The 260,109-nt window shown below is 40.7% G+C and overlaps 4 protein-coding genes, 1 long non-coding RNA gene, 2 other non-coding genes and 1 pseudogene across 15 annotated transcripts in view; 6 read left to right on the forward strand and 2 right to left on the reverse strand.

The window, feature by feature from the left end:
• ERICH6B (glutamate rich 6B) overlaps nt 1–26,130 on the forward strand; it is a 54,780-nt gene extending 28,650 nt beyond the window's left edge. The window contains exons 6-15 of the mRNA XM_036889745.2: nt 1,053–1,121; nt 3,387–3,425; nt 6,811–6,899; nt 10,532–10,668; nt 12,899–12,960; nt 16,813–16,982; nt 19,540–19,625; nt 19,763–19,915; nt 22,141–22,366; nt 24,766–26,130. Coding sequence (XP_036745640.2) covers nt 1,053–1,121; nt 3,387–3,425; nt 6,811–6,899; nt 10,532–10,668; nt 12,899–12,960; nt 16,813–16,982; nt 19,540–19,625; nt 19,763–19,915; nt 22,141–22,366; nt 24,766–24,981 — 1,247 coding nt within the window. The 3' untranslated portion in view covers nt 24,982–26,130. The remainder of the gene's footprint in view (nt 1–1,052; nt 1,122–3,386; nt 3,426–6,810; nt 6,900–10,531; nt 10,669–12,898; nt 12,961–16,812; nt 16,983–19,539; nt 19,626–19,762; nt 19,916–22,140; nt 22,367–24,765) is intronic.
• The window catches only part of COG3 (component of oligomeric golgi complex 3), a 141,683-nt gene extending 39,557 nt beyond the window's left edge, over nt 1–102,126 (reverse strand). The window contains exons 1-23 of one of the 4 annotated variants that reach the window (XM_036889652.2): nt 101,836–102,123; nt 93,173–93,319; nt 91,436–91,497; nt 90,234–90,399; nt 89,527–89,601; nt 88,178–88,270; nt 87,353–87,478; nt 85,979–86,059; nt 83,027–83,070; nt 82,341–82,467; nt 81,656–81,747; nt 80,284–80,423; nt 78,822–78,982; nt 65,725–65,830; nt 61,602–61,726; nt 58,879–58,968; nt 56,027–56,147; nt 53,547–53,635; nt 53,303–53,437; nt 48,282–48,357; nt 43,802–43,929; nt 42,920–43,018; nt 29,863–31,785 (exon numbers count right to left, since the gene is read on the reverse strand). In XM_036889652.2, the coding sequence (XP_036745547.2) occupies nt 31,756–31,785; nt 42,920–43,018; nt 43,802–43,929; nt 48,282–48,357; nt 53,303–53,437; nt 53,547–53,635; nt 56,027–56,147; nt 58,879–58,968; nt 61,602–61,726; nt 65,725–65,830; nt 78,822–78,982; nt 80,284–80,423; nt 81,656–81,747; nt 82,341–82,467; nt 83,027–83,070; nt 85,979–86,059; nt 87,353–87,478; nt 88,178–88,270; nt 89,527–89,601; nt 90,234–90,399; nt 91,436–91,497; nt 93,173–93,319; nt 101,836–101,985 (2,463 nt within the window). In that variant the 5' untranslated portion in view covers nt 101,986–102,123 and the 3' untranslated portion in view covers nt 29,863–31,755. Of the gene's footprint in view, nt 1–29,862; nt 31,786–42,919; nt 43,019–43,801; nt 43,930–48,281; nt 48,358–53,302; nt 53,438–53,546; nt 53,636–56,026; nt 56,148–58,878; nt 58,969–61,601; nt 61,727–65,724; nt 65,831–78,821; nt 78,983–80,283; nt 80,424–81,655; nt 81,748–82,340; nt 82,468–83,026; nt 83,071–85,978; nt 86,060–87,352; nt 87,479–88,177; nt 88,271–89,526; nt 89,602–90,233; nt 90,400–91,435; nt 91,498–93,172; nt 93,320–101,835 lie in introns of those variants that run through there. The other 3 variants (XM_057494634.1, XM_057494635.1, XR_008994598.1) reach the window with 3 other exon arrangements.
• Nucleotides 102,127–115,897: 13,771 nt separating this feature from the next.
• SLC25A30 (solute carrier family 25 member 30) lies at nt 115,898–243,556 on the reverse strand. Of its 5 annotated transcripts, XM_036889653.2 has the most exons (11): nt 137,890–137,908; nt 137,576–137,650; nt 130,755–130,874; nt 129,403–129,550; nt 126,546–126,640; nt 125,571–125,656; nt 123,794–123,889; nt 122,944–123,068; nt 120,822–120,960; nt 119,532–119,612; nt 115,898–118,550 (listed from the first exon to the last, which is right to left on the reverse strand). In XM_036889653.2, the coding sequence occupies exons 3-11, from the start codon at nt 130,816–130,818 to the stop codon at nt 118,509–118,511; spliced, it is 876 nt and encodes a 291-aa protein (XP_036745548.1). In that variant the 5' UTR covers nt 130,819–130,874; nt 137,576–137,650; nt 137,890–137,908; the 3' UTR covers nt 115,898–118,508. The 5 variants fall into 5 exon arrangements, with proteins under 5 accessions (XP_036745548.1, XP_036745552.1, XP_057350621.1 ...); XM_036889657.2 differs by lacking the exons at nt 137,576–137,650; nt 137,890–137,908 and adding an exon at nt 243,421–243,556; XM_057494638.1 differs by lacking the exons at nt 137,576–137,650; nt 137,890–137,908 and adding an exon at nt 137,104–137,226.
• Nucleotides 207,774–211,655, forward strand: TPT1 (tumor protein, translationally-controlled 1). 2 transcript variants are annotated; one of them, XM_036889662.2, is made up of 6 exons: nt 207,774–207,956; nt 208,225–208,298; nt 208,841–209,031; nt 209,433–209,538; nt 210,342–210,458; nt 211,449–211,655. In XM_036889662.2, the coding sequence occupies exons 1-6, from the start codon at nt 207,929–207,931 to the stop codon at nt 211,449–211,451; spliced, it is 519 nt and encodes a 172-aa protein (XP_036745557.1). In that variant the 5' UTR covers nt 207,774–207,928; the 3' UTR covers nt 211,452–211,655. The 2 variants fall into 2 exon arrangements, with proteins under 2 accessions (XP_036745557.1, XP_036745556.1); XM_036889661.2 differs by having other exon boundaries at nt 207,800–207,956; nt 208,222–208,298.
• LOC118914652 (small nucleolar RNA SNORA31) lies at nt 211,252–211,381 on the forward strand. Its single transcript, XR_005025703.1, has one exon. It is a non-coding gene; the product is annotated as a small nucleolar RNA SNORA31 (small nucleolar RNA).
• Nucleotides 212,426–212,560, forward strand: LOC118914653 (small nucleolar RNA SNORA31). The gene has a single exon (XR_005025704.1). It is a non-coding gene; the product is annotated as a small nucleolar RNA SNORA31 (small nucleolar RNA).
• On the forward strand, nt 239,993–240,956 carry LOC118914643 (eukaryotic translation initiation factor 1-like; annotated as a pseudogene).
• Nucleotides 243,557–249,240: 5,684 nt separating the features above from the next.
• LOC130681441 (uncharacterized) lies at nt 249,241–253,123 on the forward strand. Its single transcript, XR_008994599.1, has 3 exons — nt 249,241–249,409; nt 250,052–250,227; nt 252,870–253,123. It is a non-coding gene; the product is annotated as an uncharacterized LOC130681441 (long non-coding RNA).
• Nucleotides 253,124–260,109: the final 6,986 nt, after the last annotated feature.

A 260,109-nucleotide genomic window follows, 5' to 3' on the forward strand; every position in this document is an offset into this window, starting at 1 on the left:
AATACAAAGAACAGTTGAAGCAGAGGGTGGTGTTAAGTCTGGAAGACATTGACCCTGAGACAGGATAACAGCCTGCAAATATCTGCTGATGTGTCAGTCACACAAACCCGAGACCTGGCTCTCCATCTATACTGAAGGGCTGGGATAGGACCACCTTCAGAGAAACATATTAAGAAAAGGAAATTATTCCTAAGAGTCTGAGCCATGCCACAGTGGAATGAGTTTTCTTACAAGTTGCAGAGTTCCTTGTGTGTGGAGGGCTCAGCCTCAGTGGAGGATCTAGTGGACACAGAAACCCAACCTCCAAGCCTGACGCACATAAGCAGATGGAGCAGTTTGTCTCTGTGTTTTCATCATGGGCCTGTTCCTCTCTGCTACCAACAATGGGGTGTTCTGTGTGTGCACACATGTGCATACCTGTTTTTAGGAGCAGGAAGGAGAGGTGGGGTGAGGGGGGTGGGCAAAAAGGAAGAGGGAACCCAAAATTCCATAAGACATAAAATAAGGGTAACCAAGAACTTAAGAAAGTTCTCAAAAAATAAGACCAACCTCCCACTGCATACCCTTAGGGATCTGTACTAGCCAGCCCCCACCATGCCCCTCTCAGAAAGCCACAGAACACCAGAGATGCCCACTTCCCACGGTGACAGGCATACCCCAGAATGCTTCTACATGGCCTTGCAGCCACTTGGTTCTCTGGTTCCTACAGGAAGAGAAATATCTCCAAAAATCTTGCCCCAACCCCAGCGGTCCTGGCTATCCTGGGAACCCTAACTGGCCCCATGGTGAGCAGAGGAGGAGGACACAGGGAAGGACACGTTTCCAGGCCACTGCTTTAGGCAGTGCTAGAGTAAGTTAGCAGAGCTAAAGAGGAGGAGGGGAGGGAGAGGGAGCATCCAACCCATGCCAGCAGGGCCCGCCAACTCAGGTGTCCCCTCTGATGGTCAGCCTGGCATGCAGGGAAGAACTCAAACCCTAAACATCTGGCACAAACCTACTAGTAAGTGTGAGGTTAAAATCATTAACATCCATCCTCTTTTGTCTTTCAACAGCATCTATAAAATTACCATTAGCAATGGAACAAGAAAGCTCAACGGCAATACTAACCTCCTCAAAGGCAGGTTCGGAAGGTATTTTAATTTTATGATTTTATAATGATTTTAAATGACTTGCAGAAGTTAAAAGTCCATCCACAAGAAGGTAAGAAGCACAGAATTAGCCTTCCCCCAGTAAAGAAAGCCTGCCCCCAGCCTCTTTGGGCCATGCTAGACTAGGGCAACCTTAATTTAAGCCTGTGGCCAAGGCATTGTTTCTATGACTTAGTGCGGGCTCTATGCTCAGGTGAGAAACAGAGCCAAATCAGAATGCTTTTAAATTTGAATTAAAATTAAATTTTGGCTCTTCAGTGAAACTTGTGTCCATCTCGTGTGTCCATTTCCTAATTGGATTGTTTGTTTCTTATGTTAAATTTTGAGAGGTCTTCATGTAGCCTAGATAATAGCCCTTTGTCATGTGGTTCGCAGATATATTTTTCCAAGTAGTTTACAGTTTGTAGCTTGTCTTTACATCCTCTTCATGTGGATTTTTACAGAGGGAAATGTTTAATTTTGATGAGATTCAGTTGATCAGTTTTTCCTTTCTGGATAGCGCTTTTGCTGTCAAGCCTGAGAACTATTCACATAGTCATAGATCCTGAAGGTTTCCCATGTGGTTTTCCTAAATACAGTTTACATTTAAGTCAATGATATATTTCAAGTTAATTTTTTGTAAACGTGAAGTTTAGGTAAAGGTTCATTATTTTTGCCTATGGGTGTCCACTTGCCCCAGGACCATTTGTTGAGAAGCCCATCCATCCTCCCTTGAATTGCTTTTATAATCTGGTTCAAAATCAGTTGAGCGCATGTTCGTGGGTCTCCTTCTGGGCCCTCCACTGAGCTCTACTGATCTGTGCACCTACCCCTTAGCCCATACGACCTCCTTTTGTTTACCAGGTCTATACTGTAAGCCATAATGATGGTAGAATGATTCCTTCCACTTTATTATTCTTTGTCAAGATTATTTTAGCTATTCTAAAACCTGTGTTTTTCCACATAAATTTAAGGGTAACTATGTCCATGTTTATAAGAAGGCTGACTGGGATTTTGATAGGAATTAAAGATCATTAAACCTAAAGATCAGTCAGGGGGAGAGGAACTGACCTGTTGTTTATGTTAAGTCTTCCAATCCATGACCAAGGTATGTCTCTCCATTTGTTTAGGTCTTTGAATACTTTTATCAGCATTTAAAATATTTTAGCATACTGATCCTGTATATGTTTTGTTTATTGTCTATTAAAATGAAAGATTTCATTTTATTTGAAGTGATTGTAAATAGTATTGCGTTTTTAATTCAAATTTCCTCATGCCCTGTTAGTATGTGGATTTTCAAATAATTTTTGTGTGTTGATCTTATATATTCTATAATTTTACTGGACTCATTAATTCTAGGAATTTATTTGTTGATTTCTTGGTTTTTTTCTATTTAAAGACAATCATGTCATCTGCAGATAGAAATATTTTTAATTCTTCCTTTTCAACCTGTAAGCTCCTTTTATTTTATTTTCTTATTTCAGGTATTATGTTTATATCAAGTAAGAGTAGTGAGAGTGGACATTTCGGATTTGCTCTCAATTGCAAAGGAAATGCATTCAGTATTTCACCATTAAATGTAGTACCAGCCGCAGGCCTTTAGTTCGTGCTCGTTCTCAAGAGCTAATCCCTCTCCTTAACTTGCTGAGAGTTTTCCTCATGAGCAGGCATTGTGTTTTGTCAAATGCTTTTTATGCATCAGTTGATGTAATCACATGATTTGTTCTTCTTCAGCTTATTGATATGATGGATTACTTTGATTGATTTTTGGATGTTGCATACCTGAAATAAATACGACTTGGTTGTGATGAATTAAAAATAAATAAATTAATTAAATTTTGAAAGGGAAGGAAAACAATAATCACCACTGGAGTCAAGAGCGAAGATAATGGGTTACCCACACTCAATTCATTCCATCACATTTACTCGACACACACTGATACTTATTGCGCATCTGCTATATACTGGACAGGATATAAAGATGGACAAATGCATCACATCCTCTCAGGACTTAAACTCTAGTGGGCAAGATAAATACAAATAAAGGGAGAGGAACCAGTATTTATTAAGCATAAGCTATAGGCCTCAAACTGCTGAAGATCATGAAAGCCTCTTCTCTCAAAACTCATGATCTCTACCCAAGTCTCCTCAGCTGTTTAAGAGGTGATTTTTAAATTGATTCCCTCAGGAACAGGAACAGGCTACCAGACTAGTTCGCCATACCACATTTTGGTAATAATTATTCTTATTTTTTTTCAGTATACATCACCAGCAAAGTGCCACAAAAGGAAGAAAATGGTGAGAGTCCCACGTAATATACACAAAGATCCCTGCTCCCTGCAGTGTCCTGGGGTGGGGATGGTGCCTGAGGGCAGGGGGCAGTCCCTTGCCACTCCAACTTGCACCAGGTCCTAAAGTGGACCTAGGGCCATGCTGGGCACACAGTCTTCAGACCTGGATGTTCTGTGTCCTTTCCTGAAGAAGGGGGATAGAACAAGTAAGAGAGAGAGAGTCTCTGGAGCGATACAGGATGGCCTGGGACAGGACCAGAAGCCCATCTCTGTATTCAAAAGCTCTGGTATAGGGACTGCCACACTTCAAGAGGGTCTAGTCGGCTGTTGGGTTTTCTGAGGTCTGGGAGGCAGGGCTTGAGTGGAATGCATGGGCCCCTCCAGATAAACTCACCCAATGGCCCCTTGGTAGGGAATCACTTGGAGCCTCTGTAATGGTACCCTTAATGCTTATTAAATTTTTATTGAGGAGGGGTTAGTTGAATTCCTCCTTGCACACATCATCCCACAAAATGAAAGCCCAGCAATCAACCAGGCCCATCCTATCAGAAAACAAACTAGGGCACGCCCCCATGTTCAGTGGTGGCGAGAGGATGGGGTGTCATATACACTGGGGTCTTATCAAACTCTTTCAAACTCTACAGCAGGCATGGGTCCATCATCCCCAAAAGGCTACTGATCAACAGAAGTCTCTTCATCTTATCCCACTTCAGGGGTGGGGATGGGGCAGAGGTGGGCATTAGGGCAGTGCTGCTCAAACTTCAATGCAATTAGCAGCACCAAAGGCAGCTTGTTTGATTTTGCTTCTGATTCAGCAAGTCTGACAGTCTGTGTTTCTCACAAGCTCCCAGCTGATACTGCGGACCACACTTTGAGTAGGAAGACTTTAGAATAACATACAGATTTGTGCCCACAGCAACTGCCAGCCCAGCCCATGTCTTGGCCCACCTGGCAAGGATACAAGGAATTCACTACCTGAAGGGCAGACAAGGTGAAACAGGCCTGAGTTCTTGCCCAGGGTTCAGTGTTCGGCAGAGCTGCTGCATTGCTCATTGCTTGGGCCTGCCCCCGGCTCCCCGCTAGTCACCTATTCGGTACTGCTTCTCCCCTGCCTTTACTCTCTGTAGCCTGGGGGCTGCCCTGAAGGGCAAATAACACTGCTCAACATCTCTTCCAAATTCGAGAACTGAGTTTCTGTAGAGGAAAACTGTTAGAGGAGAGGCACTGATTGGATGGGGAAAATTAAGATTTGTTCTTATCAGACCTGGAGAAGACAATCCCTTAGGGAATCCTGTATGCCAGGATTACATCAGCACTGCTCCTCTGAGCCCCTTGAAGGTGAATCTTACTATTGCCATTACACAGATGAGGAGACTAGAGTGCAAAGGGGCTGAGTGACATGCCAGGCATGGCCCAGGTCCTAAATGACAGGAACACCCCTCAACCAGCCTGACTCTGCCCCCAACAACCCTCCCATAGAACTGCTTCAGGCGAAGAGAATGATCTCACTAGAGCAAAGGCAGAATTTGGCAGAGATCTCCAAAGGGACAGTTAATTAGGAATAAAGCTTTCCCTTTTCATTCAAGCCCAGTTATGGCTGGGCTCTGGCACATTTACTGTGATTGTCTTGACATGTAGATGGTGCCCATTTGAGGTTAATAAGGTTAATTATTACATTGAGTCCAACACTTCTGAACACTGCTGTTCAGTATTTAGGATGGCCAAATCACCTTCTCTTGATAAACACTTACTTTTCTTCACCCTGAAATAAGATATTTTATTCAATAAGGCCATCAGGCCCAGAGCCACACTCACTCTCAGGCTAGGACAGGCACTCATGACTCCAAGAATCTCACACTGGAGATGCTGCCACTCCGTCTCTCCAGACCCCTGTTCTACAAGGTCCTACATGTCTCCTCCTCACTGACAACCAAATGGGGCTTCCTTGAATTCCCATGGATTCCTGCTGGGTTTTCCTCAATGACTTGCAAAACTTCTCAGCGGTTCCCACGGCAGACAGTCTGGGGACACATGGGATTTTGGACTCAAGCTGCAGGTGACCCCTTGTATCTGCCAGTTCTAAGCAGCCCAGTGGGATTGGTGTGCTCGTGTGGGAACTAACAGAAAGGAATTGCTGGGGGGTTCTCATGGCCCAGGGCCCCCCATGGACACAACAGGTCTCTGTCAGGGACACACCCAAGCTGGATAGGAAGTCTGCAGGCAGAAAGGCCCCTGAGCCCAGTCCTGGCAAAGGCGAGTCCTGCGAAGTGGAGCTTGCCATCCCTCCAGGAGTCCCAAGGAATCCGTTTTTATTGCTGAACCAAAATTGGGAAAAGGCGTGAAAGTAATGTGTGTGGAGAACACAGAGAATGTCCCTTCTCTCCCCACAAAGGTGTGAGAGGGACACAAAATCAGACAGAATAGGCAGCCCTGCACCAGCCTGGTGGATTTTCAAGGCTTTCTGGGTGGCCCAGCTTCAAGGGGCTGCTGCCATCCTGAAGCTGAGACAACAGGCCACAGTAATTTCCCCAGGGGCCCAATCATCATGTGAGACTCCTTCCTCCCAGCCCCCACCTCAGGACCCATGCCCTCCCAGGAGCAGGGAGATGGGCCAAGTTATAATCATCAATTCCTCCATTCAATTTGCACCCTGTCGACACTGGAGGCTTTGAGCCCCTTCCCTGGCCCAGAGTCACCAGGCTATAGACATTTTTTAGCACTAGTTTGGAGATTCATCCCTTGTGCTTTAATTAGCAATTATGAACCATATGTAATTTTGGAAATTGGCAATTTTTTACAAAACTGGAAGGAGACAGGAATAATTCTCAAGATTTCCAAGAAAAAATCACTCAGAAATAAATCTGTCTCAAAATAAAATCTAAAGTCCTTCCCGCAGCCTACGAGGTCCTCTGTGAGCTGGCCCTGCTCCCGTCTCCCCTCCTAACCACCTCCCTCACACCTCTCCTCTCCAGGCATACCTTGCCTCTTGTAGTTTGGCAAATACACTGAGCATACTCCCACCCACTCTCGCCTCAGGGCCTTTGCACCTCCTACCCACTCCCAGAATGCTCTTCCCCAGCCATCTGCCTGCTCACTCGCTTGCTTCATTCAGGACTCACCCAAATGCCACTGTCAGATAAACCTTCAACAGCCACCAGCATACACACTCCCTTTCTTAAGTCAGCCACTGAAACCGACCCTTTTAGTCCTATTTTATTAATATCCACAAGTTAGATTTTAGGTAAGTTGATAAATTTAAAGTCTTACAGATGATGCATTTTTATTTAAAAGGACAAGGTTAAATGCCATATATCTATTTCCTTTTTGATTTGTTTTGTTTTGGTTCCTTTTCCAAATGCCTTTCCTCTTGCTGTGCCTTCCAAAACTGCAAGTCATGGACTTTGTCTCTCAAGGGAGCTGTTTGGATGGCGTATTGAATGAGCCTGCTGACACGCAGGACGGCAAGGACCTCGACAACAGTGTAAGTAGGATGAAAACTCAAAACCACCTTGCTCCAAATGTTAGAGGAGGGTGACCCAGCACCAGCCCGTGACTGTCTCTGGAGTCTTGGGATTCGTAGCTTTACTCCTTTGTTAGCACAGCTGAAGGGTGCTTTGCTTAAAACCGACGAAAGTTTAAAAGACACACCTTAAATCAAAAAGGTTTAGAAGCAAGCCCAGTGGGGCACTTCAAGGCCCTGTTCTCAGAGCGCCCTGTTGATAACACAAGCAGACACTCTCGAGACTGCTTTTGAAGGCAGCAAAGACAAAAACAAAACATGTAAATTACCTAGGCAGCAAGGCAAATCATTCTGCATAGAAACCCTTTGCAAATGAAATTAGATTCTGGAAAGATGGACTAGAAATACTTTTCCCATGAAGTACAGCTTAAAACCCTATGTGTTGAATATAAAACAAACATACGAAGCTTTTCTTTCTGCCTTCTTTGAAAGGCAGAGAAAAAAGACTGCTAGGAACTTTGGGACCCAAGGAATGACAAGGGGGTGAGTTTCCTGAGTTTTCTTTCTACTTCTTACATCCCTGGGTGCTAGAAAACACAGCAGCCCAGAAATTCCAGTAAGTACAGACAAACCAAAGTCCCAAGAAAACCTGCTGTCTCTAATCAAAGTACAAGGAAAGGGGCAGCTTAGCAAGACAGGAAGTCTAGACAACAGCCTCTGCAGAGCAGGCAAACAGCAGAGGATCACAGGCCCCAAATCTGCAGACATGTTACCACCACCCTTCAGAGCAGCACAGAACCGGCTCCAGAGAGTCAACAGATGTCCTTCCTCCAGCCAATAACCAGAGATGGGAAGTCACATAATAGTTTGAGGAAGCCTTACATCGACAGCATGTTGTTACTGTCTTTACTGAATTAATTTTTTTGCCTGTGGTACAGCCTGGTGGATCAACTTACCTCCACAACTTTACAGCACATGTTGATTTCGGTGGAAACATTATTATGCACCCTTTCCACTAAGGCTAAAAAATTGTCTCAGGATTGGCAATACACAGAGTGAAATCTTGTGTCCCTGGAACTCAAAATTAAGTAGATATGTTTTTCTAAATTTGCAAAAGAAAAGGCAAAAAAAAAAAAGCTAGGTATTTAGGGTTTGTTTGTTTGTTTTAATTAGAAAATGCTCTGGTCTCAGTTCATATTGAGACCTAAATTCCTGATTTTCAACACTTGCTTTTATACATATCATATTAATAAGAATTACTTTTCAAGTGCTACAATACCACATGAAGGGAGAAAAAAGATTACTTGAACTTAGAATCACTGCATTGCACTTACTAAGACAGGAAAGTAAACTCAGGCATTTTAGAAAGATTTTTTCGGCAAGAGTAGAAATCTAAAAGAATTGTTTTAATTGAAACTTGATTATTCAGAAACCTTCAGCAGGCCATCCAGTGGAGGCTCTGCCATCTCAGGCAGAGCTGCAGTCACAGGCAGGGGTGAGGACCCCCATTCCCCACATGGCCATGCAAGGCTTTGTATGAACGCTGCTCACTAGGAGGGTTCTGTGTGACACGTGGGCTGCACAGGCAAGCTCTGGTCACAAGCACTTGCCTTGCTATCTCAGGGCTTTCCCAGGTGACATGGCCTGGCACAGAGCTGCAGGACACTTCCCCCTCTACTTGCATTGCCGTGACAGGCAGCAATGCAGCCTGGGGACACAGGATGTCTTCAGGCTAAGTTCTAAGTGGCAGTTGTGGACAGGTGGGCCCAGAGCAGGACAGGAAGAATGGAGTGAATGCCACATGGTTCCCGCAGCTGGAAGACTTGTTTGTGTGGACTCTTAAGGCCTGCTGGGAGAAATGCCAGAAACCACCAAGGTACAAACTGGGGAGGCGCTGCTGAAGTTCTCCTATTTGGATGGGGGCTACCACACTTTGGTTATCCTGACAGTTCGACAACTTTGCTGTTTCTATTTCCCCAGACATGTGTGTTTTACTTCTGTGACACACTCATGCATCACAAACTCTCCTGTCATTTCCCGAACTAGAGATTAACCCAGGAGGAATCTCAGGCATGGGAGAACTCAGCACTGGGGTACCCGATACACCTCCCATGAAGATGGGGATAGTTCTACAGGCTAGAGAAGCAAATGGGACAAACCTCATAAGACGTCTCATGTGCTGGCTAAATTGAGTAGGAAGGCATAGCCTGGATGGGACGACAACTTCAATTAGGCCCACCCAGTGGGTCTGTGCCTGGTGGCCCATGGTGGACACCGTATTTTTGGGTGAACAAAACAGAATCCAGAGGGGATGATGAGAGATCACCAGCCTAGACCAATAGAAGTTGCTCCATTCAAAGGAAGGGATTATTAACAATGAGCAATTTAGAGGCAGGAACATTGGCACTATGGGCCTTAACCTCAATCTGTCTCAAAGCCCTGATTCCTGTGTTAAAGGATAAATTAAGGCATATTAAACATTTAAGAGTTTATCTGTATATGTATCATTCAATCGGGCATCAGCAAACAAGAACTCTCCTAAATCCTCCACTGAGAGAAGCTTAGGGGGAAACTTTTATAGAGAAAAGATAGAAACAAAGCAAGGAAATTATACCTTAAATCCTAGGTAGCTGTTTATGAATGGCTGTCCTTGGTCTGCAGTTCACAACCTGAAGGCATTCACAGGCTTATGTTATGGTTTGCAAACACAGGCCACCACGTGGCATTAGAGCCGCCTCAGTCTAATGGTTTCCTTGCTTAATTGAACTCCAGCAATGGGAAGAGGAGTGCGCAGAGACTGGGAGTCAGGCAAGTCACACCTGAGGCACCCCAGCCTTACCCCAACCTAGAAAACCAGCCAACCACAAGTTTCATTCTCCTGTCCGTCCCAGGGCATGTGTAACTCTGGATACACTGGCCTTCCACTTACTACAGGCGGCTAACAAGTTAATGGCATACTACTATCCATTATCAAAGCTGAACAACCACGATGACAACTTCAACCTGTGGGTGAGCAGGGCAACATGACAGATCCATGGCTTTCCTGGACAGCAAGCCAAACTTCACTTTTTATCAAAGGAATCCCAAAAAGGATCTCTTGAGAGGGTCAGTCCTAGTTAGTATCACAGACTTAAAATAGGATGATCAAATTTATAAAACATAAAGGCAGCCTGCAATGTCACTACTTTGAAAGAATTTCTAAACACACAGTTGTCCACTACAATAACTTGCTGGGCACTACAGTGCTTTCCTGAAGACCGTCATCTTTCACACTGAATAAATTAGCAATCACTGGGAACTTGGCCATTTCTGGAACTCAGAATGTCTGTTATGCTCTTAAAGCATGGAAGCATTTTTATGTTCTACAGCCATCTCCACATTTGAAAGAAGAGGTAATCTAATGCTTTCAAAAGATTTCTTGGCATACATCTGTTTAAAAATTCTTGAGGGAGTTAGAGGGTGAGGAGAGGGTATGATGATGAAAATATTCCTTAAAGGAAATATTGCTAGCTATCATACTATTCCCAATGTTTGTGTTTTTCGAATAACATGTTGAAACCTCATCTGACACTTTTGAGAGTCAGAAAAGTGATTGATTAGTCAATCGTTAATTTCCATTTTCTGGATATTTCATTCTGTGATCCTTTTTGCAGCTTTTTAACAGCTCCTATCAGTCAGTGCTTAGGGCCCTGCTGAAAGGCTCGGCGACTCGCAGTGAACTGGAAGAGGATATTGACATTCCCCTGACTGGGCATCTGGACAGCGAAGCCAGAAGGAAGCTGGGAAGTCTGTAAGTGACCGGGGAGACCGTGCTGCTGGTCAGTGGGTTCCGGTAGGCCAGAGGTGGCAGCAGGAAAGTGTAACTTGGACCACCAGAGAAAAGAGAGCAAGGCCAGGGCCAGGCAGGTCCCTCCCCTGAGTCAAAGAGCAGGCACAGGGCAAAGGTAAGACCCCGGGCTCAGGCAGACGCACGATCTGGCTGCCAAAACTCAAGAGCAAGGACATCTACAAGCATGGCGGTACAGGATAGGATCAAAAGCAGGCAGTGACAGAAGTTGGAAATCCAGGGCAGGAAAAGTCTTGAAGGAACCATGAACTTGTACAAAAGTCTGGAGAGCAAGACTCAGAGCCCTGGGCCTCTGAAGAGAGGGGGCAACAGAAGATCAAGATCCTGGGCATCTGCCCAAGAAATTCCCTAGCTTTATCCTAGGCTAGCTAATGCTCTGCTATGCTCCCCACAGGGGAAAAAGCCATTGAGTTTCACTGACCAAAGAGTCATGGCCAAAGCACCCATTTGGAGTGGGAATGATGAGGTTATTGCAGACTGCTGGCACCAAGTCTTTCTAGTTGGCATTGGCCCAGATCACAAAATGTTCCACAACCCCAGTGGTGAATGGAAGCCTGGGTTTCCATTAATCCAGCTGTCAGAAACCTTGGTGAGCAAGGTGCACGCTCAGGCCTTCCACGGCCTACTGCAGACTCTATGGCAGTGGCACCAAGGAACAGGCCGTGGGGGCTGAGGTGCCCTGCAAGCAAAAACCAGAGAGAGAGATTGACTGCCCGCAACTTTTACTTTGGGCTCAGTAGAATCCTGAGGCCAGAGACCCCTGAGACTTCTCTAGGAAAGAGGAAGCCCAAGTAAAAAATGCAAAACACAAAGAACATCCTTCAGACCCTTACATAGCTGCAAAAACAAAAACCACTTAGCATCCCAATAAGTTACCCTGCCTCAGAGGTGACTTTTCTCCCCATTCCTTCCCATTTAAGCCTATAACTGGGGCTCATTCTAACCTGAGTGCACTCAACAAACACTTCTGGAGCACCCACTGTGTGCTGATCTATAGTGTGTACCTCAGAGCCTCTGCCATTGCCGAGTTAGCTGGTAGCAATTCCACTAGCTTGCAAAGGTGGGCAAAGAGCCAAGGAGGAATCTTCCCAAAAGGGCTTTGGTGCCTCTGTCTGCATCCCCTCACTGGAGTTTGACTCTTGCTTACATTTGGCATCTTGCTCTCAGCACACAGGGCAGGCTTCACCCCACCCACTTCTCCATATTATTCTTACATAGGTGATGGTTACTAGGTAACTGCTTCAGTCCCATTCAATGAGCTTGCAAATAAAATGAGTAACATTTGGTACCAATGCATCATAAAAAGCTCATTCTCAAGTCCTGCTGTTGCTTCTAAAGTACAAATAGTAAACCTCTGGTCTCTGCCAGGTAAAGTAACTCAACCCTGTCCAGCAAACGGTATGTGCTTCCTGGGGTTACTCAGGGTTAAATTATTTTGCTCTCTTCAGGGAATTCTTACTAAGAACCTAAAATCTATCATGTCAAAGGCCTTCTTCTCAGATCCAATTAAGCCTGGGAAGCTCACTCCTTCCAGTACATTCCCTTTCAAAAGGGTTATGATCTGAGAACCGGAAATAGAGCTGCCCATACAGGCCACCCTTATTTGGAAGTGAAACAGTCCAAGCAGTTGAAATGCCAGGATGACCTGCTTTGTATATTGACATGAGGGGGTTAAGGGCTTGATCATTTAGAAAAGCTGTATGTGGCTTTCCCAGTAAGTTGAGTGAGATTGTTTAAAAATGTCCTACTAAATTCAAGGAGGCTTCAAGTGATTCTGTCTAGTTCAGACAATGCTGTTTCTCCAAGCTTTTTCCAAATGTAACCCTCGCTCATATATGCACATGCCAAGAACAATCTAGCTGCCCAAGCTTAACCCCAAAACCAGCCTTGCATTTGGATGTCCCAGCACTGTCCTGGCTCCTCAGATGATCCTCCTTGAATTTATTTTGAAAGGTTTGGGGGTCAGCCCATGTGCCCAGGTCAGTTAGAAGCCAGGAGCAGCACACAGTCAGTACCATGTGCTGTCCCTTTATCCCTGAACACTGATGGGAAGAAAAGCAGAGCCATCAGCCCAACTTCCTCCATAGCAGGCTCTACCGTTGTCCGCACTGTGTAACGTGACATGTAAACATGAATCCAGTCTCAGCTTTTAAGGACAATTCATTCCTTGCAGGCTGAAGAAAAATTATGACAAATACAAGGAAACAATCCTCTGGAATTTGAAGAAACGTGAAAGTAAGGACCACTCTACCATTTTCCATCCCATGACTGGCTCTCCTATGTGCATCTCACTGGCTCTTACCTTCTGCCTTGTACCGTAAAGTAGGCAGAAAAGCTGGTTATCTTGTTTAAGCACTTGCTGGGCTAGTAGTAAGGTCCTTGCTGCCAGGGATAAAATACTGAGCAAAACAGACAGGGTCTGGGACCTCAACAGGCTTATTCTTTGGCGGGAGCAGGGGAGTGTTGGGGATGGGGGAGATAAGGACAGACCAGAAAGTGCTCACACGTAGACTGATTAAGTGCTGTGGGTGGGCAGAAGGCTGCATCTCAGGGAGGGATCTAACCTAGATTTGAGGGGCTCCAAGACAGCATTCTTAATACAAAATTGGAAAAGAAATAGACCCTTTACCAGATACTGAAGACACTTGGGTTCCAGTGTGAAGATTTGCCAAACATGGTGGTTGATAGTTTTTTAGGTCTAATCGTGAGAAATTTAAGCCAAGAGCCTAAACTATTGGGCCATTTAATTCAGGAACTCAAAGCCACTGTATGGAGTATCTCTCAGATCACGAGGTACAGCCAGTGTAGAAACGGCAACAATACCCACGGCAGGAATACCTCATAGATCTGGTGCTTTTTCTCGCTGAGCCAGGACACCGTCTCAGATTCCTTCCCAATACCAGTTTATGCCCCTGACCCAACCTTATGGAACAACTGCTGTGGGCTAGGTTCTTTCACACATGCTACCTGATTCAAACTAATCGTCATAACCACTGAAGTGGGATAAAGACACTACGGCTCAGAGAGGCTGACTACCTGGACAGCACCCAGCCGTTGTGTGCGCTTGAGCCGCACTCTGCCCCAGACCTCTCAGACCAAACCTAGGGCTCATCCCCAGGGCATGTTCAGTGAACAAGAAAAGGCTAGTGTGTGCGCAGAAGAAAAAGTGGGAGGCTTCTAAGCCCGAATCTATGTCCTCGTTGGAGTTAGGAGGTAGGGAGAAGAAGGAATCTTCTTCAGTTTCTGTAGTGGAAGGGCCCTGCCTCCCATCAAGACTCACACAAAACAAAGAAGGGAGTTCAGATGCTCAGCAGCCAAAAACACAACAACAAATGTCTATTGCACTTATTATGTTCTACTTGTCTACTGCTTATATTTCTGTTACCTCTGGCTGTAGATACCTGCATCTTTCATTGGCACCTTAGCAAGGCACACACTACACACTCAGTGTTTTTAAATGGATGCAGGCAGGCATGAGTTTTTTGCTCCTTTGAAGAAATTAATGCCTTTCAAGACACTCAACTATCACATGCCTCGGGTAGTACTTCCAACAGGAGAATGAAATTTCATGTGCCCACTTCCCCATAGTGCCTCACCACGACCCCTGCCGACTCCTTGCTCCTCTGGATAGCTGAAGCCCAGAAGGTTAGAGCTGTTTATAAAGAAAAGAACCATTTCTCACTAGTAAGAAGCATCCCCTCCATGTTTCAGTTGTAGCCAGTCCCAAAGAAATCTCCCAGCCTCCTCTGAGATAACAACTCACTGACTTCCAGTATCCAGACCATGAGTCCATAGCCTAGGCATACAGCTCCATGTCATGCGCCATCAAAATTCAAAGCTCCCTGAAGGACACAGGTGTATTGACCTTCTACTAGGCAGCAGGCACTGTGCAGGCTTGATTTCACAGTAACCCAATCTCTGCAGGCGGCATTATCCCATTTTAAGGAAACTGAGGGTAGAAAGGCAGCCTAAATCTTCCTCCTAATAAAGGCCAAGCCCTATATACAACACAAACCAGAATACCCATGATTTTAGCGTTCTGCCAGGAAAAAGAATCCACATATAAATGTCCTCTTTTACTGACATTTCACAAATGCTTTCCGTTAATTTCTACTTGACACTCAGGGCAGCATGGGCTCACCTAAGCTCTCCCCTCGGACGCATCGTCGCCATGCAGTAAGCATGCTCCGGAGAAGGTGCTCCGGAGGAGGAGACCCACCTGCAAACTTCCTACAAAGGCTTCCAAATGCCCCTGCCCACCTCTCTCTCCTCATTTTCCTGAGAAAAGCTCCCTCTCTGATCTCTGATTAGCGGACTCCCTAGTTCCTCAGGGGAGCCACGGTCCTTGATTCTCCCTCCCTCTCCCCAGCCTCACCGACACACCGCCCACACCGATTTCTCTCCCCTGGAAGATCCCCCGAGCCTCCCGGGTTCCCATCGTCCTCCCTCTCAGGTTGTTTCTAGCGCAGCTTTTTAAACCCTTCATTTGCCCTCATTGCCTCTAGGAAAATGCCCCACCCTCCCGTGGTTTAGAGGGCACCCACTTTTCCCGCTCCAGACACACTGGCTTTTTTGTTATTCACTGACTGGGCCGGGCACCCCTGCCCCAGGGCCTCAGTACCCCAGCCCTCGGCCAAGCAGCGCCGCGCCTGGAAGTGCCCTTGTGCACTGGACACGTGCCTTCCCGCAGAAGCCTCCTCAACCTCCAGGCCTGGTTAGGTCCAGGCCGTGAGCTCTCCGGCCCTGGTTTACCCAGACGAACTTAGAAACCAGCCCCCATACCCGGAGGGCAGGGAGAGACCCGAGAGAGAGGCAGCCAGCTCCAGCGGGGCAGGAGGCAGGCTTCGCAAGCAGGGGGGCCCGTCTACCAGGCTTGCCCGGGGCCGCTGTAAGGCGAGTGGCCGCCGGCAGCACAGGTTTACAGAGGCCTTCGCTGGGCGCCGTCACTATTCAGTCCTGCCGGCTCGACAACACATTCCTCTCAGGGCTGCGTCCTTGAAGACGGCTTCCGCGGAGGGAACAGAGGGCAGAACTTGAATTCAACGCCAGGGGCGGAGCCTCTGATAGCCCGGATGCTGCTCAAGGGTCAACCAGAGGTCACGACCGCTCATGACCTCTTCCCATGCTGTGCTGACCGCAGTGGTGCAACAGAGAAGCTCTCTTAACTGACGTCCCCCTGACCCTGCCCAGGGAACCGGCAGCCCCTTCCTGGGAAGAGCTTCCTGTCTGGTGCCCCCTGGAAGCCCCTCCAGCTGCTGCTCCCCCTGGTTGTCCCATAACAACCCAGAGTCACAAGGGCAGGGATTGTTCTTCAGTTCCCTTACTAATTTAGTTCCAAAATTCATTTGTTATAAAAATGGACAGAAATGAAGATAAAAAGAAACTCGTTGCTGTGAAAACTAAGTTGAATGCTTTAAAAAGACTCAATAAGAAAACAGCTTTTAAAACAACAGCTTTAGATTAGATGTGGATCAAGCATACATTGAAAGATTGGGGAATATATATAAAGAAAAAATGTTTAAAGCCTAAGATTCTGCACTCAGACTATTTAGAAAATACCAAAACTGAAAATTGTAGATGATAAGTTATGAATGTGCTTTGAGCAAAAATGATCACCAGCCATCAGACCCACATACAAAGGAAAGACCTTGCCCTATGTTTTAAAATGGTGTGTTAATACACATTTATGTTTTAAGTTATCACATTTAAATTATATTTCCTTTTTTAATGACTCCCACATTAGCCTATTTTTTCAATTAGCAGTCATGCTTATTATTGGCACATGGCTAGTGCATCACCCTTCCCATTCCCAAGTCTGTACGGATAGTTCTCACTGTGGTATCTCCCACCTACCACTGGGTGGGCACAGCATAGACCCTTGGTAAAAATGTGTTGAATGAAAGACTGAAATAAATGAGAGAGCTGGAAAGTCAACCCCTACATTTCTCTCTTCAAAGGCTTGCTCTTTCTATTACCCGGAAGCCTGCCTTACTTGGGGGAATATGACTGATATCCCAGACCGTCAAACTCTCTTTATTGCTTTGAGAGAGAGAGAAATCTAAGTTTCCTTTTTCTTTTCTACCAAAGACTTATTCAGCCCCCAAATTGTAGAGGTACCTACTTTCACATTTCATTTACCGAGTCAACCACCAAAAGAAGAAGAGGAGTCTGAGACAGAAGTCAAAAAATCTCATCGTACTGTTCGCCAAAAGGAAAAATTAGAAGTAGATACAGAATGGATAAAGAGCAAGACTGAGGTTGGTATCTTGGTGCATTCGGTGTTTTTCTTTGTTTTTTGGCTCTGGTGAGATATAACACACACCATCACGGACTGTCAGAACCAACACACAAGGTGAATATCAAGAAGAAAATGCATCCAATATATAGAGGCAGACCTGAATGTGTGGGTCATTAGCAGGTTAACTAGGACTTTCATTATGGTTTACTGAGACTATTCTCTTTGCAGGGCCTGTATTAGGCAATTGAATGGGGTTGGGAGTGGAGTAAAGGAAATACATATTATAATATATAGGTCCCTTCTCTGATAAATGTAAACTCTGTAGCGAAAAACAATCACATGATGAATGGATAAAGAAACTATGGTACATGCATACAATGGAATATTATTGAATGTTAAAAAGAAATTACCTTTCAAGCCATAAAAAGATATGGAGGAAACTTAAATTCTTATTACTAAGTCAAGGAAGTCAATCTGAGAAGACTACATCCTATATGATTCCAACTATATGAAAAGGTAAAACTATGGAGACAGTAAAGAGATCAGTGATTGCCGGGGTTGGGGGAAGGGGGAGAGGGATGAATAGGTGGAGCACAGAGGATTTTTAGGGCAGAGAAAATACTGTGTAGGATACTCTAATGATGGATACATGTCATTACACATTTGTCCAAACCCACAGAATGTACATCACCTAGAGTGAGCCCTACTGTACACAATTGCCTAATACAGGCCCTGCAAGGAGAATAGTCTCAGTAAACCTTAGTTAACCATCCTCTTGATGGATAACTTTATGTAAGCCATTCAACCTCTCTTAAATGGGGATAACGATCAAGCCTACTGGGTGGGGCCAATGTGTTGTGGAAGTAAAGTGTTCAGTGCAGTGCTTGGGGAAAGAGCTCGCTGTATCCATCAGCTACATAAGATCATTGGCACTTCTCAGTGGTTTCCACCGGGCCACCCAGGTTTGCAGCATTTATAGCCCATGCCCCAGGGAGCCCACAGCAGCTCCTTCTCAAACAGCTACATCTTTTTCTTTGATCATCTTAGATCTTGGCATTCTGCTATAAGCTATCTTGAAGAAAGGCGTCTTCAACTGTTAAAAATAATAGCTTGAAAACCACTGATTTGACTTCCAGTTAATGTGGGATACCAGATGACCTAAAAAGCCTTCCTACCACAAACACAAAGGAAATTTAGATGAAATGTAAAAAGCATCCTTTTAAAGGGAGAGCAGAGTGTAAGAAAGTAGTGGAAGTAATCAATACCAGAAAATAGAAATTGAAAAATCGGAAGACTGAGAATGTGAGTGTGTTGTGAGGTGAGACCAGGGGTGTGCTGGGGAAGGGAGGGGAGGGAAACAGGAGAATAATGTGTCCTTCCAACCCAGGGGCTTGGGTTTTAATGCCCAGATGGGAACATGAAACACACATCCTGCCCAGCATACGTGAAGTAACTGTAATGACAGATCACACACGAGGCCACTAACCCAGTCTCTGCAAACATCAAAGAGCTAACAGCACACAGACTATACTAGTTTATCCCAATGCATTTTGATTGGTAATAATAACATAATCAAAACACTTCGTACATTTGCAAATTTTAAAATGCCCTTGTAAATAACTTGTGTATCCAAGAAATCATATTGGATATTTGAAAATATTTAGAGTCGAATGGTAAGGTAAATACCTACACGCACAAGAAACAGCCAAAATAGTATTTTGAGAGAACATTGTAGCTTTTAGTGCTTTATATTAAAGAAGGAAGATGACAAGGGATATACTGAAGAAGAAAGATGAAAACCACAGGGCTCAGTGTTCAAGGAGTACAAAAAAAAAAAAAATAGAGTACTATAGAAACCCCCAGAAAGCAAAGTATATAAAAGGTAAGAGCAGAAATACATTTCTGTGTCCCCAGTGCCTCAGAATGTAACCTTACTTGGAAAACTGGTCTTTGAGGATGTAATTAGTGAAGATGAGGAGATGCTGCAGTGGGGTAGGCCCCTGATCCTGCATGACTGGTGTCTTACAAGGAGACGCAGACACACCGGGAGACAGAGGTAGAGACCGGGCGATGAGGCTGCAGGCAAAGGGACAGCAAGAATACTGCCGTCCCCAAAACTGAGGACCGAGGATGGAAGAGATTCTCCCCACAGCCTCCAGAAAGAGCAAGCCTGCTGGCACCCCGATTTCAGGCTTCCAGCCCCTAGACTGCGAAAGAATGGATTTCTGTAGTTTTAAACTGTCCAGTTTATGTTACTTTGTTATAGTATTGCAGCCCCAGAAAACTAACACAACCAACAGCCATTAGAGTGACTGAAATGATAGTTTAAAATTTACATACACAGAGTGATCCATTTCAGCCTCCTTATCACATAAACAAACTGAGGGTCTGAGAGATTTCCTATCCAGTATTCGCCAACAAGCTGGTGGCAGTGATGGGTGGGGTGGTGTTGAGTGGAGTGGCATGTGGACATTCGGAGAGTAAGCAGACAGATGCCAGCCCTCGGTGACAGCACCACTCTGAGTTGGGGGAGTCAGCCCCTATGCACTTTTCATAGGCTTGTCTTCTCTTTCCAGGTACAAGAAGGTGATGGAAAATTAATTCTCTACCCCAGTGAGAATGTCTTCCAAATTATCTTTCATGATGGATCAGGCCAGATCCAGTATCCACTGGAGCCCGGGGACACTCATACTGACACATTTGGTCCCTCAAAAATCGTGACTGGGGGCTGGGTTTTACTGAGGACTGCATCCCCTTTTCTGGGGGATCCCAAGGAACTGCTTGTGCCTTAACCAGCAGTTATCCATCAGGTAATGTGGCTCTGCTCATCCTCAGTACAAAAGAGAGAGAGCTCACATACATCATTCTGGAAGACAGCGAAGAAATGTGTTTCCGGGCCTTTGTCAACAACTCTGGCCACGCCACTTTCTATGATGAAAACGGAGAAATCTGGTAAGTAAGTCATGAGTCCTTAACACCCCTCCTCGTGGAGAAGCAGTGTGGTTGAGGCATGATTCCGTCTGCACAGCCCTCCCCTCTCCCTGGAAAGTCTCTCTTTCTGTCTCTCATGCATTTGTAAGTTCATTTACCTGATTCACGCGTGTTGGAAGTGGAAATGGGTAGCACGATGGACCAGTGAGACAGGTCCCTGAGCTCGGAGAGGGCACACAGTCCTTACGGCTCCTTCGCTCCCCCACGATGAGATCGCAGCGCACTCAACAGCAGCCACTGCGACTGGCTTCAGGGCCTCCACACCGCTTGAGAGGCAAACCTCAGGAGAATGACCTTAGAAAGACTCTTCAGGATGCCCCAGGGAGGAAGGTTTGGGGAGTGCTTTGGAGAAGCATGTACTGTACACAAAAGCAGAGCTTCTAAGTATTTCATTGGAACAGAGCTTACTCAGCTTCCTTGCTCAGTAACAGTGGGAAGCTTCATCTTACCAATTCAAGGTGATTCAGCCGCTTCAAAGTTTTTTCTCTCTCTCTGGGGAAGTACTCTGTCTTCTCAGGATTTCTGCCTCCCCTTCTATTCTAAGTGCTATGGAGTGGGAAATGCCTATTATCCTGGGTCAACTGGATACTTAACTTTCTTCTTGATAGTCAAAGACAATTTTTTGTTAATTCCAAAATGTATTTTCACTTTCCAGGCCTTGGTTTTCAAGATTATTTTCTTAAATATTCTTTGAGTTTTTTAAACATCATTTCCCAGTAGACACCTTCGTGCCCAGAGGCATCTGCCCTCCCCAGGGCCCGTTGTGGACTGTCACTGCATCACTGATGTCCGGAAGGTGGGAGAAGGTACTGGTTACCAGGAGCTCCTCTCTCCGAGCCAGCCGGCAGCCCCCTGGCGGGTGGCCTCGGCAGCCCGGGCTTCCCCAGCCCTACCTCCTCCCGACTAGCCCAGGTCTCAGGCTCTCTCTCGTTTGTGTCTGATCCCAGAGAGAAGTTGCTGCCCCAACAGCACGATTCTAGAGGCAGTCCTGGTGGATTCAACAAGCCAGAGCAGGGCCAGAGGCGTATGGGGGGGTCTGAAATGCCAAGAAAGGATGGTTCAAAGGAGAATAGGGCCTGGCCTAGGTAAGGGAGAAACCTCCCCACAGCCCTCACTCATCTGACACCTGTTATCTGGCACCAAGCAGGTGCTGGGCAGGAATTCATCAGGGAATCAGACAATGTGGACCTTGCCCTCAGGACCACATTTTACACTTCCATTTTAGTGGGAGAGACATTTAGAGGTGATCAACAAGGATAGTCGGTTTTCCTCATTCAGGATAGTTCTGTGCTCTGGTTTCACAAACACTGAATTAGTAAACACTGAACTCATCGCCCCCAAGGGAAATATGTCACAAACATGCACAGGGCAGTGAAAAGTCTGAGTTGCCTGATGTGCACGTTCACAGCTGAGGCTGAAGCAGGCGGCTCTGCCCTCTTGTTGCAGCTCCCTCACAGATGAAGAGAGGATGGAGGTGGGAGTGGTAGGGCGGTGTGCTGCAGGAAGGCTCTGGGGCCAGGTGGGCTCCTCCAGGGTGGGTTGCTTCTAGGAGTCAAGTTTGAATGATAATAGATAGAAGATAGACAGATGGATCTAAGATACACACACACGCACACACACACCCGTTTCCCCTAGGAGCAATGGGTTCAGTGTTTGAGGCAACTTTATAGAACCTAACTATTGCAAATAAGGAGATTCAACTGCATACATTAGCAAACAAGTAGAAAAAACTAGCAAGGGGCAAAGGTGAGGAGTTATACAGGGAACCAGAGGGGCTGGTCAGGATGTTTAAGGTGATGCTTAAACTGAGACCCACGGGATCAGCAGGAACTGCCAGGCCAGGCAGGGTGGGAAGACCTCTCTAGGCAAAGGGAACAGCATGGCAGAGCCATGAGGCATCAAGAGTACTCATGACCCAGGAACTTAAAGGCCAGAGTGGGAGGGAGGGGCTGGGATGGAGAGGAGACTGAAAGGCTGGGCTGCGGGCCGTGCCTAGTGCTGGCTTCACCTTCCTTGAGGAACTTCTCTCCCCTGCCAAGACACTGTGGGCCCATTTCTGGACCAAGGAGGAAAGAGAAAGGAAAGGAGGGCGGGGAGGAGCGACAGGGCCGTGACCCGCCCCAGGAGAGGCTGTGCCTCCACCCCAGGGCCAGGTGCTGCGGCTGCTGGATGCCTTCTTGGTCTAGGTTGAGCCTGAGCCAAAACCTGGGCTACTACTTCAACAAGAGCAAACGGCAAAAGGCCTGGAACTGGTGGAATCTCAATGTTCACACCCACGCACCCCCTGTCCAGTCCATCTCCTTGAAAATCAACCGGTACATCAAGGTGAAAATAACGGGCCAGGATAAGATCATCTTCCGCTTCGTCCACCAGAAGAAGCACATTTGCTTAAACCTGGGCACCAAGTACAAGGTAAGGTCTCAGCAACTCACCAGACGGGTGCCCCTTGCACCCAGGCCACTGCTGCCTGGGACTGGACCATGCCACCGGCCCGCAGCCATGCTCTGCATCACTCCAACCCATAGAGAAACAAGGCCCCCTTCGCTGACCTGATGATTAACCACATACAAAGGCATTCATTTAACTTGGGAGCCCCCTGAGATTTGAGCTGGGGTAACTGACATCCTCAAAGAGCTCAGCAATGAGCCAGAGGAAAAACTGAAAATGTCAACAGGCATCATCTCACCTGACACAACAGCTCTGCCAGATGGCAGGGCCAGCAACACGGGGGAGATCCGTGTCCCCAGCCCTGGGCTTGGTGTCCTCTCTGTCCCAAACACGCTGTCAGAACAAATGACCCCCTAGAAGTTCTGGGCAAGAAAGTAGCAAAGCTTTTTCATTTCCCAGGGCTGCCATAACAAATCATCACAAACTGGGGGGCTTAAAACAACAGAAATAGATTCTCTCACAGTTCTGGAGGCTAGAAGCCTGGAATCAAGGTGTCTGCCGGGCTGTGCTCCCCGCAGAGGCTGTAGGGAAGAGCCCTGCCCTGCCTGTCCCAGCTTCTGGTGGCTCCAGGTATTCCTTGGCTTGTGGCTGCACCACTCCACAATCTCCCCCTTCGCTGTCACACAGCCTTCTCCTCTGTGTCCTTCTCTGTGCCAAATCTCCTGCCCCCCACTCCTACATGGACACCACACATTGGATGGGGGACACCCCCCTAAGTCCAGGATGGCCTCACCCTGAGATCCTTAACTTAATTACATATGCAATGACCCTGAATAGGGTCACATTCACAGGAACTGGACATATCTTTGGGGGCCACAATCCAACCCACTGAAAATGATGAGTCTGGACCCTGGAGCCCTGACTGTAGCGTGAGCAGGTGGGCTCTTGAGACCCCCTCCCCAGGGCCAAGTCCAGGAGAGGGATAAGTGTGTCCTTGGCCCCCCAATGAGACCCTCACAAGACCCTGTTCTTGCTCAGCTCCCCTTCCCCATTCCACAAAAGACTCCCTGCACAGACCCGTCAGAGAGGCATCCAAGACACCGAGAGCAGGACCGCCTGGGGAGACACGTCTCCCGGGAGGCGAGGCAGATGGAGAAGTGGCGTGATGGAGGAAGCAGCCGAGCAGCAGACTCTGGCAAAGCTAAGCTGCATCCCTGCTGGTTGAAAGGAAAGGAGGGAATGTAGTAGGCTTAGTGACCAACCACCCAGCTTGGCCAGGACTGAGGGGCTTTCCAGGTCATAGGACTCTGAGTGCTAAAACTGGGAAAGGTCCAAGCAGATCTGGACAGCTGGTCACCCCAGGTTCCGCTGCCTGGCAAGACCTGCTACTTCACAGGCTGGGCAGTGACGTCCCGACCTCCTCACCTGAGCTGCATTTCCCAGGGCAGCCCTCACAGTAAAGAGGAGGCACGTAGTCAGCACTACCATCTCCCGAGTCATCCATTTGCCCCATGCACAGCAGGGACAAGCTAAGAGGGGACAGCGATGGAGAGGGCATGAGAACCTGAGCCACCAGCCTTCAAATGACAGTGGGTTCCTCTGAGGGCAGGGTGGGCCGGGAAATAAGTCAGTGCCCAGAGAGGGCAGGAGAAAGGCTGCGCAGACAGAAAGCCTGGGGAGCTGTGCCCATGGAGGGTGGGCCCCAAATGAAGCAAATGAGCACAGACGGGACCAGCCAGCAGGATCTGCTCTGACTGGGCAGCTGGGTGCCCTGGGAAGAACACGCCAGCACCTCCACTTCCTGCATGACACCGAGCTGGCCTCATGCTCTTCCTGAGCCCATTGTCGTCTATAAAATGGACACCGAATTGTTGAAAGGCTTAAACAAGACACTGTGTGTAAAATCATTTCATAAGCTGGATACCTCAGAGAATAATAGAACATCTATGATTTCCTTTATTTCCCCCACCAGGGGGCCCTTTGCTTAGGCTTCTGCAGCCCACAAACCAAGGCAGAGTTGGCCTAGCGGCAGCTTCCCTAGAGCAGTACCTTATCCCAACACAACCCCAACACACTCCAGAGGACCCCGAGGCAGAAGTGGGGCTCGTAGGCAGACCCACTGGGCAGTGCCCCCTCGTGGTAGGGAATCTGCGGTGAGAAGCCAGCCGCCCCCAGGAGGGCACAGCCTTTGGGAGGCAGGTTGGGGTGTGGCCACAGGCCCTGAGCGAGTGCTGGGGAGCAGCAGGGAGGCCTCTGGGGGCAGGGCTCAGGGCCGCGGGCACAGACTTGTCCTGGAGAATGAAGCTTCCGGGGAAGACTCAGGCCTGGCTCGGGGGCCTGATCCCGGGGTGGGGTGGGAGGCCTGGGGGGCTGCAGTGCCTGGACAGCCTTTATCCTCACTGAGCCTCTGTGAATTCCCACAGTTCATACTCCCAGAGACGCTGAGTGAGATGCAACAGAAAGCAGTCCTGGAGGTGGAATCTGGTTCAACAGCTCGCAAGATCCACATCCTTCTGGGAAAAATTAGTAAAATCCTGAATTTCCTGACCACCTCTGATTTGGAAATCTTCATCAAGGCTGCCAAGATCTTGCTAGCAAGCACTATGAGTATGACGAAGAAGTCGCCCCTGCCAGACTAAGGCAGCCACCAGCCTGTCCCAGGGCTTCGCCAGCACCTACCACCTGTCTCAGGAGGGTGCAGGGTCAGCAGTGCCGAGCAGTACCCTAAAGCCCTGTTTATGTCTGTGACAGTTGGCTTGTAATTTAACCCATCACAGCTCCTTGATTTGAAAAAAAAAAAAAAGTTTGGGGGGAGGCTGACAGCATCTGTGCTTGAAAAGACTAAATAATCAGAAACTACTAAGTTCAGCCCTGACCTGACAACATTAAAAGCAAGTTATTTGTTAGGCAACACATGTCCAGACCTGTCCTGCCTGCTTCTACTGGTCTCTGGAATGCAGTTCTTGCTCAGCCCTGTGTTTGGGTGACTCAGGATCTGACTGTCTCAGAGCCGAGCCCCGCCAGCTCTTGGCTGTGTGACCGTAGGCAAGTAGCTCTATGCTTGTTTCCTCATCAGTGAGAGGAGTCTAGAGATAATACGCCAGGAGGCCCTCACTAATCACCACCTCACCACAAACACCCGACCGACCTTCTGTCCCTGCCAAGGCAGAGGGAAACCCAGACAGGAAACCGACACCAGCCTGCAGCAAGGTCCCCAAACCAGGGGCTGGCTGGGAGCACAAAAAGGCCCGCCCCAAGCCCGCTCCGGTAGCTGGGGCCCTTTTGCTCGCTGGTAACAGTCACCAATTCAAGCAGGGAACGCTAAATGGGAAGTGGGCACTCCGGATGGGAGCTACAGAGGGCCTTAGGGAGGACTGGGGCACAGGCTCCTCCAGAGTCAGGAGGGCTTTGTCCTCTTCGTGGCAACACTCGTCTTGCTCTGAAGACATGTTTTCTGTGCATCTCAGGTCACGCATCTTTGTCTCTCAAAAGACCTGACTGGCCTGGTGTGATCAGGAGGCCATGACGGAGCGAGTAGTTCTGTAAACATGGCTCCTAGCTGAAGCCTGAGCATGGGGAAGGACAGTGGTTTCCAGAGAAGGGATACTCAGGAGCTGGGCAGCCCCCTCTCCGTGTGCCTTTCATACATCCCAGGGACCCTGCAAACTTCCCAGGCTGGCCTCATGGCAGCCTAAACGAAGACCAGTATAGGGAACCCCTTCTTCCCAGCCCATTCTAGCAATCAGCCATCCCAGCTGTCAACAGTGACACCAAGCCCCACCTCCGAGGCCCTGCCACCAGCCTTCACCAAAATCTCATCATCACCACAAACTGTGGGAACTGAGAGGCTGAGCTGATTCCAGCATAGTAGTAACTAGTGGCCAGGTATCACAGTCACTTCCACTATCTGACTGTCACACCTTGTTGGCATATAGTGTCAACAACAGAAACAAGTTACTTTGTTGCAAGGTAATGGGCCAGAAATGACCAGTGTGGAAGCATAACGCTACAGACTAGCCTCAGTCTCAGTGCGCCTTGTTATTTCTGCTCCTATGCTCAGCGTGCATAGAAGCCCCTTTCCTTACCAGGCATTGGGGACAGAAGCTTCTACATCAGTCTTAGCAACAAACAAGTCCTCCCCAACTCGTGGTCCAATCTCAGAGCCTTCCCGCGTTTCTCCCCAGGACTGGAGACAGTCAGCCGTGGAATGGAAGGCATGTGTGTGGAGTCACACAGCCCTAGCTTGGGACCTTGGCCCCACTGCTTGCTAGTTTCGGGACCTCGGGCAAGGTAGTGAGCCCTTCTGTGACTCAGTTTCTCATCTGCTAAGGATAACCGTAGAACATACTTCATAGAGTCATAGTGACAGTTAAAGGAGTGACGTCAGGAAAGCACTCAGCACACTGCTTAACAGTTACCGGCTCGTGTTACCAGCCAAGTCCTCCCTTTCTCCTTTCACAAAACCTGGAAATGTTATCCCAGCAATGCAGAGGTTGTAAACAGGTGGCCTTGTCAGAGGCGTTCTGTTTGGCCAGCCCCTTGTTTTAAAGTACTTCGTTGCCAACATTTCAGAGACAAGAGATTCACATAGAAATACCATTTCCAGCTTCTCTTGTAACTGCTGCTCTGTGCCAGTGTTATCAAAGGCCAGCGAGAGTTACAGCACTCAGGGATGATTTTCATTTAAAGAAGTGAGTACCTCACACCCCATGAAGAAATAAAGGAGCCAACTGGATGGCCAGAACTATACAAATCCAGGTCCCATGTTTGCCAGTGCTCCTGTAACAAAGGATCATGTAAACCAGGTGACTTAAACAACAGAGCATATTGTCTCACAGCTCCGGAAGCTGTAAGTCCAGGATGAAGGGTTTCCCTCCAAAGGCGCTAGGGGCAAAGGTGTTCCAGGCCCCTGTCCCAGTTCCGGTGGTTCCTTGGCATGTGGTGGCATCAGCCTGGTCCCTGGTGCCCTCCCTGTGCGTGTGTCTCTGTGTCAAATTCCCCCTTTTATACATAAACATCAGTCATGTTGGAGCAGGGCCTGCTCTGCCGCAGCACGGCCTTGTCTGAACTAATTCCATCGGCAACAACCCTACTCCAAGTAAGGTCACGTTCTGAGGTACTAAGGGTTAGGGCTTCAATATAAAAATTGGGGGGAGCACAATTCAACCCATAAAGCCGTCTCTGCCAGCCTCTCCCAGGCTTCCTGAAGGGACAAACTCTCTGACTCATTGTCATTTTATCTTCAGTGGCTTGGCAGAAAAAGGTCTTCTCCTAGAAATGAAAATGAACCAAGTCAGGCTGTTGCTCATCACTAACCTGTTCAGTTACACACATGGGTTTCCTGATGGGTCGCTTTAATCAGTAAATGCCCCAAGGCAAATGGAGCCTCATCCATGCCCACAGAAATTCATTACTAATTCAGTAATTCATTAGGCCATGACACAAATACACACTGAGTGCCAACCATGTGCTGAGAGATGTCCAAGGAGAAAAGATCAGGTTGTCAGTCCTCAGGGATTAGAGTGGGGGTCAGAGAAGCAAGCAATAGCAAGACAATGGAACTGTTGCTTTGAAGGAGGAGCACAGTAGAGGCAAAGAGTCACCAGGAGGAAGGTGAGGGGGCCATAGGAAGCCCCTCTGAGGAGGTGGCCTCTGAGCTGAGCTGCAGAATGAAGAGTGACAGTAGGGATGCACACTGGGAGTCCCCAGGAGAGGTGAGTCTGTCCAAAGACATGGAGAGCAGGCATCTGGGGTAGACATACAAGGTTCTGGCATTTGGAAACATGTTGGACAAGTATTTTTTTTTTGGCTGTCTGTCCACCCCCCAGCCCCCTTCTTTTAGAGGAAATCACTTGTGTGAGTATTTATTAGTGAGCAGCACAGCCCTGCCTCCCACTATGGAAACTATAGAAGCCGCATTGACACCAGTAATTTCAGCAGGGAAAATGTAATATAAATGATTAACAAGTTAGTACTAAAAGGAAAGGAAAAGGGAACTCTTAAGGAAAACACAAACGGCAAACACACAGCTCCCTCAATTTCCTCTCTTTGAGAGTACTTGGGGAGGGAACTAAGAACTTGAGAAAGCAGCACCCAGGCTGATTTACACCTTGCTGGGCTGGGTGGATATAACTGCAGCCTGTGCTGCTGGGGAAATTCACTGGGATGGGGTGCAGGAAGCTGGTGCTGGTGCACAGCAAGTGCCTGCCTGGCTGCCGAAGCTGGTTCACAAGAAGCTTCCCACGTAGGTATCAGCAAAACTCCCTAGAGTGAGTGCCACCAGACTCCTACACACTGCTGAAGGCCCCAACAGAGAAGGAAAACCACACACCAGAGACACCCCTTTCCCTTATGCCTTGAGGTGCATCTCCAGCACCTTAAAAAGCCTAACTTTGCACCAGCTGCAAAACAGAAATATTCTCAGGGTCCAGCTCTGGAATCTCAAAACTGGGCAAAAAAGAGTGGATTTGAAGCTGAAGGAAATTCTCCTCTTCCCAGCTCCCAGTGCTCAGCTGAAGCGTGGAAAAGCATGCATCCCAGGGCAAATCAGCTTGGCCAAGATGAATGCAGTTTCAGTGATGCCCCGTCCAGGACTCAGCCACAGCAGTGGGGTTTGGATGAACAGTTTCTGCTTTGAAAAAGCAAAGGTTATCTGTGATGCTTCCTGTTCTTATCCCTCTGGTCCTCTAGCCTCTTGTCTGTTCCTCAAATCCCCCATTTCCTTCCAGTAAAGCCCTTTCCTGCTGAAGCAGAAGTGAGACAGTCTTCTGTTGCTTGCACTCAGGGACCCTGATAGATACAGAGGAGCTGAGTAGTGAGGAGACGAGGCTAGACAGACGCGCAGAGGCCTGACAGACAGCCCTGTGTGCCTGGGAGGCCAGCCAGCTGGTGGAGGCACCACCACCAGGAGAGTGCTCCAGAGGGGAAGCAATAAATTCCCCATTTCTGAGAAGTGACATTCTCTCATCAGTGTTCCCAGGCTTCTTTAACAAATAGCCCCATTTTAAAAACCAAAGTTGACTATTCTTTCTTCCTTGTAAGGTAATAGCAGAAGAGAATTTAAAGATACGGGGTTGCTAAACCAAGGGGAAAAACAAATTTGTTTGTACTGCTACTTCGATAATACTAAATTTCAACACACAACTATTTATGTGGACAACACCCAGGAAAAACTGGTGTTTTGCAAACAAAGAAAAAAATTACCTTTCAACTAATGAAACATTGAGATGCTTCAAAAATTTCTTTCCAGAATAATCTTGCCAGAAGAATCCACACAGTACAAGTGACACCAGGGGAATCTGAGTAAAACTGGTAGAGACACCAATGCCAATATCTTGTTTGTAGTAATGTGCTAGTGTTGCAAGATGTTACCACTGGGAGAAAGTGGATCAAGGTACACAGATTGTTCTGTATTATTTCTTACAACTGCATGAGAATCTACAGGTTGTCTTAATAAAAATGTCAATTAAAAAAAAATTTTTTAAAGAATCCATACACATAAAAGATTTATGAGGACAAAGTAGGAAGCAAAAATCTTTATTTAAAAAAAAATTCACATTAAAAACAGCAATTTCTAGTCAATAATATAAAGCATTTTAAATTAATTATTTGAAACTATGTACACTGTATAAGTAAACATTTGAAACTGTACAGATTTAAACAAATATTCATTTAGCAAACAAGTTAAATCACTATTACCTACTCAGCACTTGGAGTATTTCAGAAATAAAAGATTCAAAACACAAGAACAAGTGTTGCCAAGTATTTTTATCCTTAAGAACACGCTCTGCTCTCCATATCAAATCAGTCACAGTACTGTACAATAATCATGCCCTCATTTCTTTGGAAAGGCTATTAAAAATCAAATATACATATAATACACAAAACTGGTATTTTACAGTTTATTTCATTAAACATGTTTTAAAATAGTAAGTGGAAGTAAATTACAATCTTCCTAATTCATTCATTTCATATCAAAGAATATGGACCCTCTCTACATTCTACCTGCCCAAAACAGAGTATGAAGCTCTATCAAGCAACACCCATCACCAATTCAAACTGAGCTGAAACACAAGTCACCTGTTAAAAATGACAGACATCAGGATATGCAACCTACCTACACACTGCAGGAGCCTGCTTTCAGGGGACGGGAACGGCTACTACAGCTGCCTAGGATGAGGTCTGCTGGCTACACTCCAGAACTCTTATCAGTGGCCCATCTCTAGAAAGTGTTTGAATGACTCAAAATTCCTTTTAAACCAAAAAGCAGGACATATTTATTATAACATCAGAGGCAAAACCAATCCAATCAGAAAATAGGTGTTTGTAGGAAAACTCACAGACATGCATAATTTATCTGATAATCCCTGATATAGTGTGGTGGATTTTAAGGGGTGGGCCATCTTCATTCTTGTCTTTGTTAGCAAAATGTTTCCTGCTGTAGCAGGTCTGGAGGTCCACAAGGCTGGTGGTACACAGCAGTAAATGCATATTCCGGACATGACAGTGTTCACTATTCAAAGAACTACTAAAACCGAAGGCAGTGTACTGAATCCTGGTAACCTTAACCTTCATGCAAGAGCTACACTAATCAGGCTTCCCTGTCTCCTTTACGTACCAGGTTTAAGACACCTTAATTCGTACTTCCCACTCACAAACACTGACTATTGTATCATCAAGACTCTCATTAAAGATACTGCACGCACCTATTACGATGAGGCTTCAGCTCCCTGCTTTTGAACGTTCTGCACCTAAGCAATTCAAGGACTGCAGCAGATACTGGGACCTTACACGAGGTCCTTGCATCTTGAAACGACCTCACATCAAACACACAGAAAGATACCACCCTGAATTCCCAGGGAAGCAGAATGTGTTCTCAGAAGCATCCAATCTACTCCAAACTAAACTTCAATGTGATAGGAGAAACACTGTATTAAATAGAGTGTAGAAATAACATTTCTGGAAGTAAAAAAATAGTCCCTGTGGAATGCTCAGTGGTTAAAAGTGTTGCAGTGTTTCACGCTTTAACAAACCTTGCTCTTAGAAGCTTTCTAATTAGCTGTGTTTCTGCAAAGTTTTTCTTTGCCACTACCTACTGTAACCAGTTTTCATTGCACATCTTTTGCTAAGAACCATTTCACCGCTGCTTGCCACAGCTTCCTCTAAAAAACTTACATTTCTTGTGACCATTTAAATGAGGCAGTTATCACCACTCACACATTAATCTTTGGCATTTTGATGTTTTTAAAAGGGAAACACCAATCTTTTAACACTTGCTTGTATCTCATTCTGCAGTCAGCACTGAGCAGCACTCTTTTGTGGTTCTCATGGACATTCCCACATGTAAGTCCTGTGTCCTGCAGACTGCAAGACTCCTCGGTCCACTCCTACTGGGCACAACTAGACTGGCCTGGTTATTGAGAAACTGAGAGTAGGAGGTTCAGCTGAAAAGCAAAGTGAGAGGCCCTGTTAGTTCTGCTATGGAATACCATACTCAAAAAGTTGTTTAGACCCTCAAAAACAGAATGAGAGAAAAAGCTAAGATGTTCAAGAGACCAAAACAGTATAAACTGATTTCTGAAGCAGCCACTGGGCACTGAGTTCTGTGGAGGCCTGTGGGGAGTTACACTCGGTCACCAAACTTAGGCCCTCAACTCATTCAGAATCCAATGAACATGACAGAAACAACTACATACCCTACTGACTAGGGACAGAAATAGACCTAAATAATCAATTTCACCTTTTTCTAAGGCAGTATGTTTTGGGAGGACTAAGTGTAAGCTGAATTCTTTAAATGACCCTTTTGAATACACAACAGCAGGCACAACGAGGGGATTTCAGCTCACCTGACACTGACCATAGGAGGCCCTGCCCACCCTGCAATGGAGGGCCTGATGAGAGCCAGGCCCCCAGGAAACCCAGAGGAATCTGCCCTGGCGCCAGTGGGGGGCAGGGCAGCCTGCACACTGCAAGCCTGTCACCCAGGCCCTGGAGGAGACCTGAAGTTAAACGGCTCTGGAGTGAACTCTGCTATCAGTACAAACCGTCTGGTCATCAAAATCATCACCCTTTCCTCTTTTTTGTGTTTCCAGGGAGAGGGGACACAAAATCACCTGTTTTTCCTGCCAAAAATAAAAAACCTGAATCTAATCATGAGGAAACAGACAATACCAAATTGAGGGAAGTTTTACAAAATAACTGGCTGTGAAGATCAAGAAAGCCAAACAAGGCCCAACCCTCGGCCTTCTCTCCTTTTGCCAGGACTGGGCCCCCGCACACTTTGTAGATTGTAATAGAGGCTCCACCTCCAGCTGCTCCGGTGAGTCCATCCTCCCTCTCTACTCGCAGACATTTTTCCAGCATCAATTTTCCCCATTTTTGATCTTCCCCATGAACATATAAATATGCATTTGCCTGTTTTTAAAAAGGGAAGGAGAGTCCAAAACAAATGAAAATAGTTATCTGTGGGGGAGGAAGTAAAAGGCTGGGGGTGCTGGAAAGGAAAGCAAGACTTCCCAATTTACCTTCTTCTTTAATTCTGACTTGGGAACCATGTGTTTTATACAATGAAAAAACAATATTTAATCAAAATGCACAAAAAAGTGTCCAAATATTGAAAAGAAATGTAACTATGTATCAAGTTAATAGAATAATCACACAAAATATAATTACTTAAAATGATTTTTAAAAAAATATTTTAACTGGATAACCCTATAACTACAGTGATAGCTTTTAAAAATATGACCCAAATATCACCACAAAGGAATATAGCCATAAAAAAGAATGAAGTTGTGGCACATCCTACAACATGGATGAGTCTTGAAAACATTATGCAAAGAGAAAGCAGCCAGTCATAAAAGGCCATGTATGGTATGATTCAACTTAATGAAATGTCCAGGACAGGCAAATCCACAGAAGTGACAAGTAGATTAGCAGAAGGGGGGAGTGGGGAACCTGCTAATGGAGACAGGTGTGCTTTTGCAGGGGAGATGGAAATGTTCTGGCGTTAGATAGTGGGGATGGTTGCATAACTTAATGACTATACTATAAACCACTGAACTGATCACTTTAAAAGGCTAAATTTTATGGTACACAAATTGTATCTCAATTAAAAAAATGACCCATTTCTCTTCCAGGTACAGCCCATCTTTTCTCTCCCAATGTAGTAAAACTCAAACCATTTACGCACACTCACTGCCTGAGTCTCTCTGAGTCTCCACCCAATCCAATCAGGCTCTCACCAACTTTTCCACTCTTCCCCAAATTCTCTAGTTCTTACCGTATACTAAGCCCCTAAACTATACTAAAGACTGGAAATAAAATATCCTCCATAGCAGCACCCTACTCCTAATACTTAATAGGTGCTCAATAAAAACTTGCTGACTGAATTGAATAAATGAATGATGGTAAATACAGACTTAGCTCCAGATTCAGTTGTTTAAACTTAGGAAGAAGAGAGAAAACAGAAGCACTTCAAACATCTATTGCAGAGCCTAAAATAACTTTCCTTTTTTTTCTGAAATGTGGCATTTTATCACATATGCTGCAAAACAAAACTATTCAGCAACCTCAACACCACTATTTGAATCTTACACAAGCAGTTCATTCATCTTAAACACTGCAACTTTCAGTATCATAAAGAATTAAAGAGCAACCGAAAATTCTAAATCCATCACCAAAAATGTGAGAGGGCAATTCATTGTTTCAATTCTTGCTCATCAGAATAAAATGATGTACAATTTTTAAAATTAAAATTAAAAACATGGGATCAGTTTTGGAGCCAAGATGGTGGTGTGAGTAGGGCAGCGAAAATCTCCCCCCAAACCATATATATTTCTGAAAATATAACAAATACAACTATTCCTAAAAGAGAGACCAGAAGATACAGCACAACAGCCAGGCTACATCTACATCTGTGAGAACCCAGCGTCTCATGAAGGGGGTAAGATACAAGCCCCAGCCCGGCGGGACCCGAGCGCCCCTCACCCCAGCTCCCCGGCGGGAGGAAAGGAGTCAGAGCAGGGAGGGAGAGGGAGCCCAGGACAGCTAAATAGCCAGCTTTAGGCATGCACACGCAGAGTGCAGACACACAGTGCATGGTGTGCTGGATACTAGGGAAAAGGAACAGTAAAACCTGCAAGCGGGTCCCCGCAGCCAGCGTACCTGGGACAAAAGAAAATTGAGTGCCTTTTGAAAGTCCTAAAGGGACAGGGGCCTCACAACTGGATGGAAGCGTCCCGGCACACTCAGCCTAGCAGCTGGGAATCATGGGGAACTCCGGGCACCGTAACCCCCTGAGAGGCAGCACAGCTCTGAGGCCTCTCATGGCAATAAACAGCCACCCACCCATTCCCACTCCAGCGTGGCCCCGCCATAGCACTAAGTACATATCTTTCAATAATCACCCTAAATGTAAATGGACTGAATGCACCAATCAAAAGACACAGAGTAACAGAATGAATAAAAAAGCAAGGCCCATCTATATGCTGCTTACAAGAGACTCACCTCAAACCCAAAGACATACACAGACTAAAAGTCAAGGGATGGAAAAAGATATTTCATGCAAACAACAGAGAGAAAAAGCGGGTGCTGCAGTACTAGTATCAGACAAAATAGACTTCAAAACAAAGAAAGTAACAAGAGATAAAGAAGGACACTACATAATGATAAAGGGCTCAGTCCCACAAGAGGATATAACCATTCTAAATATATATGCACCCAACACAGGAGCACCAGCATATGTGAAACAAATACTAACAGAACTAAAGGAGGAAATAGAATGCAATGCATTCATTTTAGGAGACATCAACACACCACTCACTCCAAAGGACAGATCCAACAGACAGAAAATAAATAAGGACACAGACGCACTGAACAACACACTAGAACACATGGACCTAATAGACATCTACAGAACTCTACATCCAAAAGCAGCAGGATACACATTCTTCTCAAGTGCACATGGAACATTTTCCAGAATAGACCACAAATTAGGCCACATAAAGAGCCTCAGTAAATTCAAAAAGATTGAAATTCTACCAACCAACTTCTTGGACCACAAAGGGATAAAACTAGAAATAAATTGTACAAAGAAAGCAAAAAGGCTCACAAACACATGGAGGCTTAACAACATGCTCCTAAATAATCAATGGATAAACAACCAAATTAAAATGGAGATCAAGCAATATATGGAGACAAATGACAACAACAACACAAAGCCCCAACTTCTGTGGGACGCAGCAAGAGCAGTCTTAAGAGGAAAGTATATAGCAATCCAGGCATATTAAAAGAAGGAGGAGCAATCCCAAATGAATAGTCTAAAGTCACAATTATTGAAATTGGAAAAAGAAAAACAAATGAGGCCTAAAGTCAGCAGAAAGAGGGACATAATAAAGATTAGAGAAGAAATAAATAAAATTGAGAATAAAACAATAGAAAAAAATCAATGAAACCAAGAGCTGGTTCTTTGAGAAAACAAAAATAGATAAACCCCAAGCCAGACTTATTAAGAGAAAAAGAGAATCAACACACATCAACAGAATCAGAAATGAGAAAGGAAAAATCATGACGGACCCCACAGAAATACAAACAATTATTAGAGAATACTATGAAAACCTATATGCTATGCTAGCAAGCTGGAAAACCTAGAAGAAATGGACAACTTCCTAGAAAAATACAACCTTCTGAGACTGACCAAGGAAAAAACAGAAAGTCTAAACAGACCAATTACCAGCAAAGAAATTGAAGTGGTAATCAAAAAACTACCCAAGAAAAAACTACCGGGGTCAGATGGATTTACCATGAAATTTTATCAGACATACAGAGAAGACATAATACCCATTCTCCTTAAAGTTTTCCAAAAAATAGAAGAGGAGGGAATACTTCCAAACTCATTCTATACAGCCAGCATCACCCTAATACCAAAACCAGGCAAAGACTCCATCAAAAAAGAAAATTACAGACCAATATCCCTGATGAATATAGATGCAAAAATACCCAACAAAATATAAGCAAACTGAATTCAAAAATACATCTAGAGGATCATACACCATGACCAAGTGGGATTCATCTCAGGGATGCAAGGATGGTACAACATTCGAAAATCCATTAACATCATCCACCACATCAACAAAAAGAAGGACAAAAACGACATGATCATCTCCATAGATGCTGAAAAAGCATTCGACAAAATTCAACATCCATTCATGATAAAAACTCTCAACACAATGGGTATAGAGGGCAAGTACCTCAACATAATAAAGGCCATATATGATAAACCCACAGCCAACATCATACTGAACAGCGAGAAGCTGAAAGTTTTCCTCTAAGATCGGGAACTAGACAGGGATGCCCACTCTCTCCACTGTTATTTAACATAGTACTGGAGGTCCTAGCCACGGCAATCAGACAAAATAAAGAAATACAAGGAATCCAGATTGGTAAAGAAGAAGTTAAACTGTCACTATTTGCAGATGACATGATACTGTACATAAAAAACCCTAAAGACTCCACCCCAAAACTACTAGAACTGATATCGGAATACAGCAAAGTTGCAGGATACAAAATCAACACACAGAAATCTGTGGCTTTCCTATACACTAACAATGAACCAACAGAAAGAGAAATCAGGAAAACAACTCCATTCACAATTGCATCCAAAAAAATAAAATACCTAGGAATAAACCTAACCAAAGAAGTGAAAGACTTATACTCTGAAAACTACAAGTCACTCTTAAGAGAAATTAAAGGGGACACTAACAGATGGAAACTCATCCCATGCTCGTGGCTAGGAAGAATTAATATCGTCAAAATGGCCATCCTGCCCAAAGCAATATACAGATTTGATGCAATCCCTATGAAACTACCAGCAACATTCTTCAATGAACTGGAACAAATAATTCAAAAATTCATATGGAAACACCAAAGACCCCGAATAGCCAAAGCAATCCTGAGAAAGAAGAATAAAGTAGGTGGGATCTCACTCCCCAACTTCAAGCTCTACTATAAAGCCATAGTAATCAAGACAATTTGGTACTGGCACAAGAGCAGAGCCACAGAACAATGGAACAGACTAGAGAATCCAGACATTAACCCAGACATATATGGTCAATTAATATTTGATAAAGGAGCCATGGACATACAATGGCGAAATGACAGTCTCTTCAACAGGTGGTGCTGGCAAAACTGGACAGCTACATGTAGGAGAATGAAACTGGACCATTGTCTAACCCCATATACAAAAGTAAACTCAAAATGGATCAAAGACCTGAATGTAAGTCATGAAACCATTAAACTCTTGGAAGAAAACATAGGCAAAAACCTCTTAGACATAAACATGAGTGACCTCTTCTTGAACATATCTCCCCGGGCAAGGAAAACAACAGCAAAAATGAGTAAGTGGGACTATATTAAGCTGAAAAGCTTCTGTACAGCAAAAGACACCATCAATAGAACAAGAAGGATCCCTACAGTATGGGAGAATATATTTGAAAATGACACATCCGATAAAGGCTTGACGTCCAGAATATATAAAGAGCTCACACGCCTCAACAAACAAAAAACAAATAACCCAATTAAAAAATGGGCAGAGGAACTGAACAGACAGTTCTCCGAAAAAGAAATTCAGATGGCCAACAGACACATGAAAAGATGCTCCACATCGCTAATTATCAGAGAAATGCAAATTAAAACTACAATGAGGTATCACCTCACACCAGTAAGGATCGCTGCCATCCAAAAGACAAACAACAACAAATGTTGGCGAGGATGTGGAGAAAGGGGAACCCTCCTACACTGCTGGTGGGAATGTAAGTTAGTTCAACCATTGTGGAAAGCAGTATGGAGGTACATCAAAATGCTCAAAACAGACTTACCATTTGACCCAGGAATTCCACTCCTAGGAATTTACCCTAAGAATGCAGCAATCAAGTTTGAGAAAGACAGATGCACCCCTATGTTTATTGCAGCACTATTTACAATAGCCAAGAATTGGAGGCAACCTAAATGTCCATCAATAGATGAATGGATAAAGAAGATGTGGTACATATACACAATGGAATACTACTCAGCCATAAGAAAAGGGCAAATCCAATCATTTGCAGCAACATGGATGGAGCTGGAGGGTATTATGCTCAGTGAAACAAGCCAAGCGGAGAAAGAGAAATACCAAATGATTTCACTTATCTGTGGAATATAAGAACAAAGGAAAAACTGAAGGAACAAAACAGCAGCAGAATCACAGAACTCAAGAATGGACTAACAGGTACCAAAGGGAAAGGGACTGGGGAGGATGGGTGGGTAGGGAGGGATAAGGGGGGGAGAAGTAGGGGGGTATTAAGATTAACATGCATGGGGGGGTAGGAGAAAAGGGAGGGCTATACAACACAGAGAAGGCAAGTAGTGATTCTACAACATTTTGCTATGCTGATGGACAGTGACTGTAAAGGGGTTTATAGGGGAGACCTGATATAGGGGAGAGCCTAGTAAACATAATATTCATCATGTAAGTGTAGATTAGTGATAACAAAAACAAAGCAAAAAAAAAAAAAAGGGCAGTTCCTCTGTGGTAACCTCCAACGAGTTCTACACAAGGGTATAAAGGGCATATAAAAGTGTAGGCAAAGGGTCTGTTTGTGTTTATACAGAGGATCAAAGCCTAATTGGGCTACCCCGAAAATGAACTAAGATACGATATGAAAAAGAACTTCCAACATCTGCACTCTCTGGAAGACTCATGCCAGAAGATGATCATCAAAAAACCCCAACAAATATCCACGCACTGCTACAGCTGTAGATGCACTCATCCCACCAGTTCCTGGACTTGCCATGGGAATGAGGAAGGAGATATCTAAGCTGACCTGTGCATACAGTAAAACAACAAATTTGACTGGATCTATACTGTTGGAACTCAACCAAGAATTTGGAGAAGTGCAAATTGTAGCACTCCAAAGTCTTACAACTACAGACTATTTACTGTTAAAAGAACATATGGCATGTGAACAGTCCCCAGGAATGGGTTGTTTTAATTTGTCTGATTTCTCTCAGACTGTTCAAGTTCAGTTGGACAATATCCACCATATCATAGATAAGTTTTCACAAATGCCTAAGGTGCCTAACTGGTTTTCTTGGTTTCACTGGAGATGGCTGGTAATTATAGATATGCTTTGGTTATGTAACTATACTCCTATTATGTTAATGTGTGTGCGCAATTTAAGTAGTAGCTTAAAACCTATACATGCTGAAGTTACTCTACAAGAAAATATGTCAAAGAAATAATCAATCTTCCCATGTTTTCTTCCGCCTGCTACTTCTATAGCTTTTCTTCTTCCTTCCTAATTACAACCCTTAAATAGAATTCGTGCCTCATATCAAATTTACCGACTATCATATTTCTTCCAAGTGGTAAAGATACCTCAAGACAAATGCTGGGCATAGAAGCCACAGGGCATAAATCTGCAAAGAATTAAAAAGCTAACCTTTTCAAACAATAAGGCTTCCCTCTCACTTACCAACTTCACATTTCCCTGTATGGCCCCGGAAGATGACTGGTTAGCCAGAGATGGGTAAGATTCCTCAAGGGAGGAACAACCTAAGACAGGCACAGTCGCAGGGGGGCCATCAGGTGAGAAACTGGGGATCAACAGAGGTGAGGCTTAGAACCTCACCCCCCCGTTCTGAGAGAAATCTTCTGCATACGTGGATGTTTTATTGCCCTGGTCTAGCTTGGATTAACACATAGTCTACAGGCACACACCTGATCATCTACATTTGCTCTCTTACAACACTAAACTATGTTTTCTACCTTTATCTTGTATCTACCTACCACTTCAGCATTTTATTAAAAATAGTAATAATAAAGAGAGAAATGTGGTATCCACATATAAATCAAGTATAAAAACCAAATGAGTATTCATATTTGAACTGACTGTTTATAGTTCATAATGCATGAGCAAAACCGAAAGTTTCTGTGATGACTGCCCTTGTGATGTTCACCATGTGAGTTATTCACTATGTAAGAATTTGTTCTCCATGTAAGAACTTGTTTGTTATGCCTCAGAAGATTGGAGACTGACGAAAATTAGGCTTGGGGTGGATTAATGATTGTGCATTGAGCATTGACTCCCCTATACAGAATTTTATTGTCTTTAACAACTATTTGATCAATAAATATGAGAGATGCCCTCACAAAAAAACAAAAAAACAAAAAAAAAAAAAAGGACAGACTTCCAATGTAAAATAAATAAGTAACCGGGATGTAATGTATAGCATAAGGAATATAGTCAATATATTGTAACAGCTTGGTAGGGTGATAGCTGGAACCTAGAATTATGTATATAAATGTTTTACCACTGTGTTGTACACTTGAAACTAATGTAATGTAATACTGTGCATCAACTACCCTTCAATAAAAAATAATTATTTAAAAAAAAAAAAAAAACCCTAAAGACTCCACTCCAAAACTACTAGAACTGATATCGGAATACAGCAAGGTTGCAGGATACAAATTTAATCACAGAAATCTGTGGCTTTCCTATACACTAACAATGAACTAACAGAAAGAGAAATCAGGAAAACAATCCCATTCACAATTGCATCAAAAAGAATAAAATACCCAGGAATAAACCTAATCAAGGAAGTGAAAGAACTATACCCTGAAAACTACAGGACACTCTTAAGAGAAATAAAAGAGGACACTAACAAATGGAAACTCATCCCATGCTCTTGGCTAGGAAGAATTAATATTGACAAAATGGCCATCCTGCCCAAAGCAATCTACAGATTCAATGCAATCCATATCAAATTACCAACAGCATTCTTCAATGAACTGGCACAAATAGTTCAAAAATTAATATGGAACCACCTAAGACCCTGAATAGCCAAAGCAATCCTGAGAAGGAAGAATAAAGTGGGGGGAATCTCGCTCCCCAACTTCAAGCTCTACTACAAAGCCACAGTAATCAAGACTATCTGGTACTGGCACAAGAACAGAGCCACAGACCAGTGGAACAGAATAGAGACTCCAGACATTAACCCAAACACATATGGTCAATTAATATATGATAAAGGAGCCATGGACATACAATGGGGAAATGACAGTCTCTTCAACAGTTGGTGTTGGCAAAACTGGATAGCCACATGTAAGAGAATGAAACTGGATCACTGTCTAACCCCATACACAAAAGTAAACTCCAAATGGATCAAATACCTGAATGTAAGTCATGAAACCATAAAACTCTTAGAAAAAAAAAACAGGCAAAAATCTCTTGGACATAAACATGAGCAACTTCTTCATGAACATATCTCCCCAGGCAAGGGAAACAAAACTAAAAATGAACAAGTGGGACTATACCAAGCTGAAAAGCTTCTGTACAGCAAAGGACACCATCAGTAGAACAAAAAGGTATCCTACAGTATGGGAGAATATATTCATAAATGACAGATCCAATAAAGGGTTGACATCCAAAATATATAAAGAGCTCACGCACATCAACAAACAAAAAGCAAATAATCCAATTTAAAAATGATCAGAAGAGCTGAACAGACAGTTCTCCAAAGAAGAAATTCAGACGGCCAACAGACACATGAAAAGATGCTCCACATCACTTGTCATCAGAGAAATGCAAATTAAAATCACAATGAGATATCACCTCACACCAGTAAGGATCACCACCATCCAAAAGACAAACAACAACAAATGTTGGCAAGGTTGTAGAGAAGGGGGAACCCTCCTACACTGCTCGTGGGAATGTAAATTAGTTCAACCATTGTGGAAAGCAGTATGGAGGTTCCTCAGAAAGCTCAAAATAGAAATACCATTTGACCCAGGAATTCCACTTCTAGGAATTTACCCTAAGAATGCAGCAGCCCAGTTTGAAAAAGACAGATGCACCCCTATGTTTATCACAGCACTATTTACAAAGCCAGGAAATGGAAGCAACGTAAGTGTCCATCAGTAGATGAATGGAGAAAGAAGATGTGGTACATATACACAGTGGAATATTATTCAGCCATAAGAAGAAAACAAATCCTACCATTTGCAACAACATGGATGGAGCTAGATGGTATTATGCTCAGTGAAATAAGCCAGGTGGAGAAAGAGAAGTAACAAATGATTTCACTCATATGTGGAGTATAAGAACAAAGAAAAAACTGAAGGAACAAAACAGCAGTAGAATCACAGAACCCAAGAATGGACTAACAGTTACCAAAGGGAAAGGGACTGGGGAGGATGGGTGGGAAGGGAAGGATAAGGGTGGGGGGTACAAAGGGGGCATTACAATTAGCATCTGTAATGTGGGGAGAGGCACGGAGAGGGCTGTGCAACACAGAAAAGACAAGTAGTGATTCTACAGCATCTTATTACACTGATGGACAGTTACTGTAATGGGGCTTGTGGGGGTGACTTGGTGAAGCGGGGAGTCTAGTAAACATACTGTTCTTCATGTAATTGTAGATTAATTATACCAAAATAAATAAATTAAAAAAAATTAAAGACATGGTTACTCAAAGACATTATCTACTCAAGTAAAATAACCAAGAGGAAATAAAAGTTATGAGGATCTTTAGAGTACAGATTACCTGTTCCATAGAAGGACAAGCAATGATCTGGATATCTTCAGGGCTGAATTCTTCCTTTAACAAAACATGGAACTTCTGGAAAGCTTGCTGAATATTATTCTTAGAAAAAAGAAGAAGCAATCAAATGAGTCACTGAAAACATGCAGTCATCTTAAGCATGAAGCACTAATAAAGTTAAATCTTAGATGATATTTGCCAAAATGAGTGGAAGAAATTTATCTTTTGTGGGCTTACTGAAAGCAAATATATAATTTGCAATGAATATTTCACATGCTAATACAACCCAATTAACACATCAGATAATACCTCCTGGAAAAACTCAACTCTGGCAAGCTCTGTCCCCCATAAAAGAATATTGAGTCTTCAGCAGCAGTTTCTTACGTAAAAGATAATAAAGTTCCCAGACACACAAAATGTACTTTAAAAATCAACCAACACTGGGGTAAAGATGTGAGCTCAACATAGAGCTGCAAGTTATGAGTACTAAATTTGCTCTGAAATTTAATCCCTTGATGGGTTCTAGAAGCCATTTATTTCTACTGCTCACCAGTAACATAGGGCATAATTCCTGAAATGCTGCTTTCTCAAGTACTACGCAACATCCAGTGTGAGGGTCTGGTTATTTATTTTTTTACTTTAAGATGAAAATTACCTTGGTGCCAAAGGTAACACAGAGAACTTAAGACAAAGTGAAGATGGAGGGAAAAAAAAAAACGGACACAGGCTTTGTAAGCCTTTCAAGAATCACAGTGATTATTAACCAAGCTAATTCAAATAGTACACCAGCATTTTAAAATATCTCTAGGAAGAGGAAAACAGCAGACAAGGCAAGAACACTTGAAGAGATGGGTCAACATTCAAATAAATTATCAGAGTACTCACCCTAACAGGTTTAAACAAGATGAACTCTGTATCTTTATTGGATAGGTACAATGACATACTTCTCAATGTCCCAGGCAGCTTAGCTTTTATTGTCTTGTAGGCACTTGTCACAAGGTCACTGACCTTTGCTGGAAAGAAATTAACCTTGTTAGTCTCACAAAAAAGAGAGGAAACATTTTCACTTTAATTCAGAGTGGAATGAAGGGAGATCAAAACAACAAAAGACAAGACTTTTTATTTCCCCAAAGAATTCTTTCACTTCTCTTGCTTATTTATCAAGTTTAGTCATGAGCCCCATTTATTAAGGATCTACTAAATACAAAATTATAATCCCAGGGGCTAAGACAGCAAAAAAATCCCCCCAGCATGCTTCAGGACATTCACAGGGACTGTACTTATGGTACTCTTAGATTTTGGAGATAAGAGTTAAGGTAAAATAAAAAGTCACTTGCAGAGAGACACTAGTTGAACTAGTTCACAATGAATGAGCTTATTCATTTGCAGAACTGACTCACAGTAAGAGATGCTGTCTTATGAGATCATTCTTAAAATATCCACATATATTTAATAGGAACTAAAAATCCATTTGTTATATTCTTAAACTATATTATCAGAAAGGGAATAGAATTCCAGAAAATTGCAACTGAAATAACTATGTAGCCCAGATGTGCTGTCTGACAAGAAGTGCAAATGGAAAAGAAGAGCAGTCATCTGTATGAAGTATTTAAAAGAGGAAATTACCTAGAAAGCTACAAAGGAAAAGACAGATTAATACTTCCAAAGATGCTCAACGTCACTCCTAACTAAAGAAAAAAGCATATTGAAACAACTGAGGTATTTTGGGATTGGTAAAAATTACTAAAATTGTGAGTATCCACATTTGCAAGGGTGTAGGTAAACAGGCACCCACATCCACTGTGGACGGGAGCATAAACTGGTTGGTCCTCTTTGAAGGGATACTAGGCAATATCTAGTGAAAGAGTGAAAGTACACACACTCTTTCACTTAACGTTTCTATTGCTAGAATTTTACCTTAAGGATATACTCACAAAATACCAAGATAAGTATGGTGCAGGAACTTTTATTAAAGAGTATATGGAAAAACAAAAACTAAAAACTGTAAATATCCTTCAATAGAATCATTAAAGAAATTGTGCTGCAGTGATGAATTCTATAAATCCATTAAATAGAATGGGTAGAGCTAGATATGCTGGTATGGAAAGGGCTCCAAGGCACAGAGTAAGTTAAAAACGCAAGGAATATAGTATAATCTTATTTACATAACATTTTTAAAGCCCACATATGCTAGTATATATATAAACAGTTTTGAGAAAGAAACCATTAAGAGTGGTTACCTTTGAGAGAACTAGTTTGGAGGTAGAGAACATTTTTTTCATTTTATACTTTTCAAATTTTACACCATGTTAAAAAAAACATTTTTGTAATCGAGGTGGGTTGTGTTAAAGCAGGGTAAGAAAGAATCGATGCTCTCAAGAAGAAAGAACAAACAATCCAGGAACTACTTATTTTTCATAAAATAGATGAAAGTTCCTTTAAGATACTTAATTCAATGGGCTCCAGTGCTATCATCACTAACATGCTCAGGAATCACTGAATCGGTTTTCAGAGCCCTTGATACCCAAACAATGGGTAGGAAGCCTAGTGAATAAAGGGGCCTCTAGTTTCTAAAAAAGGTATATTTCCCAGAGTAAAGAAATTGACATCCTAACTTGTACCTTAATATCCTATGGGTTTATCATGAAATGACCTCCAAGAACCTGAGTCAAGTCGGCATGAATGAGTAACCCTAGGTTTCCAGGGGTCCAAGACAAGTCCCTAGACTGTTCTTGAGGCTCCCACCCCAATGGCCCCCAAATCTCTCTTTGACTTTAAGTGCGAGTTTCCTGTATTACAGATCAAGAAAAAGCAAGTCTGTGTGGCTGAACAAGACAGAAGATACAATAACCAAGTAAACTGAAATGTCACTGCCTTACACACAAACAGGCTAAATGACAAAAGAGCAAGGCCTATTTCAATCTCTCCTTTGGTCAGTTTCCTGTCATCTACTCCTGCTTTACTAATGACTTCTCTAGCAGTGCTTAAGAGCGCAATACGGCTAAAGCTGGGAGCTCTATTAGGATTCTCCTGGAGGAAATGACAGCCCTATTTTGAGTGAAAGAGGATCTTTTCGAAGAGGAAAGAAAAATACATTAATTATGCATGAACTCTTTGGGGTTAGCTGTACTAAATACACCTGTGCCCATCAGTTGGTATCTACATATTTTCAGAAAGATTATTACACCCAAGAGTTTCACTTACATAAACATTCAAGCTAAAATCAGCTTCTATTTCTAAATAAGCCCTATAAATCACTGAAACCTTGAGCCAAGGCCTAATTAATCCAATGATGACCGGAATTCCTTCTAGAACCATGCTGAGTTATGGAGTGACAAGTCTATTCCTCACTGTAAAGGGTCAGAACAGGTGGTCACCACCATGGCCAACTAAAGTTAGTATTATCACCAGTATTATCAGTGAAAGAATCTGTTTTTCTGTTTCTGACAGAATGTACTACTGCATCAAGTATGCTCTCTGTCCTTTAGTAAAATGTCAAAGATTTCAATCTCATACACAGTACAGAAGTTTAAGATAATAAAAACAATAGAACACTCACTGTCTCCATCACAGTAAACAAAAGGCCCACAGCATGTCAAACAAAGTTCATTTGCAATAAAGCAAAATATTGCAAACCTATATTAACATCAAAGTTCAACATGATGAATTTTTGAAATAAAATCCAGTATTTCTTTCAAAAAGACAATTAATGATTTTCTACATTTACAAATCTTCCTATAAGACACATAGCTACTCTTTCAACTTCTTAGTTGTAGTTCATATTAACCTGAGGCATTATAATAACTGAGAATTTTAGAATGGCCTCAATTCTTTTTCCCAAAAGAAATAAATACCTGATAAACATAATATTCTTTCAATACAGAAAGCCAATCACATTAAAACCCTTGTACCAAATTAGAGGCTCGTAGACAGTCAGTTTTTTATGGATACTGAACCAGAATCATTCTTTGGATCTCTCTCACTATGAGCAAAAAGTTGCCCTATCAACATGGACACGGCTTACCCATAATTAAAACACTGATTCTTCAGCCATTTTGCCCTTTTGGGTTTCAAAAGATCTCTATCACAATATGGGCCAGAGAATGGCCAGAAATACCAATCTAACAAAATGATATATTCTGATTTAATGGCAACTGAAAATGCTACAAAATATGCCAAAAATAAAACCCATAAGATGCTGACTCGTGATTTCAAATGTCTAACATCTAATGCTAAAGACACACACAAAGAACTACAACCCTCTAGCAGAAAAAAAAATATTATACTAAGAAAGAGTAAGTCCATCAATAGATGAATGAATAAAGAAGATATGGTACATACACACAATGGAACATTATTCAGCCATAAAAAAAGAAATCCTGCCATTTGCAACAACATGGATGGATCTAGAGAGTATTATGCTCAGTGAAATAAACCAGGAGGAGAAAAACAAATACCATATGATTTCACTTATTTGTGGAATATAAAAACAAATCAAAACAGAAGGAACAAAACAGCAGTAGACTCACAGACATTGAGAAGTGACTAGTAAACCAAGGGGGAGGGTTGGGTCAGGGTTGTGGGGGGAGGGAGGATAAAGGGGCACAGTAATTAACAATCACAATATAAGTTGGTGACAGGAAGGTAGTACAGCATAGAGAATATGGTCAATGATTCTGTAACATCTTTCCATGTTGATAGATAGTAACCGCACTAGAGGGGGTAAGGATTTAATAATATGAGTAATTGTTGAACCACTGTGTTGTGTATTTGAAACCAATATAAGGCTGTATATCAATGATACTTCAAAAATAAAAAATTGAAAGAGAAAGATTGGGAACACCTCAAAATCTCAAACATATCTGCCAATCAGCAGTGTTATCGCCTACCAAATTTTATAATTTTTTTTTCAAACACCGTAAAAAAAACGTTAACAGAGGGGATAGCTTACATAAAATGTGAAACAAAATAATAGCCCAACATTTCTTTGTTTACTATTTGTAAAAAGTAACATTCTCTCCAAAATTTACTACTGTCAAATACAGTATTTTCATCAAAGCTCTAACACAATGAAAAAAGGGTATACAGAAAAACCAGCAGACTCAAAATTTTTCCCTCTAAGCCAAGTTTTATTTTTAATTGGATGTCTGAGCGTATGTGTGTTTTAATTCTTCCTTCCTTGGAATGCTTGCTGAAATGCAAGTAGCGTTGGCCAATTAAGACCTGTCGGCTACAAACCACGTCTTGTATTAACTGAATCAGCAGTAGGAGTAGAAAACTCCTGGCCTTCAAGAGCAAGGACTATATAAATGTAAATGAATCAACATCCTAATAAAAGAAATCCCAAATAATAACATGTGAATACCTGGTTGTGCCCAAGGCTGCTGTGAAAGAGTATACCTGGGTCCTCCCTGACTGGCCATTGTTTTTAATGCTGAGACCTAGTAGAATAGAAAGAAAAAAATTTCATTTCACTAATGACAAATTATAGTGCTGCTCTCAAAGAATACACAACACCATTTGAGCCTGTCAAGACATAATAATAATCAAATTTGCAACCCTAAAAAAATGCATCATATCTCAGTCCTTTACAAAACATTTTAGCTCTCTTTTGTGATTTCAAGGCATGTGCTCTCTTGCAAACAGCCATAACAATGTCCTGAGGCTTTCTACCTGAAACGTTTCAGGGTAGGAAGACAAAAACAGGACCTAGAGGTACGTCAGCACAAAACAGGTCTCTTTTAAATGGACTATTACGTTAATATTGCTTATATGTTAGAAAAATGTCACCCCAGCAGGACAAAATCTCCTTTACATACCTAAGGAGTCCTTTTCTTTATTATATCATAGAGAATGTAATTAAAACAAACAAGATTTTCAAATAGTAATAAAAGGCATACATAACCAACCAGTGCTACAGGTGAAGACTTAGATGCCCACCTTGCAGTCATCTTCTTTTTCAATCCTCAACATCAGGACAGAAAAACAAAACCATAAAAGCACATTTGGCTGCTTGGACAAGACTATTCTTAAGATGGTACGTTATGATGGAGCTAAGGTGTAGTTAGGAAGGGTGAAGGACAGACACTGCATAAAACATTCTTTAATGGACTGTAAGGTGCCAAAGGTCCAGGCTGTGCACGTGGCCTCACTAGATAGTTTCATTAGAAAAATGTGACCACCAGCTCTTTAGGTCAAAGAAGGCCACACAAATACTTAGAAGATGGGCACAAACAGGACATAATGTTAACTCGGATCTCTCCCGCCCTCTATTCTACCAGGTTCAGGTCTACTCCAGGCCTTCACTCATGCTGCCACATGTATAAAATTCACCCCTTTCTTACTGCCACTCAACTCCATGTCTTTATTTTTTATGGTAAGATGCAGCTTTTAAAAGTAAATCATACATGTGATTATAGATTAGACAATGCTAAAGGAAAAATATATTCACGGTTAGTATATGTTATCCCAAATATTTCCCAACATAAATATATAAAGATTCTAATGTGTCTACACTTATAAAAAGAGGAACACAGTGCTCTGAAACCTTTTTTCCCCACTAAAATCTAAATTCTGGACATCTTTCCATGACCAATAGCTATGTTTTAATAGTAATGGCTACCTATTATTCCACTGGTTGTTCCAATTTAACCACTTTCATAAGGATATATACTTAGGCTGTACACAATTATTTTTCTATTTAAACAAATACAAACTTGCATATTCATCTCTATTTACTATCCAGATAATACTTTTAAGTCAAACCTCAAGGAGCATTTTCTTCAAAAGTTTTCCCCAATTAGCCCCAGCTTTTTAAAAAACCCTACAAGATGAACACAGACCCATTCCACCATCTCATGATGACACTGCTGTACACTTCTTCTTCATGTTTACATATTTTCTATCTTGATTTCCCACTACGTTCTGACTCCTTGGGAACATAAATTATATTTATAGGTCAAATTCTATTACATGCACCATATCAAGATAAAATTTAAATTATAGTTTTGCTGAGGAAATAATACTTAAGAGGGAATATTAGGAATAAACTTGTAATGCTTTAGTAAATTGCTTGAAAGAAAATGAATATTGCTAAATATAAGTCTGAGTTTTTAGCATAAACTGGCCCCACAAGGGGGAAACACTTTTTAAAACTTGGCTATAAACTTGAAATTATACTTCCTTTAAAATGCTTTCATTCAGATTTTTTGCTAAAGTAAAATCTTCACTGCAAATTTCACTATCAAATAACATTTCTGAAGTACTTAGAGTTCCAAAGTACTTTTGCATATATGCTTTTCTTGGTCCTCATTAATAACCTTAAGCAGGGAGAAGGGATGCGATAGCTACCTCCACTGCAGGGATGAGAAAACTGAGGCTTGAAGAAGCTAAGTGACTTGTTGCCATTTCAGTCAGGAAGTGGCAGAAGGGGTCTAGAGTTCAGCTTTCCTAGTCTGAAATTCAATGCTCTTTCTACTATACCCATGACCACTCCAAACCCTAGGAGTTTGTTTCAAGCAATTTTTCAGTCCAATGAAATTCAACAATGAAATTCAATCCAATGAAATCGAACAAAAAAAGTATCTACAGTTTTTGAGTTTAACAGAAAATATCTAAATCTTTTATATGATTTAAAAATATCCAAATTTTTATATGAATCTCTACCCAACACAACAGTATTACATTCCCTAGGGCCAAATACTTAGAAGAAAATGTTATTTTTCAAGGGGCAGGAAATATGGCAATAGAGCATATATGTTCTTCTAGAACTTACTTGACTTTTCTCAAGAAATTTTGTTAATTATACCAAAAAGTCAGGAAGGATGTTTATACCAGACAGATTAAGATGTTGCCGAAATGTTTATCTCATGTGCTGCATTACTCTGTAAAACTTTAGTTTCTCTATCTGTAAAATGAAGATGTTTTATTTATTCCAGGTACCAGGGATATAAAAATTTAATGACAATGAAGCATCTCAACAAGGAAAGCCCAAGGAATCAGCTATAAAACAAAAAAAGCCAATTTATAGCAGGTGCAAGAGAAAACCACATTCTAAGTCTTTAGGCTCAAATACAAGTCTTCTGACAACCTAAGATGTTCTCTACACTCAATTTATTTTATTACATACATCCTTAAATATTTTAAAAAATCAATCCAAACTTAGAAACAGTCTGTCGATGAGGCTTAGATCTAAATGGTAAATACTGAGACCTACAAGCAAACATACAAATGAAAGATAAAATGTTTCCTTTCTGTACCTATGGATGTTGCTTTTCTTGTAATCACACTGGTTGCCTTATAAAATGCCAACTATAATAAAGAAGGCACAAGACTCTGCACTTGCCGATTTACCTTTAATCAAAGTCATTTTAAAGTTTTAAAATCATTTATTCTCTCTGCTATTTACAATACTAGTAAAATTTACCAGGTAAAAACTGAGAACTGTTTGGTCCACAAATTCTAAGCAGCAATCCTATCTGTGAACTCTAGCGCTTACACTGCACACTTGTGAGTGTGTGTGTGCATGTGTATCCTTGTCTCTGACCCACTCTATGCCAACAGGGTAGGAGAAGGAACCTGAATTTGGAATAGTATAACATAACAGGGATGCTCACTCCTCTAAGCTATAGTATCTACTAAATATTTTGACTGGACAGTGAAGAGCAGTCAGGGACGAGGGTTGAAAAAGGAAAAATGAGGCAACTGTGAATGATCTGAGCAAATGCAACACAAACTGAGCAGGGAGCATGGGACTGACTTCTCAGTGACAATGAGAAGCACCAATCCCACAATGAGGGAATTATAAAAAGAGGTGCATGAACAGCTATGCAGTATAGGTGTATAGCACGTCCATGGAGAGCCATTATATAATTCAGACTTGGAATACATATTTGCTATATAAACCTCTAATTAAAAAACAATGTTGATAGCATCCAGCATCCTCCAAAATGTAAAATTACAGAGTTATACCAGATTTACCAAACTTATACTAAGGCCAACCTTGACAACTACATCAATGAATTTTCGTTCTTTTGACTGCTAGGGAAACTATGCTTTTCTAAAAAAGACCCTTTAATGCTAGATTTCCTAACAATCAACTTGCTTATCTCAGATTCATCTGTTGCTGTCATTGCAAAATACTCATCTATGGTATTTCCTACCAGGACTAATATTGATGTTCTCCCCAAAACACATACTACAATCTACACACTGGTTCCCCATGAGGACAATTTCAGTAAAAACTACTGTAATTTATCTATAAATTAAAGTATCAGTGCTTGTACCATTTTTTTTTTTTTAATCAAAACCTGGTAGGAAACATTTTCACCACCCCCTATGTGGTGGGAAAAATATATATAGACACATACTCTAAATACCTGATATGAATGGACTGAAATCCACTAAACAAGTAATACACGCCAATGATAAGCAACAGAGTAGTCTGACCATTTCAACATTCTGGTATTTGCTTTTGTGGTATTTATTATTACTTTGAAAAACTATTACCTTTTGACTATCACAGACTTCAGGAAGGTAAGCATTGATGGGCCCAGCAGCAGGTTACTAATAGACAATTTGCTTAGCTCTCTATTGGTTGTACATATTGTCTTCCCAGTTAAGACTCAGACTAAACTGGAGAGAAAGGGCTGTCATATTTTTATTCTTTGTATAATGTTCTCTAATACAAGTCTGGACAGACAGTAGAGGTATAATAAATGAAAGTTCACTTCAAGACTTTTTAAACATCTTTATGAGGTGAAAGTCCTTAGTAGCAACACTTAAGTTTTTTTAAAAAATGCTTCATTTGAAACAGGAAAGTCAAAATGGCCAACATCTGACTTTTTCATTGCTGTCATTAGCCAGTTAAGACATTTTAGCCAGAAGACAGATTATCATAAATCCATATATCTAGTAATTAAAAATGCAATGACATAAAATCTTCAACTCTCATTAGCCATAGAAAATGGAAGAGAGAGAGCGCATGTAAAACAAAGAGGAAAATAAGTCATCCATTTAAGTAACAGGAAACCCTGACAGACAGAACCAATTACTGCCATGCAGGTCTTAATCCGGGAAAAGTGAGAGTCCCTGACCACATGTCAATACTTATAATGTGGATAAACAGAACATTGCTAACCAGAGCTCTGCTATAACCAGCTTTGCAATATTTGCACTCTTCCTCTTAAAAACTTAAAACTCTGCAAGCATATCTAAAAGTCCAAATCAAAAAGCTGCCATGATAGAAGGCAATAATTTCCATGATCGAACCATTAAGTCCTGGGCTTACTATCTCATACCGCCAGAGTTTTCACAAGAGGATAATCTAAAAGGATATCTAGGGAAGAATTCAATATTACTTTAGCAAATATGCACCAAGGTCTATACCTTTGTCATGAACTCCTCCAGCTGCTCTACGAACAGCTTGGTCTGCTGCTGAATAAACTGCTCACAGGCTGATTTCAGATGACGGTCTACATCTTTTTTAGAGTCAAGATAATGTTCTCTTATCTCAGGAGTACCCTTAAAAAGAAGATGACAATTTCCTCCTGTTTTTATGTGCCTAGAAATTACCACACTTGTAAAGAATGTCATTTATCTCCCACCACCAATGAAACACACTCCTTCTCACCTCCAACAAGAACTCTATCAAGGCATTGTTGCTATTCAGCCTAAAAAATCTTGGAACGGTCATAGGATTCAGGATTTTAAATGCTGCATCTGTGAAACAAAATTACTCATCCAATGAACATGTACAGTGTCAAGAGAAAAGCTGAGTTACTGTTTCATTTTGTTACTATACACTAGCTCTTCAGAACCATAAAGCAAAGGCCATTTCATTTTTACCAACTCACCTCCATAAATGGTGAGATTAGTGCCAATCATAGCTACAGTATCCCACATAGTTATTTTCTACAAGTCAGAATTATGAAATGACTATTAATCTTAATTACCTACTTATTTTTAAAATGATTAATGGTAACTGATACCTTAAAATTGCACTGCTTTACTTTTATGATGCTAAATAGGCTCTTCTTAAAAGAAAAATTCATATACTTACCCAACTTCTTTTGTTAAGATCCTGGCTGGCACAGAAATTTATTCATTTGAAGCAGAGTGAATAAACTAATGTGTCAGCCAGAAAGAAAACACCAAAAGGACAAATTTACCCCTTAACCTCCAGACTGACTAGGATCTATGCAAAGTACAAGCTGAGGTCTCATTGATGTTCAAATGCAATAAGATATAAAATTAGTCATGAGAGATTAGAGGCTTAAATGTAAAGACAGTAAGTATTAAGGGACAGTCAGAAAAGACCATTTCTTTGCTTTGTTTTGCCAAAGGGGAAAAACAAAGCATGAAAGTCTACCAACCCTGGTTTTCCCAAGTACACACCACAATAGTACTTACTGCCTTGACCCTGAACTTACTGAAAAAGACCTATCAGATTCAGTATTCAGAGTAAAGCTTTAGTGAATGGCTCTTTGTTTCTGTTGTCTTTTCTACAAGACATATGAAAGACTACAATTAACAGAAGCAAATCACTGTACGGTAGGATTACATAACTTTCATATTTCAGGGAAAACATACTTCATACCAATAATTGTCAAAATTGTAGGATATTTCATTTTCTCACACCACAGTGAATCTATACAAGAACCAGGCAGCAACAAATTATGAATTAAAACAAACATGAAAGAAAGTAGATCAGCTTTATCCTGTCACCTCCAGTAAAGCAAGGATTACCAGTAAGGACTGGCAATCTTCAAGGTTAGAGCACTGACCCCACACTGCTCATCGAAAGGAAAGGAGGAAACCAACTGGAATGGTTGGGAGATGGACACCTGATGAGAATGGCTCTAAACAAAATATGCATTCCAAAAAGGCACAAGCCAAGAAATAACGTCTGTTCAAAAAAAAAAAATCAAAGTATATGAGTAACACATAGCTATGCTTACTATCCAAATTCTAACAGAATCTGTGGTAGAAAGGAGAGGGCATTAGGAAAAGAGAGTATGCTTTAATATGCCTCATGCTTTGGCTCTCAGGTAAGTTAAATCAAGTCCCTTATTTTATAAGCACAGTTATTAGGGAACCAGCAACCTGCTACCCTTAGAAATCCTATATTTGGAGTTTCTCTGAACCACATTATATGAAAAATAAGTTGAGTGACTATTTTTCATTCATTACATAAACAGTGGCTGAAGGCATTAGAGCTTACTTCTCTTAGAAATGATTAAGAAAAGATGAATTTCAGATAAATTTCTAAGTAAATAAGAGAAAAAAGGGAAATTTATAGTATATCCTTAACTGCTTAAGACCAAAATCTTAGAAATAACTACTTTGATCTTTTATAAATCATCTCTTGTTAATTCAATCAGAGATAGATTGTCAGGATGGATGAATAACCTTGAGTAACCTTGAGATCATCTTTTCCAATATGATTCAATGTCTATTTCCAGCTCAAAGACCCCCTATCTGTATCATTACTTAAGAACCAGCTGATTTAATAATATTACAAGTTTATAAGCATTTTAAGCTTACAAAGCTTTAACATAAATTTTTATTCTTAATGATCTTAATAACTTGGGGAAGGTATCATGAGAAGTTGAGTCTCCTCATTTTACTTGGAGTAGGGAAGCTAAAACATCATTCAAGATCACACAAGAGTCCAGAAATGATGGGCAGGAACATAACCCAATTCTTTTCAACTCTTAGGTAAGTACTCATCCCATTTTATCCAGCTGGCTTCCTGAATTTTCTTGAACTGACAATTCAGTGTTTAAAATCATCCCAATTAGCTGACACTGTAAGTAGTTATACAACTTTTCATTTTTTAACTGGTTATGGTATTATGTGGCAGAATCTAAAAGACATAATGCTATATTACAAATTGAAATGCTCAGATATAGTTCCCTTCATAAAGAAAATACAGCAAGTTAGATGTAATTAGAATGTTGACAACTCAGCTTAGTATGAACAAGTAACATGCTTAGCAAGCACAGCATGCAAAAAAATTGCAGATGAACATAAAATAAACCTGTAACCTGTGCTGACACATTTGGACAGGTCAAATACAACCCAACTGCGCCAGCCAGGACAATGAAGTACCTCTAGTTTTCTTTAGGTCCAGGGAAATTTCCTTAATGGTGAATTCAGTGTGAAATGGAGCAATTTGTTCACGAAGAATCAAAAGGTGCTTAATTAAGAAAAGTTGTCCATCAATCTGAGTCTAAATTGTAAGACAGAAAAATGGATATTACCACAGATTAAATAAAAATATGAGCATATAAAACATGCATGTTCTTAATCAGTATATATCTACCTAGGTTTATGGCCCCAAACCTAACTTCATGGTACCAATACTCCTTTATTGTGCGATTAACTCTTTTCATATTACCCACATTAGAATGACCAGGAAAAATCTTGCTTCAAACTCTTACAATTATTGTCACCTGCTCTACTTTATAAATCCAAAAAAGTTAATCTGACAAAAGACTGTAAAGCAACACATTTAAAAAGAGAAGTCAAATCTATTTTAACTTGGCACAAAAACAGAGGAGATCTAAATCCAAGAGTCTAAGATCAGCACAGAACAGGAAGAAAGAAAAGGTCAAAGTCTGAGCATGATTATGATCTCTCAGGACTTTCCAGTTTATCTTCAGTAGCATAGCTTTCACTGTCTGGTCAAAGTGGTTTCTACACCCAGAGTATCAGAAATATTCCTACTTATACAAAAGTACAAAGGAGCCTCCAAATTCAAGTGTGGCTTGGAATTAGCATTTTGGATCACTCCACCACCAACAGAACACTGACTCAGAGCACTTCTCAGAGCCACTGTCTTTATTTTTGCCTCCTGAGACCTACCCACAAAAGTCTTACAATTCATCAAGCTTAGTTCTCAAAGCTCTGACCCAACCCTCAAACAGTGAATAATTACAGTTGTCATTTCATAAAAGAGTCTTCATATTATTAAGAACATGGCTGCTACTTGCTCTTTCTTGATGCTTGAGACAGAATCTTACTTTGAAAATATTTCTAATGAAATTATACTATATTAGGAAAAGAATAAAGTTGTCCATCAAGCAACAGAAACTTCAGGGGTTAGTAAACACAGTGACTCCCCTCTCTCTCCCATCCCATTCTAAATAAACACAGAATCAATATATAAGCGTGACTTATTTGATAGAAACTCACTCATTTTGCACCCTGGAACACAGAGCATTAGAAAAGTAGAGAACACTACACATTTGGAACACTTGGTCTATTTTTAAAAGAACTAGTAACTCAAATAGACAAAAATAGTATAATACAGACTTAATCTACTTTACTAAAGCTGGACTCACTAAATCCAGCAAATAGTATCATGTGAGTTTCTTGACACTAGGTGCTCAATGTAAGTATGTAAGAACAATTTCTTGTCTTAAAAAATTCTCTAAGACATTAAGCAATCATTTTTATTGAACACTTTTTTAAAAGTTTAAGGACAAAAGTACACAAACTCAGCCATGAAAATAAATTAGCAAATGCTTGTCAAATTGAGGGGTTCCTCTTACATACTTAAATCCCTTATAATATGTGGGAAACAGAATTAGATAGAAGAGGATGGCCTTACAGGCAATGAGAGCAAAAGACTAAATAATCAAATGCCTCTTCACTCCTTCGCTTAAAAAAAGAGGACACTGGTACATAAGGACATAAGCATATGAACTCTTAAATTAAGTCATTTTTTCCTCCTGGTGATCTAAGAAATACATGCTAACTCTAGAAAATCTGAAAAATAAAGTGTAGAGAAAAAAAATCATCCATAGTCACCTAAACACCTTCACTTAAATTTTTTAATGCATGCTTTCATTACATTGTTAAAGTGATAAAGTATATCTGATTTGTATCCTGCTTTTCTTTTTTTACCTTAACATATTTAAGTTAAATGTTAAGGTTTTAATTTCTTTTTAATGTAATGACTGTATAATATTCTACTATATAGAATCTGCCTAAATTCACTTAACCATTTCCCTAATATTAGACACATTTCCCAATTTCAACTATTACAAGAAATGTGAAGAGCTCAGACTTGGAAATACTTTTTACAACTTAAATCTGCCTGTCTGTCACTTACGTGCCATCCTCTTCTAGTCCCCATACCAAAATTTCATTTCAACTCTCCATTCCATGAATGGGAGGATGCAGTGGTAACAGAGGCACAGCTTTCCTAGAAACAAGGTCCCAGATTCTTTTGTGGGGATGTTTTGTTTTGTTTTGTTTTTATCTAAAGCCTCAAAATTAGAAATGAAGTTTGTAAATCTGGAAATCCAGAAAGGTTTACAAGATTTGAACACTCCAAACAACAAAGAAATTTTGGCTGGAAAACAGCACTCTGAGCCCTCTCCTAAGGTAATTTAAGCGGAGAGTTAATCAGAGCAACACTTTCAACTGTGCTGTACTTGCTAAAAAAAAATCCTCGGGGACTTGGGAGTAGCCTTCAGCCTCAGAGCCCTTCTTGAATAACAACTCTAGGTCATGAAGTCATAGCAACTGCTTCTAATCACGTAATCCACGGGGCACAATTGCCTTCTATAAAAATTGGCTGATTTCCTCCAAGCAAGGCCAGGTAACTATTTAAAACACCACTGTAGGGATGATTGTAAATTGCTACATTTCCAGGGAAGTCACTACCTCCCCAAGTACTAAGGCTCTATATAACAAGAAAACTTTATCCTGTGGAATTTATAACTTAAGTATCATTTTTTGGCACTTGAGCAAAACTGGCACTCTTCTTATACAGCATAGTCTTTTTTAGCACTAATGAAACAGTAGCTTCTCTCAAAGGGCCCCAGAATTAAATCATATTAAGCAAACAAATCTTACTGCCAAAATGACTTTAAATTTCTGTGACTATAAATAAATGCCGTGTTCCATAATATATTACAGGCAACAAAATTTCACCTAACATTTCCTCAAACCTTGTTTTTGCTGATAGACTCAGATGCTCCAAGTAACGACTGAATGCAGGCAGACAAGGCTTCCTGTGATAATCCTTGGAACACTGCCCTCTGGTGAAATAAAAGAGAAACATCACCTTGCAGTGCTTCACAACAGGAGAAAGGAAATCTAGGCTGTGCATGCAGTGAATAATGCTTGCTTGCCCTCATCTGCTGGATTAATTTAGATTACTGGCAATATTCCTCCTGGAGTTTCCTATTCCCATGCAACCTCTCTAGACCAACACATAGTTTAATAATCTTCATTGCGCAAAACATTGATGTGACCCTTCAACAATATTTCCTTAGCACTTAGTTCATGCTAGGCTCTGTGCATGGTGTTTGAGTACAGTGGCAGTTGGACAAGGTAGATGTGGTTCTGACTTCATAGAGGCTTCATTCCAATATGAACTCATGTTTTAGGCTCTTTTATAAATATTTAAAACCAACTTTAAAGCAAGGCCTCAGTAAACCAACTTTTGTCACTTATCAGTAATTAATCAGTTTTATACTGTAAAATTCATGCACATAGCTCTTCATCACATTATTTAAAACAGAAAAAAATGGAAATAAATGTTCAATGATGGGGAGGGGTCCAACAAATAAAATACTAGTAAATGTAAATTACAGAATACTACACATGAAATACAGGAATGTTGAAGGTGGTAGTAAATTCTTATAAAACATAATGAAGTGAAAAGAAAATCAGATTACAAATATTATATGAAGTATGACTCTTAATTGTGCCATTTCTTTCTCTTCCCAAAGGTGTGGCACGTTGGTCAGTCCCCTTGCTTTTCCTCTACCTGCATTCCACAGAGATAGAATTGATACGGATGAGCATGAGCAAAATACTATTAGGCCACAGTTCTGAGCCCTGGTCTCGTACTTTTTGATATTATTCTCTTTTTATAATTGATATTATTCTCTTTGTGTACTGCTCCCTCTCTTGTTTCCCACGAGGCTATTGTAATAGGAAGAGATTAAGGCTGCCTCTTGCTAAGTCATCACTGACCCAGCCTTAGAAGACTGAAGATGGGCAGCTTACACTAAGACCCTCCATTTCCCATGCTCAGCCTTAATGTGCTTTTCATTGGATTGGTGTTTCCTCACTTTTGATGGGTAACAGAAAGGGATATAATTTGGATGTAAGGTAAGTGGAAAAAAAAATAGGCAGGCCTATGGCATAAAATAAAAACACACAGACTGACATCCTTAGGCTTACTGTTGGGCTAAAATCCCTGTTAAGCACTTAAAAGGCTTTGCTAGAGTCTGTGAGACAATGAGTTCCATGTGGACTATGCCCCCTTACACATTTCCCTTGTGATCTGGCTCCACTCTAGCAGGTTTCTGAACCCCAGTCTAATACTATCATTCAGTACACCTATTGTATTGAATACTGGGGAGCCTGGGGAAGAAGAGATGCCAATGTCCAGACTTTCCTCTGCAAGAGATTTCACCTCATCAGCTGGGCAAAAAGGCTGGGACATCTACTTCACAGAGGTGATTTGGCCTCATTCCTAAAAGCCCCGTAAGTGGCAAAAGGCTCTTTCTGATTGAATTTCAAAATCTCCAAGCACAAACTCCAGTAACTATGCAGTTTAAAATAGATGCAAGTAATGTGCACTCTACTGAACCAATGAAACAACTGCGCAGAACAAAAACCATTTCTGCAGCCCTGAGGACCCCGGAGTATGGAGCATCCCACAGTGGGAGAAGGTACCTCTTTTGAACCATGTTCTTAAGTTATAGTGGCATCTGCACAATTAATTATATGACTTGTATTTAAAATCACTTCTCTCTTTAAATGCTGTTCAAGTTGAAACAAATTTATTTGAAGAGTGAATTGTTTAACCTCTGAATTTTATAAACAACTTTGGTTTAGCATCAAATCACTAACAGTAAATAAATGCAGACAAGTCTGACCTTTCTGGGATTGATAATCATATTATTAAACTGGAATGCTAAAATAACTCTGTTACCTAAAATCAATCCACAGTGTAAGTTGGTGTTGGTCAGCAAATAACTAAAATTATTCCATGGTCAGAAACACATGTAATCTCAGTACTACTGGATGGTGATTTACACTGAGTACAGAACAAAACTGAAGTAGTTGCATTTAATAAAAAAATATATCTATGTGACACTGGACATAACAATCTTTTTGCACAAAGAAAAACTATAAACTAAAATAGATAACTTAATCAGTAGTTTTAAACTATCTGTGGTCATAGACCCTCTATGAGAAGCAATAAAAGTTACAACAGCCCTTCTCAGAAAGACACAAATGCAAACATACAATTTGCCCACAGTTTCAAGGGTTAACAGACTCCCCAAGGTCCATTAAGGGATTCTAAGGATCTACAGAATGCTCACACTCAGAATCCCTAACTTAGATTGACTTCTTATCCCTGTATCTAAAAATCACATTAGTCTATATAGTCAATGATTTTGTAACATTAATAGATAGTAACCACACTAGAGGCAGTGAGGATTTAATAATATGGGTAATTGTTGAACCACTGTGTTGTACATTTGAACCAACATAAAATTGTGTATCAGTGATTCTTCAATTAAAAAAATCACTATCGTTCTAATCTAATACCAAACAAAATACTGTATAAAGATCTTAAAATTAAAGTTAAAAAATTTTTAATGAAATAGCAAGCAATTTACAGTAAAGATACAAGAATTTACACACATACATCTATGCATCTGTACAACTTGGAAAGACAGACAAGGGTTCTTCGGACTGTAGGATACCACATTCCGTGAAGATCTGCTGGAGAAATTGTGGTTTGTGCTCTAGGATTAAGAGAGTCTGTTGAACCTAAAAACCCAAATGGAAAAGACACATTTCACACGTGCAGAGGTTTGTCTTATCTGCATAGGAACTATAAACTATTCTCATTACTATCAATAGCTGGAGGCACCTATCTTTTTCTAGCTTTCACCTTGAATTAAGAATGCCATGAGAACCCTAAATCAGTGACAGGTGAGATTTAAGGGACAACTCACATGAATACATATACACATTCCAGCCTCAAATTTATGCTCAACCCAAACTGCTTTTCCCAAACTGTGATCAATAATCTTTATTGAATAACTGAATAATATACATATATTACAGATACTGTGCAGCCATTAAAAGAGGGAGATCTATATATATAGTCATATGGAAGCAAGTGGGAGCCAAAGTAGGCAGGGGAGTGACCAGAAAGCAAAGCAGTGTTAAACAGGAAGATTGATCAAAGCTGGTTTACCCACAGCCTGCCTTCCATGCTCTGAGCTGCCTCACAGGCCCACTTAGTATATCCAATTTCCAAGTGACCAGAGCTGCCCACCTTCCTTCAAGACACGTCAGAAACTGTTGCAAGCTGAGGAGCAGGTTGGAAGCATGACTGAGCAGACACTGTTGAAATCACAATCCCTGCAGGTCAAGAGACCCGAGTTCTCAAATGAACCATGAAAGTAGAGCTAGGATAACACTTTGAGACAAGAAGGACACTGAAATGTGAACTGGGTATTACAGGACATTAGGGAAACCTTACTAAATTTTTTAGTGTAATGATTTGTTTATATGAGATGTCATTTTTTGGAGATATGCTGAAATACTCATATGGGTGAAGTAGCAAAAAGGTCAAATAATTTACTTTAAAATAATTAGCAAAAAAAATAATACATATATACATAATGTGATAAGACGCAGTCTTGAAGCCAAGTAGTGGGTACAAGTGTTCACTGTTCATTGTATCATTCTACTTGTGTATTTGAAATTTTTTCAATTCTTTTTTTAAAAAGCTAGGTTTGCATATGCTTAGAAAGAAGCCTAGAGGTTGTGGAGTAGATTTATGGGGAAAAAGGAAGAAGGGAATGTTGAGGGTTAGTGCCTTCACATTATAGTTCTGCAAGCTTAATTTTTTTCCAAAAGCATGTAATACTTGTATAATTTTTAAAGCTCTTCCATATGGCCTTACTTTACAATATCTACTTTAAATGAAGTTTCTGAAAAAGAATAAGCTAGACAAATTAAGTCAAAGAATATTTAGGGGATAGAGTATCTATAGTACTGCTAAGGATTATAATATCTGCAGGATCCCTCCTTCAAAATAAAGAGCCAAATACCCCCCAATACAAGTTTAATGAAGCAAATGTATTTAAGTACTTTAAAGCCAGAAGTCATCTTATTTGCTCATTTTTTCACTGTCTTGTGAAAAAGAGTAACAGTTATAATAGTTAACTGAGGGGAAGATTACTTACATAGCAGGCCATTCAAAGTAAGTGCCTACTAGCTGCCTCTTCTTAAGAGCTGAGCAAGGCCAATACCAGGGCCTCTCCCTCGGCCTCCTGTTGTCTTCTTCCTCCACCCTCTTGAGCCTCACACTCCTCTCACTTTCCCTATGAACAGAATAGAGCCTGTGCTTTTGAAGATACTGATAATTGGCCTCCTCACAGGATGGTTCCTCCACCATTAGCCCTAACATTTGCTTCTACCTTATGAATACCATGTCACTTAAAGCCCTCACTTTGGAGGCTTCTCATATTCTCACTTCCAACACACCACAGAACCAGATTATATAAAAGATTATACTCTTCATTTTTTGATCCTCTTGCCAACTGACGCAGTCTTGCTTTCCATTCCAAATTCTATCATCATTCACACTGAGTAAATCAATAACCACAGGGTGACTATATGGTTGTCCTTGACCTTCTCAATTCCAAAAACCTTCACTTCAATCCCTGCACCCCCAACCCCAAAGATTTTCTTATGACTTTCTTTCAGAATTACTTTCTAAAGGCTTTCTTATTACTCCAAACTATTCCACCTCTTAATTATTAAATCTTAGCATGCCACACTCTGACCACAATACCTTTGTGATTTCCTATTTCTCACCTGTTTACTCAAGCTACACTGCCAATCCCTTCTCCTTTGACTTCAATCACACCCCATCCCCTTGCTTGCTTCTGATCTCTCTGGCTGTTCTTTCTCAGCTGGCCAAGGATACCCCTCTACCTCAATTTTCTCCTTAACGTCAGCATCTGCTAAGGTTCTCTCCTCAGATTTCTGCTATTACCGCTCTATTCTCCCATCTCACACGAGCCCAAAGCATCAACTGCTCCACAATCCTTATCTCCAAACCAGTCAATCCTCTTCTTTACAGCTCTAGAGCAGTACTGTCCAACAGAAATGTAATGTGAGCCATAAAAGTGACACAATAAAATGCCATATTAAAAGAAATAGATAAAAAGAAGTGAAAGTAATTTAATATTTTTTATTCCAATATATCCAATACATCATCATCATATAATCAACAGAGACATTACTAATAGGGCATTTTCCATTCTTCATTTCACAATCAGTCTTCAAAAAATTTGATATTTACATACTCATGGCATATTCAGACTTGCCACATTTCACATGCTCAAGGCAGGTGGCTACTGTGTTGGGCAGTAAAGCTCTAGAGCCATGTGATACAGATCCTCTCAGTTGTGCCACATGCACAGTCTTCCTCAGTTGCCACATCTAGTGTGTCAAGTTTATAGATTCAAACTTCTAAGCATATCACTCATCTATACACTTCTCTCCATTCCCCCCATCAATGCCCTGGTTCAAACTACCTTTATCTTTCAAACGGAAAACCACAACAACCTCCTCACCAGGCTCTACAGCTCTGCCAACAATACCTTATTGTAAGGACAGCCTTTACCGGGGGAAAGGGAAAATGCACAAGACCAGGGTTGGCAAGACAGAAATGTACCCTAGTTTCTCCAATAATTCTTGAAGAGGTTTTTACCAGAAACAAGGTATGTACGAAGACCAAAAGTTATACTAGGAGGCATGGGTTCTATTTCAGAGAAAGAAATTTTCCCCTGAGGGTCTCTCTTCCTATTGGGCAAGAGTGATCAATTGGTTTTGTCAGGCAGGGAAGACCCAGGCTGATCAGCAGTCTGAATTAGGGTATCAACTGTTCATAGAGTTGACTCAGAATACCTGATGATGCCCTAAACCTGATGGTTAGGAGCAGCTGGGGCTCTTCAAGCTGCCACTGTCAGGAACTCCTACTCTCTGCTGGTCCCATGAGGAGCTGAGCTTTGGTGTCTACCTTACAGCTGTCAGGTGAATGGAAGGGATGCCCTACTTCCCATCCAGCTTGCTGTCTAGGTAACTTGTGAGTACCCAGGGTGCTTCTTGGACAATTCTGTTCCTTACATAACAAGCACCCTAGTCCAATCTATTCCATACTTTTCTATCAATATTTTACCCTGGCCCCAACCACTTAATACATTTACAAAATGCAAATCTGGTGGTACAGTTATGCCTATACACTATATTAGCTAAAAGTTCAAAGTTCATGAGACCTTCACCTGACATCTATCACAATCTGGCCTGTCTGACCTGATCCTTCCCTACATAACCTATATCCAAACATACCAAACCACTTGACTACCCCAAAGCATCATGGTCTTCCATTCCTGCATGCCTTCCTCCATGCTCTTTTATCTATCTTAAAACAACTTATTTCTCCTGGCTCTCTCATACTCATCTCTATAAATACTACAGTTTACAGACCCACACTTCTCAGTGAACTCACCTTCCTGCACTCAAAGCTCATCTCCCTTCATAATTTTGTTGCCCTTCTCCCTCCAAGAGTGCCCTGAGCATATCTTTAGCATGATACCACTGAATTACATCTGTGGCTTGTCAATCTCCCCTCCCTAAAGTGTGGGCTCCTCAAAGGCATGTTTTTCATGCCTGGGACATAAGTCCTCAATAAATGTTTAATAAATGAATGAATAAAAGTTGGAAGTTAAAACATCATAACATACCAGATTTTATTAGATTATTAGACTCTACTTCTTCTAACTGGACATCTGAAAATGAAGCTTCTAAAGGCACCTTCTTCTGTTCATCTTTTAAACTCTGTGCAATTTGCTGTATAGAGAAATCAGAAGGACCATTAAAGTGTTGTTTTCAGCTGTGTTTGGCAATATGAACACATATTTCTATCAAGTAAAAAAAAAAAGAAAAAATCAACTAATAAATATATAAATGGACTAATAAAGGGGAACTATGGCAAACAACACATAATTTAATGCAAAAAGTTAAATTAGTACAGAGTGTCTATATTCTCATAAATACATACATATATATAGTCTTTTCTGAACCACTAGTTTCAGAACTATCATAAGGTATCTGCTGAAGAATTAAATATACAAGGCTCATGTAAAAAGCTTAATTTTCAACTTTATATTTAGAAACAAAGTATTCAAATTCAAGATTGGATACATTCTAAATTTCAGAAATGCCTTCATCAAGTAACTGGCCAATCCAATCAACAGGTTTTCTCTTTAAGTGAGAAGAGGTACAATATGCTATTTTTTGAAACAGACTGGTGGTTGCCAAGGGATGGGGTGGGGGATGAGAGGTGGGGATAATGGATGAAGGTGGTCAAAGGGTACCAACTTCAGGTTACAAAATGAGTAAGTTCTGCCCAGTCTAGTATACAGCATGGTGGCTGTATCACATATTTGAAAAGTTGCCAAGAAAATAGATGTTAAGAGTTCTCACCAAACACACACTCAAATTGGCACTATGTGAGGTGATGGATGTATTAACTAACCTGTGGCAAACATTTCACAACATATACATATATCAAATCATTACATTATACTTAACCTTGTGACATACTGCACAATATTATATGTCAATTAGATCTCAATAAAGCTGAAAAAATTAAAAATAAAAATAAATTTAACTGATGAGTCAGATATTTCACTCATTACTTTAATTAATTAATTAATTAAAAATAGTCAAATATCATGTTTTTAAATATTTCAAGGGCTAAACAATAACAACCACTGTCTATCATATGATTAACAGGTAAGTGCTTTGCAGACATTATCTCAATTTTCACAACAATCCGCCATGGCCAGTACTGTTATTCCTATTGCACAAATTATGAAACATATTAATGGAAGCTGAGTAATAGCTACTAACTGACAGAGCTAGGATTTGAACCTAGATCAGTCTGACTTTACATTTCCCCCTATACCATGCAAATGGAAACCTTACATGGGCAAAATCTCTAAGCTAGAGAGATTTCCTTAGGTCAAAATGTTCAGATCTATAGTTAGAATCAATGGCCTAAACTTGACAATAATCTGAAAGTATATATTAAGATATGTTCTAAGGATATAAAGAAATGCAAAGTCTTGAATTTGGTAAGCTTGTTGTTAGTTCTGATGTTGGTGGTGTAATCCTGAAACTATTTTTGTGTATTTTGTTGTAACCTGAAAAAATGAGTAAATACATGGAAGGTGCTAGAAGCCAAGGTTTATTTTGTAAGAGAAGAGAAATATAAATATGGAATGGCAGAATATCAAGAAGAACCCTACAGAAGTGAATTTAAATTGGAGGCTTCAGTATAACAATCATAAAATTAAAAAAAAATACATTTTCTACCTCTGGCCTTTAAAAGGGTTTAGAAGTAGTGTCATCCACTGCTAACTTTCAAACACCTAATTCTCAGATCTTGGTTTCTAAATACCACTCTCCTCCCCCTTAAAGGATCCAAAGCCTCTTGGAGAAACAGCAACTCTAGATCTAGGGCAAGGAATTTAAAAGTTTTGTGCCTGGATCATTTTCTGTAAGAAGTCTAGATTAACCAAGATAAAAAGAGAGAAGACTCACATCACTGGAATTACATATGAAAGAGGGAACATTAATACTGACCTTATAAAAATAGAAAATGTAAATGTAATAATGATAAATAATTGTATGCCAACAAATCATATAACTCAGATGAACTGGAAACATTCCTAATAAGACACAAACTACTGAAAGTGACTCAAGAAGAAACAATCTAATAGACCTGTAACAAGTGAAAAGACTGAATTGACAATAAAAATACTACCCACAAGGAAAATTCTAGGCCCAGACTACTTTAACACTATTTTGAATTCCACCAAATATTTTAAAGAATTGACACCAGTATTCTTCACAAACATTTCCCCTCCTTAAAATAAAAGAGGGAACCTCTCTCATTTCATAAAGCAGCATTACCCTGATATCAAAACCAGATACCAAGAGAAAAGAGAATTTCTTATGAATATGGATCCAAAAAATTTCAACAAAATACTAACAAGCCAAATCCAGAAACATATAAAATAAATTATACACCACAACAAATGGGATTTATCCTAGGAATAGAAGGTTGTTTATAACTTCGAAAAATGGATTAATCTATTAACAGAATAAAATGAAAAAAAAACCAGGTCATCCCAATAGATGCAGAAAAAGCATATGATAAAAACCAACACCCTTTCATGATAAATAAAAATCAAAAAACTATGAATAGATGAGAACTTCCTCAACCTAATAAAAGGCACATAAAAACCCACAATTACTGAATGCTTTACCTTAAGATCAGAAATAAGACAAGGATGTCTCTTCTCACCACTCGTATTCAACATTATAATGGAAGTTCTAGCCAGTGCAATTAGGCAAGAGAAAGACATAAAAGGCATCAGTGAATAATGTGATCGATATAAAATTCTAAGGAAGCCACTAAAAAACTAATAGTAGTCCAGCAAGGTTGCAGAACATAGGATTAATATATAAAAACCAAATATATTTCATACACTTATAACAAACAATTAAAATCTGAATTAAGAAAATAGTTCCATTTATTCTAGCATCATCAGAAAGAATAAAAAGTACAGAATACAGCAAAGTTGCAGGATACAAAATTAACACACAGAAATCTGTGGCTTTCCTATACACTAACAATGAACTAATAGAAAGAGAAATCAGGAAAACAATTCCATTCACAACTGCATCAAAAAGAATAAAATACTTAGGAATAAACCTTACCAAGGAAGTGAAAGACCTATACCCTGAAAACTATAAGACACTCTTAAGAGAAATTAAAGAGGACACTAACAAATGGAAACTCATCCCATGCTCTTGGCTAGGAAGAATTAATATTGTCAAAATGGCCATCCTGCCCAAAGCAATATACAGATTTGATGCAATCCCTATCAAATTAGCAGCAACATTCTTCAACGAACTAGAACATAGTTCAAAAATTCATATGGAAACACCAAAGACCCCAAATAGTCAAAGCAATCCTGAGAAGCAAGAATAAAGTGGGGGGGATCTCGCTCCCCAACTTCAAGCTCTACTACAAAGCCATAGTAATCAAGACACTTTGGTACTGGCACAAGAACAGAGCTGCAGACCAGTGGAACAGAATAGAGAGCCCAGATATTAACCCAAACATATACGGTCAATTAATATATGATAAAGGAGCCATGGACATACAATGGGGAAATGACAGTCTCTTCAACAGAAGGCAAAACTGGACATGTACATGGATCACTGTCTAACCCCATACACAAAAGTAAATTCGAAATGGATCAAAGACCTGAATGTAAGTCATGAAACCATAAAACTCTTAAAAAAAAACATAGGCAAAAATCTCTTGGACATAAACATGAGCTACTTCTTCATGAACATATCTCCCCGGGCAAGGGAAACAAAAGCAAAAATGAACAAGTGGGACTATATCATACTGAAAAGCTTCTGTACAGCAAAGAACACCATCAATAAAACAAAAAGGTACCCTACAGTATGGGAGAATATATTAATAAATGACAGATCCGATAAAGGGTTGACATGCAAAATATATAAAGAGCTCATGCACCTCAACAAACAAAAAGTGAACAATCCAATTAAAAAATGGGCAGAGGAGCTGAATAGACAGTTCTCCAAAGAAGAAATTCAGATGGCCAACAGACACATGAAAAGATGCTCCACATCGCTAATCATCAGAGAAATGCAAATTAAAATCACAATGAGATATCACCTCACACCAGTAAGGATCACCACCATCCAAAAGACAAACAACAACAAATGTTGGCAAGATTGCGGAGAAAGGGGAACCCTCCTTCACTGCTGGTGGGAATGCAAATTAGTTCAACGATTGTGGAAAGCAGTATGAAGGTTCCTAAAAAGCTCAAAATAGAAATGCCATTTGACCCAGGAATTCCACTTCTAGGAATTTACCCTAAGAATGCAGCAGCCCAGTTTGAAAAAGACAGATGCACCCTATGTTTATCGCAGCATTATTTACAATAGCCAAGAAATGGAAGCAACCTAAGTGTCCATGAATAGATGAATGGATAAAGAAGATGTGGTACATATACACAGTGGAATATTGCATTCAGCCATAAGAAGAAAACAAATCCTACCATTTGCAACAACATAGATGGAGCTAGAGGGTATTATGCTCAGTGAAATAAGCCAGGCGGAGAAAGATAAGTACCAAATGATTTCACTCATATGTAGAGTATAAAAACAAAGAAAAACTGAAGGAACAAAACAGCAGCAGAATCACAGAACCCAAGAATGGACTAACGGTTACCAAAGGGAAAGGGACTGGGCAGGAGGGATGGGAAGGGAGGGATAAGGGCAGGGAAAAAGAAAGCGGGCCTTATGATTGGCATGTATAATGTGGGGGAGGGCGTAGGGAGGGATGTGCAGCACAGCGAAGACAAGTGGTGAGTCTACGGCATCTTGCTACGCTGATGGACGGTGACTGTAATGGGGTTTGTGGGGAGGGACTTGGTGAAGGGGGAGCCTAGTAACCATAATGTTCTTCATGTAATTGTAGATGAATGATAATAAAATGAATTAGAAAAAAAAAGAATACAAGGGAGATGAGGTTAAGTACTTCTGACGTTTTTTATGTTATAAAATGACTATGTTTTTGAAAAATCGCTTCTTACTGATAATATGAGGTCTTGTTAATCAAAACCACACCAGAAGTTCATCATTTCAAACCTTTCTTGACCAACACAAAATGTTCTCTATCTCCTCTTAATTACTGGAATTTGGTCTGTATTGAGAATTGATGTAGTCTTACGACATCTTATCTGGTGCCTTAAACTGCCATGTGAATCCTTTATTCTAATTTATCTCAAAATTTTGTTTTTTTCCCTAAGATGATGGTAAGACCCTTAAGTATCTTATGTCTTAAATGTCTTATCTTTTACCAGTACCTAGCAAAGCAATCTTATATATGATGTCTTTTAAAATGTGTTAATTTCATTATATTAACAAAGTCATTGAGTTAGTAATTATACATATTTTACTTAGAGTGAAAAGAAAATGAGCTGGAATATTTAAATTTCCAAAAATGTAGATTGTATATATGCACTGATTATACTAAAACTGTTTTTAAATCACAAGCAAACATTTATAAATGGCAGCGAAAATCATATGCAATGGAAATACAGGTAAAGTGATCCAAGATACACAAATATATTGTAACTAATCTAATCTCCAATTTTACATGTACTAATGTTATGTACAGATAATAAGAACTCAAATGGTAAGAATTAGTACACTCCTACAGGTATAAGAAAATAGTGATGCAGGTGCCTATTTTTTGCAAGGAAAATATAAAACTGCATGCATTATCAGTCTTACAATGAATAGAAGAAAAAAACTACTTACCTTAATTTTAAAATACTTGCTAACACTTCTTGGATTATTGAAAAATAATTTTTCAAAGTTACTGATATATATTTAACCTTTGTTTATACAGAACAGACAGGAAATGTGTTTCTGGTGAAAAAAACGGTTTTATATTTTGTGACTTTTCAGCTAGTTAGACTGGATAAAGGAAATTATATTTCTTCTGATAAGTAAAAGTAGAGTTTAAAAGAAAAAAGAAAAAAAAAAGAAAGAATAAAGTACTCAGGAATAAATTTAACAAAAGAAATACACAATTTATACTCTGAAAACTACGAAACATTGTTGGAAGAAATTAAAGAAGAACTAAACAGAATTTGTTGAGACAGGATTAAAGATGGTGGCGTGAAAGGTGAGACAGAGGCTTCCTCCTAAAACTGCATATAATACAAAAATATAATTAATACAACTTATCCTGAAAGAGCAACAGGAAAGAGGATGGTGCCAAACTGCATACACCTGGAGAAAAGAACAGACCTCATGGAACAGGTTAATGTACCAAAGCCGTGGCCCGACGGGAGCCAACCCCCTCGCCCACCCCAGGTCACCAGTGGGAAGAAGAGAAACAGAACAGAGAGGGAGTGGAGGCCTGGGACTGCTGAATACCTAACTCTGGAGATCTGCTCTGGCAGCACAAACCTACATTTCACGGTGCTTGCATGGTAATCTCGTGATTAGGGGGTCAGAAAGCTAAGAGAGGCAGAATTCCTGGAGAGACTGAGATTCCAGCCACTAGTGGAAAGCAGGGATCCATATCTGGCTGCTCTGGGACAAAAGAAAGGCAGGCAGTCTGAGAGACTTCCTAAAAGCAAGAGGGCTGCTAAAGGGGCAAGATTTGCATAGATCTTACTCAGGAGAAAGGACAGGTAGACAAAATTGTCCAGGTGCACTCTGCCCAGCAGGTTGGGAACTTTCATGATCTTCAGGTGCTCCAGCTCCCTGGCTGACTACACAGCTCCAAGGACCACCTCCGTGATATGCAGCCTACTGTGCCATTCTGCCAGCCAGCCCCACCTGGCTTGCAAACCGGCAAAAGCTACCCCCTGGAGTTAGGCCAGCCAGAGGGAAGCACTGTCTACAGCAACTATAAACGCAAAGCATAGAGGCTTATACCTGTGTGCTCAGCCCATAGGCATAGGTTCTGGCAGTGGAGACAGGCATAGGTGCCGGGAAGAAGGGAACAGATCTTGCCTTCCCCCAGGCACCAGTACCGCTCCCCGGTGACCCCTGACATTGCTTCAGGGGATGAGCAGCTCCAGAAAGTAGAGTTTCTGGACACTAGAGGGCGCCATATACAAACATGAAATGCCAAAGGAACCTGGCTCAAAGTAAAATTATGAATACAACACCTGAGAAAGACCCAAATGAAATCGACCTCATGAATCTTCCTGAAAGGGATTTCAAAATAAAAATAATTAACATTCTCATGGAGGTACAGAAAAATATTCAAGAACTCAGGAATGAATTCCGGTTGGAGATCCAATCAATATGGAACACAGTATCAGAAATGAAACATATAATGGAAAGTTTAAAAGGCAGATTAGATACAGTGGAGGAGACGATAACGGAAACAGAAATTAGAGAATAGGCATACAAAGAAGCTGAGGCACAGAGAGAAAAAGGATCTCTAAGAATTAAATAATATAGAGAGAACTGTGCGACCAATCCAAACGGAACAATATTCGTATTATAGGGGTACCAGAAGAAGAGAGAGAAAAAGAGATAGAAAGTGTCTTTGAGGAGGTAATTGCTGAAAACTTCCCCAATCTAGGGAAGGAGATAGTCTCACAGGCCATGGAGGTGCCCAGATCTCCCAACACAATGGACCCAAGGAAGACAACACCAAGACATATAGTAATTAAAATGGCAAAGATCAACGGTAAGGACAGACTATTAAAAGCAGCCACAGAGAGAAATAAGATCACATAAAAAAGGAAAGCCCATCAGGCTATCATCAGACTTCTCAGCAGAAACCTTACAAGCCAGAAGGGAGTAGCATAATGTATTTAATGCAATGAACTACAGAAGGGCCTCAAACTAAGAATATTTTATCTGACAAGATTATCATTTAAATTTGAAGGAGGGATTAAACAATTTCCAGATAAGCAAAAGTGAGAGAATTTACCTTCTACAAAGGGTCTCTACAGTGTATTTTGGACGGACTACTATAGATGGTAGTGTTCCTAAGGTTTAATAGCTGTCACCAGAGGTAATAAAACCATAGTAAAGTAGAACAGTTAATTAGTAAGCAAATGTTAAATTAAATCAACTATCCCCAAAGTCAATCAAGGGATAGACAAAGAGTACAGAATATGATACCTAATATATAAAGAATGGAGGAGGTCTTACAGCACTAAACTATGTTTTCTACCTTTATCTTGCATCTACCTACCACTTCAGCATTCTATTAAAAATAATAATAATAATAATAATAATAATAAGGGAGAAATGTGGGATTCACATATAAATCAAGTATAAAAATCAAACGAATATTCATATTTGACCTGATTGTTTATAGTTCATAATGCATGATCAAAACCGAAAGTTTCTGTGATGACTGCCCTTGCACTGTTCACCATGTAAGAACTTATTCACTATGTAAGAATTTGTTCACCATGTAAGAACTTGTTCGTTATGCTTCAGAAGATTGGAGACTGTTGAGAATTAGGCTTGGGGTTGATTAATGATTGTGCATTGAGTCCCCTATACAGAATTTTATTGTTGTTAACAACCATTTGATCAAAAACAAAAACAAAAACAAAAAAAAGAATGGAGGAGGAAGAAAAAGGTAGTGAAAAAAAAAAGAACCTTTAGATTGTGTTTGTAGTAGCATACTAAGTGAGTTAAGTTACACTCTTAGATAGTAAGGAAGTTAACCTTGAACCTTTGGTAAACACAAATCTAAAACCTGCAATGCCAATAAGTACATACTTATAGATAATCACCCTGAATACAAATGGTCTGAATGCACCAATCAAAAGACATAGAGTCACTGAATGGATGAAAAACAAGACCTGTCTATATGCTGCCTACAAGAGACTCACTTCAAACCCAAAGACATACACACACTAAAAGTAAAGGGATGGAAAAAGATATTTCATGCAACTAATAGGGAGAAAAAAGCAGGTGCTGTAGTACTTGTATCACACAAAATAGACTTTAAAACAAAGAAAGTCACAAGAGACAAAAAAGGACATTACATAATGATAAAGGGGTCAATGCAACAAGAAGATATAACCATTATAAAATTTATGTGCCCAACATAGGAGCATGTACATATGTGAAACAAATACTAACAGAATTAAAAGGGGACACAGAATGCAATACATTCATTCTAGGAGACTTCAACACTCTACTCACTCCAAAGGACAGATCAACCAGACAGAAAATAAGTAAGGAAACAGAGGTATTGAACAACACATTAGAACAGACGCACCTAACAGACATCTACAGAACTCTTCACCCAAAACAGCAGGGTACACATTCTTCTCAAGTGCACATGGAACATTTTCAAGATTACATCATATACTAGGCCACAAAAAGAGCCTACGTAAATTCAAAAAGATAGAAATTGTACCAACCAGCTTCTCTGAACACAACAGTATGAAACTAGAAATAGATTATGCAAAGAAAATGAAAAAGCCCACTAACACATGGAGGCTTCACAACATGCTCCTAAATAACCAATGGATCAGTGACCAAATAAAAACAGAGATCAAGCAATATACGGAGAAAAATGACAACAATAATTCAACACTGCAAAAATCTGTGGGACACAGCGAAGGCCATGCTAAGAGGGAAGTATACTGCAATACGGGACAACCTCAGGAAAGAACAACAATCTCAAATGAACAGTCTAAACTCACAATTAACGAAACTAGAAAAAGAGGAACAAATGAGGCCCAACTTCTTCCTGAATGCATCTCCTCAAGGAAGGGAAACAAAAGCAAAAATGAACACATGACACTGCATCAAGGAGGTACATAATAAAGATTAGAGCAGAAATAAATAAAATTGAGAAGAATAAAAAACAACAGAAAGAATCAATGAAACCAGGAGCTGGTTTTTTGAGAAAATAAACAGAATCGATAAACCCCTAGGCAGACTTATCAAGAAAAAAAGAGAGTCTACACACTTAAAGAGAATCAGAAATGAGAAATGAAAAATCACTACTGACACCACAGAAAAACAAAGAATTATTAGAGAATACTATGAAAAATTATATGCTAACAAACTGTATATCCTAGAAGAAATGGACAACTTTCTAGAAAATACAACCTTCTAAGGCTGATCCAGAAAGAAACAGAAAATCTGAACAGACCAATTACTAGCAACGAAATTGAATTGGTAATCAAAAAACTACCTAAGAACAAAACACTGTACCAGATGGCTTCACCACTGAATTTTATCAAACATTTAGTGAAGACCTAATACCCATTTTCCTTAAAGTTTTCCAAAGAGTAGAAGAGGAAACTCATTCTATGAGGCCAGCATCATCACCCTAATACCAAAACCAGGTAAAGACACCACAAAAAAAGAAAATTACAGACCAATATCCCTGATGAACATAGATGCAAAAATACTCAACAAAATATTAGCAAACCGAATTCAAAAATACATGAAAAAGATCACCCATCATGATCAAGTAGGATTTATTCCAGGGATGCAAGGATGGTACAACATTCGAAAATTCATCCACATTATCCACCACATCAACAAAAAGAAGGACAAAAACCACATGATCATCTCCACAGATGCCAAAAAAACATTCAACAAAATTTAACATCCATTCATGATAAAAACTCTCAAAACAATGGGTATAGAGGGCAAGTACCTCAATATAATAAAGGCCCTATATGACAAACCCACAGCCAACATCATACTTAACAGCAAGAAGCTGAAAACCTTTCCTTTAAGATCGGGAACAAGACAAGGATGCCCACTCTCTCCACTTTTATTCAACATCGTTCTGGAGGTCCTCGCCACAGCAATTAGACAACACAAAGAAATAAAGGGCATCCAGATTCATAAGGAAGAAGTTGAACTGTCACTGTTTGCAGATGACATGATAATGTACATAAAAAACCCTGAAGAATCCACTCCAAGACTACTAGATCTAATATCTGAATTCAGCAAAGTTGGAGGATACAAAATTAATACACAGAAATCTGTTGCATTCATATACACTAATGATGAACTAGCAGAAAGAGAAATCAGAAAAACAATTCCATTCACAATCACATCAAAAAGAATAAAATATCTAGGAATAAACCTAACCAAGTGAAAGACCTATACTGTGAAAACTACAAGACACTCATGAGAGAAATTAAAGAAGATACCAATAAATGGAAACACATCCTGTGCTCATGGATAGGAAGAATTAATATTGTCAAAATGGCCATCCTGCCATAAGCAATCTACAGATTCAAAGCAATCCCTATCAAAATACCAACAGCATTCTTAAACAAACTAGAACAAATAGTTGTAAATTCATATGGAAGATCCCGAATAGCCAAAGCAATCCTGTGAAGGAAGAATAAAGCAGGGGGGATTACGCTTCCTGACTTCAAGCTCTACTACAAAGTCACAAAGTAATCAAGACAATTTGGTACTGGCACAAGAACCCCATAAAGCAATGGAACAGACTAGAGAGCCCAGATATAAACCCACGCATATATGGTCAATTACTATACAATAAAGGAGCCATGGACTTACAAATGGGGAAATGACAGCCTCTTCAACAACTGATGTTGGCAAAACTGGACAGCTACATGTAAGAGAATGAAACTGGATTACTGCCTACTCCATACACAAAAGTAAACTCGAAATGGATCAAAGACCTGAATGTAAGTCATGAAACCATAAAACTCTTAGAAGACAACATAGGCAAAAATCTCCTGAATATAAGCATGAGCAACTTCTTCCTGAATGCATCTCCTCAAGGAAGGGAAACAAAAGCAAAAATGAACACATGACACTGCATCAAACTAAAAAGCTTCTGTACAGCAAAGGACACCATCAGTAGAACAAAAAGACATCCTACAGTATGGAAGAATATATTTGTAAATGACATATCCAACAAGGGGTTAACATCCAAAATATATAGAGAACTCACATGCCTAACACCCAAAAAGCAAATAACCCAATTAAAAAATGGGCAGAGGATATGAACAGACACTTCTCCAAAGAAGAAATTCAGATGACCAACAGACACATGAAAAGATGCTCCACATCACTAATTATCAGAGAAATGCAAATTAAAACCACAATGAGATATCACTTCACATCAGTTAGGATGGCCAGTATCGAAAAGACTAAGAACAACAAATGCTGGCGAGGATGTGGAGAAAGGGGAACCCTCCTACACTGCTGGTGGGAATATAAGCTAGTTCAGCCATTGTGGAAAGCAACATGGAGGTTCCTCAAAAAACTAAAAATAGAAATACCATTTGACCCAGGAATTCCACTCCTAGGAATTTACCCAAAGAATATAATTTCTCAGATTCAAAAGACATATGTACCCCTATGTTTACTGCAACACTATTTACAATAGCCAAGATATGGAAGGAACCTAAGTGTCCATCAGTAGATGAATGGATAAAGATGTGGTACATATACATGATGGAATACTATTCAGCCATAAGAAGAAAACAAATCCTACCATTTGCAACATGGATGGAGCTAGAGGGTATTATGCTCAGTGAAATAAGCCAGGCAGATAAAGACAAGTACCAAATGATTTCCCTCATTTGTGGAGTATAACAATGAAGCAAAACTCAAGAAACAAAACAGCAACAGACTCACAGACTCCCAAGAAGGGACTACTAGTTACTAAAGGGGAGAGATGTAGGAGGGTGGGTGGGGAGGGAGGAAGAAAGGGACTGAAGGGTATTATGATTGGCACACATGGTGTGGGGGGGATCATGGGGAAGACAGTGCAGCACAGAGAAGGCAAATACTGACTCTGTGGCATCTTAGTATACTGATGGGCAGTGAATACAATGGGGTATGCAGGGGACACAATAATATGGGTGAATGTAGTAACCACATGGTTTTTTCATGTGAAACCTTCGTAAGAATGTATATCAATAATACCTTAATAAAAAAAAATTATAGCAAGTACTAATTCAATTTAAAAATTGAGAATATGTATTTCCTGAAAAAGGGGAGAGAACTAAATATTTATAAAATACAACTTGAAGGACAGACAACCTAACAAATCATTTCTTCTCAATTTATTAAAAAATTTTATTTCCTGTGAATTTACAGCAAGTTCATTTTGATTTTATATCTTGAATGAGAATTAAAAGAAAAATCCTATTTCCACTATATCAAATATACAAAAGCTCTGTGGAGGTGGGGTAGAGACAAAGTAAGGAGACCCTACCTCCATCATTACTAATTTATCAGGATACGCCAGATCTCCAGGAGCTGGTTTGTAGCCCATGATGTCTGTCTGAATGTAGATGTGGGTTCGGTAGACAAGCCGCTCTTGTACATCTTCCAACATTTGTTTTACTCCAGCTGCAAATGCTCCCAGTTGTTCAGCTGATTTAAAAAGTGCAGTAATTCTTTTAGATTTAGAAAATTACTTTCTTTGAACTACCAAAAATATTACTACATTGCCTAGTAATAGTATGAACATATTTGGCTTCAGGGACTGTAGTTGTATTCTCTTTCAGTATGATTCAATGACCTTAGAAAAACTTAATAAACATCTTTCAATTTCCTCAAATTTAAAACTGAGGAATAAATTTCCACTTACACCTCTCCTCCTGGGACTCTATGAAATTATTTCTACTATTAATATGAATAATAAAATCTGCCTTAAGCTATTAATAATAAAGAGTACTTTAAGCTTTTTAACATTTATCTCATATAGTTTCAGACCAATACTCAGACAACTAAGGCAGCTTATTAATTGGGTTATCATCCCCATTTGACAAATAAATTGAATCCCACAGATATTAATGACTTGTTAACATTTTCACAAAGAAAGATGAGTAAAAATATGAGATATGAGCTTATATAGAGCATCTTCATTTCTAAGATGCCATCGATGCTAAGACACACCGGTAATTCAGTAACAGCTTTCCAAAAGCTGGGAGTCAGAAACAACTACACAATCACATAAATACTCGCATTAATTTTAAAAATCATCTTTAATTTGGAAGCCTTAAAATGTGTATCTTAGAATGAACTAAAAGCAATAGAATAAGAAACTTGGGAAGAGTAACAAACCTGTAGTGTTTCCTAAGGAAAGTCAAAGTGAGGACAATAACCTCTGCCAGTAAAATGACAACTTGAAGGGTATTTTTTTAAAGTACCTAAGTATCATTAAGAAAATCATGTTTGCTATGACAAATCTAATATTGAAGAACATATTACATGGATAAAGTAGAGCCTTCCATAGAATTTCTTTTATTTCTAATTTCAAAAAAGATGAATCATTACTATGTACACATACTAAAATAATTCCTGTTTTTTAGTCAAAAGTATGCAATATAGTTAATTACTTTATGTATTCTGGTAACAGTATACTAGGAATGCCTAACCCAAAACTGATTGTTCTCTCTGGATTTCAAATGCCAGAAAGAAAAGTTAACTATAATAGTATTATTACTAATTTTTCCTAGATTTTAAATTTCTTTCCCCATTTAATTTGTACCTTTAGTCAAAGAATAAGGTACATCTTGATTCAAAAATGGACAAAGCATCAACCCAGGCATCAAAAATATTAAATTTATAGGTAGTGGGGAGGGGGAGAAGGAACTAATCTTTTCCAAATTCATTGAGTCACAGATATGTTAAAAGACCTTTGAAAATGATCACTTCTGATTATCCTTTACCATTGTTCTGCACATGATCTTCAAGCACCTCATTTTTAAGAATCCCACAAAGTTCCGATAGAGTCTCTAAATGAATAACATGAATGATCAATGGTCTGAAGACATCATACAATGAAACACACAGTTTCTCCAAAAGTTCACTAAAATGAAAGAATAAAATAAGGGTATTAGCAGTAATCTTTTCAGGACTTTCTAATAGTTTAAAAGGCCATCTCTAATTTCTTCTAGCCAATAAAAATATTAAAAATCTACTGGAAAATAGTAAGTAGGAACATTATATAATGAGAAGTGAAAGGCTAAAAGTAATTCTGTAAACTGTTTTTGCTTTAAAAGCTCAAAATCAATAAGCAAGCCTCAGCAGACAATTCAAATTAGCTGCCCCCAGCCGGATGTCAATTTATTACAACTTTTCCTTATTTCAGCAATAATTCTGTACATGTCCTTTCAAAGCAATGAAAAATATTTCAATAGACTTAATTATTCTTTGATATTCTACATCACTGTGACTCAAATAGCAACATTCTTCTCAGGAAAGAGGTTCAGAATTTTTGAATACTTACAGATTTCAATAAACAAAACTCAAAGTACTTTAACAATTACAAGTATTTTGACAATTTTAAGTAATTGAAAAGAAAAATTAGGATGTCTATATTCTCCATATTGTCAAAAGTACTCTTCTACATATAGTATTTCATCAAAAATGAGCAACCCAGTCAAAACCATATGATACATTTGTCTCTTCCCCATTACCAGAGTCACAATCTTGGAATCATTCTAAGATTGACAACAGAACTAACAAAACTGAGGATCAGAAAGACAATTTGAGAAAAATAAGGAAAAGGATATTAAATAGTGTCTATATTTTTAAGTGTCTTTCATTAGAGTCATAGAATTTTTTAACTAGGAGGAATTATACTTAGTGGAGATAAAGGGATCTAGTTTATATATACTGTATAGGGATATAGTATGTGTGTGTGTGTGTGTGTATATATATATATATGTGTGTGTTAAATATACATATAATTAGATATAAGTACATGTAACTAGGCATGTGTGTGTGTGTGTATATATATACATACACACACACACAACCATAAGGGATATAGTTTATTCCCAAGACTTATTTCCCTATACAGGATTCTTACTATCATACTATATCATCTCCATAATCGTTATAAACAATATGACAGCATGTTCGCCTTTAAACTGCACAATTTTAAAATAACCACTCTCCCACCCAATAATATTTTGTTCACATACCTACAAAGGTAAAAACTCTACAGTCAAGAATACTCTTAAAATATAATAAGCCATTACGATCATTAACAAATTAAATCTTAAAAACAAGTGTTAGACTCCATGTACCACCTACTCTAATTTTGACGTTGGTTTTGTGAAAAATTCATTGTAAAGCTGGTGTTCGTCCTGACATACATGGACCATAAAGGCACAGCCACTGCGAATCTGCAGGAAATAAACAACACCACCTACAGTTAAAGACACACAATTCAGTGTTGATAAAATACACCAAATATTTTATTAGCAGAGAGATTATGCATATATATTTATAACAACTTATTTAAGAACAGAAAATGTTTAGTTTTTAATGGTTTGCTATATAATGTGAATAAGGGTGATTTTTATTTTCTTATGATTTATTTTCTAAACTTTTGATAATGAAAGTAAATTACCTTTCTAGTTGAAAAGGAGGTATTTTTAAAAAGAATACTTTTTTCTATAATATGAATTAAAAATCACACTAAACAAAAATGCCCTTCTGTAGGAAAAACGATTAAGTTGTCAATATAAATCCACAAACTGAAACTTCATCTTTCAAGGACCAACACTTTTCTTCGTATTTCAAAAAAATACATCAAAATGAGAATATTTTGCCAAGGTGAATGCCAATTACTAAACTAGATTTATAATAACTGAAAGAACAATTCTTTAAGTTTGTTGATATGGAAACCAAACTTATTTACCCATGCATAGCTTCTAGGGTACCCAAATATTTTGAAGAAATGTTGAACATTAAACCAAAATAATCAGAAACTTACCAAGGCACAATGATCTCTATTATTCTGGCTGGTTAACTCTGTTATAGTACAAGCAATACTAGGGCCCAAAAGGAGCTCCCGCTGATCAAGGTAACACTGGTGGATGTCATTTAACAGTTGTTGGTATCTGATGAAAAGCAAATGAGATTGAAGTATAGACTTCTTATTTCAGATATATAAATTAAATCTAATCTAAAATCTCAAAATGGATTGCCAAACTTCTAAAGCTATATGGTTACTTCTCATTTGCCTGCACTAAATACTAGAAATTTATGTGCATAAAGGAAAAACAAACCATAATTAACTACAATGCTGTAACACAAATACTGTATAAGGATGTAGTATATATACAACTATATATAAGCATACATACTATATATAAATATATGTGTAATATAAGGGATATAATTTATCCCAAGACTAAGTTATCTTTTAAAGAAAGATTTATCTTCCTAGAGATCTTATATCTATCCAAATAAAAAGTTAATCCTGCCATGGGAAGAGTGCCTTGCAAACTCACTATATCAGGTCTACGACCTTACTGCCCAATATAAGTTTTATGCTAAAAGAAAAAGCTTGCATAGTATGCAAGGTAATTGCTCAGAAAATACCAGGGGCATAACAGATTTGGAAAAATGGCGCTTCAAGAGTAAGGTAAGTTGAAAACTGAAGAACTGGGCACTCACTCAGGTATTTTTTCAGATCGTTGTTCTATTTGTTCAATAAGAGTCTGCAGAATAAAGAAAAATATATTAAAAATTCAGCTATTTTAGTTATACTTCTAATTATTTTCTGGTTGTAACTAACACGTGCTAATGTTAGAAAATTTGTAGATACAAAAAGTTGAAATGTAAAAATAAACTATACCACCACAAAATAATCACACTATACTTACTACATTTTTCTTTTTAAAGAAAACTGGAGTTACAACTATATATTCAGTTTTTTACATAATTACACTATATACAATTATACTGAAAAACCTTCTTTTGGGAAATTAACATTTCAAAATATTTTCCTATTACTAATAATTCTCAATACAGATGAAAATGTATAGAAAGCCGTAGCATAGTGCCTGGCACCTAGAAAAAACTCAATGAATCATTATAAATACTGTTTCAAACACTACTTAAACAGCCACCTAATAGCCCCTCGGATAGATGTACCAAAAGTCAACCATTCTTCTACTGTTAGACATCTACGTTGTTTCCAAAGAATAACAGCCCAGAGGTTAACAGTTCTGGGCCTGGAGCAAAACTAGAGGGTCTGAGTGCTGGCTCCCCAATAGCTGTTTGAGTCCAGGAGAGCTGATTTACTTCTCTGAGATTCCAATTTCTACCACGTAAAGCTGGTGTAACAATAGTACCTACTTCCCAGTTGAGAACCCCCAACAGTGGGTCAAAAGAGAAAAGTATTTCTAGAGGCTTCTAATCCATTCTTCTAAAACATTTTTGAGAAAGGAATCAATTTACACACCTATCAGCAGTATTGCCTGTCTCACCAAATCCTCAAAAGCACTATTATACTTTAATTCTGCCTATTTCTAACAGACAAAAAAAATGCCATCTAACCTTAAATTGCTTGTATATTCTCTATCAAGGCTACACATGTACTCCTATTTATTAATCATTTGTATCCTCTATGAGTAATCTGGTCATTTATGTATTAGACATTCATATTTTTTACTGACTTATATGCACTCAGTAGATTAAAAATATTGACCTCACTTATCTGTTGTAAACATTCTCTCCAGTTTCTGCCTTTTCCTTTACTGTTTAAAATTCAGAAAATGTAATTTTTATATCCTTATTCTTTTATTCTATAATTTTTTTCCCAATAGTTTCGTCTAGAGTTTTTATTTTTGCTTTTTGGTCTGCTTATCATTTTGCATAGTAATGTACTGTGGTAATGTTATAAACTGAAGAGCTTACTTTTTTTTCCAAATCCTAGCAAATTTTTCCAATACCATGTACAAAACTTCAGCCCTTTCTCTTTGATTTGAGGACATTCTATATATACTAAGTTTTAGAATTTTCCTTTCCAATTATCCACGTGAATTCTTGTATTTTTCTAATTTTTCTTATTTAGTCTTGCTTATGTACTACACCAATGAATTTTAGAATCATCAAAAAAGAACTTCCATTGGAAATTCTGCTAAAATTACACTTAAGAATTAAATTACATTAGGAAGAACTGACATTTTAAAAATTAAGTCTCCTTAACTGGAAACAATAAAGCCATATTTATTCACTCTTTTGTGATTCTCTGTCTAGTTTTGTTTTCTTCATCTTTCTATTTCCATTAAGGTTATTTCTAGATAAGTATTTTATGCTTTCTGTCCCTAATATGGGACCCCAGGGCATATACTAATTGGTTACCACTGGCAAACGGCATGTGGGAAAGCCACTGAAAATTTTATCATCATTTTATAGTCAACTACCACACTGAGCCCTCTAATCTATACCATTTCTTTTCTAGTCAAATTTTTATCATTGGTATTTGACTAATAAGCAAAAGCAACCAAACAGCATAAACCTCATACAAGCAATGAACCACTCTTTTCTTGTATCTTCTATAAACAAGACCAAGTTTCTCTTATTTCATAAAACAAAAAATTCCTTTCAACTGACTTTCAAGAGGGAAACAAGGATGGGAGTGAGGAGTGTGAGGTCAGAATCGGTAAAAGGAGACTATTCTCCCTAGTAATTTCACAATGAGTAGAAAAAGATACATGTACTAGCTCTAGTCAACTGTAACTTGGGTATGTTATTAAATACATAAATACGTAACACATATATCTACTCTGCATCTTTCATTTTCAATCACTCTATAAAGGCAAATACTCTGTGCATTCCTTTATGATCCAGACACTGTGCTAAGGCAAGTAAATAAGACACCTGTTCTCAACCTCATGGAATACACTACCGATGCCTTAGTTCACCCCCTTTTTCTCACCTGGACTACTGCAAAATCTTCTTTGTAAAAATCAGGCCTCCTGGTCTCAAGTCTCTCTTAACCATAATCTCTTCTTTTTTTTCTTTTATTGATGTGTAGCTGATAAACCATATATTGGTCATAACCCATTCCTTATACTGCATCATTAATCTTATGACTCTTACAATCTTACAAATCTTCATACTGTATCATTAGTCTTATGGAATGACATATCTGTCTAAATCACTCTCCTTTAAAATATTTCACTGGTTCTCCACTTTTCCTGAATTAGTATGACATTAGCCTTTGCCATCTTTCTTGTCCTTTATCCCACCACATCCTGCTAATGCCCCACACTCTGGTCATAACAAGTTATGCAAAGTTCTCTGAAAATACATGACATTTATGTCTCTACAACCTTCCTTAACAATCCCCTCGAGTCCACTATAAAGTTGAACTTTTTAAGTTCCTGTATCACCTTCACCTAGAAGCCTAACTCAGACACGATGGGAAAAGCTAGGTGTTTTCTGTCTGTGGTTTAAAGCACAGCTAATATACACTGCTATAATGTGGAAAGACAGTGCCCACCTTTCATTCAAGGCCATTTTCCTGGTATAAGCAAAAGGCCTAACATACAGTAGTACTTCAAAAGGGCTGGTTAAATAAATTTCATAGTAATATCCTATTTGTGTCAGTAGACTTACTCTGACTTTGGGGGCAGCAGCTCGAAATTTCACATAAAATAGTGTGAAGGCATTGTCTGCATTAGGTACCGATGAGGGATCCTAAAGCAACATGGGAGAGGATAGGGAAGGAAGATAATTAGCAAACAAATAATTATTCAGAAAATATGACACAAACCACTTCAAACGGTTACAATTGGTCTATACACCAACCAAAAGCTTAGAGAGAAAAATCTCAAGGAGAGATGAAATATTTAGTTTTTTATTAAACATTGCTACAAATAGGAAATAATTGTGTAGAACTGTCATCTCTCTCATCTTTTTATTAAAATGTACCCTATGTTACATGAATTTCAGTGGTTAACAGATCTGAATGCAGATTTATACTCGGCCACTTTTGGAGTGTAAGCTACTGGCCAAACTGCTTAACCTCTCTGAGATTCAGTGCATCTATTAAATGGTGATAGTATATACTCATAAAGGTTTTATACAGCTCAATAGTAAAACATTAGCACATAGGAGGTGCTATTATTAGGTATCAGTTTCCTAAACATTTCAAATTTTTACAGAGTAGCAAAATTATATAGTCTAGCCTTTACATCAGCTAAGAGCAATGTGAATGGCAAAATGCAACCCAAACATCAGTGGCTCTGAACTGAAAGCTCAAGAACACATTCTATGTCATTTGGAAAGTAAGCTTAAAAATAAAATGTATAATCTCTAAGGTCTTATTTTCTTACAAAAGAAATGTGCTCAATGACTGTTTCTAACCTAACATTCTGTCAATTTTCTACCTAGAATCTACTATAATCTGTAATTGATAAATTTGCTTGTTTCCTTCTTTAATGATTACTTGTCCTGAATATAATGAGGGCAGGGACTTTACTAGTTCCCTTTCACTATAATAAAGGTCCTAGTACAACGCCAAACATTTAGGAGGCACTCAATATAAATATGTTTGCTAAATACAGAAACTTAAATTATCCATCAAATATAAAGAAAAGAATTCAAATTATCCATCACATATAATACCACCACTCAGACAGAACCACTTTTACTATTTTGGTGCATTTCTTTCCAATATAGTCATGAAAAAGATAAAAAAAGGAAATGTCTTAAGTGACAAACAGTTTGAATCTTATTTTATTATTTATCATATAGTACTGAATGCCTCTCCAACTGTTAAAAATTCTTTGGAAGTAAGACTCTAAAGGACAGATATAATAGTGCCATTTTTTCCTATTATTAAATAAAATTGCAATGCATATTCTTATTCAACAAAAGGTAAAAAAGTTTTTGGAGTCACTAAGCACTAATCTCACACTAAAATTATAGAAGATAAATTAATTTTTAAAAACCCAGAAAACAAAAAAACCACTTCACCAGTTAACTCACCCTTTTTAATAACTGACTTGTCAGATTCTGTAGTGTGTTCACAGTGTATGTCTTCATTAGGTGCAAAGCTTTAGAAAGACATTGCTTAAATTTTAGTAAATATACAGGATAATCTTTAAAATTCGGCTGTAAAGGAAAGGGAAAGATTTACAAAGAGGAAACAAACAATGACAAAGCAAACCATGAAAACCTAAGTGTCCTTTGTATAGCTACATATAAAGTTCAAAAGAAATTCTCCTGTAGATTATAAGCAACATGAAGATGAATACAGGTTCCCCCACCATCCCTAAGTTCGCTTTACACCACTTCACCTGTACAGACCTATGTTAGTATCTGTTCTCGCTAACCAAAAGAAATCCAAACAGGATTTTCGCTTTTAGGAAATGGTTATTGCTGCTTCACTTTATGCCACTTTGGCTTATGAAAGGTTTCAGAGAAATGCTCTATTTTCAGATAGTGTGGGAAACCCATACAGCTATAAATTCTTGGGGGATAAAAGTGAGGGTTATTAAATCAAAGGACTTGTCCTTTATTTCCCCCCAAGTAACAGTATTTTTGCAAAGGTATCATACACAATTGGAACTCAACAGTCAAAAAATCCCTCTTCCTTTTAGATGGAAAAAAGCTGTGTCAGCCAGGACCTTTCTACTCCAGGGCCTGCCTCAGCAGCTGAAAATACTACTGACAGTGACTGAGAATGTACTACAGATTTTCTTCAAGAATATTCAGGTATAGTTTTCCCTTCAGAAGAAATAATTACTTTAGGAAGTGAATTAACAGGGATGTTATGATTTCTTAAAAACAGACAGAAATACCATGACTTACATGAGATGAGATATATGTTATACAATCATCTAACTTGGACAGCATAGGTATAAATCCTTCACTATTGACAGACAATGTAGGAGAATTCAATTTCTTTAAAGGAAAAAAATAAGCAAATCAATTCACAAGAATATATATAGGTAAAAAAGTTGAAAATTGTGTATTACAATTAGCGTATTTCCCTTTAAGGTATAACACTGTTATACTAGTATCTATAGTCTAACAGTCACCAGAATATCCTCAAATATAGCCCATGTGCAACAGAGAAAGAACAAATAAAAAAGAAAACTGATTTAATTCAATTTGTTCCTTATGAGCTTTAATGGGGCTTTTCATGAATTAGCAAATATTTTTAATTACTCCATTGTACAATGCTATATTAATATAACACATTAAATACCTAGATTTCCTACTTTCTAGTACTTTATAACATACAAATATTTTCCACCTTTAAACACTGGCGATTTTTTCAAGGTTAAAGGACTAATTAGCAATCATACTAAGTTTAGCAGTCTAAACTCAGTATAACAAGCAATCATACTAAGTTTACTATGAAAGTGAAGTAGATATAAGTAAAAATAAGTAAACATATATAACTAAATATATAAAAATTAATAATGTTGCATATAAGTGATATGTAACACTTAATACACAAAATTACATATTAAAATACATAAGCTATATAATAAAGTCCTTAATGTAATATATATATATATATATATATATAATATAAGTAAAACAAGATAATTATCTTGATATACAAGTAACTTGGCAATGAACTATTTCCCATTGCATTCCATCGTTAACTGGCTACTAATTTTACTTTTATCTCTTTAGAAAACTGTAATAACTGTGATTAATTTAACAATTTTCATGACTTATATGAGGTCGTTATTACTAATTTATGAGCCAGGAACACACAGAAATGTAATTTACATAGCAGTCTTCATTGAAACTATTACTTTGAGATACAAGTATGCATTTTGAGTGCTATACTTTTCCTCAAACTAAACATGAGATTAGTTTTAAAATGTTTGATTACTAATATAGTATAATGAGCACAGCCAAGATTAAAAATGTAATAGTTCTTAAAATCTTCTTCACAGTTTACAAATAAGATACTATAAGAGGTACCAACAAATATGATTTAAGTAATAGTTCTTAACTTATATTATTGTTATTAAAATCATATTTGAAAAAATCTGAACTGGTAGTTATCTGAGTATCAGCAAGCAAACTATTAAGTTGAGGTATCACTCAAGCCAATTTATAAGTTTAAAGATGGTATTCAGAAAGGGAAATACTAAATAAAGTCACTAGTGTTATAAAAAGTAAAAAAACATGCTTACTGTGTTAATAGTTTCCAATTCATTAAAATAGGAAAGCTTCTGTTGAATGTTTTCAGCCAGATCAACAAGTTCCGACTTACATTTTTAAAAGAGAAAAATCAACTACTGTAAGAATGTAAGAATCAACATTCTAGTCTCAAAATTACATTGAATATATTTGTATTAAACATATAGGTTTATGTTAGACATAAGATTTCAGAATAATGTTCAACTAAAATAAACAATGATTATTACAGTAAATTACATATGGTATTTTTATAAAATAAAAAGTGACTGTCTTTTAAAAAGCACACAAAATACATATAGAAAACTTGGAGATATCATTTAAATGTTCCATCTTTAAGTCACAAGTTTAAGTGCAATCTAGATCAGTTCATCTTTTCATAAAACCCACCATTACTACCACCACTATGCTTGTTCAAGAAGTGTCAATAATTAAAAGGGAACAGAGCAAACTAATATATCCTCTTCACTCTGAAATTGTACTGAGACCTAACTGCTCAAAATACAGGAAAGCTTGCCTTGCCTCTGTTCACATAAGTTTATTTAAAATAAAAGCAGGCTGTCAATGCAATAATTTTCATGCTTAGCACAGAGTAGTGTTCAATATATACTTATAGAAACTAAGGAAATTAGTATTAAACTGTATTTATCTATTTAAAATAAAATATTAAATATAATCACTAACTCTCTCTCCTCAAAATTACCTGTTCTTTTAGGAGCTGTTCACAGGCTTCATGTAGGGTTCCTGTCTTATTGGACACAAAAAGATACTGTTTCTGCAGTGATTCCAGATGCTGAAGAGCACTGTTTACATCATTCAATATAGCATCACACTGCTCCTGAAACCCAGACAAGTAATCCCTCATCTGCCTAGAAAACAAAACCAAAAAGGATTGGCAATAATATTTTCCCACAACAAACATAGTCAATAAACAACAAAGTCTCATTTTTCCCCAAATTCTTCAATTTCAGGAGGAAAGTCTAACCTATTCAGTAAAGTTTATTATATTTAGAAATGTACCAAAAGCTGTTACAAACTGTTTCAAAACTTAAGGAAAATCACTAAAACTATGAGCAAGAAAAGGAATCAGCCTTGAAGCTGTAAACTATCTTTTTACATGTAAAGCAATAAATCACTGACTCAGCTTTCAAAGACTAGAACGAGGGCCATCCCAACGTAAAAAGTAGGTAGACCCTTCAGGTCATTTCTGCCTTTGAGAGATGGGGTAATATGGAAAGAATTCTGGACTTGGAATTAAAAGACCTGAGTGCAAGTCCCAGATCTGTCCAAGTCTCTATGACATTTGGCATGTTATTTAATGTTTCCAGGCCTCCCTTCGCTTATTTGTAAAATGGGAATAATAACATCCTTTCTCTACTATGAAAATTAAATGGAATCTTACATCAAAAAGCTTAACATAAAGCCTAGCGATAACAGTCTCTTAATAAATGTTAAATGAATGCAAATGTTCAACCCACAGTCCCCAAATCAGCTAAAAACTGTAAACCAATCATTTCTCCAATGCTATCAATATACAAGTTACACCCAATCTAGGTGGCCATCCCTGAAGTTTCTAGGGTCTCTCCTTCTAAAGAAAGGAAGCAAACACCTCTTAGAATTCCCACAAAATTTCCAGCTGAACCCAAACCTTTCTAGAGTTACCTAAAAACCAACGTCTATCCCTTCTAACTTATTAAATTATGACATCATTTTTTTTTTAAAAATCACACAACTTCCAATACCATTTGTAATGACCCAAATCCTTTCTCTGTCTTTTCTTTAAAAAAACATTGCTGTTGGAGTTTTCTTTGTACATTAATTTTGTTTAAAGATACAGATTATAAAATGCTTCAGATGACTGTGATCTAAAAATTGGGATAGCCAACAAACCCAAGAGCCACATACCTGTATTTAGTTTCTTCATCCTGATCCATCTGAGTTTGTAATTTTGCAAACAATGAGAAAAACTGGAACAATAAAGAGTATTATATTTTCAACAAAACTAAAACAGACAAAATGAAAAGTGGCTGCAAGTTAAAAAGCAAGTCAGAAGGACAGACCCTAGCTAAATTTTACTATCTGGGCCTCAGACATTAATAATTAGTTTTAAGACCGGAGACGGTAATTTAATTGCATTGTCATTATCTACATTATCTACAAAACATATTAAAAACATTGGCCATATTCAGAGTCAAATAAGAAAGCACATTAAAGATAACAACATGTGAGAAATAAATATGTATTCCTAAGAGATGTAATGCCTATTTGCTAGTTTGCCAAATTTGAGTAGTTAACATAAGGCTTTGGGTAAACAGTAATATTAATGTTATCTAGTAAGAAGTATAAGACTATAAAGTCAGAAATAATATAACAGAGTGACTTAAGAACATGAACTTTTCAATTTTGGCCCTCCACCAAATGTCATGAACATATCCCCACAAGGGCAACTGTGGGGGAAGTTGCCCTTGAGCATAAGGGAACTTTTTGGGGTAATGGAAATATTTTATATCTTGATGATAATGGTAATTACACAGGTATAAACAGTTGTCAAAACTCAAGCTACATTTTATTGTACGTACATTATAATTCAATAATTAGATTTTAATTTAAAGAGAAATACACAGGTGAAAAAAAAGATTTCTTTTCCAAATAGTCCAAATAAGTGCAACACTATCTTCTACAATTCTCAAGTGGGATTTCAAGTCAAGGGTATGCTTTATTTTCTCAAGAAACTAAGCTTGCCAAGTACATTAGTTATCATTTCCAGAACATTGATTGTGTGCCTGTCACACACTGCATTTATAAGCACTGTCTTATTTAATTTTCAGAAGAATCCTATGAAATAGATAAACAATTATCCTTGTTTTACAGATTAGGAAACTAAAGACCTAAGCCTATAAATAATTTGTCTAAGTGCACAAAGATAGGAAGTGATAGGATGATGTTCAGAACCAGACTACCTAACTCAAGAGTTAGAGCTCTTAATCACTGTGCAGCAATGCCTCTTTCAACTAACGTGCAATTCAGCACATCTCTTTTTGTTTTACTTGGTAAGTGCCTCAGCTTTGATTCTTCAGGGCAAAAGAGAACACAGAGAAAAGTGGCAGAAGAAACTGCTTTACATTTAGGTTTATAATTAGGAATAAACAAAAACCAAGGGAAGATTACACATGTTAAATTACTGAAAAAAATAACTGTAAGTGTTCATTTCAAGAGAGTATTAAGGGTCATAAAAAAAGATATTACCTAGCAGACACAGACAGGGTGTGTGTGTGTGTGTGTGTGTGTGTGTGTGCACATGCATGTGTAAATGCATGCTGGAGGAGCATGGTAACACAGACACAAACTGGGACAAGATAAACATGCATACAATAATTGAACCTTAATAAATACAATACTCTTATCAACCTCCAAACTTGGAATACCATATCTTCATCTGTACTGCAAATATAATTGGGCAATAGGTTCATTTAAAGCACTTAAGAAATAGTCACAGCTAACACAAAATCAGGAATGTTCTAGAAAGATTTGACGTTGACTATACTTCCAAATGTTCAGAACTTTTAATTGGGATATTTTTTATTAGCCATCTTGAGACACTTAACATAATCAAACATCCTTAAAAACAACACTGGCATTCACCTGCTGTGCAGTTTCAATTCTTTCTTCCTCCATTTCTAAAGAAGTGAAACCCTTCAAGAGAATGTCTTCTGTAGATTCAGGTACTACTGAAGTCTGTGCAATGGGCAGCGACTGGGATGTTAAACTGCACAAGTCTTCAATTGGGAGCTTCAAAAAAAAAAGCCACAGTGATATTTAAGTAACTTGAAAATTCTCTGAACTTAACTGATGATTGTCATTCCATCTCAATTGTTTTGAAGAGAAAGAAGTGTTTTCTATTAAGTCATTTAAGGTTAGTAAATGCCACATAATATTAACATTTTTAACTAGATTTTCTCTATATTAAATATTAGTCTCAAATGTAAACATGACACCAATATCGCACCAAGCAGTAAAGTGCAGCTTTTTTGAGATATCTTTCCAGTACTGATGGTAAATCTACTCATCCACACACGTTTTCTCTCTGGAACCTCTTGTGAATTAGCACCAGAAGTGAAAACCCTGTGTGCTGCTGGATTCTGCCCTCCCTGGAATCTAACACAAAAGTTTGACCTTATATCAACCAACAGAAAACAAATCACACCCAAGAACAAATTACAATAAACATTACCTCCTTGTACCATTTCTACTGCTAGCACAGTTCACCCACACCTTCCTGCTGACAAGTTTTAAAATTACACCAGAAAAGAAAGAATTTCAGAGTTTACCATCAGTGTTGGAAGAACCTCACCTACAAAGCCTCATTTTGACACGTTCAGAAATACTTTCTAGTTCTCCACTACTAAGACAAACTAGGTGTCAATTCACTACAGTCACATAAACCATTTTTAGACCTACAAGAAAGGGAGTGTGGATGTAGGGGAAGGGGAAAGAACCTAATTGTTTCAATTCCAGTTCAGCCTTTAGGACATGACATTGAAGGTCCACCTATATGTAAGACCTTGACCCAAGGCCTTAGGAAATTGCCTCACTAATTTTCAACAGAAAATTCATCTAAAGACAGTATTTTCTCTTCAAAGCTAAAATAAGATAAATGCAAAATGCACCATCACTAATTTAGAAACACAAACCTTTAAATATAGGTTGTACTGGGTTCAAGTGGGGCTCTACCTCCTGGCATGGTAAGGCACATTACAGTGGAGCTGGTTTGAACCCTGCTCCTGCTCACTTATGAGCTGTATGACAAATGGGCAAATTACCTAATGCTTCTAATCCTCAATTTGTTCTCTATAAAACAGGAATTACAGTATGTTATCATGAGGCCATGGTAAAAAAAGGAAAACACAGGTGTGGGGAAACAGGCTTCTTGCATTGCTGGAAAGTTGAAGACAAAAAGTGTCCAGGAAGGTCCTTGATATGCTTCCTCCCCACAAATGAGTCAAAAGCCAGAACGGTCCTGGTATGTAAATATGTTTTATTAAGGGCATCACTTGTTTACGTAAATTCTTCCTACATGATAACATAATCCCTGAGTCTAAAAAGACTGTGGCGCAGTAAGTATTAAGTTTCTCAAATCTGATGAGAATCTATCTTGAGTCTAAAGTGTCTCCTGCAACTGTGCCAAGTTGTGCCTGCTCCTGCTCTGTGGAGCCACACCAGTTCCCAACAAGCTGTCTGCTTGGACAGGCGGAGGTAACCTGCCAGAGACAATGCTACATGGATTTAGCATAATGCCTGCTACAGAGTAAACACTCAATAAATTTGAGCTACTGTTACTTATATTATTATTATTATTATTATTATTCCTATTTATTAGCAACAACAGACTCAGTAAATTTATAAATCAGAATCTATACTGCTTCTTGGGAATAAAATAGCCTATAAGCTATCTTTATAGTATTTTATTAGTAGTAAAATTCACTTTTATAGGAACAGATAATGACAAAATCCAATCATATAATTCTATCAGCACTGTTTACACAATACCTAAGGGGGAAAGGAGAGGGATACATGGATTAGAATCCGATTAGAAAAATATACCAGAAAGCACTTGGAGGGTAGGCCAAGATTTTTTAAAAAGCTGAACAGTGTTGACTTGTATCCTAATAAAAGGAAAAGACTAATAATCTACAAAATCATGACTACTCTTGAATCTACGAGGTTGCAGAGTAACAAAGCAGCTTAATATCTAGGGAAAGATGGGCACCTCTGGGGAAAGAGAGAACGCAATCTCCAGGTTCACCTGCAGCAGATCATGAGAAAAAACAAATGACAATTGTCATATAAGTAGGTAAGAAGAATTCAGCGAAAATTCCTTTCAAACTGCTAAAAGCTAGAGTGTAAGTATAGAATGCCTAGAAGCTGCAGACACAAAGGGAGTTTGCACCCTCTCACGTGGTCTTCTCCACAGACCTCCACTAGGTGCTCACGAAAGAATGAGGACAAGGTGGTGCAGGCCTAGAAGAAGAGATGGCTGTGGGAAAGCAGGGCACAAAGCCACATCTGGACCCTTCTTCCCAGTGGAACAAAATTCTTTAGACCCTGAAACGGCAGCAAACTCTTAACCCCAAGGCACAGAGGAAGATCCACGATAGCTCAGGAAGGAAAAAGAAGACTGCCAACTGGCCCTGGAGAACAGAGGGAAGAAACAATCCAATACCCAGAACATTAGAAGTTCTCCTACCACCAGAGGAGGGCAGACTCAGTGAGAAAGGTCCATCTCCAAGACTCAGGAGCAAAGGGCCTGCCTGGGACTGAGGCTGGACCAGGATGATACTCCTGCCCAGCACCACCAGGTATAAATAGCACAGCAAATGCTGAAGGTGGAGGAGGAGCGCTAAGAAAATCCTGCAGCAACACAGCCCCAGGGCTAGACGAAAGGCAACACTAGATATATTTGAAGTCAGTGGTAAACTAAAGATAACCAGAGCAATGACAAACCCTAAACTTAGCTGAACTCCTGAGTAGGCTGATTGAACCCCCCCACACTCACAATCCAACAGAAGAGGTATACTCATTTCCAGGCATTAATACTATTTTCCTCATTCTTTACTCATTTCCAGGCATTAATACTATTTTCCTCATTCTTTACTGCTCTGTGCATAATGTCCACTAGTCTGTGACTAATAATATGTTAAGGGCTTTGGTATAAAATTTAAATAAAATGAATAAACAGATGCAGACTACCAGCAAAAAAATGAAAACCATTAAGTGTCAAACAGAAATGCTAGAAGTGAACATCAATGTAACAGATGAAGTATCTGCAATGGAGGCATCAGCACACTCAACACAGCTAAGGAAGGAATCAGTGAATAAAAATCACCCACAATTAAACATAAAGAGGAAACAGAGTGAGAAAATAAAAACTGAACACAACAACCAAGAACTGTGGGATGGTATCAGATGATCTGATATATGTGTAATTTGAATCCCAAAAGAAGGAGAGAGAGAAAGAACAGAGTAGAAGAAATATTTAAGGAAATAATAGTTGACAATTTCCAAAAATAATGAAAAACACCAAACTATAGCTGTGAGAAACAGAACACAGAAATTCCAAGCAGAACACAGAAAGTCTAGACAAACAAAAACAGTACCAATGTATTATGGGTTTAAAGCACATATAAAAGTAAAATGCACGACAACTGCAGAAAATAGAGAATGGAAGAACTGGGAGCATACTGTTGTAAGGCTCTCATACATGAAGTAGCATAGTACATAAAGGCAGACTGTGACTGACTAAAGAAATATGTTATAAACCCTAGCAGAATCACTTAGAATATTGAAAGCAGGACTTCGCAAAATTCAGTCCTCTAATACCACCTAGACCCATAACTATCTTTAACTCAATTTCTTTTGAGAAAAAAAGATTATAAATGTATATTAAAAAGTAATGTGAATCAATGTCAAAACACTGTAGTTTTACAAAGTGAAAAAATAATGTAATAATCATATTCTCCTATCGGAGCTCATGAGGCCTTACACCACATAATTTTGATACCACTTTACAGTATATAACAAATTCCAGATAAAAAGTATAATTCCTCTTGCTCCAGAATCATTTGTAATATACAAAGTAGTCCTTTTGATCATATTTATTTGAATAGTAATAAATTCACATAGCACAAAATTCAAAGATATTCAGTAAAAAGTCTCCTTCCCCTGGACCCATTCTCCAACCATCCTCTACCCTCTTGAGAGGCTATGAAGAAACTAGGAAACTAGAGCTAATGCTACTAGTTTCTCATGAATCTTTCCTAAGATAACCTATGAATGTACAAAGAAAGTGCACCTTTTTTTTAACCCAAATAAAAATGTATTATACATACCTTGCCCTTTTCATTTAACAGGCAGCATTTCTGTTGTCTCTCAACAGAGTATAAGGAAAAGATGGAGTTTATTCTCTTATTTTAAATTCATAAGTCTCTAATTATCATTAAGCTATAATGGGCCCATTATTTGTAAAATCTAAGAAAAGAGAATGATTATTAAAGTGAAAAGGTCTCCCTACTTCCCCTCTTTCGATTCTTCTCCTGTGAAACAATAGCACTGTTCATAATTAGAGAAATATTCCTAAGAAATTTGAGGATAGAATGAAGAACTTTTAAAATGAAGGAACCAAAGTGATAATTTTTATCAATCTTCTTTTATAGAAATTATTTAAACCACATGTACATAACTCTTCTAAATCCTCAGAAGAGTTAAAATGAAAAGTTAAATTCTCCCTCACCCCACTTTTAATCAATTTAACCATTTTCAGTATTTTTTATGGCTACTCCATGACTCTGAAACACAGACTTATGGCATTGTGGTTGAATTCATCAATCTGACATCCTGTCTATTGACTCCCCACTATGTAAAATGAAGAAATGATTACCCTTAATATTTTCTTCTATGTTTACTCAAATTCTGTCACCTATACCATCTTTTTTATTTACACTGTCAAAATTTTTAATAGCTAAGTCTTTAGATGGATTTTTTTAATGACTACATGCTTCCCGACTTCTATAAATTTACCCAAATTGCAGATTCACTAATACTATCTTTGTTTCTGCTGTGCCACATAATTATTACCATCATGTCAAAAGGATCCAAGGGTGTCATATACATATGCTCAGTCTGTCACCTTGAACCAAAAAACATTGTATCTTCTAATTTACTTTAGAAAATAAAGTCATATGAAAACTCTGGATCATTGAGAAGGTACTATAGATATTCTAGATTTGTAATCTAGATGTTGTAAGTAAATATGATAATTTGAAAGTGTGAAAGAGCATTTTATTTGATTATTTCATGCACAAATTCTACTTTTCAATCATAAGGACTTTTAAATACCAGAAGCAGGAGGCTTCCTGTCCTGTTCCCTTGTTCTCCCTAATACAAAACAACTTTCAGTCAAAGGAGGCAAAGGAGAAGTCACACTGTAACCACTTCTAAGAAATAATTTTTAAAAGTAAAACAAGTTGCTTTTTAAGAACGTAAGAGAAAATAGCCCCATTGAGTACATTCAACCCAATGCCTTCTTTTCCCAGAACACCTGGAATAGAATGACAAATCAAGAAAGGGTGTGGTGGTGGCACAAAATTCCAGGTTCTGACTTCTCACTGACTCCTGAGGAGGAGATGACTGAAGGCCTCTGGCTCTCTCACACTGTCCTGGCTTCCAGATGCAGCAGATATTTACCACCACGGACAGAAGAGCACAGATCTAGGTTCCTAGCCAGCAGTCCTAGAGAGCTATTGTATATTTTATGCAAATGAGGACACTAATATCTATTAAATAATAATTACAATAAACTATCAAGCCTTGCCTGATCAGATGAGCAGTACCAGGAAAAAACAAACAAATACACCTCTCTCTCTCAAACTTTACTTTCTGCACAGTTCTGGGTTGGACAAACTTTTATAGTCAATCCAATCAATCCATTCCCTAAATGAAACCTGATGTTACTTTTTCTGTTTGGATCAAACCATTTAAGAGGTACAGATGGAGTCTAAGAACCTTCCTCATGGCACCTAACACCTTCTTACCTTTGGTCTGAGTGACACCTATACCAGCTCAGGATACAAGACTCAAATCTATTCTTTTAAGGTGTTAAGCCTGTGGGGGTAAAAAGCACACGCATAACAATACCAGCAGGTAGCTTGCCATGTGCTTTACATACTGATTTAATTCTCACACTCCCCATGAGATAAGTACTATTATAATTCCCATTTTATAAAGAAAACAGGCTTATAAATGTTAAATACTAAGGTTGCTCAGCCTTTAGAAAAACAGTAACAGTAAATCACAGGTAAATTTCAGGTATTTTATCAAGAATTACTAAATTCAGCAGAAAGAAAAAGGCCCTCGCTACTAAAACAATTGCCCTGGCTACAAGAAACCTGTCCACCAGTCCAATATTCTACTGCAAATCCTTTCATCTAACATCAAATAAAAAGGTGTAATTTATTTCCAAGATAAGACAGTTCTCCTTCATAAAAGAGAAAAGGCTATTTTCTAAAAAGGACAGCAGCTTTATGGTATTTGCTGAGTTAGCTGGCCTCTTGTTATTCAGCTAAACTTGCCCAGTTTCAGTTGTTCAGGAAGTAATTTATCTCCTGAAAACTGTGAAATACTACAGAAAATCCTTTACAATACAGTTGTTGGACAAAATAAAAATTAAGGCATTCCTTCCAGTGCCAGTGTTAAAGGAGTGGAAACAGGACAAAAAATTCAATTTCAAAGTCTTTCCACTATTCTTATAAACAAATGCCTTAGTGAAGGGAAATGAGCTGTAGATAGCTGATGAAAATGAGAATGTCCTTCTCAAAGATTCCAGGATGGGTAAATAAAAACTATTTCATTCTCACAGGAATCCAGTACCAAGGCTACAAGTACCAGAAGACACACACCGAATCCTTGAACTTGTCAAGTGCATCCCCTACCCATGACTTTGGACTACTGTTTTCCTCCAACTAGAAGGTTATTTCTTAGTCTTTGCAAGGTTAGCTCCTTGTTTTCCATCATGAGTTCTCAAGAACCTTAGAATGCCACTTTCTTAGGAAAGCTTTCCCTCCTTATCTAAAAGGGCACATCTTACCCCTTTGTATCCCACCAACATGTTTAATTTGCTTTATATCATGCATCACCATCTGAACTTACCTTCTTCATTCATTTTTTTAAATTTTGCTATCATTAATATACAATTACATGAGCAACACTGTGGTTACTAGATTCCCCCTATTATCAAGTCCCCACCACATACCCCATTACAGTCATTGTCCATCAGCGTACCTTCTTCATTCATTTTTACATGCTGACCATCAAAATTATTTCAGCTTCATGAGGTTAGAGATATTGTTTTACTTATCTTTCTATTCTCAAATCTTTGCCCAAGGTAGGCACATTATATATGTTAAAAGACTGCATAAGGCTAATGATAGGTATTATATTGCACAAATACGAAAAAATGGGAGGAAAATGAAAAGATACCATTTACTTCACTCCAAACCCCTTCCTTCATGATCAATGAAAATAATAATAGCTTATGACACAAGAAAATTAAAACAAATTAGTTTACTTTTCTTGTGGACTATGTTCCCCACAGGTGCTGTGATATCCAAGCATCCTGCTTGGGTAACAGGCCAAACCAATTATAAACAAACTGGAATACGGTATTTACAGAGCAAACAACTTCTATAGTGCAGAGCATAAAAGACTTTGATAGCAAAGCCAAAGAAATTTCCGCCTACTTCATTTACTTCAGACCCACTTTCAGCATAGCATCCTAGAGGCTGACAGAGACCCAAGGCAGAACACCTGTATTCTGTAGCAGAGCACGCAACAGTGAAAGCGCAGAGTACGTTCAAAGTTCTTAGCTTCTAAAATGTGAAGGTAGAAAAAAAAAAAGTTAAGTCTCTATAAACTCAGTGTGCCTCTGGACACTGCTAATAAAAATAATCATTCTAAACCTGGCCCTCAAAACTAGTAAAAGTCTGTCAAACACTTGCAATTCATAAAATGTACTTCTTGTTATTATTACTAATTGAATGGAATAACACAGGTAATAAGCATAACATACAAATGATAATTAGGATGAAAAACGTTGACACTAAAACCGAAAATGAGCATTACCTGACAATGTACTGACCAAGCTTTCAAAGAAAGTTCATGTTTATTGCTTTGCTATAGATCAATAAATCGGATCTCCCACAACTTGCACTTGATCGGGAGCTCACTGATCAATGTGGGAAGAATGAAACTGTCATTCGGTATCAAGTTTTGGTCTCCCCAAGCGCCCCCACGGAATGAGGTAACTAACTATTCATTAAGGTGGTAAACGAATGCCAATACGAGGCTCTCCTGAAGCAAAGCACTTCAGGTTCGATGCCCTCTTTCTGGGAAATCGTGGGCAGCAGGACCATGTCTCGGCGGACAGCAGGGACACCCGGGCAAGACGCCCAGGGCAAGGCTCCCGACCAACGGCCACAAGCCGCCGGGGGAGGGCTGGGTGCCCTCCAGCACCTGCCACTCGACGCCCCGGCAGCCTTCCCCGCGAGAGGGTTGAATTGGCGGCCCCCGGCAATGGGAGGCCTGACAGCCCGAGAAGGTGAGGGGCCTCTGGCACTGGAGCAGCCACCGAACCCGGGCAGGGGTGACGAGAGACCCAGGACGGGGGTCTGCAAGGCGAGGTCCGTCCGCGCGTTGGAGGAGCATCCCAGCCCCTCCTCCTCGCCGCCTAGTCTGCTTCCCGCCCGTCACCCCACCTCGGAAGGCACCGGAAGATTCTCCGTCGCCGCCTTCAGCTCCAGCACCGAGTCCGTCTGCCTGTCGGTCAGCGGCGCCGTCGTGTCTGGTCTCCACTCCCAGAGAGCCAGCTTCTCGCGAGCGTCCCGCTCCGCCACCGCCTCCGCCATTGCCGCCGCCCCGCGGCCGTCAGCAGCGGGGTTGCGGGGATCCCGACAGCGAGGCCCGGGCCACTTCCGGGAGAGCCCGGGCTTCCACACGGCACCGGCAGCGGGGCGGGGCAGAGCGGAATATCGTAACCCGGAAATGCTTCCGCAGGGTATGGGCGGGACTGAGGTCAGGACAGACGTGGCTTTAAACGCGGTACAAATATTCCTTGTTGGGAGGTCGAGGACGACAAAGAACACAGGCCCTGACGGAAAGAAATAGAACTGCCCCTACCGGAAGTCTCTTCCTCAACTTCAATAACTTTATTGTTACGTGGTGTTCACATTACTAACATTTGTGCTAAGCGACTCCGCTGACAGGCCCTCGAGAGCTCCCAGATCTACTCCCTCTACTGGGTAGTTTGGGTGGAGTGTGTGGACTGTGATTTATTTGCGTGTCAACGGTTGAGTTTTGACCGCCTAGATTATAAACTTTTCGAACATCCAGTAATTCGACTGTTAGAAAACCAAGTTATGAAAACACATAAAAATTCAAAGATTTATATATATGACATTATTACTAGTACCACATAACGGGAAACAACCTAGATGTACAATATTGAAGAACTGGATTAATAATTCATGGCACAGATTGTAATGGAAATATAATTCTGCCATTTAAATAATATTGTAGATTTAAGCAACAATAATATGGTATTGGCTCATAATGTACAGATGAAATAAATACCTGTGAGTCCCTGCTGATATACATAAATGATTGAATAAATAAATGGAGAAGAGACAACTCTACCTTACAAAGAATTACAGTCAATAAATGTAGAAAGAATGAGGGAAAGAGTAATAATTGTAGTAAGCAATATCTAAAAATGAATTCTAAAATTAGTTGGTGAAAGTTTGGGAAGAAACAGAAATTTGCATTGTGTCAAATGGTCTCAAGATATTTATTAATAGCAAGGGGGTCTATTAACAGTGGGGCAATCTAACAGGCATGTCACTTTAACCAGGTCATGGAAGTCAACATCATCATCATGAAATTCCCAACATCAGTCCAGAACAAGATACCACTTCTGTGGGATTCTTGCCATAAAAGCAAAACCACATTCTAATCATGAGAAAACATTAGACAAATTGAGGGACATCCCACAGAGCAACTGATAGTACTCTTCAAAAGTGTCAAAGTCATAAATAAGGAAAATCCAAGTAACTATTACATAGTAAATAAAATGAGGGAGACACGACAATAGGCAGCAATGTGAGAATCTGGATTGGATCCTGGGACAGAAAAATGGAAAACTATAGACTAAAATATATATATTTGAATAAGATCTACAGTTTGGATAGCAATATTGTGCCAGTGTTAATTTCCCAATTTTGATTATTGTGCATGGTTATATAAGATGAAAACATTAGAAGCTGAATAAAGGCACATCTGAACTCTGTACTACTTTTGCAAATTTTCTGAAGGCTAAACTTATCTCAAAGTCAAGAGTTAAAACTCTCATGTTGTAGAAGATATTTATCTCTTTGGAGAAATGGTTGTGATATAATAATTAAGAAGAATGAAACAGTGTATGATCCTACTGTCACAGGAAACACTCCCAAAACATTTACAGAAGGTTGGGATTACTATTATGTTCTTTTTCCTTTTTTTGCAATGAGTTTTACATTTAAGAATAAGGTTTTGGCTTTTTTTAAAATTATTCAGTCCAGCTTCAGAGCATTGTTTTTTTTATCAAACTGGGCCACCACTATTTTCTAAAGAAAGTTATATTGTAGATATTTAGAGATGTGTGGCTCCATCTGTCTAAGTATCTAAAACATACCTTCTCTTCTTCAGGCCAACCTGATTCCTAGTTTCAAAAATCTCAGAAAGTAAATCCTGTTAAGCTTTATCCTTCAAAAGCCAAATATAAGCATTTTCTCTCTCAAGTGTGTTCCTATTGCAGATTTTCCCAAATCAATGATCACTCTTTTCTTCTAAACATTGTTAAATTTCTTAAAATATATTTACTATCTGATGATTCATGATGCTAGGATATTAAAGGAGGTCATCAAGAGGACATGACCCCAGGTTTTCCCTCAAGCTGGACCTGGATAACTGGAGGCTCCTTCCCCACACCCCTGTCCTTGGAATGTACATTCCACCAATGGTTCCCAGAGTGGGAGCTGTTTTCAAGAATGCAGCCTTGAGCACACGTGTGTTGTTGAGACCATCTAGACAGTACATGGGACTGAATCTGCCTCTATAAACTTTTAATATCCCGGTGGATGGATGTGGAGATTTACTCATCTTGACTTGCAGCTGCCCAAGACAAGCCTCATACGCAAGTATCCTCACTTATTAAATCTGCCACCAACCAGTCTGGAGTGGTCTGCCTCTTTCTCCAGCCTGTTCTTGCCTCCATATAAGGGAGCCAGTTTCAGTTTTCACCCAGGGAACTCTCAAGGTTTAAAACCAACATAAAGGAACACAGTGAAGGTCATGATACCCATGGAAAATATATGGGCAAGACTAAATGTTTAATCCACTGTTGTGAAATCAAATGAGGGGAAAGAAAGGTATATATGCAATACAGTAATGCCTGGTCTATTCTTGAATTGAAGAATTAAGGGAACTAAGGGAAGACAGCAGTGCCTGGAAGATCCAGTGGCCACAAGCTGACTCTACAAGAATGGGAGGGAAACAGTGAAACAGTAACAGCAGTTTCATATGGTGTTTTAATTTTGCAGACCACTAGCACAGAAGTACATGCATTTAGACAATGCAGTTGTTGCTCAAAATATAGTGGAACCTGTGGTATACAATATACTGAATTCTTCTCACTCTTGTGTTCTTTTTTGTATGGACAAATACTGTCTAGTCCCCCAACACACACACACACACACACACACACACACACACACAAACCCCACAAATTTCCTATAATAGATCCACTTTCATACTCTGTATTACAAGTCAAATTTCTTTCTTCCTGTTTCCAGCTGGTGATTAGCATATTCCGAGAAGCACTATATTGACATGACAAAATACAATTGCCATTTAAATTTTCTACTATAATTCTTGTAATATATTTGACTCAAGTATTACTAATTGTTCCCATAAAAGCATTTAACTAATACAATAAAATCATAAAATTGTTCCCATAAATCATTCAACTTGACATAATAAAGTTGTCTTGCATATATCTTTACATATGTACATATAAGATTTACATATGTATTCATATTGTGTGTGTGTAAAGAGACAGAGAGTGAGAAGATAGGATTGCAGAGGCTATCTTGGAAAAAGGCGAGATAAGGTCAGAGGAGTTCACTCCCAAATGTTCAAGGTCCTGTTGATCTGAGAGGAGGGGGTTCCCTGCCCAGGGCAAGTTCTCTATTGAGAACTTACTAAGAATTTAATAAGACCGAATAAAGGCAAGGGCAAGAATTTGGGGGTTCAAATAGGGTTTTAGTCTCATAGCAGTAGGTCTCAGCCTCTCATCCACTATGGCTTCCCTCTGCCGGCTTCTGTTCTCTCCTAGTTCTCCTGCCAGTCTTCCCTCCTCTGCTCTCCAGTCTCCCTATTCCCACAGTCGGGTTTATTCTCCAGGAGCGCCAGGGCTCCACAGCTCTCATGGCACTCTCCCTGATCTCCCAGTGGCCCTCTACCTGCCCAACCCTGGCACCAGACGGAACTCTGGAGGCAGGTCTCTGGAGACTGGCAGACACCCAACCAATTACATACCAGGAATACAGGGAGAGGAGAGAATGGGTGTTTCCTCCCTACCCCTCCCCTGGATCAGTACTCCCATTACTGACCAGCCACTCTGTCCCTGGTAAACATCTCACAGATGTGTAAACAGGCTCTTTATATATATATATATATATATATATATATATATATATATATATAAAATGGCCACTATTTAAGGCCAGGCAGGAATGTGGGTCAGAAATTTCAATTTTCTCCGCAGGTCCCCATATCACAATAGATAACATTTTGTGTTATTCAGATTTCACTTTTGATCTCTTGATTACAACCCTGTAAGGAAGGTCAGGGTAGGGATTATTCTTTCATTTAGAGATAAGCAAATGAAACACAGGCTGGTGAAGTAATTTGTCAAAGGCTTTGTGAGGTTGAAGGAAAAAGGCCACTTTTATATGCTCTTGCTGGAGGGAAATTTGCCAGCACCTATCAAAACAGGGGCTGGAGTAATGCAGGGAAAGAGATAAAGAGAGAGAGGATAGCCCACTGATGCAGCAATTCTGCCTCTGAGAATCTAAGAGAAATCCTTACATATGCAAAAAAAGCACATGTACGGGATGGTCAGTAATGGAAAAAAATGGACACGACCCAAATATTATTCAATAGTGAATAGTTTAGTTCCTGAGTACTTAACAAAATAACTCCAAAATCATGCCCTAAAAGAACCACCATTTTGTTATTAATCTTTCATAATTTTGTGGTCAGAGATTTCTACAGGGCCCATCAGAAAATACTTATTTATGCGCATCATGTCTTGAGCCATGGCTGGGATGACACAGAAGGCTACAAACTAGACAGCTGGGGACCAGCTACACATCTCTACATCCTCAGATCTCAGAGCCCCTCCATGAGGTCTCCCCATGTGGTCTCCAAGCATGAAGACCTTGGAATATTTGGACTTCTTGCAGTGGCTCAGAGCTTGAAGAGATTGTTCCCAGATGCTTCTGACCTCACCTCAGAAGTCCCAGAAGGTCACTTCTACTGTACTGTCAAGCAAGAGCCAGACCAGATTTGAAGGGGAAAGAAATGGATTCCAGTTCTCAGTGGGAGGAGTAGCAAGGAACTGGCAGCATTTTTAATTTACCACAGACTAAAAGTTTGCAACCATTAAAAGGAACAAAGTATTTTATTGACTGTGCTTCCAACTAACCTATGGATTATCTGGGGCATGAGGAAACTTTTGAAAGTGATGGACATGTTGTCTTCGGTTTATCAAATATTATTTATTGTTAAATGCTTTATCTCAGTTGTGGTGGTGGGCTCACAAGTGTACATGTATGTCAAACCTGATCAAACTGTATACTTTAAATATTTATAGTATGTATATGCACATACAATGTACTCAATTACACTTCAATAAAATTGGGGTTAGGGAGAATGAAGTAAGAGCTGACATGGAAGAGGGTTCATCATATATTGAACTAAGAAAGCAAGCTTCTGAACAATATGAAAATAATCCTATGTTTAATTTTAAAAATTTCACAGGCAGAAAAAAAAAGGGCCAAAAAGATACAAAGCAAACTGTTGTTACTAGTCATCCCTCCGAGTACAATTGGCAGGGCAGGTAGATGGGAGTAAGGCAAGGCCTTCATTATTTTAAGATTGTTTATTGAAAAAGAATTGTCAGAGAATGAATATTGGATTGGGGATCAGACAAAGTGAATTCTGGTGCAGCTCTACTGCCAACAAACTTTTAATTTCCCAAAACAAATGTACTTGTTTACAGTACTACGCCATTGGGTACCCTATTAACATCTACCCAAATTACACAAATACTCCTCAAGCAGGAGTTTCCTGCCTCGAGAGGACTAGGGTAGCTCTGGGCCAGTGGGCACCAGCAGTCACCTGAGCAGGCCAGCTTTCTGCTGCTCCACCCTGACTCAGGTGTTCAGCAACGTGTTTGCATATTTCCACTCTACTAGAACATCCTTTTAAAAAACACCTAATTTGAGCTCCCAGGGATTGTTTTAATCCATGATGTTCTACAAAATGTGTACCTTGCATATTAATATTGCAGACTGTCATAAAGAAACAGAAAACTTTATTTACTTGCTGGGTATTGAAAAATATATTTTACAGGGGTGTGAGGAGGCCTTTCAGAATAGAGTAGAAGAAAAGAAGCTTGCTAGTTAAGTCAGAGACCTGTGACTGTTTTCTGTTAAGAACATTGGAATAGACTTCACAGCAGCCTGGGAACAGAGCAACAGCTCGGAGAGCCATAGAGGAAAGAAAGGAAGGCTGGGGGCCCATTAGGGCTTCGGGAGACTGACCAAGTGCTGGAAATGCCTCTCCCCAGGGCCTCTACTGGTATTAGTTCCCCATGCTCTAGACACACTAGAGACAACCCATTCAGCTTGCATCCCCACTGCCCGGCCCAGAAGGGTTGTGCCCGTTAAGCACATAAAAGTATCTGTCAGTTGTAAACCTAAGATAAATGAGCCCTGACACAAGGTCCAAAATAAGAGCCCCTTCCCTAATACACACCAAAACAAGTCCCCTCCTTGCTCCTATCAGCAGAAATGGCAGGAGGGGAGAAACGGGTGAACCCTAAAGCACTCCTGTGGGTAGGGACAGGGTTGGGAGTTTTCTGTTTTAAAACTAACAATCTGATATATGAACTAATTTTTGTGAATAAAAACAAAACAGCAAAAAAGCAAAAACATCTTTTTCAAATTAAATAACTTTTATCAATATATCATGAAGATATTCACCCAGACTAATCTGTATCCTGTATTTAAAATTTTTCTTCTGCAAATTTTATCACGTGCAGCTGGCATTTTGTTGGATACAACAAGCAACCCTAGCAGGGGAAGAGGAAAGAAAACCTTTCACACTATTTCTTGATTCTTACTTTCTCACTGGGATGTGACCTCGCTTAAGAACAACCGTGGGTGGATCTCAGAGCCAGAGATCCCGCGGTTTCTGTAGTCCTGGCTCCTGGCTTCCTTCCCTCGCCCTCTCCCAACCCCGACTCTGGATGCTCGCGGCTATTGGTCCCGGGGCCGCAGGGTTTGGCCGCTGCGCGGGGACGCCCCCCGGGGGGCGGCTGCTTATCCGCAGGCACGCGGGGACGCCTCTGGCCAGCTTGCGCCTGCCCCGTGACAGCCCCGTGGAAGCCCTGGCTCCACAGGACTCAGATTCAGGGCCACTCCATCCAACTCTGCCCGAGTTTGCTGCACGGGGCCGGCCTGTGAGCCTCAGTAACAGGCTGCTTGGGGACGCTCCAGTCTCTGCCGCGTTTGTCCACAGATGTTGGTTGCGTCCTAGCACTGTTGTCTGCGGCGCCGGCCTCGGGGTGTGTGATCCAGGGCGCTCAGCGGCCTGACTGTCCTGTGTGGGCTGGTGCAACGCCCAGAGCCAGGCTCCAGGGCGCGACCACCGACCGTGTGGCCTGGATCTCTTCCACACGTGTATGTAGGCAACTCGAACCGCTATGCCTCAGTGCCTTGATGTGAAAATGTGTACTAAATAAAAAGTATTGCCACATAGGTTGTGTGATGAAGATAAAATAATGTATGTAAAACCTTGGAATCACAGGAGAGGTGCTCGGTAAGGTTCAAGAAGGGAGGGGAAGGGAGAAAGGAGGAGAAACTTTGAAATTGTTTGGGTTTTCATCCCTCTGGAATTCTCCAGGCTGATCTTCTAAGGCCTCTAGGGCTTGGTTGCAGCTGTCTCTCTACCTACGGGCATCCTCCATAAATGCATTGAGCACATTCCAAAGACGTCAACTGCTTTCCAACAGTTTTTCTGGGCACACACCCCAGAGCAATTTGGTCCAGTCCCAGCAGCAACACAGCTCTATTTCAACCTAGTTATCAGCAGGGGTGGGGGCTCGGGACGGGGCAGGTCAAGGATTGAATGCCCTGATTCTGATGATGCTCCCCCTTCCCCGTGCCCCCGTAGTCATTGTCATACACCACGGACATCCAATGTGCGGTGCCTTGTGTCCAGCCAGGGGGTCAGGGAAGCTAGAAGCAGCTTCATGGTGTCCTCCCCAGCCTCTGGCTAAAGTCACAGGAGTGGTCAGGCTTTATTCTCAGAGTACAAATAGCACAAACCAGGCTTGGCCATGTTCCCAAAGAAGGGCTCTGAACTTTTGAAAACAGAATTAGAGCTGGAAGAGAATCTAAAGATCATATAATCAAACTCTCATTCTACAGATGAACAGACTGAGGCACACTGAGGTGAGGTGACCTGCAGGCTGTCAAACCCAAAACTAGAACTTAGACAACTTGGTTTCTGTGGCTGACACTCTTTATACTATCTCATTATGTTGCTTAAATATGAACAAAGACAAAACTGGACATAAACTTGTATGTTTATACCAAAATAAGTTTTCAAATTATATACTAATGAAAGTATAAGAACAGTAACAATAAAATTAATGTGGTAGATACTATCTTTGCAGGAAAACTAAATTGCTGCTGGCTACGTGAAAATGGTGCAGACTTCTGCCATACAGCTGCTTTGGGGTTCACTGTGCTTATATCATAGCAGCAACATGCTTCATTGCCCCCTGCCATCTGAATTACCAGAAAGCCTTCACTCAGGCTAGATCCCTAATACCATTTTGCCTTTAACTGGGTTGTGCATTTCACTTGCATATTAAATCAATCCATTGTTTTTCAGTAGCTTCATTAACATAGTCTATATTCACAAACAAGGAGGGTGGAAGCTGAATCACATGGCAATCCTAAGCTAAAGGACAGTCAAGCTGATGATTTTTTTCAAGTATATGAAATTAAAACACACAATTTAAAATTTGTTCACAGGCTCTAGGTTTGAGAAATGCTGCACCATATCCTGTTGCCCTAAAGGCACAGACAGTAGTGAAACTTCCCTCTGTTCTGCTACAAGTATCAGAAACTAAACATTTTTCTAGAGTTAAGCCTTTGCTTCATAAGGCTCTTCATTCAGTAATGTGTTAGAATAAGTCCCTGGTAATAGAAAAACACCAAGAGCCAAGAGGCAGAGAAGGGCAGAGAAAGCAGAGGAGGTGCAGATAGGGACCCACAGATCTCCTTACAGTGGGTACTTCATAGACTCACTTGGCCAGCTCCACGCAGATACTAACATCTGAATACTGCCAAAGACCCCTGCTGATACAACCTTGCAAGAATAGCTCGTTATAGTTCCAAAGTGCCTCTCATCTGCTTCTCACTTTAACCCAAGGAAGAAGTTGGTGGATATTACGTCCTCTTAAAGAGTGAAGAAACTGAATCCTAGCATACTCCCAGGCCCTAGTAGTGTTAAGCAATGGGGTAGAAATACCTGAGAAGTCCTGGAGGCAGTTTCACAGAGACTACAGCACGGTGCAGGGAACTATCAGATGTTGTTCTATATCCAAGAGTGGTAGAAGAGACTAGAGCTACATTTGGGCCTAGAGAAGAACTAGCTATTTGGTACCAATGGCTGGGATCCCCTCGGCTCTCAACTCTTTCCCAGGGAGGTTTTCTCTGTACCCAGGGTGAGGTCCAGCATCCCATCATATGCTCCTGTGGCATCCTGTACTTCCCCTTGTTAAAGGATAATTTTCAGAAAAAAGTAAAAGCATGTCTCTTATGCAGATAATGAGTTAATGAAGTAGAAGGAGTGCACCAAACAGGGAAAGACTATAAAAACTGCGATTATAAAAATAACCAGATGTTTAAGAAATGGTAATACTTGAAATACATAATCTTTAAATTTTGGGAAAATATTTTTAGTATTTATAATATAAAGTAATATATAAATTATATATATTTTGGGAAAATATTTTGGGAAATAAAATAGGTAAGTAGTCAAAAACAGAATTATTAAACTGGAAACTAGATCTAAAGATATTTCTCCAAATACAGCATGAGACAGGGAGATGGGCAATATGAGAGGTTAAGAGACATGGAGGATAGAATGAAAAGTTTGTATCTGCCCAGGGTCCCATCAAGAAGCAGAATTTATCTGGGATTTATACGAAGAAACTTTAGTGAAGTAAATTAAAGAGGTGTGGACAGAGTTAACACCAACAATGGATGTTGGGACACTAGAGACAAGCAGCAGTGGGAAACCATTACCATCCCTGGGGTTGAAGAGGCAAAGGCAGGACATCATGTTACCAGAGTCCAGTGAAAGTTGTGGCTGTGGTCTGGAGGGACACATCTACTGCAAGGGACCCAGTGGTAAAAGAGGGAGAACAAGAAAAAATGTTCTCTCTCCTCCTTCCAATTTCCTGCTGGAATTTTCACCAGCTAGACCCAAATTGGAAACCAGACACTAAAGGGGTCTAACTAATGCAATCCACATACAGGGAGCCATCACCCAGAAGCACAGGGCAGTGCACAGATGTAACAGATAGGAGGGAGGGGGCAAATGGAAACTAACCACCTTGGCCATGATCATGGATTCAAGACTTCCAGCCTTGGCAGTGCAAAGGTACTGTTTGAAGTCTGAGCAGTTGGTAGATTTTCTTTCCCAATTATTTTCCAGAGACACTCTTGATTGGGGCTGTCATACTGCAGCAGTCTACTTCTAGTTGGTGCCTATATATTGTTCAGAACCATCTATAAGCCCAGCCTAAAATTTTTCCTGTCATCTGGCCATAGGTAAATCCCAATGATGACACAGGTGTGATCTGAGAGAAAGGAAGCAATGCAGCAGAACTACATGCCATGTGAGTCTGAACTACCTACCCAGGCAGTGCTGTGACCTGATCAGGACACTTGTGTAAAGGGCAGACCTGTTCCTGGAACCAGGATGCCTGACAAGACCTTCTCTTTCCTGAGCAACATGAAAATATACATTTGAACCAGTTAGTACTTTTTTGTAATAGGGCATTTTTAACAAGCATGAGTCTTAAGAGCACTACAGGCTCTAGGGAAAAATCGTAATAATTCAAAAATAGGTAGGGAACTTGAATAGACATTTCTCCAAAAACATACCAATGGCCAGTAAGCACATGAAAAGATGCTCAACATCACTAATCATCAGGGAAATGCAAATCGAAACTATGAGATACCACTTCACACCCATTAGGATGGCTACTCTCAAAAGAAACAGAAAACAAATAAGTATTGGCAAGAATGTGGAGAAATCAGAACCCTTGTGCACTATTGGTGGGAATGTAAAATGGTATAGCTGCTGTGGAAAACTATGCAGTTCCTCAAAAAATTAAAATAGAATTACCATATGACCCAGAAATTCCATTTATGGATAGACATCCAAAGGAATTGAAAACAGGGCCTCAAAGAGGTATTTCTACACCTGTGTCCGTAGAATTATTCATAACAGTGAAAACATGGAAGCAACCCATGTCCACTGACAGATGAATGGATAAGTGAAATGTGGTATATACATATAATCGAATACTATTCAATCTTTAAAAGGAAGGAAATTCTGTCATATGCTACAATATGGATGGCCCTTGAGAACATTATGCTAAGTAAAATAAGCCAGTCACAAAAGGACAAATATTGAATGATTCCACTTACCTGAAGTACTTAAAGTGGTCAAAATTATAAAAACAGAAAGTAGAATGGTAGCTGCCAGAGGCCTGGGGGAGGGGAGAATAAGGAGCTATTGTTTAATGTGTACAGAGCATCAGTTCTACAAGCTGAAGAGTTCTGTGGATGCACAGGGGTGGCGGTTGCACAACAGTGTGAGTGTACTTACTGCCACAGAACTGTACACTTAAATATGGTTAAATATGGTTAACTGTACAGTTAAGTATGGTTAAAATGATAAACTTATTTTATGTATATTTTACATTATTAAAAATTTATCTAAGGCTGTACTGAACACTAGCTGACACAGGTTTTGATTTCTTCGGGCATCAAAAGAGAAACTCAGTGAGTACAGTAATCAGTAAGAATAACACACTCAGTACTCTCATTACAGTTCTCACCGACTCCTTCATGACCTCGAGATACCATCACCAGAGAATCCCACAATGAGCCAGTCTTAGGAGGTCATTTCCATTTGATGCAACAAGTACTTATTGCATTATCTACTATATGCAAATTATGGTAAAATGGCACAAAGCGTACAGCAAATAGCATAATGATGCAATTAAAGATGAAGTCCACCAGTGGTTTAGCAGTTCTTGGATGTTTGTAACCCTGGCTCTAACTATAAGGTATGAATTCCTTTTAAGTCTAAAGTCATCAGAACTCACATACATTCAATGGAGATAAGTAGTTGCTTATAGTTAGTTGACTTCTCTTTCCATAAAGAATCATGGAGTATTCTAGAAATATATTTGCAAGATTACAATTAATGAAGCAAAACCTCTTAGGAAAGAATGTAGCTATACCTACCAAAGTCATGCAATCAAACAATATAATTTTCAAAGTCAGGATGATCAGAAGAAGATTAAGAATTGTGTAAAATAACCCAGGAGTTTACAGGGTAGGTACACAGTCCACATAGTGTGCTCTTTCTAGAGGTCTCCCCTAACTGTCAAAACAAAAGTCGAAACAAATTTTTTAATCATAGAAATATTAAGTTCACTGAATAAAAAGCAAGTGGTTAAAAACTGAAACAGCAAAATTTTGCCATTTATCCTGTTCAAGTTTGAACTAGATATTTAATACTTTTAAAGACATATAGTTAAAATATAAATAGAATATTAGATATGCTACTATTCCCACTTTCCCCCACTTATGTAACTTGGACATATTCCAAGCCAGTCCCCTTTGTTTTAAGGTTTTAAACTATAACAGTATAATACAATTATGTATGAGGAAATTACCAATTCTTTCTGCTCTGTGAAGGTTAAATTTTGTGTCAACTTGGCTATGTTAAAATGTCCAGTTGTATGGCCAATACTAGATGTTGCTATAAAGGTATTTTGTAGATGTCAGTGAATCTATAATCCGTTGACTTAAAGATCATAACTGGTAACATGGGTGGGCCTCACCCAATCAGTTAAAGGCTACGAAAGGAAAAAAACCGGTTTCCTGGAGGAAAAATTCTGCCTTAAGATTGGAACAGAAATCCTGAGTTTCCAGTCTTCTCACCTGCCCTACCACTCTACCGATTTCAGACTTGCCAAGTCTTCACAACTGCATGGGCCTATTCTTTAAAATAAATTGTGTATGTATATACATACATGCCCTACTGGTTCTATTTCTCTGAAGAACCTTAATATAAACCTTTTAAATCTATTCTCTAAATATGTAAGTTGATGCTTTTACCTTAAGAAATGAGTTCATGGTATATGTAGGAATATGTACCTTAACTTTTTCCCACTTGACCACGTATCATGGATACCTTTCCTTTCTCTCACCTAATAACACTAACGTGAACACCTCTCTGGGTCAGCAGGCTGAGATCTAACTCATTCTTCCCAGGAGCCATACAGTAAGTCATTACATAGACTGTGACTGAAGCAGAGAGATACACAGACATTCAGGCATCAAGGTTTCAAAAAACAGATTTATACACAGCCCTTGTCTTGTATTCCTATGCTTTCCTTCAGAGTGCACCTACTTATAATCTATCAAAAATTTACCATCAGATTTTCCCAGCTGCCAAGTTAGAAATGAATAGCCTGGATTTAAGGTCAAATGTGTCTAACAGGTGCCATAATTCAAGTGAGAGTTCTATTTATTCACAGGCCTTTGAGAAACAACAGCACCCAGCTGTTGTGAAATTAGTCCTGTACAAGGATTTCATTTAATCTCTCAGGTAGGAAATCTGAGACAAAAAGTCTCCTCCTTTTTCCCAGTTCTCTTTTTTCAATAAAACACTATGTTTAATTCAAATGTTAAGAGGACAGACACCTAGAAAATATTCTTAAGTAACAAAATTAATACACCAGGTTTGCATTTCATTCACTGGTTCTTTCATGCCAACCAGGTGTGTCTGCCTGGGCCACAGTCCCTAGGACTCCAGCTCCTGCCTCTAGCCAACACCGAAAGCTGGAAGGACTGAGGGAACTTGACAGGCAAAGCGCTGGTGTCATCACACTGGTGTCCTCAATCCCTAGGGTGCCTTGCCAAACCAGCCTCTATGGAGGGGCAGAGTATTTCATATAATGGGAATTCACACAGATATCCGGTAATTGGTAAGAAGATCCCACTCCCCTGTCCAGAGAGAAATGTCTACAGCCACTTCCACAAATGCTCTACCTCAGCCTCTTTGGAGGTTGTCTTTGTTTAAAGATTTCTGTTTATCTAAAATAACCACAAATCATTTTTTTATTATTACATACTACTCCAGTTTATTAAATAATTAAACAAGGCTTATGCTACATATTCCAACATTGTTTAAATAAAGAGCTCAAAATATAAAGGCTTATGAAAACTTTGCAGTCTTTATATAATACATACTATTTCTAGTACCTAAATAAATATGGAAAACAGGAGCCATTTTTTTAATATCACAGATCAGCAACATTTAGTATCAACGAATACACAAATCCACAGGCAAACAAACAAACAAACAAACCCATTTTCCTCATTTTGGTAACAAAGCTAAAAGTCATTTTGCCACATCTGAGCAATACCCAAGGGAGCAGGGGGACCAGTAGCCTGAAAACGAGGGGACCACGTCTCCCTAGTCCTTAAGTTCTTCCTTAGTTATTAGAAGCTTTAACAATTGCAGTAACTCTTTCAGATAGCAGGAAAACCAAAACAGGGGACGGTTCTGTTCTATAAAGTGTTTTATAAATCTACACTGAAGAAATATACTTTTTCCTCTTTAAAATGTGCTTGTTTTACAGTGAGGTTTGAGTTTCTTTTCATCCTGGTATGAACATGTACATAATTTGAAATAATTGATATAATGAATATTGCATGACATTCACTCTTCATATGGTCTTCAAAATGAACTTCCTTCTACTCTTTTAGAAATTATTTGTACACTTAAAAAATAGAATGTTTTCATTTAAAAAAAGTTCATAAAAATAATCCGTTAAAATTCAAGGAATTCAAAAGTGGAATCCTTTCTACAGAAAGCATTTACCACGCCAATGGAATGTTTCGGGAAGAAGAAAATAATTTCTCGCTAAAGATACACTTCAGTACCAGGAGCGAGGCCTAAATGCATGACTCCAGAGTCACATGCAGAGGGGGCCAGGGAGACAGGGACTCTCATCTTAGTCTTTCAGCAATGAACGCCTACATGTCACTCCATCACCCTTCTTTCTCCCTTTCCTTTTTAATGGTTTTGCCTTAGATCATACCTTTGGAAATACAATTCTGCTTCACAAAATCTTTTTCAAAGTAAACCTTAATAAAGAAGACAAGGTGAAAGAGACTGAGAGGAAAACTGCCCAATCCCAAGAAACACCCGGGTTCCTTCTACTCTGCTTCAAAGGAGGAAGCAGCCCAGGATCCAGACATTTGCCCAGCATGTCCTGCTCTTGGGGCCCCAGATAATATGTATTTAATGTTATCCACGGGTAGACCCTACGGTACCTAAGTAAACACATTTCCTTTCCTGGGGCCATCTTCTGGGGGCTCTCAGGGTCACTTTTTATATTGAAAAGAGTAAGACGAAGATGAGAAAGAAGAGGGAGAATGATTTATCTTGTCTATAGAAGAAAGGAAGATATTACATTCCTTTATCAGAAACTAGATAAACAGGTACAGCACTAAACAAATTTTTAAAAATTTCAAGCAAGTGTTTTTCCATCCAAACTAATAAAGAAATCCAAGACAGCAAATATTTTAACAAACATGACCCAAACTAAAGTAAAAACTAGGAATCCAAAAAAATAGACTCTTTGATTCACTTGCAACATTTTGCTAAGGAAAATATAATAAAACCTTAATTTATACAGTGTTTTTTTCTTTCACAAGGCCTTTAACAAAGACTTTCACTCAGGATTACAGTGAGAAGCACGTGATAAAATGACTGCCTTCTTTACCCAGACTGTTTATGCTGGGATTATGACTGTAGGACAGAGAATGTCAACACTTATCCTACAAGGCACATAGTAGCAGCTACTGTTTTCTTCATTTGACCCTCACATTGATAGATATTATTCCCATTTTACAGACTGGGAAGTAATAAAACTGCTAAAAATCAAAGCAAATTACTAGCAATGCCCAAGACAACCCAAGCTGCTTGAAACACCTCCCAATGAACAGACCTTGGACGTTCAAAGCCAACTTATCATATATACCATCTTGAGTTTGGATAAGTTTGGATAATAATGCTTTGTAACAATTCCTCACAAAGGTCAAGTCTTCAAAGGCTTAAAAATCACTTACTGTAAGTGAAAGATCCTGCCAAAATAGGAAATTATAAAGCAGTGCAATATTCCAGGGACCTATTTCCTGCACTGTTTATACCTGGATCAAAAAATCCATGTTTCCAAGTGTGAAGTTTCTTCAGCTAACAAGAAGCCAAAGTCCCAGGAATTCAGGAATAGTAATACCCTCTCTTAAAGGATCCATTCCCCGGTTCCCATGAGCTTCCTTATTCTTTAAAGCAGGCTGGTGTGCTCGGCGAGGAGCTAAGGTCAAGTGTTACTCCCTCCCGAAGAAAACAACACACAGTTCCTGATCTTGTTGCAAGTTCTCTTTAGCAAGAAACATGCATTTCATATGTTATCTTGATGTCAAAGGGCACTTCGATGGTAAGGACTAGTGTTTGGATATCATGGTTTATACCACTGACCTTCTGGTGTGAATGTCCAATCCAGCATGCTACAATCTGAACTAATCCAGTCTTTGCTGCTCACACTTCCAAATCTGCGGTAAGCCCAGCAGTGAGAAAGAAGCAGAGTGAAACACCGAAGCTCTACTATTTTGGAAGTGAGCAACTTCAGAGCACCACCTCATGCAGCCTTGACTTGTCATAAATCCAATTTCTTCAACTGCTCATATGTCACAAAGAACTGCAGGCATTAGTTAAGGGTGACCCAAAAAATGCCATCTTAACAATCCTGACACATAAAAACAGCCCTACTGTTTTTCCCAGCCCTTTATTTTCCCAGTCCATTAATAACAGACATATCTGGGCAGACTATGTGCCAGGGATATGATTAAATATGAGGGGCTGCTTCCTTATCCACCCCAAAAAGCCTCCCCATCATAAGCCCTCCCCATATCAGCTTGGAAAAAACCTCACAGCTGAGATATATCAATCCCCTATAGGATCAGCTCTGAGAGCCTTTTCTAGGATTAACACACTGTGACTAGCTTTTGTTACTGCTGTGTAGGTAAGACTTTTCCCAGTTGTAAATTCTGTGTGAAGACAAAGACAACGTGCCCTGGGAAGCTGTTCTCAAGCCTTCCGTTAGGCAGGCCTTCAGGAAGAGAGAGGCACACATAAAGAGAAGCAAGAAAATGGGGGAAGTCAACATGTCCTACAACTCTACAGCCCTTTCATGTCTCACCGATTGCCATTTCCTCTTCATGTCTACGAACTCCCACTTTGGCATAGAGGAAATAGGGCTGATCAGCCAAATAATTCAGGCATTGATTCCTGTTTATCCTCATGCTCTCTCTAAAATAGGCATTCTACAGCACTGTGCCAAACCACATCCTCCCGAGGGTGGTTAAGGATGTAAAATCAACCCTTGTATTTTTAAATCATGATACTCCTGTAATCATAAATATTCTCAGCTTCCTGATCACAGTCTGAAAAAAATTTTTTATTGATATTACTTTTCAATAACACCATCACTAAACCACAATTCATACAGCCTAGCGCAGAGATTTTATACCTCCTAAAAAGGAAAGTTATTTCTTAGAATCAGAGGAACTCAAAAGATTGAAACCTACTTGTAAATTATAATTAATAATATGTTTGTTTATACAAACAATATTTTTTTACCTACACCTTTTTTTAGATCTGTGGCAACAGAAAAGGATACAATGATATTCCAAGGACCAAGCCTCAACCAATTGGGCCAAAACCCTTTATAGAGAGCAAAACAACCTTCATTCTTCCACGTCTACAAAGAAAAAAAAGTTAATTTCCAATTTTCCAATTATGTCAAGTCCATTAATAATTAGCCAGAATGAACTAATCTATGTTTCCGAGAAATAAAATCCTGTTTCGGAAGGACTAAGTAAGAAACCACCAGTCTCTGTATCTTTGTTCTTTAAAGACTAAGGCTCCACACCAAACCGCTCCACACCCAAAGTAGACAAACAGCAGGTGAATCAATAAATGAGATTTAATTCCAACTAGAGTCTTTTGCCTCCTTGCCATATGGGCTCACAGATTGGCTGGAAATAAAGCAGCAAAGCTGTGGTGGTAAAGATATAATTCAGAGCACATTTCATGTTGTTAGACAGATAAAATATAGGCTGTGCCAGCATCATGCCAGAAAATAGGAACCATAAAAGCAGTTCCTCATCTTTAGTGACAGTCTAGCAGGGGAGACGGTCATTTGTAAACAGAAGACCCAATTATTTAAACTGAGAATCATAGTAAGATTGATGTGTTCCTTTGAGAAATGGTCATTTCAGCTTGACTCAACTCAATTCTAGGAAGGACGTATTTTGGAAGAAAAAAACACTTCTGCTATGATCACAGAAAATATGACTATTTTCTCACCCTTCACAGCAGAGCTGAGGTATAAAGAAAATGAACTTTCATTTCTAAATAGTCATACAGATTTTGTATTTGTAAAAGTCAGGCCCGGTGTGGCAAAACCTGTGCACCATCACAGGGCTTTAGAGTGTTACTCATCTGAGTCGTCAAAATTTAGTTACTTAGGATAAATCAATAAACTAATTAAATATATAATATATATAAATATATATATATATATATATATTTGGGGGACAGTTCCATTGATTGAAGCAATCCACTAGAATACTAAAGATTAAGTAAAATGAACTTGCTTATTGCGTAAAGTGTCCCTTATTACTATTAATTATACTAACTCTTAGTAGATTATTCTAGGCACTATGCTGTTTTGTAGGCATTATCTCAATTGTTTTTACAATGATTCTATGATGTTATACCCTGTTTCACTTATGAGGAAACCAAGGTTAGAGAATGTGTACATTGACCAATGTCACAATTACAAGTGACAGATCTATAGTTTTGTCTTGCTGTAAACCCTTGTGTTTTTAAATCCTGGTAAGAAAGTCCTCAGAGGGTAACGTGGAAGCTAATGAGCTATGAAAGGAATCACAGATGAACATCTCACCTGTAACAAGCAATCCAGGGTACCTGTGTAGCCAGAGCATCTGCCATCTCGAAGGACTCGCTGATTCATCATACGTGTTCTCACAACATCCACAGGGTTGGAGGCAAGCGCCCCAGCCAGACCACAGGTAAAGCTTGAACTATGAAAAAGAGACATTGGAATAACAAAAAGTTCACCACCACAGAGCTGCAACCACCACTATCCAAGGTAGCAAACAGCCTCCTCCCAAACATGTTAAAGTAACACATAACAAGAAGAAATGTATGGAGAACAAGGTCCATATCTAGAGAGCTGTGTGAACTTCTAAAACACCACCACTGATTATACTGCCTTAAAAATTTTAGCCTTAATGGAATCATAGGGTATTATGCTCAGTGAAGGGAGAGAAAGACAAGTGCCAAATGATTTCCCTCATTTGTGGAGTATAACAACGATACAAAACAGCAGCAGAACACACAGACTCCAAGAAGGGACTAGTGGTTACCAAAGGAACTAGGGTGGGGGAAGGGGAGTGGGGAGGGAGGGAGAAGGGGATTGAGGAGCATTATGATTAGTACACATGGTATGGGGTGGGGACCATGGGGAAGACAGTGTAGCACAGAGAAGACAAGTAGTGAATCTGTGGCATCTCACTACACTGATGGACAGTGACTTCAATGGGGTATGGGGGGGATTTGATAATATGGGGGAATGTAGTAACCACAATGTTTTTCATGTGAAACCTTCATAAGAGTGTATGTCAATGATACCTTAATAAAACAAAATAAAATAAAAAAATTTTAGCCTTAGCTAAGCACATGTTTGAGGTTCTGGAATGTCAAAGAATTATAGAAACATGAAGGAACATCCTCAAACCATGATCTATTGCAGTTACCTACAAGTAGCCTCAGAATAATTTTAGCCATTTCAAAATCATATTGTTCTTAGAGATCAGAGAATAAGATTTCTTCACTGTAATGCTTACTAGGGGTCTCAGGTTCTACTAAACTTTCAGTCTCACAGACTAACACAGACCTTATTTGGTATCCATGAAGTCAGAGCAGGGTTTCTCAATTTCAGCACTACTAATATTTGGACCAGATAAGTCTTTGTTATGGAGGTCCGCCCTGTGCAGTTTGACACGTTCAGCAGCTACCAGGCCTCTACCCAGCAGGTGTCAGTTCTGCTCTCTCTAGTCATAACTCAAAACAGCCTCCAGAACTGCCAAATGTCCCAAGGGGCAAAATCATCCCTCAATGGACTAAACTATGCTATATCCATACTAAACTGCAGCTATTCAAAATAAATGAAGTTGTTATGTCCTGACATGGAAAGATACTTGAATATATTAAAATTTTTTTAGCAAATAAAGACAAATACGACTTATATATGGAATCTAAAAACAAACCAACAAAAACAAAACAACAGTTGAACTCACAGAAACAGAGAGTGAAAAGTGGTTGCCAGGGTCTGAGGGGTAGGGGCAATAGGAAGAGGTTGGTAGAAGGATACAAACTTTGTTATAAGACAAATAAGGTCTGAAGATCTCATGTAAAAAACAGTAACTACAATTGATAACACTGTATTACACAGCTGAAATCTGCTAAGAGAGTAGAACTTAAATGTTTTCATACACAGGCTAAAAGAGTAGATATGTGCACTGATGGATGTATTTAGTTAACTTGAAGGAGGAAATATTTCACTATATATCCACATCAAATCATCATGTTGTACATTTTAAATATGACAGTTTTGTCAATTCTACCTCAATAAACCTGAAAACATAAATGAGAAAAAAGTAAAATAAAATAAGAGAATACAAACCATGATCTTACTTGGGTAATAAAGTACATGTAATGTATTTTTGTAGACATACTTACATATATTACATATGTACCTTCTGGAAGGTACGTATCAACTGCTAACAATGGCTACCTAAGTAAATGGATAAGGACTTTTACTTTTTTCCTGTTTGAGGTTCCATATTGTAATTCTTCACTTCCATATTGTAATTCTTCAAATATGAGAATTTATAATACTTTTAGAATAAACTTTTTTATAGTATCTATAAATTTGTAGCAAATTTCTACCCTAAACTCCTGCATACTTAAAATACTAATTTTTTAAAAATCCATAAACATACAGCAAGTGGGTGTAGACAGTGTCTTCCATCAGGCCTGAGAGAATCAGATGCTTCTTGGTGAAGTCATAGACAGGTAGCTCCACGCCAACGACGATAGCAGCCCTCTGAGCAGTAAGGGACACACCCTGGGTAAAAGGATTAATAATAAAGATTCAGATATCTTACCATAGAATAAGTCTTCCAATTGTGCAAAGGCTCTACTCCACAAACTGTGGCCAATTTTTGTGTTTCCAGCTGGCAAGTAGAAATGTAGAATGACAGAGCAGAAAAGACCAGAGGGTAAGTCAGAAGCTCCAGAGTCTAATTCTGATTCAGGCACTAACTGTACGACTTTGGCCAGACCTTAGCCAGGACAAGTCACCTCTCAGAGTCTCTGGTTTCCTTGTACACCCTGAGAGGGTTGTACTGGATGACCTGCAGGGTCTATTCTATGAATTGTAAGCACCAGAATACTAGGAACTAGCATTCCATACCAGCACTTGCTGAGTAACACAGTCTCACATTACAGCCATGAAACCATACAGATAAAAAACCTCAATGTAACTTTAACCTAGAAAACCCCATTCCATAAAAACTAAAAGAAAAAAAGCCAACAAAGGAAGTGCCCCATCTTCACAGTATTTCTTCTGGTACTTTCAACCAGGACACTTTAAACCAGGACATATTCCTGTATTTCCACTTAACAAATAAGGAAAGTAAGGAAGAAGGTATCTTCAAGGGCAGATGTCAAGCTTCTTCCTTACTCCACCATGCCATTTGGAATAAATAAAATTATGGAAATAGGAAAAATAAGCTCAAAAAAGGAAAAAAGGGAATAACTAAGTCAGCTGGATCTGTTTTTCAAGTTTACCTTCCACAGTCCTCGTGTTCCCTCTTGCTGGTAAATGTTAATGAAGTTGCCTATCATTCCTCCTTGAATGTTGCCACTTTGCGCTTGCATCCGTATCTAGAGATTTTAAAGACTAACATGAGAAAGAAGCTTGCATATTTTTCCCCACATGTAGACCTCTGAAGAGCATTCACTCTGTCATTTAATGACCATTAAAAGAAAGAAATTATAATATAAATATTATATAATGCTAGTTTGAAATATCCTCAGTAGACTTAAAATTTTTGAGGATTGGGTCTTAGGCACTTTGGAGTCACCAATATGCATCTAGTAGAGTCCGCCAGAGTCCTATATTTCTATATATATAGTAGCTCATTAAGCATCAAAAGAAATTTTTTTTTAAATACTCTTTTGAAAGGAAAGAAAATGGCATATTTCCTATAAGTTGCTAAGTGGGAAAGAGAGAATATGATGGTAATTCTAAAGCTTTAACGTAATTAAGAGTAGCCAATGTCCTTGGCAGCACTAAGCATGGGAAAGTCTATTTCCTAAATTAGTTACTCCAAGCCACTACTATTTCTAACCAGCTAAACCAAATGGTATGCAGGCAGGCCAGCCATGGGATGGCCACATGATGCCCGTCACATTTTGTTAGAACTTGTACTTACAGATAAACTTTACAACGGCCATGGAATTCACATGACTAAGAAGCCAACATAAAAATAATGTTGGATGTAGCTCTCTGCATTTTTAAGAATTAAAGAGATTTCTCAATAAAAAGTGGTACTTTATCTTTGTTTAGGGAGCAAATATACATTACCTCTAACTTTTAAAGAGATCTGTTATAACCAGGCTAACACAGGAAAATAAACCAATATACAGGAACTGCTTTTCTGTTAGTCTGATTAACATTTAAGAGATAAACAGGAATATGGATTTTTTTCTAGCAATCTTACCCCAACAGAGGGTAAGACTAAATATAGCACATAGCAAACGTGTCTTCACACTTGCTATGCCTTCACCCTGTGTAATTTGTGTACTGAACACGCTACTATATAACATTTTGATGTTTGTCAGAATCTCCCACTAGACTGAAGGCTCTCTGAGAGCAGGGTCCTTGTCTTATTCATTTCTGGATCCTAAGCATGCAGTACTCCAACAGGTACAAGGTAGAAGCATAGCAAATGCTGGTTAAATAATGGTAACAAAGGAGAGCAGGGGAAGGAGAGAGGCATATCCTGAGAGTTCAAAAAGTAACCCAAGCCTAATTTTTTATTTTATTTAATTAGTTTATTTCTTTGCATTATTCCAAAAAGTATTTAAGGAGGTTGTACCTGTGGTATCGTCAACAAGGTCATCTAATGTGTTATATCTAACTGTGGTAAGGAATTATTTCCTTTACTATTTCCTAAAATCCAATTAATGGTAACATAATACATTCAAAAATGGTATTAATGATCAGACTTATGTCAAATTTGCAGACCATCTAATTTTTTATGAACCAATACATCAAGGCAATTTTCATTTTCAATGAAAAATGAAATTCAAAGCCTAAATTTTTTTCTGTTTATTCACCAAAAACCTTGTTTTCAAAATGAGCTCCACTTTTGAGCTTGTCTGTATCTGTAGGAAATCCACCTAGTGGATATTTGTAAGTTTGAGTCTTCACAGAACTTAAATTATAAACAGATTCATACATATACAGTGTATATTATATGCACAGATTTTCATTATCCAAATACTACTCTCAGTAAGACAATGTAGAGTGTGCCTATGAGATATACATAGCACTGCTTACTTTCAAAACATCAGTTGGATTAGCAATGGCTGAGGATATGACTCCAGAGAGGATTCCACATACTACATTTATCAGTAGGGTTTCATCTGCAAATAAAGACATATTATTGGACATTTCATACACACAGAGCTCTTCATGTAATTCAAATATAGGTGTAACTCACTCATATACCACTTGTTCATCTTAAGAGAATAAAGTAATCAAGTAATGAACCAAGTAATTTAAAAAGGATTATGAATGTTGACGGCTAAAGAGACTGGTGTAGCAAAATTTCCTGACCCCTAAAAAAGGAATGTGAATTATCATATAAAGTGAATAACCATCTGCCAGTTCACTTTTGTGTGTAAATGCAGACCACTGTAGTAATTAAAATGAGGTTTATCTTGTGGGAGAATAAAAATGATACTTCTACGAGATAACATGGAGATAAAGTTTTCAAGCACATCATATATATTTAATTGGAAGCTTACTGAGGCACTTCCAAAGCATCTTGCTCCTGTTCACCACTCTCACACAACAGGTGACTTGTGCTTGCCCCATAGTAAAGAAAAAGAAAGTTCTATGGATTGAAGCAAAGTCAGAGAATTAACCCAAAATAGAGTATTAGAACCCACTTCTTAATACTAAGAAATGCATTCACTGCTTTCCTGAAAAACAGGTGAGAATTCCTATGATTTTAGAACATTTTAAGTTGGCTAGAACCATAACACCATATCCTCTAGCCTAGGCATTTTGGAGATGAGGATAACTAATTAAAATGTTTGTTGAGATTGTTCCTTTTAACTGTTTCTCCTCTAAATTCAGCTAGTAACTGACTTGCTTTAAGCCCAGTTTAGAATTTGCACCCAGAGTTCTCCTCAGCAGCACTGAAGTTACAAAGAAGCTGAAGAAAATCTGATCCAAAACCACCTGAATAAAAAGACAAACTGCCCACCTCCTGTCCTGTCCACAGTGCAGAAAGGATTCCCCACTCACCTTCCGGGCGTTCAACAAATAAACGCTTCAAGCTCTGGTAAGTGCCTATCTTGATGGTGCCATAGGAAGCCTGGCGCAACATCGCAGGGGCAATCCTGTCAAACCAAAGTACAAAGGGCAAATAATTTCTAAAATTCACTGAAAATCCTTGAGAAAACCCATAGGCAGAGATACAACCACATATTTGCCTTTCACAATCAAAACTACACTAAACCAGATTTTTTAAAAATTCAAAATCCAACACTAATATAGGTAGATTCAGCTAAATTTGTGCAAATTATTAGTTCACTCAGTGAAGGCTCAGGCCCTTGTAACTAGCCTCAGAGAAAATGAAAGTGAATGCAGGGCTCCAGTCGCTGTTTTAAAATGAAAAGGGCTTTCCTTTCTCAGTACCAAGCGCCTGGTGAAATCTGCCCCCCGAAGGCATCACTCTTCTGCTGCTCTGGAGCCCATTTCCGAACTCTTGGGATCCCTGTCCCAGTGACTTCCTCTCCCTCCCACGATGCTCCCTGACCCCAAGAGCCCCTGGGCATTGCACTAACCAGTTCTGTTCTCACCCTCCCTACTTCCTCTAGAACCACAGCCTGGCCTCCCTCTACCTTCTTCACCACAACTTCCCTCACCAGGGTGACCAACTGACATCTTTGTTGCTAAATGAAATGATGCTTTTCAAGCAGCATCTTATACAGGCTCTGCAGTATTTACTACTGTCCAGCCTTTGTCCTACCACAGCCATCTCCTCGCCCATGTCTCCCCTCTGCAGCATCTGTGCTCTTCGGTTCCCCAGGATTCTGCCCTAGGCTTTCTTCTCCCCTTACTCTACCCACTCCCTGGGTGAGCTCACCTACTCCTATAGCTTCTGCTGTCAAAGACTGATGACTCCTAAATTCATGTTCCCAACACTGATCCAAAGACACACTTCCCAAGTCACATGTCCTACACCTACCTCCAGATTAAACCCTGCACTCAACAGATTCTCTTCTCTTGCCAATCAGCTCTCTTCTGCTGTTTCCTAGACCAGGGAATGGAAGCTATCTCTACATTAGCCAAAACCAGAAATCCAGACATTAGCCTTATCTTCTCCTTTCTCAACACCCCCTCATCTATTAAGTCACATATGTTGACCCCTTGCCCTAACTAGCTGTCCTACCTGTCTTCTTTCTCTCCATCCCAAGACACCTCGGGCCAGTCCTCGTCCTCTCTGCTTCCCGCGTGACAGCCTGCTTCCAGTGTAACCAGTCTCTAATCCTTTCTCCCCATGGCAGGCAGGCTTCTTTTTACAATGGAAATCTGATCACATCAGTCCCCTACTTAAAACCCTTCAGCAGCTTCTGCTACTGTGTCTATAAGCAAAAACTCAAGTGCTTCCAGGTACCAGGCGGATGCCATAAGTGAGTAAAATGTGAATGACAGAGGTTTTAGAAAACCAGTGAATGCATCTGTAACTTGTTACAATATTATCAGCAAGTGAATGTAGGGCCAGATGTTGAATTTTCCCGAGAAGATGGAATCCCAGGTTTTCCTGTGCAATATTTCATGTGTAAATTATTGGCTCAATTGAAAAACAGAATCTTCCAGAGATTGGTAGGTGGGAGGGCTGCGAGGTGCTGTTTGGGACCTGTGGTGTCCTGGATAAAAGGGACCTGAGGCTGTCCAACCCCTGGCCCCTTACTATGCTCCAGATCCTTCTCCTACTCACCAACTCCCACTCACATGCACACTCCATCACTCTCAGTTCCTAGAATCTACTATGCTCTCCTGCACAGACTATGGCTCTGTAAGAATATAGTTTCCCTGTAACTTCTCCTGGCTCACCAACTCATCTCGATTCTTCAAGATCAGCTCTGGAACCTCCCAGACATAAAACCCACCCCCTTCCCTATATCCACAGTCTGGATTGATGTCCTGCCTCTATCAGACTCTAGAACTTAGTGAGACGCCACTGTAGTCCCTGGTTTACACATCTGCAGCCCCCACTAAATGACAGCTCCCTCAGGACAGTGTGCTGCTGCGGAACCCCACTGTCCGCCCACATCCAGTCCTATACCTTCTGTCCTGCTCTGCGCCCCGAGAGTCTGGTGTCTGTGAACTGTATCAACCAGGGCCCCTGGCCAACTGACATTCAGATGGATTCAGCCAGAAGATGGGAGGAGAGAGGAGAAAGAAGCAGAGGTCATCCATCCTCTTCTCCCTGGGCACTACCAAAGCATACTTGACAGCTACTGTTGGTTCCCACAGGCCCTGGCAGGCACTGCTAATACCATTCCTGCCCTTGTCCCTCTGGTCCTAGATTTGGTTACAATTTCTCATTTTGTTAGTTTCTAGGTACCTCAATATCCTTCACTGAATCCCTTAATCCCTAAAAAGCTCCTCATTTAACCACCCGAGTAAACTGTTTCCTGCAGGGACTCAGACTGACAAAGGCAGAACTCTGCCTTCCTTCCTCTCCTACTCAGAACAAACAGCACACGGAACAGTGAATGTTGGCTGCATAAAAGAGCCATTCACGGCAATGCTTACCCACAGGGAATACTATATTATTTTCATTATGGCAAAAATCTCAGTAGTTCAGAATAGCTGAGGGGAAAGGCTATTTTCAGAGCAAAAAATTTAATTACAGGATGTTTCTTAAACATAACTTTTGCATTATGTGTAGTTGAATGTAACAAAAACATAATTTTTTTACATTTACTACATAAAAGACAAACATAAAAAATAAGGTTGAAATGGAAAATCTCCCATGCTACTTGTTCTTTTCAAATACACCTCAAACTTTTATTACTTTTTCTCTATGAAGTCTTAAGTCTATTATTGGAAAGGTCCACATAAAACTGTAAATGCACAAAGATCTACTTACCCCGAATACAGTGCTTTCAACCCTTCCTCTCTGCCTATCCTCAGTAACGCATGCAACATTCCACGATACTTAATTTCTTTAAAGTTTGCATCATTTGTCTGGCCTTGAATCTGGAGCCGTGTCTTGGTTAAGTCAATTGGAAATGTACCTTAAAATTTTTAAGAAAATAAGCATTTCACTTAGTTAATAAAAAGAAATTCCACTAAAGGAAACATGCACACACATTACTGAGGAGACATTTAGACTATATGTAAACTAAGAATCAAGAAATAAGCAGATGCTTTGCAATCTTTTTTCTATTAAAAAAAATTAAGAACCAAAAGATTTTTTTTTAATGCATAAATATATTCTCCTTTCTTTACATTTTTATTTAGTTCCCAACTTACTCCACATAAGATTTAAGGAGACTGCACTGTTGTAGAAAGTAGATGCAATGAGGGAGTGACTTACACAAACAAGAAGTCCACTTTAAAATGTAAGTTGGTATTCTTTACATATGTGAAGGCTAACATTGGATTCAGTATGAAGAAAAGTGAGTTTTTTTCTAAAGGAATTTCTCACTTTGTGTTGTCTAAAAGTAAATTTGTTATGCAGGTAAAAATGTTTAATACAGTACCTGATAGATGGTCCACCCAAATATATAAAACCCACAGTCAGTAAACTTGACTCTCTGTGTCAGTGGGAGAGCCCACCTCACAGGGAACCTACACTGGTGGGTAGGTAGGTGGTTAATGGGCCTAACCCCTCAGGCACAGCCACTGTCCCAGGACAGCAGCAACTGGGCCGTGGAAGCAAATGAAATGTCTAGCCCAGCACCTGGCACTCAGCAGCTGCTCAGTCAATATTTGCTTTATGAATGATCCCAGGGAATAAACAAAGGGAAAAACAGAAGCTGATATGGAAATCAACTGATGTGGAAGTCACAAATAGGATTATGGGTAATGTGAGTAATTAGAAAGTGATTGCATAATGACAATCAATCGAATCTGGCTCAGGGCCTTGGAGCTCCCAAAACCCCTTTGCAGCCAAAAGTGGCAAAGTAGGGAAGAAGGCAAGGAAAACAGGGACAGATGTAATTTACAAATGATTCAGAAACTTGTTTGATCAACAGGTTCAGCTTTCTCCCCACTAAACTCTGAACCCTGAACTGCTAAAACATAAGCAAAATGACTTTGTCTCAAAAGCAGACAGAAATAAGGAAAAGTTTGAACTGGTATTTGGTGTGAATTTAGTGGAAGCACAGAATGTGCATTTATGAAACAATCTCAAACAACAAATCCAGACCATAAGCATTAATCATTATCACAAGCAGCAGGCAAACTGACGTGGCTGCAGCCCCCTGGGCTCCTTACCGCATTCTGCCGTGATGGAGGCTAGCCCTCCATACACAAAGGGCTTCCAGTTGAGGGCCGACATCCTGACCACTGTCCTTTCTGTGATTCACAGACACATAGCCTCCAACAGGGTTTTTCCTGGACACAGAAGTAAGACATTTCAAAGTCGTGATCTTGCACACGAGCAGTTTCTTCTTTGACTTGTGTAGCCTTTGGAGTGTGCGATCCGATGTTGTCACTGAAACCCTCCTGCCACATTCCCAAGGGGAGCCTTGCCTCAGTAAAGCACAGCACTCCTATCCACTAAACCCCGATTCAGCAATGCTATTCTCACCGTATCAACAGCCTTAGTTCTCATTCAGACCTTACATAATCCAATACACTGGTATCTTGACTGATGTGCACTGTATGTATTATGTGTAGCACAATGAAGGCTGTTTCCTGGGTAGTCTATTTTATCTAAAATCTATTCTGTGCTCAATAAGTATTTGCTACTTGTTTGTCACTGTGAGCTGCTCAGGTACAAAGGAGAGAAAAACATGGCAACCCACTCCCGTAAGGTAAAATGACAGTTACTTAAAATTACCAAAATATACTTCTAGTTTACACTGTGTAAATGGTAGCTTTTTTCTCTTACCCGTACTATGTTAATAGGTGGGAGGCAGCTTAGTATGCAGGCGAGAGGCCAACTCTGGGGTCAGAGCCACACCACCTCCTTCTTCAGGAAGTTCCTGTACACCTCTGTTTTTCCTTCAACATCGTCATCATTAAAGCAGCTGACACAGGGGTAGAGCCCATACTTATATTCAATAAGCTAAATAAAATGCCTAGCCTTTAGGCCTATTATGGGGATTAAATTTTTTTTTTAAACTAGCACAAAAAGGCACTCAACAAATGTTGCCTTCCATCCTCTTCTCTCTTAATAGGTCTTGTGACATATATTCCCACACCTGCCACGGCCAGGTCCCCCACATACATTTTATGTCCTGCAGTTTTATGTGATTTCAATTGGTGTATCTGGCCTCATGTCCATTAACAGGAGACAAATGTAAATTAACACACTTCTGTGTAAATACTACCAACTATAATTATTGTTGGTCTAAAATAAAATTTCAAAGGGTTTAGTCATTAACAGCAAGTCATACATCCAGTGTTTTTACTCTGCATGTTTCAGGAGTTCGTAAGTCTACATTTCCCAAGACAGGCCTACCACAAGTCACTACTGCCAAGAATGTCAGTTCTCAACAAGACCAAGGCACTTGCTTAAACCAAGAGAAAAGAACCCAAAGGGGATCCTAAACAGATTTGCCAATAGCTATTTTCATTTATGGACACTAACCATATTTAGAGTAGTTATAAGAGAATAAGGTAACAGGCTCCCTAAGCAAGGAATCTGAAAAATCATCATAGGCTCTATGTATTTCAGTACCAAGTATAAGCCCTGCCTACCAAAACTCATCTTAGCTCCCTATTATCCTTGAAAACATTTAATAGTATTTGTACTTAACTGACTGATGCTTAGCCTTACTAAACTCATAGTTAGTAATGATTCACACTAGTTCTAGACTATCAGAACACATCAATAAAAAAATAATTCATTTACTGTCCAGTAGTACCTTCCTTCCTAAAATTATTTTGCTGAATCCAAGTTATAAAACATAACCAGTAACTACACAACAATGCCATGGGAAGTACTGTAATTTGCTATTACAAAAGTGTCTGGTATAAAATATTTCAGTGGATCTCCCCAATAAGTTTGGGCAGGGAGGACAGGAAACATATAGGAAACCCAGTCTCAGCAAGGTGCCTTGCCGAGGCCACACGGCTGGTGGGGGCAAAATTTGGCCCCCAGATTAAGTGTTCTGCTTCAAGTACAGTGTTCCTTCTGCTACCACCTGAGGCTGTACAGATCATAAGAAGTGATGGTGTTTCAATTAAGGAGAAGATATTACTAAGCACTTCAAACAGGTACTAAATCTAAACAATCTAAACAGCAATAATTTATTTTTCCAACAGAGTGTTCATATTTTTTTACTTTTACTAATTCACATACTATAAAATAAGATGTTGAAGTGAACAATTCAGTGACATCCAGTTCATTCACAATATTGTGCAACTACCACCTCTATCTAGTTCTAATTCCAGTATTTTATCACCCCAAAAGGAAACCATTAAGCAGATGCTCCCCATTCCGTCCTCCTCTGGTCTCCACATGGTTCTTATTTTCTTGGCAGTGATACTGTATATGCACCAAGCATCTGCATGGAACATGGGCCTCCTTATTAGCAGTAGTTCCTACCCAAGTGCAGAGCTTCTTACAGTACAGACACCAGGGCTTCACCTAAGGAATGAATGAATTTATCGGGGACATCCCAAGCACCTGTGCTGTACTGAAAATCAGTGAGTTAAATAAATGATGACCATTTTATGCCTTGGAATACTTATCCTTAAATTCCCATTTTTAAGCAGTTAATTCTCAATGATGGCATGATGGGATTCTTCTTTTCATTCATCTTCTTTGGTAGTGATTGCTTTCTTACATGTGTATATCTATATCTATATCTATATACATATAAACAGACACAGGAGACACACACCCACACACATACATATACACAAAGATATCCTATAAAATGTCAGCAAAAACTGGGAAATGGGGTTATATTGGAAGTCTAATTTAAAAACTGAACAATATATTTTAGATTGTATGGTCTTAAGACCTCATGACATCTCACTGATTAACTTTGTTTCCTGCCACTACTTATTTTGCTAATTTAGTGTAAATGAGATTTGGCTGCTTTTCCTTTTGTCAGTTTTAATATGAAGTTTTTAGTTAAGTTAAAGCCCAGAGGCTCTGGATTATACTCATATGGAAATATTCAGCTGGAGTTCAAACTTGTTTCGGAATTGCCTTCCATGGATTTCAAGTCACGTGGATGGAGCACATACCCATGAGTACCTATGAGATGTACTACCACAATCATTTATCTTCCACAAATGAGTGTCCACTCCTGCATCCCGGTTAGACTCTAAGTACTTTCTATTCGATTACAATTTTTAAAGTTAGCTAGGAAGAGGGAAAAATACACCTTTGGGCTCTTCTCTTTTCCTTTCCAAGGGCTAGACTAGATTCCTGAGCGGTTAAGACTACCCTGCCTTCCTAGCTTAATGTTTGCCAAGAACACTTTGCCTTAAATAACAAAAGAAACCATCAGTAGTTGGATCAAACATCCAAACAAGAAAAGGTCCTGGCTGAAGCTGGAACAGGAGACCGCATGTCCAGTAAGCTGCACGGGCCACAGCAACTCAGGCTGAAATAAATCTCTGTTCTGTGAACTAAACCACTTCTTGGTTTTTTGAGCTCTCTTTGGAGGGGTTCTCCTCACACACATTCCTCAACTTCCTGTTTTTCAGAAGATCCCAACCCTACTAACAGACAGGCCACCACAGGGAGTCAGTAGTGTTTGGACAGCACCTCAGCCTGCTATCCAGGGAAGAGATTACAACTTTGCAGAAATCCCAGTGTCAGGCAAAGTAATGGCTGTCCAATGCATTGCTTCAGGCCATACCCTCCAGCCACACTAAAACCCAGTGGCCACTTCTCTTTGCTGAATTATGAACACATACTGTTAGGCAGGAAAATAGATATGAGTGGGGGGGAAAAGAGAATAAGGTCAGTAAAGCCCCCTAGAAAGGGCTCAGTTAACCAGTTAAAACTAGAAAGCCAGAAAAGACTCAAAGTTAGAGTTAATTAAAGCTCAAAAGGTCAGGAGCAACTTGGCCATAAATGTTTGGATATTCCCCAGATAAAGAGAAGTATCTCAGCATAACCTATGTCTTCATTGTATCAATTAGCTCATGTGCCATTGTAAGATTTACTCTAGCCTGCTCAAAGGCCCAACTATAAACAGCATAATGTTCGGGAGAGGCGTTGTGTATTTTCCTCAGTTCTTGTCCCTGCTGCAACAAAGAACTGAAGGGCAGAGATACAGTTGTGAAGCAGAGTAAAAGTTTTATTTAAAGTTACTGAGAGAAAAAGTGTAGGCAACCTCAGAGAGAGAGGAGCACCCTGAAAGGTTAGGAAAAATTAAAGTTACTCAGAAAGTACAGGCAACCTCAGAAAGAGGAGCGCACTGAAAGGTTGGGGTGCCCCCCTTTCAAGGACTTTTCAGGAATGACAAAGGGCTGGGGGTGCAGACTTGTTAAGTGGTCTCTGAATATTTAGAATTAACTTAACACAAGAAATTTACTGCTCTGGTCCCCTCCCAGGATAGCAGCTTCCTGGTTTGGGAGCATATCAATTAAGACTGCCTGCCCAGCCCCCAAGGTGGGCTGAGTTAGTATCTGTTTGCTAAAGAGTAAATTAAGAATATTACTTAGTAACTTCCTGGGTATTAAAATGCAATCCTGGACCTGCATGCTAAATTAGTTGCCCAGGTTGCAAATTACTTGATTAGGGCTAAAAGAGAAAAAACAGCATATAGGTAGGTTAAAAAGTACAATTAACACAATAAAGACACAGGCTATGCTGAAGTACCCTCCTTTATCTGGGCAATATTCAAACATTCCAGGCCAAGTTACTGACCTTACTCTCTTTCCACCCCACTCATCTCTGTCTTCCTACCTAACAATAATAAAGACAGGAAGATCCCACCTTAAAGCCAAAATTGCATTTTTAAAAATCCAGGAAGAAGTAAGATTCTTAACACACCATTAAGCAAATAAATAACTTGGCCCACCCTTGAGGGGCAGGGCAGGTGGTCTTAATTGATATGCCCCCAGACCAAAAAGCTGCTATTCTGGGAAGAAATCAGCAGTAAATTTCTTATGTTAATTTTGCAGAATTACCTGGAGAACTAATAAAAAGAAAGATGCTATGCCTCATCAAGGATGAACATTCTGGGCCCACTTAACAGGTGCACAACTCCTAGCCCTTTGAAAATCCTCAACCGCCTATGAAGCCCCAGACCCTAAAACCTTAGGGGTGCCTCTTCTCTGAGGTAGCCCACACTCCCCCTTCCCTGAGTGTGCACCTTTTTGCTTTAAATAAACCGCTCACTTATAATGTTTTGTCTCTGTGCTTTTCCAGTGGTGTCTTTGTTACTTTGCTTTTTCATTCTAATCACCTTATACTCTGACTTCCCTGCATCTCCAGACATCCCCCCAACAATACTAACAACAGCTGTCATTATTGAACTTCTGGTAAGACAGCCATTGCTACCCATTTTCCACATAAGGGATTTTACTTAATCCTCCCAACCCTGTGGCATAGGTATTATCAACATTTCATATTTGAGGAGAGACAGCCTCAGAGAAGAAAGGTGACTTTCCCTAGCCACACAGCAAAGTACTCAAACTAAAGTCTCCATGGAGGAATGTCTGATCTTTCCTCTATGTACTACAAAGCCAAATGCTATTTCCCAAAGGCTGTTAAAATATTTAGGTGAGTGAGAGGGTAGGTAACTCTGACATTCAGAATAAATGTATGATTTTCCTGCAAGGGAAATACAAAACTTTCTACCTACTTAAAAAAAAAGTGTTTCCTGAGTGGAAATGTCTACACAAATTAAGAATTCCAAAGGATTCTCCCTATTGTAAGATATATGCTTAGTTACATATCCTCTCTACTACATTTTCTCTTACTTAATACTTTTTCTACTTCATTTGTACAGCTGCCAAGAAAGGTAACTAAATAATTACTTAATACTTTTTCTACTTCATTTGTACAGCGGCCAAGAAAGGTAACTAAATAATCATGAATGAATAATAAATTAATAACTTAAATAAAGGTAACTAACGGCTCCTTCTAGAACTGAAAACTTTCTAAGTTTCGCTTCCACAATTAATTCTGGGTAAGTCCTCTCAAATTCACTTGTGATCTCTTTTCATTCTGCAGTCTTAAACTGTAATCAATCTCTAAACTTGGGTGCCCTCATAAATCTTTGTTCCCAGCAGGTCTGCCTTTCGTGGACTTTTCCTATTTCTCATTCTCTTTAAAGGTACAGGACCGAGAATAAATTCACCACAGACTTACCGAAAGTAGCTTTTAACAGGAATCATAAAAATCGTATTTCATTTCATATGAGTTCGCTCGTGGTCACAAAACCTGACAGCGGCAAGCCAAAGCCAGGGTTTATGCCTTTCAACTGTTTTCTCACGAAGACAAATCTAGACTGTTTTGCTCTTCTTGCGCAGTAACAATTGAGTTGATCATTGCAACTGCTCTATACAAAATTAGTTAAACTTAGAAAGACGCTAAAATCCAGAGATACCCTAACTTTCCGAGCAAATTAATTCGACCCATCCATGAAAACGTGAACCGACCCGGCGAGTTCGAAGAGCAATTTAAAGTACAGCGTGCCTTTACCCGAGTACGAAGTTCGCCGGGGCTGCACACTCTAAGCGAACCTGGAGAAGGGATGCAGAGGCAAGCGAAACCCACCGCGGAAGCAGGGCGCACACTCCGAGACGCCAGATGGGCCTCACCCCTGGGATCTCAGCGACAGACGAAGTCACCCCACTTCGCTCGCGCGGGAGAAACTGGGTCCAACCCAGAAACCTCGGGGCCCCGCCGGGCCAGGCCCTGCACGTGGACCGGAGTGCAGCGGCAGCCCCTGAGCTTGCCCGGCCCTTTCGAGGCTCTCCGGGACCGGGGCCCCACCACAGTCCCAGCCCCTTCTCGCCGCAGACCGAGGGGCAGCAACGCCGACTGTGGGGTTGGTGGTCGCAAGCGGGCTGGTTCGCGGCGCCGCGGGGCAAGGGGGCGGGCCGGAGGAGGGGCGACATGGCGCAGGCCCGGAGCGGCCAGCGCCGCCGCAGCCGGGTGGCCACGCACTTACCGGGAGGCGGCGGCGACGGCCTGCACCTCCTCCCGCCCAGGCTCCGCAGCGGCCAGAGGCAGCGCCCCGCGGAACCTGGAGAAAAGAAAAGGCCTCGGATTGGCGGGGCGGCCCAGGAGCCCAGGCCGGCCCCGCCCCCTGCCCCGGCTCCCATTGGCCTCTCCCGCGGCGGCCACGCCCCCAGGCGGCGGGGCGGGCTGGGCGAGCAGGCCCGGGACTTCCCACCCGCGGGGGTTGGAAGCTGCCATGGACTCGGTGATCCCCTCACGGCCTGGGATCTCGCATCCGCAGTGAAAGAAACTTAGAGAACGCACCGAGAGCCGCGGAAGAGAAGCCTCCTCACGGTGCTGATTCGCCATGTCCATGTGAACCTCCGCGGTCAGAAAGGAAGTAAACTTGCACTTCCTGTGTTGCAATCCCTGCTTTTTAGTTTGAAAATTAACAAGCCAACTGGAGGGTTTAAAGAGTGGTACTATGAACAATATACCTTCCACCAAATGCTACCCTTTTCACAACAGTTGCGTTCTTTCTGAGTAGGTATTTTTTTCCCCCTGAACCTTTAGATAGTAGCAACCCAACCCTGCTCCAGCCCTAAATTCCTCACCATTACCACACGCAAGAAATTTAATACCACGCCAGTCATATTATCCAATATACCGTCCTTATTTGAATGTCCTTTGTTGTTCCCCAAAGGTCATAAACACCCACACGCACACGCGTTTGTTTTTCAGTTCGGGATTTACGCAAGATTCACCCACTGCATTTGGTTTCATGTCTCTCTATATAAACTCCTCTAATCTACTACCCTAGTACTAGGGCCCTGGCTTTTTTCAATCTTTCGTAACTTTGATATATTTGAAAAGCCTGGACCAAATGTCTTGTAGACTGTATTAGTTTGTCTCCTCATCATTAGATTCAGGTTAAACATTTCAGTAAGAAAAGTACGAAGTGATGTATCTTCCATCACTAGGCACAGTGTGGTTTTGTCCCATTATCCACAATGCCAAGTTTGATCACTCGATCAAGGTATGGCCTGGCATATCTCTCCACAAAGCTACTCTAAAAAGTTCATAAATAATAGAAGTAAAACCAATGAATCACCTAGGTAGTAATTAGTAAAAGTTACTGTGCACACACCAAAATGACAATTTGCAAACCAGGAGCACTCAAACCAAAACATGGAATGAGGCTCACAGATGCAGTGTTATAAAAGCATTTTATTCAGCAAGAAAGCAGTGACTGATTGTTCTTCTCAGGGATTGGTTATATTAGCATTTTTCTAAAATGTTAGGGAATTGGTCAGTGGTTACCTCATATCAACATGGGAAATAGTTCAACTTTTGCTTATGATTTCTAGAGGTGTTGAGGAAAAATCTTCTTCCAGATAGAGCCAATGCAAAGGAGCCATCATCTGGCCATTTCAGTAGGATCTCTCAAGAGCAACGTAAACCAAGAAGGCTTTTCATGGAAAGATCCAAAAGTAACTCGAATCTTAGATTAAGTCTTTACCATGGACCCAAGAAGTATCCCTGAAGAGGGCATAGATAATGTAGCCCCAGAATTTACTCCCAAACTTAGTCTAAGAGAGCAAAAGCCTTCACTGCACAGGCTGTAAGGCTCTGGTCTCCCACAAAAACATGAGATGCCTCCAATCACAGACCTGCGAACCCATGACACCAGGTGGACATACTGGAATGGGACTTTTCCAGCACTAACAAGCAGCAAAGGTTAAGACGACAAAGGTTCCTTATGGGTTGGGACCTCTTACAACAAACTCAGACAAAAAATGGGGACTATCAGATCCACAGCTTATTGGGTTTTCCGCCAGATGCACCCTCTTGTTGGTGGAGGCCACAAAGCCAAACTCTCAAGCCAAGCTCTTAAGACATATAAAAATCACAAGGATAAAAACAAAGGCCATCTTTAGGAGGCAAAAAAGCAAGGGTATGCAATAAATTTACTAAGAGTTGCTAAACACCAGGAACTAGTTCTGCCAGTATTTTCTCCTGATAATCAAATTTTAGAAAGAAGAAAAAAATGACCCTCACCATTCTTCCTCCATTGGGCCCTACAGACAGAGATTCCATGAAGCTGACGTGAAAATAAATTGTACCTTCTACCAGCTCCATGTGAGATATCCAAAAACCGCTCAGCTGCAGCAGTTCTGAGCAATGCCCAGCGAGTTAAAGTATCCTACCAACTGCACCGACTGTTGGGCAGGAAAATTTTCCTCTGTCCTTCAAGGTTCTTCTAGTTGGTCATAAAACATAAAACATTGAAATGTCTTGAATAAGAAATCCATAGAGACAGAAAGTAAATTAGTGGTTGCCAGGGGCTGGGTGGGGCGTGAAAGAATGGGAATGACTGCTAATGGGAATGGAGTTTCTTTTAGGAGTGGTGAAAATGTTTTGGAATTAGATACTGAAGATATGATGTTGCACAACCTTGTGAATATATTTAAAAACACTGAATTGTACACTTTAAAAGGGTGAATTTCATGGCATGTGAATTATATCTTAATAAATTTTTAATGAAGGTCTTTAAAAAAAAACATAAAACATTAACAGGAGAGAATCAAATTTAGTATCATACTATGAGAACCTCACATAAGTGAAAGGTTCAAAGACAGAAAGGTAAAATGAAGTATAGAGGTAGGGCAAGGACATGGAACAAGCATCATGATTAATTTTTCCTGCCTATAATGAAAAAATGCTGAGATATAAATAGTATCGTAAGCACACGAGGGACTCCATCTTAAGGTTAAGATTCCATTCTTAAAAATCAGGGAGTTAGAGGAGCCAAGATGGCAGCATGAGTAGGACAGTGGAAATCTCCTCCCAAAAACATATATATTTTTGAAGAGAGAACAAACACATTATTCCTAAAAGAGAGACCAGAAGATACAGGATAACAGCCAGGCTACATCTACACCTGTGAGAACCCAGTGCCTCAAGAAGGGGGTAAGATACAAGCCGCAGCCCAGCAGCACCTGAGCATGCCCTTCCCCCCGGCAGGAAGAGAGGAGTCAGAGCAGGGAGGGAGAGGGAACCCAGCACTGCTAAATACCCAGCCCTAGTCATCCACACTGGGAGCGCAGACATACAGTGCATGGTGTGCTGGATACTAGGGAAACGGAACAGTAAAACCTGCGAGCAGGCCCCTACAGCGGCGCCCCCTGGGACAAAAGAAAAGCGAGTGCTTTTTGAAAGTCTTAAAGGGACAGGAGCCTCAAAGCTAGACAGAACTCTCTGGCACACTCTGCCCAGCAGCCAGGAATCCCAGGGACCTCCGGGTTCACCAACCCCTGGGGCAACAGGGCAGCTCTAAGGCCCCTCATGGCGATAAACAGCCTCCCGCCTGTTCGCCCTCTGGTGCAGCCCCACCATAGCAGAGGAGCAGCCTGAAAGGGGCCATGCCCACAGCAACCGCACGGAGCTAACTCCACAGCAGCTGGGCAAGAATCAGAGGCCCCATCTGCGCACAACTGCCCAGCACAAGCTGCTAGGGGTCACCATTCTCCCAGGAAAGGAAGGCCAAGAGCAACTGGAAAGGGACTTGGTTCTCCCAGCTGTCACACGCACCAACTGCCTACAACTACCTCTATCGCCATGAAAAAGCAGAAGAATTTGACACAGACCAGACTAACTCAGACATCCTCCCCGGAGAGGGAATCTGAGGAGACAGATTTAACCAATTTTCCTGAAAAAGAATTCAAAATAAAGCTCATAACCATGCTGATGAACTTGCAGAGAAATATGCAAGAGCTAAGGAGGGAGAATACAGAAATAAAACAATCTCTGGAAGGACTTAAAAGCAGAATAGACAAGATGCAAGAGCCATTAATGGAATAGAAATCAGAGAAGAGGAATGCAGAGAAGCTGATGCAGAGAGAGATAAAAGGATCTCCAGGAATGAAAGAATATTAAGAGAAGTCTGTGACCAATGCAAATGGAACTATATCCATATTATAGGGGTACCAGAAGAAGAAGAGAGAGAAAAAGGGATAGAAAGTGTCTTTGAAGAAATAATTGCTGAAAACTTCCCCAAACTGGGGGAGGAAATAGCCTCTCAGACCACAGAAGCACACAGAACTCCCAACACAAGGGACCCAAGGAGGACAACACCAACACACATAATAATTAAAATGGCAAAGATCAAAGACAAGGACAGAGTATTACAGGCAGCCAGAGAGAGAAAAAAGGTTACCTACAAAGGAAAACCCATCAGGTTATCATCAGACTTCTCAACAGAAACCTTACAGGCCAGAACAGAATGGCATGATATATTTAATGCAAAGAAACAGAAGGGCCTTGAACCAAGAATACTGTATCCAGCACAATTATCATTTAAATATGAAGGAGGTATTAAACAATTCCCAGACAGACAAAAGTTGATGGAATCTGCCTCCCACAAACCACCTCTACAGGGTATTTTAGAGAGGGACTGCTCTAGATGGAAGCATTCCTAAGGCTAAACAAACATCACCAGAGAAAATAGAATCACACCAAAGAAAGCAGAACAATCAAATACTAACTAAAGGCAAAAAATGAAATCAACTACCCACAAAAGCAATCAAAGGAAACACAAAAGAGCACACACACAAAAAAAACACCTAACATACAAAGAATGGAGGAGGAGCAATAAGAAGGGAGATAAATAAAGAATCATCAGACTGTGTTCATAATAGCTCAATAAATGAGTTAAGTTAGATAGTAAGACAGTAAAGAAGCTAACCTTGAACCTTTGGTAACCACGAATCTAAAGCCTGCTATGGCAATAAGTACATATCTTTCAATAATCACCCTAAATGTAAATGGACTGAATGAACCAACCAAAAGACATAGAGTAGTAGAATGGATAAAAAAGCAAGACCCATCCATATGCTGCTTACAAGAGACTCACCTCAAACCCAAAGACATACACAGACTAAAAGTCAAGGGATGGAAAAAGATATTTCATGCAAACAACAAGGAGAAGAAAGCAGGTGTTGCAGTACTAGTATCAGAAAAAATAGACTTCAAAACAAAGAAAGTAACAAGAGATAAAGAAGGACATTATATAATGATAAAGGGGTCAATCCAACAAGAGAATATAAACTTTATAAATATATGTGCAACCAATAGAGGAGCACCAACATACGTGAAACAAATACTAACAGAATTAAAGGAGGAAATAGAATACAATGCATTTATTTTAAGAGGCTTCAACACACCACTCACTCCAAAGGACAGATCCACCAGACAGAAAATAAGTACGGACACAGAGGCACTGAACAACACACTAGAACAGATGGACCTAACAGACATCTACAGAACTCTACATCCAAAAGCAACAGGATACACTTTCTTCTCAAGTGCACATGGAACATTCTCCAGAATAGACCACATACTAGGCCACAAAAAGAGCCTCAGTAAATTCAAAAAGACTGAAATTCTACCAACCAACTTCTCACACCACAAAGGTATAAAATTAGAAATAAATTGTACAAAGAAAGCAAAAAGGCTCACAAACACATGGAGGCTTAACAACATGCTCCTAAATAATCAATGGATCAACGGCCAAATCAAAATAGAGATCAAGCAATATATGGAAACAAATGACAACAACAACACAAAGCCCCAACTTCGGTGGTAGACAGCGAAAGCAGTTTTAAGAGGAATGTATATAGCAATCCAGGCATATTTAAAGAAGGAAGAACAATCCCAAATGAATAGTCTAAAGACACAATTATCAAAATTGGAAAAAGAAGAACAAATGAGGCCTAAAGTCAGCAGAAGGAGGGACATAATACAGATCAGAGAAGAAATAAATAAAATTGAGAAGAATAAAACAATAGCAAAAATCAATGAAACCAAGAGCTGGTTCTTTGAGAAAATAAACAAAATAGATAAGCCCCTAGCCAGACTTATAAAAAGAAAAAGAGAATCTAGAAATATCAACAGAATCAGAAATGAGAAAGGAAAAATCACAACAGACCCCACAGAAATACAAAGAACTATTAGAGAATACTACAAAAAAATACATATGCTAACAAGCTGGAAAACCTAGAAGAAATGAATAACTTCCTAGAAAAATACAACCTTCCAAGAATGACCAAGGAAGAAATAGATAATCTAAATAGACCAATTACCAGCAAAGAAATTGAATCAGTAATCAAAAAGCTACCCAAGAGCAAAACTCCCGGGCCAGACAGATTTACTGCAGAGTTTTATCAGACACAAAGAGAAGACATAATACCCATTCTCCTTAAAATTTTGCAGAAAATAGAAGAAGAGGGAATACTTCCAGACTCACTCTATGAAGTCAGCATCACCCTAATACCAAAATCAGGCAAAAACCCCACCAAAAAAGAAGAGGGCAAGTACCTCAACATAATAAAGGCCATATATGATAAACCCACAGCCAACATCATACTAAACAGCGAGAAGCTGAAAACATTTCCTCTAAGACCAGGAACAAGACACGGATGCCCACTCTCCCCACTGTTATTCAATGTAGTACTGGAGGTCCTAGCCACAGCAATTAGACAAAACAAAGAAATACAAGGAATCTAGATCAGTAAAGAAGAAGTCAAACTATCACTATTTGCAGATGACATGATATTGTACATAAAAAACCCTAAAGACTCCACTCCAAAACTACTAGAACTGATATTGGAATACAACAAAGTTGCAGGATACAAAATGAACACACAGAAATCTGTGGCTTTCCTATACACTAACAATGAACTAATAGAAAGAGAAACCAGGAAAACAATTACATTCACAATTGCATCAAAAAGAATAAAATACCTAGGAATAAACCTAATCAAGGAAGTGAAAGATCTATACCCCCAAAACTACAAGACATTCTTAAGAGAAATTAAAGAGGACACTAACAAATGGAAACTCATTCCATGCTCTTGGCTAGGAAGAATTAATGTTGTCAAAATGGCCATCCTACCCAAAGCAATCCACAGATTTAATGCAATCCCTATCAAATTACCAATAGCATTCTTCAACAACTGGAACAAATAGTTCTGAAATTCATATGGAACCACCAAAGGCCTCGAATAGCCAAAGCAATCCTGAGAAGGAAGAATAAAATGGGAGGGATCTTGCTCCACAACTTCAAGCTCTACTACAAAGCCACAGTAATCAAGACAATTTGGTACTGGCACAAGAACAGACCCATAGACCAATGGAACAGACTAGAGAGCCCTGTTATAAACCCAACCATATATGGTCAATTAATATATGATAAAGGAGCCATGGACATACAGTGGGGAAATGACAGCCTCTTCAACAGCTGGTGTTGGCAAAACTAGACAGCTACATTGAAGAGAATGAAACTGGATTATTGTTTAACCCCATACAGAAAAGTAAACTCGAAATGGATTAAAGACTTGAATGTAAGTCATGAAACCATAAAACTCTTAGAAGACAACATAGGCAAACATCTCCTGAATATAAGCATGAGCAACTTCTGCCTGAACCTATCTCCTCGAGAAAGGGAAACAAAAGCAAAAATGAAGTCATGGGACTACATTAAACTAAAAAGATTTGTACAGCAAATGACATCATCAACAAAACAAAATTGCATCCTACAGTATGGGAGAATATATTTGTAAATGACATATCTGACAAGGGGTTAACATCCAAAATATATAAAGAACTTACACACCTCAACTCCCAAAAAGCAAATAACCTGATTAACAAATGAACAGAGGATATGAAGAGACAATTCTCCAAAGAAGAAATTCAGATGGCCAACAGACACATGAAAAGATGCTCCACATCACTAATCATCAGGGAAATGCAAACTAAAACCACAACGAGATATCACCTCACACCAGTAAGGATGGCCAGCATTGAAAAGACTAAGAACAACAAATGCTGGCCAGGATGTGGAGAAAGGGGAACCCTCCTACACTGCTGGTGGGAATGTAAACTAGTTCAACCATTGTGGAAAGCAATATGGAGGTTCCTCAAAAAACTAAAACTAAAAATACGATTTGACCCTGGAAACTCACTCCTTGGAATTTACCCAGAGAATACAACTTCTTAGATTCCAAAAGACATATGCACCTCTATGTTTATCACAGCACTTTTTACAATAGCCAAGATATGGAAGCAATCTAAGTGTCCATCAGTAGATGAATGACTAAAGAAGATGTGGTATATATACACAATGGAATGCTATTCAGCCATAAGAAAGAAACAAATCCTACCATTTGCAACAACATGGATGGAGCTGGAGGGTTTTATGCCCAGTGAAATAAGCCAGGTGGAGAAAGACAAATGCCAAATGATTTCCCTCATTTGTGGAGTATAACAATGAAGCAAACTGAAGGAATGAAATAGCAGCAGACTCAGAGAGTCCAAGAAGGGACTAGTGGTTACCAAAGGGGACGGGTGTGGGAGGGTGGGTGGGGAGGGAGTGAGAAGGGGATTGAGGGGTATTATGTTTAGTACACATGGTGTGGGGGATCATGGGGAGAACAGTGTAGCACAGAGAAATCACATAATGGATCTGTGGCATCTTATTACACTGATGGACAGTTAATGCATTGGGGTAATGGTGGGGACTTGATAATATGGGTATATGTAGTAACCACATTGTTTTTTTCATGTGAAACCTTCATAAGAGTGCATATCATTCATACCTTAATAAAATTAACTAATTAATTAATTAATTAAGAAAAAAACCAAATGCAATCCCCAGTCTGTAGAGGAAAGTCCCTAGAATGCTTTCCCTTCCAGGGCAGGGAATCAAGTACATGACTTCTTCTAGATTCAGGACTACACGGCATGTGCACACAAAGGTAATGGATTTGCCCCTTTCCCACAGATCCTTTAGACACCCAAACTCCACTACTACCCAATACCCCAAAAGCCTCTGCTAACAGATGTAGAATCCTTAGTAATACACATGGTATCTAGTAATTATATTTAGTATTTTATATTTAGAATGTAATAGTATACAATTTCCTACCTTTCAAGTACAAGGATCTCTTCACAATGTAAACTATATTTTTAAAAAACTTTGGAGTCTTTATAAAATAGATGGTATTACTTTCAGCATCCATCAAGAAAATGCACACTGAACTGGAGGAACCCCTAAATAATGTTGGATCCCCCACAAGGGTCTTGATCCACTGGTTGGAAATCACTGCTCTGGAGAATAGTAATGGGATTACATCACCAGTTTAGAAATAAGAAGAATAATGAAAAAGAAGTGGTAAGCCTAGAAATAAATCTGTTACCTACTAAAAGCCAGTCTCTGCTAGATGCAACTAGCTTTTCATCTTTCCTTTGCCTTCAACTTCTTCTATGCCAGCTTTTTGATATGTTTTAAATCTCACCACAGTAAACACAGTCAGATGGAAAAATGGAAATGAAGACATAGATTCCACTCAATTCTCGCCACAACTTTATTAGCTCTCTGATCTTGATTGATCAATGTCTCTAAGTCTTAAGTTGCAAAATGGAAATACACCTACCCTATGGAGTTAGGTTAAGTGAGGTGTACAAAACACACTTTGTAAAGTGTTATTGTTATAGAAATATCTTCTAGATTCATCTGGCATATCACTTGCCAACTTAAAATTCTTCATGGGCTTCCCAGGGTCTTCAGGATTAAGAAAACACTCTTGGTCTAGTGTCGAAACCCCTCACTGTGTGGTCCTGCTGCTGTCCAGTCCCAGGAACCCAGTTTGTCATCCTCCTCATCTACTCACCTGCCTCTCAAGTCCAGCCATCTCAAGAAGCTAGACTTCTAGCCTTATTTCAATGTAGGCTTTTATTAGCATACTGTGTATGACTTTTTATAAATCTTACCCCAGTGGGAGTCTGTGATCATGTTTCTGGTTCCAGCCACAGTGGCCACCTTTTTTCTTGCCAACATGGCAAGTGTTTTCCCACTTAGGATTATTGCATTTATTAATTTCTTTGTCCAGAAGGTCTTCCCTCTTCTCAGAGCTTTTGCTTCTCATATTTTAAGCCTCAGATCAAGTGTCACTTCATCAGGAATGCCTTTCATGAACACCTGTTTTGAATTAGCATCCCTTCTAATTATTTTCCATTCCCTTATATGTTTATTTCCTTCATAGTTCTTGTTAAATGTCAAAATTATTTTCTTAATTTGTCTGTCTGTTTGTATATTAGTCAGGATTAGATAGCTACTGCAAAAGATAATTCCAAGTCTTGCTGGCTTAACATAGTGAAGTGAATTGCTGTCTCTCACCCAGCAAAGTAGTGTGGCTCTGCTCCATAGTGTCATTCAGGGATCCCGGATCCCTCCTTCTTGTACTGTAGTCATGAGATACGGCATTCAGGATCTCTGTAGAAAAGGAAGAGATAGAGCATGGAGAAGGCACACTTGCTCTTTAGTACCTCGGTCACAATCCATTGGCAAGAATTAGTTGCAAAGCCACACTTACACACAAGGATGCTGGGGGAAATGGTTTATCTGTATATCCAGGGAGAGGAAATGGATTTTGGTGAACACTTAATCCATGAGGACAAGTTTACTATAATAACTAGTCTCCCATATCCACACTTGCCTCCCTCATACATCTCCACACAGTGATGTGGATTAAGTCTTCCTGCTGCTTAAAAGTCTTTAATAATTTTCCATTGTACTTAGCATAAACCCCCAAATCCTTACCACAGCTAGAGGCCTGCACAGTCTGGCCTCTCTTGTCAATTTCTCTGTCCGCACACTCTGAACTCTGGTTATGGGCTTTCTTTCAGACCCTCAGATGTGCCAAGCTCCTTTACCTCATAAGTCCTGCACAAGTTGCTGTCTGCTTGGAATACAACCTGTCCTGCTCCCTTTTCCCACAACCTGACACTTACTAATCCTTTTCATCTCAGGTCAAATGTTGCTTCATCCAAGAGGCCACTATGGTAGGCAGAGTAGTGGCTCCAACAAAGTCTACGTCCTAATCCCTGAAATCGGTGACTATGTTAGGTTACAAGGCAAAGAGGAATTAAGATGGCAGGTGGAATTAATGGTGCTGATCAGCTGACCTGTGGGTGGGGCTTATCTTGGATTATCCAGTGGGCCCAGTGTAGTCACAGGGGTCCTTAATAGTAGAAGAGGGAGGCAGAAAAGTCAGAAAAGGAGATTTGACTATAGAGACGGCTTGGAGTGCTGTGATGTAAGAAGACCCACCAGTAAGGAGCACAAGCCTGCCAATGCCTTATTTTGGCACAGGGAGTCCCATTTCAGACTTCTGGCCTATAGAATTCCTCAGATAATACATGTGTGCTGTTTTATGCCACCAATTTTGTGGTAATTTGTTATAGCAGCAAACAGGACACGAATGTACCCTCCCTGACTCCCTGACTGCCCCATCTCCCTGCCATTTTATCTGGGATGGCATCTAGTTTTCTCTCACACACGTCCTTAGTTCTCTCTTTCCAGTCCCAGATCACAGGCAGGTCTGTGCCTGGACCTTCTGGGCCAGGCTCCTGGGAACCTGATCTTCACCTCACCCGTTCTCCCCATAAACACCCAGGAATGTGATGAGTTATTTCCCCCCAGTTGGTGAATTGACAGGCAGAAACAGTCAGGCAGAGGAAGAACAAAATGGCTGAAAGAGCTCCTCTCCCTCCACTTAGATTCAGCATGAAGAGCTGACATCCTACTAGTGGGAACTTGAAAAGTTACTTACCTTCTCTACAATTCTCAGTTTCCTTAAAAGTAAAATCATGGTCACACTTTCTTCAGAGGGTTTTTGTAAGAATTAAAGAAAATAAATGAAATAATGCATACAGTGCCCTGCACATAACAAACATTACTATTGCTATTGTATTATTACCATATCACAGTCTTCATTATTCCAAATATGCTTTTAGGTTATATACAAAAAGCCCACTCCATGTAGGTACAACCAGTATCCCTAAAAAGTTGAGTCTAAAATTATAATATTTCTTAGTAGTTTTGTCCTCAGGCTTCTACTCAGTACTATCAATTAACTTTTATTGAGTAATACAGTTTCAAAAACATAATAGGAAGAGAAACCAAAATGGCTACTTACTTACTATTAGGATAATTTTATCTATGGGACACTAAAAAAAAGAAAAAATTCAACATATTTTGAAAAATCAATCTCATCCTTAATTGAAATTGTCTGCATTTCTTTTTAGTCACTGACTAAATATTTTACTCTCTAATATTCTGGGTTACCTTCATGTGGACATTGCCTGAGAAAACCATAAGATTTAAGTTTGTCAGAAACAAAATAAAAAAGGCAAATTACAATCTCCAACAGAAGGAATAAATGGCTTTTTCCATGGAAAAGAATTTGGGGAACTGTAAGTGATCTTGGACGCCTCATGCTAAGAGGCACAAGTATAAAAGGAACTCAACAGATGGCTTCTGTGGGATGATTTTAGCCAGAGCACTGCACAGCTTGCTTCTCAGGAACGTAAGGGAGGTCAGTGCCCTGGCCTCTGGCTACAGAAATGCCCCAGAATGTTCCAAGTGCACTCACAGAGTAACTGTGGACAGCAAACCCAGAACTGATAGGAGGTTTTACAGACGGAAAGTTGAAAAGTTGTACAACCTTATGAAGGCTGTGTTGTCAATTCTTGGAACTTGCTTTAAATGCAGACCATCAATTATTATTATTATATTTTTGCCTCCTATAAAGAATATATGTGCACTTGGCAAGTCCTCATGCTCTGAACACACTTACGACATTGCCATCCTGGTAATATTTGAAGGTCCAGACTGGCAATATTCAAATCTGAGCAATTCTGCTGGGACAATAGTTCTTTATGTCCATGGCCTTGAAACTTGTTGAACTGTAATGCACATTCAGAAATACACTTCACATCATGATCCAGTACACACGCACGCACGCACACATGCACACACACATGACTGAGGCAAAGATTTCAGGAAAGAATACTTACTGGGACTACAGTGCACTATGATTTTATCACTCTATTTCTATTTCATGCTACCCAAAGCCCACTAAATTGAAAACCCACAGTTAAAAAAATACTAGTTATTAAAGTCAAATCAAAGCACACTCTCTGAGCTATTCTGTAATGTGAGGGGCCTACAGTCCCTCCTTTTTATCTCCACGGAGTTAGAGAAGGTGAGAGGTACAGGCAGAGGCAGCCTCCATTTGACGGCGGGCAACGCTTAGTCACCATTTTGGTCTGGAGAGAGATGATGGTTGCACAGCACTGTGAATGCACTAAATACATTTAAAATGGCCAGTGCAAATGCACAAAATACACCTTCAAATGATTAAGTCTTATGAGAATTTCACCTCAATTTTTAGTAAACAAACAAAAATATGTGTAGGAACATATACTACCAGAGCAACAAACATGTGGGTTTTTTGTTGTTTTGTTTTATTTATCCTAGTTTTCTGGCACTCTGGATAGTCAAAGCAGAAAACTTTGAGGGCTCTAACTTTGAACAAATGAAGACAGAAAGGAGCTAACCCTTTATAAAAGTAAAACTAAACCAAAGCCAGCAGCTTTCTACCTCCAGACTTCCTGTTCTATGAGAAAAATACCACTTTAACTGTATTGTTACTTGCAGTTTTCCTAACCGATAAAAATATATATGGAAAATTAATAACAAAATGTGTATTACAGATTTATAATTTCCTTAAGTAAACTTTTTTCGCCAAATCTCATGTTATTCATTCCACATTAGAGTCCTGTCATTCCAACAACTTCTGATACAATCTCCAGTTTCGAAAATAACTTTTGGTTTTATCAAGGAGAGGCAGGGGACCCAACTTCTGCATCAGTCAGTGCCCAGTCTGTGGGGGCCCCTGGAAGGCAACAGCTTAGGTTTGAATGCGGCTCCTCTTCCACAGAGCTGTACATAGTTACACACGGGAAGAATGTGAAGAGCTGAATCACACACACCAGTGGGCATACCTTACCACTGCTTGTGTGAAAAGAGGTATTGTAGAATCAATGCAGCCCTAAGTAACATTACCCAGGGAGAGTTTTTGGAGAAACACAGAGCTACACACAGATTAAACATCTTCCCCAAATGCTCAATGTGTTTATGAGCTAAGGAGCACACACTTAGTTAGCCCACATAACATGCGCTCTAAACCAAACCCCAACACATTTGGTTAACCAACAAATTCCTCTGCAGAAGGCAGAGCAAATAGCAGGCACACTTCAACCCCATGCCTGCTGTGGGACAGGCAGCCGCGTCCTGTCTGGTTTCTCTCATCGTCACCGTCCTTCCTCACAGGTCAAGGCCAATTCTTACTTGAAGTTTGTCACATGAGCATGCACTCCTCTTGGAGGGAATGGATGCCAAACTTGTTCTACTATCACCACACAGGGTTTTGAATTGATAGAGGTCTCTATATGACCAGGAACCCCATCCTTAGTTTGAATTTCCTAGCAGCCTGGACCCACATTACTACTGTCATTCTTTCACCTACTTACCTAGAAAAGGATAACTAGACCTTGGCTGGGGCATATTGATCTATTCAAGAGAATGCCCTCCGCACTTTGACACAGTGTCTCTTTCCCAAATTTCAAAGAAGTCCTGTATAAACAAACAGGATGACCCCTTCCCCAGATATGTTTCCTCTAATCAGAATTCATGGGAAAATAAAAACTAAGGATGATTTGACAAATTGGTTTGTGTGTTCACTGTCCTTTTTCCATTTATGCTATAAAGAAAAAAAAAATGACAGGATGGCCAGTTGTTTTGTCCAGGTGTGGGCGTATCATACACACATGAGGTTAGTGCTTAATGAATGCAAGGTAATTTCTTTACTTAAGTATAACTGAAAGACAAGATTATATTAGTTTTAGTTATCCAACATAGTGATTTGACATTTGTATACATTGTGAAATGACCACAATAAGTCTAGTTACTGTCAGTCACCATACAAAGGTACCCCCTTCCAAAACTTTTTGAATATTAGGTAAATTATATTCCTGAAGTCAATCTGGAAATTTACAAGATTAGGCTGAGAATTGTTTTCCATCCTTCATCTTCTGTGAGAATGTCTCCAGCTTTGCACTTTATCAGTTGGTCTCACCCACTAACACACTTTACCTTAAAAGGAACCAAAACAGCCAACTAGCCAGGGAGAACAGAAGGGAGGTAAATGATCTAACTGTGGGGCTTCCACAGCCAACCACAGGAGGCATGTTAAAGTGAGTCTCCTATGCAGGACAATGGGATGGCCGATTGCTAATTCTGACTATTGTTTACAAATTTAACTTCCTTGGAAGATACATATTCATGTGATTTTCTCCTCCAGGAAACTAGAATTGAATTTCCAGCCACTAGTGTCTATCCAAAGTCTTGAGTCTCATTTTCTTTTGTGTTTAGTAGAGAATAAAAAAGAACAAGAGAAAATATGCCCAGAAAAAAACCCTAACATAACCTGTGGAGAACGGTCAGTAAAAAATGGAAACAACCACATTTGACCATGAATCCTGCAGGTAAATATGGGAAAAATTAAATACTTTTTCTCACTTTTTTCATTTATATGTTCATGCATTTAACAGTCACTGAAGTGCCATGCTGGGTGCAAGGAATAAAAATGCCTTTCCCTGTACAGTCTGATGGAAGAGAAAAAAATAACCCAACAATTACATAAAAGTGTGAAAAGCTGTTGGAAAGCTTCCTCAGCAAGATGACCCTTCAGCTGACCAAGTCTGAAAACTTGAATGTAGGTTCCCCAGTTGAACAGCCAAATTAAGGCAGTGATAGAGGGAATGGGGAGTGTAGGGTCAAGAGAGATGGAGTAGAATCCATAGAATTTGACCGATTAGCCAGGGAGGTGGAAGAGAACCAATCGAGGCAAACGCCTGGGATCCTGGCTTGTTTCCAAAGGTGTCTGATGGTGCCACCCACGGAGCAGAGACCGTGGAAAAGGGGGCAGGTGAGAAGTAAAGGTGATTCAGTTTGAGATACGCTGGTTTAAGGTGTCTGAGGCTTGAAGGGGACGGGTGTAAGAGTCAAGTTGTTATATAGGTCTAGAGTGCAGGAAATAGGTGGGAGCTAGAGATGAATGCAGAATCACTGGAGTTACACAAGCAGTAGGCGAGTCCATAGCTCTGTGGGGTGGGGAGGCTCCCAGGAGCAGGGAGAGGAGCTTCCAGTAAGGATCCACCTCAGAAGATGTCAGCACAAGCCGGAGGGCAGGTGACAGGGCAGGACCCGTGGAGGGAGTGGCCGACACACCACTTACCAGATGGACAAATGAGATTGACTTTGCGGTGGAAATACTACCTTTTCTTCTGAGAAAGAAGTGAAGGACCAAAGAGGGATAAAGGGATGATTTGGAGAGAAAGAAAAGGGCAAGTTATAGTGCCACAGACACGTGGAAGTTGAGATTACCTAGAACAGTTCTCTGCACACACTCGTTCAGAAGTTGAACAGCATCCCATTTCCACAAAAGACAGGAAGTGTGGTACAAATCTGGGCCTACTCTTGTCACTAACTAGCTGGGTGATCTTGTGGTTTGACCTTCCTTTAGCAAAGAGGGGAGCCTGGGTGGCCTCTAAATCTCCTTTTTCCTCAAATACAGACTCACTAACACAAAAGGAGTCCCAGCCCTCCCTCCAGATCCTTCTCAAAGGCTGCTACTGAGCCCAGGGTCTGATATACACCCACTGCAGCGGTGGATGGGAGGAGGTCTGTTCATGGGGTCTCCCCCACGTAAAGAACACCGGCGCTCCCAGGATCCTGGGCAGGACGGGACAAGCCGCCCAGCTCAGCAGGACACTGAGGCCCGCAGCTAGAGCGCAGGCCGCTTGGGGGTGTGACACGTTGCTGGCACAAGCCTGCCTGTCTGCAGGGCTGCATCGGTTCCCACATTCCTCTCAGCTTTCCGAACTGTGCCCAGCTTGGCCCAGACCTTTATCCTACACCTCGTGCCAGGTTCCAGCGCGACAAGGGCCTTTTCTGGCCAGAAAACAAGTAAAAGTGACTGACCTTGTTTTGAAGAGTTCACAGCTGCTCTCTCAGAAATTAAGCCTCTCGATTTCCTTTCTTCTCAGCTACTGAAGGGTCCCGGGTCCAGCTGACTGCTTTGGAAGAAATAATTCAAACGATGTACTCATGGTCCCGTAAATCTATCTTGGATTTTAGTGCCTCTGTTCACACCATCACTTCCGCTTCCCTGCCTCCAGTAAGAATGAAAGCTTCCTCTAGGAAGCCTCACCGAGTGGTTTGTTGACCACTACTTCCCAGGGGCTGGGACCAAGTGTGTTATGAAGACTTGACTTCAGTAATTAATAGCATCAACAACCAACCTGCCTTGGTATTTCTTTTGTATTATTTAGCTTTTCATAAGTGTATAGCTTATCTCCCCAGTCTAGTGGTGTGATCACATTTTTATGCTTCTCTTTAGCTTTGGTGAGTACAATATTTTATAGACAACAGCTCCTCAAAATAGTTGTTTGAGAATTCAGAATTTTGCTAAAGGGCTTCCGTCCCCTCAAATAACTTCAAATCATCCTTACTCTGCAGCTGTTTACCTCCTGACTTTAAACACCACCCTCTAGTAAAATTTCTCATCTCCAGAAAACCCAGGACAGTCAAGGGAAAGTGGCAAAATTCAGGGAGAGCAATCAAGTGGAATTAAGGTCCCTGGGAAAACTCTCTGGATGACTGAAGAAAGCACACTTGAGAGTAAATCTTCCAAATCAAAAAATTATTCAAACCAAAAAACTACTTTGTACTGTAAACTGAAACAAGAGGCACTACTAATTGGAAGGTGACCTTGACATTGGATGTAGTCAGAGCTAACAAAGGCAATAAAATGCAAACGGTACAGTGGAATTCATCTAACAAGGCTAGTTTAGTTAAAGATTGCCAGGGAATTACCAGAAAATAAAGTGAAAGCCCACAGTTTTAAAAGCTTGAGAACAAGAATACAAACACTACACCAAGCAAAATGTTACCTGGAGAAGGATTTTATAGGACAGCTTTGATTGACAGCATTTACCACCCGTATCTTATGTGGCCTTTGTTAGATACTTCAGAATTAACTTTGGTAAGTATCTTAGTCCCTTTGGGCTGCTACAACAAAATACCATAGCCTGGCTGGCCTACAGAACAACAGAAATTTGTTTCTCACAGTTCTGGAAGCTGACAGTCCAAGGTCAGGTGGCTGTGAAGCCATCTTCCGAGCTGCAGATGGCATTCTTCTCACAGCATCCTCACATGGCAGGAAGAGGGCATGATAGCTCTGCAGGGTCGCGTTTGTTAAGGGCACTAATCTTATTCATGAGGCCTCCACTCTCATGAACTAATTACTTCCCAAAGACCCCACCTTCTCGTCACACCAGGAGTTGGGATTTCAACATATAAATTTTGAGGGGATATATTCACTATTGCAGTTAAGGGTCTAATTTTTCTGAATTCTGAATTAAACAGGTTTAATAGTCAAGAATTCAGTTAACTGTTAGGATATGGCTAGTCACAATCTTATTAATTATAGGATTATACAAGGTCAGTTTTAAAACTTATTTTGGCAATTGACTCTTGGGCTCATGGTCCCATCCTTGTAATAACCCAGGGGAGGTAGGAATCATTACCCTCATCTTCTAGACAGGAAAATGAAGGCTCAGGAGATAGATTTATCAAGGACTTGAATGATAATGTAACTGCCTGTATAGCTTCGCTTTTGGGAAAAGAGTACTCTGACGGTGCCTGCCGTCGAAGTCGAACAGTCTGAAGGGGAGGCGTGGAGCTGAATAAATGTACAACTCACTCTGAGAGGACGCCCCACGTTGGGCACCAGATGTAACGTGCCGCTCATCTTCTTTGGGTGAAATGAGAGAACAAAAAACACAGACAACAGACAGACAGACAATGGCTGCAGCCCCAAAGAGGCGCAGCACCTTTATTTTTATACTGCCTTTCTCGGACCTCAGCCAAGTACTATACTCATCTTTCCCTTCTCAGGGAAGGGCCAGAAGCAGGGGCAGTGTTTTCACACATCCTCAAGGTCTCCCTGTTTTCAGAGTGAGGAGTCTTGGCTCGTCTTCGAGGACAAGATATGTTTTTGTGGGCAGATAACTTCCAAGGACTGTACCGGTTGCTCTCAAGCAGGTGCTTTCCCGTGCTGCATTCAGACATGGGGGAAGGTGCTTTCCTATTCTGCCTACAGACATGTGAGAAGACAAAGGCCGTCCCTACAGTGCTCTGAGCAGTGAATACAAGTTTCCCAACTACTCTGTATACGAAGCAGCTGGTGCTCTGAAGTTTTATATATCAGACTCCCATGAGTTTGTTTTCGAGCCTTATAAAGCAGGATGAAAGGCCCCAGCTCCAACCCCCAACCCAACTCTTCTTCAAAGGCCTGTTAGAGCTACACAAATCCACACTGAACCTGGACAGGAACTGAGGAGAACAAACGACCCGCCACATATTTGGTCCCGTGACTCTGCTTGCTCCTCCAGCCCTTACGGGGCGCTACGTAAACACCTGCTCCGGCTTTAACTCTCCATCGGTCTCTCGACTGAATTCTTTCCTTTGAGAAAACAAGAACCGAGGAATTCCACAATCCACCCCCCACCCGATAAGTTTCAGACCACTGTCTTTTTCACTTATCTCTCCTCGGTTTCCTTAACTACTGACCATGACCCCCCATTTCTCATCCAGTCTTCCCCTCAGCCTTGCTCCTTTATGTCATCAAGCCAGACCTCTGTGCTCTCTCTCACCTCCCTCACCTAGCTCCCGGCATCCCAGTGCATCACCATCTCCAGGGCTCCCGCACACATCGCCGTGCCCCTCCCACAGGGCACTCCATCAGCCCCCTCCCAGGCCCCACCTCTGGGCCTGCCTGGATACCTGACCTCTTCTCCACATCTGTATCTCCAGGGCTTTCCAAATCTGCCCATCTCCCGCCCCTTCGTGGTTCCCTGCTGCCTTCAGAACAAAATCCAAACACCTGGGCACAGCACCCAAGGCCCTTCTTGATCCAGTTCTTCAGCCTCTTCTCCTGACCATGGCACGCCGAGCATTGGCTCTGGTAAAGGACGAACAGGTCGCCAACTGTGTAGTACTTGTCGGCCCCATCCTTGTGCTCATTTGTTCTCAGGGCTCTGTCTGCTAGGCTCCCTCCCCCCTTCCTTTGTTCTACCAACTACCTGTGGAGATGGTTTGCAAAAACTGCTCCATTCATTCCCCTCTCTGTGTCCAGGTCCCCTGTAAGATGTCTTTGCAGCTTCTCTGATCAAAAGATGGGGGTCTATTTCCACCCCTACTGAATGGACTGGCCTGTGACTTGTTTTGACTGTTAGAATATACTGGAAGCACACTGTGTGTGTTCTGAGCCTAGGCCTCAAGAAGCCTCCAGCTTTTGTCCACTCTCTTGGATCCTTTACCCAAACACTGTGTGAACTTGACCTTCGCTTTTGGACATACAAACAGCATAGCCTGAGGCCTGGATGTGAGTTCCTAGGCAGACTCTGAGGTACTGGATGGAGTGAATTAGAAGTTCCAGTGCATCAACTCCCACTATGAATCAACCTGACCCACTAGAAATGAGAAACAGAAGGCAGCCAGACAGATGCAGCCTCCCTCCTTTCCCCCACTGTGGACTGCTTCAGGGTATAGTTCCTCTTTGCAACCCTCCATAGGAGTGGGTGTGCCACCGAGTGGCCTGCTGTGTCTCTTCACAGCTCATTGCAAAGCAGAGGCAGAGGCAATAACGTATCTCAGTGCACATCTCTGCAGCTTTCCCTGCGTCACACTCCTCTTCTCTCACCCTCCTTGCCCCAGGCTGCACCTTGCAGAAAGGGTTAACATCTTAACCTTTGCCTCAGGTTCTGCTTTCTGGAAGACCAGGCTTAGGCAGCAGCCAAGGGGCACCTGGCACAGCCAGGAAGCTAGTTTCTATTTCAGAGGTGCTGGTGCCCACTCCTCAGAAGCCAAGAATTCCCAGAAAGCACATGGATGTTTCCCATTGCCACTGTAACAAGTCATCACAAACTTAGTAGCTTAAAACAGCTCGAATTTATCCTCTGACAGCTCTGAACGTCATCAGTCTGAAATCTGTTCTGCTGAGCCAAAATTCAAGGTGTTAGTGGGGCTGGTTCCTTCTGAAGGCTCTGAGAGGAGAATCTGTTTTCTTTTTCGGTTCTAGTGAAGACCTCTGCTCCTTAGCTTATGGCACATGCCCTCCTCCAGCTTCAAAGTACATCACGCCAATCTCTACTCACACCAATCACATCACCTTCCAATCTCCCTCTGCCTCCCATCACAGGAACCCTGTGATTACATCTAAGGCCCATCAGAAGACTCAGGATAACTTCCCATCTTAAGATCCTTACTCACATCTGCAAAGTCTCTTTTGCCATGTAAGTTAACATCATCCGGTCCAGGAATTAGGACCTGGATATCTCTGGGCCCACTATTCATCCTACCACAGCACATAGAGTCCTCTCGCTCTGATACATTCACCCCCAATTCACCCAGTTACCTTCAAAGTGCTCCCAGCAGTAAATTTCTACACACAGGGTAAGGCCCTTATTTCATTTTTATTTTTATCTTTTTTCTTTATTTCATTTTTAAATGAAAGGCCAGGTTTATAACAATTCATTGTTAATTTGGGCAGATATTCTATCCCATCCTTTCACTGATTAAAGAAATGAAGAGTGAAAGTTCAGTTGTCTTTGGTTATAACAACATGAAATTAATACGTGGCAATTACCTAATTAATTTGAACAATTTGGATGCCAGATGTCTTGATTTTATCTGATTTTACTTTATTTTATTTTACCCTCTCTCTACTTCCTTTGTGCTGGCTAGGACCAACTGGTTCTGAAGCAATACTTTCCAGGGTTTCTACTTAGAAATTAGACTGTAATGCACACAACTGGTATCATACTTAATCTCCATTATGACCTATTCTTATGACTTACAGGAAATTCACTAGGCACCAAAAAAAGAAATTGGATGCAGATAAGTAGATTACCCTATTTTCTAGGTCTAACTTCCTCAATGCTTTATTCTCATAAAATCTTATTCTTGATATAAACCCATTAAAATATGTAGAATGGAGAGAAATTGTGATGACAGCCTAGTTTTAAGGCATCCATTTGGTTGTGTTACCAAAAAAAAAAATTCTTTCAGGAAGATGACTTGTTGACCCCATTCTGTTGACACGTATTAAATGTATGGGGATGCCGGGTACTCTATTAAGCACAGTGCACACAGCCATGAGCGAATCCAAGTCCTTATGCTCTTGGACATTACACTCTGCTTAGGAGGAGACACATAATAAACAAACATGTAAGTAAATAATGTCAGGTGAGACATGTTATAAAGAGAAATAAAGCAGGGTAAAGAGAAGGAGAGTGATGGATGGTAGTGGGGGAGGTGCCATGTTAAATGGGGTGGCCAGAGAAAGGCATGTCTGAGAGGAGACTGAATGACATGGCAGCTGTTTTTTGGACCATTCCTTCTCCATGACAATCTTTGCAGGCCTCCAGCATTCCTTTCAGATCAATTCCTGACCACTCTGGCCAGGGGCGGGCAGGAGAGTTGGCAATCTGGATCCAGGGTAAGCCCCTGGTCATGGGGCATCAAGGCCAGAGAGCCAGAAATAGAGCTTCAAGCACAGGAGTCGGGGTTCCTTAGCTGCCACATTTAAAAACATCACTTCTGGGGGAGGGGCAGAAGATGGCGGCGTGAGTAGAGCAGCGGAAATCTCCTCCCAAAACAACATATATCTATGAAAATATAACAAAGACAACCCTTCCTAGAATAAAGACCAGAGGACACAGGACAATATCCAGACCACATCCGCACCTGAGAGAACCCAGCGCCTCGCGAAGGGGGTGAGATACAAGCCCCGGCCCCGCGGGAGCCGAGCGCCCCTCCCCCCAGCTCCCGGCGGGAGAAGAGCAGGCAGAGCGGGAGGGAGACGGAGCCCAGGACTGCCGAACACCCAGCCCCAGCCATCCGGGCCAGAGTGCAGGGCGCTCGATACTAGGAAAACAGAGCAGCAAGAACAGTGAGCAGGCACTGGAGGCTGGGCGACAGAGGGCATAAGAAAAGCGCGCGACCATTTTTTTTTGGTTTTTTGCTGTTTTGTTTTGGCGAGCGCTTTTTGGAAGTCTTAAAGGGATAGGGACCCCAATACTAGGGAAACAGGGCAGAAAGACCGGTGAGCAGAGGCCTGAGGCTGGCACCGCAGAATAAAGAAAAACGAACGACCACCTTTTTTTTTTTTTTTTTAATTAAAAACTTTTTTTTTTTTTTTAATTAAAAAATTATTTTTCTTTTTTTTTTGGTGGGCGTTGTTTTGTTTTGGCGGGTGCTTTTTGGAAGTCTTAAAGGGGCAGGGCGGGTCACTTAATCCAGAGGTAGGGAATCCGGGATCTCTGGGCACCCTAACCCCTGGGCTGCAGGGAGCAGGGAGGCCCCTTACGGAGATAAATAGCCTCCCAGCCGCTCCTGCTCCAACACGACTCCACCATTTTGGAGCAGCTGCCCAAGCCAGGCCACGCCCACAGCAACAGCGGAGATAAACTCCATAGCAGCCGGGCAGGAAGCAGAAACCCTGTCTGCGTGCAGCTGCGCAGCACAAGCCACTAGAGGCCGCTGTTCTCCCAGGAGAGGAGGGCCACAAACCAACAAGAAAGGAAGTCCTTCCAGCCGTCACTCGTTCCAGTTCTGCAGACTATTCCTATCACCATGAAAAGGCAAAGCTACAGGCAGACAAAGATCACAGAGACAACACCAGAGAAGGAGACAGACCTAACCAGTCTCCCTGAAAAAGAATTCAAAATAAGAATCATAAACATGCTGACAGAGATGCAGAGAAATACGCAAGAGAAATGGGATGAAGTCCGGAAAGAGATCACAGATGCCAGAAAGGAGATCGCACAAATGAAACAAACTCTGGAAGGGTTTATAAGCAGAATGGATAGAATGCAAGAGGCCATTGATGGAATTGAAATCAGAGAACAGGAACGCATAGAAGCTGACATAGAGAGAGACAAAAGGATCTCCAGGAATGAAACAATATTAAGAGAACTGTGTGATCAATCCAAAAGGAACAATATCCGTATTATAGGGGTCCCAGAAGAAGAAGAGAGAGGAAAAGAGATGGAAAGTATCTTAGAAGAAATAATTGCTGAAAACTTCCCCACACTGGGGGAGGAAGTAATCGAACAGACCACGGAAATACACAGAACCCCCAACAGAAAGGATCCAAGAAGGGCAACACCAAGACACATAATAATTAAAATGGCAAAGATCAAGGACAAGGAAAGAGTTTTAAAGGCAGCTAGAGAGAAAAAGGTCACCTATAAAGGGAACCCATCAGGCTAACGTCAGATTTCTCAACAGAAACCCTACAGGCCAGAAGAGAATGGCATGATATATTTAATACAATGAAACAGAAGGGCCTTTAACCAAGGATACTGTATCCAGCACGACTATCATTCAAATATGACGGTGGGATTAAACAATTCCCAGACAAACGAAAGCTGAGGGAATTTGCTTTCCACAAACCACCTCTACAGAACATCTTACAGGGACTGCTCTAGATGGGAGCACTCCTAGAAAGAGCACAGCACAAAACACCCAACATATGAAGAATCGAGGAGGAGGAACAAGAAGGGAGAGAAGAAAAGAATCTCCAGATAGTGTATATAACAGCTCAATAAGCGAGCTAAGTTAGGCAGTAAGATACTAAAAAGGCTAACCTTGAACCTTTGGTAACCACGAATTTAAAGCCTGCAATGGCAATAAGTACATATGTTTCAATAGTCACCCTAAATGTTAATGGGTTGAATGCACCAATCAAAAGACACAGAGTAACAGAATGGATAAAAAAGCAAGACCCATCTATATGCTGCTTACAAGAAACTCACCTCAAACCCAAAGACATGTACAGACTAAAAGTCAAGGGATGGAAAAACATATTTCAAGCAAACAACAGTGAGAAGAAAGCAGGGGTTGCAGTACTAATATCAGACAAAATAGACTTCAAAACAAAGAAAGTAACAAGAGATAAAGAAGGACACTACATAATGATAAAGGGCTCAGTCAAACAAGAGGATATAACCATTCTAAATATATATGCACCCAACACAGGAGCACCAGCATATGTGAAACAAATACTAACAGAACTAAAGGGGGAAATAGACTGCAATGCATTCATTCTAGGAGACTTCAACACACCACTCACCCCAAAGGATAGATCCACTGGGCAGAAAATAAGTAAGGAAACGGAAGCACTGAAAAACACAGTAGAGCAGATGGACCTAATAGACATCTATAGAACTCTACATCCAAAAGCAGCGGGATATACATTCTTCTCAAGTGCACATGGAACATTCTCCAGAATAGACCACATACTAGGCCACAAAAAGAGCCTCAGAAAATTCCAAAAGATTGAAATCCTACCAACCAACTTTTCAGATCACAAAGGCATAAAACTAGAAATAAACTGTACAAAGAAAGCAAAGAGGCTCACCAACACATGGAGGCTTAACAACACGCTCCTAAATAATCAATGGATCAATGACCAAATCAAAATGGAGATCCAGCAATATATGGAAACAAATGACAACAACAACACTAAGCCCCAACTTCTGTGGGACACAGCAAAAGCAGTCTTAAGAGGAAAGTATATAGCAATCCAAGCATATTTAAAAAAGGAAGAGCAATCCCAAATGAATGGTCTAATGTCACAATTATCGAAATTGGAAAAAGAAGAACAGATGAGGCCTAAGGTCAGCAGAAGGAGGGACATAATAAAGATCAGAGAAGAAATAAATAAAATTGAGAAGAATAAAACAATAGCAAAAATCAATGAAACCAAGAGCTGGTTCTTCGAGAAAATAAACAAAACAGATAAGCCTCTAGCCAGACTTATTAAGAAGAAAAGAGAGTCAACACAAATCAACAGTATCAGAAACGAGAAAGGAAAAATCACGACGGACCCCACGGAAATGCAAAGAATTATTGGAGAATACTATGAAAACCTATATGCTAACAAGCTGGGAAACCTAGGAGAAATGGACAACTTCCTAGAAAAATATAACCTTCCAAGATTGACCCAAGAAGAAACAGAAAATCTAAACAGACCAATTACCAGCAACGAAATTGAAGAGGTAATCAAAAAACTACCAAAGAACAAAACCCCCGGGCCAGATGGATTTACCTCGGAATTTTATCAGACATACAGGGAAGACATAATACCCATTCTCCTTAAAGTTTTCCAAAAAATAGAGGAGGAGGGGATACTCCCAAACTCATTCTATGAAGCTAACATCACCCTAATACAAAACCAGGCAAAGACCCCACCAAAAAAGAAAACTACAGACCAATATCCCTGATGAACGTAGATGCAAAAATACTCAACAAAATATTAGCAAACCGAATTCAAAAATACATCAAAAGGATCATACACCATGACCAAGTGGGATTCATCCCAGGGATGCAAGGATGGTACAACATTCGAAAGTCCATCAACATCATCCACCACATCAACAAAAAGAAAGACAAAAACCACATGATCATCTCCATAGATGCTGAAAAAGCATTTGATAAAGTTCAACATCCATTCATGTTAAAAACTCTCAGCAAAATGGGAATAGAGGGCAAGTACCTCAACATAATAAAGGCCATCTATGATAAACCCACAGCCAACATTATATTGAACAGCGAGAAGCTGAAAGCATTTCCTCTGAGATCAGGAGCTAGGCAGGGATGCCCACTCTCTCCACTGTTGTTTAGCATGGTGCTGGGGGTCCTGGCCATGGCAATCGGACAGAATAGGGAAGTGCAAGGAATCAAGATTGGTGGAGAGGAGGTTAGACTGTCACTGTTTGCGGATGACATGATACTGTACATAGAGGACCCTGGGGACTCCGCCCCAAAACTACTAGAACTGATATCGGAATGCAGCGAGGTTGCAGGATGCAAAATCGACACACAGAAATCTGTGGCTTTCCTAAATACTAACAATGAACCAACAGAGGGAGAGATCAGAAGGACAACTCCATTCACAATTGCATCCAAAAAAATAAAGTGCCTGGGAGTGGACCTGGCCTGGGAAGTGAAAGACTTATACTCTGAAAACTACAAGTCACTCTTGGGAGAAATTGAAGGGGACACTGACGGATGGAGACTCATCCCATGCTCGTGGCTAGGAAGAATTAGTGTCGTTAAAGTGGCCATCCTGCCCAGAGCAATGTACAGATTTGATGCAATCCCTATGAAACTACCAGCAACATTCTTCAATGAACTGGAACAAATAATTCAAAAATTCATGTGGAAACACCAGGGACCCCGAATGGCCGGGGCGGTCCTGGGAAGGAGGAATAAAGTAGGGGAAATCTCACTCCCCAACTTCAAGCTCTACTATAGGGCCATAGTAATCGAGACAATTTGGTACTGGCACAAGAGCAGAGCCACAGACCAATGGAACAGACTAGAGAATCCAGACATTAACCCAGACATATATGGTCAATTAATATTTGATAGAGGAGCCATGGACATACAGTGGCGAGATGACAGTCTCTTCAACAGGTGGTGCTGGCAGGACTGGACAGCTACATGGAGGAGAATGAAACTGGACCATCGTCTAACCCCATATACAAAAGTAAACTCAAAATGGATCGGAGACCTGAATGTAAGCCATTAAACCATTAAACTCTTGGAAGAAAACATAGGCACAAACCTCTTAGACATAAACATGAGTGACCTCTTCTTGAACATATCTCCCCGGGCAAGGAAAACAACAGCAAAAATGAGTAAGTGGGACTATATTAAGCTGAAAAGCTTCTGTACAGCAAAAGACACCATCAATAGAACAAGAAGGATCCCTACAGTATGGGAGAATATATTTGAAAATGACACATCCGATAAAAGCTTGACGTCCAGAATATATAAGGAGCTCACACGCCTCAACAAACAAAAAACAAATAACCCAATTAAAAAATGGGCAGAGGAACTGAACAGACAGTTCTCCAAAAAAGAAATACAGATGGCCAACAGACACATGAAAAGATGCTCCACATCGCTAATTATCAGAGAAATGCAAATTAAAACTACAATGAGGTATCACCTCACACCAGTAAGGATGGCTGCCATCCAAAAGACAAACAACAACAAATGTTGGCGAGGCTGTGGAGAAAGGGGAACCCTCCTACACTGCTGGTGGGAATGTAAGTTAGTTCAACCATTGTGGAAAGCAGTATGGAGGTACATCAAAATGCTCAAAACAGACTTACCATTTGACCCAGGAATTCCACTCCTAGGAATTTACCCTAAGAATGCAGCAATCAAGTTTGAGAAAGACAGATGCACCCCTATGTTTATTGCAGCACTATTTACAATAGCCAAGAATTGGAAGCAACCTAAATGTCCATCAATAGATGAATGGATAAAGAAGATGTGGTACATATACACAATGGAATACTACTCAGCCATAAGAAAAGGGCAAATCCAATCATTTGCAGCAACATGGATGGAGCTAGAGGGTATTATGCTCAGTGAAACAAGCCAAGCGGAGAAAGAGAAATACCAAATGATTTCACTTATCTGTGGAATATAAGAACAAAGGAAAAACTGAAGGAACAAAACAGCAGCAGAATCACAGAACTCAACAATGGACTAACAGGTACCAAAGGGAAAGGGACTGGGGAGGATGGGTGGGTAGGGAGGGATAAGGGGGGGAGAAGAAGGGGGGTATTAAGATTAACAGACATGGGGGGGTAGGAGAAAAGGGAGGGCTGTACAACACAGAGAAGGCAAATAGTGATTCTACAACATTTTGCTATGCTGATGGACAGTGACTGTAAAGGGGTTTATAGGGGAGACCTGGTATAGGGGAGAGCCGAGTAAACATAATATTCGTCATGTAAGTGTAGATTAGTGATACCAAAAACAAAGCAAAAAAAAAAAAAAGGGCAGTTCCTGTGTGGTAACCTCCAATGAGTTCTACACAAGGGTATAAAGGGCATATAAAAGTGTAGGCAAAGGGTCTGTTTGTGTTTATACAGAGGATCAAAGCCTAATTGGGCTACCCCGAAAATGAACTAAGATACGATATGAAAAAGAACTTCCAACATTTGCACTCTCTGGAAGACTCATGCCAGAAGATGATCATCAAAAAACCCCAACAAAGATCCACGCACTGCTACAGCTGTAGATGCACTCATCCCACCAGTTCCTGGACTTGCCATGGGAATGAGGAAGGAGATATCTAAGCTGGCCTGTGCATACAGTAAAACAACAAATTTGACTGGATCTATACTGTTGGAACTCAACCAAGAATTTGGAGAAGTGCAAATTGTAGCACTCCAAACTCTTACAACTACAGACTATTTACTGTTAAAAGAACATATGGCATGTGAACAGTCCCCAGGAATGGGTTGTTTTAATTTGTCTGATTTCTCTCAGACTGTTCAAGTTCAGTTGGACAATATCCACCATATCATAGATAAGTTTTCACAAATGCCTAAGGTGCCTTAATGGTTTTCTTGGTTTCACTGGAGATGGCTGGTAATTACAGATATGCTTTGGTTATGTAACTATACTCCTATTATGTTAATGTGTGTGCGCAATTTAAGTAGTAGCTTAAAACCTATATATGCTGAAGTTACTCTACAAGAAGATATGTCAAAGAAATAATCAATCTTCCCATGTTTTCTTCCGTCTGCTACTTCTATAGCTTTTCTTCTTCCTTCCTAATTACAACCCTTAAATAGAATTCGTGCCTCATATCAAATTTACCGAGTATCATAACTCCTCCAAGTGGTAAAGATACCTCAAGACAAATGCTGGGCATAGAAGCCACAGGGCATAAATATGCAAAGAAGTAAAAAGCTAACCTTTTCAAACAATAAGGCTTCCCTCTCACTTACCAACTTCACATTTCCCTGTATGGCCCCGGAAGATGACTGGTTAGCCAGAGACGGGTAAGATTCCTCAAGGGAGGAACAACCTAAGACAGGCACAGTCGCAGGGGGGCCATCAGGTGAGAAATTGGGGATCAACAGAGGTGAGGCTTAGAACCTCACCCTCCCTGTTCTGAGAGAAATCTTCTGCATACGTGGATGTTTTATTGCCCTTGTCTAGCTTGGATTAACACATAGTCTACAGGCACACACCTGATCATCTACATTTGCTCTCTTACAACACTAAACTATGTTTTCTACCTTTATCTTGTATCTACCTACCACTTCAGCATTTTATTAAAAATAATAATAATAAAGAGAGAAATGTGGTATCCACATATAAATCAAGTATAAAAACCAAATGAGTATTCATATTTGAACTGACTGTTTAGAGTTCATAATGCATGAGCAAAACCGAAAGTTTCTGTGATGACTGCCCTTGCACTGTTCACTATGTAACTTATTCATTATGTAAGAATTTGTTCTCCATGTAAGAACTTGTTTGTTATGCCTCAGAAGATTGGAGACTGATGAAAATTAGGCTTGGGGTGGATTAATGATTGTGCATTGAGCATTGACTCCCCTATACAGAATTTTATTGTCGTTAACAACCATTTGATCAATAAATATGAGAGATGCCTTCACAAAAAAAAAAAAAAAAAAAAAGGACAGACTTCCAATGGTAAAATAAATAAGTAACCGGGATGTAATGTATAGCATAAGGAATATAGTCAAGATATTGTAACAGCTTGGTAGGGTGATAGCTGGAACCTAGAATTATGTATATAAATGTTCTACCACTGTGTTGTACACTTGAAACTAATGTAATGTAATACTGTGCGTCAACTACCCTTCAATAAAAAATAATTATTTAAAAAAGAAAAAAAAAACATCACTTCTATTTTTGTTTGCTACTTATGTAAAACTGGATTTTCAACAATGGCTGTTGAAAACAGAATGGACAATTAGTTATCCGTGTTGACTGTCATATATAGACTCCTGAACTGAAACACATACAGCAAGAAAACAAGTATACCCAGTCTAAGAACAAATGATAAAATGTAGTATGTCCATGTAAGATGCCCTACTGCCCTGCTATGGACTGGAAGTTTGTGTCCCTCCAGGATTCCCATGTTGCATCCTTAATCCCCAATGAAATAGTATTTGGAGATGGGGTCTTATGGAGGTAACTAGGTCATGAAGGTAGTGCCCTCATGCACAGGACTAGTGCTTTTATAAAAGAGAGTGAGACAGATGGTCTCTCATTGCCACTTGCAGTTATAGCAAGAAGGCTAAAACTAAGAAGAGAGCTGTAGGGGAGGTAATATTTCTCCTCTCCCCTCTTAGGATCTCTGGTTGGGTGTAAGAATTAAACTGAGATAAGACTGATTAACAGGAGAAAAGCGTACAAATTTTATTTATTAATTTTTGCTTGTATATGGGAGCTCTCACAAGGAAAATGAAGTTTTAAAGAAGCAGGCCCAAAAGCTTTTAAACTAGGTCTCCACCAAAAAACTACTGGAATTAATAAATGAATTTAATAAAGTCACAAGACACAAAATCAATATACAGAATTTGTTGCATTTCTGTATACAAATAAGAAATTAGCATAAAGAAACTAAATAATCCCATTTATAATTGCATTAAAGAGAGTCAAATACCTATGAATAAATCTAACCAAGGAGCTGAAAGACCTGTACTCTAAAAATGTCAAAAGACAATGATAAAAGAAATTAAAGATAACACAAATAAATGGAATGCTATTCCATGCTCATGAATTGGAAAAATTAATATTGTTAAAATGGGCATACAGCTGAAGGAAATCTATAGATTCAATGCAATCTCTATCGAAATACCAATGGCATTTTTCACAGAACTAGAACAAATAATCCTAAAATTTGTATGGAACCAGAAAAGACCCTGCATAGCCAAAAAATCTTGAGAAAGAAGAACAAAACTGGGGGTATCATGTGCCCTGATTTCAAACTACACTACAAAGTGACAATAATCAAAACAGTATGGTACTGGCACAAAATTAGGTATATAAATTACTGGAATAGAATAGAGAGCCCAGAAATAAACTCATGCTTATCTGGTCAGTTAACATATGACAAAGGAAGCAAGAATATACAATGAGAAAAAGACAATCTCTTCTATAAATGGTGTTTGGAAAATTGGACAGCTATATACAAAAGAATGAATATGGATAACTGTCTTACACAGTACACAAAAATAAACTCAAAATGGATTAAAGACCTAAATATAAGACCTAAAATTATAAAATTTCTAGAGGAAAACATAGGCAATACACTCTTAAACATCAGCATTAGCAACTTTTTTTTTCTGGCTCAAGCAAGGGAAATAAAAGCAAAGAGAAACAAGTGGGAATACATCAAACTAAAAAGCTTCTGCACAGCAAAGTAAACCATCAACAAAACAAAAAGGCAATCTACTGAATGAGAAAATATATTTGCAAATGATAGATCTGATAAGGGGCTTCTGGGTAAAATTGTAATGTTTCCAGCACGTCTGCATAACAACAGACGCTCAAGGGTGGAGAGAAGCATGGCTTTAGGGCATTTGCATCTTTATTCAGGGATGAGGAGAAGTTAATCTCCATATCAATGGGTAATTACCTAGGCAAGTGAGTGTGCTAGTGTGCGTCTGAACCTGAGAGGTAAAGGGGAGGGGGCTGGCTTGCTTGCTGGTTTGCTTCTCCAGGAGCAGAAGAGAGAGATGGCCCTGTACTGCAGTTTGTAAGGGGAGGGCCGGTTTTACTTCTGCTGGAGCAGGAAAGAGAGAAGGTCCTGGATTGCAGTTTGTAAGCAATAAACGGATTTTAAACTTTATTTCTCCCTTTGACTGATTTTGGTTTTTAGAGGTGTTTTGCCCCGGGATTTCCTCTCCCCAGACTTACAGAGTAAAATCCAAAACATATTTTAAAAACTCATAAAATTCAAGAATAAAAAAACAAATAATCCATTAAAAAATGGGCAGAGGAACTGAATGGACATTTTCCCAAAGACAACATAGATGGCCAACAGACACATGAAAAAGACATCCCAAAGTATTAAAAGATACCCTTGATGTCTTCCAAAGACATCCCATAGATGGCCAATAGACACATGAAAAGATGCTTAACATCACTAATCATTAGGGAAATGCAAATTAAAACCACAATGAGATATCACCTTACACCAGTCAGACTAGCTAGTACCAAAAAAACAAGAAATAACAAGTATTGACAAGGATGTGGAGAAAAGGGAACCCTCGTACACTGTTGGTAGATATGTAAATTGGTGAAGCCACTATGGAAAACAGTTGGGAGGTTTCTCAAAAAACTAAAAATAGAATACCTATGACCCAGTAATTCCAATTCTGGGAATTTACCTGAGGGAAAAAAAAATCAATAATTCAAAAAGATACATGCATTTCTGTGTTTATCACAGCTTTACTTACAATAGCTGAAATATGGAAACAAGCTAAAAGTCCAGTGATAGATGAATGAATTTTAAAAAGATGTGGCATACATACACAATGGAATATTACTTGGCCATAAAAAAGAATGAGACCTTTCCATCTGTGTCAACAGGGATGGACCTAGAGGTTATTATACTAGTGAAATGAGTCAGACAAAGAAAGATAAATACCATATGGTTTCACTTACATATGGAATCTGAAAAATAAGACACATGAACAAACAGACAGGCAAAATAGAAATAGACTTGTAAACACAGAGAACAGACTGGTGGTTGCCACAGCGGAAGGGAGTGGGAGGATGGGTGAAATAGGTGAAAAGGAAGAACCCTTAGTGAGAATTTGATATCTTGATCTGAGTGATGACTACATGAGTATATACATATGTCAAAATTTGTCAAGTTGCTCTCTAATATTTGTGCATTTTATTGTATGTACCTCACAACATTTTTAAAACAAAATAAATAAAATCCATTTTCTCTTTGATTTATAAAAAAACTACTAGATTGGACAAAGAGTATTCAATTGTCAAAGTATGGCAAGAAAGGGCTTTGGGCTGGGGCAGTTAAGTGTGGGGAAGTGACTAGATAAGGGTTACTTTAACAAGGTTTGTTTGAATAGATTTCTCTCAACTTTGACTCCCATCTTTGGTGATAAGAGTGTCTTCTTTCCTCCAGGCACAGCAAGGGTATCTTTCACAGGGGAGTTTTATCTCATACTTTCAGGAAGAAAAAAGGAAGGCCACAGTGCCCTTCTGCCAGCAAATCTGCCATTTTTCACATGGTTTAAAATCAAAATAATCCTTATGCCAAAATGGCATTTTTTGGGGGGGCATGTACTGCCACCCTACAGGGCTTTCATCAGGGACCAAACTTACTGGCATTGTGATCTTTGACTTCCCAGTATGTAGAACACTGAGAAATCAATTGTTGTTAAGCCACCTCCTCTGTGGTATTTTTGCTACAGCAGCCCTGGCTGACTAAGACATACACTGACATGAACAGATGGATAGTACCAGAAAAAAATCTTTACATATCTGTTGGTAGAAAAGAATATTTTTAAATCTTTCAAAAGCTGAATTTTCCAGAATTCTCTGGAGAAGGAAATGTTTAGCAAAACATCTGGATAGCCTATTTGATACTGAAAAAGGATAGCTAGGAGTTAGGAAAAGAGAACTACATTGTGCTTTCTAGAAAAATGGGAGGGCTCCAGTTAGAGAAGGAGGGGCTAAAACAACACATCAGAAGTTGGTGTCAACAGATAAGAAAAAATACTCTAAGTCCCAAAGGAAGGAGGGTCTGTTTGTTTTTCTTTTTTTTTTTAATTTTTAAAGGTATTATTGATATGCACTCTTAAGAAGGTTTCACATGAAAAAACAACTGGGCTACTACATTAACCCATATTATCAATTCCCCACCCATCCCCAATGCAGTCACTGTTCACCAGTGTAGTTAGATGCCACAGATTCACTATTTGCCTTCCCTGTGCTACACTGTTCTCCCCGTGATCCCCCAAAATATGTGTACTAAACATAATACTCCTCAATCCCCTTCTCCCTCCCTCCCCACCCGCCCTCCCACACCCCTCCCCTTTGGTAAACACTAGTCCCTTCTTGGAGTCTGTGAGTCTGCTGCTATTTTGTTCCTTCAGTTTTGCTTGGTTGTTGTACTCCACAAATGAGGGAAATCATTTGGCACTTGTCTTTCTCTGCCTGGCTTATTTCACTGAGCATAATGTCCTCCAGCTCCATACATGCTGTTGCAAATGGTAGGATTTGTTACTTTCTTATGGCTGAATAGCATTCCATTGTGTATATGTACCACATCATCTTTAGCCATTCATCTACTGATGGACACTTAGGTTGCTTTCATTTCTTGGCTACTGTAAAAAGTGCTGCGATAAACATAGGGGTGCATATGTTTTTTGAACCTGAGAAGTTGTATTCTTTGGGTAAATTCCAAGGAGTGGGATTACAGGATAAAATGGTTTGTCTATTTGTAGTTTCTTTGAGGAACCTCCATATTGCTTTCCACAGTGGTTGAACTAGCTTACATTCCCAGAAACAGTGTAGGAGGGATCACCTTTCTCCGTATCCTCGGCAGCACTGGTTGTTCTTAGTCTTTTCAATGCTGGCCATCATTACTGGTGTGAGGTGATAACTCATTGCGGTTTTAATTTGCATTTCCCTGATGATTAGTGATGTGGAGCATCATTTCATATGTCTGTTGACCATCTGAATTTCTTCTTTGGAGAACAGATGCTTCATATCCTCTGCCCATTTGTTAATTGGGTTATTTGCTTTTTGGGTGTTGAGACATGTAAGTTCTTTATATATTTTGGATGTTAACCCCTTGTCAGATATGTCATTTACAAATATATCCTCCCATACTGTAGAAGAGCTTTTTATTCTGTTCATAGTGTCCTTTGCTGTACAGAAACTTTTTAGTATGATGTAGTCCCATGAGTTCATTTTTACTGCTGTTTCCCTTGCTCGAGGAGATGAGTCCAGGAAGAAGTTGATCATGCTTATATTCAGGAGATTTTTGCCTATGTTGTCTTCTAAGACTTTTATGGTTTCACGACTTACATTCAGGTCTTAGATCCATTTCAAGTTTACTTTTGTGTATGGGGTTAAACAATAATCCAGTTTCATTCTCTTGCATGTAGTTGTCCAGTTTTGCCAACACCAGCTGTTGAAGAGGCTGTCATTTCCCCACTGTATGTCCATGGCTCCTTTATCGTATATTGAATGACCATATATGGTTGGGTTTATATTAGGGCTCTCTAGTCTGTTCCATTGGTCTATGGGTCTGTTCTTGTGCCAGAACCAAACCGTCTTGATTACTGTGGCTTTGTAGTAGAGCTTGAACTTGGGGAGCATAATCCCCCCAACTTTATTCTTCCTTCTCAGGATTGTTTTGGTAATTCGGGATCTTTTGTGGCTCCATATGAATTTTAGAATGATTTTCTCTAGTTTGTTGAAGAATGCTGTTGGTGTTTTGATAGGAATTGCATTGAATCTGTAGATTGCTTTAGGCAGGATGGCCATTTTGACAATATTAAGTCTTCCTAATCATGAGCACAGGATGTGTTTCCATTTATTGGTATCTTCCTTAATTTCTCTCATGACTATCTTGTACTTTTCAGAGTATAGGTCTTTCACTTCCTTGGTTAGGTTTATTCCTAGGTATTTTATTCTTTTTGATGCAACTGTGAATGGAACTGTTTTCCTGATTTCTCTTTCTGCTAGTTCATTGTTAGTGTATAGGAATGCAACAGATTTCTGCATATTAATTTCGTATCCTGCAACTTTGCTGAATTCTGATATTAGATCTAGTAGTTTTGGAGTGGATTCTTTAGGGTTTTTATGTACGATATCATGTCATCTGCAAAAAGGGACAGTTTAACTTCTTCCTTGCCAATCTGTATACTTTTTATTTCTTTGTGTTGTCTGATTGCTGTGGCTAGGACCTGCAGTAGTATGCTGAATACAAGTGGGGAGAGTGGGCATCCTTGTCTTGTTCCTGACCTTAGAAGAAAAGCTTTCAGCTTGTTGCTGTTAAGTACAATGTGGGCTGTGAGTTTGTCATATATGTCCTTTATTATGTTGAGGTACTTGCCCTCTATACCCATTTTGCAGAGAGTTTTTATCATGAATCGATGTTGAATTTTGCCAAATGCTTTTCAGCATCTATGGAGATGATCATGTGGTTTTTGTCCTTTTTATGTATGTGGTCGATGATATTGATGAATTTTTGAATGTGGCACTATCCTTGCATCCCTGGAATAAATCCTACTTGATCATGATGGATGATCTTTTTGATGTATTTTTGAATTCGGTTTGCTAATATTTTGTTGAGTATTTTTGCATCTATGTTCATAGGGATATTGGTCTGTAATTTCTTTTTTTGTGGTGTCTTTGCCTGGTTTTGGTATTAGAGTGATGCTGGCCTCAAAAAATGAATTTGGAAGTATTCCCTCTTCCTCTACTCTTTGGAAAACTTTAAGGAGGATGGGTATTAGGTCTTCATTAAATGTTTGATAAAATTCAGTGGTGAAGCCATCTGGTTCAGGGATTTTGTTCCTAGATAGGTTTTTGATTAGCAGTTCACTTTTGTTGCTGGTAATTGGTCTGTTCAGATTTTCTGTTTCTTCCTTGGTCAGCCTTGGAAGGTTGTATTTTTCTAGAAAGTTGTCCATTTCTTCTAGGTTATCCAGGTTGTTAGCATTTAATTTTTCATAATATTCTGTCATAATTGTTTGTATTTCTGTGGTGTCCGTAGCGATTTTTTCCTTTCTCATTTCTGATTGTTTATGTGAGTAGACTCTCATTTTTTCTTGATAAGTCTGGCTAGGGTTTACCTATCTTGTTTATTTTCCAAAGACCAGCTCTTGCTTTCATTGGTTCTTTCTGTTGTTTTATTCTTTTCAATTTTATTTATTTCTGCTCTAATCTTTATTATGTACCTCCTTCTACTGACTTAGGGCTTCATTTGTTGTTCTTTTTCTAGTTTTGCTACTTGTGAGTTTAGACTGCTCATATGGGACTCTTCTTCTTTCCTGAGGTAGGACTGTATTGCAATATACTTTCCTCTTAGCACAGCCTTCGCTGCATCCCACAGATTTTTGCGGTGTTGAATTATTGTTGCCATTTGTCTCCATATATTGCTTGATCTCTGTTTTTATTCAGTCATTGATCCATTGGTTATTTAGGAGCATGTTGTGAAGCCTCTATGTGTTTGTGGGATTTTTCATTTTCTCTAAGTAATTTATTTCTAGTTTCATACCTTTGTGGTCTGAGAAACTGGATGGTACAATTTCAATCTTTTTGAATTTACTGAGGCTCTTTTTGTGGCCTAATATAATCTATTCCTGAAAATGTTCCATGTGCATTTGAGAAGAATGTGTATTCTGCTGCTTCTGGGTGTAGAGTTATGTAGATGTCTGTTAGGTCCATCTGTTCTAATGTGTTGTTCAGTGCCTCTGTCTCCTTACTTATTTTCTGTCTGGTTGATCTGTCCTTCAGAGTTAGTGGAGTGTTGAAGTCTCCTAGAATGAATGCATTGCATTCTATTTCCCCTTCTAATTCTGTTAGTATTTGTTTCACATATGTACGTGCTCCTGTGTTGGGTGCATAGATATTTATAATGGTTATATCTCATTTTTGGATTGACCCTTTTATCATTATGTAATGTCCTTCTTTGTCTCTTAAGACTTTTTTTGTTTTGAAGTCAATTTTGTCTGATACAAGTACTGCAACACATGCTTTTTTCTCCCTATTAGTTGCATGAAATACCTTTTTCCAGCCCTTCACTTTTAGTCTGTGTACGTTTTTGGGTTTAAAGTGAGTCTCTTACAGGCAGCATACAGATGGGTCTTGTGTTTTATCCATTCAGTGACTCTAAATGTTTTGATGGGTGCATTCAGACCATTTGCATTTAGGGTGATTATCGATAGGTAAGTACTTATTGCCATTGCAGGCTTTAGATTTGTGGTTACCAAAGGTTCAAGGTTAACTTCCTTACTATCTAACCGACTAAGTTCACTCACCTAATATGCTATTACAAACACAATCTAAAGGTTCTTTTTTTTTTCTCCTCCTTTTTCATCCTCCTCCATTCTTTATATATTAGGTATCAAATTCTGTACTCTTTGTCTATCCCTTGATTGACTTTGGGGACAGATAATTTAATTTTGCATTTTCTTAGTAATTAGCTGTTCTACTTCTTTACTGTGGTTTTATTACCTCTGGTGACAGTTATTAAACCTTAGGAACACTTCCATCTATAGCAGTCCTGCCAAAATACACTGTAGGGATGGTTTGTGGCAGGTAAATTCTCTTAGCTTTTGCTTATCTGGATATTGTTTAATCCCTCCTTCAAATTGAAATGATAATCTTACTGAATAAAGTAATCTTGTTTTGAAGCCCTTCTGCTTCATGGCATTAAATACATCATGCCACTCCCTTCTGGCCTGTAAGGTTTCTGCTGAGGAGTCTGATGATAGCCTGATGGGCTTTCCTTTGTATGTGATCTTATTTCTCTCTCTGATGGCTTTTAATAGTCTGTCCTTACCCTTGATCTTTGCCATTTTAATTACTATATGTCTTGGTGTTGTCTTCCTTGGGTCCCTTGTGTTGGGAGATCTGTGGATCTCCATGGCCTGAAAGATTATCTCCTTCCCCAGATTGGGGAAGTTTTCAGCAATTACCTCCTCAAAGACACTTTCTATTCCTTTTTCTCTCTCTTCTTCTTCTGGTACCCCTATAATGTGAATATTGTTCCATTTGGATTGGTCACACAGTTCTCTCAATATTCTTTCATTCTTAGAGATCCTTTTTTCTCTCTGTGCCTCAGCTTCTTTGTATTCATCTTCTCTAGTTTCTATTTCATTTATCATCTCCTCCACCATATCTAATCTGCTTTTCATACCCACTATTGTGCTCTTCAATGATTGGATCTCTGACCAGAATTCATCCCTGAGTTCTTGAATATCTTTCTGTACCTCCATGAGCATGTTAATAATTTTTATTTTGAACTCCTTTTCAGGAAGATTCATGAGGTCGATGTCATTTAAATCTTTCTCAGGAGTTGTAGTCATAATTTTACTTTGAACCAGGTTCCTTTGGGATTTCATATTTGTATATGGTGCCCTCTATTTCCCAGAAACTCTACTCTCTGGAGCTTCTCAGCCCCTGAAGCAATGTCGGGGGTCACAGGGGAGTGGTACTGGTGCCTGGGGAAAGGGAAGAGTTGTTTCCTGCTTCCTGGCCGCTATGCCTGTCTCCACTGCCTGAACCAGTGAGCTAGCCACACAGGTATAAGCCTCTATGCTTTGCATTTGTAGTTGCTGTAGACAGATCTTCCCTCTGGCTGGCCTAATGCCAGGGTCGGGTTTGCCGGTTTGCAAGCCAGGTGAGGTTGGCCAGGAGAAAGATGCAGTAGGCTGCGTATCATGGAGGGGGTCCTTGTTGCTGTGTAGCCAGCCAGGGATCTGTAGCCCCTGAAGATTGTGAAAGCTCCCAACATGCTGGGCAGAGTGCACCTGGACAATTTTGTCTACCTGTCCTTTCTCCTGAGCAGTAAGCTCTGTGCAATCCTTGCCCCTGTAGCAGCCCTCTCGCTAAGGGCTTCCTTGTTAGGAATTCTCTCAGACTGCCTGCCTTTCTTTTGTCACAGAGCAGCTGGATATGGATCCCTGCTTTCCACAAGCAGCTGGAATCTCAGTCTGTCCACAAATTCTGCCTGTCTTAGCTTTCCAACCCCCTACTCATGAAAGTACCATGCAAGCACCATGAAATGTAGGTTTGTGCTCCCAGAGCAGATCTCCGGAGTTAGGTATTCAGCAGTCCCAGGCCTCCACTCCCTCCCCGCTCCATTTCTCTTTCTCCCACTGGCGTGCTTGGGTCGGGGAAGGGCTTGGGTCCCACTGGGCCATGGCTTTGGTACATTACCCTGTTCCATAACGTTTATTCTTTCCTCCAGGCCTGTGCAGTCTGGTGCAGTCCTCTTTCCTGTTGTTTTCCAAGATTAGTTGTATTAATTATATTTTCATATTATATGCTATTTTAGGAGGAAGCCTCTCTCTCAGCTCTCACACTACCATCTTTAATCCTGTTTGTCTTTCTTTAAAAACCTAAAGCTTCAGGGTTGCAAGGATGGCACAACATTCAAAAATCCATCAACATCATCCACCACAGCAACAAAAAGAAAGACAAAAACCACATGATCATCTCCGTAGATGCTGAAAAAGCATTTGACAAAATTAAACAGCCAGTCATGATAAAAACTCTCAACAAAATGGGTATAGAGGGCAAGTACCTCAACATAATAAAGGCCATATATGAAAAACCCACAGTCAACATCATACTGAACAGCGAGAAGCTGAAACCTTTTCCTCTCAGTTCAGCAACAAGACAGGGATGCTCACTCTCCCCACTGTTATTCAATGTAGTACTGGAGGTCCTAGCTATGGCAATCAGACAAAACAAAGAAATACAAGGAGTCTAGATCAGTAAAGAAGAAGTCAAACTGTCACTATTTGCAGATGACATGATATTGTACATAAAAAACCCTAAAGACTCCACTCCAAAACTACTAGAACTAATATCTGAATTCAGCAAATTTGCAGGATACAAAATTAATATGCAGAAATCTGTTGCTTTCCTATACACTAATGATGAACTAATAGAAAGAGAAATCAGGAAAAAAATTCCATTCACAATTGCATCAAAAAGAATAAAATACCTATTTATAAACCTAACCAAGGAAGTGAAAGATCTATACCCTGAAAACTACGAAACACTCTTAAGAGAAATTAAAGAGGACACTAACAAATGGAAACTCTTGGCTAGGAAGAATTAATATTGTCAAAATGGCCATCCTGCCAAAAGCAATCTACAGATTCAAGCAATCCCTATCAAACTACCAACAGCATTCTTCAACAATCTGGAACAAATAGTTCTAAAATTCATATGGAACCACCAAAGACCCCGAATAGCCAAAGCAATCCTGAGAAGGAAGAATAAACTGGGTGGGATCTTGCTTCCCAACTTCAAGCTCTACTACAAAGCCAAAGTAATCAAGACAATTATGTACTGGCACAAGAATAGACCCATAGACCAGTGGAACAGGATAGAGAGTCCAGATATTAACCCAAACATATATGGTCAATTAATATACAATAAAGGAGCCATGGACATACAATGAGGAAATGACAGCGTCTTCAACAATTGGTGTTGTCAAAACTGGACAGCTACCTGCAAGAGAATGAAACTAGATCATTGTCTAACCCCATACACAAAAGTAAATTCAAAATGGATCAAAGACCTGAATGTAAGTCATGAAACCATAAAACTCTTAGAAAAAAATATAGGCAAAAATCTCTTGGACATAAATATGATCGACTTCTTCATGAACATATGAAGGGAAACATATGTTTCCCTTCCCTCCCCAGGCAAGGGAAACAAAAGCAAAAATGAACAAGTGGTACTATATCAAGCTGAAAAGCTTCTGTACAGTAAAGGACACCACCAATAGAACAAAAAGGCATCCTACAGTATGGGAGAATATATTCATAAATGACAGATCTGATAAAGGGTTGACATCCAAAATATATAAAGAGCTCACACACCTCAACAAACAAAAAGTAAATAATCCAATTAAAAAATGGGCAGAGGAGCTGAACAGACAGTTCTCCAAAGAAGAAATTCAGATGGCCAACAGGCACATGAAAAGATGCTCCACATCGCTAGTCATCATAGAAATGCAAATTAAAACCACAATGAAATATCACCTCACACCAGTAAGGATCACCACCATCCAAAAGACAAACAACAACAAATGTTGGTGAGGTTGTGGAGAAACGGGAACCCTCCTACACTGCTGCTGGGAATGTAAACTAGTTCAAGCATTGTGGAAAGCAATATGGGGGTTCTTCAAAAATCTCAAAATAGAAATACCATTTGACCCAGGAATTCCACTTCTAGGAATTTACCCTAAGAATGCAGCAGTCCAGTTTGAAAAAGACATATGCACCCCTATGTTTATCACAGCACTATTTACAATAGCCAAGAAATGGAAGCAACCTAAATGTCCATCAGTAGATGAATGGAAAAGAAGATGTGGTACGTATACACAATGGCATATTATTCACCCATAAGAAGAAAACAAATCCTACCATTTGCAACAACATGGATGGAGCTAGAGGGTATTATGCTCAGTGAAATAAGCCAGGCAGAGAAAGGCAAGTACCAAATGATTTCACTCATTTGTGGAGTATAAGAACAAAGAAAAAGCTGAAGGAACAAAACCGCAACCGAATCACAGAATCCAAGAATGGACTAACAGTTAACAAAGGGAAAGGACTGGGGAGGATGGGAGGGAAGGGAGGGATAAGGGGGAAAAAAAAGAAAGGGGGCATTACGATTAGCATGTATATTGTGGGGGGGGCACGGGGAGGGCTGTGCAACACAGAGAAGACAAGTAGTGATTCTAGAGCATCTTACTACGCTGATGGACAGTGACTGTAATGGGGTGTGTGGGCGGGACTTGGTGATGAGGGGAGTCAAGTAAACATAATGTTCTTCATGTAATTGTAGATTAACAATACAAAAACAAAGAAGTACAAATAATTTAACATCCAAAAAAACCCACAAAAAACCTAAAGCTAAAGTCATTTTTTTGTAGAATCCAGAGTGTATTATAATCCTAATTGAGTAGATACACTGCTCAGGACTGTCCCCCTCCCCACCCTCTGCCTCAGAGCCCCATGGGAAGCCTTCAAGGGGGTGCATGAGCCCAGAGACCACCAATTAGGAAGCCAGATGGTGTCACTTAATAAACAGAGGAATAAGGAGGAAGTCAGCATAACCTCTGAAAGACATTTATACCACGGTAAAATGGGGTTTAATGTCAATTGGATTAGGGCCCTGGGAGGCAGGTAGAGTACCAGACGGCCCTTGAGAGTTCAGCACTAAGCTGGGAGAGGCCGTGGGACCAGGCAGTGGGGCCAGGCGACATCTGGGGAGGAGCAGGGTTGGGCCGAGTGGAAGGTAAGCCAGGTGAGTAACTGAAGGCACCAACATAGGAAAACAAGAGGCATTGGAAGGAAACAGGAAGGAGGTCACCACCCAATCTTCCCTGGCTCATGCCTTGGGTGTGAAATGAGTTAAGTAATACCCATCTCTTAAAGTTGTGCAACTGTTTTCCAAAAATCTCCCCCTTTCTCCTCCTCCAAAGTCCTCTCTGCCTCTTAAGAGAAGAGAAAAATTGGGTACCTGTTTAAGGCAAGTGCTGGGGTAAGAACCAGACAGGAAGGCTGGACACGACTGGAACTTCCCATCCCAATTTCTCCAGATACCGCCCCTCCAGTTATGTCCACCCTTGTTCCTGCTCACCAGCTTCCTTCCATTGCTTTGAACTCACCAAACTCACTCAGTGGGGCTTTCGATTACTTGCCTTTTCCACTGCCTAGATGTTGGTGTATTTGGCTCCTTCTCACTGACCAGATCTCTGCTCCAATATCACCATCTTGGAGGAGGCCTTTCTGGATGCCCTGTCCTCAGGTCCCTTGTTGCCAGCCACTTCCTATCATATCACTGTATTCTGGTTTTCTCAAAGCCCTTAACACTACCTGAAATTATCTCGTTTACTTGTGTGACTGTAACTGTCAGTCTCTCAGTTCTCCACAGAATCCACGAGAGGAGGGAGCTGGTTTACTGTCTGTGGTAGCCACAGTGCCTGGAACCCTTTGAAGTGTCAACAAATATTTGATGGATGAATGAATAGGAAAGGTGAGGATTCCATGAGATGTGCCTAAGCACTTGGAGAGTGCCAGGCAACATAAGAATGCCACTTACTGTATTATTTCTGTTACTATCATTCCTCTTCTGTTGCAAGTCTGATCTGCTGGATAAGATCAGACTTATGACCCTCCAATGGGAGACCTGGAAACTCTGATTTTTCAAAAAAGCTACTTTTTTTTCTCTGGTTGACATGATCAAGACCCAAGAAATTCACCACAAACTTTTCAGAAGTGAAGAGTAGGTGAAATTTTGAGAGTAGGTGAAAGCATGGGCCCATGGCTTTGTCCTAACTAGCTGTGTGACCTTGGATAAGTCTTTCAATATCTCTGAACCTGTTTCTCCATCTGAGATACAAAGGGGATTCTCTACATGCTGCATAAGATCCCTCCTAACTAGAAACGTCCTTCATCTCCTCATACTGCTCTTGACTGCCTCCTGGAAGAAAAGCGAATGAACTAAAGACAGGCAGAGGCAGCCAGGAGGCTCCCGAAATAAATATTGTAGTCAGTTCCCGAATGATTGGATTGGACAGTCTCTTACTCCCTAGAGATGGGGAGACCCAGGAGAGGTCTCAGACACCCCTGCCTTTGATTCAGAGCACAGACTGACTACCCTGCTTTGAATACTTACTATTAGCAGCTTTACACCTGGGATCCTTTCATCCTTAAAATGCAAGATAGGCATTATAGCTCCGTCATTATTATTTTTTTTATTTTTTATTAAGGTATGATTGATATACACTCTTATGAAGGTTTCACATGAAAAAACAATGTGGTTACTACATTTACCCATATTATCAAGTCCCCACCCACACCCCAATGCAGTCATCGTCCATCAGTGCAGCAAGTTGCCAGAGATCTACTATGTCCCTTCTCTGTGATACACTGTTCTCCCTGTGATCCCCCACACCATGCGTACTAAACATAATACCCCTCAATCCCCTTCTCCCTCCCTCCCCCACCTGCCCTCCCACACCCCTCCCCTTTGATAACCACTAGTTCATTCTTGGAGTCTGTGAGTCTGCTCCTGTTTTGTTCCTTCAGTTTTGCTTCATTGTTATACTCCACAAATGAGGGAAATCATTTGGCATTTCTCTTTCTCCGCCTGGCTTATTTCACTGTAGCTCCGTCATTATTTTCATTTTACAGGGGTGGTGGGATGCTCAGAAAGGTCACACAGCTAAAAAGCAACAGAGTTGGAAGGGAGTAGAAACTACGTTTGCTTCCCCCCACCCCACCCCTCTGCTCCTGGAGTTGGGTGGGAATTCCCCCCCAGTGATTCCCAAACCTGGTATTTATCAAAATCAGCGGGAATATCTTCAAGAGGGTCCCGGGCTTGCCTAAGTCCTATGGAACCAGAAGCTTTGGGGGCACCAACAGAAATCTTTATTTTGCAAAAGCTCTCCAGGTCCCAGTGATATTCATTTGGACACGGAAACCACTGCGTTATACTGGGTTATGATGCTTAGCGGTTGGAAAACATCCCGAGACAGGCTAATAATCTACCACTGCTATTTAGTAGTCGTTCTACTCTTCCTCGCCCCTCCCTGCGGTGCTGCACCTGCGCCCTAGCAGCCGCGTCTCCGCAGCGCCGTCTGCTGGACTTGGAGTAAAACTTTAACTGTAACCAACTGCCCCACGGGCAAGTACAGCGGCGTCAAGCAGGGCTCCCCAACCTCTTTGTAATTTCGAAAAGATGTAATACAGTACCTCACCGTGATGTGGAGGTGATTACCACTAATACCTGCTGACTGAGAAAACGCGTAGTGGTCATATTCCATTAATGAACAAATGAATTAAGATTTGCTTTTCATTAGAACAGTACTAGCAGCACCACTTGGGGGGAAAACCACTTTCTTGATTTATTCAGTAGTTTTGAACACAGCTGAGAAGAGTTGCTTGCCTAGGAGTTGCTCAGACTTTATGTATTCATCTATTCATCTTTTTTCAACAAGTATTTATTGAATGCCTAGTAAATACCAAGCAGTCTTCTAGCAGAGAACAAGACTAAAAACTCTCACCTCGTGAACCTCTAGTCTAGCAATGGAGACAGGTACTAAACAAATAAACAGGTATGTATCCCCTTACACATGGTGCTGGATGCTAGGAAGGAAAAGAACTGGGTTTAGAGAACTCTGTTTTAGGATGTAAGGCCAGGGAAGGCTTCTCTCTCTGGAGCTGACTTGAAGCTAGGATCTGAAATTCGAGGTGGAGTGAGCCATGCAGAGCAGGGAGGGGCTCTCAGGTGGCTTCAGGAGTTCTCAGTTGAGGTAGAGGCACTCAAAAAAAGCAGGGGCGCATCCTGAGTTAAGGGGTCTGTAGATTGAGATCTGAGATGAGGTTAAAGAGGTCAGTTAAGAATCAGCACTCGCTGTGGGATGGGCACTGCTCCACTGGCTTCACACACATTATCCCAGTCCATCCCCACCAGCCTGGAGAACTAAATAATAGTATCATCTTTAGAATTTTATGGTTGAGAAAACTGAGGTACAGAGGGATTAAAAACTTTGCCCAAAGAACTGTAGATAGTAGGTAGCAACTGTGATCTAAAACCAGGGGGTCCAGCGCCAGCACCCAGCCTCAGTACTTACCCATCGCCCTACCCTGCCTTCTGGGCCTTGATAAAAGAGTGTGAGTTTTAATCTAAGAGCAATGAGACATCTTTGTAAGCTTTTTAGCAGGGCTCTGGGTGGTCTCCCTTACGTTTTAACAAGAGTGTGCTAAATGGATAATGGATTATAGAGTAGGAGGAAGGTGAGGGAAGCAAGTGCCATTGTCCAGAGGGATGAAAGAGGCCTAGACAAGGGTGGGGTGGCAGTGATGATGGGGAGATGCAGAAGAGTTTAATGACAGGACTGGTGACAGGTTAGGTGCAGGTGTGGGAGAAGCTGTGAAAGATGGCACTCCAGCTAGGAAACTGGATTAGGGACCATAGGCTGAGATGGAGCAAATTTAGGAGAGTAGAGTTCAGTTTTGCACATATTAGGTCTGAGATGCCCGTGTAGGAACCAAGGGCAGGCTGCCGCAAAGTGCGCCACACGGGCATGCTGATTACTTTGAATTAAAACAACAGGAGAAACAGCAAGTGCAGGAGGGATTCTCTGACTCTCCTCTGCCCCCTTTGTCTTGAAACCAGGAAGTAAGTCTCCCATGGGAAAGGTGCCCTCCCTGCACCTGGAGGTAAAGATGCATCCTCATAGAATCAGGAAATCCAAGGCCCAGGAAGCAGATATAAACAAACCTTGTTATTTTTTCCTAATCGACTACCCCATTCCAAAAGCTGTTTAAATTCCTCACTAACTGAAGCTCCCAAACCTAAGTTTTCTTTGTCCTGTCCATTCCACACAGATCTATGTTTCTTTGTCCAATCTGTATAAAAGCTGCTGCCTTGGCCATTTCTCAGGGTCTCAATTTCATTATTAGGCCTCCATCTGTATGGGATTAAAATTTGGTCTGTTCCTCCCGTTTATCTGTCTTGTGCCAGTTTGATTCTTAGACCACCTAGCAGAACCTTGAAGGAGAGAGGAAAATTCTTCCTCCCCAACACCGGTGACACATCCAAGCAAAAAATCAAACAGGCTGTGGAAAAATGACAGACATCTCAAACTTTATGTAAAAATGAACTCTCCATTTACCTCATTCTGAAATTCAGAGGAGACATCTAGGCTAGAAACGGAAAGGTGTTACGTTTAGTAGAGCAAGTGCTGCTTAGAAATGGATGAGACTACCGAGAGAGAGGAGAGCCCCAGGGAGCGAGCCCACCGACACTCCCACCCGTGGGGACTGCGTCCGGGGAAAGCAGCAGGAGGGAGGGTCAGAGCCCAGGACGAGGGAAAGAAATCACAAGACAAGCAGCCCACGACTGCGCATACTGTCCTCCGAAAAGGGGAGACGTTGCTTCCTGTTGCCTTGCACGGCGCGGGTGGGGGAAACTGGCCTTGACTCAGAGAGTCAGTGTCAGTGTCTAGAGAGCCCGTAAGCTTGTCTAAGCCCATCTGTCACTCCGCACTAGAAAGCAGTAGGTAGACCCCGGAATAGAAAGATGTCTCAACACAACCCTTAACTCCTCAGCTTCTGCTGGGCCCACAGGGTGTCGCCTTGGGAGCAGATGCCCACAAACCCTTGGGCGGGGATTCCCTGAGGATGGGTGGGGCTGAGGCAGCAGTAGTCATATTCTTGTCATTTCCTGTGGTGATTTTCTTGATCTTTCCCTGCCACTGCCCTGATTTCAGCCACTTCTCTGACTACTTATTATCTTTCCCAGAAAGCATTATGATTTTAGCAAATTGTTTTGTCCTCTGAATCCCATGATGATAATAATTTCATCATTAATTAATAAGCTGATTTAAATGTTCTCCTTCACATCTCTTTTGGGTGCTTGAGAATTGCTGCCATAAATGTTTAAGAGGTTTTTGTCACCATACTAGGAAGATAAGATGAATTTCACTCTAAGGCCCAAAAGTAGTCCAGGGAGGCATGAGTGGTCTCCAGCTTCTAGCCTGACAGCTTAGAAATAGGGGTATCACTGGGGAAGCTCTACCATTAAAAAATTTTTAAAAAAAGATCATTTTTTAAAAGTTATGAAAGTGTATTTTGCTGTAGAATTGAGCTTCTCCAACTTTACTGAGCATGCAGATCACTTGGGAGCTTGTTAAAATGCAGCTTCTGATTTGGGAAGTCCAGGGTAAAGATGCTACATTTCTAACAAGTTCCCAGGTGATGCCAGATTGCACTTGAACATAGCACTTTTCGAGTATCCAGGATGTAGCAAACAAACAGAATAACACACATCAACTGTGTCCTCACAAGGCAAAAGGGATGAGGGAGTTCGCTGGGCCTCTTTTATAAGGGCACTAATCCCATTCATGAGGGCTCCACCCTCATGACATAAGCACCTCCCAAAGCACATTTGGGGCTGGGATCTTAGTATATGAGGGGACACACAAACCTTTAGTTCATAACAGTCAATTCTAATATTATGACACTGGGCTCGTTTAACTGAACATCAGTCATTTCCTGAGCTAACAAAAGAACCATGCTTTAGATTCTCGTCTCCCTGCACCCTAATTTAGCCTCTGTTCCCCAAAAGAAGCACATTCTTTCAGGAATTTACTTGGCCACTAATTTGGGAGTTGAGGCCATGTATTTAAAGTGTCCACATTAAGCCCTGCTCACCCAGCCCTAAGGATCCAAACACCCACACAGCACAGCAAGGCAGAGGCCCCCTCCACATGCCCCTGGTTACTTGAGTGAGGGTCCTGGAGGGTTAATTCATGGCATTTTGATAACAGAGATATAACTGGTAGAGAAAACTAAAGGATGTACTCTGAGAATTTAAAACCTATACTTTAGGTTGAACCAAAAAACCTATACTTTAGAATTAACCAAGTGAACCCTGTAAACCAATGAGCTGATAACATTCATGTATTTCCTAAAATGAATTATACATATAAATAAGTAAAATAAAATAAAATAAAAAGGGAGAGTGTCTGCCTGTCTGTGTAGGTGGATTTAGTCAGGGGTCTACTTAGAAGCAGACAATTATATGAAGTAAGTTCTCAATGGCCCTTCCAGGAGCAAAAAAAAGGGTTTCTCAGGTGCTGGCAATGATCTTTTTATAGATCTGGGTGTGGCTGCATGACTGTGTTCAGTTTGTGAAAATTTGTTCTGTACACTTACAATATGAACACTTTTCTGTATGTGTATTATACTTTAATAAAACATTTCTAAGAGATTGGAAGTCCCTTCTACTCTTAAAATTCTATTTTGGGCAATACCTCCCGTCCCCCCTTATTTAGGTTGTTAGAATTAAAAGAATGCATACTGACAGGTAGAACTGGATTGTAGTTCTCTCCACTCATTAATTACCCATGAAATGAAATCATACGTGACTCATCTGCCTGCTTGTGCTTGACTGAAGGAGGAAGACTGTGGCGATGACACCTCGAGTCATTGGGCCTTGGAGTGGCTTAGCAGCACCCACACTGTGTTCACTGCATAGGACCCAAGAATAGCCAGGGCTGCTGGCTTCTGAGTCTGATTCCAATGAATGAAGCCAAGATGGGAGTTGAAGAAAATCTCACCAATGGAACTCTGAGAAGAGATGGAGGAAGAAGAGGAGAGAATGAACAGAATCCAAATAAAAGTGTGTCTACCTCATGCCTGTTGTACTAATTAATGATCTTTGAGCTGTAGGCTCCAATATTTCCACAAAGCATAAATCACCCTATTTTTTGTTTACCTAATGGAAATGAAAACTAGCCCTTAAATAGAATTTCCCCTTAAATTCTCTGATCCTATTAACTCTGAGATTCCAGATTCTCTTGAAGAAGTATTTATCTAATGGGATTTGTTGTCACTGCCATCCTAGATACCTGAATCCTAAGAAGGCTTCTTGGAAAGGAAGTGATAATTCTTGTTCCCTGGAAATACTGGTGGTCATTTGAGGTCCTTGACCAAAATGTATTTTGGGAATACCAAGTCTCTCAAAATTCATCTCTTAGTCAGATAAATACTTGTAAGAATATGATTTCCCTTTGCTGTGAAAAATTGCCCACTACTTTTCTGTAACTATGAAGTATTATTCTACCATAAAGCTCTAGGTATAATTTTCTAGAAAACCGTTCTATTGAAGGAGAGGACAGCAACTTACAGGAGAAAGACATGAAAATGTATGGAACTCAAGGCATCTCAGGGCTTGTCACTTTACAAATGAGCTTTGCAGAAGTGCCTTTTGGATGATATGCACTTTTCTGTGTGTGTTTTATTCAATAAAGTGACCCAGTGGATAATCCAAAAATGTAAATTAACTCACAAAAACAGGGAGGGAACTACTACTTGATGAATATGCAGAATTAGTCATTGTGGTAAAATATACATAACATAAAATTTACTGTTTGAAACTTTTTTTAAACCATTTTTAAGTGAACAATGCAATGGCATTAAGTACATTCACATTGCTTTGCAACCAGTACCACCACTCATCTCCAGAACTTTATCATTCCAAACTGAAACTCCATACCCATTAAACAACACCTGTTCCCTCCTACCTCCAGCACCTGGTAACCTCCGTTCTGCTTTCTGTTTTTATGAACTCGCTAGGTACCTCACAAAAGTGGAATCATGCAGTATTTGACCTTCTGTGACTGGTTTGTTTCACTTAGCATAGTGTCCTCAACGGTCATCCATGTGGTAGCAAGTGTCACAGTTTCCTCTTTTTTAAGGCTGAATGATATTCCATTGTATATTTATACCACATTTTGTTTACACACACATCTATGAATGGATGGTTAGGTCATTTTTGGCTTCCACTTTTTGGCTACTGTGAATAATGCTGCAATGAAAACCAGTGTTCAAATAGCTGCTTGAGTCCCTGCTTTCAATTCTTTTGGGTATATACCCAGAAAAAGAATTGCTGAATCACACAGTAATTCCGTGTTCAATTTTTTGAGGTGCCACCATACTATTTTCCACAGAGGTTGTACTAATTTATATTCCCACCAACAGTGCACAAGAATTCTAATTTCTCCACATCTTCACCAACACTCATTTTCCATTTTTTGATGATAGCCATTCTAATGGGTGTGAGGTAATGCTTTCCCAGCTTGACTTCACTCAGTCCTTACAAGCACCCTGAACGTCACATCCCATTTTACAGGTGAGGAAACTAAGGATCAGATAGGCTTCGTAGGTCATGTGCTTAATGAGTAGCTGAGCCAGAATATGAAAAGACATCTGGCTGGTTCCAAAACCCACTTTCTTGCCACTAGACTGCACTACTTTCCCCAAGAGGTCTCTGCCAAACCCAGGCAGAGCCGACCCTGTGCAGAGGTGCTCCAGGAGAGGGAGCGCCTACCAGGTCTTATGACTGGTAAGGTCAGGACTGGGTTCTGGTGACAACAACCGGTGAAGAACTCAACTTTGCCTACAGGGAAAACCACAAGGACACTTGGTTTCCTTCAGGGGAATGAACAAGACAAAGGAAAAGAGATCTTGGATGAAAACAAGACTTTCAGAAGTTAGAGCCTCCTAGAGAGGAGGGACAGTCAGAGCAGGAAGCTTGAAGCCAAGGAGGGGAGTTGAGGACCACACTGCGGGCCGGCTTCCTCCTCCAGGGCCTCGGGAGTGGGCAGCTGCTCACTGGCCGGACTCAGGTCGACAGCATGGCCTCAGGAGACCACACATGGAAGGCCATCTGCGGGGACCCCAGGATCCCAGCGCGGCTCTCTGGGTGCCGACGTAGCCCCTCTCGGCCCGACAGTCTGCTCTTGGTCACTATCCTGATGGGCTTAGGAGGAGGGGGCAGGGGCCTGGAAATCTCCGTTCGCCATACCGAACCTGTGGCTGTGCCTAAGTCCATTAGGATAAGAAGGTCATAATCTGTTTTGAAATTCGTGTGTCCATGCTGCTGTGTTTTCTATGTATTTGTTTTTCCTTTGTTTTCTGATTAAGTTGCTTTTGAAAAATATCAACCTTTGCCTTGCAGAAGGAAAGGGAAAGGGATTTGTCCAAACCTAAGTCAAAGTAGCTGGAGAAGTGAGAATATGTCCACAGCAAATGAAGCTTGAGCAGGAGCAGCCCCCAGTTCCCGAGTCGGGTGCAGCTTTGAGGCTGAGGCAGCTGGAGGCTGAAAATTACAAGTGGAAGTGGAGGGAATTCATCCCTGTGAGTCGGCCCCCGTCTGCTCTCCATCTGACGGGTGATGGTCTCCCTCAGCCTGCCAGCCACGTATTACTTACCTACAGTGTTTCCTTTCTTACTTTGGATTAACAGTGATTTCATCATCAATCATAGGAAGCATCATTATTTTACGTGTCACTTAGAAAAAAATGCTGCCAAGTACAGTGACATACCATGAGATACACCTCAATATCAGAAATGTTAAAGAAAAGATGCACACAAAAGACAAAACAAACACTAGAACAAAAAGAAGAAAAAAAAGCAGTAACAAACTAAAAAACAAAATATAAAAACGAAACAAAAAGTTGTACCTTAGACAAGGGAAACAAAAGCAAAAATGAACAAGTGGGACTATATCGTGCTGAAAAGCTTCTGTACAGCAAAGGACACCATCAATAGAACAAAAAGGTATCCTACAATATGGGAGAATGTATTCATAAATGACAGATCTGATGAAGGGCTGACATCCAAAATATATAAAGAGCTCACACACCTCAACAAACAAAAAGCAAATAATCCAATTAAAAAATGGGCAGAGGAGCCAAACAGACAGTTCTCCAAAGAAGAAATTCAGATGGCCAACAGACACATGAAAAGATGCTCCACATCGCTAGTCATCATAGAAATGCAAATTAAAACCACAATGAGATATCACCTCACACCAGTAAGGATGGCTGCCATCCAAAAGACAAACAACAACAAATGTTGGTGAGGTTGTGGAGAAACGGGAACCTTCCTACACTGCTGCTGGGAATGTAAACTAGTTCAACCATTGTGGAAAGCAGTATGGAGGTTCCTCAAAAATCTCAAAATAGAAATACCATTTGACCCAGGAATTCCACTTCTAGGAATTTACCCTAAGAATGCAGCAGCCACGTTTGAAAAAGACAGATGCACCCCTATGTTTATCGCAGCACTGTTTACAATAGCCAAGAAATGGAAGCAACCTAAGTGTCCATCAGTAGATGAATGGATAAAGAAGATGTGGTACATATACACAATGGGATATTATCCAGCCATAAGAAGAAAACAAATCCTACCATTTGCAACAACATGGATGGAGCTAGAGGGTATTATGCTCAGTGAAATAAACCAGGCGGCGAAAGACAAGTACCAAATGATTTCACTCATATGTGGAGTATAAGAACAAAGAAAAAACTGAAGGAACAAAACAGCAGCAGAAACACAGAACCCAAGAATGGACTAACAGTTACCAAAGGGAAAGGGACTGGGGAGGATGGGTGGGAAGGGAGGAATGGGGGAGAAAGAAACAGGGCATTACGAATAGCATGTATAATGTGGGTGGGTGGGGCATGGGGAGGACTGTGCAACACAGAGAAGACAAGTAGTGATTCTAGAGCATCTTACTATGCTGATGGACAGTGACTGTAATGGGGTTTGTGGGGGGGACTTGGTGATGGGGGGAGTCTAGTAAACATAATGTTCCTCATGTAATTGTAGATTAATTATACCAAAAAAAAGTTGTAGCTTAGAACTGATTATATGAAGTTCTCAATTAGTCTTCAGTTTTCCAATTACAGTGTTTTCTACTCAAGTTTGTAATAGAATTAGAGTCTTTCTCCTCTGAGACAAAGTTAAAATTCAATGCAGTAGCCAGATTTAAGATTTCTATAAAGTTATTGATTAACCATGGGTACATTTGGAATAGCCTACAAAGAGAGATCAAAGTCCAGAAATAGCAATGGCCTAAAGAACAAGATGAGATCGTCATAATTCAACTCATCTCAAAATAAATGAAAATGCCAAAAAGGCTAGTAAACTATGTCCTAATTGTGGCTTATCTGACTACTCAAATTCTATATGTGCATAGCTCCTATGCATATATATCTACTCTACCCATGCCCATCATTCCTACCTTTTCAAAGCTTCCCACACCTCAAGGATGGGTGTTACTATGACTTCCCCAAAGGCAGAAATGGGCCTCTCTTCCCCTGAATTCCTATAGTACTTGGCTTGTACTACTTTTGTAACCTACCAAATTCTCTGGTTTCTAGTAGCTATTTGCATGTGTGGCATTAGATTATAAGTTCATCAAAGGCAGAGATGGTTTCTTACGCACTCTCAAGATTTGAAAATGCACTTTAAAAAAGATATGAAATGCCATGAGTTCTAACTCTAAGTATTTTTGTATCTGCCTTGTTTCAAAAGAGATTTGATATGGCTTCTAGAGGTGCATAATGGTAGTACATTGAGTAAAATACACATGAGGAGAACCCTCAAGATACAAAATGGGGAAGTCAGCACAAAAGAAAAATGAAAGTACGAAATTAGGTGCAACCAGGAAGAATAAGTTAGAACTCAAAAGCCTTCCAAAAGATCTTGTTGCCAGAAATAAGCCAAATTTGGCTCTGAGCTTCCTAATAGTCAAAGTGAAGAGGAAAACATGAACAACTGTAAGACTGTCCATACAATGAAGACTAGCTGCTCACAAGAGTTAGTGGTAAACCCTGCTTGTGGGCACACAGCTAGTACATAGTCATTAATCTATTTAGTTGTACATTTCCATATCCCAGCACAGGACCTGGCAGATGGAAGGTCATGGCTCTCAAACTTTTTGGTATTTGGATCCTTTCATCCTTTAAAAAAAAAACTTTCTATTTTGAAATAATTCTAGATTTACAGAGGAGTAGAAAGAGTACAAAGAGTTCCCATCTACCTTCACTCAGCTTTCCCTAATGTAATCAGCTTCTGTAACCACAATACTTTTATCAAAGCTAAGAAATAAAATCGATAAATACTGTTAAACTATAGACTTTATTTGGATTTCATCAGTTTTTCCACCATATGCTTTTTCTGTTTTGAGATCCAATGCACATTGAATTTAGTTCTTTAAACCTTTAAAAATTATTGAGGACCCTGAGAGCTTTTGTTTATGTGGATTTTATCTATGGATACTTACCATATAAGATGTTGAAAATTTTAATTATTTAATTACCTAAAATAGCAATAATAAGCACATTACATGTTAAGATAAGTAACATTTTTATGAAAAAAGACTATATTTTCCAAAGCAAGTCAGCAAGAAGAGTGGCATAGTTTCACTTTTTTTTCAAGTATCTTCAACAGCTGGATTTCAAACCCACTATTGCATTAAACTTATTGTGATATCACACATCATGTACCCTCTGAAAAACTCTACAGAACATTGTGAGAACATAAGAAGGAAAAGGACAAATGACATCCTGGTATTATCATGAAAATAGTTTTGTTGTGGTAGACTCTGAAGAAGTCTTGGGAACCACACGTTGAGCACCCCTGTGGTAGACATATGGTATGCCTTAGATGTTCATTAAAATGTTTATAGGTGCCAGCCAAGCCTTGTTTTCCTTAGTCTGCCTAATTTCTCTCAGACTCCGGGCCTCTGGGGCCAGGATTAAGTGTGAATCTGTATGAGACCTAATGGCTGCCAGACTGAGGCTCTATAACTATGCTGTGACTCTCCACTTCCCCCAGCGCACCAAGGAAAGGGTCTGTATCCTCTGGACAGGGTGCATTCTTTCTACAGCCAAGCAAAGGTCTTTAAGCAACTGGAAACAAAAACAGGCATCTGAATTAAAAAGGATAAGCATCATAGATCTGGCCTGAGACCACTAATGTACAGTCCCAAAAGCTGACCCCTGCTTGTTCTCAACATCTGTCAGCTCAGGCTCACAGGTAGCAGGTTCATGGCCACCTGGAGAAGATTCAGCTCCAGGAACAAAAAATATTCACCTTCCCAACCACTGTCAGCGTATGCAACACAGTCACAATCAGCCTTCCCTGCCCGGGGAAAGTGGCGAGTTGTACTTCTTGAGATGCGGCACTCGCTGCTCTGTAATTGCCCAAAGAGATTCCGTACGGGGTCAAGAGGCATACTCTGCTGTGGGACTCTTCTTGCCCCTGCCCTCTCCCTCTTCTCACCTATTTGGTGAATTTGGATGAACAAATTGGACACATATAGCTCAGTCGCTTCCTCTCCCTTTTTTCCTCTTGCAAGCTGGCCTCTCTTGCTCCTCCATGTAGTTAGGTTTTATAGGCAAGTTGGCCTCATTTGGGGGTCAAAATGATGAAGTCACCTGCCCACAGATAAAATCTCTGACTTCCAACCTGGTCTGCCAGCAAAAAGGGTGACATTTTGGTTTCCACTTGCTGATGCCTTCCTCTTTTATCTTGATTCCGAACCCCAGTGAGGCAGGAGAACACTATTATTGTGCCCCTCCAAGACCCTGGCATGGTCATGTAGGGAGTATTATTAACTCTAGGTCACTGCTAAAAGACAGTTATTAAAGGTAGTATAGAAGTTATAAAATTTACTTTGGGTATTGTCTTCAAAAACTTTTGATATTCTTTAAACAAATGAATTGATATTTTGATTGATCTTTCTGTGAGTTAGGTGCCACCAGCAGCATTCTGATCTGCTCCTAGGTAAGGCTGAGTGCATGACTGCAGTTTGCATGTTTAATCTCATATCTGTTTCCACTTTTTCTTCAGGGCAGGATTCTGTCCTGTTTGTGGTGTACATAGCCACTAGCAGTGTGCCTGCCACATTGTAATTACTCCTTATACATGTGCTGGATAAATGAAAAAAAAATCAATACTACTCAATTCTTACCAAAAGTTCAGGTGCTAATAAAAAATATTTCATTTTCAGAAAGAACTGCCTTTGGGAAAATAATAAGTCACCTTGTAATAGAAGTGAGGGACATTGAAGGCAGAAAAAATAGGTGGTTAATCTGCCTCTGTATAAGAACATAAGAGGGATTTCTAATTTTTTCTCCTGATGGGGAAGGTAGGAAGCAAGACTAAGAATGGAGAAGAACAGCCAGTGAGCTGGTCTGAACTGGGGGCTCTAAGTCCTGGTGGGTGGCTAAAGGTATTTTAAGAACAGGGACAGCCACAGTTCAATCTGAAATTGCATCACTTGATCTAATGCACTTTCTTCATTCCCACCTACTGTCAGTGACTATATACTGTAAACATTGATAGAAATGTTAGGGAGAGTGTTAGACTTTCTCAGAGGACATGTGCCAACATTTTCTGTGTTTCTGGGGACAGGAGACCCAGTATACATCTGTGTTAGAGAAACAATACTTCCAGGAGATTGCTTGAAGAATATTCTTCCACACTGGATCACAAAATAATTTTATCTTTGCATCAATCCAGATCTCAGAGTATTGTGAGGCAGGATCCCTTCGTTTTTCCTACTTGTAGAATTATTTTTACTAAAGTGAATTTGAAGATTAGGCCTACACTGAAGGAGGTCATAAGACATAAACCATATCAAGTCCATTACTAATTTACTGTAAGGGTATTTACTGATGAGGGCCCATGGGAGAAATGCCTAGTATGTCTCATTATCAGAGACTCAAAAAATAAGAAGGAAAAATGATGCTAGGAAAAATGTTTTCTTTACACAGAAATGATAGTGAATTTTATAGCCAAGTATATTCTCCCCTTTTCTTGCTAACAGCTCCTGACCAAATTTGCAGCCTACCTGTAACGGCTGTGCAGGACTTAATGATGCCCAATTTCATACCGTCCTTACCTCTGGCTTCACCTTATTGTCTTAGTCTCATTTTCTATTTGCACCAATTGCTTCATTAATTTCTGAAGGTGCTGTGTGCTACACAGAACTCTGTAGGCTGCTACCAATCATTTTCAAGCAAGGCAGAGTATAAGAATAAATTAATGTACTCTTCAAATTATATTCTAATTCCCAGCCCAGTGTGCTCTTCACTTGAGAATAGGAGATAAGCTATCTCCCTCCTGCAGCATGCTGGCAGGCCTTCACCCACCCCTTTTTTGCTACTCCCCAGTAAGTACTTGCTTCCATTTCTAGCAAAATTATTTATAGATCAGTTTTTCTGGTCAATATCATGTTAGTGATCTCTCACACACACACACACACATGCACACATGTACTACATTTTTTAAGTGATCAAAAGACTCTTTGCCTCCCCACCCACACAATTTAGATATAAAAATCCTTTAGCTCTTCTCAGGTATCTATGTGTCTTATTTCTTGGGTACATTTTCCTTATAAATTGTCTATATACCATATAAATACTTCCCCCATGCTTAATTTTTATTATTGTTAGGTATCTATGAGAAAAAGAATGCTTTAGAAATTAAATGTGAAATTATATGTAAAAATATTGTGGCAAATCACAATCCAAGCATCCTGTTTCGCACTGAAGTTCCCCTTGACCATGCTTTTCCTCAGCCTAGCTGCTTCCCAGAGTAGCCACTGTTACCAATTTGATGCACATTTTTAGACAATTGTCTGTGCTTTTGCAGATATATACATGTATCTATAGAAATATTCTGCTTTTATCATGTATCTCTGTGTGTTAAATGAATGGTACAAGTTATGCTGTTCCACAACTTGCTTTTTGTGGAACTTAACAATATGCTTTAGCGCACTTGTCTTCCTTCAAGGCAAGGGCTCTTTTCTACGTCATCTTATCCCAACAGCCTTTTCTAGCCAGTAGCTGCTGGTCTTCCATCAATCTTTATTTTTTCAGTCAATGGCACCACTAAAAACCTAAGTTGCAGGTCATAAATGAATTCAGAAAACCTGCCTGCACAAGCATGACTACCTCAAACGTTTCTGTGCTGGAATATGGGCTAACTCTAGTAGTTACTGTTATTTTCTTGGTCTGAAGTTCAGTCATTTAACAACTTTTGACTGACTGTTGACTGTTTCAGGCACTGTTCCAGGCACTGGGGATACATCTGTGAGCCAGAAAACAACCCCCCACCTCCCTGGAGCTTATATTGTCTTGAGGGGAGACAGAAGATAAAATAGCAAGTAATAGAACTGGAACGTTGGTTGCTGATAAATGCTACAGAGAAAAATTAGGGAGAAAAGAAGAATGGGGATTTTCAAGAAGAGACCAGTGACTGCAACTTTAAACACAGTAGGCGTGGGAGGCCTATGGGGAAGCTGACAATCTGAGCCAAATTAGACTTTCAATTTGTATAGACAGTTAGTAGCTTCTTTTTCAGAGAGAAAGAGTTAAGGGAGGTGTTTTCAGTGTTTTCTTTCTCACATTCAGCCTTCCCACAGTTGGCTTACCCTCCAAAACCTGACTGTTGAGCAATTCCCTTCTAAGAAGGGTCATGATGATCATACCTCTGGCAGCCTGCAGAAAGCATGCCAGGAAACAACTTGGCTGTCTTCTCTTTCTGGCTTCCTTTATCAGGCACTTGCCTCTTTAAAAGGTATTCAATTGCTTCTCTGTACTATTTTGAAAAATCCTATTCTTATTAAACTCCCTTAAGACAGAGATTCTCAACCCTGGTTGCATGTTGGGAGTACCTGGAGAGCTTTAGAAAATTCTGATGCCTGTGTCCCACCTCTAGGTCACTTTGAAACTAGTGCTCTTACCAGTGCGGATGGGAACCACTGGCTACAGCAGACCTTACACATGTCTTTGTTAAGTCTGTGTTCCTCTGAAGGCATCATGTGAGCCAAGAAAATGCACCATTGATCTTAGAGTCAATAATGGATCCTGAGCAAGACTCTTTCATCTAGCTGTGTGACCCTGGAAAGTCACTTAACCTCTCCGTGCTCGTTCTCTCATACACAAATGAAAAGTACACTTAACTGGTTTGTCTCCCTCACATGGTTCTTATGAAGAGTCAAAAGTAGTAATGTACACAAAAGCCCTTTGTGAATTGTGAACTAGTATATAAGATGATGACGATGAATTTGTGAATATGAAGTGATGTTATCCTTCTGCAAAATAACAAGAAATATATATATATTGGTTTCTGCCTCTTGACACAGTGCTCCTAAAATCCTTATAAATAGGGGTGGTGGGGAAATCTTTTGCTCTAATATTTAGTCTCTGACCTGGACCTGACACAGAGCTCTGAAGATCTTTGTAATTCCCTGAGTGATGGGAGCATCTGACACTGAGCTCCTAAGTCCCTCCTGAGTGAAGGAGTATCTTCTGTGCTGATGAGGTAACTCTGGGTGGGCTGCTGGACAGCTTGAGGGTGGGGCTGGTCATCAGAAAGACCAATCCATGATTAGAAGCTTGGAACTTTCAGCCCCACCCCTCATCCCCTGGGAAGGAGAGGGTTGGAGACTGAGTTAATGATTGAGCACACCTACATGATGAAGCCTCCATAATAATCTCAAAAGTACAGTTTGGAGAGCTTCTGGATAGGTGAACACATCTGCCTGCTGGGAGGGTGGCTCACCCAAATCCACCAGGGCAGAAGCTCCTGCTCTCCGGGCCCCACCCGATAATACCCAGTGGATCTCTTCTACCAACTGTTCATTTGCAGCCTTTAAAATATCCTCTATGTAACAAATCAGCAATAGTGAGTAAGCTGCTTTCCTGGGTTCTGGAGTTGTTCTAGCAGATGATTAAACCTGAGGAGGGAGTTATGGAAACCCCCCATTTGTAGCCAAGTGGGACAGAAGGTGTGGGTAACTTGGGGACCTACTTCTTGCAGTTAGCATCTGAAGGAGTGGGGTGGGGGTGGGGGATGGTAGTCTTGTAAGACTAAGCCCTTAACTTACGGGATCTGGATAGCATGAGAGCTGAATGGAATTGTAGGACATCCAGCTGCTGTTGGAGAATTGGTCTGTAGGGGAAAAAACCCCACATATCCGATGTCAGAAGTACTATGTGAGAGTAAAGGATAACACAGTGGCATTTTTCCCTAGACACCTTCACAGATTTGTGAAGAATGAGACCACTTGGAAGTGTATTTCCTTATCAACATAGAACTATTGGTTTCTAATTTAATTGTGATCATCCTAGCACAGTTTTTGAGAATGGGAGAATCCTCTGTATCTATACCAAAGGATGTATAATATATGGTAGGACAAAAATGGGACAATACAAAATTATATTTTCATGTTCATATATATTCCTATAAATATATGTCTATTGTATACATATCCAGGAATATACATGATATATTAATATTCTATTTTATAACCACAGTAGTATTTTAGATTTTATATATATTTATGTTTATGTATAATACATACTTCAGATTAGATATGTCAAATATATTTTTAACGTTTTTATTATATATTAACATCATAAATATTCCTATATACATTTCTACAATTTTAATTCTTGGACTTCTAAGCACATTTTTACATATCTGACATTTCAAATAGAATTAAAACTGCTCTAAGAGCAATTATAAATTACTATGCGCTAGTGTGCCCTATGGGGTCTAAAAAAAAAAAAACTACTTCCTTTTCCGTTGTTAACATTCCAGTGATCTCTGCAGCCTAGAAAAATAACTGTTGCCATACCAACAGCTTAAGAGGTCTAACCATTGTTTTTTTGCCTGTTTGTCTCACTATGTGATAACATTTCAAAGATGAATTAGACCAATTAAATACTGCCTCCAAAATATCCTGTAATTAATTTTCACTTTTATATTAATTGCTTCCCATGCCCTAAACACAAGTGTAGTTAATTCATTTTAAAAGCTTAAGGCTGGTGGTATCCAACTTCAAAGCATCTAGCTATATTTAAGCATTTGTTTGTTTGTTTAACCAAAAGGACCCATTAGGGAGTCAGAAGCCAATAAAGCTAGACTCCTCCCCTTTGCTATCCACTAGTTGTCTGTCTTTGGGCAAAGCACTTGCCCTACATGTACGAAGTATAAAAACATAGGAAGAAACCCAACCCCCAAATACCATCTACTAAAAAGTTATAAAAGAACCAAAACAAAAACGGGAAAAATAAGGACAATGTAATTAATTTTTTCACATTACTAAAAGTATTCAATTTAGACGATTACCCATTATTTAGAGATTACGTCCTTTCATTCATGAAATGGCAATGTAGACCATAGTTGGTTGTATTTTTAATGGTGTAATGGTTTTATTGGTAAACATATTGAGATCCAAATTTCTTAGGAAATGTTATTGATGCATGAAATGCCAAAGTCTGGGGAATGCTGAACTCTAATATTTTAATTATAAAAGTAACACATATACATGTTAAAGATTCAAAGATTTACTGGTTGTAAAATTTAAAAATCTTTACAACACTTTTCTTCACCATTAATCCCAATCACAAGTTCCACAGTATTTACTATTAATAATTTGTCACAAAACTTTGGAAAAATTTTTATATGTAAGCAAACAGCTGTATAGTCTTTCCCTAAAAGGGATAATGATAGTATCTGTACTACTCTGAACCTTGCTTTGTTCTCATAATGAAATTTAATTTTCTTCAAGCTCTTTATTTCAAAATTCCCAGTTTCCTTTGATATTCTAAAGTTGTGTTGGGTTTCTATTTAAGCTGATTTTCATGACTGATCTGGAGCATGGTGGGCAGACAGGTAGGAGGCACGAGGGAAGGAGAGGTCCTGTAGAAAAGGAGTATGCTGGCCAGCAAGTTAATAATCTGGAAGCGAGATAAAAATAAGTGTGGAAATAACTGTATTATTTATTTATTCATTTGTTCATTCATTCTTGGTGTAAAAGCACTTACACATCCAATGATAATTCTGTGAAGCAAGATGGAGAAACGGTCAGCCACTTATTCATGGCCATTACATTTTCTTCTGACTCAATTCTGTGCTCTTTCTTCTCCCATGTGCCCCAGAACATAGAAGTGCAATGTTGCTGTGGTTGAGACTGCTCATTCTTCCAACTCCCTAACCAATTTCCACTCAGACTGAAGAACCTCTTTTCTAGCCATCCTTGGAGCTAAAGGCTCTGTGATTAGGTCCTGGCAATAAAAGATGTGATATGCAACTGCTGGGTCATGCCCCTAAAGGGAAGGGTAGGCACTCTGATATCTGTTAATCCCTTTCTTACTAGAATGTGGGTCTGGGTGATGTAGTTACCTGAGTGGGTGTTGGTGGGGAGGGTGGATGGGCCTCTGGATGGAGATGCAGGAGGATAAAGTAGACCTCAATATTATCTGTAATATTTTTTCATTCATTAAAAAAAATTGAAACAAATATAAAAAATTTTAGCAGTTATTCATTGTGGTTGTTAGTACCTAAATATTTATTCAAAATTTTTTGTATGTCTCTGTATTTTCTAATTTTCTGGATTTGTAATTTAAAAATAAATTATATTCATCAGTGGGACTATTTATAATAATATTAAATGGCATTTTAGATGACTAATTAATGATATGTGGAAATATTAATAATAAATGAAAAATACTTGAACAACTTTGTGATAGTGAGATTAAGGACTGGAAAGCTGGAACTACCTACCCAGCCAACTGACTAGCCTAATACTCTTTTACTAGACATTTTTTAAAATCCAGTCTAAAAATTATTAAAAGTAGTCCCAACCAAGAGATCTTCATAGATATCTTCAGGCAAGCTTGAAACAAAACGCTGTCTATGCTTAAAAGTCATCTGATGGAGAAACTGCCTTAGTATCAGTAGGATCCTCCCGCCCCTTCTAACAACCTCAGCATACTGAGAGAGTATGTTGACACGTCAGCACCAGCTATCTGAGGTTTCTTTTATGGTATATAAACTCTCTATGATGAGTATTATTATTTTAACAATCAGAAAAAAGTCTGGAGAAAGGAAATCCCGGGGCAAAATGCCCTTAAAAACCGCAATCAGTCAGAGGGAGAAATAAAGTTTAAAACCCATTTATTGCTTACAAACTGCAGTCTAGGGCCGTCTCTCTCCCCTGCTCCAGAGGAAGCAAGCCAGCAAGCAGGCCAGCCCCTCCCCTTAGACTCTCCAGGTCAGACACACCCCACCCCTGAGGATATGCAAATGCACTAAAGCCAGGCGAGATACTCTGGAAATGTTACAATTTTACCCACACCGATATTTCAAAGTTAAAAGAAATATTCAAATACCTAAAAATATCTTAGATTCTCATGATGATTTTACATTCATAAAAGACACTACAGAAGTTATATTAGTTATGTTGCTTGGTTTTGCTTTAGAGAAAGTGAACCTGTATTCTTGTGAGGCCTAGATTTTGCTGAGGAGCCTGGCATTTTCAGCTAGGCCTTGGCAATCTGTTGAGCATAAATAATTTCACAGAACGCTAACTTCAGACTAGGTACTATGTGACAAAAATTTGTCCAAGGGGCTACAGTGTAAAAAATAAGTATTTACCAAATCTTGGGACACATGAAAAAAAAATCACCCACTGAAATTGAGGTGTTGATACTGTTTGAACTAGATCCACTTATCTTACACTGGGACCCAGCACATATATACATATACAAAGCTAAAACAAACCTTTATGAAACAATAGTACGTGTTTTATCGCATGTGATTCTATTTTCTTTTCTATTTTGTTTTAGATAAACTTGGTTAATATTCACTAAATTGCTTCTCAATTATTAAGTAAGAATGTAGACAGCTAGGAGTCCCTACTGTATCCACAATGCAAAGGGTCTCTTCTCAGCTTAGAGGTGTTTATTTTTCTCACTAGGGGTCCATTTCAGGGAAATTTATATTTACCTAACTCATGAATGATTGATTTGAAAGCCTAATACGGTCTAAAAATTATTAAAAGTAGTCCCAACCAAGAGATCTTCATAGATATCTTCAGGCAAGCTTGAAACAAAACACTGTTATCTTCCTTCCCTGGTGCCTCCTACCTGTCTGCCCACGTGCTCCAGATCAGTCATGAAAATCAGCTTACAATAGGAACCCAACACAATTTTAGAATATCAAAGGGAATTGAGAATTTGAAATAAAGAGCTTGAAGAAAATTAAATTTCATTATGAGAACAAAGCAGGGTTCAGAGTAGTACAGATACTATCATTATCCCTTTTAGGGAAAGAATATACAGCTGTTTGCTTACATATAAAAATTTTTCCGAAGTTTTGTGACAAATTATTAATAGTAAATACTGTGGAACTTGTGATTGGGGTTAATGGTGAAGAAAAGTGTTGTAAAGATTTTTGTTTTAAATTTACAACCAGTGAATCTTTGAATCTTTAACATGATATATACCCTAAGTCCAGTTAATAAATAGAGATGGGATTAGACTAAATCTAATTAAAGAGAAAGGAAGGAAGCTTCATTTCATACATTCATTCATCAACAGTTACTGACTCTGTTCTAGTTGCTGGAGTACAGCCGTTAAGAAAATGAAGTCTCCCACCTCACGGAGCTTACATTTATAGAGTTCTGCTGTCCCATAAAGCTACCAGCCATGGATATTTTAATTTAAATTAATTAAAATAAATAGAAGTAAATATTCAATTCCACAGTCACACTAGCCACAGTTCAAATGCTCAGTAGACAATTGTGTCCTAGAGGCTACAGTATTGGACAAAGTAGATATAGAACATTTCCATAATCTAAAAAAGTTCTTCGGGACAGCTCTTCTCTAAAGGAAACACTAAAGTAATGATTTTTTAGTGGAGTATGAAGAGTCTAGGTAAGAGGAGCAATAAGAGCTCATTAACATCTTAAAACGAAGGGGTTCTGAACACATACCAGGAAGAGGCCAGCCTGTTTCATTCCAAACACCTCTGTCATAATCACATTCCAATGCCCCTGGCCTAATTCCTTATTAATCAAGTCAGTTTCTCTAACTCGACTACTCTCTACATTGCATCTAACCAGTAAGAATTTCTTATCCTATATTAACAGTGTTCTGGCTTTCAAATCAATCATTCATGAGTTATGTAAATATAAATTTCCCTGAAACAGACTCCTAGTGAGAAAAGTGAACACCTCTAAGCTGAGAAGAGACCCTTTGCATTGTGGATACACTAGGTACTACTAGCTGTCTACATTCTTCCTTCATAACAAAACCCTGATTTTATTTAGGGTGACAATGAGCCAGTGTCTATGAGCTAAACTATAGTTTGCTGCCTTCCTTGCAACTAGATGCATCCATACGATTATTCAGTGGGCCTTCTAGAACAGCTCCTTAAAAGGGAAACACACAGCTGGAATGCACCACTTTTGTACTTCGCCTCTTGTTGTCTGCAAGATCAATGTCATATCAGAGTTCCAGCATCTACTGTAGACCATATGGGTGGAGGAGAAGAAAGCAAGATCCTGGAGCCCTAATAAAGCCACCATATTAGTCTGGACTGCATACCCCTGAATTTCTTTTACAGGAGAGAATAAACCCTTATGTGTTTAAGCCATTGTAGTCAATCCCTAACTGGTAAATTGGTGAGCCCTCCTGAGGTGCTTTCCTCATGTGAGGGCCTGTGTGAAGAGGCCAAAAGATACTGTCTCTGAAATTCTCCCAAAGAGATACCAAGCCACATTCAGCTGTAAAATTTAGGACAATCTTAGATTTTGTTAGAAATCACTGCTTAAATTGTTGTAAGGAATAAAATGTTACAAAAAAATTCAAATAATGTCACAGAGAAAGCTAATCAGCTTAACAGCCAAATCCTTCCACTTTTGTCAGTTGCTTGCAATTGATGACTAATTTTCCTGTTTGTATTACTGGTGTTCTAAGTAGGTATTTTCAGGGTACAGCACAGATTTTCTAGACTACAGGATGAAGTTTACAAAGTATCCTGAAACTAAAATCAGATTTTCCTAAGATTTATTTTTTAGGGTGTTTAGTCACTGAATTGTCATGAGCTATTAAATATGAACCTGAGATAGAAATCCTATGATACTGTAGAATTCTTTCAGTTATCCACAATTAGTGTTGTGATTAATTAGAAATTTGTCTTTAGTCCAACATCTATCAACTAAATCCCCCAAATACTACCAAATATCATAGAGGGTTAATTGAATAGTTTCAGAAATATTTTGAAAAACAATAAAGTTTGGGAAGAATTAAGCATCCAATTCAACCAATATTTATTGATAACCTATTAATGATGATAGGTATTTTTTCATTATCTTAATTCCCTGAAACTTTTTTAACTCACAAAAATTCCATTTTATACTTCAGCTTGGGGAGTCTGATTTTCCCAATGTCACAGGACTAGTAACAGATAAAACCAAGATCTCAACAATTAAAAAACAAAATATTAAGTTATTCATGAATCTGGGAGCATCCCCCCTCTAGCAAGGTGATGCTCTGAACATGTGTACAAAATTGAAGTTTTTACAGACAGGAGGGTCATGGGGGGAGTTATTAGCAAAAGAATAGGATTGTTTCAGGCCAGGTCACTTTCTTTTAGGGATTTTATAATGCAGATTACTTCACCTTCTTTTGGGGAAGATGGAGAGAGCTCAAGTGAGATTATTTTATTGATAGTGCTTACCAAAAAACTCTTGACTACTTTTCTAGAAGAGGTTGTAGCTGTAATTAGGTTAGGTATTAAGCCCCGGTTTGGTGACTGACCTAGCCTAAGTGACACCACGTTGGGCCTGTTTTTGTTTTTAAGACAACCTAGAGTCTTTAAGTCTAACTTCGGTACTTTTTCATTGTGGCTCTTTTTATAAAACTTGAGAAAGTATTTCTAATTGAATATAAAACTAGAGAAGAGTGGAGGAAGTAATGTTTGAAGGTACTATATGGGAATATTTCTGAATAATTTGAAAATGTTAATAGCTGAGGAAAATAATTGTCTTATGCCTGGGATAATCTGATACACTCACACATCCCAGAAATAATCAAAAGAGGTTTGAAAGATCCTTCATAGACCAGCGATTAGAAAATGTCGGTTTGTTTTCAGATTCCCTTCCTGCCATTTTTAAGATTCCTTCCAGTTATCCAGGAGGATCCCATTTCCGGGCTCTTTTCCATTTTGACTCTACCATCTCAGTTCACTGCTTTGTGCCGTTCTTCAAAAGGCTTGTTCTTATGCTGCAGAATGCTTGATTATTGAATTTTACGAAAAATTGTTAATTCATTGTAATTGCCTGACTCTAATTTATGAGGGTAGGGCTGAATTTAACTTGCTCATAATTGGGATCTCTGTGCAAACCCACTGCTAGGGACACATAGGAGCACAAAAATATTTGTGGAGTATGTATGAAACTCATAGGTTTCATACAGGCTTACATCTTTGTCTTAAATAGAAGATGTGACTAAAAAGGGAAATTGTTGTTTTAGTACCTAGTAATTGGAACTGAAGTCCAAATAACACTTGGGCAGATGGGAAGGTCCCTATTTTTATGTTTAACTCTGGCACGAGGTATATCATTTCAACTTCGTCTTAAGGGGCAACATACCTTTTTTTCAAACAAGGGACATAATTCAAGACCAAGTGAAACAGAAAGGGAAGAGCTCTTGAGCTGTCTGCCTCAGGAATCTGCAAGCTTTCAAGTAAGAGACCAAATTGAGATGGGAAAGCTGTGCAAACTCCCGTGACACCTTGCTCCTTCCTTTCACGGGCCCTGCGCCACCCCACGATTGTTCCCAGGGGGCTGGTGAGATTACCTGCGAGCCCTACCAGACTCACCTCCGTCCCACAAAGGCTGCTGACAACTCCAGCGGGGGCAGCCCCCAGCGCAAATGCTAAAAAGTTCTCCGAGGCCCTCGGAGACCACAGACAGTAGTCAAAAACTCAGTCTCCAGCCTTCATCCTCCCTCGGGGGCCGCCTCGCAGTCTCTCAGGGACTCAAGGGCCCGGCCCTCCGTGAAGGCCAAGTCCCCTACAACAGCTGACAACTTTGCTCCCAGAAAGGGCCGGGAGCTTGCGATAGGTTAGGCCAAGGGCGGAAGCTTGAAGGCACGCCATGTAAGTCCCACCCAAAGCCCAGCACAGCGCAGAGCGGCCCCCAGCCCTCTTCCCCATCTCTCCCCTCTTAGCGCCGCATAGTCCCTTCCTCCTCCGACCACCCCCGCGCGCGCCGCGAAACGCGGCATTGGGTCCCTGGGCCAAGTCCCCGGATGCTCACCTCCCTCCCCACGGCCCGCCTGTAGCTCCGCCCCCCGCGCGGCTCTGCGTGTACGTCACCGCTTGCGTTGCTTCCGGTGGCGCTGCGGACGATGACGTAGGGGGACGTGCCCTCTATATGAGGTTGGGGAGCGGCTGAGTCGGCCTTTTCCGCCCGCTCCCCCCTCCCCCCGAGCGCCGCTCCGGCTGCACCGTGCTCGCTCCGAGCTCCGGGCTCCTGCTAGGCTAGCGCCGCTGCCGTCTCCCTCCAGCCGCCATCATGATCATCTACCGGGACCTCATCAGCCGTGAGTCGTGACTGCAGTACCCCTACTGCCACGCGCAGGAGACGGATGCGGGTGGGGGCGGGGAAGGCGGACACCGCCACTGTCGTGGGCCGAGAGGATACCGGCGGCCTTCCCAGGGGACAAGAGGGGTCAGTGCCGGGTCAAGCCCGGGAGTCTCGAGCGTCCGGGGAGGGGCGGGGGCCGCGTGCGTCCGGTCAGCGCGGGAAATGGCGGCTTGGGCAGCCGGCCCCCGGGCGCAGCGTGACGGGCGGTCTGTGTTCCCTAGCAGATGATGAGATGTTCTCCGACATCTACAAAATCCGGGAGATCGCGGACGGGCTGTGCCTGGAGGTGGAGGGGAAGGTGAGTTGGCCCGGCCGTGGCGCGGGGGAGGCGAGGCCGGGCAAGCTCGGGTTTCCGCCGCTCCCCCGCGCGCGGTTGTGCAATCCTTTTCGCCGCCTCCTAGCGGAGGAGACGCTTTTTCCGGCCCGGGTTTTTCTAGAAAAGTGGAGGCGGAGCTCAGCCTGGAAATAGGTCCGCCACCTAGGCGCCAGTCCTCGTACCTGGCCGTCGGGGACAGCTGGTCTCCGGAGTGGGACCCCCAAGCTCTTTAGCATTTGCCCTGGCCCTACTTGGTCGGCAACCCGAAAGGCCGCACAAAACTTGAACTAAATTTTAGGTGACCCCGTTTTTCTTCCTGTCAACAGGTCTTGCTTTAAGGTGTTCTCAGGAAATTGAAGGGATCATAAACATTTTCTCAGTGATTTTTTTTTTGTGGGTCTCAACAATCAATGTTTGGTGGGAAGATGATGGATGCCTGAATTGCTGGTATAGATGACTCTTCGGGTGCCTTTATGCTAAGGTCAAAGATGCCTTTTGAAACGAAACAATTTTTCTTAATATAGATGGTCAGTAGGACAGAGGGTAACATTGACGACGCGCTCATTGGTGGAAATGCCTCCGCTGAAGGCCCCGAGGGCGACGGTACTGAAAGCACAGTAGTCACTGGTGTCGATATTGTCATGAACCATCACTTGCAAGAAACTAGCTTTACAAAAGAAGCCTACAAGAAGTACATCAAAGATTACATGAAATCGTAAGTGACACTGGAACACTTAGCTGATGTCTGGAATCCTACAAGATGCAGGGAATGGCTAACTTTGGAGATTCTTCAGCAACAGGCATACTTGTGAAAGGCATTACCTTTTTTGATAAGCTCACAAGGGTGGTTGTTTTTTTGTAAGTAATGTGACCATAGTGGAATGTAGTCTGGTTTTAGGTTTTTGGAATAGTACTTTGGAAGTAACATGGAAATTGGAATTAGGAACAGTCTTGAAACATCCATTCTTTGAACTTAGTAACTTTTTGATGCATATTATTTTGCTCTGTGACAGCTAGTTGCCTTTTCAGTGTGTGCTTTAGTTTGAGTTTTACTTAATTAAAATTTATTTTGCTCAGAACTCAGTACTTTAACCTATTAATAAAATATTGTTTTAGAATCAAAGGCAAACTTGAAGAACACAGACCAGAAAGAGTAAAACCTTTTATGACAGGTGCTGCAGAACAAATCAAGCACATCCTTGCTAATTTCAAAAACTACCAGGTAAATACTTTCAGTATTTGCATCAGAGGATTGACTGATTTTGACTGCAAGAGCATAAAGTTAACTTGATGCTTAGTTGGTGTAATTGTGGCTGTTTTAAACTTCTGAACAGTTTAAGCACTTGATAGATTCAATCTAGGCTGTAGAAAGTAGCCTTCCATGCTCCCAAGCTTGTTTTCAGATCTTGTCTTCTGATGCAGAATCACATCCATATTTGCTTCCAGGATAGAAGTTCTTGTTCTTTCTGGAATTACTTGTCAGCCTCCTAAGTGGTCTTCCAGTTACTGCCTTTACAATTCCAACGTATCTTATGTCATTGGTGCTCTTTCTGTACTAAACTTGTCCTCTTGGGAAACTCAGTGACTTCCCATTACCTCTAAGACTTAAAAAAACCCATTACAACCTGGCTTTAATTTTCCAGTTTTTACATGCCCTTTGGTCAGAAGATAACTTACTCCATATGCTATGCTCTCTTGTTGGTATGCCTTAAATGTTGCCTGTACTTTACTACGTAAACAGTCTTAGTGTGGAATTACATATGGGAATTGAGAATAAGTTCCCAGAAAGCCTTAAGTGTTTCCTGGATTGCTCTGTGCTCCTTCTTTTGGTCATTGTTAGTGCTTTAATTGGATGAATAGAAGTCTGGTGAGCACAGTTTTTCTCCTAGGCATCAGAGCCTGCTGAAAGTCTCTTGATTAAATTGTGGCATTATGTGTCATCCTTTGATTGTTTTGTACTTTCTTTTGTTACCACACATCTGTATATAATGGTTTAATTCTGGGTATTTGTTGCTTGTTTCCAAGTTCTTTATTGGTGAAAACATGAATCCAGATGGCATGGTTGCTCTGCTGGACTACCGTGAGGATGGTGTGACCCCATATATGATTTTCTTTAAGGATGGTTTAGAAATGGAAAAATGTGTAAGTATAAGGAAATGGGTCAAAACGAGTAATGTGAAATGGAGATAATCTTCGGTGTGATTCTCCTTGTGTCATGCCCCTGGGATAATTTGAATGGATTCTATAACTGTCTTTAAAATAAGGGTCTTGGTCTTATTTCTGTTGCTTTGGAGGGGGGTGGGTATAAAGGGTCTTGTCACATGGAAAGTATGTTTTTGGTTTAGAAAGGCTTAGAATCGTAACAGAAAACTTTCATTGTAGACAGCATAAAGCAGAGCTTAAATACTGAACTGGAGGTCAGAGACAACACCCAGTGTTAATCTTCCCTCATAGAAATGGCCTGTTGAAATCAGACTGCTTTTTCATATTTTGCCACACAGTTTTTTCACTTCAGTATATGGATCAGTAGTCAACTGGTCGTTGAAAGCCTTGTTACTAGCTTATTGTAAATACAGTTTTAAGCTGGCTGCTGACCTGATAGGCAAATTGCGTTAGTAAAATTAAATGACTGTTTGCTATGCAAGGAATTGCCGGAGGCAATACAGAAATGAAGGCATTCAGTATCCTAGTTTTCCCAGGTGTCCATGTAAGTTAGGAACAAGACCGTCTTTAGGCTACATTTAAATAAACAAGATTAGAGGCAACAATAGACAAAAATGTTTTAGGACAGTACAGATTACTTTATAAAAGGGATTATTCAGAGAATATCTAGTGTTTTTGTTGGTAAAATAGTGCATGGGAATGGGACTTCCCTAAGAATGAGACTTTTCTAGTTTTCTGAAAAATGTGCTACCTCTGATTTGGTAGGATGGTTCTGCATCCACTGATAGACCGTGAACAGTTTGCTGTTGTTCTTTTGGTTTGCACTAGGATGCCAAAGAAAAAAATCCCTGCGCTTTCTGTCTGTCTGTGTGGCGGCCCAGATTGAATAGGGGAATACATGTATAGCCTAAAATGTTAAAGTATTTCATATTGGAAAAAGATGTAATACAGCCTTGCTTGCTTCTACAGTAACAAATTTGACTATTTGGACCTGTCACCTGTCGTCATAACTGGCTGCTGCTTTTCATCCACACACCACCAGGACTTAGACAAATGGGACTGACGTCATCTTGAGCTCTTCATTTACTTTGACGTTGATTTATTTGGAGTGGAGGCATTGTTTTAAAGAAAAACATGTCATGTAGGTTGTCAAAAAATAAAATGCATTTAAACTCATTTGAGAGAATGCCTCTTAGTTTAATACATACATAAATGCATAGTGTTCCTGGAGAAGCTAGAGCCTGTTTCTAAACCACTACTAGAAAGTCTAAGACTGTCTTCAATTACTTCGACAGTGAAAACTACTTCTGGGACTGGAATATAAGAACGAAGAATCAAAATTCTTAATTCTGAGTTGAAGTAAAGGGCGAGACCATGCCCAGAGCAGTGCCAGCATTTGAAGTGGATTCCGTACACATTTCTTCACCTCCAGGCGGAAGTAGGTAACTCCAGAAGAGATTACCAAAAGAATGAAGAGAGACTAATAACAGTTGGAAGCAAAGTATCATAAAGCAAGTAGAGCCAAGTCTCCTGGAACGCTTGTGTCAACTCCTTGGAATTGGGTTGGCAAACTTGTTGGTCCTGCCACCTGTTTTTTGTATGACTTTAAGGTGGTATTTACACTTTCAAATGGGGGGTGGAATCAAAATAGCTTATGGCATATGTAAAATTATATGACAGCTAAACTTGTGCCCGTTTTTATCAGAACACTGCCATGCTCGTACATTTGTGTCCCGACTGGCCTTGACTCCATAAGAACAAATGAGTGACAGACCTTAGGACCTGCAAATCCTAAAACAGTCATGGCCTTTTACAGTAGAGGCTTGCTGACTCCTGCATTAAGAGATGAACTGCATGGAATGTGGGATAGCTGGTGGGCAAAGGAAAAAGCAACTGTGTGACAATACTGTATCTGAAAAAGCTGTGGGTATCCCAGTAGAATTAGAAAGCATCTATTTGACAGACCTGGGGCAGTTACTGTCTGCTGCTGAGGTTTTCACTACAGATGCAAGAGAAAAGTGTCCTTGCGCTTTCTGTCTGTCTGAATTGTGGCAGCCCAGATTGAATGGGGGAATACAGGGAAACAATTTTTGCAATTCAGAAATGACCTGAACAGTGAAGAGCCTGTTTTAATACAAAGAAGGACTTAAAATTTTAGTTGATGAGAGAAGTGTTGGGAGATTGTTCCCCTACTCCTTTCTGTGTGACTGGTTCCACATTTTGAAGCTGAAGGGTTAAAACTCAATAATACAACCCAGTGAGTGATCCTTTTCTGGTCATAAGATGTGAACTGAGGGTGAATCCAGTGACTTGGCAGTCGAATTTGCTCCAATGACTTAAAGACCCATGATGTGGTTCAGAACCTGAGACATGTTTGTCAGGTTGGTTTTGGCCCCTAGTGACTTGTAGAAGTAAATTCAAATATTGGAAATTCGCCAGTCAAGCTGATGGCAAGTCTAAACATACAGGTCTCTAATACATAGAAAAAGTGCTAGTTGCCAGCCTAGGAGTCCACTGGATCTCTCTGAAACACTAGCAGGGAGAGAATCTTCAGGCAGTGCAAAATACTGTGAATATGAGGATAATCTGATGGTAGGAAAGGTCATTGAGATAAATCTAAGGAGAAACCTATTTTGAAAAGCCTAGAAGAACAGGAATAGGAATGCAGTGGCATTCTAGAACTGAAGAGTCCAGGTAGTTGAATAAGAATGCTTATTACTATGTCTTTTTCTACTTACTCTCAGGTTATATCTTGTGCAAGAATACCAGGTGATGTGTGCTTTCAGAAGGCATCACTGTCGATGCTGAGTTTGATAATAGCCATTTTCCTAGAGGCCTTTGAGCCGTAGGACACTTAAGAGTCCTTCCTCTACTTAGCTGTTGTCTAGGAAGGCCTTGACGATGTGATACTTGAATGGGAACTTGAACTAAACAGGCGAAGTGAATATTGGGGGCAGAGCATTCCAGGCAAAGAATAGCAAATGCAGTGTTTGAAGTGTAACGTCCTTGCCATGTTCTGGGACAAGATAGCCAGTATGCTGGACCAAAGGTGGCAAGAGAAAAGTGAGTGCACCAGAAAAGAGGAAACCAGGTCATGCAGGAAAGCCACAGAAGGGTGACGTGATCTGATCTAAAAATCATTTTGGCTGAAGGGTGGTAGGGTAAAAGAACAGTGATGTAAAATACTTTCTGGTGAGAGATGAGAGTGGCTTAGTTGAGGGTGGTAGGTGTGCAGGTGGCTGGAAATTAAGGTAAAACAGGAGTTTATGTCTTAAATGAGGTAAGTGGAATTGAGTGATGCCAACCATTGTAGCTGAATATCTGGAAGAAAGGAATTGACACTGAGATGGGGAAAGACGGAGGATGAGATCAAGAGTTTGGATTTGAACAGGTTAAATTTGAGATGCTGATTGTTTATTCAAGTGAGTAGGCAAGGGTATTTTACCTGAAAGAAGAGAGGGCTAAGCCAGAGCATTTAACAGGTAGATACTGAGACAATCTCAAAGACTTGAAGCCAAACCACTGGGTGAGATCACCTAGAGGATAGACTGAGCCCTCCAACATAAGAGATTGGTCAGCATGGTGAACCAGCTAAGGTGATGAAGGGACTCCCCTCGTAGGGAAACCAAGGGAGTGGCTGCTTGGAGGTTTGAGTGGACAAAGGGTTTCAGGTTGTCCTGTTGCAAACTAGTTAAGCAAAATGAGGACTAAGAATGCAAATTTGACAAGTGCTTGATTTGAGTAGTAGAGAAGAAAGCCTGATGAAAATGGGCTCGAGAAATCCACTGGCAGCATACTGCCCATAAATGTCAGTCTAGTACATGTTCATTACATGTGCCATGGAGCTTGGCAACCTTGGCTAACAGACTACTCAGTAAAATGAAGCAAACTAAGGAATTAATAGAGACCACATCGTGGAGACCAGTAATAAACACTACATAACCTTAATTCTATGGTAAGAAGAGGACTAGTAGCCTGCTGGTGAGCCACAGATTGGTGGCAACTGGCTCGAGTTTCCAGAGATTTAAAAGAACTGCGCTTCCACCTTTATGTTTTTGAACAACTTTGTTATCCCCGGGGTTGTTGACCAGACTTAAAAATCACTGAAAATGTTTTCTTTTGATTTTGATACTGCATAAAATTGTGAGCTACTTTAGTTCTTTTGGAAACATTTAATATGCCATTCCAAAGGGAAAGTCCTTTTTAGTTAACACTTTAAGTGCCTAACAAAGGTGTTACCCTCTATTAAAGTTAGCTTCTCTGATAGCCATCTTAATAGACTTTAAATTCAGAGTTTGCAGATAAAGTGTTCAAAATAGTGCTGGTAGTTTATCCTCCTGAATATCAAGTTCATCCTTTAGCCAGTGCAGCAGTGGTAAGGCTGATTAAAATACTTGGCAGTCCAAAGCAGATTTTCACTAGTGTGGGAGCATGTTTTTAACTGCTGGAACATACCAGTTTGTTTGAAAACTTGTGGGTTGTGGGTTTGTGCTATTATACATGGCCTTATATAACAGCCTGGAAATGAGCATATAAGATTCCTTCATGTGGTTTTAGTAGGAACCTATACTGAATAGGAAAATGTAAGCTATAAGCTTAGGGGAAGATTCTCTTTCAAAGTAGTTCAACCATGTTTTCCTCAGTTACTGACTTGCCCCCTCCCCACTGCTGCCCAGGATGTACCTGACATCTCCCTTCGCTTATATGTATCTAGGGCTCTGAGCTTGGGGTAGAGAGGGAGCATGGACACCATACCCAGTGATTTTGCATATGTGAGTCACAATTTACAGGTGGGAAAAATTCAGACAATAGGTGACTCGAGGTGTCCTCTGATGAGGGTGCACAGATGACTAGTTGAGTATGGTGTCTAGTATTGCAGAGCCACTGGACATTCAGTCCTGAGGTTCTTAGATGCAGTTTGACACCAGAAATCTAGTCAGGTATTTGGTGATTTTCCTCATGTCTAAAGAAAGCAGGTATGTCCCAGTTTATCAAATGCAACTTGCCCATGACCTCATCTAGAGTGCAGGGTTATAAAGTTACTCTATCCAGTGTATAACCTATCATTCCCATGGCAGCTGGTAGAAATTTGGCAGATGGCAGAGAAAGTTGGTATATTTGTGGACATCTATTTAGAACAACTATACATGCAATTTCCTTTTCCTGGAGTACATTAATTTGGTAGTCTCCCCAATTGGAATGTGTGTTGTAAGACATACCCAAGCTAATGCTCAACATGGGGGTGGGGGAGCAGGTCAAAAGGGGAAGGGAAAATTATTACACAGGATTAAAAAGCAAGCTACTTCTTTAGACTCAGCTGGAATAATTGTCAACAGATGGCAAGTATAAAATTGGGAGCTAAGCAAGCTCAGCTCTTGGTGTAATGCATTAAAAAGTGGAGTGTTTTTCTCCACTTGCCTAGCACTCGGAGCATCTTGCAATGTATTGAGAGGAGTGCACACTGATGGAGTTTGTCAAGTGGAACATGGGCCGGGTTGTCAGTACCATTGGTGACTGCCATAATAGGACAGTAAATACCAACTGCTGGCATCTTTAAAAAGCAAAAGTGACTACGCTTTTGAAAATTGGTTAAGTAATGTGCAACCTGCTCTGTGTTCCACAGACAAGGGGCAGTGAGTGAAAGAGAATTTAGCATCCCAAGTGCAATGTGGAGGCTTTCTAAGGCAATTACTATATCATTTATGGGGTTTGAGTCATGCAAAACAACTGCTTAGCTTTCCCAGTATATTGGTAATCGTGATAATTTTGCTGAATATTCTTTTTACCCCCCATGTTGCTCTTCTGAAGCCCCTGACCCAATCTCTGCTAATTGATGTCCCTGCTTCCCAAATTACCAGTCTACACTCTGTTCTCAACACACTCATCAGTGATACTTCGAGAACTAAGATCATGCCTCCTCAAAACCCCCCAGTGGCTTCCCATCTGTTGCAGAGTGGAAAGCAAAATCGTTCCAGTGTCCTAGAAAGCCCTTCGTTATCTCGACTATTGGTATCTTGGCCTCTTCTCTTGCTTACTATATTCCTCCCCTACCAACTATCCCTAGTGCAATTTGGGACATATTTACACTAAAAAATTGTTCTTGGTTTATCTGACAGTCAAATTTAACGATATCCCGTTTGTCACCCAGCAATCCTAGCCAGGCATACCTCCACTTAACAGCCTTTGCACTGGCTATTTCCTCTGCCCAAATGCTTTTTCCAGATAACTATGGGACTCTGCTCAAAGGTCATCTTGTCAAAATCAGACCCTGGCCTACACCCCACCCTGGTGTACCCAACCCCCTTCTTTGCTTTCCCTTCCCCAGGGCACTCCTCACCAGCAAACATTCTGTATTTTACTTGCTTACCGCTCATCTGTCTATCCCAACTCTTGGAGGCAACAAGTGGGTGTGGTGCTTTGCTCACTGCTGCATCCTGAGTGTTCAGAACAGTGCCTGACATTTAGCAGGTAGATGCTCAGCGCATGTAGTCAAAAGGATTAAAACTAGGTACACATACTGTGCCGAGTGTGACCTGGATATGCTTCTCTTAAAAAAGAGTTCATGTTATAGCTTAATTTGTTGAATTTAATGATTACCGCAAGAAACTAGTCCCTTGCCCCACCCCATTCCTCCCAGGCTATTTTACTTTTCTGCTTATTTGCTCTTCTTTCAATCCTTATTTCTAAATAACTTGCTTCAACTCTTATTTCTTGATTTTTCAGTTTCAGAGTTGAGGTTTATCTTTTGACTTTCCCTATAGAAGATGAAGATTTAGCTTTCTTGCTGCTGGTAACGTCCATCTCTTCCTCCGCTGAGCATCACTTCTTCCCCCTCTCATACGGGTATCTTACAATTTAAGTAAATTGATAACCATGATACGTTAATGTCTGTAAGCAAGAGTAACACCATTACAAATCCGCCCATGTTGACTGATAGTTACCTTTGTGACTCACAAGTATTCCTTACATAGTACCCAGCTAGGACTGATTAACAGTTGCCTGAGGCAAGACTCCTTGCTCTATATTCCAGTGATAATACTTTGACATCAACACTGTTTCATTGCACACATAAGTGGCTGTCCTTTACGTAGACCCTTTCTCCCTGCCTCTAACTCCCCAAACCTGAAGCAGTGTAGAAGATCCACGTCCTGTGGCTGCCTAGGGCAAGCTCTCTGTAAGATCCCCTCAGTAAACCTCTATGGAATTCAGCCTTGAATTGTCAGCCTCTTTGGTCTCAATGCCACTTTGGCCTTTGGGGGGTCGGTTCACTTATACCTCCCCCAAGTGGAACATATATATTTTTCCGAACTGAGCCATTGTAACTCCAGGGAAAGGAAATCCTGGGTCAAAATACCTCTAAAACCAAAATCAGTCAAAGGGAGAAATAAAGTTTAAAACCCATTTATTGCTTACAAACTGCAGTCCGGGCTCTCCTGCTCCGGCAGAAGCAAGCCCGCCCTCCCCCTAACCTCTCAGGTGCAGATAAGCTCTGGTAGCCCAGGTAATTACCCATCCATGTGGAGATGAACTACCACCCTGTACCCCTTAGGAATGCCTCGATATGCAGATGCACTAAAGCCAGGAGAGATATTCAGGAAATATTGCAATTTTACACACAGCCATGTAGTACAATTTTTTATTTTGATTTAAGTTTACACTTCCTTGCAAATGCTGGCATTAATAACTTTCATATTGCCTCCTGCTTAGTCTATGTACTTACTCATCACTAATTTTCCCCTGAACTCTGCCAAAAAAATAATAACTGTTCTGGTCCCAATTCCAATGTATGAGTTTTTGTTCACACCAAGCAATTCTGACATCACCTGGGTATCCCACAGTTCAAATCAGTTCTGATACTACCTCGAGAGAGAGCATCAGATCCCGCAAGTTAAGGGCTCAGTTCTAGAAAACTGACCCCACCTTCCCACTTCAGATGCCAATCCTAAGCCCAGGCTAGCCTGTGCTTACGATGGACCTGCCCAATACACTGGAGGTTTCCACTACCCCCACTGGCTTTGGGTTGGATTAATTTCCTAGAGTGGCTCACAGACCTCAAGAAGACATTTTTCTTACTAGACTGCCTATTTGTAATAAAGGCATAGGGTAAAGGATGGGGGAGTACAGAGCTCATGTGCCTTCCCAAGGCAGGCCACCCTCCATCATGTATGCTCCTGACCTGGAAGCCCTCTGGACCTCATCCTTTGGGGTTTTATGGAGGCTTCATTACATAGGTAGGTAGATTACAATCTTTGCGCACGGTGATTGAGCCCAGTCTCCAGCTCCTCCCCTCTCCCAGGAGGTGGGTGGGTTCCAATCCTCTAATCACATGGTTGGCTCCACTGCCAATCAGACCCTAGCTTTTGGTGCTTTCCAAAAGTCATCTCATTAACACAACAAAAGATAGTTTTATCACTGTCATCAGGAAATTCCTAGAGTTTTTAGGAGCTCTGCCAGAAACACCAGGACAAAGATCAAATATATTTTTTACTATAAATCATAACATCACAAAATGTCAATTTTTTTTCAAAACTTGAAGTGCTCCGGGAACCTATTAGACCCACGTTTTATTTTCTTGGAGGGCGCCCCACGGAGCTCCTCCTATCCTGCTGCAGTCTGGGCGGGGGCTCATGCCTGCTGCCCTGTGGCCATGCGGAGATCTCTCCCCCTCAGCCTGGGGCTCCCGGCGCTGCTCACTCAGATTCCGTGTTTCTTCTTTCTGTCTAGATGAAGCAGCTCTCTAATAGCCTACTAAGAGATTAAAAATTTTTTGGAACTTTGCTTGTATAAAATATCTGTATTCTCCTCTACATCTCACTGATAATTTGGCTAAGTATGGACTTCTAGATTAGGAATAATTCTCTGTAAAATTTTTTACATTGTCCAAAAATCCACTGTCTCTAACTTCCAGCCCTGCTGTTGAGAAGTTGCTATCCTAATTGTCAGTTTTTTGTGTATGACTTGCTTTTTTTCCTCTTTGGAATTTTTTAGGATCTTCCCTTTTTTGTGATGTTCTGAAATTTTGTAACACCATTCTTTGGTATGTGTCTAAACATTTCCTGTGAGGCACTTTGTTAGTCATTTTAACTTGGAAACATGTTTTCCATTTCTTGGGAATTTTCTTGAAATATATATATGTATATAAACATATATATTTATATTTGGTATTTTCCTTCCATCTTCTCAGTTCTTACTTTCTGGATTTCCTGTTAGACAGTGGGTCACCTGAGCATGCTTCTCAAGGGGGATTTTTCCATTGTAACCTGAGCATCACAGCTGTCACTGCACCATGCAGGCCAGTTTAGGCACAAGGAGTCAGGCTGCTAAGGAATGGCTGCAGCACATGTTCACTCCTCTGCAGCTTTTTCAAAACTTGAATGTGAAGGGACCACCTTGTTAGTGTGTGGCTGTGTTGAGGGTCTGCAAATAACACTGGGGAGAGTTGTGAAAAAAGTACACATGGAAGCTTCTGGGGTTAGGGAAAATCAGAATAACTTCCTCATATTTGTACTATGTTTCATAGATTGAAACACATTTTTATATAAATTATATCATTTAACAAAGGTCATAATCTTGTTTCCTTGATTTCCCCCCATGGAGCAGTGAACCTGAACCTAGGCAAACTGAGAGACCTGAGTCACGACCCATGAGTCCTTGAGAAGATAATCTCCCAATGTTAAAAGGACCATTTTTTGTTTGTTTTTACTGATTGTCTTTTTTTCCTTGAGAGTATGTCCACAATCCTATTTCTTGGTGTGTTCTGTACTGCCACACTAGGCTGTGTATTGCTGTGCAAGGCAGCAAGGCCCAAAAGGAAATTTATGTTATTATATAATAACATGGTACATTTTCTGCACCAAGCCCAAATCCTGTCACCCACCCCATATGGGAGTTCTTACACAGTGACATTTCCCCGTGGTGTTTTGGAACATTAGACTTTCCTTTTCTTTCTTAGATTTCTTTAAAACATTTATTTTATGTATAAATAACTTCTTTAAAAAATCTGAAAGTAGCTGTAACCTTCCAAGTTGTAGTATGAGGTTAGTGTAAGAAGAATAATTTTCCCCCATTATTTTGTTCTTCATTTATTTAATAGCAGCCTAGACTTAAATCTGAATATATTACATGTAAGGTTGGAGGCACTGGAGGAAGGGGTGAGCACGTCGGACACTGATGACGTGCCAAAGTCCCCGGCTGCTGCCCCCTCCCAACCTGAAAAATGTGTCTTAGTCTAGCCAATCCTCGTGCTGCTGTAAATCTAAGCTCTGCCTCCCCCTACCTTCTTTAAAAACTCCCCGCCTATCTGGTTGCATGTCACTTCTCCAGCCTGTGTCTCAGACTGGTGAACCTCGCCCGGGAATTGCACTCAAATAAACTGCCTGGCCCTTTGTTGCTTTTCGCTGCCTGCTTATTTTGGTTAGAATTTATCTTACATTTGGTGCCAAAAAAACCTGGGAGGGAGTGTGAGCGCGGAGCCCCAACCAGCTACCGGCGGCCCTGCCCCCTCCTTCCTGGACCCGGGACCTCAGCCTGCTCTCCGCTGTGTGGACTATTTTCTGGTGAGTCCCTCAGTTTCCCCCAGTCTGTCTCCCTTCCTAACCCGTTTTCACCTGGTCTGTTCAAAATCGTAGCTACATTCAGGTTGGGGCATCCGGCCTCTTGGGCATCTGGCCCACCCTCTGTGGGCATCTGGCCTGCCCCTGGCCCTGCAGTGTGGGATTCGTCCCTCCCCCAGGCTCCCAGGACATCCCCCCTGACTTGGCGCACTTGGGACGCTGGGCGCTCCTCTCAGCGGGATTAGTTGGGGGGTGACACAGACATGGGGAACCAGCCCTCAAAAGCAGAGGCTCAGACCCCACTGCGGTGTCTCATTTCTAATCTGGCTACTCTATATTTGTCCTGGGAAGTTCACAAATGGAAGCTGGTCTTTCCTTGCTCTGAGGCCGGGCCTCAGTATCCCTTGGACAGCCAATCTCACTGGCCCCCTGAGGGAACTTTCGATTTTGGCCTCCTCACCGACTTGACTAATTATTGCCACCAGAGTGGAAAGTGGGGTGAAATCCCATATGTGCAGGCTTTTTGGACTTTGCGCTCCTGCCCAGACCTTTACGTTAAGTGTTCAATGACTCAGGTTCTCCCTGCCCGATCTCCAGTTAAAGATTGTCAGCCTCTTACTCTACCCAGTCCTTCTTCCTTTTAAGATCCGCCGGAGGACCTCAGTCTCCCACCTCTCTCAGCTCGCTGCCCCCACCCCTCTCCGCCACCATCTTTAAGTTCCTTGTCCTCCCCTGTGTTGCTGCCATCTTAAAGTCCTACATTCTCAACCACGCCGTCTTCCTGCTCCTCTCCTCTTCCGGCGGCTGCACCACCCCCTCCCCCTCTCCTTCCGCCTTCACCGCCCTCTTCCCCCACCGGAACAAGCCCCTCCTGCCCTCTGGTTCCAGAAGCCACAGACAAGACTCCTCCCAGCACAGACCTGCCTCCTTTCTCTCCCGACCCTACACCCCTCCCCACACCCGCCGTTTTGTAAGTGGTCTGGCGTGGTTGGGAGTGGGTGAGCTGGGCGGAGCAAGTGAACATCTTAGTGATTGTGTATTGCAGTGTGTGTGCCTGCATGCAGCCTGAAAATTTTTGTGGTGACCTAGAATCTTAAAGTTTTGCTAAGTTAAGTGGACATATTTTGTGCTTAGAGATTATGCTGTAAAGCACATGGTGTCAGGAATTATAAAGTGTGTTCATGAATTTGTTAATCTAAAGAATGCTAGTGCAATAGTTTACAATAGCCCACTTCTCAGAGTTCACTGAAAATTAAAGTTCCTAATAGTTTTAAGGTCTAATTAAAGCTATTTAAAGAAGAAAACATCTCTACTTGCTAAAAGGATGTATGTTTTAATAAGAGAAAGTATAAAGAATAGAAATTCACTTTGTTGAGGGTAAAAGAAAGTAATTGTTCTAAAGTACAGCTATTTATTTAAAGAGAGAGCACAATGTAAAAGGAAGTTGTAGAAAGTTTGTGGAAGAATTGATATAGTCATGCTATATAAAATTAAAGCAAATGCTGGATCACTGTCTAACCCCATACACAAAAGTAAAATTGAAATGGATCAAAGACCTGAATGTAAGTCATGAAACCATAAAACTCTTAGGAAAAAACATAGGCAGAAATCTCTTGGACATAAACATGAGTGACTACTTCATGAACATATCTCCCTGGGCAAGGGAAACAAAAGCAAAAATGAACAAGTGGGACTATATCAAACTGAAAAGCTTCTGTACAGCAAAGGACACCATCAATAGAACAAAAAGGTACCCTACAGTATGGGAGAATGTATTCATAAATGACAGATCCGATAAAGGGTTGACATCCAAAATATATAAAGAGCTCACGCACCTCAACAAACAAAAAGTGAACAATCCAATTAAAAAATGGGCAGAGGAGCTGAACAGACAGTTCTCCAAAGAAGAAATTCAGTTGGCCAACAAACAAATGAAAAGATGCTCTACATTGCTTGTCATCAGAGAAATGCAAATTAAAACCACAATGAGATATCACCTCACACCAGTAAGGATCGCCACCACCCAAAAGACAAACAACAACAAATGTTGGCGAGGATGTGGAGAAACGGGAACCCTCCTACACTGCTGGTGGGAATGTAAATTAGTTCAACCATTGTGGAAAGCAGTATGGAGGTTCCTCAAAAAGCTCAAAATAGAAGTACCATTTGACCCAGGAATTCCACTTCTAGGAATTTACCCTAAGAATGCAGCAGCCCAGTTTGAAAAAGACTGGGCAGGAGGGGTGGGAAGGGAGGGATAAGGGCAGGGAAAAAGAAAGGGGGCATTACAATTAGCATGTATAATGTGTGTGGGGGCATAGGGAGGGATGTGCAACACAGAGAAGACAAGTAGTGAGTCTACAGCATCTTACTACGCTGATGGGCAGTGACTGTAATGGGGTTTGTTGGGGGGCACTTGGTGAAGGGGGAAGTCTAGTAACCATAATCTTCTTCATGTAATTGTAGATTAATGGTAATAAAATGAATTAAAATAAAATACATCAAATGAATCTCGGTATCAAGTACACAGCAAAATTAGAATTTTGTTTTCAGTTAGAAAGACAAAGTGTTCTTAACTGTTAGTTTGCTCTCAATGTTAAAAGATTGCAAAGAGTTCTCTAATTGTTTTATCAAAACAGTTTCTCATGCTTAAAGTCTCAATGAGTTGTCTGAATATTTAAGATAATAAGATCTTAATATGAAAAAATTAAAAGCTAAGCTTTGCTAATAACTGTAAACTTCTGTATTTGCCTTTAAAATCTTTTCTTGTCATTCTAGTTAAATAGATAAGTATTGTTTCATAATAACTTATGATTCTATTTAGACAAATGCCTTAAAAAAAAAACTTTAACACCTTCCCAAAATCAAATTCAAAAAGGTGCCTTTACCTCTAGTTAACTCTGATATTTTCCAGAGGGCCCCTGGAACATGTCAGAGGAATTTTTTCTCATTAGAGAAAGTATTTGACCAATTTGGCTTTTTTTTCTCATTAGAGAAAGTATTTAGCCAATTTGGCTTATTTATCTGATATAAAATTACCTGCTAAATTACCTAAAAGGCCCTGTCAAGGAGAATAATGCTAAACTTTGTTATTGAATGTTTTGTGTTAGAAAAATATCCAAATTTCCTTATGTCAACTGTCTTACAGTAAGCTCTCGTCAGATCTTTAACCATTGTCATTTGTAAGTCTTTTGCCATTTATAGTCACTGTTTTATTACTCCTAAACTAGTAAAGAACTAGATTTCACCACAACAAGTATTAGTTACATAAGACGTTACTTAAAAAGGCAGAAGAGGGACCCCAAACTCCACTCTGTGACCTGGTAACCATGGCCTTTAAAGTCTTTAATACTGGTGATGAAGAACATGAGAGGAGGACAGTGTCCCAAACCTGAGCCTTTGCGGCGGCCCTGCAGCCGGCAGGACAGGGGTCTCATCACACCAAAGACCAGTCTGGAGCTCGTGAGCCTCTGGGACCCTGCTTCTGGTGTGGCCAAGAAGACCACTGGGCAAAGAGATGCCCCAACCAGACCAACAAGCCAACTAAACCCTGCCCAGTTTGCGGTAAGAGAGGTCATTGGAAAGTAGACTGCCCACTTGGGGAAGGTCATCCTCTCATGACACAGTCTCATAGGAGGCAGGCCCCCCTGAGGGACTCCCCTCCGGACCTGCTGGGCCTACTCAAAGACTGAAGATGCCTAGACTCGAACACCCCTATCACCCTTGCCAAGTCCAGGGCCACGCTGTGGGTAGCAGGTAAGTCCATCTCCTTTTTGGTGGACATGGAGGCTGCCTACTCTGTTTTACCTTCCTTTCACAGGTGTTTACATCCTTCCCAGGTCTTGGTCGTGAGTGTCATGGGAACCCCCTCTAAGCCTCTAGAGACAGGTCCGGCAGCCTGCACGTTTGAGAGCCATCTTCTTACCCACTCATTTCTAGTCATCCCATCCTGTTCCTTCCCTTAGGGAGAGATCTCCTCTCCAAGCTTGCTACCTCTATCTCCCTGCCTCTTAGCCATCCCCAACCAAGCTCACTCATCATCTTAGCCAATATAAGTTGTAGCCCTGAGGCCTCCACAGACCCTCCTGTACCATCGATCGGCATTAACCCGATAGTCTGAGACACCTCTACTCCTGTAGTGTCGAGCCATCATGCTCCAATCCTCATCCGCCTCAAAGACCCATCCTCCTCTCCTTCTAGACCCCAATTTCCTATTTCCCAAGCCCATCGCAAGGGCATCCTACCTATCATTAACCATCTTCATTCCCAAAGGCTTCTGGTACCAACTAATTCTCCCTGTAACACTCCAATCCTTCCAGTCAAGAAGCCATCAGGAGCCTACCAGCTTGTTCAAGACCTGCAGATAATCAACGAAGCTATAGTCCCTCTTCACCCAGTCATCCCTAACTCTTATACTCTCTTATCTCAAGTTCCCCCAAACACCTCTCCTACCTTACTTCTCACTCCTAAGAAAAATGCCCCCTTGTCCCACCCAATGCTTGTATTTTCATTCTTTCATCCAGGCTGCCTGCTACGATCAAGCCTCAGTCTGTCTCTCATCGTCTGGACTACAGCACTACACAGGGCAAAGCCTGAGTGATCATTCTAGATATATCTGTCCTGAGAGACGAAGACAACATATCTGCTAAAACCTCCAGCCACCGATAGAGAGGTCGGACAGTAGAAGTGCACAAGACCACGTGGGTTCATCAGTACTCACCCCTTTCCTCCAAGCCACCTCTGACCTCCCACCAGCCTCAATGCTACCCACGCTGTCCCTCCTCAGCTAGAAGTAGCCAGATTGAGTCGGCGCCCATTATAACCAAAAGGCTGGAATGTAAGGTTGGAGGCACCAGAGGGAAGGGGGAGCACATCAGACACTGATAACGCGCCAAAGTCCCCGGCTGCTGCCCCCTCCCAACCTGAAAAATGTACGTTAGGCTAGCCAATCCTCACGCCGCTGTAAATCTAAGCTCTGCCTCCCCCTACCTTCTTTAAAAACTCCTTGCCTGTCTTGTTGCACGCGACCTCTCCAGCCTGTATTTCAGACTGGTGAACCTCGCCTGGGTTCAAATGCGCTCAAATTAACGGCCTGGCCCTTTGTTGCCTCTCGTTGTCTGCTTATTTCAGTTAGAATTTATCTTACAGTACAAAGTTCTGGGAACACTGCAGCAGTCTGAAACCAATAGTGCTGTCATTCAGCTGCCACTTTAATTCCTGCTTATGCTGACTGCTCACCCTTCTTCCACTTTTCAATGCTTTGGGCAAACCACAAGTTTCTTAATAGCCAACTTTTAATTAGCTTACTAGTTCTTTTTTTGCCAATATGTAGCCTAAACTAGCAGAAAAATCTTGCCTTGCAGTGTTCTGACTCTGCTGCCCAAACTCTCTGTTGTACAGGGCTGACATTCTTTAAGTTTCCAATCTGTTGTGGACTGGTAACTTTTGTAAAATGCAATATACATGAATTACTAGAAAAGTGAATAGAAAATCTAAAGGAAAAACAGTACTGTGCATCTCCTCTCTTCTAATTACTCTATTCACTTCTGCCACTTCCAGTCACCAAATGTGTGTAGGTTTTCCCACTTAGTAAGCAATTCGGTGACACCAGCTGTGTATCCTACAATTTAACTCAATTCTGACACTGTCTACCCAAAGATAGTGTCAGATCCCACAGGCTAAGGGCTCAGTACTTCAAGAATGCCCTTTTGTCCCCTCACTTTAGATACCAATCACAAGTCCAGGTCATCCATATTTCTAGAAATCAGGTGTTTCTGTGCCCCCGACTACTTGGGTTAATTTGTTAGAGCATCTCACAGACCTCAGGAAAGCATTTTACTTACTAGATTACCAGTTTGTTATAAAAGGATATAACTCATGAACAGCCGGATGGATGAGATACACAGGGCATGATATATGGGAAGGGATACGGAGCTTCTGTAATAGCCTACTAAGGCCATAGGTATATAGCTAAGTTCCAAAACGAAGTTCTCTGAGCCCCATCCTTTTGGGTTTTTATGGAGGTTTCATTAGAGGCATGATTGATGACACCATTTGTCCTTGGTGATTGAATATAATTTCTAGTTCCTCTCCCTTCCCTGGAGGTCTGGGGCAGGGCTAAAAGTTCCAACGTTCACATAATCACATGGTTGGATCACCCGACCACTTACCCCTATTCTTTGGGACTTTCCAAAAGTCACTTCATTAACATACAGTTAGATGTGGTTGAAAGGGACTTCTTATATGAACACAAAAAACACACATTTCACCTTTATCCTCCAGATCTATGTGAAGAGCTGGGAACAAAAGATGCCCTGATAGCTCTTATCACTTAGGAACTTACAAAGGTTTAAGGAGCTATGTGCTGGGAATCCTGAATAAAGATCAAAATACATATTCCTTATAAGTCACAGTATCATAGAAAAAAATACAAAAACAAGAAACAGTTCTAAACAATTGCTTATTAGATTTATTTTAGATTACTGGATTTTTATATGCAACAAAAAAATAATTCTGTCAAATTGCTTTAAAAAGGTTTCTAAATGAAGTTTAATTAATTAGACAGGTACATCATTAGACAAGTGGCTCTAACGCCTTAGTAGCCTACATAAGCAAACCAAAATCTAAGCCTGGAAAAGCCTCAAGGTTAAGATCAAAGCCCAAGGACAGTCAATCAAAAACAGCCACGTAGGCTTTCCCAAAGAATGGAACTGTTTAAGTCACAGCTGATCAAATAATGTCCTTGCTTTTTCCCCACCCTTTAGCCACTTACAGTATGGTGGTGCACAAACTGAATCATTCTTTGCTCAAATGAACTCCAAACTTTCTAAATATGCCTCAGTTGATCTTTTATTAACATCAGTTTCTTCCCCAGACTGGACCACATGTCAAGTAACTCCTCTAGTCAATACTGGCCTGACCTTTACCTAGTTTTGAATTCTGCACACCACAATTACATATATTTCACCCCCTCTTTTCAAAAACTTGCAAAACTCTTTGACTTGTCTTTCAAAAACTTCCACAATGTGTCCCAAAGATACTTTTAAAAAAAGGAATTTTACTAAGGTTTAATTTATATATGATCAACTGTATCCATTTAAAGTGTACACTTTGATGAATTTTGATCAGTGGGTATGCCCGTGTAGTCACTGACACAGTCATGATACAAAGCATATCCTTTCCTGAAGGAGATTCCTTTGCATCCCTTTGTAGTCCATTTAGCTGCAGTTCCAGGGCCAAATTCACACTGCTTTTGTCATTAGAGATTAGTCTTGCATTCTTGTTTCATTCATTGTACTGATTCTGAGATTCTAGTTGAATCCTGCTGAACTTTCTAGTTTGTGGTTATTGTGAATAAGGCTGCTATGAACATTTGTGTATTAGCTTGTGAGTAGACTTGTTTTTCATTCTCTTGGGAGACACCTAAGAGTAGAATGGTTGGGCTGTGTGATAGGTAAATGTTTAATTCAAACACATTTTCCACACTATTTCTACTTCTCCCATTCCTCCTAACCATCTTTGAGCCAAACTGTTTACTTTTTCTTAGACATGTCCCAAAATCTGCCTCTGCCCCTTCCCTCATGTTAATTCTTTGGCTTGAAACATCCCTTCCAGATTGCCGCCATCTACCTTATCTCCATTCAAATACCACTCCAAAAAGGTCTCTGTCCTCTCAGTTAGAAGTCACTGTTTCCTTTCGAAAAGCCAATAGAACTATACCAGTCTTTTTATCTTAAGAGTTCTTGTCTCCTCTAGTAAACCTAAGTATCCTTAATGGCAGGGTCCAGTTTGGAGGTCCTCCCCCCAAACAGTGCCTAGTTCAGTTCTTTGCATAGGGTAGGCACTCGGTAAATGTTTGTTAAATTCAGGAACATAATTTGTAAAGCATAGAAAGGGTCAGCTTATAGAGTGTTTGTGAAAAGGGAAGAGGAGAACTACTTGGAGAGCAGAAAGTTAAATATGGTTACAATAGCTCCTTGGGGACCACTTATTCCAAAAAAGACTAAAACTTTGTCTCCCTTGGAGAAGGGGGAAAGATGGCAGAGTTGAAAGGCAATGCAGAAACCTCCTCCCACAGACACACCAAAGAAGTAACTATGGTGTGTTACAAAGAATACAACTAACCCTGAAAATGTCCTGAAGACTGCAGAACGGACCACATACACCTGATGAAGAAAACACACAGAGAAGGGTAAAGTGTCAGAGCCACAGTCATTTGGGACCCAAGCCTTCCCCCATCTAAGCACATAGGTGAGAGGAAGAGGAACAGAGTGGGGAGGGGATAGGCCCTCAGAAACTCTGTACACCTGGCCCTGGAGAGCTGCTCTGGGAACATGAGTCCACATTGCATTGGGTTCTGATGATTAGTAGGGCTGGACATGAGGGAGAGTTGGAGCCCTCTGGGAGGCTGAGATTTCTGCCACTCGTGGAGGACAAGCATGTGCCATGGGTCTCACTGAACTCAACAAAGGTTTGAAAGACTTGCCAGCAGTGGGAGGGGTTGTCAGAGGGGCAGGGGTTGGATGGCGCTCTCTCCACAGGAGAAAGGGAAGGTGGACAATACTTCCTCATCCCTACCTGGCCCAACAGGTCGGGCACTATTGGTAGCCCTAAATGCTCCATACCCCTTGCTGGCAGCTCAGCCCCAAAGAGCTCCCCTCTACAACTTCCCTCCTGCCAAGCCCAGCAGTGTCTTGGCTGCCTAGCAGGCAGAGGGAGACTTTCTCAGTCCTGTCTCAGCTCACCTAGGAAGGCACCTGCAGGAGCCAGCTCCCAAGTGCTCCTTCCTCCTCTCAGGTGGCCTAACCCGGTGCTGTGCATCCTGTTGCTGTGTGACTTCCCTGGAGCCTTGTGACTGCCCTGCTCATCCTATTGACTCAGCAGCCATGCCATTGCTACAGGGCAGGTGGAGGATGGCCCTGCCCACAACGATCCCAGCAGAAGCACTGCTGCTCTGTCCATGCAGGGTAGGCTGAGGAAAACTACTATCGACCATGGACTGAGGTAGACCACTGCTGGCAGACAGAGAGAAAGGCAGCTGCCGGAGTCCAGCTCCAGCGAGTCGAGTCCCTGAAGGATGGACGGCCTCGGTGACTAACCAAAATAAATGAGGACACAGACACTAGCAAAAGCTGAGCCTGGGCTTTAATGAAAAGTAGCAGCTTGATTATATACTCTTTGATTACATAAAGTAAAGTACTGATATTAATCATTTAATTGACACACAGCATGGTTACATGAGTTTGGAGAATAAGATTAAGTCATTTGGCAGGTCTTAGCAGTTAACTTGTTTCTAAGTAAGCTTTGTTCTTAGTTATTGTGGCCAGAAAAATCTTACAAAGGTTAGGTAGGTGCCAGACTCTTGGTTTCTTTACAGATGACTATCTAAAGTTCACTATTCTATTATTTTTATGTAGGGCCTTCATTCTTTCATAGCTAATCTCCTGTTCTTCATCTCCGGTAGGAAAGAAAGAGGCTCTCTCTAAAAGGACACGACGACTTTTTGGCAGGCAGGGACAAATTTTATGGACTGTGCCTTAGACCCATTTTCAGTAAGACTTACAGTGGAGATTTTTCTGATGTGGTGTTGGGTAATGTCCTGTTCTCATTTGTTTTATAGTTTGCCAGGTTGTTCTTGGGCAGGCTAGCCAAAGAATATCATTTGTTCTCTGTACCCACCTGTTGCCATTAATCATTGAATATGCCATTTGGAAGCCATGTAGGGGTGGGGGAAGGAACCTCAACCCAGGTAAACTTTCCATATCTTTTTTCCCATAAACTTGGGTCCAGTACTCATGGGGTCTCACTTTCCCATCATCGGGGGTAGTCACAAGAACAGTAGCAGTTTTATCCAATTTCCTTTAGGGCCAGTACCTAAAATTTTCAGGGAGAATTGGATATGGCCTCTTCCCTGAAGGGGCAGCTTGAATTGAAACCGAAATAAGCAAATTTATTAGGAGAGACATTTTGAGCAGGAGGGATATCGGGGTTGCTCCTCTGGGAAGGCCGCTGTGCAGTCCCTTCCCTCCGACTGCCCGGACTGTGTCATCAGGCTGGCGGTTCAGACCAGCTCCCAACACACAGCCCCACCCATAGCCCACCAACAGCAACTGGGGCTCTGTGACAAAGAAGAACCAGGCACTGGAGAGGAGTCTTGAGCTTCTGGGCAACACAGGCTACCTTCTTCACAAAGCCATTACTCTCTAGACCAGGAAGCATAGAAGATCCATCTAATAGAAAGGTAGAAACATAGAAAAGCTGACAAAATGAGGAGGCAAAGGAATATGTTCCAAACAAAACTACAAGATGAGACACAGGAAAGAGGGCTAAATGAAACAGAAATCACCAATCTTGATAAGGATTTCAAAGTAATAATCATAATATACTCACTGATCTGTGAAAAAGTATTAAAGATCTCAGGGGGGACTTCAACAGCGAAGAGTTGAAAAAGAGCCACTCAGAGTTGAAGAATATAGTAGCTGAAATGAAATAAGCAATGGAAAGAACAAATAATAGACTGCTGCAATTAGAGGAGACAATCAATGAGATGGAAATTAGAGAACAGGAAAACAATGAAGCTGAGGAACAGAGAAAAAAGAATATCTAGAAATAAAAGAATGCTAAGGGAGCTGTGTGACAATGCCAAATGATATTCACATAATAGGGGTACCAGAAGGAGGAGAGAGAGACAAAGGGATAGAAAGCCTCTTTTAGGAAATAATTGTTGAAAACTTCCCCAATCTGGGGAAGGAACTAAACACCCAGGACCTGGAAGCACAGAGAGCCCCTAACAAAATGAACCCCAGGAAGACAATACCAAGATGTATAATAATTAAAATGACAAATATCAAGAACAAAGAGAGGGTATTGAAAGCAGCCAGAGAAAAAAAGGTTATTTATATGGGAAACTCCATTAAGGTACCAGCAGACTTCTCAGTAGAAACTTTACAGGACAGAAGGGAGTGGCATGAAATATTTAGTGTATTGAAACAGAAGCTTTTTTAAATTAAGGTATTATTGATATATACTGTTATGAAGGTTGCACATGAAAAAATATTGTGGTTACTACATTTACCCATATAATCAAGTCCCCACCCATACCCTATTGCAGTCACCATCCATCAGTGTAGTAAGATGGCACAGATTCACTATTTGCCTTCTCTGTGCTACAGTGTCTTCTCCATGACCCCTCACACCATGTGCACTTATCATAATACCCCTAAATCCCCTTCTCCCTCCCTCCACACCCACCCTCCCACACCCCTCCCCTTTGGTAACCACTAGTCCCTTCTTGGAGTCTGTGAGTCTGTTGCTATTTTGTTCCTTCAGTTTTGCTTTGTTGTTATACTCCACAAATGAGGAAATCATTTGGCACTCGTCTTTCTCAGCCTGGCTTATTTCACTGAGCATAATATCCTCCAGCTCCATCCATGTTGTTGCAAATGGTAGGATTTGTTTCTTTCTTATGGCTGAATAGTATTCCATTGTGTATATGTACCACATCTTCTTTAGCCATTCATCTACTGATGGGCACTTAGGTTGCTTCCATATCTTGGCTATTGTAAATAGTGTTGCAGTAAACATACGGGTGCATATGTCTTTTTGAATCTGAGAACTTGTATTCTTTGGGTAAATTCCAAGGAGTGGGATTCCCAGGTCAAATGGTATTTCTACTTTTAATTTTTTGAGGAACCTCCATATTCCTTTCCACAATGGTTGAACTAGCTTACATTCCCACCAGCAGTGTAGGAGGGTTTCCCTTTCTCCACATCCTCACCAGCATTTGTTGTTCTTAGTCTTTTTGATGCTGGTGATCCTTACTGGTGTGAGGTGATATCTCATTGTGGTTTTAATTTGCATTTCCCTGATGATTAGTGATGTGGAGCATCTTTTCATGTGTCTGTTGGCCATCTGAATTTCTTCATTGGGGAATTGTCTCTTCATATCCTCCACCCATTTTTTAATCAGGTTATTTGCATTTTGGGTATTGAGACATGTGAGTTCTTTATATATTTTGGATGTTAACCCTTTGTCAGATATGTCATTTACAAATATATTCTCCCATACTGTAAGATGCCTTTTTGTTCTGTTGATGGTGTCTTTTGCCATACAGAAGCTTTTTTAGTTTGATGTAGTCACATGTGTTCATTTTTGCTTTGAAACAGAAGGACTTTCAACCAAGAATCCTCTACCTATCAAGATTATCATTCAAATTTGAAGCAGAGATTAAATATTTCCCAGATAAACGAAGGTTAAAGGAATTTATAACCACTAAACTGGCATTATAGGATATGTTAATGGGACTTCTGTAGATGAAAATGTTCTTAAGCCTAAACCGTTTTCAGTTTTCAGCAGTGAAAATAAATCCACAGTAAAAAAGTAGATGAATTACTTACCAAGCAAGTATAAAAGTAAAACTAAACAAAAGTAGTAAAACCAACTATACACAAAATCAGTGAAGGTATACACACACAGAAAAATGCAGATTATGATATCTAATACATAAAGTGTGGAGGATGAAGAAGAAAAAAGTACAGTTAGATTGTGTTTGAAATAGAGCATTCATCAACTTAACATAGATTGCTCTATAGTTAGGAAGCTACCCATGAACCTTATGGCAACCCAAACCTAAAGCTTGTAATAGTTACACAAAAAATTAAAAAGGAGAAATCCAACCACAATACTAAAGAAAACCATCAAATAAGAAGAGAAAAATATACAAGAGGAAGAAAGGAACAGAGAGGAACTATAAAAACAACCAGAAAACAATTAATAAAATGGCAGTAAGTACATATCTACCTATAATACCTTAAATGTAAATGGAATGAATGCACAATCAAAAGACGCAGAGTGGCAGAATGGATAAAGAAAGAAGACCCATGTATATGTTGCCTACAACAGACTCATTTCAGACCCAAAGATATATACAAACTGAAAGTGAAGGGATGGATAAAGATATTTCATGCAAATAATAGGGGGAACAAAGCAGGACTGGCAGTACTTATATCAGAAAAAATAGACTTCAAAGCAAAGAAAGTAACAAGAGACAAGGAGGACATTACATAATGATAAAGGTCAGTGCAACAAGAGGATATAACCATTACAAATATTTGTGCACCCCAAATAGGAGCACCTAAATATATAAAACAAATACTAACAGAATTATAGGGGAAAGTAGACTGCAACTCATTCATTGTAGGAGACTTGAACACTCCACTCACATTAATCTGGCAGATCAACCAGACAGAAAATAATAAGGGAACAAAGGTACTGAACAACACATTAGATCAGGTGGACTTAACATATCTATAGACCTTTCCACCCAAAAGCAGCATAATACACATATTTCTCAAGTGTACATGGAACACTGTCCAGAATAGATCACATACTAGGCCACAAAAAGACTCTCAATTAATTAAGAAAGATTGAAGTTGTATCAATCAACTTCTCAGACCACAATGGTATGAAACTGGAAAAAAATTATACAAAGAAAAGAAGCCCACAAACACAGGGAGTATAAACAACATGCTTCTAAATAATCAATGGATCAATGAACAAATCAAGCAATACATGGAGACAAATGAAAACAAAATAGAACAGTCCAAATAAACTGGACAATCTAGAAGAAATGGAAAAATTCCTAGAAAAATACAATCTCCCAAGATTGACCCAGGAAAAAACAAAATCTGAACAGACTAATTACCAGCAGTGAAACTGAATTGCTAGTCAAAAAACTCCCCAAAAACAAAAGTGCAGGACCATACCAGATGGCTTCCCAGCTGAATTATACCAAATATTTAAAGAAGAGCTAATACCCATCTTTCTTAAAGTATTCCAAAAAGTAGAAGAGGAGGGAATTCTTCCAAACTCTTTCTATGAGGCCAGAATTACTCTAATAACAAAATCAAAGATACCACAAAAAAAGAAAATTTTGGGCCAATATCCCTGATGAACATAGATGCAAAAATCCTCAACAAAATATTAGCAAACAGAATTCAAAAATACATAAAAAGGATCATCCACCATGATCAAATGGGATTTATTTCAGGGATGCAAGGATGGAACAATATTTGTAAATCAATCAACACCATACAGTACTTTAACAAAAAGATGGATAAAAAAGATATGATCATCTCAATAAATGCCAAAAAAACATTTGACAAAATTCCACATCAATTCATGACAAAAACTCTCATCAAAATGAGATGTACCTAAACAAAATAAAACAAAACAAAATAAATGCCATAGACAACAAACCCACAGCTAACATCATGCTTAATAGTGAAAAGCTGAAAACTTTTCCTTTAAGATGAGGAACAAGACAAGAATGCCCACTCTCTCCACTTTTATTCAACATAGTATTGGAAGTTCTAGCCAGAGCAATCAGACAAGATAGAGATGAAAGGCATCCAAATTGGTAAGGAAGAAGTAAACTATCACTATTTACAGATGACATGAGATAATATATAGAAAACTGTAAAGACTCCACCAAAAAACTATTAGAACTAATAATTTGATTCAGCAGAGTTGCAGGATACAAAATTAATACACAGAAATCTGCTGTGTTCCTATACACTAACAACAAACTAGCAGAAAGAGAAATCAGGGAAATAATTCCATTTACAATTGCATCAAAAAGAATAAAATACCTAGGCATAAAGCCAACCAAAGAGGTGAAAAACCTGTACTCTGAAAACTATAAAACACTTGTGAGAAATTAAGTAAGACACAAATAAATGGAAGTCTATCCCATGCTCATGGATAGGAAGAATTAATATTGTCCAAATGGCCATCCTGCCCAAAGCAATTTACAGATTCAATGCAATCCCTATAAAAATACCAACAGCATTTTTTTTTGTTTTTTTTTTAATGGCAAATTTTATTTTATTTTATTTTATTTATTTATTTATTTATTTATTTTTGAGAGGGCATCTCTCATATTTATTGATGAAATGGTTGTTAACAACAATAGAATTCTGTATAGGGGAGTCAATGCTCAATGCACAATCATTAATCCACCCCAAGCCTAATTCTCATCAGTCTCCAATCTTCTGAAGTATAATGAACAAATTCTTACACAGTGAATAAGTTCTTACATGGTGAACAGTACAAGGGCAGCCATCACAGAAACTTTCGGTTTTGAAAACGCATTATGAACTATAAACAATCAGGTCAAATATGAATATTCGTTTGATTTTTATACTTGATTTATATGTGGATCCCACATTTCTCCCTTTATTATTATTATTATTATTATTTTTAATAAAATGCTGAAGTGGTAGGTAGATGTAAGATAAAGGTAGAAAACTTAGTTTAGTGTTGTAAGAGAGTAAATGTAGATGATCAGGTGTGTGCCTGTAGACTATGTGTTAATCCAAGCTAGACAAGGGCAATAAAACATCCACGTATGCAGAAGATTTCTCTCAAAACAGGGGGGGTGAGGTTCTAAGCCTCACCTCTGTTGATCCCCAACCTCTCACCTGATGGCCCCCCTGCGACTGTGCCTGTCTTAGGTTGTTCCTCCCTTGAGGAATCTTACCCGTCTCTGGCTAACCAGTCATCTTCCGGGGCCATACAGGGAAATGTAAAGTTGGTAAGTGAGAGAGAAGCCATATTGTTTGAAAAGGTTAGCTTTTTACTTCTTTGCAGATTTATGCCCTGTGGCTTCTATGCCCAGCATTTGTCTTGAGGTATCTTTACCACTTGGAGGAATTGTGATACTTGGTAAATTTGATATGAGGCACGAATTCTATTTAAGGGTTGTAATTAGGAAGGAAGAAGAAAAGCTATAGAGGTAGCAGACGGAAGAAAACATGGGAAAATTGATTATTTCTTTGACATATCTTCTTGTAGAGTAACTTAAGCATGTATAGGTTTTAAACTACTAATTAAATTGCACACACACATTAACATAATAGGAATACAGTTACATAACCAAAGCAGATCTATAATTACCAGCCATCTCAAGTGAAGTCAAGAAAACCAGTTAGGCATCCTAGGCATTTGTGAAAATTTGTCTATGATATGATGGATATTGTCCAATTGTACTTGAACAGTCTGAGAGAAATCAGACAAATTAAAACAGCCCATTCCTGGGAACTGTTCACATCCCATATGTTTTTTTAACAGTAGATAGTCTGTAGTTGTAAGATTTTGGAGCGCTACAACTTGCACTTCTCCTAATTCTTGGTTGAGTTCCAACAGTATAGATCCAGTCAGATTTGTTGTTTTACTGTATGCACAGGCCAGCTTAGATATCTCCTTCCTCATTCCCATGGCAAGTCCAGGAGCTGGTGGGATGAGTGCATCTACAGCTGTAGCAGTGCCTGGATCTTTGTTGAGGTTTTTTGATGATCATCTTCTGGCATGACTCTTCCAGAGAGTGCTGATGTTGGAAGTTCTTCTTCATATCGTATCTTAGTTCATTTTCTGGGTAGCCCAATTAGGCTTTGATCCTCTGTATAAACACAAACAGACCCTTTGCCCACACTTTGATCTGCCCTTTATACCACTGTGTAGAACTCATTGGAGGTCACCACACAGGAACTGCTTTTTTTTTTTTTTTTTAAGAGAAAGGAATATTATCAGAGAAGTGTACCTCCATTGCCGATCATCTGACACCCTTTAAGTGATCAAAATTAAGGATATTTAAAGCATGCATTAATCGTTGATTTACAGTTAGTTTTATCCTATCATGGAGTAATCCCCCTTTTCTTTCTTTCTTTCTTTCTTTTTTTTTTTGTTATCTTTAATCTACACTTACATGAAGAATATTATGTTTACTAGGCTCTCCCCTATACCAGGTCCCCACTATAAACCCCTTTACAGTCACTGTCCATCAGCATAGCTAAATGTTGTAGAATCACTACTTGCCTTCTCTGTGTTGTACAGCCCTCCCCTTTCTCCCATCCCCCCCTATGCATGCTGATCTTAATACCCCCCTTCTTCCTCCCCTCCCTTATCCCTCCCTACCCACCCATCCTCCCCAGTCCCTTTCCCTTTGGTACCTGTTAGTCCATTCTTGGGTTCTGTGATTCCGCTGCTGTTTTGTTCCTTCAGTTTTTCCTTTGTTCTTATACTCCACAGATGAGTGAAATCATTTGGTATTTCTCTTTCTCCGCTTGGCTTATTTCACTGAGCATAATACCCTCCAGCTCCATCCATGTTGCTGCAAATGGTGGGATTTGCCCTCTTCTTATGGCTGAGTAGTATTCCATTGTGTATATGTACCACATCTTCTTTATCCATTCATCTACCAATGCACATTTAGGTTGTTTCCAATTCTTGGCTATTTTAAATAGTGCTGTGATAAACATAGGGGTGCATCTGTCTTTCTCAAACTTGATTGCTGCATTCTTAGGGTAAATTCCTAGGAGTGGAATTCCTGGGTCAAATGGTAAGTCTGTTTTGAGCATTTTGATGAACCTCTATACTGCTTTCCACAATGGTTGAACTAGTTTACATTCCCACCAACTGTGTAGGAGGGTTCCCCTTTCTCCACAGCCTCACCAACATTTGTTGTTCTCTGTCTTTTGGATGGTGGTGATCCTTACTGGTGTGAGGTGATACCTCATTGTAGTTTTAATTTGCATTTCTCTGATAATTAGTGATGTGGAGCATCTTTTCATGTGTCTGTTGTCCATCTGTATTTCTTTTTTGGAGAACTGTCTGTTCAGTTCCTCTGCCCATTTTTTAATTGGATTATTTGATTTTTGTTTGTTGAGGCGTGTGAGCTCTTTATATATTTTGGACATCAAGCCTTTATCGGATGTGTCATTTTCAAATATATTCTCCCAAACTGTAGGGTTCCTTTTTGTTCTATTGATGGTGTCTTTTGCTGTACAGAAGCTCTTCAGCTTAATATAGTCCCACTTGTTCATTTTTGCTCCAACAGCATTTTTTAATGAGCCAGCATAAATAATCCTAAAATTCATATGGAACCACAAAAGACCCTGAATAGATAATGCAATCCTGAGAAAAAAGAACAAAGCTGGGGATATTTATTATGCTCCCTGACTTCAAGCTATAGTACAAATCTCCAGTAATGAAAAATAGTATGGTACTGGCACAAGAGCAGACTATAAAGCCCAGATATAAACCCATGCATATATGGTCAATGAATATATGATAAAGGAGCCATGAATATACAAAGGGGAAAAGACAGCCTCTTCAATAACTGGTATTGGGAAAATTGGACAGCTACATGCAAGAGAATGAAACTGGATTACTGTCTAACTCCACACAGAAAAGTAAACTTGAAATGGATCAAAAACCTAAATGTAAGACATGAAACCATAAAACTCTTAGATGAAAACACAAGCAAAACTCTCTTGAACATAAGCATGAGCAATTTTTTCCAGGACACATCTCCTTGGGCAAGGAAAACAAAATGAAAAATGAACAAGTGGGACTACATTAAACTAAAAAGCATCTGTACAGCAAAGGGCACCATCAGCAGAACAAAACGGCAACCTATGGCAACTTCTGTGGAAAGCAGTATGGAGGTTCCTCAAAAAACTGAAAACAGAAATACCATTTGACTCAGTAATTCCACTCCTAGGAATTTACCCAAAGAAAACAAAATCCCTGATTTGAAAACATATATGCACCCCTATGTTTATCTCTGCACTGTTTGCAATAGCCAAGATATGGAAGCAACCTAAGTGTCCATCAGTAGATGAGTGGATGAAGAAGAGGTGGTACATATACACAATGGAATATTGTTCAAGTCATAAAAAGAAGAGAAATTCTGCCACTTGCAACAACATGGATGGATCTAAAGGGTATTATGCTCGGTGAAATAAGCCAGGCAGAGAAAGAGAAATACTGTATGATTTAACTTACTTGTGGAATATAAAAACAAAACAAAATGAACAAAATAGCAATAAACTCTTAGACACTGAGAAAGGACTGGTGGTTCCCATGAGGAAGGGGTTGGGGTGAATGGAGTGGGAAGAGGGTAAAGGGGCACACAAATTCTCAATCATAATTTAAGCTGGTCATGGGGATGGTAGTACAGCATGGAGAATAAAGCCAATGAGTCTGTAACATCTTCCTATATTGACAGATAGTACCTGCACTCTCCAGCCACTGAGCCACCGCCCAGGACTAGCACTTCCCCCTTGGACCGCCCCCTCCACTTCCCCACATTCCATGCCCCTGACCCGCCTTCTACCACCACCTTCCATAGGAAGTTTCCACCCAGGAAAAGGAGTCTTATCATGATATGTCCACTATCCAGAACCTCCTCTCTTTCAACCCCTTTACAGGAAGATTATCTGCTTCCTTCTGGCACTGAAGATTATATCCGTATAGGAATTTAATGGAGAAATGGCAGGATAGCCCTTACTATTGTCCAAGGGATCACTGATGATTACAATAAAGCTAGTGAAGGTGTTTAAGAAAAAGTTTGCCCGCAGTGGGACTGTAATTGAGCGTCCAGAATATGGAGACGTGATTCAGTCACAGGGTGCCCAGCACAAGAACATATGCCAGTTCCTGGGAGAGACTGGACGGGCTAAGGATGACTAGCTGAAAGTTCATGGGTATGTAAGTGCTTTTGGCTCAGTGAAGCTTGTAGTGAGTAGAATTTCCCTTTTGTCTCTTGTCACAAGTTTAAAGACCTCACAGCTTGTATAATGTAACCATTTGGGGTCTGCTTTTAGCTTGGACTAGTGTAAGTTCTTCATTCAATAAACTGAAAAGAGCCATAAAAAAATATGAGCACTAGTAGTAGGTTAACACGTCAACGAATTATGAAGCATTAAGATTTTAGTCCTTGGTGGTTTCCAATAGCTTAAACGAAATGTTGACCTTCCTCAGTCCAGTCCTTCACCACCTCAGCCCACCTCGGCCGAGTTGCTGCGTGTCAGCTTCCCCTCACTAGAGCCCACGCAGCCCCCAACACTCCCCACTTGCCCGCATCCCTCCCCTTCCTGTTCTGCCATTCTGCCTCCGGGAGCGCTCCCCCTTCCATCCTCTACTTGGCTGAGCCCACTGACCTTGAGAGATCCAGAGAAAGGCTGCTTTCTCTTCAAGTGCTCCCTCCTCTTCCTCAGCAGGATAACTCACTCCGCCCTTGATGTGCACCTGTGAGATCTGATTAAACGGCTCTTTCTATACACTCAGCACATCGTGTTCCATTATAATGGAGAATTCTGGGTTCTTCTCCAACTTAAATCAAGAGAGACATTTTCGGTAGATTAACGACTTTGGTTAATCTGCTCTATCTATTCTAACCTCAGTCAGGGCTGGACAACCTTCATTTAAAGGCACTGTCAAAGTCTGTCCTTGGGCCAGAATTAAGCAGGCTACACTCAGGTTTGGTGATGTGCAGGGTTACAAACTCAGAGAGCTACAGGTGTCGACAAGTCATGCGTCTGAGGGAAGCAGGCTCAATGAGGGCAGCACATGCCCTGGCCACCTAGCTCCAGTGGACTGTGCTCCTAAGGGGTTGAGAGCCCAACATTGGCAGGTCTTCTGGTTTTTCAAGAAAAGCTAGGAATCTTGTCTTGCATAATCCCTTTCCAAGGCCCGAAGGTCTTTGTAAAATTTGCAAAAACATGATGTTGTATTTGTAATCAGTTAAGCCTTCTCTTTCTACTTTGATTTCTTCTCTGTCATTCTGTCTAGGACTGGGCGACAGTGAAGTGGCTTACAGACATCTTTAGAATCTAAAAGGAAGTTAACTTGGGGATACGTAACAGTTTGCATATAGTGGGATCTAATTTACAAGGTTGCAGTCATTTACATGTATGTTCAGTTAAGAGGTCAATGAAAATAAAGCTGTCTTTTTTTTCTACCCAAGTGCACACCACCTGAATTTTATCCATAGGAAGTGGGAAAGGGTGTCCAGATCCCAAGTTAAGAACCCTTTCAAATATTCACTTTCATACCTAACTTTGGAGTCATAATTTTATGTTTATTTCTGTAAATAGGGCATCCCCAATTAAATTGGCTTTAGAAACCTGGATCTTTCTTCAAGACATATCCAGGCAAGGACCAGTTCTCACCACCTTCACAGTAAACACCTGGGGCCAACCCACTGCCACCTTTCCCCTGGACTCCACACGGGTTGTCTAGCTGCTACGCCCTGGACTCATCTATTCTCCACTTGGCAGGTGTCCACCCAAGTGACACCACGTTACTCACCCACAGGCTCCCACCTCGCCGAGAGTAGATCCCTGGACCTTACTCTGTCAGAGGAGGCGTTGTGTGATCCAGTCTCCAGCCCCGGTGCCCCTCAGACTTCCCAGCGCCATCCCGGCTTTCTGCGCGCTCTTCCCCTGAGTGTTCCCTGCTTACACTCTCATCTCTTAAGGTCTGTTCTCCTACTAGAAAGGGCTTTCCTAGCCAACCATCTGTCATGGCAGCCCCATCACTCTGTACCCTTATCCTCCCTGGCACAGCATTACCTCCTGATACGCTGTAAATCCACCTGCTGTTTATCTCCTTTCGGCCCCCATTAGAATGTAAGTTCCACGAAAGCAGGGACATGGGCTTTGTTTCAGCTTTAGTGTCGAGAGTACTCTCCGGTGGGCACTTCATGGTGGGCACTTAATATTTGCTTAATAAAGGACAACACAAGCAGTCAATCAGAAAATATGGGAGTAACATCTAACAAGAGTGTTGACATTAAGCAAAACTGTCTGGAAAGAGGAAATGCCACATTTCTGTACATTGGGTGTTCTTAAACTCACCCCTGTCCCCAACTTCAAACACCACTTGCCTGCTCACTGCTGCTTGCCCCTAGGTGACGCACGGTTCAAGACGTTTGTCTGGAAAATACTGTTACGGTGATATTTAAAGGCGTTTACCTGTCAGCTTTTCTGGTGTAGTGTCAGATCTGCTGGGAAACATACAACGAACACACAGATTTTTTGAGTGACTTGTGGTGTGGGTCCCACTCCAGATCACCCTAGAGAAAACCCAAAGATTGGTGTTGAGAGCGACATCCGCAGCGCTGTGAGAGGAAGTAAGATTCCTGTCCGCGGGAGAAGCCTGGGCACCCCGCGAAAGCGCCTCAGCCAGAGCCCCGCGCCCTGCGCCCCAAGCCTTTGTCCGCTCCCCGTCCCGGGACGCCAGGCCCCGGCGCGCGGCTGCGGAAGGCGGAGGGGAGGGGTCCGCGCCGGGCGCACTGCCGGAGAAGACCGAGCATTCCCCGGGAGGATCTCACCCTGAAAGGACATTTCGGGGACACGGCTGGGACAGCGAGGACGTCTAGGGCCCCCAGCTTGCTCCGCGCCACTGCTTTTCAGCAGAAGGCAAATACTGCCCGGGGGACGCCTCCATCTTCCTAAGCTCTCCTGTACTGCCTTTCCTAGCAGAATGCACTCGAACTTGTCCACATTAAAAAGCGAAACAAAACCCAAGTAGCTCATCAACATTACCCATCTCCTTGTCCATGCTCTTCTGGGGACTGTGACAAGAAGGGGCATTTCCTGCGTACACAGGCTGGGTCACCGCACTTGCACGTAGTGTATAAGCCGAATGGCTGCTCGCTTTAGTTTGGGAGAATAAAAGTCCATACGTCACGGACGATCTGCTTTGCAGCACCAAGTTTGGTCGCCCTGCCTCTCGCCTCCCCCGTGCGCTCATGGATGGAAGCTTTCGCCTGCAGGGGGCGCCTGCTGAGCAGCTGTGGCTCTGAGATGTATTGGGGGTGGGGGGGGAACGTTTAGGGAAAGAAAAAAGAAAAAGGTTGAGAGAAAACAACCATAAAGAGCACCTTTTTTGGCATAGTCAAGTATCCTTAAGAACCAGGACTAAGCAGCCATTTGTATAGCCCGGTAGAAAAGAGCCCACTCTGGGCTCATTGCTTAGCAACACAAAGTTAAAGTGTTAAAAACCATTAAGGTGAGAATTTACAATAAGAGGCAAGTGGCACAAAGTAAATGGATACCGCAGCTAATTACTGAAATGCTTGATGGCTAAGTGGAGAGAGAGGGAGGTAGTATTGCTTCCAAATGTCTTTGCAGAAAGATACCAAACATCCTTGGGAATTTATGGAAATGGAGCTTTTGGTACATTAAGTTCAGTCTTATTGTTATTAATTCATCGTGGGCCTCCCAAGATGGCCAAGGAAGTTAGCATGCGTTTATTATGAATTATTTTTTTCCAAAGATGTTAAGTGCTCACTCACTGTGAAAGGCACATGGGCATTACCACCACGGAATCCACAGAATTCTTTTCATACAGACATCTGCTAGCACCCGTTTGTATTTTGTTGCGACTATTTTGCCCTCTTTATTCTTGCCCTTTACTAGGCAAGGCAAAGGCAGGAAGGATGATGCCATGCTAGGGGTGCAGAGTGGGGAGGGCAAACTGACAGTTAAAACCTGAGATCTTGCCCCAGGGGCTTCTGAAATCAAACAGAAAAATCTAAGAGGAAGTTGAGTCAAACTTTGCTGTTCTAGCTTTCAGGTAAAATGTAACAACCTTTGCAAGCATCTACCCAACACTTCCCAGGAAAATTAGACTGGATGATGAGATTGTTATGATTTTATTAAAACTTGTACAACCAATAACCATAACCTATTAGTTGTGCCACTAAGGTATAGATAAATGTGGGAAGGAATGAAAAATAACTGCAACTGATTAATAAAAGGTATGTAGGTGATTTTTTCTTTTTAGAAATCACACTCCCAGCTGTTGATCCATAGTATGTATAGAAAAGGGGTTTCATTAGATTGAACTCCTATGTGGCCAATGCACGTAAAGGGTACAGTAATGTTTGTGTGCTGTAGTTTGTTAGAAAGCCACCAGAGGGCACTTTGCTTCCTACAAAACTCTCAAGTTGCAGTTCAGAAGACTGAGGACTCAGCCCATGAAGGTTTCAATACTTGGAGACGTCCTTCCTGAAAATTGGCATGGAGACACAGGACTAATAACTTTAGGGCTACTGGTGTGAACTGGAAGATGGCTGGGCTATGCTCACTGTTGGATTAGAGATCAGTTGCTGTTTGCTGCAGCTTAGTACAAAGGTTCTTCTCCCCTCTCAACTTGTCCACCTCCCCGGGTTCCTATAGTGATGGTGAACAATGACAATCCCTGGGAAAGTGTGACTATGACCTTATGAATAGATAGGTATGAATGGGGTGTGTGTACGTCCACAGAGAACAGTGAGTGAATCAGCTGAACTTTGTCATATATTTTTAAAGTTATAAGGTCTGAATAAATACTGGGATTCTTTCTACTTACAAATAAATATCAGAATCTCTTTCTCCTTGTTTATGTGACTGAATTAATCATCTATTGTTGTTACAAATATCCCCCAAATATAGTGTTTTAAAACAAAAATAAAAATTTACTATCTTGCAGTTTCTATAGATCAAGAACTCAAGTATAGCTTCAGTTAGGCAGTGTTAGTTTGGGGTCTCAAAATGGTAGCTGACTTGGCACTCATCTGGATGTCTGACTGGGCTGGAGGATTGCCTTGCCTGAGGATTTCAGCCCCAGGCAAGTTCACTACAGATTTAGTTAGACCGAGAAATGACAATAGAATGTTCTTGGGGTAAAAGGGTTTATACCTGTCTTTATTCTCCCAGAGGTAGGTTGAACGCTAGAATCATATCTGCATCCAGCAGCCTGCATGTCTGTAACCCACCTCCATCTCTGCCTCCGCCCAGAGGGCTGGGCAGAGCTCTTTATATAGCGAGTCAGTCAATAATAGCTCATTGCCTACAGGTGTGGAAGCAGTAGCCTAGCAGTAGGCCAATTACATCATCAAGTCGTTTAGGGTCAGGTGAGGATTCTGGCCACAGGAACTTCCATTTTCCCCATGTGGATCCACTTCCAAGAAGCTCATTTATGTGGCTATTGGGAGGAGGCTTCAACTCCTTGCCCGGTGGACCTTGTCATACAGCAGTTTGAGGATCCTCACAATAGGCATCTGACTTTCCCCAGGATGAGAAAGCCAATAGAAAGCAAAGGAAAGCCCCTCCAGGGACGCTGGATGCCAAAATAAAACGGCCTAAGGCTTCACTATTTCTGCCGAAAATGATTTCAACCCAGAACTACTTCCCTGGCCCAATTATCAAAGACACGTTCAGCCATTTCAGTCTGAGAACACTTACTTCCTCTAGTTTTCTTGGGGAGTTATTCGGGGGTGCAATCCTCAGAGATGAGGGAGGAGGACAGGGAGAAATAAGAGAACTCCCAAGAGGACGGATGCGTGACCCAGGCTGGGGACCTAGCTTTGGAAGTCACACACCATCATTTCCTTAATGTTCTAATGGTTACGCAGGTCACCCCTATTCAACGTTGGGGGTATTAACTACCCAGGGGGGTGCCAAGAGGTGAGGATAATAGGGGACCCTCTAGGAGACTGGTTACCATGCATCTTGTTTTCAAAATACATATTTATACATCTTCTGAAATATACATTTTACCTTGTTTAATGTTATTCTTTCTGTTCAAAAAACACTTGAACCATTTTTTAAATGTATACCTGAAGTTTATTTTCCTATGAGTATACAAAGTATCGTATGTATATTATATCTCACAGCTGAAAAACTGATATGTTAGGGAGAAGTCTGCTTTCTGCTTGGGGATATTATTTCTTTCTGTATGCAGACTTTCTAGCAAATGACAAGTTATATTAAACAATAATAAAAGTCATTCAGGGAATTACTGGATCATTTTGCTTCATAATTAACAATCCCAAGACTTCCCGTATATGACTTGACACTAGTCATTGCTGAATGATACCTGAAATGATTCTTATTTTCACTTTTCACAAATGAGGGTTTTAAGACAGAGGCTTTAAATAACCTCAGAACTGGAGAATGGCTGAGATCTCAGATGACATTAAAAACTTAAGAGGAGAAAGGCTCTGACAATCACTCAGGAGAGATCCTCCACTTCTGTCAATAGCAGAGGCAGTGCCCAGGCATCAGATAGCTATGCACTGATCCCAACACAATGTGGGAGCTGCGACAATTCCAGCAAATCGGCCCTTGGCTTCAGAAGCATACTTGAGAGTGGTGCCCTGTGCAATGACCTCAGTAGGAAAGGGCCCAAAATGGTAATGCTAAACCAAGAGCCTTTCTTTGTGTCAAGAAAGTCAAGTTTAACAAACATCCACAGAATCTGGTTGGTTCTTTTGAGGATGAAGAATAAGGCTGAACAGAGGCTAAAAGCAAACTGACCCCCTCACCACTAAGACCCTACAATTTTTATGTAAGGCCAGTAATAAAGATCCTTCTGTTGGGGATGGGAGTAGGGACAGGCAGGGTAAGTCAAAGCCACCACCTCTGTGTTCAGTTCACAGGATAACACAGGGCAGCTGGTCATGGTGGGTAGGAGCATATGGTTGTTCCAGTTAGAGAGACCTGAGTTTAAGTTCTTCCTTCATTGCTCATTGGCTCTGGGACTCGTGGGTGCTTTATTTAACCTCTCTAAGGCTCATTTAATCTCTCTGGAATGTAGAGATAACACTTACCTACCTGGGGATTTGTGAGGTGATCTATTTATCTACCTGTCTAAAACAGAACATGACATTACATAGAATTTTTATCTTAAAAAATATTGAAAAGCTCTAGGGAAAATCAGGGCAGTGAAAATGTCTGATGTCCCAAATTTAGGCTCTCCACATGCTGACAATTTCAAGATCCTCAGAACAGTGGCCAAGTTCCCACCTGCTAACCATAAAGCAAAGTCTGTTAGTCGACAAGTCCCGCCCCCACACATAGAGCTCCTAATCAAACATCCAATTCCCTGTGTTAGAAATGTGAACGAGCAAGAATCATCAAGACGGCCTTCACCACAAAAGAGAAAGACATAATTCACAACAAACAGAAAACAGATACAATTCAGGGATAGAAAAACAAGTGACACCCTCTAATTAGTATCCTCTGAGAAACTGATAAAGATAGAGCATCTATAAAAGAACATAATGCTATGAAATTTTTAAAAAGTCAGAGAACAGAACTTTTGGAATGGAAATACTTCCATTAAAAAATCTTCTTAATTGAGGGATTGGAAAATAAAAATGAGGACATTTTTTTCAGAATAAAAATTAAAAATAGGCAAAGTAGGAAATTGAGAGAAAAGCCTAGATATTTAAAGAATCAAAGTAGAAACAAACCTCTAATAGTTCAAAACAGAGAGAACAGTGAAAATGGAGGAAAGGAAATTATCACAGAAATATGACAAATAATTTCCCTGGGATGAAGGGATGTGTTCAAACGGAATGCAGTATTGAGTAATGAACCCAGTAAATGTAGAAAGAGCCACACTAGGATACGTCAGGTATTTCACGATATCAGATATAAATATCTGATGGGACACACTTAGTGAAATGTCAGAACACTGAAGATAAAGAAAAATAAAAAGCTCCAATAAAGAAAAATATTAATATTAGTCCCAGGGACTAAACATGTACCAAGAATTCTTCTAACAGGCGCTAATGCATTAAATCACTTAATGCTTACAGCAGCTCTGCGGGTGGGTGTTGTTATCATTCCCATTTCACAGACGAGGAAATCGCGGTCACACGGCAGCCACCAGTCAGGAGCCAGGGCCGAGGACGCACGGTCCCCAGCTCCGGAGCCTGCAGCGCCCTTAACCGCCGCACACCCGCCTCTCAGCATTGCACCTGCCGGAAGGGAGACGCAGCCCCTCCAGGGACGCTGGATGCCAAAATAAAACGGCCTAAGGCTTCACTTTTCTGCCGAAAATGATTTCAACCCAGAACTACTTCCCTGGCCCAATTATCAAAGACACGTTCAGCCATTTCAGTCTGAGAACACTTACTCCCTCTAGTTTTCTTGGGGAGTTACTCGGGGGTGCAATCCTCAGAGATGAGGGAGGAGAACAGACAGGGAGAAGTAAGAGAACTCCCAAGACGACGGATGCGTGACCCAGGCTGGGGAAAGACGACTGAAGTTTCTGGATGGAAGAGAGGAACTCTACGTAACTATTAGCATTATTGAGATTTTGAAAAAACTTGGTATGGTAAAGATACAGAGGGGAAGAAAAAAGGCCATTTTAAACTCCAGGAAAACAGAAAAAGCTGTAGACTGAAGTCCCGGTCTGGAGAAACAGACCGGGGAGGTGGGACCGTCCGGCGCGGGGACGCTGCTCTCCCTCAGAGGGCGCTGTGCCCCTTGACCTCCGGCCGCGCGGGGTGCTTCCGGGTCAGTATTTACGTCTGCATCGAGGCACGATGTTTATAAGGAGTGAAGTGCTCATGACTCAGCGGGCTGAGACAAGGAGAAGCCGATTCCTTCATGCAGGCATTGATTCTACAGCAAGAGTCTGAAGCAAACTAAGGATCCGGACAGGCAGCCGGAAGCAGGGGCACTCTGAGCACATTTAAACTCTGAGAAGAAAATTTAAAAAGTAAAAATCTGACCGTGACTAGGTACAAATAAACCTGTGCAGTTATCAGAAAAATTTCTTTAAAGGCAGTGAATGTTCACTGCATGGACATTTGGTGGGTAAACAAGGGTGGGTGGAGGCTGGTAAACTAGTGGTTATAGAAACCTGGCTCCTTACGAATTTTCACAGCAGTTTTGCAAACTGTTCACACATTAGCTCCTGAAGTATGAGTGGAATCAGGACGGAGGTCAGGTCTGGACACATCATGGCTGTGACTGCCTGGTGCTCAGAAAGCCACCGGCCCTTCCTCAAAGACAGTGCCTTTTGAAATGGGTGCTGCCCCACAGAGCACGAAGCTCTATAGGTAAGGATATTTAGGGCACCACTGTTCATAAAGTAAGCAGAACAACAAAATCCAAGCCTGGGAGCACCCAAAAAGTGTATTAGTAGTGGAACATTTAAATAAATTCTATGGTACATTCATATCATAAATCCTATGAAGCTGTTGAAAAAAACCCAGCTAGTAAAATAAAGATTGTGAGGCTTCTTACTTTTGTGACCAGCTTCTCCAGGGAGTGAAGGAGAGAGTCAGGGAAGCACCCAGGCAGCTTAGACAGCCGGGAGGGCTGACGGGTGAGCCGGAGAGAATCGGCGGAGAGGCTGACAGCGGGCACTGTGGTCAGTGAGCAGGAGACGGAGAGGACCCCGGGACCAGTACGTCTGGAGGAGGCCATCAGCACTGTGGGACCCAGGCCTACCCGACCCCCTTCCACCAGGAGCTCATTCAAGTCCAGGAGCATCATCACCAGCAGCCGCGGCTCGGTGGCAGTGTCCAGAGAGACCTTGGTGGCGTGTTGAGCTGGCAGCGGATGACAGTAAGTCAGCTCCCATGCACTAAGCATCTAATCATAATCATAGTTACCACTTAGCTAATACCAGTGCCTATCACTTGTGAAGCCCTACTGTGTGTTCCAAGTATTATGCTCTTTTTATCCTCAGACAATGCTACACTACCAGCCACCACTACCTTATCTGATGGGTTCACGTTACTGCTAAACTAACTCTTCCAGTCTCACACCTTGTTAGTGAGACCAAGCTCGTGCTACTCACCAAGACACGCCAGTAAGTCAAGAGACAAGGTGTTGGGGCAAGGAAAGTGACTTTATTCAGACATCCAGCAGAGCAAGAAGATGACAGACTAATGTCCTAAAGCACCACCTTAACTCGGTTGATTTTATGCTAGGGGAAGGGGAAGCAGAACGGGGAGCAGGTTAGGGGTGACTGAAGGGTACAGACATTTGGGCACCAAGGAAGGTTCGAGGAGAGCTGGGAAACTGTTTCCTTGCTTAGCTGACTCTCAGTGACCTAGGTCTGGTCACAGTGTCCCGAGAACTCTTTGCCAAGGCACTCACTATTTTCATACATCCCTATTCTCTGGAGAAGGCAAGCTTCAGGTAAGGAACTATTTGCAGAAATCTCAAACTGTAAGCAAAATTTTTGTGCAGGGTTTCAGGGCTGAGCAGAAACCCTTCTCCTCTTTTTTCCTTTTGGCTCAGAGGTTAAGGTGGCAAAGGAGATAAATACAGTATGAGACAGAGATGCCAACCTTTTCCATCTGTTACCCTCTGGCTTATCTCTCCCAGTTCCAAGAACTGTCACCTCCATGTCTCTCACTGACTGCTAACTCCAGACCCCAAGTCTATAGTTCCGCATCTTCAACTTTAGTGCCTTGAAGTTGAAAAACATTTTTATTTCCTTCTGGATCATTCTTCTCCTTCATCCTCCACATAGACTCATTAACTCTGGTTGTATCTTTCTTCAGAATATCTTTGTTCTACTCTTCTTTTCCATTTCCATCTTAGTTCTCAACTTCGTTATTTATCAGTTTGTTGATTTAACAAGTATTTATTCAATGTCTTTTGTGTGTCAAGCATGGTGCTAGATAAAGGGTCAAACACTAATTCCAAATTCCAACTTGGTGGGAGGAGCAATACACATGGCCTTCATAAATGGCGGCATGATGTCTGCCCACTCCATGTATTTGCTCCTGCGCCCCTGCTGACCCATCAGACCAGGCAGCCTGAGCTCCAAGAACAGTTTCCATCACAGAAATTCTTCCCAAGGGCGTATGAATCTTAGCAGTGCCACCGCTTCATAGTTATAATCCTCACATCTCCCTACAACCTGTTACTCTAGCAACATTTTTTTCCCCCAGCGTTTATCTGTTTATTTGTTTTATTAAGTTATTATTGATATACAGCCTTATGAAAGTTTCAAATGAAAAACAATGTGGTTACTACATTCACCCATGTTATTGAATCCCCCCCACATCCCATTGCAGTCACTGCCCATCAGTGTAGTGAGATGCCACAGAGTCACTACTTGCCTTCTCTGTGCTACACTGCCTTGCCCATGATCCCCTCCACACCGTGTATCCAGCACCATTTCTTGAAGAAGTAAAATTCAAATATCAGCAAGAATTCTCATGAGCCCCCTTGAGCATGTTTGCTAGCAGAGTGACACCACTGAGGACAGGCGAAGCATGGAGATTTGAGAAAGACAACGCAGGGGACATGTTAACCAGTCCCGTAGGCTTTGTAGTCTCAGTACTTGTCTAGAATCAGGTGTTCTGGAGAGCTTAGTTCCTTACTGATAAGCCTTCAATAAATTGTAATGTTGCAGAATGAGTGTTTTAAGAACTGGACCTATAAACTGTATCATTTATGCCATTGCTTTTTTATTCCTTATATTAGGGTCCATGGGGCAGATTCATTCTATTTTTCATTTAAGCCAGTTTGAGTTTCTGTTATCTGCACCTCAAAGGGCTTACACTAATAAAATAATTAATACTTGCATATTATTTTACAGATTATAGTATTTTATCCTTAGAATAAACAGTGTGAGTACACATTTTGCTTGTATGCTTTGTAAGGAAAAAGAAATGAAAATGGAGGCTGTCCCCAAAGAGCTGAAATTGGATCCAGTGTTCCGGCCCCAGAGCCTATCTACTTCCATTCAAACTCCTTCATCTGTACAGCAAGTTTTAAGTGATATCAAATTATTTTTCTGAGAACAGGTGTGGCTCACGTTTTTTATACACGGTAAACTGAAATAGTTCAATAGGAGTTATGTCTTCAATGATCATTAATTTGAATATTTCCTCAGTCTGATTTCCTTAGGTCCTTCTAATTTTTTTCAAATTCTGAACAATGGGGCCTGAGCTTAACAGTAATTTTCTGAGCCCAGACTTCCCTTTACACAAGTAGCCAAAGCCTTACAGTCTTTGTTAATGTTGGAGCCCAGCACATCACCCCCTCCCTCCCTCCCTTTCTCCTCCACTTGAGAGGAATGAGCTGTTTTTTTCATCCATTATTAAGTCTCTCTACAGCCAAGTGAAGGTGAGATAGAGCAGGGAAGTGGGATAAGGGTCATGACATTGTAAAATCTACTTAGCCAGCAAAAAAGGCCCAGTTTATTCTTTATCTTAATCTCTATGCTGTTCTTCCTCTTCTTTCAGCTCCTTAATCAGTTAAGTAACTATGTAACTGGAATGAGAGACCTCGAAGTGTAAATGAACCTATGTGGATGAAGAATGACGAGATCCGGACCAACACAGTCACCTAAATAACTCTATTCTTAGGACAGAACTTCAAAAGAATTATGAATCACCTGTGTACATCATGCCTAATGCTAACACCTACCCCAAAGGCCCTATAAAACCCCAAACCCATAATGCACCTCCTCTAAGGTTGCCCGCACTCCTTCTTTGTGTGTTCAGTCTTATATCAAATAAACTTTCTTGTTGCATAAGAAACAAGACTGCACTTGTCTCTGAACTCTTTCCCACAGTAAAGACAAGAACTCTCCAACCTCCACTCCGGTGGTAAATGACTTTGTCATTTTGCTATTTCTGTCAGCTTTCTAGTCTTAACACAATCCTTCTCTCTCTCCTTGTTTGATTCCAGACCAGTAGGGATGCAGAAGTTCTCAGAATATAAACTCATTCCGTCCAGTGCTCTGCAGCTCCCCCAAATCCTGGGGTGGTGGGGCTCAGTTCCCACGCCATGCAGATCCAAGCAGACACTGGACGCCAGGTGGCCCTGGCTTCAGGAGCTGGCGAGGGATCGGCCCGTGCCGAGCGAGCGGGAGTCAGTGCGCTTCCCTTTCCCCTCTGCTCTTCCTTGCTCTCTGCTGCCTGCTCCTGCTGACATTCCCTGCTAGTACTGCTTTCATGAATTCCTTCCTTACCTGTACTCCTCTGACCTGTTCATGAATTCTTTCTAGATCAGAGTGAAGAACCTCCCCCATCCAGGTTGAGATTTCACCTAGTGCGCGCACACAGAGAGGCCCCCCACGGCACAGCGGCCGGACAGCGAAGGGACAGTGCCGAGTGCCAGGACAACCAGATGACGCTCCCGCAGGTTCCACTGACAGAGCTTCGAAATTTCCTTTGTCACGGCCTCGAGAAAGGTGCTTAAAAAGACAGCCTGCTAGGCTGACCATTGTTTGCACTCAACTGTATGCTATTTTTCACCAACCCAAGCTCTGAGGTGAGTCCCAGGGTTCAGCCTGCATGCTAGAATTGCTATTCAACCCAATTTAAAGTAACTTGGCAAGTCAGTCTTCATGAGCTGTGGTGTTACCACCCTCTTCAGGCCCAAAAGTAGATTCTGTGTAGGTGGAGCCTCTACTTTGATAAATAAGAGTTGTGCACACATTTCAGCTGAGGATGCAAGGCAGGAAATAGTTGTTTTCAAAATAAGGTTTATTCATCATAAAAAAAAGGAAAAGATCTGGAACAAGTGCTCATATCAACCTGGTTCATGGTATGAGAAACCAACCATCACACCCAAAGACAACCATGCCCAGACTCCTTGTTACTGAGGCGAGGGTCTCACCGGTCCAGTGATGTCCACACCTTGTGTGTCTCTGCAGGCAGGGCACCAACCCGGGGGGACCTCCAGGTGTCACATACCCGTCTGTGTGTCACCGCCGTGTACCTCAAAGCAGGTGAGACTTCAGGGTGTGGCTGAAACCGCCTGCCTTTCAAGGAGTGACTATGACAAGGCGTCTCCTCTGTCTGTTCTCAGGGCTCTGACTGTGTCCCAGGTTTAAGCTGGACTTCAAAGGGCAAGAAAATCAGAGTAGACGTTTTAAGAGAAGGGACGAAGAGGCCTCAGATCCCAGATGACTGGGGGGCATTCTGAAGGGTAAGTTTACACAGTCAGGGGACAAGCACTTTGTCCTCTTAGAGTTCAAATTGGACACTCAACCCAGGGACACTGAGAGGAGGCAGGGGACCGGGGCGTATGCTGTGCAGGGGCAGAGGGGCTGCTTGCCAGTTCTGATGCCCTGGGGAGTGGGGGCAGAGTGACCTGCCTTGGGGCGCCTGAGACCACAGGGTTCCAAACCCAAGGGCTCCTGGGCCAGTCACGATTTACCTCTGTTTGGTGTGTTTGATAAAAGCAACTGCCATTATTTGATACTGGATGTCTAGCTCCTCAGTTTTCATCCTTGTTAATGGCTGTGGACCATTTCCTGGGAAATGCTAGAAATGAAGATGTGAAATGCGTACTTTTATCATTGGGTGACAGTAGCTCTGGAAACAGGCTCAACAATTAACATTTGCTGAACATACTAGGTGGCAGGCACCGAGCCACTTTGCAAGGTCTTCTCACGTAACCTCCCAGCCCCTGCAAGGATCAGGTAGTCCCGTCGCGGGCCTCGGAGAGCAGGGAGGCCTCTCAAAGTGTCCAGGTCACACTGCTAGTGTGGACTGTTTCTCAAGTCTCAGGGCAGGCTGAGGGGTGTGATGCATAAGAGGTAGAAACCACCCTGCTTTTACAGGGGAGACCGAAGCGATCATACAAGCTGTTCATGGCCAGGGAAACACAACCACCTTTTTGTTTTCTGGCTGAAAATTTTGATGAGTGCAACTGTTTCCAGACCTGGTCATCAGAAACAACTGTGGAACTTTATAAAAATATGGAGCTAGGGCCCCCCTCCCAGGGGATATGTTTCAGTTCTCCCAGGTAAAGCCTCAAGGTCTACACAGTGCCTCACCACGTGATTCAGACCGGATCGGGTGGAGGCCCTGGGGTGGGAGAGAGGCCGTGGCATGGGGTGTGAGCACATGCCACCCCGCTCTGCCATTAACAGGTGGTGTGGGTTAATGTTTTGCCTTTCTGTGCCTTTGTTTCCATGTCTGTAGAATGGCCACAGACACAGTCATTCTTTGAGATGCTGAAAGTGCTTCTTCAGAGCTCACCAGCAGGGTGTAAGCAGCGCAAGATCACCTCAACTTTCTCAGAACCGGGGACCAAATATTTTTAATTTGCTGCTAACAGTATGTGTAAATGGTGGACTGTTGTTGCTTTCACGGCAATTTAGGTTCTTTCTCCTTATTATGCACCCAAAAGATTAGTCCTTTATGTAGCTAGATTTGAATATAAGGATGTTTTTTCTTCAGTGAGTTGAGTATTCTGAGTTCTTCTGTCTTCACAAGAATCATGGGAACGTGAGAACTGCAAGGGCCTTCTCCTCCTAATTTTTGCTATTACCCTGAAACTCACAGGTGAGTCTTTTCCCCATTGCTCGTACTGTTTCTTCAGCTCTGGACCTTTAGGTGCAGGATCATGCAGGAGAAGATGCAGTGCAGTGATGACCTCGGGGTTCTTACATTCTCAGAGGTGCATTTTTGAGAAAGTGGCTCAGCTGGAGGGTCCTGAGGCTGCTTTCTGGAGTGCTCAGACAGACAGAAACCCTGCCTTGGCAACCCTCCTGTCCCTGGCAGCTATGAGCCACCGCCGGAGATGGCCTCTGCAGCCATGCATCATGTCAGTCAGACTTGGGGGGACATCTGACCCAACAAGGGCAACCACCAGACTTTTCTGGGAAACTTTTGAGATGCGACCCAGAATTACAGCCAGTCAGCTGTGAGAAGCTGAGCTGAAAAGTCCTTACAACAGAACAAGCCTTGAGTAGGACAGAGCTGAGTAAGGCTCAGGGGGCAGACAAGTATTTCTGGGTGCACCCAAGAGTGTGTAGAAGCAGGTGGGCCTGCAGCAGGGGTCAGATAATGCTGTGAAGACAGGTAGTGAGTGGTCTTTCCCCTCAACAGGATGCCTGCCATCCGTCCACTGTGTGATGTCGATGAGCACAGCTCAGCATGCATGTTGCACCAGGGCCTGTACCGTGTGCCAAATCTCCAAATGGGAATAAAGCAAACCCCTCTCCAGTCTCGGGATGGGCAGGACAGGCAAGTGAGGCGGGGCCCATGGTTTAGAATTACAGAATCTTAAAACCAGAAAGGATGTTAGAGGTCATCTGCACCAGCCTACCCAAGTACAGGTACCATTTTCTGCTGACCAGCCTCTCTCCAGCCACTTCCCCTAAACCACAAGTTTCTCCATCCCAGATTACTGGTGATACCAACTGCCTGAAAACACTGGCAAAAATAAATATTGGATATGATGGAGAACATGAAACCCCAGTTCTACCATCCTAGCTTCTGTTCTGCTTAGCGCATCTGAAGCCCAGCCTCGATCCACATAGTGTTTTTCCATGAGGAAATCACCCAAGTGGCCTGAACTGAAAAGTGCTTTAAAAAAGTTATTTAAAATAACCCTGCTTTTCTTTCCTGTTCTTTCCCAGTTATTACTGGGAATGTTGGAAGCATCAGCGGCAGCACCCTCCTTGAGACAGCCACGTGCTAAGGTGTTTGAATTTCAATGTACTAAGCTCCCAGGCTAAGGTTTGTGGGTTTCAGATGAATCTTTGTGTAGGTGGTTAAAGAATGTGATCTCCGAGCTGACTGACATTAAAGTTTCACTTGACAACGCTGTCTGAAGGTAAGTTTTATTTTCTAAGAGGATATAAAACTCGATGAGTAACAAGGACTCCTTACTTCCAGAAGCTCCAGTTGAACAGGGCAAGGCAATCTGCCTGAGTTCACCGCAGGGCTGGCCAGCGCCCAGGACGGCACACAGCAAGGGGAAAGCACACGTGCTCTCTACTCAGACCCGCGGCTCCGTGCGGCACAAGGCTCCTCGTCTGCAAGTGGGATGAGGGAAGGGATGTTGTGGGTCTGGCAGCATTAACACTTAAGGCTGCAAGTCAAGCTGACTTGAGTTCTAGCCTGAGCTTTTCCAGTTCCACTGACAGTCAAGAAGTTACCTTGGTTTTCTCTGCTTCAAGAACAGCAAATCTCTTCTCTCTCCTTCTACAGTCAGGAGGTAATTATTCAGATTTGCCTTTTCAAGCATTTAGCAAATCAAATAAGCAATGGGTTGGCTTCTCTTTCCTCAGTGACACTTATTTCCCAAATTTATTGTGAGTGTATAATTGACTAATCCACTGGTGTCTTTTTGTGAATCCTCTCCCAGTGGACTTAACTCAAGGCCTTCATTTCTGTACATATCAGGCACTTTCTTCCCTTTCTGAGATGGAATCTACCTGTTAACCACAGAATCTGTCAAGGCAACTGAGCAGGCCTCTTAACACTGTAAAGTGGCCCCAACCAGTTTCTTCTCTTTACCCGAAAGGACAAGCTGCAGACCTCTAGGCTTTGCAGCCAGGATGGGTCTCATCGGCTGCCGACTCTCCGACCCTATGACCTAGCGCGGCACCTACAGTGAAATCCAGTAAGGGTTTGATGAAGTGCAGACTCTCTTCTTTTCCCACATTTGGTCTTCTAGGGAAAGGTTTTCTTAATGGCAGGACTTAGGTAACATCTAATGCCTGGTGTACAGGTGGGGGGTTGCAATGGAGGATTAGGTATCAACATGTTGATTTGATGCACTTACATACTGTGATATGATTGCCACTGTGGCAACAGTTAGCTTTCTTATTACATCACCTAATTATAATTTCTTTTTTGTGGCTGGAATAAGATCTAGTCTCTTAGCAAGTTTGATGATTATAATACATTGTTGTCCATATTCACTGTATTATGTATTAGATCTTTAAGCACTTGTTTACTACTAGCTGCAAGTTTGTGCCCTTAAACAATTTCTCTCCTATCCCCCCTCCTATCCCCCTCTCCAGCCCTTGGCCACTATTTTACTGTTTTATCTTTTTGGCTTTTTTTTTTTAAGATTCCACCTATAAGTGATATAATACACTATTTGTCTTTCTCTTATTTCACTTAACATAATGCCTTTAAGGTCCATTACAATGGCAGAATTCCTTCTTTCCTAATGGCTAAATAATATTTCATTATGTGTGTGTGTATATATCACATCTTTCTCATCCATTCATCCACTGATGGGCACTTACATTGTTTCCGTATCTTGGCTGTTGTGAGTAATGCTGAAATAAACAGGCGTGCATATATCTCTTCCATATCCTATTTTCATTTCCTTTGGGTATATACCCAGAAATGGAACTGCCAGATCATAAAGTAGGTCTATTTTTTATTTTTTGAGGACCCTCCATACTGTTTTCCAAAGTGGCTGGACCAGTTTACATTCTTTTTTTCTCGACATCCTTGCCAACATTTGTTATCTCTTGTCTTTCTGATGACCATTCTAACAGGCATGAGGGGATATCTCATTGTGGCTTTGATTTGCATTTTCCTGATGATTAGTAATGTTGAGCACCTTTTCATGTACCTGTTGGCCATTTGGATAGCTTCTTCAGGTTGCTCGAGTTTTCACCTGCAAATAGTAAGTCAGGCCAACTGCCCACCAGCAGCCAGCCAGTCACCACTAAATGAGGAAAAGGGTAAGGGGCTCTTTCTACATTAGCCTAACTGGTCCTCTAGTCCAGCTAAGAGTTACTGGTCCTCCGTTAAAGTACAGGCACTTTGATCCCATGTAGCTCCTGTTCCCATTTATCGTTACTGATTAGAATTTATAGTGGTGGATGGGGGTAAATGATCAGGACCTCAAACCTCTGACACATAATTCACTAAGGTTGGTTTGACTGCTAATTTAATTGGACTATATTAAAGAAATGTGTTCAGGGATGAATCACAGAGAAAAAGCATGCTACAAATAAGGGAGCGGTTGGGTTGTTTGTATCATTTTGAACTTGCATGTCCAACTGAAGGAGGTTAGCAGTGGGGCTCTCATCCGTTCCGCCTGGGGCCCTGATGAGATGACCTGACTTCCCAGTTCTTCCATCGGACTGAGACTAGACTCTAGACTCAACTTGTCTAGTCACATTCCCTTACTACTGGGCCGTATCTGTAAGTGAAGGTGTGTATGGGATCTGATTCCAGCCAACCTGGGAAGTAAGTCTGCTCCCCAATGTCCTTGTCCTGTTCTTTCCAGCCCCTTGAGTCTTACTGAACTACTAGACCCCTTCAAAATTCACTTCAGACACCAACTCCTTCAATAGGGCCTTCCTGATCGCCCAAAGATGTAATTAATCTTTTAATTATCTGTGCTGCTTCTGTCCTTTACTGTTTTGTGTATGATAAAGTTAATACTGATGAAGTACTTTATGTGCATCAGTGTTCTAAGTGCTTTACAGATGTTGCCTCATTTAATTCTCACCATTCTATAAGGTAGATACTCTTAACATTCCTATTTTGCAGATGGGAAAACTGAGGCACAGAGGGTAAACAACTTTTGCCTTAAGTCATAGGCTTTGAATCCAGGTAGCTCTTAAAACATTCTGTCATGTGATTCTATCGGTGTACTTCATACACTATATTGCCATTTATTTGTTTCTGAGTCCTCTTAAGTACCGTGACTTTTTGAAAGCGAAGCCCTGTCTTATTTATTCAGCTTTGTGTTCCCATTACTTGGCAG

Source organism: Manis pentadactyla, chromosome 17, assembly GCF_030020395.1.
Source record: "Manis pentadactyla isolate mManPen7 chromosome 17, mManPen7.hap1, whole genome shotgun sequence".
In the NCBI taxonomy this organism is placed as follows: domain Eukaryota; kingdom Metazoa; phylum Chordata; class Mammalia; order Pholidota; family Manidae; genus Manis; species Manis pentadactyla.

What these genes read in the sequence shown, in the direction of transcription:
- TPT1 (XM_036889661.2), top strand. Translation starts at nt 207,929, where the DNA reads ATGATCATCTACCGGGACCTCATCAGCC. An exon ending in CTACCGGGACCTCATCAGCC is followed by an intron (nt 207,957 to 208,221) that starts GTGAGTCGTGAC and finishes TGTGTTCCCTAG; the next exon opens with CAGATGATGAGATGTTCTCC. An exon ending in ATCAAAGATTACATGAAATC is followed by an intron (nt 209,032 to 209,432) that starts GTAAGTGACACT and finishes ATATTGTTTTAG; the next exon opens with AATCAAAGGCAAACTTGAAG.
- SLC25A30 (XM_057494637.1), bottom strand. Translation starts at nt 137,522, where the DNA reads ATGTCGCCCCTCCTCCGGCCCGCCCCCTTGCCCCGCGGCGCCGCGAAC. An exon ending in ACTGTCTACACCCACTTGCT is followed by an intron (nt 120,961 to 122,943) that starts GTATGTTTATGG and finishes TCTTTTTCATAG; the next exon opens with TTCAAGCTTTACCTGTGGTC. An exon ending in TTGGTCCTTGGAATATCATT is followed by an intron (nt 118,551 to 119,531) that starts GTATCCTTTTCT and finishes TAATGCCTGCAG; the next exon opens with TTCTTTGTGACATATGAGCA.